General features: G+C 43.4%; 9 protein-coding genes, 2 long non-coding RNA genes, 5 other non-coding genes and 2 pseudogenes across 39 annotated transcripts in view; 4 read left to right on the top strand and 14 right to left on the bottom strand.

Annotated features, from left to right (window-relative positions):
• TSPOAP1 (TSPO associated protein 1) overlaps positions 1-13,764 on the bottom strand; it is a 26,113-nt gene extending 12,349 nt beyond the window's left edge. For 4 of the 10 annotated variants that reach the window (XM_074320873.2, XM_074320869.2, XM_074320874.2 and 1 more), the window contains exons 1-17: positions 12,554-13,764; positions 11,679-11,786; positions 11,271-11,399; positions 10,511-10,690; positions 9,835-10,020; positions 9,414-9,527; positions 8,565-8,642; positions 8,390-8,473; positions 8,045-8,134; positions 7,737-7,859; positions 7,378-7,482; positions 5,198-5,248; positions 4,773-4,793; positions 3,727-3,931; positions 3,020-3,192; positions 1,676-1,791; positions 1,299-1,408 (exon numbers count right to left, since the gene is read on the bottom strand). In XM_074320873.2, the coding sequence (XP_074176974.2) occupies positions 1,299-1,408; positions 1,676-1,791; positions 3,020-3,192; positions 3,727-3,931; positions 4,773-4,793; positions 5,198-5,248; positions 7,378-7,482; positions 7,737-7,859; positions 8,045-8,134; positions 8,390-8,473; positions 8,565-8,642; positions 9,414-9,527; positions 9,835-10,020; positions 10,511-10,690; positions 11,271-11,399; positions 11,679-11,786; positions 12,554-12,883 (2,203 nt within the window). In that variant the 5' untranslated portion in view covers positions 12,884-13,764. Of the gene's footprint in view, positions 1-1,298; positions 1,409-1,675; positions 1,792-3,019; positions 3,193-3,726; positions 3,932-4,772; positions 4,794-5,197; positions 5,249-7,377; positions 7,483-7,736; positions 7,860-8,044; positions 8,135-8,389; positions 8,474-8,564; positions 8,643-9,223; positions 9,372-9,413; positions 9,528-9,834; positions 10,021-10,510; positions 10,691-11,270; positions 11,400-11,678; positions 11,787-12,135; positions 12,258-12,553 lie in introns of those variants that run through there. The other 6 variants (XM_074320870.2, XM_074320875.2, XM_019736372.3 and 3 more) reach the window with 6 other exon arrangements.
• A 10,924-nt stretch (positions 13,765-24,688) lies between these two features.
• On the top strand, positions 24,689-29,319 carry LOC141568800 (uncharacterized). Its single transcript, XR_012492012.2, has 2 exons — positions 24,689-25,283; positions 28,072-29,319. It is a non-coding gene; the product is annotated as an uncharacterized LOC141568800 (long non-coding RNA).
• A 688-nt stretch (positions 29,320-30,007) lies between these two features.
• SUPT4H1 (SPT4 homolog, DSIF elongation factor subunit) lies at positions 30,008-33,341 on the bottom strand. Its single transcript, XM_019736389.3, has 5 exons — positions 32,995-33,341; positions 32,389-32,495; positions 31,115-31,170; positions 30,815-30,868; positions 30,008-30,413 (listed from the first exon to the last, which is right to left on the bottom strand). The coding sequence occupies exons 1-5, from the start codon at positions 33,061-33,063 to the stop codon at positions 30,346-30,348; spliced, it is 354 nt and encodes a 117-aa protein (XP_019591948.1). The 5' UTR covers positions 33,064-33,341; the 3' UTR covers positions 30,008-30,345.
• Positions 33,342-34,583: 1,242 nt separating this feature from the next.
• Positions 34,584-94,147, bottom strand: RNF43 (ring finger protein 43). Of its 3 annotated transcripts, none has more exons than XM_088802123.1 (9): positions 91,937-94,147; positions 49,901-50,023; positions 43,337-43,411; positions 43,091-43,222; positions 42,352-42,456; positions 40,793-40,954; positions 40,143-40,245; positions 38,211-39,566; positions 34,584-36,035 (listed from the first exon to the last, which is right to left on the bottom strand). In XM_088802123.1, the coding sequence occupies exons 1-9, from the start codon at positions 92,186-92,188 to the stop codon at positions 35,992-35,994; spliced, it is 2,352 nt and encodes a 783-aa protein (XP_088658249.1). In that variant the 5' UTR covers positions 92,189-94,147; the 3' UTR covers positions 34,584-35,991. The 3 variants fall into 3 exon arrangements, with proteins under 3 accessions (XP_088658249.1, XP_074175542.1, XP_074175543.1); XM_074319441.2 differs by lacking the exon at positions 91,937-94,147 and adding an exon at positions 90,553-90,984; XM_074319442.2 differs by lacking the exon at positions 91,937-94,147 and adding an exon at positions 78,604-78,627.
• Positions 94,148-96,697: 2,550 nt separating this feature from the next.
• Positions 96,698-133,421, bottom strand: HSF5 (heat shock transcription factor 5). Its single transcript, XM_019736316.3, has 6 exons — positions 132,806-133,421; positions 130,037-130,411; positions 121,071-121,168; positions 117,024-117,545; positions 115,057-115,234; positions 96,698-98,926 (listed from the first exon to the last, which is right to left on the bottom strand). Exons 1-6 carry the CDS (start codon positions 133,419-133,421, stop codon positions 98,856-98,858), a joined length of 1,860 nt encoding a protein of 619 aa, XP_019591875.3. The 3' UTR covers positions 96,698-98,855.
• Positions 133,422-134,440: 1,019 nt separating this feature from the next.
• On the bottom strand, positions 134,441-156,813 carry MTMR4 (myotubularin related protein 4). Of its 6 annotated transcripts, none has more exons than XM_019736329.3 (19): positions 156,701-156,813; positions 155,486-155,524; positions 152,150-152,239; positions 151,691-151,807; positions 151,076-151,158; positions 149,129-149,289; positions 148,920-149,016; positions 148,605-148,718; positions 147,600-147,796; positions 147,227-147,355; positions 146,590-146,701; positions 145,917-146,112; positions 145,501-145,686; positions 145,257-145,427; positions 144,953-145,107; positions 139,637-141,038; positions 137,286-137,396; positions 136,955-137,043; positions 134,441-136,734 (listed from the first exon to the last, which is right to left on the bottom strand). In XM_019736329.3, exons 2-19 carry the CDS (start codon positions 155,486-155,488, stop codon positions 136,557-136,559), a joined length of 3,591 nt encoding a protein of 1,196 aa, XP_019591888.3. In that variant the 5' UTR covers positions 155,489-155,524; positions 156,701-156,813; the 3' UTR covers positions 134,441-136,556. The 6 variants fall into 6 exon arrangements, with proteins under 6 accessions (XP_019591888.3, XP_019591887.3, XP_019591891.3 ...); XM_019736328.3 differs by having other exon boundaries at positions 153,624-155,524; positions 156,701-156,759; XM_019736332.3 differs by lacking the exon at positions 156,701-156,813 and adding an exon at positions 156,173-156,191.
• A 508-nt stretch (positions 156,814-157,321) lies between these two features.
• Positions 157,322-158,227, bottom strand: LOC141568974 (uncharacterized). Its single transcript, XR_012492310.1, has 3 exons — positions 158,101-158,227; positions 157,971-158,016; positions 157,322-157,437 (listed from the first exon to the last, which is right to left on the bottom strand). It is a non-coding gene; the product is annotated as an uncharacterized LOC141568974 (long non-coding RNA).
• A 338-nt stretch (positions 158,228-158,565) lies between these two features.
• LOC109449760 (septin-4) lies at positions 158,566-169,769 on the bottom strand. 4 transcript variants are annotated; one of them, XM_019736333.3, is made up of 12 exons: positions 166,839-167,072; positions 164,425-164,718; positions 164,039-164,132; positions 163,509-163,595; positions 162,906-163,029; positions 160,304-160,438; positions 160,085-160,202; positions 159,893-159,994; positions 159,596-159,692; positions 159,341-159,503; positions 159,079-159,178; positions 158,566-158,792 (listed from the first exon to the last, which is right to left on the bottom strand). In XM_019736333.3, exons 1-12 carry the CDS (start codon positions 167,055-167,057, stop codon positions 158,733-158,735), a joined length of 1,593 nt encoding a protein of 530 aa, XP_019591892.3. In that variant the 5' UTR covers positions 167,058-167,072; the 3' UTR covers positions 158,566-158,732. The 4 variants fall into 4 exon arrangements, with proteins under 4 accessions (XP_019591892.3, XP_074176558.1, XP_074176559.1 ...); XM_074320457.2 differs by lacking the exon at positions 166,839-167,072 and adding an exon at positions 164,886-165,062; XM_074320458.1 differs by lacking the exons at positions 164,425-164,718; positions 166,839-167,072 and adding an exon at positions 169,637-169,769.
• An 8,641-nt stretch (positions 169,770-178,410) lies between these two features.
• SEPTIN4 (septin 4) lies at positions 178,411-181,323 on the bottom strand. The gene is made up of 2 exons (XM_074320459.2): positions 179,601-181,323; positions 178,411-178,949 (listed from the first exon to the last, which is right to left on the bottom strand). Exons 1-2 carry the CDS (start codon positions 181,186-181,188, stop codon positions 178,534-178,536), a joined length of 2,004 nt encoding a protein of 667 aa, XP_074176560.2. The 5' UTR covers positions 181,189-181,323; the 3' UTR covers positions 178,411-178,533.
• A 6,230-nt stretch (positions 181,324-187,553) lies between these two features.
• On the top strand, positions 187,554-187,660 carry LOC141569117 (U6 spliceosomal RNA). The gene has a single exon (XR_012492509.2). It is a non-coding gene; the product is annotated as a U6 spliceosomal RNA (small nuclear RNA).
• Positions 187,661-188,759: 1,099 nt separating this feature from the next.
• TEX14 (testis expressed 14, intercellular bridge forming factor) lies at positions 188,760-251,740 on the bottom strand. 3 transcript variants are annotated; one of them, XM_088802119.1, is made up of 32 exons: positions 251,605-251,740; positions 239,630-239,744; positions 237,129-237,294; positions 236,184-236,320; positions 233,873-233,954; positions 232,863-232,993; positions 231,701-231,814; positions 230,516-230,639; positions 229,155-229,333; positions 224,614-224,765; positions 223,516-223,706; positions 222,955-223,105; positions 220,462-221,387; positions 216,759-216,865; positions 214,610-214,735; positions 214,311-214,399; positions 213,188-213,469; positions 212,067-212,167; positions 210,049-210,168; positions 208,489-208,555; positions 206,232-206,304; positions 204,018-204,080; positions 203,382-203,509; positions 202,577-202,782; positions 201,446-201,542; positions 200,260-200,334; positions 197,513-197,590; positions 196,452-196,551; positions 193,172-193,264; positions 190,939-191,048; positions 189,648-189,699; positions 188,760-189,115 (listed from the first exon to the last, which is right to left on the bottom strand). In XM_088802119.1, the coding sequence occupies exons 1-32, from the start codon at positions 251,738-251,740 to the stop codon at positions 189,079-189,081; spliced, it is 4,608 nt and encodes a 1,535-aa protein (XP_088658245.1). In that variant the 3' UTR covers positions 188,760-189,078. The 3 variants fall into 3 exon arrangements, with proteins under 3 accessions (XP_088658245.1, XP_088658246.1, XP_088658247.1); XM_088802120.1 differs by lacking the exon at positions 251,605-251,740 and adding an exon at positions 240,558-240,657 and having other exon boundaries at positions 222,922-223,105; XM_088802121.1 differs by lacking the exons at positions 231,701-231,814; positions 232,863-232,993; positions 233,873-233,954; ... (2 more) ...; positions 239,630-239,744; positions 251,605-251,740 and adding an exon at positions 231,017-231,238 and having other exon boundaries at positions 222,922-223,105.
• Positions 240,205-240,418, bottom strand: LOC141569107 (small nucleolar RNA U3). The gene has a single exon (XR_012492504.2). It is a non-coding gene; the product is annotated as a small nucleolar RNA U3 (small nucleolar RNA).
• On the bottom strand, positions 245,437-245,650 carry LOC141569108 (small nucleolar RNA U3). Its single transcript, XR_012492505.2, has one exon. It is a non-coding gene; the product is annotated as a small nucleolar RNA U3 (small nucleolar RNA).
• Positions 249,383-250,063, bottom strand: LOC141568949 (large ribosomal subunit protein uL11 pseudogene; annotated as a pseudogene).
• Positions 251,741-253,954: 2,214 nt separating the features above from the next.
• LOC141569099 (U1 spliceosomal RNA) lies at positions 253,955-254,122 on the bottom strand. Its single transcript, XR_012492497.1, has one exon. It is a non-coding gene; the product is annotated as a U1 spliceosomal RNA (small nuclear RNA).
• Positions 254,123-254,927: 805 nt separating this feature from the next.
• LOC141569095 (U1 spliceosomal RNA) lies at positions 254,928-255,091 on the bottom strand. The gene has a single exon (XR_012492493.1). It is a non-coding gene; the product is annotated as a U1 spliceosomal RNA (small nuclear RNA).
• A 990-nt stretch (positions 255,092-256,081) lies between these two features.
• LOC141569030 (U6 spliceosomal RNA) lies at positions 256,082-256,171 on the top strand (annotated as a pseudogene).
• A 7,106-nt stretch (positions 256,172-263,277) lies between these two features.
• On the top strand, positions 263,278-284,920 carry RAD51C (RAD51 paralog C). 3 transcript variants are annotated; one of them, XM_019736415.3, is made up of 9 exons: positions 263,278-263,488; positions 265,309-265,567; positions 266,292-266,458; positions 268,042-268,175; positions 271,980-272,111; positions 276,534-276,600; positions 277,576-277,636; positions 281,728-281,788; positions 282,735-284,920. In XM_019736415.3, exons 1-9 carry the CDS (start codon positions 263,371-263,373, stop codon positions 282,849-282,851), a joined length of 1,116 nt encoding a protein of 371 aa, XP_019591974.1. In that variant the 5' UTR covers positions 263,278-263,370; the 3' UTR covers positions 282,852-284,920. The 3 variants fall into 3 exon arrangements, with proteins under 3 accessions (XP_019591974.1, XP_088658244.1, XP_074175855.1); XM_088802118.1 differs by lacking the exon at positions 271,980-272,111; XM_074319754.2 differs by lacking the exons at positions 281,728-281,788; positions 282,735-284,920 and adding an exon at positions 278,260-281,417.
• The last annotated feature ends 804 nt before the right edge of the window (positions 284,921-285,724 follow it).

Below are 285,724 nucleotides of genomic sequence, written 5' to 3'. Positions count from 1 at the left end.
ATCTTTGCTGATGTAATTAAGTTAAGGGGCTTGAGATGAGCTCATCCCAGATTATCTGGGTGGGTCCTAAACCCAATGACAGGTGTCCTTATAAGAGATGCACAGAGAGACTGGGAGAAGAGGAGGAGGCCATGTGATGACAGATGCAGAGACTGTAGTGAAGGGACCACAAGCCAAGGAAAACCTGGAACCACCAGAAGTTGAAAGGTACAAGGAACGGATTCTCCCCTAGAGCCTCCATAGGGCATGTGGCCCTGCCAACACCTTAATTTCAGACTTCTGGCCTCCAGAGATGTGAGAGAATGCATGTCTGTTGTTTTAAGCCACCGGTTGGCGGTAAATTTGTTAGGGCAGCCCTAGGAAATTAATATAAACACTAACACAAAGGACCATGACGTTAAAAGTAGGAGGCTTCACAGCACTGAAAGGCTGAGGCTGGAGCCTGGGATGGAGTCGAGCCAGGCAGTTCATGCCACTGAGGAAGGTCCAGGTGGGACCAGACGTTAATGAAGCAGTCACTTAGCTAAGGTTTCATGAGGAATACGGCATCGTACATCCAGTTGTCCACATGCCTTTAACTCTACCCCAGATGCTAGTAATTTTTGGTTAGTTAATATTTATGTTTTTGCTGCCCCCCCTCCAAAAAAAAAAAAAAGGTGCTGGCTTTTTGTTTTTTTTTTTTATAAAAACAAAACTATAGTCTGGTGCCCAGCCAGGGCCATCCTGGAAGTGTCCCAAGGCCATTTCTTCTCTAGGCCCTGCCCTGTCAGGCAGTCTCAGTAATGGGGTATCTGCGTCAGTTGCCTGGTCTCCCCACAGACACTAGAGAACTTCCCTGAAGCCCACGCCCTGAAGCCTGGGCCCTGACACCTGCTAACTACTTGCCAACACCCTTTCCTGGCTCTGGACCGATTCCTCCTCCCCACACTCAACTGGAATCCAGCATCAGATCTATGTTACATGCCTGACCTCGGTGTCACTAGTGTTAAACACTGCTGTTCCCTGTCTACCAGCACAAAGGTGAATTTAGCCAAAATTCTGTGTGTCACTGTGCATTATTTAGACTGTGGTAGGTCCTGTCCTGCCCTGCTTGGGACAGACCTTCACACCAGCTGTCCCCTTTTCCAGATCCCTTCCTTTCTCTTTCCCCACAGGTTGTCAGATCTCTGTTGCCTTTTGGCTGAGTCTGAAAAGTTATGGTGGGCTGAGCATGCTGGGGACCTCCAACGGGTGAAGATCTTTGGGAAGAGAAGCTTCAAAACAGAGGAATGAACAGAGTGACCCTACTACCTTCCTACCTTCAAAAAAGCCGTCCTCATCCATGTTGCCATAGATGTAGATATACTCGCCAGCAGTAAGTGGAAGCTCTGCCTCTGGATTCTCATTGGGGCCCTCGAAGGGATTGTAGCTGCCGGGAGACACAGAAGAGGAGGAGGACCGTGACCTACTATGTCCAGGTCCCATCTCCTCTCCCCTTTGTGGAGACTTGGTTGTCCACCATTAGCCAAGTGGGGCACTCAATGGGCTCACCTTGCCCCAACTGGGTTAAGAGGACAACTGGGAATACCTATAACAACCCCTCCATTTCCAGAGGCCTCCATCTTCACCTGGCCCCTTCCTCCCAAGCACCCCAAATGCTAGGGGAGGGGATGGGGAGCAGGGGTGAGGGGCCCACCTATAGCGTGCTAGGAAGACCTGGATCCTGGCTCCTCCCTGGCTGCCCTCCGGCACTGCTGGGAGCAGGGAGACGCTGTCTGGCTCCAGTTCCTCCACCTCACTGGCTGTGTCCACCTGTGGGAAAACAGAATTGCCAGTGTTCTCCAGGACCCAGGGCCAAGGGCAAAGCAAGCAGGTTTCTAGGCCGAGCCAGAGGAAAACCCACTGCTCTGAGAAGGGAAAGTGAGGGCGTGCGACAAGGCCAGCAGCAATGAGCCCCGCTGTTTTCTAAATCAGTACCTGAGTCAGCCGGTCCTGGAAAAGCCCAGCTTCCCTGGATAAAGGGAGAGGGGATAACCTCCCCAAACCCCGACTGCTACTGCACCAGCCCAGGAACTAAGACCACTTTCCCCATCGGCGAGGTGACCAGCCACACTGTTATGGAATGGGTGTCCAATGGTAGTTTGTCTCCTTAAGGTAAAAATGCAGCAAAGCACCAGAACTATAAAGAGCTGAATGCAAGGAGGCAGAGGGGGCTAAGAAGTCCCTGAGAGAAGGATACCGAGCAAGTTAAGACAAGGCCAAACCTGCCCCACGACATCCAAAGCCAGCACCATCGTTCTGCCCACAAGGGGGCAGCAGAGGCCCAGGGCTGGGTTCTACCACTTTCCACAACCTTGGACAGTAGGCTGCTCCTGACCTGCCCCTTCCACTTTCTGGAGTTTGGGAGGTACAGAGAGGTAAGAAGTGACTGGAAGAGTTGTGAGTGATGCCCAAGAACCCGGTAATAACAAAAGCTGCCATATGTCAAGCATTTACCGTGTGCTCTGCACTGCGAGAGGCACTTGCCTTGTATTTTTTCATGTAATCCCCACAACAAACTTACAAGGCAGGTTGCATCAGCTCCAAAATCCAGACAAGGAATCCGAAGCCCAGAAAGGGTCTTGCCTAAGACAAAGCTGGGATCTGAATCGCAGAACCTGTGCTCTTTCTCATGCACCCATGGCTTCTGCTACACTCTCACGAACAGTCTCATTAAGTGGATCCTGGCGCCCAAGTGTCTCCCTCCATCCAGCCCAGGACTCTAGGGCTTCTCTGAGCCCCAGAGGGGTGGGGTTGGGCGGCCCCAAGGTAGGCCCTGCAGGAGGGCACGGGACAGCAAGATAGGCTCCACCTGAGCTCCCTGCCCACTAGGAAGAATCCACAGGTCCTTCTCTCCTAGGGCCTGGCTCCACTTCCCAATGGGGGACCCTGCATAGGCCAGCATCTACCCAAGTCCCGGGGACCCCAAATAGGACAAGGCCACGTCCCCTCCCCTTTCCCCAAGACGGAGGCAGACCCCAGGCCCCTCCCCTGCACTGACCTCAGGCGTAGGGCATGACTTGGGGCTGTTGTGGACGGACTCGGAGTGAGAGGAGTTGGAGAGAGACTCTGCCTTCTTGGCCATCCTTCGAGGGACCCCAGCAAGGATGGCAGGGGCAGGCTCAGAAGACTTTGAGGTGCAGTGCCCTGGGGAGCCTGGCGGGAGGTCAAGGTCTAAAGAGAAGATGGCACACGGGTGTGGGTCTGTGGCCTAAGGAGGGATCAGGGACCAAGGATGGAGCCACCTGGGTATGGGGGCAGGCCCTCCATTGCAGGGTTTCCTTAAAAGAAGGGAAATACTTGGGGGGAACTTACTAAGTGGAGGCAATTTACACTATTATTTCACATATCCTCAGAGCAGCTTGATGAGGTGCATGGAGCTATTCCTTTCTGACAGCTTAGGAAACCACAGCCCACAGAGGTTTAGCAGCAAAGATCACATAGACTTTTAAGTGAGTGGAGCTGGGACCACCAGATCTGACTGATGCCCAGTCCCGACTCTTCACAAGCCCACACTGCCCACTATTGAGTCCTAGTGCCCAACTCCTAGTGGCCAGAGACGCCTGGGCCAGAGTCTGGGACAGCCACTCCAGGCCTGGCTCTAACTTGCTATGTGACTTTGGGTGAGTTGCTAGCCTTCTCTGACCCTGAACTCTCTGATCTTGGTCTGGGGGATTCCAGGCTAACGTCACTGGGGGTCTACCTTACCTTTGGGGCCAGGCCCCCGGCAGGGCTGGGGGATAGAGCAGCAGCAGGGAGGTGGTGGGCGGTCCCCAAGGATACTGCAGCCCAGGGCTGAGGTGAGCAGATCCAAGGGGCCAGGGTGTAGGCGGAAGGCCTGGAGTTCCTGCGCCAAGAGGCTGAAGCGCTCTGTCTGGCTGCGGCACTGCTCCTCAAGCTCTCGAACCCGAACCTGCGCCAAGACCCTCCATGAGCCACCAGACCCAGCAAAGCTGCCCAGTCCCAGCCTGTGCTATCTCCACACAGCCCCACACAGGGCTTCAGACTGCATCGCCCAGCCCGCAGGCCTGGGTACCAGCCATCAGCCTGGCTGCCCCATTGCCCTTAACGGTGTCTGAGCTAAGGGTAAAGTCCTAGAGCTGTGGGACATCTTCCTCCCTCCCCCTCCCCCAGAGAAGGTGGGGGGCCTGCCTCACATTCAGCACACCCTCTCCCCCAGGCAGTGGTACTTCCTGCTTCTGGCTGCTTTCTAGGCCAAAAGGGATGGCTCCCATCCCCATCACTACAGCCAGTAGCACCTCAGGAGTTTTCTTAGCTCTGCTGCTTGTCACCTTCCCAGTCAGTGACCCAAATCCCTGCTCTCAGAGAGGTCCCCAGAGAGATCCCAATCGGGAGCTAGGGACATCTTTGTGACAGGAATGAGCCAATTCTCAAGACTTTTTCTCAGGTATCCAGAGTCCCAACATTTGGGGCTCTCCCCTGGCCAATATCAAGAGGATCACAGGTTAGACTAGTGATGAACTGCCTCATGGGCCGAGTGGCTCGGTCCTAGAGGAGGGAAGGCCCCGTGTCTGCCAGGCACAGTGGCAAATACGGGACAAGCAGATGGCCCACACGTCCTGTGGGAACCCAGCACATTTCCAGATTCTCAGGTCTGCTCTCAGTTACACTCTGCTCTGTTGGACGTGAGAGGTGGGACCATGTGGACCTGAGGGAGGAGATGTGGCTCAGCCGGCCTGGAGGGGAGTGGAGGAGGGGACACGCCCGGGAGGTAGGGCTTCAGGAGGCTGTACCTGCATGGAATCCAGGGTAGACTGTGGCAGGAAAGGAAAGCACAGAGGAGAGGTTAGACCCCGAGCCCTGTGGGTAATTACCTAGCGAGGGAGGGAGAGAGGGACCCAAGTGGACACCCTTTGGTCAGCTCACTGGACTGACTGACCACTTCCTAAATGGAAGGGTATTTCAAGGTGAAGGCTGCCACTGGGGGTGGGCGGCAATGGGAGACCATAGCCAACAGACCCAGGAACCACTGCCTGGCTGTGCTCTAGCCTGAGAAGTAGGCCAATGGCGGAGGGGATTGTCTAGGCCCTGAAGCGTTTAAGGGCCCTTCCTGCAACCCCACATCCCACACCCCACACACAATCCATTCCAGGTCTCTTTGAATTTCCCCTGCTTCTCCCCAAGCTGGTGTTGCTAGTGGCCACCTCCAGGGACCTACCTCCAGCAGCTGTACGGCCCCTTCATGTTCCCTCCTGGCTTCTGCCTGGGCCTACAGGTGGGAGGAGGCAAAAGCTGGAGGGGAAGGATGAGGAATGGGGATGGGAGAGAGGGAGATGGAAGGGAGGGTAGGGGGAGGGGAGGGGAGGGAAGAAAGGGGTGGGAGAGAGGGAGATGGAAGGGACACTGGGAAGGTGGAGGCTGAGGGTTCCTTCCTCCCAAACTCCTACCCCTGAACCATGCCTTAGTCCAGAAGGCCATGGGGTCAAAGACAGGTGGGCCTCATACTGTTTTTCTCTTCCGGGATATCTACCCTCCGGTTCCCCTCCCACCTCTCCGGGCACTCCTTCTCAGCCCCTTTTACCTGCTCCCTGCCTTCTACTCCTTTGAATGTTAGGGTGCTACTGAGCTCACTTTATACTCTTCACTCTCTCCCAACGGGCCCCTCTAGTCACGCTAAGGACTCCAAAACACGTCTTCAAGACCAACTTCCCCACGACTCCAGACTCATAGATCCAGCTGTCTATGGACACCTCTGCTTGAATGTTTACCACAAAATCCAAAGTTGGCCAACACAGAATTCAGACTCAGGATTTCCTACCTCTCAGATCTGTTGCCCCTTCATCCCTCACCCCCTGGGGAGTGAAAGTCCACCCTCCATCAGTGTTTACTCAGCAAATGGGTGACAGAGTGGGGACTGTCATTCCATGACTGGAATCCATGGAGTCTTGTGGATTCTATCTCCAAAATATACTTCAATTCAGTCCACTTGTTTCCACCTGCACTGCCTGTACCCTAGTCCAGACGGCCATCATCGCCCCCCCTGGACCCCTGCAAGAGTCCCAACACCTGATGGCCCTGCTTCTGTGCCCACTCCCGCAGCTCACCATCCACAGTGCTGCCAATGTTATTGTAAGGGTGAAACTCAGTGAATCAGTAATGCAGTTAGACTTAGATAGTTTGCAGTTTGACTCACTGCATAGCTTCCTATCTAGCCACCTGTAATTAGACTTAGTTTGTTTGCAGTTTGATCCATCCTGATACTCATCTATTTTCTCTTTGCTTCTCCCCTCACTGATTAACTGAAGAACTCTGTTCCCTTTCTCAAGGCTACCCGTACCTCGTTTATTAACAACATCCTAACCTGGAAAAGAGCAATTTCTTAATCCTCAGGCGCCCCGACACTGGAATCGAATTTACAACTCCCTTGCAGTTTTTACTGGTAATGCATTAAAGTCCCAGGCTGCTAAGACCGAGTCCGAGTCCAGAGTGCAGAGATAACATCGTCTTCAAACAGACCAGACCTCAGGAAGGATGTCAGCCCTCAAACCTGCCTGACTGACTCCCCCTTCCCTATGTAAGAAAAAGCTAACCTGAAGTTAAGGACAACTGTCCACTCTCAGACTCTGGACTCGGCCCCGGCGACCACCCCCCGACACACACACTCCCCTGCCAGTGTTTCTCTCCTTACTACCAGAGGCAGCCATCATCTTTGGACACTGCCATGGGCATTCTTTCTCTGCCCTAACGTTAATAAAAACTTCCTTCATAGAGTCTGTCAATGCTTTCACCTTTTGTGAATAACCAGGGGTTAATTCCACACCATAACAGTTATCGCCTAAATTGATGAGTCAGATCATGCTACACCCTATTTGGGACCTTTCAACAGCCTTCTAACCACTCAGAGAGCAAAATATCCAAACTACTTCCACAGTCTTTAAGGCCCAAGGTGATCTGGCTCTTGCCGGCTCCTGCTGTTCTGTCCATCCTACCACATTATAGCCACACCGGTCTGGATCCCCAGGTTCTTTCCCACCACAGGACATTTGCATTTCTAGTCCCCTACCTGGCATGCTCTTCAGCTGGCTTCCATCCTTGAGGACAGAGCCTTTCCCACTGACCTCTCTCTAAAATGGCCCGTCACCTCACCCCAGCCACTGGTACATCACCTTGTTTTCTTCCCCCATTGCGCTCTCCGTGACTGGGATCATCTCATTCACAGATATGCTTATTTGATGATTGGTCAGAGACCTGGTCTTTGCCTACCACTGTCCCCCAGCGCCTGGCACACAGTGGTTGCTCAGTAAATGCTCATTGGATGAGTGGATGGTTAGACTAAGCTGAGGTCCAGCAACCTACCATCCTTCCCTCATTCCTGCCCCGTGAATACCCTGCCCCCACCTGCTGCAGCCTCCGGACCTCCTCCTGCTTCTCCTGCAGGCTGAGCCGAGCCTGCTCATGCTCCACCTCCAGCTGCTGCCGCCGCTGGGCCACCTCCCGCATGTGCTGAAACACAAGACCCTGGGTTAAAGCCAGAACCCCAGTCCACCATTTCTGCAGACGATCTAAGATGAGGGAACCTCAGACACCACGTGTTCCAGATACCCTTAAAAAGGAAACTGACACTACAAAGGAAAAAGGACTTGTGGTCCAGGATTCAGCCTCAGACCTCAGTGCCCCACAAAGGGCATATTCTACTGTCCCACTTTCTCCCTGTGCCAGAGACCAGTACTTTCCCTCCACCTACATAGTCCTCTCACCTTCAACACCTGCTCCAGGCTCTCCAGTTTGCTCTGCAGGCCCTGGCTCTTGCGAAGGGCCAAGTCCCTCTCCTGCGTCAAACCCAGGAGCTGGCCTCTCAGCTCTGCATTCTCCCACTCCACCTGGAGATGGGGGAATGGCAGGGAGCTAGATGTGTGAGCCCTGTCTCACCAGCTCCCTTACCAGGGAAACTGTACCCTTCATATTCTGGCCCAGTTTGGATCGGGGGTTGGAGAAGATAGTCCCTCACCAGGGACCAGGGCCTAGCAGGAGCCCAGGCCCCCCCGCACCTGGGCAGAGAGGCTACCTGCTCCTTCTCTGTGGCTCTCCCATTGAGCCGAGAGTTCTCCTCCACCAGGCGGGCATTCTCATTCTGGGCTTCTCTCAGCTGCAGTTCCTGAGAGACCAGAGGAGCTCTGGGGTGGGGGCCCAGCACCCACATTCCTCCCCTTCCCACACAGAGGACCCTGCCCTCCCCGACAAGGCCTTCCTCCCCCACCTGGAAACTGCATCAGCCAGGAAAGGAGAGCCCCGTAGCACACGTGAAAAAGTGAGGGTAAGATGGATGAAAGCAGAGCTGAGAGGGAACCCACCACCTGACTGGCCTGGGGGTAGGGGGGAGCTGGCTTCTGGGAGACACTCCAGAGCTCACCAACTCCTCACATCGCCTCTGCTTTTTTCGGGCTTCCTGTTCCAGGCTCTCACATTTCTTCCGCTTCTTACTAAGCTCTGATTCCTGTGGGGTCAGAACAGAGGGCTCCTCATGTAAGAAGACACAGCTGCCCACAACAGGTCTCCTCCAGCCCTTGATCTCTGCTGGGACTTACCAGCTGCTGCACCCTCTGTTGTTTCTCTGGCTCCCCTAGGACCACAGGTGGGTTTTCCACATCCTCCTGGGGCGTGGCCTGGAAATGCCCAGGAGCAGGGGGCTGCCACCTGAGAACAGGGCCCCAGGGCAGTCTGCCCCAGCCCATCTCACAGTCAGCAAAGAGATCTCTGCCCAGGAAGGGGCAAGGTGCTGTCTGCCCACCCCCTCCCAGCATCTCCAGCTGATGTGAAAGTGCAGAGGCTGCACCTCTGCATCCTCCAGACATAGCGCTTTGAGATCCTGAGACCCATGTGTGCCCTGGGAGATAGGCCCCTTATCCAGGCCAAAGCTTTCCCTTTTTAGCTTCTCCCAGCAGCAGCCCTGCTCTGTACTCAATAACTGTTCTGGTGTCCTTCAGTGACTGGCAGAGAACTAGGAGGCCACCTGGATCCCCAGGGATGTAGTGTTCCCAGAGGTAGGGGTTCTGGACCATCCATATCTGGGCTTGGCCTAGAGCTGCAAACCTGGCCAGACCCTCCGATAGCTTCCCCCAAGCCCACTCTGTCGTACTTCCCATTTATGTGTGCAAATCTGGGGGAGTCCAGGTCTTGATGGGAAGTGCGTCTCTCTCCCTGGGCCAGGCAGAGGGGCAAAATCTGAGCAAAAAGCACCCCATACCCTGAGGTTTTGGTTGATATGGAGTCCCTTCTGCCACCCCTCTTCCCAGGAGGTGGACCTTGCTGCTGCCCAAGGAGAGAGGATGGCGAGGAGCCAGATCACTAAGTTCTGGGGGTCCGGAGGGGGTGGGGTCCGTAGTCCTCGCGACAGGAGCTGTCTAAGCCCGGCGCCCAGTGAGGGTCGCGCGTACCTGAAGCCCCCCGGTAGCGGGGGCCGGGCCTGGCCGACCAGGCAGGCGCTGAAGGGGGCGTCCCCGCGCTACGGCGGCTGCGGGAAGCGGCTGCACGGGCTGGGCCCAGGGCGGCTGCCAGGGCAACCAGGGATTTGCTGCCGGGCCGTACCACTGGCAGTGCGGCAGGGGCGATCGGGCGGGCCCCGCGGGACGCGGACCTGCGTAGGGCGGACCCCGAACCCCCGGGGGCAGGCCCGACGCAAGTACTAACGCTGGGAGGCTGCGCGGGGACCGTGCGCCTGGGGTCGGGAAAGCTCCCCAGCCCTTGGAGTCCGCACGCCACCACCGGGGCTCCGAGCGCTTTACAGGGGGAGATCCTGGAACCGCCACCACCCCCACGTACACACACCCACACACCTGCCCTTGCGCGGGTGCTCACCTCTCCGGGGATCCCGGGGGCGGATGCCCCTGCTCTGACCCGGGCAGTGGGGCCTGAGGGCCCGGGTGGCGGGGGCGGATCCTGCTGGTTGCGCAGGGCAATCTGCCGCTGCAGCCGCAGTACCTCCCGCTGGGACTCGCGCAGCAGCCGGTCGAAGTCCCGCACGTGGAGCCACTGGGGACCCTCCTGGGTTGGGACAGGGAGGGGGATTTGACCTAAAATCCTGTCTACCCCACGCCGTCCCCTTGCTGGAGGGGCTCAGATACGCGGGAACGTGCACATCCTTCCATGCATACATGCTGGTCACAGGTGCGTGAGTGTACAGGCACATGCTTCCTCTAACCCGTGTGCAGACGTACACACTAACTCCTTTACTGGGCACTCACGGTGTGCCCGGCACTGTGCTAAATACCTTATGAACATTGCTTCACGCAAGTGTGATGTACTGAAACCTGGAGCACAGAAATTCCCTGGTCTGGGACTCATGGCTCCGCCCCCCTCAGTTCAGTCTTCTACCGGTTCCCACCTGGGCCGTTGCCAGGGGAACTACTCCCCAGCAACCTCCACCTTCCCGCTTCATTTGCATCTCGTTAACATCTCGGTCCACATCCCACAAGCCTGGCAGGTGGCCCTGTGTAGGGCTGAGCTGGATGGGGTGATCAGGACCTCCTCGCACCTTGCCCGCCAGGGTGAGCCTGGCCTGCAACTCCCTGCACTCCCGCTGCAAGGCAGCAATCTGCTTGTCCTTGGCCAACAGGGCGCTGGCTGTCTCACTGAGGTCCCGGGCTCGCTGGCGGGCCAGGGCCTTCTGGCACAACTCCAGTCTGGTCCCTGGACGAGGCACGGTGGCACTCACCTGGCCAGAGGAGGGGTAAGGCCAGTGGTCATCTGAGGGCCGGGGGACTTCTCCCACTCATCAGCATCTCGCAAAAGAGGGGTTAGGATAAAACCTAGCATTGTGGCCTCCTGCTTTTACCGTGTCTGGGGCATAAGAGGACCAACAGCCTCACTGGACCCATCCCAGCAATCCTCAAGCAGGACTGTAAGCGTTAACCTCACATCCTAGTTTAGGCCCAAAGGACGCTGCTAATTTAGGGCTGCCACTGTGATGGGTCTTCATCCCTGCCCCCACAGGCTCTGCACCCAGAGATGAGCTCAGCAGTAGGCTGTAGCCAGCACCAGCACGTGGTAACCCAGAATCTTGTTCCCTGCCTGCTCTGGAACTCCTCACCCAGCCCTTCTCTCCCTCCCGTAGCTCCATTAATCCTCAGCCCCCTAGCCTGGTCAGCGTCTGCCCTTCCTAGACTTTGGCCCCTGGGTTCCTGCTTTCTTGGATGCTAAGAGTCCATGACTCCCAAACCCCACCCCTCGGTCCTAGCCCTGGCTCCCCTCTTCCCTGGTCACACAAGGAGTGACGAGGAGCCTCCAGTTCTCACTACCTTCAGGTTAGTCTCCTGCAGCTTCTGGGCCCTCTCCTCCAGGCGCTTGGCAATGACCGCCAGCTCGGCATTCTTCCGCTTCAGCCTCCGCACCTTCTCCTCCGTCTCTGGGAAGCTGCTCTTCCTCTGACAAGGGGTTGGCCAGAATAGGGGCATGTGGGGAGCACCTGGCAGACCCAATCCTAACTGTCCAGACCATGAGCTAGAGTCCTGGGCTCACAGTGGGGTCCTTGGCATCTTTAGGGAGGGTTTCACACTCTCTGGGTCAGGGATCATGTCACCTCCATGTGGCTCCCACATGGACACACATGGGATGACGAGGACACTGAGACAGAGGGCCAGGGTGTCTGAGTCTGCCTTTCCCCAGCTCCAACCAGGACCCAGGATTCGCTTTCCAAACCTCACCAGCATCTGGTTTTCCTCCTTAAGGATGGCACAGCGCTGCTGCAGCTCCCCCAAGGCCCTCAGCAGCTCCAGATTGGGCCTGTCCCCAAAGCCCATGTTCAGCTTGCCCTGGCATGGGAAAGGACAGGGCACAGGGCCTCAGGAACCCACCCTTCCTAGTCATAGCCCTCCTGCCATGGTCCAAGGAAACACGGAGACAAGCAGGTTCTCCCCCCATGCCAGGCCTTCAGAGTGGAGCACAGGAAGTCCAGGAGAACGGGCTCCCTGCCCACACTGGCGTCCCCAACCCTAGGACCCTCTCTAGTAGTCTCCAATTCTTCCCATCCCTGCTCATCTCCTCCTGGGAAATGCCAGCTTGAGCTCCCATCCCCACCCCTCCAGGCTCCTCATGGCCCCTGAGTACCCCCCACCAAAGTCCTGCTCCCTCCATTTTCTACAGGAGACTGCTCACACCCGCCTCAAACCTTGTGCTCCTTGGCTCAGCCCAGCTCTGAGCCCCCTCCCCTGAATCTGCTTCCACTGGACTCTGATTCTACTGTATACCTCTACATACCCCAGTATCCTCCAGTCCCCAAGGACAGAGACTCACGGAGGAGGAGACACAGGCAGACTGTCAGAGAGAGACTAACAGAGGGAGGGGGTAGGGGCAGGGCCAGATGTAGACAGGCAGAGAATCAGAAGGACAGACAGATGGCAAAAAATGGAGCCACTGAGATTCCTACCCAAAGAACGGAGGACTGACAGTCACAGAGACGAACCCACAGACAAGCCAGGACAGGAGAGGTGGGCAGTGGGGTTGCATATCATTCCCAGGCTGGAGGGCATGATGAGAGGCCCCCCCACCTCACAGACCCAGCCCTCCACAGCTCCCTTACCTTACTGAAAGCCTCCACCTCCTCGTCCTCCAGCGCTGGGCAGCTGGGTCCTGAGCTTGCTGCTTGCTTCCCTGGGCTGGGCAGCCCAGTTTCTGTTCCTTCAGGGTGAATGTCCCCCACAGGCCTGGGGCTCTGGGCTCCCTCGGGCTCAGAGCTCTCCAAAGGCCCTACTTCTCCTACCTGCAGAACTGCCGGAGTATCGGCAATGCTTGGGGCTGAGCCTCCAGATTCGCCCCCCTGGCCTGGAGTCCAGCTCGGCCAGGCAGATAGTGCCCATGGCTCCATGGTTCTGGGGTTCCCCCGCTGTGGGAGGGGTGTCAGTTGCTCCATGGTATTGCCAAGGGGCCCCAGGATCCGGGCCGGGGGACATCACCCAGCCAAGTGAAGGAGCTGGAGAGGGTCATGCCAGGCCAGACCCTTTCCTCTCTGACCTCTTGGCTTCAACGGGTCTCCATCCAAGGTTGGCTGAGTTCTTCCTCACCCACAAAGGAGGCTGCAGGAGTCGGGGCTGCCAGAGCTAGAGCTTGGGGTATGTGAGCTATGTTTGCTCGTGGCTGTGTGTATGCGAGAGTGTGTGGAGGAGCGCGGATGTCCCCGCGGGGGCTGGGAGGATGTGCAGAGGCCACCAACAGCAGCGCTTGGGTGAGGGTGTGCGTGTATTTCCAGGTCTGTGTGTGCAGGTCAGCACTGTCTTATGTATGTGTTTGGAGGATGAGTGCCTCCACTTGTGTGTGCTGGGGTGGGGGCGTAGTGGTTCTGTGTGTCACTGTCTGTGCCTGTTTCAGAGTTACCAGTTGTTTCTCTATGTATGTGTGTGTAGGGGGAGTCTGTATTGCAGGGCGGTGGCAGTGTGTGATGCTGTCATTGGTTGTATCTGAGCATCTGTGTTGTGCAGCTGTGTGTGCGTCGGTGTCATTGTGTGTCCATCAGTGTCTGTGAGTCTGGTCATCCATCACGACCCCTCAGCCTGGCTAGGGTCCACAGAAGCTGCTGGGGGTGATCCCCAATGGTCCGCTGTGGTCCTTTATCTCCTGTTGTTCTCTCCGCTGCTGCTCTCTAGCTCGCTGGCTTGCTGGGCGGCCGGGCTGGTCCTAAGGAGGCCTGGGTCGGTGGGCTGCTTGCCTCATAGTCTCTGTCCCTGCTGGCCTGACAGCCCAGGAACCTCGAGATGGTGGGCGCGGAGGAGGGCTGAGCCTCAGAATGGGTGGGGGGTGAGCAGGAGAGAGCAAGCCCTCCCCTCCCCTCCTCCTCCCCTCCCGCCCACCAATAGGAAGTCAGCTGCTGGTTTCCATAGTGATGGCGCTGGACTGGTAGGCTGGACCGGCAGGCAGGGTCGGGACAGAGGGAAGAGCAGGTTCCTCAGGGGATCCCAGCCCAGTGCCCCCACATGTGGCCACACACACACCCATACCTTCCAGGGTACAGAGGCAAGTGGGCTGGAGATTGTTCTCCGCACATCGGCCTCAGCCCAAGACCATAGAGACAGAGACAGGGGTGCTATTATAGATAGACAGAGATCCAGCCATGGAGAAGGGCAAGACTAGAAAAGATTGGATTCGAGATGAAACAAAGACAAATAGAAATCAAGAGAATGAAAATGGGAAGATAGAAACAAAGAGACAGATGTAAAAATAGGCTGAGAGAATTGCTTTAGTTTCCTCCTGGCAGAGTGCATTTTGGGGGCAATTTGGCCATCTTGGACCAGCAGAGGAGACCACATGGTCTGTCGGGCTGGCTTTGCCCCACACTGTCAGGAAGTTCATCTTCACTCTAGCTTTAGGCCTTTCTGCTATGGGAAAATGGCTTTTTGGGATAAGGATATGGGAACTCCCCCACCCCAAAGTTGGCCAGTATGTGGGAACAGGAGCCTAGATGGAATCCTCAGAGACAGACAGGGCTGTTGGGAATTGAGATGCCTTAGGGAGGCAGCCACTGTCCCCTCTGAACCTGGGACTCACTCCACCTACACTCGAGCCAGGCGCAGCCAAGGTCGGGAGCCCTCGTGTGGCATCCCGGGGAATAGCAGCAGCCGTACTCGACCACAGAGCCCCTGACCATGGGCTCCACCCAGGCCAGAGCTGCTGGAACTGTGGGTGGGGTGCATGGGGCGGTGGAGACATCCTCATTTTCCTGAAGCAGTGTGTAGATCAATGTGTGCACCACTATATGATGTGTGACGCTGATGTTTATGGCAGGGTACAAATACATGCCATTATGTGCATGCGTATGTATAGTGGGCATGTATAGAGTAGACATATCTCTATCTCTGTATACGTGTGGGGGGGCTATAGTATTATTTTATACATATGTACACACATATGTATGTATGTATGTGTGTGTGCTATTAGGTGTCTATGAGTCTCGTCGGGTATATATGTATGCATGTCTCTATGTGTGTGCCATTGCGTATATGTCTACTTGCCAGAGTGTCTGTATGCTGTTATGTGCGTGCGAGGCTATGATTATGTGAGTGTACAAGTTATAACACATATGTCATGATATATGTATATGGATGCCATTGTATGGTATTATAATATATAACATGTATATATAATATATAGTATATAATGACATTTACATGACACATATAGTCATGTAAATATATGTAATGACATACAATGTCATAGTTTTATTTTTATCTATATATTTAACTATATACAGAAGGTGCGAAAAAAATGTATACACATTTTAAGAAAGGAAAAAAAAACTATTAAAATTGTAATACTCAATATATACTGATAGCAAAAGGTGAATACAAGTCATGTTTGACTTCTGCAATTACAAGAGGTGCTCAAAGCGGTTACTATTAGTGTCCAGACACTTCTGATTACGGCGAACTACTGTTTGAGCAATGTTGACCAGTGTCCACTTGTATACATTTTTTTTGGCACCCCGGTATATCATGTATCTATTATAGATTTATCACCAGGTGTGAATGTGTCACTACATACTATGTGTGTGTGTTTGGAACCAATGTGTTTATTATGTAAATGTCACTATATGTATATTTGTATGCTCTTCTATTTGTGACTCACGTTTATATTATTGCATGTGTGTACACTATTGAATATGTATGTATCCTGAGTGTGTGTATACCCGTGTGTCACTGTGACGTGCCAGTCATGTCACGTGCATATGTCACCACATGTATGTTGATAGCATACGTGTTTGGGACCCCTGTGTGGAAATGCATGCTGGGTGTGTGCTTTATATATTACGTAATATATGATGCTTTTTGTGTGTGCGTGTGTTTCTGCCCAATTCTTACACTATCCAGGACCCCTAGATGTTCTTAGATTAGAACTGGAGGTAAGCAGCCTTCAGTTTGGGAGTGCGGAAAGCAAGTGAAGGACAGGGCAAGGCTAGAGCTGTGGTAAAAGGTGGGAGGGCCCCTCATACCCTGCCCCTCCATGCCCTGCCCCCTTTCCTTGGTTTGCAGGGAGGTCTCACCCCAGGCTCCTCCTTTCTGCCCCTGGCTGGGCCCAGAGCCCTCTTCTGGTCTCCTAAGGAGGCCAGACCCATTTCTCTCAGGATGATAGTGATTTGCCCTCCAATCCCCTCTGTGCACCCACCTGTCCACGTGTCAGTTCAGCCGGTTTACCCACCCCTTCCCACCCAACCCCCAGCAACAGAGCCTCAGACAAAAGAAAAGCAGAATCCATTGTTTATTAGTGTTGGGGTTCCAGGCACCACCCCTCATTCTTCTCCATCTACCCTCCTTTCCCGCCTCTTCCTCGTCCTGGTGTCTGTCCACTTGTGGCTTTGCCCTCATTCCGGGGCCTGTCCACAGCTGCATCAGGTCCAGATATCCAGCCCTCCCAGGCCTTGGGGCAGCAGAGGGGCTGATGTGGCATTTCCCTGGTTGGCCAGAACCAGGAGGACAGCACCATGGGGGCAGTGGAGGCCTTTCATGGGTCTGGGCGGGGTGGGGAGGGTGCCTGAGGGGCTCACCTGTCACACATGGTCCTGAGGTACTGAGCGTGGAGGATGACGGTGGCGGGCGGCAGCGGTGGCGTGGTCTCCGAAGCCCACAGTACACTCATCCATAAAGTAGGAAACACTACACCCTCCAGTGCTGTTAGTAGTGCTTTCTACTTTATGGGTGACTGCACTGTCTGTCTGTCCGTGTGTGGGTACTCTTCAGGCCGCCCGCTCTTCCTCCTGACTCCTGCTGTAAGAGCCCCTAGCCCTCCCCAACCCTCCCCATGGCTTCCTAAGACCCCACAACCCAGCCCCAAGGCCCCCAGAGGGCCCGCCCTAGGCCTGTGGGCGGTGACTCAGCATGGCGCCAGACCTTGCCTCCTCTACCTCCCTCCCCCCACTTCCTCTTTGGTTCCCTCTTCCCTTCCCCCAGGGCTCCACCCCATCCCCCAACTTTCAGGGACACTCAGGTAGAGACAAGGGCTACTCTGGAGGTCTCACCCCAGGCCCCAGTTCTGACCCCCTGGGTGACCCCTCCCAGCCACATAACCCACCATCCAGAGTCCAACTGAGGTGGCTACAGCCTCCTCCCTCCTAGGCCTTGGCCCCCAGCCTCCTCATCAGCCCAAGGCCCTGACTCCTTCACTGCTCGGTGGTTTCCCAGGCAGGAGCCGGAGGCTATCGCAGCAGAGATGATGGCCATGTTGGGTGGAGGGAGACATTTCACACTTCTCACTGATACCGAGTCCCACTTTTCAGGCTCTGCCCACCTTCTGCCATTCCCACCTACTCTTTGGCCTTTGTCCCTTGAAGCCTTGGACCCCTCTTTCTTCATCTGGGGACCAGGGGCCATTTTACCTTCCTTGTCTAGAACGAAGTCAAGGCCCAGGATTTTGAGGAGCTGTCCCACCATGAAGGCAGTAGATCTGAGGGTTATTACACCTCTTTGCCTAGAGCTTTGCTAGTAAGCTTTGGCAATAAAGCTGCTGAAGCCCCTTCCCAAAGCATCTCCACCCAAGGCCTGCAACCCAAGCCCCTCATAGCCCATTGAGGCCCAGAGTCGAGGAGCCCTGGTTGGGGCTGAAGTGAAGGTTCGGACCCTTACCTGATGCTGCAGGGCTGAGGGGAGCAAGCCCTGTGCTCCGGGCTCCCAAGTGGGGTTCCCTTCAGCGCGGGCAGGGCTTATAAACCCTGAGGTCACGTGGGCCAGATCTCAGGGTGCCCAACGGTCTTGGAGCCCGCCCCCACACCGCAGCGGAGATTAGTGCGCCCCTCCCCTCCCTGGGGAGGACAGACTGACAGGAAACCAGAGACAAGCCTGGGTATTGGCGGGAGGGGGGCTGAAGGGACCATCTCACACACCCTGGGCAGGTGGCTTCCGGGACCCCAGGCTTGCCCTTCCCCCATGGCACCAGCTCCAGAGTCTGGAACTGACTCAGGGCACTGAGGGTGATTTCAGGAGACAACTGCTCCCTGTCAGGCCCTTCAGTGAGTGCCCGAAACACAGAGTCCTGAATTCCAGCACAAGGAAAGGACTTTTCTTTCTAGTCCCACCCTCACTGACCCCAACCCAGAAATGTCCCTTCCCTTCAGGACAGCAGTGGCATTCAGACCAAGCCGTGGCTCCTCTCTATGTGCTTCCCAGAGAAGCTCCGGAGGTAAGATGCGTGAAGGTGGGTCTGGGCTAGCTCATCACAATGTCTTCCACACAACCAGTTACCCTCAGTGCCCCACAAAGCCACCCCTCTGCCAGCCCCAGCCTGTAGGAGACAAGAACTACATCCTCAACACAGTGTTGGGGGGTCACACTTGAGCCAGGTGTGCCTGTTGGCACTAGATTGGGTGTTCGTACTTCACTCAGGGTCTGTAGGGATAGGAGGGCAGGGCAGAGCAGTGGTGAGGACCAGGGTCTCAAATAGGGCGTGAGTGTCATTGGCCTTAGAGGAGTGGAGGGAAAAAGGCTCGGCAGGGAGGTTCTGGCAGTCACCGGATGTGGGCACGGGGCCCGCCCACCTGCATGCCACCCCCGCTTTCCCCATGGGGAAGGCAGGAAGCTGCCTATCCCAGGGTCTCTGGTTGGGGGAGGAACAGGGTGTGGGGCTTCATGGGGGCTGGGGGAGCTGAGCCTAGGCCACACATTTTCCCCAAGTTTCCCTAAGCCTCTCAGTGGGGTTGGTTCTGGAATCAAAAGGACTAGATTGGCGGGGGGGGCAGGATAGACGTGGAATCACCCAAAAGACTTCTTCCCAGAAGGCCATGGGCCTCTTCTCTGAGTTCTCCACTCAGGGTCAGACCCACACACACTTGAGGGCACTCTCGGATTCATGGCTCAGAAGAGGCTTATTGGCGTGGGGGTTGGGAGCAGGGAGAGAGATTGCCTCACATCCGTTCCTTCAGGAAGGGCAACCCTCAACCTGGGAAATTGTTATCCATCCCCAAGCCCCTAAATGGGACAGGGACAGAGAAAAGGGGAACAGAGCCCTTCACCCGCTCGGGTCTGAAGAGACAGTGGTGAGGGGGGAGAACTGGCCAGAAATGGGAGAGTGCTCCTTTAACAGACCACCGCTGCTTCAGACCCTGGGTGGAGGGGAAGTGGCTGCCCCAGGCGATAAGAGGATAAGAATATCAAAGTTGTGCAGTAACCTGGGTTCCTGGACCCCCACCCTTCAGGGCTCCTCCTCCTAAAGCATCTTGCCCCCCAGCAAAGGAGAGTCACAGGCTGGGAGCCAGGGAGCCTGGCTTCAGGGCCCAGCTCTGCCAAGACCCCTCAGCATATGACCTGCAGCAAGTCAGACCTGAAGTTCCTTCTGAGGGACACACTTGTCCCTCAACAGTCGCTAACCCAACCCTTCTCCTGTCCTGAGCAGGGTGCGGTTGCTCCTGATGCCTGCTCTTCTGTGACAACAGACACTGCTTTTCCTTTGTGTGTCCTCAGTGCCCAAGGCCAACACCACTATTGATTTTTAAAATTATTTAATATTTTTGAGGAGAGAGAGTGAGACCCAGTCTCTCCATCTACAGAGCTTCTAGGGACAAGAAGTTTCTGGAGAGACTGGGGCTTTCCTAAAACTGGGGTTAAAGAGGGATGGAACGGAGGGGGTATTCAGGGGCTCTGTACCTTGGATTTCTCCCTCCGTCCAGGGATGAATCCAAGCTCTGCTGGACCTCAAACCAGGAGAAATGGGACAGGCCAAAGACAAAACTCAAGGACAATGAAGAGGCAGGGTCTGACATAGGACACAGAGACAAGAACCATCCAGTTGAGTAGGACAAGAGCACTGGACAGAAGCCCTACTATAGGCCGGCAGGACCCATAGGCGTGGCCTGTGGGACTGACCAACAGGAAGAGCAGTGGGGGCCTGCCAGTGAAACACACACACACACACACACACACACACACACACACACACACACGGACACACGGGGCCTAAAGACCCCAACAGATTCACAGTCTCCTTTCCAGAGAGGCACAGTAGGCCCAGAGCCACCCAGACACACTGTGGGTGGCTCCCCAGCCAAGTCCTCCAGATACACCTTGAGGAAGGTCTGGGCACACTCCTGGACACACCTGCCTCCTCCCAGAAGGTTCACTTGGGCATTTGAGGCCAGTGTTTGGGAGGGTGCCTGGAGGAAGTTGGGGACGGCTTCAGGACACAGACACTATTTTGAGAGAGGCGTGACTCCCACTCCTGCCTCAAAGCCACCCGTTGCCTGAGTTCCCCAGGACGAGAGAAACTAAACCCTTGAAGATGGCCAGTGGCTGAGAGAGGAGGCGGTTGAGAGAAGATGCCTCTCTCGGTGGAGAGAGGTGTTCTCTTGAATTTTTCAAACTGCACTCCTTGACGGTAGGTCTGGGTGCAGCCAGGCACTCACTGGGCAGCCTTCGCTCACTTTTACTGGGCTATAAAATGTCCTCCGTGATCCTTTCCAGTTCCAACACTGTTAGTCCAGGGATCAGATTCCTGCTCAGAAATCGCAAAAGGAGAGAAGGAGCAGGGACCAAGATGAGGAGTAGGGGTGAGGCAGCGGGCATCAGAAAAACACTGGGAACAGCCCTTCACCAGCTGACAGGGCCAAGGCCACTGGAGTCTGGGCTTGAGATCCTGGAGGGCTCCAGGCTCACAATCCCACATTCCGCCCCAACCCTGCTCACCTAGGGGACAGCTATCTTTTTTGCGCCAAGTTGAGGCTGTGGGCAGATAAAGGTGACCCTGAGGAGAAAAGGACACAGGACCTGTCTTCAGGGACTCCCAGCCTGATAGGCAAAACACAGATACACACGAGGACAGACAAGTTTGCAAACTCATCCTAGAAAAAGTGCTACATACCTCATTGCTGAATATCACTATGGTCACCTTCAAAGTACTCCCCTTGGGAAGCTATGCACCGATGCCAGTGCCTAGTCCACCCTTCAAAGCAATTTTGGTACTCTTTTTCTGGAATGGCTGTGAGAGCTGTCATTGGATTACCCTTGATGTCCTGAATGTCATCAAAATGTCTTCTTTTCAATATTTCCTTTACCTTTGGGTAAAGAAAAAAGTCATTGGGGGCCAGATCAGGTGAGTAGGGAGGTGTTCCAATAATTATTTGTTTACTGGCTAAAAACTCCCTCACGGACAGTGCTGTGTGAGCTGGTGCATTGTCGTGATGCAAGAGCCATGAATTGTTGGTGAAAAGTTCAGGTCGTCTAACTTCTAAAGCAGCCTTTTCAGCACCTCCAAATAGGAGACTTGGTGAACTGTTTGTCCAGTTGGTACAAATTCATAATGAATAATCCCTCTGATATCAAAAAAGGTTAGCAACAGCATTACAATAAGTTCTCAAACTTAATTGTCAGACCTCGTGTGCAGGGTGTGAGAGTTTTGTGTGTTGGCGTGAGTGAGCAGTTGTACCTAAAGCAGGCTCAAAGCTTCCGACCTGATGGGGAAACTTGGTTCCTACTTGAGCAGGCACGAAACCCGACAGTAAAATAGAACAAATACACACCTTCACATGTACCCACATCTTACAAAATTATTGCAACCCAAATTAGCCCTGGGTGGGTTTGAGGGTCCCACGGGGCTGGACTGACGCATGCTGCAGTGGCAACTTCTGAGTCCCGGGGGCTCCTCAGAGAAGGCTTCCAGAGGAAGTGGGTATGGATGGAAGAAGATTTGCAAATAGAGGAGATAGAGAAGGTAGAAGGTTTCTGGGCAAGGGGGAGAAATGGAGAAAATGGTCTTTTGAAGGCCTAATACCTGCAAGGGAGAGCAGGCCCAGAGGGTAGGAGAAATGAAGAGGGCATTGACTGCACATGAAGGCAGAGAAGAAAACCAGGCCTTTCCCTCCAGCTGCATGGGCCTGGGGCCCTCGCTCAGCAGGCAGGCAGAGATGGTAGTCTAGATAACCTGCCTTGTGAAGAGACAACAAGAGAGAAGCCACAGGACCTAACCACTTACAAACAGGAAGTCAGAAGGCAAAGCAGGCCCGCCCTCATGGGAGCTAGGCTTGGAGACAGGCCTGGCCACAAAGGAGGGAAACTGAGCACCCAACATTGCAAAATGGGGCTAAAGACAACTGGAGTCAATAGTCCCAAATGTTGGGACCTTTCGCCACTCTCCTTGGAGGGGCTGCCAAGGGAAGCAGGTGCTGAGAGCAGGAAGTTGCCTCAAGCACCTAAGCCAGCCCATGTCCCCTGCGGAGCTGCAGAGGGCATCTCAGTACCTAAGAAAGTCCCTTGACTCATCTCAGAGCCTTAGGGAGCACCAGGAAGGCCTGAGAAGGCAAGGAAAGTAGGCATAGTTTTCTCTCCGCCCGGCCTGCACTGCCCAGACATCCTCTAGGTTTAATTTCACGCTCTCCTGCTCTATTGTGGGGAGAGGCAACTGCAGTGCACCCTGTGAGGCCTGCTCTGCCCTGGGACAGGGTTCTGGCTCAGCTCTCCGGATTACAGTATCCAAGGCTTTTTAAGCAGCAAAGTCAGACAGCAAACTGGCTTGTCAGGAAGCCCAGAGAGAAGCAGCACGCAGCCTGAGGCCACAAAGCAAGTTAGGGCCAAAGTTCAGGGTTTTGTCCACAGCATCTGGGAAGAGACAGGATAGGCTTGGTAGGAAAGGGGTGTGGGTGTGAAGAAGGCCATCCTGACCACTGCTGTGGGAGTGGCCATAAAACCAGAAACAACTCCCTTCTGGCTGCCTCTACATACAGGTCCCTGGGTTAACTTGCAGAGCTGCCCCTGCTCCAGTTTTAACTACTACTAAGAAAGTGTGCGTGCCCGTGCATGCGTGCGCATGCACACGCATGTTGAAAGGGCATTCCTGCCTGGAACCCATTATGATCTCTCAGGACCCTAACTCCCTACCCCCAACATCAGGACCACCGAGTAGAGGGCAGAACTGGGGGGCAGGAGACTAGGGATCTAGTCACCACTCTGTGGCTATTTACAGTGTACCTCTGGGCTAGTCATCCAATCAGCCCCCCAACCCCCAGCTTTTGTGTCTTCATCTATAAAATTGAGGAGGAGGTTGACCAAAGTACCTGTTTGTACTCTAGGAAGTCCCCCAAAGCAAGCAGGCCCAGGGACCTTGGAAGAAGCAGCAGCAAGGCCTGTGTTCCAAGACCTGCCCAGTCATTGGGCAGGCCATGGATTTCCCCAGCTGGCTCAAGGGTAGACCTCCATTAGTTGAGAGAAAGCAGGAGGCTGGGAGATCTGGAGTAGAATCCTCCCCTAATCTAGGCTGGGAACAAGGGGCAAAGGGCTGGAGGGACTCCTTTGTCTGTCTGTTCCCTCCTGCCTGCATCCTGCCCTCTCAGGATCCCTCACATGCCAGGGACAGATGGAGAAGCAGAAGGTGAGGGGTGGAAAAAACAGAGAAGGAAGCTCTGTGAGGACTGCCCCGCGAAAGGCTCGGGGCTGTTTCTTCCTTCTCTTTCAAATTCCACACCCTGAGCTGGGAGAGGGGAGAGGGCAGCAGCTGAGGCATCTAGAGAGTTTTATAAAAGCACATTCAATCTGAACTTCATTTTGTCATCATGCTGACCCACTGATGTAAGCGACAGTATCCCCATCTCAGAGCTGAGGAACCGGAATTCAGCGAGGTTAAATTTCACCTTCCTGAAAATCAGCCAACAGTCTGCATATTTTCTGTCCCCCTATAGGACTCAATTCAGAGTGCTCCCAAAAGGACCAGGCCTGGCACACCTCAGAAGGGATACTCCAAAGATAGTGGACACACAGCCTGTGTCTCCTCAAAAACCCAAAAAGGCAGTTGGAAAAAGCAGTGGTTGGAAGTCAGGGCAGACTTCCCTGCCCCCAGGTTTGTGTGTGTGCGGGGTGGAGAGCAGAGGGGTCTACATGGGTAACCAAGTGGTCTGCAGACTCTGTCCAACAGCAAATGGCCAACCCTCCCCCTTCCGTCAGAGCCTATTAGGTAGTCAGATGGGGGAGGGTTGGCTATGACGGCTGGGGCCCCAGCAGCAGCAGCAGCAGCTCACAGCACTAGAGCCGTTAAAAAGTGACTCAACCAGAAAGTGCGTTTGAAGCGACGCCCGTCAGGGCCCCAGAGCCAAACCTCAAAAAGACGAAGTGAGAGAGACAAGCCTGCGGGGGCTGGGCTGTGGGGTGGAGGCCTGGCCTGGAGCCGTCTGGCCAAATAAGGGCAAATGCTCCCAGGCCGGCCAATGGGGTACAGGCAGCCGTGTCATGGGGCAGCAGCTGGGAGGGCAGGGAGAAGGCGAGAGAACTGGGGCAAAATGGGGGCTGGGGGGTGGGGGGACAGGGGGCTCAGGCCCTCCAGGAAGGGTCCAAGGGTGAGCGAGCACAGGGAGGTCTTGCAGCCTTCATCCCCCAAAGACCTTGGTGCGGAGGTTGGTGGACCTGCAGCCTCAGGAGCCTCACCTCCAGGCTGGGGCTCGAGGGGACAAAAGGAAGATATGGAGGACCCCCTCACCCCTGTTCCAGTATAGGCCCTAGATCCCCGTCTGCCATGGCAGAACTGAAGGGCAGCTGGGCTGAGACCCCAGTGTAGCCTTGCCTGGCCATCGACCTTGGGCAAGTGATAATAACTAACACTGTTTTCTCATCTGTGAAAGGGGAATAATGCCTCATGGGATGGTACTGAGAATCAAACACAACAATGGTGGTGGCCACTTTTGAACCTGGTCATTGTCATACTGATATAACAGATTATTACTGTAGAAGCACTGACCCCAGGGCTGCTCCTCACTCATTTCTGCCTCCTGGTAGCTGTGAAAGATCCCTTTGCAAGGACGCCACGTGGTTCTCAATTGTGGCCTCTGGTGTCTCTCACAGGAAGAGGAGGCGTGGATGCCAGAGGGTCTTTCCAACCTAAGCTTAGTCCACCTGCCACAGACGCAGAATAGACATGGTCTTTTTAGGCTCATCCAGCAAGGACATCACCTCGACCTCCGCCACTTCATCTCTCCCCTGGACTCCACGGAGCTCCAGACCCCGCCCCCATGTGCCTGCTGCCCTGGGGTGCAGGGCTGAGGAAGTGAGTCTACTCACTGCCCAGGGAAAGTGCCAGTGCCGCAGCTGCCTGCGTGGGGTGGAAGCAGCTGCTGGCTTCTCCCAGAGCCGGCCATCACTCCCTTGCCTCAGGCCTCCCTGCTGGGACCAGAAGCCCAGGAGGAAGGCTGGCAATGGCTGCCACTCCCTTCCTCTCTGTGGAGTTCTTCTCTCTCCCAAGCATGGATTTGCATTTCCCTCTCTACCTTCCGCTACTCAAGGCTACTCAAGCCCCCAGGGACAAGGTGACAGTTAAACCCCCCTCTTCGGGCTAGTCGCCTCAGAGCACTCACTTCCTTCCAGGTATTTTCCGGGATGGGAGTTGGGGTAGAAAGGGTGGCAGTTGCGGGGGAGTTGGGGAAGAAGGAATGAGGAATCCATTTTGGAGAGATGCTGGGTCCCCCCACCCTGGTGTCTGAAGCTGTTCTTCCCTTCCCTCGAGTTCTCTCTGTCGCTCCAAGGCTCAGTTTGGAGGAAGGACAGTGGCACAGGCAGGAAGCAGCACATAGTTCTTGAAATGGGCCTGCTAGCTCCCTGACTTCTTCCAGGCCCAGGCCTCCCTCTGCTGTGGGATAGACCCCCAAGGAAAGCTTGGGCTTCAAATCCTCTGTCCACGACCCCATAATGCCTACCCTCCACTCTGGCAGTGTGTGCTGAGCATAGGAGTGCCGAGGTTTAGAGGGAAGATGTTTTCTATCACATTTGTCAGAGGGTCTGGTATCTTGATGCCAGCAGCATGGGGCAGAGTTTTCTCTGCACTCAGTTCCTGCTTCCTGGTGTCTTAAAGCAAAGAGAAACACCAGCATCTATGGGCAAGAGGCACTGAGCCAGGCAATATGGGACAAACAAAGTAGCAGGGACCCCCTCTTGAGGTCAGGCTGACCCATCTCTGGGACTCAGTCTTCTCACCCATAAAGTGAAGGGCTGGCTTAAGTCATGACTCTCCCAGCCCTCACATGCTCTGTATGATCTGTCTGCTCTCTTTCTACAGCCCCAACACTCAGGATGTGTCCCTCCACTGGTGAAGGACTGAGCCCCAAGGCCCAGGCAGGCAGCCATGTGCTTTCTTCCTCAGTCTTGGCCTTACTGGCTCATCCTACAGCAATTTTTACCGAGCGCGGCTGTTTGTTCTAGCTCAAACAAGACTGGAAGGGAGACAGCCACACATGAGTAGCAGAAGTGACAGCTGACAGGCTGACATGAATCCAAGGGGTAGAAAACCATAAGTCCAGAACCATTTCACCACATGATACAAAATGGATGTTTATAATAATGACTTTGAGCCAAGTAGAGGTTAAGTCACATCAAGAATCTAGCATCCAAACAGCAAGTAAATATATATATATATAACTTGTCATAAAAAAAAAATGAGAGAACAGAGATTAAAATAAAAAGCCATGGTGCTTGAAGGAAAATGTTTCAATTTTGATAGATTTATGTATGATAGCTATATTGGAACATCTATTGCTCAACAATGCTTGAGAGATGACATTCCTGCCACACTTGCCTAGAACTTACCTAGAGGTGGACAACTTTGGACTATGACAATCCCTTAGGCATTTACAGCTCTCAAATTGTTTTCACCTAAATTAATGCATTTGATTCTCACAACTATCCTAAGACAGGGACTGCCAACTGCTTCTTTAAGTGAACTTTTATATGAAGTACAATAAACAGAAAAGTGAACAAATCATAAGTGTGTAACTCAACAAATTTTCAGAAAGTGAACCAGCCTATGTAACCAGCATCCAGATCAGAAAAGATGCTATACCCAGCACCTCAGGGGCCCCTCATGCCCTCTTCCACCTGTACCTTTCACAAGTGACTACAATCCTGCCACCTAATACCAGAGTTTTGTCCACTGCATTGTATAGAGAAGACACTTCGTTTTAGAGAAGTAAAGTGACTTAGAGAAGTCAGGTTGGTGGGTGGTGAAGGCAGCAGGCCTGGGAGGCAGGGACAATGCCCCAAGTTGAATATGTGTTCTTTTCATCACGAGTCCCAGTGTTCTTGTGGGGTGTGAAGGTACCGTGATTGGGCTGCTGATGGAGGGAAATGGTGAGGAGAGAAAAGTAGGAGAGGTTAGGGGGATGGGGACATGCCAGCAGATACCCCTAGAGTGGAACAGGAGATGCACCCAGAAGGGAACTGAAGGACTGGGCCAGTTTCCCAGTCGTCAGCGTAGGGATCCTTGAGTAAATCCCAAGTTTCTCCTTCTTGGGCCATTTCCCCACACTGCCTCCCTATCTTTGGCTAATTTTAGACTTGGGGACTAGAGATGTAGGGTGGTCAGGGGTGCTCCACGAATGTGTAGGGACATGTAACTTTCATTCAACAAGCTAATGCCTCACACTGGTTCTATGAAATACTCATGGAGGGAGCAAACCTGCGCGTGGGGCTAACTATGTCAGAAGCAGCAGGGTGTGGGCAATGTATTTTTTGAGCTAAGGCTCACTACTTGGTTCCTTTCACTCTGAGGCTCAGTCTCTTCATCACGACATAAGGATGTTAACTATGCCACAGGGGTTTTGTGAGGATCAAATAATAGACATAAAAGCCCTTTTGTCAACTGTAAAATGTTATTTAAGGGAAAGGTTCTACTGATACTAAACCTGAACCAGACTTCCAAACAATGTTATTAGCCTGTTCTTAAATATTACCTGTTTCTTTTATATGCACACATAGATCGGGTGTCACGAGTGGACCTGAGGATTAAATAGCTGGTTATAGATGGGCGGGGAGGAAGGTAGTGGCCATGCCCAGAGGGAAGAGGCCTCAGTCCCCACGCCTGAAGAGCCCAGCCTGAGTTTAGGTTCTCACCAACCCATCCCCATTACTCCTCGAGAAACTGCTCCCCAAGACCAGAATGTTCTGACCCTTGTTCTATCAGCTACCAATCCCTGCATTGGGCTGGAAGCTGCATTCAGCAATGCACTGCCACTTAGCCCCTCAGTTTTGGCGAGACACCCTAACCCCATAGCCTGTGGTGGGGAGGGAGTGGAGAATAAGAAATAAGCAGGCAAGGGGAAGGCAGCCTAGTTACCACTGTTTCTAATCTGCCTGACTTGAGTCTGTCCCTTGTTAAATTAAGGAGTCTTGCCTTTCTGAAGGAGTGAAGCCACCCTAGAGCAAAAGACCAAAACCCTGGGCAGCTGTGGGACCTCAGCAGTCAGAATGTGGCTGAAACTTTGACAAGCACGATGGTCAGGATATAGCCCTCACGCACGGAGAATGCAGGACAGCAGTACTAGCACCTGAAACCTCTTCCACACAGCACTGCCCACTCCCAGGGAGTCTTGAACAATCAACAGTCCAATTTCCACTTCGTTGGGCTCCCAGCAGGGAATGGGATTCCAGAACATGATTGCCTATCTGGGCTGCTGAGTGACACCACAAGCAAGCTCAAGGACCAGAGAAAGCACGAAAGCGAATTCAGAAGCAGCTTCCAGGCAGAGCCCGTTTGGCACGGAGTCTGTGAAATCCGGTCACCGCAGCTGGCCACCCCTCCCCCACAACCACCAGTGCTTGTCTTTCGCTTCCTGCGAGGCTGACAGTTAAGGCCCCAGCTCAGTGTGAGGCTGAGGCAGCCTGAGTGTGGTTATTTGTGCACAGCTCCTCTTGCCTCCCCTCCCCACAACTGTTTCCATTCTCACCAAGCAGCCACGTCCGGGTCAGACACGCAGGACAGCAACCGGGGATTTCCAAGGGACTTTTTGAGAAAAGCCAGTGAAAGTTGGGTGTTGGCTGCATGGCCTAGGTGCTCTTGCTGAAACCCACTCCTTCCCTCTGGGATGTAGGCTCTAGCCTGGTGGGGCTGCTTCCCAATGCTCCATTCAGATTGAAATTGAACAACAGAAACCATCGCCCCTGAGGCTTTCAGTTTGCTGGGCTGGGAATATCCTTGAAAAACTCCGTTGGAATTTGGGTTAACAGACCATTCCCTCAAAACTTGAAGGAATCAGAGAAAATCATTCTGGTTTGAGGAGGACCTGCTAAGTGGTGACATGAGCAGCCCGGGCCAATCCCAGCTTCCTTCCCATGGGCCCACCAGGACAAGGAAAAAGGGGGGAGGTCATTGGAGACTCAGCAACTCTCCCTCCTTCCCACACTCCAGGCCACAGGTAACAGGAGACACTGACTCACTAGCATCACCAGGTGGCTGAGACACAAAGCCCCACTGCAGGCACCTCTGCTCGTGGGTCAGAGCTCACCCTGCTGTGGTGGTTCCGGGCCTTTCCCCCCACTGTTTCGGTTGTGCACATACTGTTTATATTGAAGAATGGCCAACAAAAGGAGAGCAAATGAATTTTACCTTTTATAAAACTTGTTAGAATTTTCACATTGCTTCATTTTTATAATCACAATTCTGAGGTAAACAGGCAAAGTGCAATCACTTGTTTTACAGATGGAGAACAAGACACTTAATGAAATCAAAATGGGGACAATCAAAATGTGGAAATTCAAGAAACTGAGAATTTATGGTAAACTTTAAATTCCAAAACATGTCACTCACCTTGGCCAATGTGACATCATTTAAGGCCCCCTAGAGGCCTACTTCCTATGGAGGCACAAATTAGTGGCCAGCGGCCACCTGAGGGTCTCTTCAGTTAGGGAAATTCAGTGGAATGTGGTACTGCAGGAGGGGGAGATCAGGGGTGCCTTTCTAATGTACAGGAAGAGCAGTAAAAATAACACACAAGCAAGGAAAAACAAAAGTATTAAACATGGTCAAAGAGCAAAGACTATTAAGAAGTCTCAGGTTTTCAAGGGACATCTGCTGTGGCAGGTCTGGCAGGAAGGCAGCAACAAATAGGAACGAGGACCACCGGGATGACGGGGTTGCCTAGACTCAGGACAGTGGACTTTCCAATGAGACCCAAGGAAGTACAATAGAAAGGCAGAAACCTGGAGGCTCAGAGATGGGGAACGGGCAGAAGGGCCTCTGCTGCTCTGGGAAGGCGCTTATAGGGCAAGTGAGTTCTTACTGTGCCCAAGTAAGAGACAGGAAGAAGAATGTAAGACATCTGTCAGGTCTACAGAGTCATGTTTATTGGCATTTGACACTGACCATGAGTCCTGCCCATGGACAATGGGGTAGCCCAAGGCAGTGGGAAGCAAAACCAGCATCCTACTCCCCATTCAATTCAGACTCTATTAATCCACTAACCCAATCCCCTCCCACCCCCACCAGTAGTCCAAAGAAGGTAAAATGACCCAGGGACATGCTCTGCTGCTCTCTCAACAGTCTGCTGGGTCTCAGAACTGGAGGATGAAGAGTATTTGAAGTTCTGTCCATTCAGTTTCACAACAATAAATAAGCAGAAGCAGGAGATGGCGGCAAAAATGCTGGCAGCCATGCATCCTGCTAGGTCTTTATAGCTGTGTCTCTGGATTTGTAGGCCACTCCTCGACTTTTCAGCTCCCGCACTATTCCTGCCACAGAAAAAGAAAACACCTCTGTGAAGGAAGAAGAAAGGTCCCTCAGCTACCACCCTGGGGAAGAGGGAGACACTAAGCAAATTGTCTAGACTGTTCATCAGATAGCCCTGTTTGGTTGGCTTGTTACCAGTGAAGATCCAGGCAAGTGCCTGGCAATGACTTGGTACGAATGAGACGAAAAAGAGAGACACAGTGAAGCTGTCAAAAGCAAGAATTCCAGAGGCAGAACGGCTAGGTTCAAATTCTGGCTCCTCACTTACTAGATGGGTGACTTTGGACAAGTTATTTAAACTCTCTGTGCCTGGGTTCCTTCAGACTTGTGAGGACTGGCATCATTCACACAAAGGCCTCCCACAAAGCCTGGCGCAGTAAGTAAACATTATGATGATTGCTACCTTGGGGTAGGCGACCAGTGACAGACACCGCATACACGCCGGGCTTAAAGTTACCTGAAAGAGAAGAGATTGCAGTGGCAGTGAATTAAGACTAAAGACCAAATGGAGACTTTAAGCTAAAGATGACAGAAATGCTACAATTCTAAGAGAAGAGGAATCACTTCTGGCTACAAAAGGTAAATAACAGAACCCAGACACTTTCCTTATCTTTTCCAAAATCCCATCTTTCCCTGAGGCCCCTCCCCCACTGGATAGCAACAACACAACTAGGCCAGATTAAGGAGAAAGGGAGATACTCACTGACTCGCTGCCACTTGGAGACCCAGCTGTCCTCTGGACTCATCATCGCAATAATTCTAGGAAAAAGAAACAGTCAGCCCAAGCCTCTCCTGCTAGAGAAGAGAAACACTGAGAGAATTGCTCTCTTTATACTGTTCCCAGCCAGCACAACAGTTCTAGGAGAGGAAACCCATGATTGACTGGCTTAAAATTCTACTCCTGAGAGGCTGAAACTTTGATTAGGTTGGTTATTAACTTTCGGTTTTATCGACATGGTTTAGCAAGTGACTCCATCTTGGCTTTTTTTTTTTTTTTTTAACGGTGCTAATAAATGAACAAAAAAACTAAAGCATCTGAGTGCACATGCATGTGTAGGAAGTAAAAGTTCTATGACATCACTGTTTTGCCCAATCCTTTATTCTTCCTTAAAGGAAATCAAAGAAAGAATGGAGTTGGATCACTTTGAAAGAACTTTAGCAAGTACTGGGTTTGAGTGCAGTTTGTGTGTAAACCCTTAATTGGCCTACAGGCCAAAAAAACAATAGAATCTTTTTAACCCCCAAAGAATACTGCCCTCTGGCTCCTACCTTGGGGAAGGAAAATTAAGACCTGACCATTTATGTTTATCTCATTTTCTCTTCTCCCCACTGGACAATCTCAACAAGGGAACACTTTTCTTATAGGGCCTCTTAGAGATATTTAAAAGCATCAGCAATAATTTACCATTACTATATCTTCCCTTCCCTTCATTTTCAAAAAGGATCTTCATGCATGCAATAAACATTTATTAAGCATCCACAAACTCCTTCCAGGCCCTGGTGTACAAGATAAACACAGTCCCTACCCCCTACCATCATCAATGAGCTAACAGTCTAGTGAACAACTGTTCAGTGGAAATAGAATGAAAGCCACACAAGCTATTTCAAATGTTCTAGAAGCCATGCTTAAAAGTAAAGACACAAAGGTGAAATTAACTCCAATGACATATTTCATTTAACCCAATATATTAAGTGTTATCACTCTGTCACATAATACAAAAAACATTAAGATGTTTTACATTTTTTCTTGTACTAAATTCTTGAAATCCGGTGTATATTTTACAGTTAAAGAATGTCTCAATTTGGATTAGTGACCTTTCAAGCCGTTAGTGGCTACTGTACCGGACAGACTAAGCCTAGTGTGTCTCAAAGTAACTTTGAGACCAATCAGGATAATGGCTTCAAGCGCCTGCTCCACATTTACATGGTGGGGTGGGGGGAATATAGAAGTGAATAACAAAATCAAAAGGGGCTTACCCATCAAAGGAAGAGCTGGTGCAGTCATATACCATCTCTCGGTTACCCTTCATCTGAAGGTATGCGTCACAATTGTCACAACCATCATATTCAAACTGGTCGATGGTCTGCGAAGGAGAATTTTTAAAAAGGAGAGAAGTGAGCAGGAACAGGCCAAAACAAAAAGCAGCTTTTCCATACTTCTACCCCGTCAAGTAGAAGGCAGCCTATGTTGGCTGTGTCTCATCAGGTGCCCCACTCACCACTCCCACAGCCCCGAAGTTCCACCCTCACACTCCTTCCTCTCTTGTCCCCCAACTGCATTTTACCTATTTCTTTCCCCAGTCTCCTCAGGGTCAGGGACCCTCTCCAACTACTGCCTAAGCTGCAGATCCCCACCCTTCTTTGATTCCCGCTGTCCTTCGGCTCCAACAGAAGTTCAGTGAACGTCTGTTAAGGGTCAGGCCTGGGCTAAGAACTGAGGATTCAAAGGCACGTAAGACCGCCCATGCCCACAACTGCTAAATGTGGTTCCTACCGATGTAAACAATGGCCTCCTGCAGTTTCCCACATCCCATTCCACCAGCTTTCCCCTATCGCCCCTACAGCCAGGTCCCCGATGCATACCTTGACCAGCGAACACAGCAAACAAGCCCGCAGATGCCGCAGGTCCTTCGGCACCGTCTCCAGAGCCATAGTCCTCCACAGAACAGCAACAAACTTGGCTACGGCCGCCTCACCCACAATAATGTGAACAGCAAATTACCCAGAATGCCCATCACTTCCGGTACCTTAGATATCCGGTTCCGGTGTGGGAGGCCATGGGTTCCCTCTCTCCCCCCGCTTAAGAGATGGTTTCTCCCGCCTGGAGGCGGGGCCAGTAGGGAGTCACCTGGGCCGGCGCGCGTCCTCTCCACCTGGGCCTGCGCGAGGGCGAGGCCGGGTCGGCCGTTGGGCCTTTGGGCGGGACCCGGGGGGAGGGGCGGCTCGGCTGGCGCCTGCGCGGGAGCGCGCCATGACGCGGGCCATTTGATCTAGGTCGCTGGCACCAGGCCGCCTACCCGTCCCCTCAGGAGGATTCCGGATGACAACCGAGATTCTTTTTTGCCCTTCTGTGTTTCAAGTGCAGGGCCCTAGAGAATCCGCTGTCTCCCTATTATCTCTTCAGAGACGAAAAGAAATCCAGGGACACCCCTCCTTCCTTACTGCGAGAGCATTATAGCGTGTGCGTTTGCCGTCTACAGGAATGCTTGGTGGACGGCAGGGCGGAAAAAAAATGCATATTTAATTATTTTTAAAAAACTTTCGTACATTTCCTCGTTCCAGCTGATAATTCATGCTTTGTGTAGCTTTTAGCATTTAGACAGTTACTTTACTTCGGAACATCTGTAGATTTGTCTTTTTTTTTTTTTTTCATTTCATCCTGTAGGAAGCTAAACGCTTTGCTCTGTGGTTCAAAACTGGGCACCAGACAACCACCACCCTTACCAAACCTTTACTGGAGAAACAGAAGGGGGAAATGTGCTTTTTGAGGACAAGAGCAAAGGCCTCCAGGCCCTGTGGAATTCATACCCACATGGCACCAGCTCTCTGATCCACAATGGTCCCATGTGTAGGCAGACACAGTCATTTGTGTTTATCTGATTGGATCTTGGGGGTATAAATAGTTTCATGCCCTGATGTTCTATCCTCCCAATCAGGTCTCCTAATTGCAACTGAGCTTCCTCAAGGCAGGCCTGCTTTCTGTGCCCATCCATGCTGGGCTCTGGGATGGGTTAGGATGTTCTCTGTCACTGAATACTTTCCACTCTGGAACATGCTTTCACTCTGTTATCTCAGGAGCTCTGCCACAACTGTGAAGTAGACCCATTTTATGGTTGGAAAAGTGAGGACAGAAGTATTAGCCCAAGGTTACAAAGTCAGTCACTGAAGCATCATAAATTAAGAGGGTGAAGTAATCAGTACAGTGATAATACAGATAATGACAACCATAATGAGAATCCAGTCGGGCTTTCTCCTTCCCTGATCGCACTTAACCATGATTTGAGGGGCTTACAAACCAGTTCTTAATGCCAAGCCCACCCTCTACCTTATCCTTTAATAGATATCAGAAAGAATAGATTATCCTCTGATATCAGAATTCATTTCTGTCAATGTAGAAGACGAAATTGTTACCCTGAGTGTCAGCGATGACAGAACAAAAGCACGAGACGAGACCGCATTTATGGATAAATATATTAGCAAATAAATACATTTCTCAACATAGTGCCTGATTCAAGCGTCTTTCTGTCTGGTTCAGATATAAATACCCATGTGGGTGGCTAGGTGCAAGTTCCCCACTGACTCTGAGGGAAGAAGATTCCCAGGTGGGGTCCTGTGCCCACTTTGCTCCCACATTCACATTCCCAATGGGATAATGCCTGAGGGGCCAGCAATGGTCAAGCTGCCCTGGGGTGAATATCACCTTAAGGAGGCCCCTCAGCCCTTGCCCACTCGGTACCAGCTGTTCAGACCAGACTTCCTGCTCCAACTCCACTCGCATGCACACCTTTCTGTGTCCCTGGCCTGTATGGCTTACACTGGGAAGCTGGGCCCCTGGGCCATCTAAACCCAAGGGTCCCACTTTGCTTTTCCTTTGTTCTCTCCTGTTCCCCATCCCTGCTCTGAGAGAAAAACTTCCAGAGAAAAATTCCTTATTGTCCTTGTTCAGCTGTAATTCTGTCTTTTCTACCTTCATTCCATCCTCCCTCTTCCTAGGTGAACTCCAGCAGAAATCCTCTTCTTTCTGCCACTTCGGGACTGAGAGATAGGAGATCGCCAAGGAAGAGTTATTCCTTCCCACTACCCCGCCCCCAACTCCTAGAGAAATTGGGGCTGCTAGAGTGACGAGAGAGTTTAAAGATCAGAGGCTTCATCCCAGGTTCTTCAAAGTGCTGTACCACCGTGGGGAGAGAACTCCATACTCTGGCTTCCCAGAGCCTCCCCTCTGACTTAATATATCTGAAAATTAAGAACAAGAAGGGAAAAAAACACATTCTGTTATGTACCAAGGCAGGTACTGCCTGGAGAAGCTGCAGAGCCTCCCTCTTTAGGGCTTGGGGCTCACCTATGCTCCTGATCCTTTTGCAAAGAAGGAAAATGATAAGAGCCAGGGTTGCCGCTATGCAGCAGCCTTACCAGCAGCTGGTGTGCAGGACTCACCCAAAGAATGAGGTGAGAAGGGGTCATGCATTCAGCTGGACCCATTGGCTGGTATGACCATGAGGCTTGGGAGGAGGGAGACCTGCTGGGGCTGGGGAAGGGAGCAGCACCTTTATAAACACCTATTTACCCATACCTAGCTTCCTGCTCTCAAAAAACAGCCCTCAAGGGAGCCAGCCCACACAGGCAGTAGCTGGTTCCCTGCTGGACAGATTTGTTGCACTGCAGATGTGTTCTGCAGACACGGTCTGGAGCTGGGAGCAGGAAACACCTCTTGCCACCCACCATCACCACTCCTCTTCCAGTGGTTTCAGAAAGTACGGCAAAAGAGGGGTGTTTTCTGAGGTCCCTTCTCTCAGGAGCAGGACTCTGAGGCCCCCGTCATCTGGAGCACACTCTTGGTGGGAGGTAGGCCGGAACATCTCACACAGCCTGTTCGCACAGTTCCTCCAGCTCCTCCTCTGAGCCTGCAGTTAGAGAGAGGGGAGGAAAGAGGTTATGAGGGTGAGGCCAGCCCCTTGTTATACCACCTGCAGAAGAGTATGGCTGGGAGAGAACCACAGAGAGGGAGGAGCAGGGAATGTGTCCAAAAGGGTTGATTAGACTGAAAGCTGAGAGGGACCCCAGTTGGAACACAGGGGAGAGAAAAACAAATCTAGAGAAAGAGAAACATATATAGCAACCAGTGTGTTACCAGTACTTACTATTCATTCATTTGCCTAATAAATATTTACGAAGCCACCATGTGCCAAACAGAAGATCAAAAAGAATAAGCAGGGACCTGACAACCTTGTAGGGGAGAAGGCATGCATGCAAATGGCAATTATGCCAGTGGGACAGTACTGCTGTCACAAGGGATGAATTGAGGAAGGGGAGAGATCTTGTCCAAGTGGAGAAATCAGGAAGGGCTTTCTGGAAGTGGAGATAAAAGAGCTGGTCCTGCAGGAATGAGTAAAAATTAGATTTGTGGGCATAGGAAGGCAGCAGAATATTCTGGGCTGCAGCAACTACAAGAAGTGTTGACTTAATTTGGCTAAAGCATGGGGCAAGGGAAGGAGAGGGAAGAGAAGAGTAGAAAATAAAGTTGGAAAGGAAGACAGGGGCAAGATGGTGCTAGAGCCTTGAAGGCCAAACCAAGTTGCATTTTTCTTTACTGTGGACAAAACAGAACATTTGAAGATTTCTGGACAGTTTGAGGAAGATGACCCTGGAAGCAGCATGGAGGGTAGGTGGGCAGGGTAACTGCTGCACAACTCTCCAGGACACAACACTAGATGTGCAGTGCCCAGACTTCATGGCCCTGTAAGAGGGGTGGGAAGAGCTTGGAGGCTCTTGTCTCGATCTTTAGACTGTACCCAGGACATGGGGCCATCAGTACCAGAGGAGAATATGATAAAGTTAGAGATACAGTTAACAGAACCTGGCATTGACTGGATCTGAGAAGCAGGGAAAAGGGAAGCATTAAAACTAGTTCTGAGTTTGGGAGAGAGGGAAGGTGGTGGTCTTGTCGCTGGCAGCACTGAGAGTACATCACATGACAGGTCCAAATGGAATCATTAAACACATGACCAAAGCCTGCATTACATGGCTCTATGAAAGCAATTATTTTCTCTACTGTAACTTTGCATGCCCGTCTCCCCACAGACCTGGAGATCCTGGTTGACAAGTTCCATGTCCTCGGAACCTAACCTAGAATCTAGCACATAGCAAGCACATAATACAGAAAGGAAAAAGAAAGAAGAAATGAATGAATGAATGAATGACAGCAGCTTTCAGGTCCTGCCTGTAGGATTCCTAGACCCTCAGGCCTTGTATTTCAGCGCCTTTGGGTCCCCTTTTAGGGTGGTGGGATCCTCCTAGGAATGTCTGCAGGCAAAGAGCTGCTGTCATCCATACAATGGGAGAAGATGGGGGAAGAGCAGAAGGTGGAAGGCTCTGGAAGAGGAGAATTTGAGCAAATAAATACCAAGTTAAAGATGAGGACTTACATGATCACCATTGGTTGTGATACAGTAACAGGGATGCACTGAGCCCCCAAGAAAATGAGATTGGTCTTATTAACAAGGGTGCTTAGAAGGGAAGCCCTAACTGTTCTTTTACCCTACGAGAGAGGAGAAAACTTAAGGACCCACAGGACTGCTGGGAACCACCCACGATCTCTTTCTTTTTTCTCTTTGCATCATTCACATAACTCTTCTCCTGTAGCCTAGTATTGTGGCTATCGGTAATTATTTCTCCTCCATGCTCTCCTCAAGGGCAAGGGATACTTCTTAGCCTTCTTTGTATTTAAAGCTAACACTGAGCTGTATGCATTGGAACAATTGTACCAGTTATTAAAATATTGAAACACTTTGATTTGAACTGCTGCCCCAAACCACCCCCTGTGCTTTCTGATGTTTCAGCCACACTAGGACTTCCCCTGAGGCCTCCCCATGATCTGGCAACCAAAGGAGTAACACCTGGAAGAGCCAGAGCCCTCCAGCCAGCATCCTATGTGATGCTGGTTGTTCAGTATTTTGAATGTCCACTCTATTGTACAGTTCTCAACTTCCATCAACCCCTTGTTGTCTGACTTCATTCATTCTGCAATATCCAGCTCTAGTCTCCTGTCCCCACCACACCCGCTTGCCCTGAAAACTCACCAGGCTGGGCTGGCAGCACCTGGCAGTGTGGGTAAGGGCACGGCCTGCCCTCTGGGGTGCCAGAACTCCATTCAGAAGGCCCCTCCCCAGGTGGGTGTGGTCCCAGGGGTTGGCGTGGAGTCAGACACAACCACACTGGCTGTGAACTTGAGTAACAGGAGCCTGGGGTTTCTGCTAGCAGCCTCCTGTCCAGGCCTGGAGGTCCAAAGATTAAGGGGTGGGCCTCTGGGGACCAAGGGTATGCCAGGCTGGTACCATAATGAGGAAACATCTGGCAAGCTGGGTGTGCAGTCAAGTCCTGGGGCCGAGAGGATGGGGTGGGCTCTGAGGGACCCCCCCGTCGTTTCCTCTGTGGGTGTCGGACAGAAAGGCTGGATTTCTGCAAGTGGAAGAGGCTGCTGGGGTTGGGACTGGGGCTGGAAGCATCAGTTGGGTCTGGGGCTGGCTCTGTGAGGGCCCTGGGTTGTTGTGGGTTGGGGAGCTGCCCTGAAGAGGCTGTTGCATTGCATTTGGCAGCTTGCTGACCAGGAGAAGGCAGTTCTGGCTCTGGTTGTGTCCGAGGAACCTCAAGCCTGGACTGCAAGACCCCCATTTCTGGGCCAGGCTTCCTGCCATGCCACTGGAAGCGCTTTTTGTAGTGGTGGTGCCGATGGCGGTGGTAGTGGATATGGCTGGAAACCTGGGTTTCCCCTCTGGGCACCACTGAGTCCAAAGAACGGGGCCGAGAGGTCACGCTGGGCTGAGTCTCCTCCTCCTGGGGCTCCCCTTCGGGGCTGCAGTACACCAAGGGGTCAAAGTCACTGCTCAGAGAGCTGCGGAAGGTAGAACTGCTGCCATGGATGCCTTGCAGGCTGACATCTGTGCAGTTGACCACTGAGTCACTCGAAGAGCCATGGCAGGGCCCCGAACTAGAATCACTGGCTGGCCCATCTGCCAGGTAGCCACTGCGTTCTGTGCAGTAGCTTTCTCCAGACCCACTGCTCTCATGAGGCCTGGCCCGGCGTGGGGGCACTGGGCAAGTGGCCGTATGCTGCGAGGTGCATTGGAGGCGGCTCAGCCCCCAGCCCTGTGCAAAGGGGTGCTGGGCTGCTGCCAGGCGCTGCTGCTCGCCTGGAGCCCGGGGATGTGCAGCTCTGGGGAGGCGGTGGTGCCGAGGGCCCACGCCTGGCTCCTGGGATGGCAGGAAGGGTCCAGGTCGTGGGGGCCTAGCCACTGCAGTCCGGGAAGGGCCCAGCACGTAGGCAGCAGGGAGGTGGTAGTGGGCATGGCCCGGATGCTGGCGAATGAGATGGAGTCTCCGGCCTGGTTCCTGGTAAGATCGAGTGGGTCCCACAGACTGGGAAAATGAATCTCCCTCTGGAAGAAAGAACCAAGAGCACAGGAGTTCGTACAAATCTATGAAGGGTGCATTCAGAAAGGGGTGACTATAGAATACCTATTTGAGCCTACATAGCCTGCGAGCTCAGTCAGAGTTTGGGGGACCAAGGACATTCCCAACGTGCCTGTGCCCTAGGATGCCCTCTCACTCCAGTCAGGTTGTCCTCTGGGAGTTCCACTATGCGTGTCAACTCCTGCGCCTCCAGCAATCATTTGGGGCTCTTTCACCCAGGGCTACTGCAAGCCCACAGTGTTAGAATAGAATATCTTGGTTTCGTTATTGCCAGAAAGTTGGAATAATAAATATACAAATCACCCCGATTTATAATCAACAAAGTCGTCATAAAAATACAAATCATTTTTAAAATAACAAAGATGTCTACAGGGTCAGTGGCGCCACCCCTCCGACGAGGCACTCTGAGCAGGGCACAGCTTAAAGAACTACCGAGGCAGTGCTGCTTTCTCCTCAGCTTCGAGGCAAAACCCTTTCCCAGAGGAAGCCGTGTTTTAGACCCATCTGCCTGCACACAGGAGAGTCCTTGGCCCACCTCCTACCTACGATGTTGAACATGCAGAGGGGACAAGTCCGATGCTGATGTAGCCAGGGGTCCACACAGGCACGATGGAACTCATGGAGGCAGGAAATGACCCGTAACTCCTGGAGAAAATAAGGGGGTCCAAACCAAAGTTATCTGTAGCTGCAGAAGTCACCAGGAACCCGGACATCCCCCTAACTCCATCCAGCCTCTCCCTCTTTTATCATCTACTTGCAAAAGACCTAATAGAATAGAGAAGGTATGGGCTTTGGTATAAGGTAGACCTGGATTTTGCCACTTTGACCTTGGGCAAGTTTCTTAACAGACAGTTTTCTGCTACACAATAAGGATAAAAAACTAAAAAACAAAAAAACAAAACGAATCTACCTTCATCCCTCATGGTCATGAGACTAAGAGGAAATACTGCCTCTCAAGCACCCACTGCAGAGCCTGGCACATGGTACACACTCAAGAAACATTAATTCTCTTTCCCTGGTAGACCAGGAAAATAACCAAACCTCAGGCTATCCCCTACCTCTGCTGCATGCAGGATACACAGGACTCAGATGCAGCCAGAGCACTCACACCAGCCTGAAGTACCTCCTCCCCCAAGCTCCAGCTTACCCTCCCCAGCCTGGTCACAGAGGTCAACCACCATCCCTGCCTTACCTGGCCCTCAGAGAACTCCTCCAGGCAGATGGCACACACAGGGGCTGAGCTGCAGCTGCTACCTGAGTCTGGCCACTCAGCCTGGGCCTTCTTGCAGCTGGCCCGGTACCTCCTGGTGGCCAGCTGGCTGATGGCCCAGGCTGTTCGCTGCCGAAGGGGATCCTGGGAAGAAGGGTGGGGCTCAGAATGGGGCAAGGGCTCCTTTTCCCTCCTCCAGGACCCCAGCTCGTATTCAGTTCCCAGTCACATGTGGCCAATTGACTACCCTTGGGAGTTTGTGCCCTTCAAGCACATACATGATTTTGCCAAGCAGGCCACACCCTCCCCTCCCACTCATCAAGCTTTCCTTCCCTTGACCCATTAGAGAAACTTTTTATCCAACTGCCTGCTTGACATCTCAACTTGGATATCTAACTGGCACGTCAAACTGAACTCTGTAAGCCCATTGACCACTCCTAACCACATACCTGTTCTCCCCCAATCTTCCCCATCTCAGTAAATGGCAATTCCATTCTTTTAATTGCTTAGGCCAAAAAGCTTGGTGCCATTCTTGACTCCTCTCTCTCACACTCCATGATGAACCCATTAGTAAACCTGTTGGCTTTACCTTCAAAATACACCGAGACTCTAACTAGTTCTCACTACTTGCACAGCTACCTCCTTAACCCAAGCTACCATTACTGTCACCTTGATTCCTGTAATCGCCTCTTAATTGGTTTCTCTATTTCCAGTCTTGCCTCCCTGTAATCTAGTCTCCTCAAAGCAGCAAGAGGGATCATGTTAAAACTTAAGTCAGATCATGGCACTCCTTCTGTTCAGAACCCTCCAATGGCTCTCATTTCACCCAGAGTGAAAAACAAAGTCCTGACAATGGCCTAAACAGTCCAATACAACTGGGCCCTCATGAACTCTGGTCTCACCTCCTGCTCTGCCCTCTGTCTCACTCCATTTCAATCACATGGCCTTCTCACTGCTCACTGCTCTTTAGAGCAGTCTCCTGCCTCAAGGCCTTTACACCTCCTCTTTTTTCCACTCAATCACTTTCTCCCCAGATATGTGCACAAGTCGCCCCCATTTAGGGACTTTCTCCTAATGTCATCTTTTCGATGAGGCTTCCTTACTTGTAAAAATGAACCCTGCCCCCTGTACATTCTCTCTCCCCTTTTCTATTTCACTTTTCTCCCTGGCACATACTACCACCTAAAATACTTTTCATTTTACTTTTATTTTGTTCATTGACTGTCTCTTCCCACTAGAATGAAAGCTCCCAAGGGAAGGGATCTTTTGTCTTTTTTGTTCATTGCACTACCCCCAACACCTGGAACAGTGCCTGGCACCTAAGAAGGAGTTCCTTGCATTTGTTGAATGAATGAATGAATGAATGAATGAGCAAACCTATGAAGAATAGCTGCTGGAACTTGACTAAGTCAGATGCCAGCATATTTAGATGTAAACTGTTTCATGAGCATAAAGGCACATCCTTTCCTCACCGTTCCTTCCTGCTCCTCACCCTTCCACACACATGCACATGGCCCCCTCCACCAGGGAGCCCTGCTCACCGGTCTGCTGTGGCGGGCACGGCACCGTATGCGCAGCACCGAAGCCAGAATGACGACAAAAATGGTGCCCACCACTGTCAGGAGGATCCACACATCATAATCTGGCTGGGGGAGCGAGCAGAGAGGGAGAGGGTCATTCTTCTGGAAGGAACTGGGCCAGTTTGGGAGGAAGACAGGAGCCCAGGAGACACACAGAAAGCTGATGGTCCCCTTGAGTCTTCAGCAGAGGGGATGGGGTGGGGGGAACCTGCAGGCGTGGTTGGGTGGTTCCTCCCTGCCCTTGGGCACTCATAGGAGAAAGTACTCTAGATGGCAGCTGTGAGAGGTACTATCTGAAGACCTGTATGCTTCTGAAAAAGGGAAGAGGGACCCCTCTGAAAAGCGGAAGCTATCCAGTGAGCAGCTGGGTGAGGTTTCTAGCCAGCAGAGAAACACCAGCCAGGGGTCAGGGGGCTAGGTGGCCAGGGGTTCATTCTGGCTCTGCTACTCTGTTCCATGAAACCATAGAGCTGAAAACAACTTGAGAACTCAGCCGGCCCAGTCTGTTCATTCTGTGCATGAGGCCCAGACAGGGGAAGAAACGTGTCCAGAGGCTGACAACTGGTGGAGGACATTGGCCTAGAGGATTGCTGAGGTCTCTCCAGCTCCAGGAGTCTAAGGGCTTTTGATGGGAGTTGCCATGAGACAAAGTCGGGGTGAGAGCAGGTGCTGGGGGGGTCTGGAGATCTGGTGCGCTTACCCAGGTTGGGGGCTCCTTCAGCTCAATCCTCACATGGGCCTTTCGGTTCTTGTACACAAACTCCATCAGCTTTTCGGCATCATTGCCCCAGATCAACACCACTGGCCAAGTCAGCCCCAGGGGTTGCTGCAGCTGCAGGAGGGAAAGCGCCCACAAGGGCCACTGTGTCCTGACTTCTCCTTCCCCTGGTCACTTTAACTTCCTCCGTCCAGCCCCCTCCTCACACACCCCAATGACCCTGGGTACCTGCTCAGCAGCAGCTCGATCCTCAGTGATGTCAAAAAGGACAGCGCTGGCTCCTCGCTCACCGGCCATCCGGGCCTGCAGACACACAGGTCCAGCGGGGGTCAGATGAAGCCCACCCATGCTCGGGCCTCACCTCCTCATGCATGCACCCCCTCCTCGGATCTTGCACACACTGTATCTCTGCACACATATAACACATGTAAGGGGGCAGTGGGCCGTGCATCCCCTTGCTCATCCAGGTCCCACTACCTTCAAGAACAACATTCAATCCTTTTGTAATGGAACAAACCTTTAACAAGGGTTCAGAAGGTGCCAGGTGGTGAACCAGGCTCTAGGGCTAAGGACAAATAAGGCACAGCCCCTGCCCTCAGTCTATGGTCACTAAGTGTGAGAACAGAGTAGGGAGTGACCAGCACCCCCAGGGAGTGGGGGGTGACCAGTCCCCAGTACAGACAGGGAAGTGGGGCAGAGCAGAGAGGTGGAGAGCTCCTTCAGAAGAGAGCCTGCAGGGCACCCCCCAGCTCAGGCAAAGTTCCCAGAGCCTGGGACACTGCCCCCACCCAAGATCTCCGTGGCAGAGCCCCAGGCTCAGCCCATCTCATGGGCTCTCTCTTCCTGCCACACTCTAGTTTGCCAGCTCTTTCTCTGGCTCCAACTCAGGGACTTAATGAGAGTCCCAGTCCAGTGCTTTATCCCTTCATCCCCTCCCTGAGGGTGGCACTAGAGACTTAGTGGGGTGGGACTTGAGGGGTTGTTCCCATGAGGAAACAGCTGTGTATATCATGCTCACCTAGGCTCCAGGAGCAGGCTTGGGGAAGCAGAATCTAGCTAACCAGGCAGAGCAGAGAGCAGATCCAGAAAGAGAACAAAAAGCAGGGATCCAGGGGCTCCGGGTGTGGGGTAAGAGAAGGAAGATGAGAGCTGAGGGGGAGGTGGAGGAACAAGGGCAAAGGACCAACAAACAGACACTGCTCGCAGCCTGTGTCAAGTGTCCCTAGCCAGCAGAGCCACCTGCAACCTTCCCCCTGCTGCAGAGGCTCATCTTGTAATGGCTTCCGGCTAGGCCCTCCTATCCCTGGGGGCCTGCTAAGTCTTGGGGCCTTCTTCCAGGCACTGAAAGAGTTAATCCTTCTGCAAGTAGTGGTGGCAGGAAGAGGAGCCAGTGCTGGGGCTTACTCACACTCTCAGTGCTTTGATCTCTGCTTCCCGTCCCGGGGAGAGCCTGTTGGGGCAGGTCTCCTGCCAGGCAGGCCAGGGGAGTGGCTCCATGCTCCCCTCCCTGCTCCCTGCTCCCTACTCCCCAGGCAGCAGCAGGGCCAGGGGGCCCCTCAGAACAGGCAGCATGCAGGCAGGGGAGTGGAGGGTTGGTGGTGGAGACACTCAAGTGGGGCCCTGTTTTGGTCAGGAGGGTAACTTCCCTCTTGCCTCTTTCTTTCCCAGAGAAGCTGGGTTGGGCCCTCTACCAGCACCCAGGCCCAGCCCAGGCCCAGGCTCCCAGGCCTCATTGACCGGAAATTCACAGGGCTCCAGAATGGAGTTGCTGAGGAAACTGAGAGGTCACAGCCTTCATCCCCCTCCTGCTCACTTACTCCCAGGAAGTCCACCTCACGTAGGTAAAAAGAAGCTCTCGAATCTTCAGAGCCCTCCAAGGCAGGGTATGGGAGCAGCCCCAGGGGCAAAGGAGAGGGATTCCTACTGCTAATCTCATAGCTGAGGGGTGGGGAGGTCACCCCAGGAGTCACAGAATTGAGACTCCTGGATCCGTGCTGCCTGGCAAGACCTCATGTTTCTCATCCCTCGAATGAGAGCCTGCCTGGCATGGAAGAGCATGAGGGAAGGGCACAGACTTCTTTCTCTGGAGCTTTTCTTACTTCTCCACCCCTCTCTCTTTGAAGGATTGGGGTAGGAACAGTGGAAAGTAATTACCCTGAGGTTCAAACATCCCAGCCCATTACAGCCCATAATTACAAAGTTGTAAAAGTGATCAAAGAGAGTTGGCCAACAGGGAAACAAACAGGACTTTCCGGCAGTGGGTGCCTGTGTCCAGAGTTCTAGGAATCAAAAAGGAAGAATGGGGGCCAGATGGCAACCCATTTTGGGGCTATCCATGCTTCCTTTAGTCCACCTGTACCAAACAAAGTGGGGGGGAGAGAGAAAAAGCAGGACTTCTTCGGGGACTGAAATCTGGAAGGCAGAGAGGGTGGGCAGGCTCTATGGAACTAAGTCTGGGCTTTAGAAAGACAACCCAGAGACCTCTGGGAGCTGCAAAGAGTCAGCCAGCCCCCTAGGGGCAGAAAGCAAGCCTGCTCACGGCCTCTAGCAACTGGAGCCAATATATCCCAGGACTTCCATGCTACACTCTGTACTTCCCTGGGCCTTAGATCTGCCTTTCCAGACACAGTGACAGTCTGTATGTCTCATTCTTATCAAAGATGGAGCACCTACTGTGCCCAGGGCATCAAGCCAGGGAAGTCAGGCCCTCCAGAATAACTCATAATCTAGTTGTGGAGACAAGGCATATACATAAAATTATAATGCTGATAACAACATTTTAGAGTAGAAATTAATGAAAGACAAGTGGTTTCCAAACCTTTTCTCCCTGCAGAAAGCCCTTCCCTCCACTCACACCACACACACACACACACACACACACACACACACACACACACACACACACAATCTGCCACAAATCTTTAATATACAAAATATAAAAGTGAGCTGAGATTGAGGGTGGGGCTGGGGTAAGAAGGACCCTTGGTTTCCCCTCCCCCAAGGCACCTCCATGAAAGCTGGTGTGGAAAGCATGGACAGAAACCCTAGTAGCATGCCAGGAGGGAGGGATTTCTGTTCCTAGCCCACTAGCTGGGCTGAGCCAGTCAGGAAAGATTCAACAGAAGAAGTGGGATTCATCTGGGTTTGGAAGCAAGGGTAGGAGGAACTAGAAGGGAAATAACCTTTAGTGAGACCCACTCTGCCTAGACTACTTAGGATTGAGTCCTGAATCTGCTATTAACTATTAGTTGTGAGACTCTGGGCAAGTCATTTAACTGCTCTATTCCTTAGTTTTCCTTTCTGTAAACTGGGGATAATAATAGGACTTGCTTCACAGGATTATTTTGAGGATAATGTAAGTTAATCCATGTAAAGCCTTATAATAGTGCCTGGCACATAGTAAATGTTCCTCAAGTATTAATTATTACTACCTCAGCTATTACTATGTTCTTTGTGTAATACTGTGTTTCCCCAAAAATAAGACCTAGGCAGACAATCAGCTCCAACGTGTCTTTTGGAGCAAAAATTAATATAAGACCTGATATTATATTATATTTTATCATTATATTATTATATTATATTATATTATATTATATTATATTATATTATATTATACTATACTATATTATATTACCCGGTCTTACATTATAGTAAAATAAGACCGGGTCTTATATTAATTTTTGCTCCAAAAGACGTATTAGAGCTGGTTGTCTGGCTAGGTCTTATTTTCAGGGAAACACGGTAGGACTCCTCACAACAACTCTGTAAGACAGTCATCAGCCCTTCTGAGTTGAGGAAACCCAGGACTTCAGCCTTCCTGGTGCCTGGTTACTGGGTAGTGGTCTCTCTAGCGAGAGAGGCAGGGCTTGTACCCTCTGCTTGCCTCCTTCCGCCAGGCAAGTGCCACTGCTCCAGTCCAGGAACAAGATGATAAGGGCCTGGGTAATCGTAATGGCTGTGGAGCTGCTAATAAAGAAACAGAAACCCATCTGGGTGACTGGCTGGGGGAGGGGTGGTGGTGAAAAGAATGGAAGTGTCCAGAAGAATTATGGTGTGGGTTTCAGAGATCAAGAGAGAGAACAATGAAAGCAAAAACCCAACTCTGTTCACTATAAAAGCATGGGATGATGACGCCAATGATGATGACAGCAGCGACAGTGCCCTCGTTTACTATGTACTTGACAGAAGACTAAGAACTTCTATTTGGACTGTCTCATTAAATCCTCATAACGACCTTATGCCATAAGTCCCATTATTATTCCCATTGTACGGATGAGGAAACGGGCTCTGAGAAGTGAGCTAAAATGTCCCGGCACTGAGGGGCAGTGGAGATACCAGGCTTCAGGCCCAGGGTTGTCTGGCTTGAGAGCCCCAGCTGTCAGTGGTGATGGCACCACTGACATGAATCGATATGCCAGAGCAAAGCTGATGGACGTCTGTGGCTTTCACACTTTCCTCACCAAAGATCCACCATTTACCTATGCATCTCTTGAGCCATTTTTTAAAAAATATATATTTTACCAAACTAGCTACATTTATTAAATACAATTGAATTCATTTTCCTGAGATAAATTATATTAACACATTCAACTGTTAGAATATCAACCAAAAGAAAAATAATAATAATATTTTAGTTAAGCCTGTGGGACTTCTAAACTATTGGAAGTGGCTCAAAGACTCACATTACTACGTACTTTCTCAGACCTCCCCTGGGCCCGGGGATCCCAGGTAGGAGCTACTCAGTCAGGTCGAAGGATGAGTCCTGAGGGAAGCCTTGGACCTGACCAGTGAAGAGCGCGGAGCTACAGCAGCTCCCACCAGAGGTTCCCACCCAGCGACAGGGGCAGAGGCCTGGCAGGAAATGGAGGGGTGAGTGTGGTGGGGGTGGAGAAGCATGAGCAGTGACCCCAGAGGCTGTGAAAGAAGAGGTCACAAGGCAGTAGCCGAGGCGCTTCTTCTAAACCCCTAATGTTTTTTGCTTGTATTTGTTTTTGGCTCAGGCACCAGTGGCACGTGACATACATTATTTTCATCCTCTCAGTAATCACTGGGGTAGGAAATAAAAGCCCCATTTTATGGTGGTGGAAACAAAGGCCGACAAGGTTAAGTACCTCAGAGAGCACTGGTCATGTGCTGCTGGCTTCCCCATGTCTGGGCCCAGGCCTCACATTTCTGACAGGAGTGCGCTCCTCTAGGGGGGCGAGGAGAAAACTCCTATACGGACACGTCCTGACAGGTCGCCAAGTGTTCACAGGTATGTGAAATCATACTCTGCTCTGGAAGAACAGCGGAGCTTCTCTGAACCCTTCTTCTCCCCTCTTTCTCTGTCTCTCTCTCTGTTTCTGTCTATGTCTATGTCTGTCTCTCACACACACATACTCCATTCACATTCGCACTACCTAACACCGAGCACTAGTGTACCACCGGAATAAATGAATGGCATTTGCCCATATTTTGTAAAACAAGGGAAATGAAATAGCCAGAAGCAGGGTAGCTTCAGCCTCACAAAATTCTGCTGCTGTTTAGGACACTCCCAGTCTTGCAGAGACACCACACTCTCCAGCTCCTCCTGGGGTGTTCTGGCCCGTTTCCCACCTCTCCTGGAGTCCCCTTCTGCATCAGCATGGGCAGGCAGGGAGAGTATCTTCACCTACTTGGGGGCATCACATTCAGAATCCTGCCCACATCCCTGCCCCCTGTGGGATCACGCAGGAACCCAGGCTGTTTCCTGAGTCACGAGTCGCAGGAGGATCAGGAAATCCCCAGGGGATCCAGGCCTGTATACAGTGAGCAGGCACATAGGTAGCGATTGTCACCCTCCTCTGTCACCGCCCCTGGGAGCAGGACCTCCTCCCCCAAGTCCACCTGACTGTGCCACGCACAATCTAACTATAGTCGGCCTTATGTCACCCTGAGAACCTTTTCACATATGTTCAGTTTTCCCAGCCAGAATGGAAGGCAACAGAGCAGAGAGAGAGAGTAAAAGCCCAGGTTTGAAAACTGGATAAGGCTCAGTTCAAATCTCAGCTCCACCCTTCCTAGCCGTGTCATCTGGCAAGTTACTTAAGTTTTCTGATCCTCACTTGCCTTAATGTCAAATAGGGAATAATAATGTCTAGTTTCCTCATTGTCATGAAGGGTAAACGAGACAGTATATATAAGGGATCCGTCCCATGTCCCCTCTGGCACATGGTAAGCACACAGAAAACAGTAACTAATGTTAAAGTAGGGGTCACAAATGCAAATGTTTGCAGGGCCTTGGAGGTAGCAGGCCAGTGGGAAACACGGCAACCAGAGAACCCACGTCTGTGGAAAGGCAGCAGCTGCTGCCAGCTCCAGCCAATAGTCCCCCGTGGACATGTGGGGCCAATGGCTTGCAATCTGTGAGGGAGAGTGGGAACATTTTAAGGGTAGGGACAATGGTTTCTGTCCCTGCTATTCTTGCATAGCGCTCTGTAAATAATTCCAAAGGATGGAGAAGACCTCCGGCTGGCCCCTCTTTGCTCTGATGCTGGGCAGGGGAAGAGGTTTAGGAACTTCCAGGTGATGGGGGAGGAGATGGGCTATGGCACATGCCCAGGGGACAGTCAAAGGTTCTGCTGGTAGATGGGTGGTGGGGAAAAGGACAAAGGCCTGAATTTCCACCTCTCTCAGACCAGTCATGGCTTAGGAAAACCCGAGTGAATCGAGAACATAACTCTTAGGAGACAAGAGGCCGGAGAGCACAGGAGTCTCTCACAGCCTGGAGCTGGATGAAGTTCAAGGTGTGTGTGGGGTTGAGTGTGAATCTACCTTGCTGGCCAGTGACAGGCAGGGGCGGGGGGCCCGCTGGGGACTCTCCAGCTTGACGATGCTGATGAATCCAGGCTCCAGATTGTCGTCATCACTGGCATTGCACAGGTACAGGGGGTGGGACTGCAGGGAGAGAGAGAGAGACAGGTTAGGGAGGCTCTAGGGAGCAGGAGCAAGCTGTGAGAGCCGAACACGTCTACTCTTCTAGGCAGGTACCAGGGAGGACCTCAGTGCTAGGAAAGAGGGGGCCTTCTTATTAGATTGCCTCATACTAAGCTAGTTAGCATCCATTATCATTGCAGGGGTGCCAGGGCCAAGGATGCATGGACGTGGGGGCAAACAGGAGTGAGGGGTATCCAAAAGAAGAGACCACTGCAAAGCAGCCCCAACAACCCTCAAGCCCTGGCTTTTCAAATAGGCTGGCCACAAAGGGCTCTTCTCCCAGCGCCATCCTCTCTCACCTCCGAATTTTTCTACCTGCTCCACAAACCCTGGGCTAAGAGTGCTTTCAGAATCTCGCCTACCCTCTTTGGTCCCCCAGGACAGGGCTGGGCGTTGTTGATGCCTCCTTTTCCCCTATGGGACGCCCCACACCCAGCCCCAGCAGCTGTTGCCCTGTAGATTCCCATCTTCCCATCTCTCATGGGGCTGTGTCTTCTCACTCAGTGCTGCCTTGCTCCTCCCAATATCCCCCTTTGCCCCTGCCCTGTGACCACCCTGGGATTAAGCAGGGTGCTGACGGAGAAGAGACTATTTGGGGATAAGGCGTGGCTAACAGTTAAGCCTTTACCAGCACAATTTCTAGGGGTTCGTCCTGGCCCCAGAAATGATGCAGTAGAGATGGAGCCAGCTCAGCCCATCTGCTCTGCGGATATGGCAGGTCCTATCCATTCCCTGGGCTTCTAGCCTGGCTGGTGCTGGGCAATGACTAAGGGGGTAAGTGGGCCCATGACATACTAACAGAGGCCAGAGAATTCCCTCAACAAAGGAGTGAGACTGTCCCTCTATATACTCTCTTCTCTATCAAGGTGATTCGAATACGCACTTGAATCTAATTTTCACAGAGTGCTGTGAGAACAAAGTATGACCTTTATTTGGTCCTAGATCATCCCATGGAGCAGGGGGTTCCCACATGGTGAAAACCCAATGTATCCTGGCAAGAAAGGGGATTTCCTACCAGGAAGCTGCCCATGCTTTTCTCTCTGTTGCTGTTGAGGTCTGAAGGACTTCAAGAAAGAACCATCAGAGGAACCAGAGACTTTTGAATTTACGAAGGTGATAATTTGATGATGGATTTAAACGCACAGTCACTTTTTGAAAGCACTTTCGGGCTATCTCCTCTCACTGTATCACTGCGGTCCCTTGAACGTAGTAGGTTCTCTATAAATATGCCCTACCTTGCTTTGAATTGTGAATAAAACTCTTAGGCAGGGGGTGTTGAGATGGGAGGGATTTCCATTCTTGCCCCTATGACTTGCCCCTACAGACTATTAGTCTGGTGGTGATCAAGGTTTAGTGTGTGTGGGGGGGAAAGGTTATACACCTTCCTACCCCCAGAAAAAAGGCTAGAGTAAAGTTGGGGCCTGTTTTCACTTCAGTGAAGCTGTAGCCCGTCTCGAAAGCTCCATTAGTCTGTCTGTCTGCCCATCTGTCCAACCATACATTCATTCATTTCTTCATCCTACCTACAATGAAAGCCGCCTTGGTGCCAGGCACTGTACAAAGCATTGAGGAGTCAACGATGAATCAGATGGGCTCCTTGCCTTAAAGGAGCTCCGAAGACAAGTGTGCAAACACATTGTATTGTGATGTTATGATGCACGTTCATTCAAGGGCCTGTGGGAGGCCACAGAAGTGGGGACCACCAATCCCACGCGGGAGGGATTGGTGGAATAGGTATGTGTCCACAGGGGAGGGTACCGTCCTGGCAGAGGAAGAGGCCTGTGCCAAGGTGTGGAGGCACAGACACAGGGTTGGGGGGGACTGTGGGCAGTTAGGTCTGGCATGAAAGGGAAGGCAGGTGATCAGGCTGGAAAGGTGAGCAAGGTCCAGACCATGGAACAGGGACCACAGATTGGCGTTTGAGAGGGATCTGCCAGGTGACGACAGAGGACAGTCTGGTGTGGTGAGGAGTCGGAAGTCAGCTGCTCCAACAGAACAAAAGATGTGAGACCTTCCTTCAGGAACAACAAATCACAGCCACAGAAGCCTACCGCTTTGCATGCCCCCCACCCCACCTCACCCAAGGTCCAGCTTTCTCAAGAGAACTCTAAGAGGCCTCTCACTGACCAGAGGGTCAACCGGGAGAGGGGGAAAGCCACTTTGGAGAAGAGTAAACTTTAGAGAAGAATGTTCAAATATTTAACCACCTCTCTGGTCCCGGCCTATGGTGCTATATGGTATAGGGTGTCTCTGAGAAGGTGGAAGGCAGAGTTACCAGGCTTCCTTGGTCCTGAACTAACAACTATGCAAGAGGGAAGGGGAGGAAATTAACCAGTAGTAACTGCCTCTGGTGTGCCAGGGCCTTTAGATGTTATCTCACTCCAAGGTAGATAGATACGATCATCCCCATTTAAAGAGAAAGAAGCTCGAGGCTCAGAGAAATTAAGGTCACATAAGATTAGAACCCAGCTCTGTCTGACTCCATCCTCTGGAGTCATGTTACTCCAAATGAACCACACAGTCAACCCTCTATTATTGTTGATGATGATGATGATGATAGTTTACATTTATTGAGTGCACATGGTGGGCCAGTGATTGTTCTAAGCACCTCTGTATATGAACTCTTTTTGCCCTCTTACCCCTATGAGGTAGAAACTATTATCGTCTCCATTTTAAAAATGAGGAAACAGAGGCACTGAGAGGTTACATAACATGCCCAGGACTATGCAGCTGAAATCAGAAGAAATGGAAAGAAGTAGTAGAAGGTAGATTACAAAAAATTAAGAACAATTTCCATTTGACTTTGAAAAAATGATACGTTCCCCCAACTCATGATCAAGAAAATCTGCCTTCCTAAATATACATTCCTAAAGCATAATGGCCCAAACACAAGTCCCTAAAATATTAGTGGTGACTTCCAGGATTCTATCCTAGGCCCTCTTCTCTTTTCACTCTCCATGGTGAATGGAGAATGGTGACTCCAGACAATACTATGGTTTCAGTTTCCACATAGACGTTGTTGATTACATTTGTGCAGCCCAGACTTCTCTTGGGTTCTAGACTCATATGCCCAACAGGCAGGGCCTGGACATTTCTGCCGCAAGAAACTTAAATGAGACACCTCACACTCAGCATGTTCAAAACTGAACTTACCCTTTTATCCCTCAAAACTGCTCCTCCAATGTTCCCTATTTTAGGGATTGGAACCACTATCTATCTACCTACTACCCAAGTCAGGTATTGTCCCCCTAGGCTCCTCTCTTTATCACTCCTTACCACCATCACCACCAATATCCAACCAATCCCCAAATTCTAATCATTCTAATATCCTCACCATTACTCTTATTCTCTTTCCTCCATTCCCACTATGGCTACTGTAACACAGGCCACCATCATTGCTATTCCAATTTACTGAACTAACCTCTTAATTGGGGTCACCTCACCCCACTCAGTTCTCTATACTGAAGCCAAAGTGGTCTAAAGTGCTAACTTGAGCATGTCACTGTTCCACTTTAAGCTCTTAAAAGGCTCCTTATAGCTCTTGGAATAAAGTCTGTGCTTTTAAACATAGTTTAAAAAACTGCCTGCTCCACGTTGAAGTCTTTATGTCTTGCCTCGGGGTTTGCCATTTCCTTCCCATACCTCTTCCTCCCATGCAGGCCACGCTTCAGAAATAACTTGCTTCATGTCCCCACTTTTGTCACTTGCTGCTCTGTCAGGACAGGTTAGAGGCCTCTCCTCTGGGCCCCCTTAGCACCCCGTATTTCCCCAATCATAGATTTATTCCATGGTATTTCAGTCGTCTGCTTATGTCTCTCTCTCCCTCAGGCTATGACTGACCTCCAACTGCCACTGTGGTGCCTGCTACATAGTTTTCTTTTATTAAATATTGAAGGTCTACAACCAGATTTCTGATACGGCTAACTATAAAGATAACACAATGAGCAGTAAACTCCCGATAATGGTGGCTTCGGGAGAGGAATTAGAGAGGAGATGGTCAAGAGAGACTGGCGTTCTGAATAATTCAATCACAGGATAATATATTGAGATACTGAGTTTTATTTTTTGCTGTTGTGGAAGAATAAAAATGAATGAGAGCTATATATAGTTTGTTCTATGTCTCTTCCGTCTTCCCATTCTAAGAAGATAGCCTCATCTATTTCCTTGCCTCAGGCGCATTTGCCAAAAGCAAATGCTGCTAAAAACCTATCTTCCTGGCTTTTGCGAAAGACTGAACCTACCGTGGAAATGTGAGTGTCCTGAAGGCAGAAAGGAGTGTGTGTGGAGATGGCAGCAGGAGGGCTACAATCCCTGGAACCTGAGGGTGGGGGGAGGGCCCGGAGGATGTGCCAGGTTGTGGGAATCTGCAGCCTGTGTCCCAGAAGGGGTGGACCCTAGGAGGCTGGACGCTGGCAAAAAAGATGTGCCTACATGGATTTCAAGGGAACCCTCATGCTTGGATAATGGGTATATTTGTGGTGACCAGCATAAACAAATAACAGAGGGGTCCCTTAGATGTTTTGGCTACTCTATGAGGGAAAGCTCTCACAAAAACAAATTTCCACCCACCTAATGGAATGGGGCCTTCAAGTCAGATTGATTTGATGAAAATAAAACACCATGTTTCTTGGATAGTCATTATTTGTGGCATGAAACCATACTCACTACACTTCTGTATGGTTTGACTCTTTTACAGTGAGAGTCTTTCAAGTATTTTCAGATTAAAAACAAAAACCGAAAAAAGGCCCTTCAGCCAGGACATTGTTCATTACCTAGCAATGAAGTGTTAGTCGCCCTTGGGTGTAACAGAGGCTGTGTTTGCCCCCTCCTCCAGGGGATTTACAGCTGGCAAGAGAGCTCTGAGAAGAAAACAGACCCAAATGCATCTGCCTGCTTGGGATGCGTGGTCTCCTAATGAAGATGCAAACATGATTCCTACATTGGGCCTCCTGTTCTCTCAGTGACACCAGGAGAGAGCCAAGAGAAATGGGCTTGCAGGATTCGGGAAAGGTGTGGCTGGGAAGGGCTCCTGGTAGACTTATGGATTGGTTACCATTATCTGCATCTTCCTGAAAGGCCAGGAGATGGAAAGTCCCTGTCCCAGATGCTGCCATGAGGGGCAAAGTAAGAGGCCTTGCGCTCAGAGTGCAGGCCCCTCTGGCTGAGAACTCAGCTTTGCACATCCATTCTATATACCTTCATAAAGACGTGGGGACAGTCTTTTAGCAGTGCATTTCATATTCTTGAGCCTGTTCTCTATGTCTCTCTCTTCCTCCTTAAACTTATTTCTTTTACCCTCCCTCCCAAAACAGACATAAGGATCAAAATTCTGACTCCAGAATTTGCCTGCGAGACCTTGGGCAGGTTACTTAACCTTTCTTACCTTATATTCCTCATCTTCATAATAGGATAAAAATGCCTCATCTTCATAATAGGATAAAAATGAGTTCTCAGCCAGAGGGGCCTGCACTCTGAGCGCAAGGCCTCTTACTTTGCCCCTCATGGCAGCATCTGGGACAGGGACTTTCCATCTCCTGGCCTTTCAGGAAGATGCAGATAATGGTAACCAATCCGTAAGTCTACCAGAAGACTGGAGATGGTGGGTATAAGCGCCTAGCAAAGAGCGCGACACAAGTGTTCATTAAATGGTAGTTATTATTATTGCATCTGTGATAATAAAATCTCTCCTTATTCCTGGAAGGGACTAAGCTCGTTCTGACTGCCTCTCCCTTGGAGATCTCAACAGTGCCTCTGAATGCCAGCGTTCCACGAGGCACAGTCTGGGATAACTCATTATCCCTGGTCACTTCCCTTCTGTACTCAGCCTGCCAAACCCCACTGAACAAGCTCTTCCAGTTCTCAGCCCGCCTCCTTCCCAGGAAGGCAGCCATGTGATCTCACTACCTCCTCACAAAGGGCATTCCAGGGCTCAACTGAGCCTCGAACTTAATGCTGGCCTTACTTTATCCGTGGCATCTCCTCCTCTTGGGGTGTGTAATTTTGCAAGTAATTCTTTACCATCTCCTGTTTCCTAGCCACCATCCTCCCCCCACCTCTGCTGCAATAATCTCTTATTTCTCTTATTCCACATACAGACCTTCACCCAGGCCTTGGACAGGTCACTTTACTGCCTGCTATAATTTTGCCTTTATAATCAGGAACATTGGCCAGGCATCAAAGGCACCCTTCTCCCCATTTCCTCTTTTCAGATTTTATAATCATCCTCTCCTGTGCAACCTCCTGTGTTACATGAACTTAGAACTACCTGACTTTTATCTCAGGTAGCAGGACACACCAGCATCATAAAGCCAGGCTCTTGTAGCTGGGGGGTTGGGAAAAACCAGATTGCTTAACTTGTCCTTTATTTAAAGAGGTTGATGCTAATCTACAGGTTAGATCCTAATGGTGATTGCTTAGGTGGGCTTTGGAAACCTCTAGACCTCATTCCCATCCTTACCTCAGTCTTTTGCTGCCTCTTTGGGATGGCTGAGTTCCCTAATAAATTAAGTTGGGAGGCTAGGGAATTGTCAAGAGGGGTTTCCCTTTATCTATTTTGTTAAAATGTTTTTACAAGGAAAATACATTCCTGTCTAATTGTGCAAAATTTTAAGGTACAAAAGAAAATAATGGTGGGAGAGAAGCCTAACCTTGGGCCACCTGATGGGAAGGGACTAGCAGAGCAGGGATGGGTGACAGAGGCCTCCAGTATTTCTTACTTGATCCAGAAAACTTTCCTGGGGGATAAGCAAGAGGGCTGACAAGAGAACTGAAAGGATGTGCCAGCTTCCAACAGGAAGCAGGGTGACAAAATTCTGAGGGGAAGAACTGAGCTCACTGAAGGCCCAGTCTGGGGCTTTGCATATTGTAGGCCCCTAGTATTTGGTAGAACAATACGTAAAACTCAGTTTGAATCTAGTCGCCATACAGTTCCTAAAAGAGACATGAATTGCTAATAGCTGAGCCTGGTTCATACCTGTCAGGGACATTCAAAACTTGCTTTGTAAAGATGAGGCATGTGAGACTCATTACAGACTGCCCATGGTTACGAAACTAGTTAAAGGAAACTGAGGTCTGCTAAACTGAATCCCAGTGTCCTGTCTACTGCACCAGGTCCCCTCCAACGCAGGCACACTCCGGGAAGTATTCTTTGTGGTACAACAAACATTAACAGAGAGCAACGCATGGATGGAAGGCTTCAACACTTCCATTTCTAGAATTTTCAAATTTGAATCATTCTTAGCAACAAGACAGAAGCACAGTCTGTCTACTCCTTTTCCCTCCAGGCCTAGGCTCTTTCTGCCCAGCAATCTCAGCTTCCTTCCTCTCCCCTAGGGCTTATCTCATGTCTTTTAGCCACAACAAAGGCAGCCAGACCCAGCCACTGTGCAGGGATGCCGTCCCAATGAATACTCCCTGTTTGTTTAGGATGAGAAAGGTGTGTCCTGAAATTAGAGATCACAGAAGCTCAGACCCAAACAATGGTCTTTCAGCCAGACTACCATTTTCCTCACTGTCTCACCCCCATTAAAGACCTCATTCTTCAATTTAAAAATTGACCTATCCTTGTCTCAGATTGTGTCCAAGCTCCATGACGTAACTGGACCTCTTTGCCCTACAATGGCCTCGTGGTGGGGTTTTTCTGACCCCACACTCTGCCTAGCATCTTTGTATGTGTGGTTCACGGGGTCATATGCAGAGTTATAAGCAGCAAGAAGAAAGGAAGGAGAAAGAAGAAAGAGTTAACCATCTGAGCTGCTTTTGAAATAAATTGTATCAGACAAGAAAGCTTATTGGGAAGTAACCAAACAGAGAGGAGGACTAAAATCTCAACCACCCAGGAGGTCGTGGTTTTGTCCATTATATTCCCATGGAGAAGGAGATCTTGTCCTGACTCAACCCAGAATGACCTCTATTTTCAGGGACACCAAGAAGCTACTGATGAAGTTAGGAGCAAAGGAGAGGGAATCCATCAAATACCAATTTAGTTACATCAGTGTCCTTTGGAAGGAAGGCTATGAAATAGGACACCAAAGTTCTGAGGCCCAGGAAGACCAAGACCCTAGAAGACATCCCAGTCACGTGGTTTGGATTCCTTCCCTTCACCAGGTGAGGAACTCAGTGCTCAAACCACCAAGAATCTTCCTAAGAGGTTCTGAAATGTCCACTGAGTTCTGCCACTCAGTTAGTGACCACTGTCCCAGGAAGATCTTGCCACCTTCACCGACCTTACTCCTGTAGGAAGCATCACTTGAGGCCCCTCATTTAGCTAAGTCTTGTTCAAAGCGGTCCTCTGCAAAAGGCTGAGGTCTCGCCACAAGTGGTAGTGTTGCTGGGGGTAAAAGCTCCTCCTCACATGGCCAGGATAAGGGTCTGTGGAAGCTTTGGCCAGAGCTCTTCCTAGGCATGACCTTAACTCTTACCACATGGAACTCGCACACGTAACCTGATGTGCTCTGTGCAAACAGCCTTGACAAAGTCCGCTTTATGATTTTGCTGTTCTTTTTCTAGCCAAACTCATGCCAGAGATAGTAGGAATTTAGAAACCTGCTGGAAGCAGGTAGTGTTTAAGTAATTATCTAGGTTAAGATGTTAATGCTGAAAAAGCCAAAAATGTAAACCCAGACAGCTCTGGTGGAAAAAAAGACCAAAGAAATGAAACTTGAGGTCAGATTACTTATTTAAATACGCCAGCGGCATATCAGGACTACCAGCAGAGCTCCTCAAGCGTTACTAAATTTGGGGATTTCAGTGCAAGCGTGTGAAATGGCTAATCTGGTTATTTCACACACATTCCATGTCTTTCAGGCCCAGTCTCCTGCTCAGAGGTTGTGGGGATTTCAAATTGCCCTGCAAAACTCTGATTCATACTGCTGTCTTCCACAACTGGTTTATAAGCCCTTTGAGGGCAGATATTGTATCCAAATGGACGAGCTCAACTAAATCTATGCTCAGGTTTTAATTGTCACATTGTAAGTGGGGATGGGGTGAAGCTATGAGGTTTGCTGGGCTGATCCCAGTCCCCAGCTCCTGGGCAGTAACACACAATATTGCATTTACATTGCAAAGCAGAAAAAATATAAAGCATGGGCCTGTCTTCAATAAAGAAACAATAGAGGGGTAGTTGCACTTAGAATTACATCAGGAGGAGGAGGACAAAATTATTCAAGCCACCAGCCAACTCAGATGCCCAGACTTTCTCCTCAGAAGCCATTGGGGGTTGAGATCAGGCCAAGGAGGCTTCTGTTCAGAGGAGGCAACAGTCAGGAGAGGCTTGTGTTGGAGACAGCCCAAGGGCTTCCAGCCTGACTGCTGACAGCCCTTTGACCACAGCTCTGAATCCCTGTCCATGGGGTGGCCCTGGGGAAGAGGCCTGCTTTGGGGGGACTGTTTAATGATTTGCCAGCAAAGAACAAGGCAAACAGACTGCTGGCAGCTGCCTGGATGCAACAGGAGAGTAGATTTTTATTCCCACCCATGGTGTGGCCTTCCAGGCAGGGGATAAAAGAAAAAGTGAGAGATGGTGTTGTGAGAGCTGGGAGGGACTGCCATTTTGGGCTCAGCATTTCACTGGTGCCTGGATATCTTGGCATTGGTGTTTGGCATTTCCATCCTCTGAATATTTTAGTAATTCCTAATAGCAGCATCTCTTGAGCTCCTAGGAACTAAAGTGTAAGATATGTAAGTGGCCTCTTATGGCAGAGTTCTAGGCATTAAAGAGAATGAAACAAACAAACAAAAAAATGCTGTCTTTGCTCTTAAGAAATCCTTTACAGAAAATGTATGCGATGGGAAAGCAGTTTGATTCTCTGCTAAATTCCTTTTACTGTCTCTTTCCATGGACTTTTCCCTATCTCCTTGGCTCTACAGAGAGAAAAGGGGCACCTCCCTTTCCCCAGTGAGCTAGAGGCCCCGAGATTTAGTCCTATAGCTCCCCACCTCTTTTTGCCCTCGAGCTCCCAGCCCAGCCCAAACTAGGTCCTTCACTAATTCTCTGACCAGACTTCAGTCTCCAGAATTAAACTTTCCCCCATATAGTCCCCTAAAGTGATATATTAAAAATTCTTAAATGACACACTTAACGTCTTACAGTTAGTTGTATCAGTGATCCACTGTGACCCACCCTCTTACCCATTTCCTCCAGCAGAATGCCTGATTCTTAGATGTTTAACAAAATATTGGTTCTTTCCTCCTTCCTCTAAAGTAGATCCTGAGCTCCTTCAAGTCAGGGACTAGGTCTGTTCATCTCTTAGCATAATGCCAGGCACATAGTAGATGTGAAGAAAAAAAATGTATGTTGAATTATTTGTTTTAATAAATGGATGGGAGGTCAAATAAATGTGGTGACTGCCCTGTCATGTGATCAGGATATGATTCTTTTAGATTTCTGCTTTCTCTTCAGAAACCTTCTGTATGCTCCCTATAAGTTTTTGACCTCTTAGGGAAGGGAGAGTTTTCTTCCTTCTCTTTCATAGCATGCCTAAATCTCCCCTATAACCCTGAACAAAACTCACCTCTTTCAGGATCGCTTCCTGCTTCATAACCCATCCCCAGTTACTCTTGTGTCTTCCCTCAGTATCAGTGTGCTGAGTAGAGCATAACCCCTTAAGAGGAAGCAAGCATCTACCCACCAAAAAAAAGAGAATGGCTCTTGCTCTCAAGAGACTAGAATGAGATGGTGGTATATCTGTAGCCATGCAGTCACACGCGTGTGCACAAGCGTCTTAAGGCCATTTGTCAAACCACACACGGGAATGCAAGTTCTCAGCGCACAGCACATCCATGTGGGGAGAATGTGCAATGAATGGTAAACTTACTTATGCTTGTTGTATTACTTTGGAAGTGCCCTCTTGTCATTTTGGGGCCTTTAGTCTTTCTCCCAGATCTGATGGGAAGCTCCTTTAGGCAGGAGCCATTTAGAGACTATTAAAAACAATATTTATTTGTTTGTTTGTTTGTTTGTTCGTTTGTTTATTTATTTTTATCTCTACAGAATTGACTCAAAGAAACTCTCGCCTGCCACTGGCTTTAGGCCATAGTGTGGGCTGAGTGTTTCAGGTGAACTTCAGTCCCTACCAGTGATCTGCATGGAAAAGGTCTAGAAAAACTGAGAGTTGATTTACTCCCAATAGTATTTCACAGTTTTTCAGAGTGGGTCTTTTTTCTTACCTGTAGCGGGATGAGAGATGAATTACATCTCTTTCCTCCATCCTTTATACCTTGAAAAGTTGATGTGTCTGAAGTTTAAATTTTAAAGACGTCAGTTGAAGAGCCATTTGATATCCTCACCTTTCTTTTGTTTCAGGTTCCCAGCTGCTTGACCAGCTCTCCAGCCGACTCTGGCCTGTACCTGAGGATGTACATAGGCCACCTCATGCCAAATATAGGCTCAAATATTCCAAACATCCTCTTACTTGCTCTTTGTGAACTATGAGTTCTTTGTTACTTCCTAATTGCTCAAACCTCTTTATTTTTCTTGCTAAGTGCAGATGGTAAGAGATACAAAAAGATAATCGGAGTGCTGATAAATGGAAGAGGAATCTTCTCAGTTATCAAGTTGGCTCTGCTAAATAGAAGTTCCTGTTTGCATTTGTTGGGAGATTCGGGCGGTGCCATCACCTGACTTGTGGGTAAGGGAAGTACTTAGAGAGTTAGGGAGGGGAGCCAAATTCCTGGGTTGAGAGTTCACAGAGTAATGAGGATCAATAGCAGCACTTCTGATTTGTACACTGTTATCAAGGTACAAAGCAACACTACCCTTTGTCCTTTTTTATTTTTACTCTGCTAATGGAACCCTTTACCATAAATTAAGAGTATTACTCAGCTTTGATGTTGCATTTTATATTAGCAAAGTGCTTTATAATCCTTCATTAACTAATTTATTCTTCCTTTATTAGTACCACCCATTTCACAAATTAGGTTGAAGAGACAACACCATGCTTGTAACCAGGAATCCTGAATGAATTCTGGGCATGTACTACTGAGTATAATCAAAGGAGACTTGACGGAGCACAGGAAAAGTAAAAGAACAGAAGAACCAAAATTATAAGAGCCTTCTTGGAAACTAAACCTCCAATGATTTAGGGCAAGACTTGGAATTTTTAATTTATTTTGCTAGCAGTAAAACTGAGAGCTTTCACTAGCTTAAATTAAAAATGTGACCACCAAACACATCTTTAATAGGAAAACTGTTCTCTTGATTGCCTAATTTCCTCCATAACAGAGTTGAACGCAGAAAGGAAAAAGGACATATCTGAACTTAATGGTGCCAGTTGTTTCCTAAGAAAAGGCATTTATGGGCTGGCCCGGTGGCTCAGGTGGTTAGAGTTCCATGCTCCTAACTTCGAAGGCTGCTGGTTCGATTCCCACATGGGCCAGTGGGCTCTCAACCACAAGGTTGTCAGTTCAATTCCTCAAGTCCCGCAAGGGATGGTGGGCAGCGCCCCCTGCAACTAAGACTGAACACAGCACCTTGAACTGAGCTGCTGCTGAGCTCCTGGATGGCTCAGTTGGTTGGAGCGCATCCTCTCAACCACAAGGTTGCTGGGTTCAACTCCCGCAAGGGATGGTGGGCTGCGCCCCCTGCAACTAGCAACGGCAACTGGACCTGGAGCTGAGCTGCGCCCTCCACAACTAAGATAGAAAGGACAACAACTTGAAGTTGAACGGCACCCTCCACAACTAAGATTGAAAGGACAACAACTTGACTTGGAAAAAAGGCCTGGATGTACACACTCTTCACCAATAAAGTCCTGTTCCCCTTCCCCCCACCAAAAAAAAAGAAAAGGCATTCATGATAAAGCAAGACAAATATCCATATATTACTTCTGATCTGTCGAATATCCTGTCTTGACACTCTCCTCACTTGGTGTTTGTGACAATGCTATTCTAGTTCTTCCACTTCTCTGACTGTCCCTCATTTGTTGCCGCTTCCTTTTTCTTTTCTTCTTCTTCCTCTCATTTAAATATAAGGATATAGTCTCTGATTTATATTATCTCTCTCCTGGAGTTCTTATTTACTCTAATATCTTCAATGATAATTCTCAGATTTGTCTCCAAAGTGAAATTCTCCTGCACTTCAAAAGGCCTGTAGGAATTATTACTTTGTAGTCTTACTGGTACCTCAAACTCAAATATACCAAACCTATCTATCAGCTTCTCCCTGTACTCCACCCTAAAGCAATAACCCTTCTTAACTCAGCTATTTTTGTTAATGGCACCATTATTTTCCTAGAGATCCAAGCTGATTACCTCAGAGTCATGATGATTCCTCCTCCTTGTATCCAATCCCTTAAACTCGTCTTTGGAAACCTATCTTCCCTACGTCTCTGGAATCTGAACTATTACAATAAACGTGTAGCTAGTCTCCAGTCTCTCCCCATTCTAAAGCTCGCTCTATATCTCTGCAAGAACAATCTTCCTAAACACAGCACTGATCATATCATTGTCCTGTTCAAGTACCATCGATGACTCTCCACTACCTGCTGAATTAAATTCAAACTCCTTAGCCTATCAAATCAAGGTTCTTTACTGGCTTTGTAATCAGAAAACTTGGTTTCACATTTCGACTCTGTCACTTATAAAATGTGTGTCAGTTTGAGTGGGTAGTCTAACCTCTTGGGTTTTGGTTTCTTTATGGGTAAAAAAATGCAAATACCACCACCCACACAAAAAGATCATTGTAAAGATTAAGTGAAATAACATTTAAAGTACGACGAGTTCCGGCACATAGTAGGCACACAAAAAGTATTAATTTCTTCCTCTTCCCCTCTACTTTTTCAGTTTTATCTCCACCTCTCTTCTAAATGTATTAGGTTGGTACAGAAGTAATTGTGGCTTAAAAAGTTGAAAACAATTGCAAAAACAGCAATTACTTTTGGACCAACCTAATATTATACTACCTGTCCAAACCAAAGTGTATTACTCATTAGTCTCTCATTTCTCTTGGAATGCCTATTACTCCTATCCTGTCACTTTTTAAAATCCTATTTATCCTTCAAGGGCAAGTTTATATGCTACCTCTTTCATGAAGAAACTGTTCTTCATCCGAAATGTCCCAATCAACTTGTTTGTATTTATTATATGGCACTTTTCATCGTCTGCTTTCATATTCTTATCTACTAAATTGAGGGCAGGGGTTTCTTTATATCCAACATGGCACAATGCCCTAACATAACAGGCAATCAATAAATGTGTGCTGAATTAATATTGAAAGCTTGAGCTTTTGGTCTCTGGAGAGTCCATTCATTTGTGATTCATACTTCACACTGAGAACTCTTTAGAAACAATCTCTGGCAGGATATCAGAATTTCAAACAACTTTAACAGAGAAGCTGAGTCAGTCTAGGATTAAGTTCAGTCCTAGTTCAGCCAACAGAAATTGTCTGGACCCTGTTCTTGCTTGAGATATCATAATTTGGCAACTTGTGTGAGCCATGTGAGCTCATTTGAATAAATTTAGATAAGAACATATTTGTTTTAGGAATAGGCAAGCAAAAATGCATGATACCTATAAAAATCAACCACTATTAGGATGACAACGACAATGGCTTCACTGGTATAAAAGGGAGTCCCCAAAAGCCATTTGGTTTCTTAGGTTCTCAATGTGGCTCAGCTAAGAGGTTTAACTATACCTTACTTTGGCTTTCATCCAATCCATTTCCTCTTGGCCAGTTAGCAAATGGGTAATTATATGACATCAGCCACCATGGGGTGTCTGGAACATAAGGTGGTTTCATGGTGCCATATAATGTGGCACCAAGTTTCTGAATCACCCACCACAGGTGCATCGACTCTTCCCCTCACCACACCCCCTCTCCATAAAAAACACCTTATCTAATACTGCTATTGACACAGTGACTATGCTTAGGTCCTGGGCACTTTCCTTTGTTTCTTCTTAGTGTGTGTTCGGGTGGGCAGTGCTGTGCAGATGCCTGCAAACGAGTACTGATTCCAGGGGTAATCAGGCCATGCTCTTGCCTTCAGGTGGGCTTACCTCGGGCGGCAGCAGGATTAATGCTAATCCCACACCTACCTGAAATGCTTCAGAGGCTGAACTCTCTTCCTAGCCAAATACCTACCTAGCGGAGTTGCTGTCTGTCACTAAATTTATTCTTTGCCTGGACATTATCAGGCCTGTTTCTGGAGCCATCTTTCTCCCTAAAAGAGCAGCTGCTGCAATCTCCCCCCAAACCCTTTGTAACAGAGAACATCAATAGCTCCCAAATGTTCTTTGTCAAAATATAGTCCCTTGATGTTACTATTGAGTAGGATGCTGGAATGGCTCGCGTGGAGATTTCCCCATGGGCGCATCAGAACGGGCCTGAAATATGGCCTGTTAGTTGGCAAGTGTTTAATGAACACCTATCTTCTTCCCAAAATTGCGTTAGGTCCTTCACAGATATTACAGTCTTATTGGGGAGATAAAATACACATATACAAACACCAAGTCATCATTTGATATATTCAAATGATGTATTATCTAGTACTACATTGTGTGGTACAGCCAATAGGTCCTGTGAGCTTTACAGAGGAGATGGATCTTAAGCTATCCCTTAAGGAAGACAGAATTCGAATAGAAGAAAAACAATCACATAAGTAAAATAAGCAGGATTTTGTCCATAGGCATCTGTCAAATGGGTATTAGGAACTTCCCAGCTATAGCCTTGAGAAAAAAACAAGGGGGCAAGTAAGAGGAAAAGTAGGGTTCTGACAAGTTTCTCTCAGGTCTTCAAGGTTCAGGGAGACTTGTATGACTGAAAAATACATCTACAGAGACGGTCGGGGTAGAGAGGTGGGTCAAATTCTGAAGGTCACTGAAAGCCAAGATCAGAGTTAGACCCTGCTTGGCATATGCGAAAAAGGAATCATCTTAAATTCTTAAGCAGGGGGCTCTCACTATTAAAAGAGTATTTTAAGCAGAAAAATTTAGTATCAGAGTAGAAACTATAGTGGAATAAAAAGAAAGCTGGTAGTAGGAAACCCAGTTAGAGAGCTATTCCAATAATGTAGTACCAGCATGAGGAGAGCTTCAACTCTGGCGGTAACAGTTAAAAGGCAAAGAGATGATTCACAGAAATTATGAAGAAAGTGTTGAAAGTACTTGTGAAAAGATTGCTCTATAGGGATGAAGGAATTAAAGGTTCTAACTCTGGAGAATTGGCGGGGGCGGGGGGGGGGGGGCGAGAGGGGGGTGAATGTGCATCAACCCAAAGAGGAATATTGCAAAAAGAAGTTAATTTTGAGCAGGGAAATCTTAATTGTCCTGGGACTGCTGAATTAGAGATGAACATTTCAATCCTACAGGCAATTTGAAATAAGAATTGACATTTGAGTGAAAAGACAGGCCTGGAGATACAAATTTGCCAAACACTGTTTATATCTTCAGATATAATATTATTGATAATACCTTTTAAATGTTAAGTTTAACTCATGAAACACTTAGAAAAATTCAGAATGGCTGCATAAATGAATCCTATTAAAAGCAGAGTTTGTGGTCATTGGTTCACTTGAGCTGGTCCCACTACAAGAAATCTAAAAAGGGCGATGCTGTGTAGCCTGCTACGCTAGAGTGAAACTCAAATCACTTAGCTTCTAAAATAAGCTAATGTACAACCTAAGAGGTTCAGTAGCTCAGGGAAGTGGAAAGAAGAAAAATGAGAATTTCTAAAGGTAAGGCAACCTTGGAACCTCCTCTCTGAGAATGACACAGAAACTAATCAAAAGCATTGGTTTTAATTCTCCTTAAGTCATATTATTTGTTCTGTAGCCCAGCTAATAGTTTTCCCAAAAGCAAGTTCCTACCTTCTAGCTGCTGCCTGAGTCAGTAAGCCATTTACCAGGTGTCTGTAGGTAAAGGACCGAGTAGTCAGGCCACTCACACTTTGCATGTAGGACAAAAATTAAGTGTTCACTTTCAGACAGTAAAGCCACAGTCACTTCAACACAAGTTGGATACTCTAGCCATGTGAAGATAGGAGATATCTGTTAAAGTCATCATGGTTATGAAGTAAGCAGTAGCCTTGGACAGTGGATCTCAAAATGTGGTCCCCAAAACCCCCAACAGCATCCACAGCATCCGGGAATTCTGTTAGAAAGGTGTATTCCAGGCCTCACCTCAGAAACTCTGAGGGTAGGGGCCAGCAACCTATGTTTTAACAAGCCTTCTAAAACTGACTCTGATACACATTAAAATTTGTGAACCATTGATCTAGAGCAGGGGTGTCCAAACTGCGGCCCGTGGGCCAACTGCGGCCCGCAATCCATTTTTTATTGGCTCGTAGCAAATTCCAAAAATATATTTAGTTTACTTAAATAAACCAGGTGAGGCAATCCGTACTTCACCTCGAGTGAGTGGCCCGGCTGTTTGTGTATTTTACCGCATACGGCCCTTGGTAAAAAACATTGAAAAAAGTTTGGACAGCCCTGGTCTAGAGAGACGGAAATAATTCTAGGCAGTTTCCTTACTACGTGTACAAGGAAAACAATGAGGGTGGGGAGCCAAAATTCAAGCCTGATCCCTTCTCAAAGGACAGGCTATATTCAGGTAGAAGAGCCGGGGCTTCCTCCACTATTTCCCAGCCATACTGAACCTGTAAATGACCTCAAAATCAACCAGGTCATTGAAATGCGTGGGTCAGCTAGCATGCCTCCAAGCTTGCTCGTAAACGTACCTTACAAATTCTGTATTTCTACAAGCCTACTGTATACATGTGATTTGACACATCCTTTCAAATAACCACTCTCCTGTTTACTATGAACAAATAATAATGCTGAGCAAATGGTAAAGAAACTTGATTTTGTTTGCGCTAGTGTCTGTTTTCTTCTAAAGGATTTAATTTCTCTTTTAACAATTGAGCTGCTTTTTTCTATGAAGTAGGGGAAGGTGTTAGTTGTCCCAGGTAAAGGAAAGTGACGTGCTCATCCTCAGCAGATCAGTAAATCAGAAGCAGGGTACGCGATGGAGTGCAAGGTTGCACATCCTCAAGCCACGCTTCCTCTTTTACTTTACCCATGCTCCTCCAAAGCTATTAGGTTGGTGCAAAAGTAATTGCGGTTTTTGCAATTATTTTTAACCTTTTAAACCGCAATTACTTTTGCACCAACCTAATACATTCAGAATCAACAGAGAAAACGTGGATGATAGGACAGAGGCAAACCCCAAATCCAAAATAGGTAAAAAAGGTGACCCAGAAAGTTGAGCAAAATGAAAAACAAAACAAATAAGAGGCGTGACATCAGCTTTCTAACTAATAAGTTATGAGGGCCCCAATCAAGTTAATTATACAGCACGTCCTCAAATAACATTGTTTCATTCAATGTTGTTTCCTTATAACATTGATGAGAGAAAAAAAAAAAAGATTCCCAGCCAAAGCCACGGTCTGGGTGGAGTTTGCACGTTCTCCCCATGTCTGTGTGGGTTTTCTCTGAGTTCACCAGTTTCCTCCCTCATCCCAAAGATGTGCACCTTAGGGGAACTGGCGTGTCTAACTGCCCTGGTCTGAGTGAGTGTGGGGGGTGTGTGAGTGTGCCCAGTGAGGAGAGGGCGTCCTGTCCTGGGTGGGTTCCCACCTTGTGCCCTGAGATGCAGGGATAGGCTCTAGCCATCTTGACCTTGAATTAGAATAAGTGGGTTGGAAAAGAATTACTTTACTTGGTTTTATTTATGTTTCTTAAATATACTTATAGCTCACATTTTTTACATGTTTAATATTACAAGTGTTTTGGGTCTTTATTTAGAAGTTTGGTGGTGTTTTTGTGACCAGAAATGTTGTAGGAACTTAAGTCTTGTTTATATCAATTAGCCTATGATAAAATTGGTTTCGTTATACATTGTTTTGCTTAAAATTACAGTTTCTAAGCACCTATCAATGACGTTAAGTGAGGACTTACTGTATAAAGCAGTACTGCCCTCCCATCTTTTTTTATTTTTGAGGAAGAATGCCTTATGGCTCTATCAGTTTCCCTCAGTTAAAGTTAGTGGGGCAAGTGTTAAGGTATCGTTTGAGAGGAAAAGAATCTAGCTTTTTTATACGTGGAATTCTGGTGTTAAGGGACAAAACTTAGGTCTTGGATGCTCACCTTGAACATGGTGAGAATAAGACTTTATGTCACTTGTTCATTTAAAACTTATGACCTAATCTAAATTTCACTCCTGTGCAATGTGGAACCAACTGCTTCAGCAACAGTGTCCTTAAAACTAATCTGAACATTTAAAAAAAATCATTAACAAAGGGTCTTCTGCAATTAAGATGCTTAGAATAAGTTGTGCTTGGTTTTCCTGCACCATCTTTTGGAACCAGGATACTCAATGGGAAGGCAGGTCTCACAACTCCACTTCTGAAAAATTGTACTCGAATTCTGAAAGTGGCTTAATGGTTCCATTTTCTAAGTGCCTAGAACACTCGATAGGTACCTAGCAAAATTAGCTATTCAATGACAAAGGCAAAAGAACATGGATGAGAAACATGAAGGAAAAGAAGCTAATAAAAAAGAAGTACTGAAAAACAATCCTTTCACAGAGTTGGAAAGGAGCTTCCGTGATCGCCCCATGCACATTGCTGTTCGTTCTCCACATTATAACTCCAGCAGAAGCTCACTGTTTACTGTACTCGGCACTCACTGTAAATGCTCATGGTGGTAGTTATCTCTGCTATACATCTAGTATTATCTTCAGGTCTCAATTAGTAAGCACCTGGAGGTCAGGAATGTTTGTTGTTTCAGGCTCCTTCGGGCCTTCTCGGGCCCAGCATCGTACCTTGCACTTAGGGTCTAGTAGCTTTGAATAGCTGTAAAGCTCTTTAGAGACATGCGGTACCCTAAGGACCAAAGTTAAAATCAATTTGGAGTAAAGGGACAAACTGAAGAGGTGAATGGTGAGGTTATAAACCTTTTGGAACATGAATGAGGCTAGGAAAATTGAGTTGAAACAGGAAATTTCCGATCCCAGATGATAATTCCTTCCCCGCTATTTACTCCTGATCAAAGGTTTTTGTTTTCTTTTCCTTTTTTCCTTCCAGCACCAGCCAGGTACAGAACAGAAGGAAATGAATGATTTTGTCATTGCTGCAGTGCTGAAAGTTTGAAATCAGTCATTCGGGGCAGGTTCCATTGTATGTCCCTGCATGTTTTGGGCCTTACTGGCTGTGTGCAGAGTACCATGGCTTCAACTGCCACAGTGGGGGCCAATGCTGGACGCCTGGCTTCTAAGCAAGAGAGATGAAAGGCTTCTAATGTAATAACTGACAGCCTCTCAGTGCCGTTTGAACTGTTTACAGACTGAGTTAACGATTACAGGCAATGTGTATCTTGGCCAGGTGCCCGAATTTCTTACCCACCCGCCAGATATTATCAAAGAGCCCTTCCATGCCTGGCTGGAGTCCTTCCAAAGCACCTCACAGAGATGCCGACACAAAAGGAGTGTTCAGAATGTGCTCTCTCTCCTGAGGCCAGGGCAAGAAAGTCAGAGCACCAGGCATGAATTAGGTGCTGAGGGGGCTGAGTTTCCAGGGCTGCTCAGGACCGGGGAAAGGGTCAAGGTCAGCCCTGGGGCCAGGAGAACCAGATTCCTTTCTAAGCAGTTTGGAAGGTGTAGGTAACAGTCTTCACAGCTGGCATCTAGAGGATGATGGCGTCTGGGAAACAAGACCCTTGAGATGAAGCAGGAATCGCCACTACCACATGATACAGAAGCCCCTACGACAGCACATCTGTGAGGCTGGATTTATTATCTTGGGGCAGCAGACAGAGGAGGGAGGAAAGTATATGTTTTTTTTGTCTGAAAGCAATGCACAAGCTAAAAGAGAACATCACCTCAAGACTAAGATATAATAAAAGACTACAAAAATGATAGTAAATAAAGTTAGGGGGAGCTAAGAGGACAGTGTCCTCTGTATTGGGGTGAGTCCCAAGAAACTGAATGTCATGGGTTTCAGCATTACCAAAATGTTTTTCACACAAATACATATGAGCATTAATCATGAGATCTAATGGGAAACCAGCTAGCTTATGACAGAAATACAGATAACACAAATAATGCCAGAAAAGCTTTCTGGAGGCAGCAAATATTTAAAAAGCACTCAAGCCAGGGAGAACTGAGTCTAGTTATTATTTAATTATATGTTAACTTACAGACTATAAAGGAAGATAGAACTTTTTACTATTTCTTTATTAAGTACCTATTGGCCTCTGAATACATCTGAAAGTGAAATAAATGGAAGCTCCTACTACTAAGACCTATAAATCTAAAGTCAATATGTAAGATAGTTGCACATTCACTCCAAAACTATTATCATTACTACAACTCTCTCAAAGGGGAACACCTGTCTTCAAAATCTAAGGAGGGGTTATATGGCTTTTTCATATCCATACATGGCCTGATGTTGAGGTAATAGGTATTATATAACTTATCACAAAGACTCTCACAAGAAAATTTGGGCACAGTGGCTATAATTCATGCTCTTTTATCCATATGGGAGTATAATTATCATCATTACATTGTTTCCTTGAATTTCCTTTGCAGCATCAATTGGATATGGTTGTTTTATTCTCCTGTCCCAACTTGCTGGGAAAGGTTGCTATTATGGAGCAGCTGGTGACCCACCCTGTGTAGTGGGGGATAGGCCTTCATGTTAAAAGACTATTCTTCAGTTATCTACCTTGAGGTGGAGATGAACTTGACATCACTATTTTGATGACAGTGTAGGTTAGGAAACTAACACTTGATTTCTGAGGTTCATTGTAATGTTTTATATTTTCTACGACATACCGCAACCCATGTGCATTTCCTTGCACAACGCCTTGAATAGAAACACAATTGGATATTGTTAAGTTGCTTCAGAGAAGCACTTCCAACATTCTCTAGACTCCTATCTACTGGGGATACCTTTCTGTCCTGGGAAAAGATAGAGTTCAGTTTGATTCTTAGAATACAATCAAAATCTTGGTTGCACTGAAACTGAGGAAAGAATATGAGTCGGTGATTAAACCTGAGAGCTAAAAACCACAAAAGTAAATCGTATCAGTTAATGGTGAATTTCATGAAGAAATTCCAGATAATCCCTTAGAATTTGGCCCCATACTCTTCTAGAAAATGGCCTCAAAGAGGGAAGACAACATGTCTCCAGCTTCTCTATGTAGGTGGTTATCAATGACTTGATATCAGGCAGAATGAAGAAAAGTAGTGCATTGGACACTGTACAAATGGAGAGAAGTAATTTAGAAAGTTATTAGGGAAACAGAAGAAATCAAGTGAGCAAGAACTTAGAGGGTGATATTAATTACAGTTTTGAAATATGCAGAAACAAGACAGCTCAGCAATCCTCCTCGTACTGAATGGGTGAGAGTGTGCCTGGAGTACTTACTATCCACTGCTTAGAGACCCTTACCTTGTACCAGAGATTAATACACAAGAAGTTCAAAGCAGGCCAACAAAAGGTTAGAAGGACTTGAGGTGATTCAAAGAGAAGGGCAAGGGCCACCTAGATGAATACTTTAGAGGATAACAACAGGAAGGCTCCAGTGCAACTTTACACCTCCAGTAACTGGACTAGTCCAGAGGCACTGGCTCCACTGGAACAGCAGTTGTGTCTTTGAACTTTAGAACTCTTGGTGGGGGGATGGCCCCCTTTCATCCTCCCAACTAGTTTCACCTTTAGGGCTGTGAAAATCTACTGGAGGCACAATAGTTCAGCTATTTTACAGATATTCCACCTTATCTGGAGAGCCGAAACTACCACAGGGTTCTCCAAAGTAGGGCATGGAATATCAGGAGGAAAACAAAGTTCCTTATCAGTTTTCCATATAATAAGTTTGCTTGGACAGATTGACAGTATATGGAAAATAGATAAGAAACACTGATTTCTTTCTTCACAAGACTACTACTACAACCTCTCTGCCTTCAGTACCTAACAAAACTAGCAAATATTAAACAGGATCTGAAATTCCTTTGGGGAAACATATAAGGTAATGGCTTTGAGGCAGCCCAATTGTCTGGTATAGCATGGCCTACCTATCCAAAGATTAGGAAAGGGTACTGTCAAGATGAAGCAATATAACGTGATGGTAAGCTCCTTAGTTTTAAATATACACATGACTCAATTATTTCAGAGGTCTGGATACATGGTAAGATGCATCCAAACCTACTATCAAAGCAGTAGCTATGAAGTTATTCCTTTTTTATGAGTTATAGTTTATTATTGTATACACTTGGAACTCCTAGAAATAGTCACAGTTCCCTGATAACTAAATCTATTATTACAAAGAAAGCTATAAAACACAAAAATCTGAACAACATTCTTTTGGAAAGAAGATCATGTAACTTAGTCCCTCACCATAAAGATCAAGTGTTAAACAAACTAAAAAGGAAAGAAAAAAAAAGATTAGACTGGTTCTGCAGCTTGAGAAAGAAAAGAAATGTGGTTTCTTTAGCTAAAAATTTTCTAGATGATGCAGGAACTGCTGCTTAGAAACTACTTTCTAAACAAATTACAAAGGGATGACTCTAAACATTTCATCAACATATTACAGTAAAATCCTTTAGGAAGCTGCCTACCATGAGGGATAGAGAAAACCACAGATGCTGTGATTTCAGTTCTTCTCTTGCATTTTCTGTTTTTTGTAATTTTCTTTAAGCTTTGACTGGATAGGGAGGAAAAAAGGATCTTTTTCTGATGGGAAGACACAGCTCTCAGCATGGAACCTGGCAGCACTTGCCTGTGAATCCAGCCTGTAGAAAACTGTCTCCAGATGAACAGCAGCAGCAACACACCCACTGATTCGACAAAAGGATGGTTATTTTATGACATTTGTTGAACACATACAGTGAACCTGGTGCAATACATGGCACAGCCCTGCTCATCACAATTCCAACCTAAATAAGACCAACATAATACAGAAGATACAAAAGCAATACATTTTCATAGTGAGAAGAGATATTTGACAGTGGGCACAGATTTTTTAATGACCTCAAAATGAAAATGAGAGAAAAGAAACAAAAGGACCATTCGTTATATAGGTTAAAATTCCCAAGGAGAGAGATGATAGCCAACACTACTGAAGAGAGATGAACGAGCAGAACGTAAAAGAAAAGAGCAAAAACTCAGCTGTGAAATGCTGTATTTGAGACAAGGATGAAACAGAGAAAGACATCAGTTTGTGAAGAGATTAGATTTGATTGTTTTCTGCTAAGTGAAAATCAGTAAAATTATGAGTGGAAGAGGAGGCTTCAGGGAAAAGAATACAGAGGGGGAGACTGTCCTAAGGTTATCCATTTTTGAATGTGACCATTTTCTCAATAGGTGAAATTTCAAAGGCCAGATAATTCATTTGGCTTCAGGGCCTCCAAAGGCAGCTATTTTCAGAGACTGATCCAAAGTTTGCTTAGAGGAAGTAGCTTCCCTTAAAGCTTTGAAAATAAGTATTTAGAATATACACATATATTCTATATTTCAGACATCTTCTATATAATATGAATAATATATATTTTATATATAAACATATCTTGTAAATTCTAATCTAAACACTCTAGTTTCAGAGTAATTGCTTTTGCAAAAAGCTAAATACGATGTCAATTTAAAAAAATTTTCTATTAGTGGTTGGCATGATATATACCCTACTCATCTTCAATTTCCTATAGAATCTGTTGAGTTCCTTTGGTTCAGATGGAAATTTTTGAATTTTTTTTTCCTACTTTACATTTATGTGGTGAAAGTTAAGTTTAGAAACAAAGAAATATCTATGTGTGTCGAGATACATAAATTTGGGGTTGGGATTGAAAAAAACCTCAACTGAAAAACAAGAGGGGGAAATAAACATATGTGTGTATATAAGCAAATTTTATTGCAGGATAACTATTTAAATCTAAAACAAATAAACAATTCATCAACTAAGGTTATGAAGAACATGACTTTTTTTTTTTTTTTTTACATAACAACACAGCAATCCCAAAAACTCTAAAGGAAAAGCCATCAGCATAAAAAAAAAATTGAGTAATAATTCTACTCAATTATCAAATACAGCTGCCAATCAGAGAATAGGATATTCTGATTAGCACCAGTCCTTGAATATGGAAGGTATAAAATAAAAGTTTGTGATTTATTTAGCTTTCCAAAGACCAGCAGAAGTTCTTGTAAAAATTCAATCCGTACTATTGAAACCCTTTCTAAAATGTATTGGTACACTTTCCTGCCTAAATATATTATCCTGAACATAATCTAGCCATTATTGGTTTCTTGTAACAGTACAAGGATATCACTATGGTCATTTATAGCATGAAATATTTTCTTTTCTAAAGTATAGGAAGTTGGGCTGAACTTAAGAGTATCCCTAGGAAGTTCTTGTATTACTTCTAGAAGTTCTTATATTATTTGTCTTTTAGATCCTTTATATCAGCTTCTTTTTTTTTTTTAAACCTCCAACTCACAAGCACAGTACAGAAAAAATGCCAGTTAATTTGGCATTTATTCTATTTAATAAAAATTTCCTATAAAACTCTGGTTTTAATGCAAGGAATAGAATTGAAAATAAAAACTCAAATGATCAGATATTAAATTAACTTTGCCACTAAGACTGCCGAATTTGAACTACAAGGTATCGAAAAACAAAAACCTGAACTATTTACTTTAGACACATTTTCAGACATTCCACCCATAAAAATGTAAGGCTGGCAGTCATTCATTCTTAGCACCCTATTGCTTTGGATCGCAAGACTTTGTCCAACAGCCCTCAATAAATGTATAAAGCTATCAAGAGGTAAAGGTCAAAAAATGAACCGTGAGCATCAAACAAGGCCGCTGGAAATGACCCAGAACGTCACATGCTGGGCTTTCCTTTCTTTCTTTTTTTTTAAATTTTATTGGGGAATACAACACAAAGCTATTTCCTAAGTTTTAACTTCTCAGAGTCAGAGGGATTCCAGAACCATATTACCTGTCACTCTTAACATTTTCCATGTTTGAAATGTGGAAGTATTCTTTTCATTGCTGCTACCCTGAAACAATTGCTCAGTGTGTTTCTCCGGGGCCCATCAGCTCCAAATCGTTGTCCTTCAATCTAGTTGTGGAGGGCACACCTTAGCTCCAAGTCCAGTTGCCGTTTTCAATCTTTAGTTGCAGGGGGCGCAGCCCACCATCACATGTAGGAATTGAACCAGCAACCTAGTTGTTGAGAGCTCGGGCTCTAACCAACTGAGCCACCCTGCCGCCCCTGAGCTTTCCTTTTTAATGATAATAACAGTGACACTGAGTGTTTATCCGTGCTTTTATTTCAAAGAGCTTCAAATGCTTTGCAGACATGTCTCACTAATCTTTATTAGACCTTGGGAAGAAAATAATTTTCCCCAAGAAGTACCTCCAGAGAGAGAAGACACTTCCCAAAACCAATAGAAGTGAAAACATGTGCCTCTCTCCATCTTCCCCCATAGACCCTTGTCTTCTGACTCCCACTAGGCTACATCTCACTGTGATTGAAATGGATTATAATACCATGCAAGTGTTGAAAGGATAATAATGGTAATTTAGTTTAAAACAGTTATAAGCTATGTGTGTTTAATCATAACAGGGAACAGGTAAATAGAAAATGAGAAAACCCATAATTACCTTTACCCCATTATTTACCTATTTTGGGGACAGACTTCAAATTAGTAAAGTTGCAGTATGGAAAACAGATTTTCCACACTGCAGAATGTTAATCTCTGAGATGACTCAAAGGAGGATTTTTACCTGAAAATGATTTTGGGGTCACAAATATCTGACAGGTGCTTTAACTGAAACTGCTTATTCTCATTTTGATCTAATACTTCTAAGATGGGAAACTGGGAGTCTCAGGGACTTGTGTGATAATTTCCAAGTAGGTTATAGAACTTTATCTGCTGAGCTTCAAAGAAGTACATGTTGGGACCAGCATAGTACGAGTATAATGAACTGGGTAAATGAGTTCCCTTCACAGTCTTGAACTCCTTCCCTTCAAGCCCTTAGAAAATGGCTCAAAGGTGGACCGGAAGCTGAAGCTTCAGCATGCTGAGCGATTGTTTTAGGGTAGCAGCAATGACAGGAATACGTCCACGTTTCAAACACGGAAAATGTAAGAGTGATAGGTAATATGGTTCTGGGATCCCTCTGACTCTGAGAAGTAAAAACTTAGAAAATAGCTTTGTGTTGTGTCAGTGATCACCTCATTGATCACGAAAGGAAGCTAATGGGCTTATGAATGTAGAACAGCGACATGTACAAAGATCCGGGGAAGGCCAGTGATTCACCATGGCATGAGTAAGGCAGTAACAGAACTCAAGTTCCTGCCCTTGAATCTATACACTATTAGTCATTCTCTAAGCTGCTAAGGCTACCTGTTACCACATTATGGTAACATTTAATCAGCACTTTGGCCCACAAAATTTTGAATCTAAAACTTTGTCTTTTTAGCTGTATAAAAAATACAAATAGTCTTGCCTTGTTATTTTAGGATAATGCTAAAATGAATTCAAATAGCTTAACTGAGCCCAAATCAATAACCCTCAAACTTAAAATTTCTTACAGTAATTAGGTGAATAAGAAAGAGCTCGAGTCTGATTGTTATTGATAATAATAAAATCTTACATTTGCAATTTTCAAAGACAATTCCCATCATTTCATTTCACAGAGGCAGACTACTTATTACTATTATCCCCATTTTATTCATGAGGACACAGGCTCAAAGAGGTTAAGCAATTTTCCTTAAAGTCATAAAGCTAAGAAGGATCAGACCTGACGTTAAAACACAAGACTACTGAAAACTCTTTTCACCATAGGATGTTGCAACTCATTTTAGAACGCCCTTTATGCCTTATTATCATATTATATCATTATATGTGGATACTGTGCAAAGAGCACTATTTGGTGGGCATATTATCTTCAATTATCTGATTGGTGATAGAATTTATGTTCTTAGGCCAGAAGGCCTCCAGTTATACATGAAGTCAGAAGATAATGAATAATGAAGTAACTCTACCCTAAGGGAACTCAAGAAACGCTCTAATAATTCAGAAGGAAAAAAGTCCTCATCAAGGAAGTTAGATTGCCTTGGAAGCAATTGCCTAATCAGAGAGCATTCAACTGGTGAGTAACTTAAACATTTCTTCGAAAAGGAAAAAGAAGCAGAGACAAATAGCAGCTTCTCACTCCTGGATATGCTACATGGTATTCTGACTTTGGAGATAGGTTCCTGGCTCTTTTGGATAGATCATACTTTCCTTCATGTTTACTAGATGCATAATTGCACAAGGCAATTTCCACTAATAAATTCCCAAATGATTCATCATCATTAATAGATCCTCACAAAAATTTTGAAAATGAAGTAAAATCAGAAATGTATTATTTCCATTTGATTAAGCAGTAAAATAATCATTGAATACAATGCAAAAGACTACCTTAGCAGTCAATGGGAGAATTAATACTAGTCCTCCAGGACAATCAAGTTTTGGGGTGTGTGCACCCACTGCTTGGGTGCCAAGTACTATAGTTTCTGGATAGAGTTTGGCTACAGGAGAAAATCAGATCTTCTGGCAACACTTACAAGGCAGGTGCAGTCATAAAGAACTTGACTTTTGATTCCATTGTCTGTCAGGACAGGTGGTTTGGTAGAAGTATGGAATCCTGCCAGACAGGCTCCAACTCAAAATTCCCTTTAGAAAGAAAACAATAAAAATGGAAACAAAATGCCAAATCCTGTCCCATACGTTGAAGATTGATATTGCTTGAAAAATTAGAGCATTTTATATAATAACACTAATTTGGTTTAAGTATACAACTCAGAGGAAATAAGATTACAAAAATGAAAAGTCAGTTGCAGGTTGGGCTCTTCCCTTATAGTTCAAGTCCCTATTCCCCCATATAAACTAAAGGGACATTTACATTTCAGTGAAATGTACCCATATAGTCTTAGTGTTAAAAAAAATTAAAAAACACCCCAAACTGTAATCTAATACCTGCACAGGAGTAACACAGGCAAGTTAGCACTGCTGAGTGGAATAAAAACCTTTGGAAAATCCTGCCTACCGCCTTCCACCCCCACCCCATCCTGATTTACCTTCCTTATTCAAACTACCATGTTTCCCTGAATAAGACCTAACCAGAAAAGAAGCCCTAGCATGATTTTTCAGGATGACATCCCCTGAACGTAAGCCCTAATGCGTCTTTTGGAGCAAAAATTAATATAAGACCCGGTCTTATTTTCGGGGAAACACGGTAGTGCATTTAAAATTTTGTAAGAATTGGTCAGTTGATGATTCCATCAAAGAGAGTGCCTTTTTCTAAAAAACTATATCATGTTAGTTCAGAACAGAGTAAAAATATAAAGGACCATTTCTGGTGGCAAAGACAGATGACTGACATTTTTCCCAGGTTTGTCTTCAGGGCGAGTCTTGGTGCCTGATGATGGAGGCTGCCAACTACCAGAAGGATGCTCCAAGGAAGAGTGTGCAAAGAATCTTGGTGGGGGCACTGGAGCTGCCACTATTGGAAACTGGGAGCGTTTTTTTGGTGTTCTTGGAATTCTATTTCCAACTACTACTTTGTGGTTGCGATGAAGGATAGGAGATTAGAAGTCCTCTAAGGCAAATACGTTCTTTTGTTCATAATCGCAGAGCCAAGATTAAAATAACAAGAATGTACTTCGCCCGGGGCATAATTCCGCCTAAATCTGTCCTATCCATCACTTTATTTTTCCTAATTCGTGTTTTTGTTGCTGTTAGTGTGCTCTAGGGAGGAAAGTTAGATAATCTATAAACAGGTTCCAGAAAAGCTTGGAAAAATTCATGGATTCAGAGAAGGCCATTTAAGAAGGAGCCATAATCTCTGAGAACAATGCTCTATAAATGTCCCGAAGTGCAAGGACCAAAATATTTAATGAATCATTGTTCTTACAAAGAAAGTAATTTCTTAAAGTTACAGTCTTAATTCTCCCTACATGACAAATGGTCTATTCAGGCCCCAGAGACGAGGCTGTGAAGCTAGCACTGAATGTGGTGTGCCTCTTTATGCTTGACTCAAACAGTTGAAATCCAAAAGTAAGTTCTTCCTTCATTTACCTGCCAAGACCTGAGTTCAGGCCCTCGGGGTGCTGAGGTTTTCCTTTGTGGGAGAAAATGACATCATCAACACCTCAGTGACAGTAGGGAATGCAGGGAATGTGGCTCCCAACATCGGTGATATCATCAACTGCCCTGGGAGAAACCCGGAATTCCCAAGTTGAAGGACTGACAGTTAAAAAAGCTGTTGGGTTTTTTTTTTGCTTGTTTGTTTCAAGTTTATCAAAAGATTTTGATGTTTCCTAATGTCAAATTTTAAAAGCGCAGGTAGAGGAAGGGTACTTCTTCCTGTAAGAACCTCAAGAACCAAACATACAAGAGTTAAGTCCAGACAGAACTACTCAACTCATTTGTATCTTACTGTGTTATACCCAACCAAGGAAGAATAGAGACGGTTCTATTAGGCCCTCTCCCAGCTGTGAGATGAGTATATTCTTTGAGGGACTTGCTAATGTTGCAAGTTTGCATTCAAAATAAATTCTAGGCACTCACATAATCCCCTAGTCTCCTCCAAACTTCCTTTGATGTCCAACAACTAAGGACAAGAATCTTTGATTATAAAACAATTTCTTTGGCTGGAAGAAAATTCTTTGCAGGGCGTGAACAGCAGGAGAAAGAAAAGATTTTTCTGAAGTGCAAACTAGTTGGAAACCCCCTGGGGAAAGAATCTGATTCCCAGTCTTTGAGAGGAATGGGGCCTGCCTGTACAAGCTGCCTCTGCTGCAGGCCTCTAAGAAGACGCTTTTGTGTCTACTGTATGGCCCTCAGCAACAACATGGCAGCCCTTCTTTTCTTTTTTTTTTTTTTTTTGCCAGCGGAAGTTTTCCACCTCTGGGGATACACAATACAGAAAGTCACGATTTAATAACAAGGCATAGTTACTAATCAGATGGCCCCATTTCCACTCCTCCCAGATGCCTCCAGATGCTTACATACTAGAGTTCTATTCCCCAGCCCCACACATTTATCTACCAGCTGTTCTGAAATCTTCCAGTGTAATTATTCAGCTTATCTCTAATAATTCAACTTCATAAAGTATTTTAGGATCAGATACATCACCCTCCTTCTACTACTGTGGCCCAGACTGGCTCTAGGTTATCTCTGGCTTTTCCAAGCCTATCCAAAGATTCACATTCACTTAGATGTAGGTTCCTGATTGAGGTCAGTGTGGTTTGGCCACTGGGACAGCCTTGATAAAGGATTTAGAATAAGGGTCCTCAATCCACTATAGATATTTTAAAATATAAACGTCCAGGGAAAAACTCCTTTTTGTGTGTGTTAACTGAATATAAAGACAGTACAGGACCTGAGTCCGATGCTTAGTTTTGCTACCAATTTGTTGTGTCACTTTAAGTAATTTGGTCAGATTTTTATACCACCTACCAAACAAATTTTATCTCAGGGAAAAGAAAGAATAAGCAAGTTACCTATCCCTTCAGTATATACTAATTCTATCTCTAGACTAAGCAGTAAACTCTAAATGTATACAGCTGGAAAGGATCTTAAAGATTATTTAGTTACCCCACCAACCTACTCCAACAGAGGAAAGGTTAAGTGACTTACTTTTTACTTCTTAAATGGTTATACGGCACCTATGGACTTTTCATATACCCAAAGATGGACAACTAAATTCCAAATAATCTCTAATGATGATAAATATATATAATGTATACCATAAAGTTTCACTAACTTTAAAGCAGGTTAATAACCTATTGTTAAAGCAGATATGTACATTCTTTTTGAGTTGGTATCTATAGCCCTCATATTATACTAAAACCAACAAATTTTAAAGCATGAGAATAACAGGTACTAATGACTAATGTCAATAATTTTTAAAAACCTTGGTATTAGTGGCAAATTTTACTGAATCAAGATGATATTCATACACTTTTCACCTTCTACATAGTCTTAGTATTTATTTCTTCTTTTATGCAGTTTGTGAGGAATTAAAACCGAGTTAGTGAGATTGTCAATTCCAACAGAATTCCCAATATGTTGAATTCTGTTTAAATCTCAATTTTGTTTTAATTTTACTAAATACAATTTAACAGGAACTTCTTGCGCATTTTAGAAAGTCAGTTTGCAATTTGAAAAGAAAGCCATGGTGTTTAGTTATTTGGACTTCTAAAGAAAATGCTATAGATGAGTATTATACATACAAGAATATTTATACAGGCAACAATATAACCAATATTTAACTGACAACAGTGACAATTAGAAGGTATGACTGTTTGGGTTTAGTTGTCCTCTAGCTTTAAGCTACTTGAAGTTGCCTGGGTTAAAATTTTATGTTTTTATTTTTTTCTTCACTCATAGGGAACACCAGGAGAGAGAATTATCGATGTCATGTGAAAGACTCCTGAGGAAATGAAAATCAGCACTCTAATGCATCTACGCCTGAACCTCTTGTTTGGCATTCATCATATACTGCCTTCTGCTGTTTAAGTTGAATCTCCTCAGTTGGGCTAGGCTAGGGTGTTGTGTTCCTACAGGACCTGCCACAGCGTTTGGTACATAGGAGGAGACCCACATTATAAGATATTGAGAGAATCCAGTGCAGCTCCCAGAGTCAGTAAGGTTCTTGGCCTAGACTTCATAAAAAGACTCTCTTGCTTTGAGAAGGTGATACAGGCAACAGGCCACATGGTGTGTAGTGATTCTGTGGCAAAATAAATGACATATGCACCATGTAAAGTAATGCTAAGTTGCAGCAAGGTATTTTTTAGTTTGTTCACTTATTTTAAAGCATTTTAGTTGATAGGGATCAAAGGGGAAAGAGACCCTACAGCAATCTATAATATCTTCTTAATAAATGTTCAGGGAAAAATATCCCCCAGTATCTGCCTTTTCATCTCCCTGCAATGACCCAAAAAACCTTAAAATACATAAATAAGATTTGCTAAAAATACCAGCCAATAAGATAAGGCAGTAGATTGGCAGGTCTTTGACTGGCAAACCACTAATCTCTCTGGGTCTATTTCTTCCTTTGTCAAAATGAAATGATTGGATTAGGTGTTCTTTCTAGCTTGAAATTTGATGATTGTATTTTACAAATGGAATAACCTGCTCCTCCGCCCTCCCCCACAAAATTGTATTTCACCCTAGGTATGGAAAACTGAATAGGACTTAATTCTAGTATAGGACTTAAGTCCTTCACAAAGTTAAAACAAAACAAAACAAAACAAAAAACTCGACCACAAGAATTTTAAAGTCAGATAACTAATATGATTCTAAATAGAAGATATAAAAATGAAAAAACATGAAATCTGAATCATGTAAAAGTTTTTTTTATAGTGGATAATTCACAAGACTAGAAAATGGTTTAGGAGAAAATAATGGGAATCTGTAATCATTTTTTAGGAAATAACAAGATTAGCAGGCATAAAATGTAAGGCCTTCAGTCTCATTCAAATTATTCTACAGAAATAACAGCAATATTTTTTCTCAATTGTCATATATTTACATATGCACAGTAGTATCCTTTTGATATATTGGCTTGGACAAAATTAATAGGTACATGATAACTGAATGTGCTATTTAAAATTACACTCATTTATGGTCAATTTCCAACATAAGGGAAGTATTCTAGATTAAAACAAAAACAAAAACAGTGGTCTTGAAGATAGTTATGTTGCCATCTTGAACAACTGCCACTGCTTTATATTCAGGGATCAGAATTTCTAAATAATCTAATTTCCTATCTCCAGGAAAAATGTGAGCCTTTTGTGCTTACAATTAAAAAAACAAACCAAAAAAAACCCCTAACTTACATCATTTTGATTATGTTGGTGTTTCTGGATTTGCAAATTAAACAAACTCCAATGTATAAAAAAGTATTAAGCCAAAATAAAATATATCCATGGACTATAATGTTTAGAACCCAGGTAAAAATAAGAGTATGTAAAGTAGCTTATCTGTTCTTTAAAAACAAACAAACCAGCAATCAACAATAAACCTTTAAAAAAAGATACAAAGTTTTCCATTCTAGCAAATGAAAATTTAAGGGCCCAAGGAATCCTACACTAGGGAAAGCAATGGAGCTTAAAGGACAGAAACCAAAGAGATGGAAAGTAACCAAAGTTAGTTTGTGTTATAGCTAGCCCTATTCTTTGAATTTAGTAACCAAATAGACACATAGAGCCACAATTGTTCTACTTATATCGAAACAACTTAGTAAAATATCCTTTATTCTTATGAGCTTCTCAAGTGAAACCACCATAATGAAGGGTTGTAAGCATTTCTTGAACTAATGTACAGTTTCACTTAATATTTGGAGAGCACAGTTTTTTTACTATGCATAAGCAGATCGTTTTCGGGAACCAATTTTTACATCTAAGGTGACCTTAGTTCAGGTCAACCTTCTTATAATTGCATCATGATATTGTTGTCTGTTTGACTTCAAGTAATGTATAGAAATATTTTGTAATTTAAGTAAACTGATGGTAAATTAGTTTTGAGAATTTGGTTTCATTTCTTAAAATAACTCACTGGGATTATTCTAGGATAGCAGCTTTTAATCTGGAGTCCTTAGATTCCTACATGGGTTTCAGAAACTCTCAACTCACTGGGTTTATGCAAAATTGTATGTTAAGTACATATGGCCTGTAACTTTCATCACATTCTCAAAGGGGCCTGTGACGCCAAAAGAATATACCACTGTGTTAGGGTATCTCAAAACCAGAATTCGGAATCATAAGTTTAAGGACTAAGAAAGGGAGGTCCTTTGGATATATGTTGATATTTTATAATCACAGATTTAAAGTCAATATCCTCTTGGAAAATCAAAATTTCCTAAAAAGCAGGGGTTGCGCCATTAAACCAAATACATGCTGTATAAAAATGCAGTGTAAAGGAGCACCTCAAACATAGTGATTATAGCCATGTTTACAATTTGGAAATAACAATCAAGCAGACACCATCAGTAAGTCAGAGAAGTAAAGGAATAGAGCCTACTATATAAACCCAAAGCACTCAAAATAACTGACCTCATACTTAAAAGTCGGATGAGATTAATAGATCTGTTTCATCCTAACGTTATCTCCCAGCTATCAGAGTTAGCACCACCATTGCAATGTTCCTTATATTCATTCAATAAATATTTACTGAGTACCTACTATGTCTAAGGCACTAAGCATACTAAGGCTCTATTCCTAAGAATACAGCTCTGAACTAAAAAGACAAAAACCCCTGCTTTCACAGAGCTCATAGTCTACTCAGGGGAGACAGACAGCTACTGGAGTAAATCACAGCAGTATGTCACATGGCAATAAGTTTATAAAGCAAAAAAAAGCAGGGAAGGAGAATATGGCTCAGGGGGGCCTAGGAAGAGTCCTCCCAAACAGGATAATCTAGACAAGCCTTGTTGAGAAGGTATATTAGACACTTAGGGCTGACACTGAGAGACTAAGAGAAGAAAATAACTGGGGTCTCAGTGGGACTAGCAAGTAGAAAGGCCCTGAGGTGAAACCATGCCTGGTTTAACTGAGGGACCCAGGAGGTCCGAGTGGCTAGAGTGAGGGGGATGGGAGGGACACGGTGGGGGTGCCAGGCCAGATCCTGAAGAGCCTTACAGCTCATTGTAAAGACTTTGGCTTTTACTCTAATAACAATTCTCAAAAGAACAATGAATGCAGGTCAGAGCATTAGCTCATAGGGCTTTCTGAGACATAAAGTTGGCAAACAGCTTCACCAATAGTTTTTTGACTGAATTATCACATTGAGCAACATAAGTAAATAGGGGAGATATCGCAGCCATTGACAATATTTCAGCTTTTTAGGATTCTCACTCAGTAGAATTGATCCCTGAGAAATCCACATCCACGGATACCTTAAAAACTGGATTACTCGTCTATCGCTTGCAAAAGTAGCCTGGGTCCATCTCTGTGCAACTTTGTTCTTGGATAATTTACTTGCTTTTTCTCCCCCATTATTTTTCCTTTCCTGTAAAATGGGAGTAAATGTCACCTATTCTTAGCTGGCTTGCACATATTAGAGAATCGTTTTAAGCTTCTTGGAAGAAAATATACAAATTCAATGGAACATCATTATCACACTCTAACAATACGCTGCTACTGATTCTGGTCCCTGACAGGACACGTATAATAGTACATTGGTCAATTATAACATCCTTCTCCTCTACTGTACTTAGCAATTTGAAGGGAATGGGGGGTGGGGAGCACAAAGAAGATTCAATAAACACTTTCCAGTGAATAAAATGTACAAGTTTTTTTTATTAAAAACAAAACAAACTTAACCATGAGCTCCAGAAATATCTTTAATACTGTATAAAAAGTAAACTATGGCTAATTTTTAGATAAATTACCACACACACACACACACACACACACACACACACACACTTTATTACAAAAACCAAAGAAATGCCTACCCCCAGAGTCAGCTAAATGAACACTAAATAGCCAGATAGAGACAATAACCAGGGGCACTGTTCATTCATTACCTACTACGAACCACAGAGATTTACGAATTTGAACTTACAAAATTTTTGCTGGATTCCCACATGAAGTATGAAACTACTATATATAAAATCTGTTTGACGGGTGCCTATAAAAGAGCTATCTTCTGAACTTGAAAAATTATCATTAAAATACTCTGCAGCTTCCTTCTCTCCTACGGGTGCCAGGCTTCCACAACAAAGCTAACCAAGTCAAGAAGGCTGGGAATGGAGGAGGCAAGCACCTAAGACTGTTTGTGCACACAGAATTACGTCTGATGGTGTACTTTTGACAATGTTCCAAAGTCAATTATAAATTAATTGGATTCTCTGCATCTCCATCAACATAAGTAACTGAGAGTTGACTGTACCTTCGATATTTATAATTCTTTCAAAAGTTGGCCTCAAAGCAAAATCACAAAACCTTTGCAATCTCTGCTTCCAAAAGAACTCTAACTTGAGTAATAACAGTTAAATGCATGCTATTTCAAAGTTTACTATGTCAAGTTCCTGTATTAGATAATTTACCATAGGCTGTTATAAAATGAAGAGAACGATAATGAAAGTTGTTGCATTAAAACGGGGATGCTGAGTAAATAAACATTCTGCTTTACAAATATCTTTGCAAATGAAACACAAATGAGGGAAATAGAAGAAATACAGAGATTATTAGAAGTTACCAGGATAGTGTGCGTTCTGGATCAATCTCAGAGAATAACACTCATCATGATTGATCATTTATACAAAGCCTACACTGGTGTTCTGTTCCTCTGTGGCATTCTTAGATGTACAGAATTTTAGAGCTGAAAAAGCATGGGCTCTAGGGTTCAAGTTTCAGCTATGTCACCTCCTAGCTACGGTCATGACCTTGGCAGATACTAACACTTTGAGCCTCGGTTTCCTTATCTGTAAAATGTGAAAAATGAAAGTACTGTACTTTTCTCATGAAGTCATTATGAAGATTCAGTGAGCTAATAATACATGTCAAGTGCACAGCAGAAGTTTGCTATGTGCTATTATATTTCAGTCCCTCAATTTTACAGATAGGGAATCTAAAACGTAAAAAGGTGAAAACCATTTTGTCCCAAATCACCCAACTACTTAGTAGTGACAGTCAGAACTAAAAGTCAGTCCCTTGAGTCACAGGTTAGTCACTCTGTCAACTACAGTCCTGCTATATAGCATTATCTCTTTGGCTTTGGCCAAAACTTTATAATATAAAGTTTTCTCTCCCCCTACCCCACCCCAGATAATTCATTTCAGGGCCTGACTAACAATAAAGGAAAAGTGCAAAGATGGGATAACTAGGTGTTGACTAATAGGTAAATTAAGAGGTTAGCAGAGACATCATGCAAGGGGGAATTTGTCCAGGAGGTGTTCACTGCTGCTGGCCAAATCCTAACCTACCATAGCTCCCCACTGCAGGTCTGAACCCCAGGGCAGTACATCCTAATCTTGATCATAACTTTATCCTGGAGTCTAAGAAAATCCAGGACAACCAGCTGAGCAGGAAGAGTATGACAATTGAAGAATTGGCGACATCTCTCACACTACACTAAGATCCTCTTGCTCTTTTGCTTTGAGAATAAAGAAGATTAATTTTGAGTTGCCCTCTAAGTAATAATATTTATGAATAATGAACAAGAATTGAGAAAGAAAATAGGACTGTAATCATTCTTAGAAGTGGTAGCAGCAGTATTACTAGAAATAATATAAACAAACATTGACAAGAGGCAAACAAACTAGAAAACTGGACAATTAGACAATCCATAAGCTCCAGCATATTTTCCATCTACAATGGTATAAATCAGGAGAAAAAAGAATACAGTCAAATGAAAAATAAAAATAGTAAGAAATTATAATCATTATTATTTAGTCCTCTTTATCAGTCACCACCAAGTAATTAGAAAATCTAGAAAGTTTCCTTGAAATGGATTTTTTCTGTCTCCTACTTTCTCTCTTTTTAAAATTGAGATATAATTGACATATAACAATGTATTGGTCTTATGTACAATATAATTTGATACATGTATATATTATTAAATAATTACCACAATTTTAGTTAACATCCCTCACTACACATAGTTACTATATTTTTTTTGACATGGACTTTTGACGGCTAGTTAGGGAAATACTGATCAGAAGAGCAGTGGAAAGTTATCCTAAACATAAAAATTAAGTGGAAAACAAAGACAAAAAAAGTAGAAAGTAATCAAAAGAGACAAAGATTGTGGCAGATGCAGGGGAAACCTAACAAGTAGACACTTTAAAGACAATGGCAAACACGCACAAGGATATGAAATGACATGAATGCAAAGAAGCAGCTCTTGGGCAAAAAAAGAAAGGAAAACAATATCATTTGGTCAGGGCTAAGATGGGGAATTTTGGAATGGAAAACAGAAGACTTGAGAAATGAAGGGAATACTTCAAAGGCAACATTTCCTCTTCTATTTTGACTTTCTTCTAGTACTCTAAAAAGAATATTACAATTTAAAACTTTGAACATGGCTTGTAAAACGGATGTTACTATTGGTAAAAAGAAACCTAAGCACCAAGAGTGAAGGAGGTGTGAGAATCAGGACAAAAATTCACCACGGCCTGACCTTCAGTGTCCTCGCATATCCATCCCATCAGGTGAAGTTCAGACAAGCAAAATTATTTTAGAGACAATTGTCTGGTCCATTTTATTATTAAACAAATTGGGGGCACATTGCCAAGGGATGTCTCCCTTTGCTTAAGGAACATTAAAATTGTAATACAAGTGAAAATGCTGTTCACTTGGTCCTTATGAAATTGAGCTAATTATCAAATTTTCTGAAACTGCCTGGGAATTCCAGAAACCACAACAAGGTAATTTTTCTAAATTACTGTCTTCATACCTTTACATTTTCCAATGCATAGCATCCCCAATTTTACAAAGACCTACGTGTTTGTATATCTTCAAAGACAATCAAACTTAACAGGCAGCTAGGATAATTCATAGATAGAGGGATACATAGAATTATCCAAAAATCCTCGAAGTCAACAGAGAAGATCCCTTTAGATTTGTGATATCAGAGTACAGCTATCCTTCAAGAAAGCTAAAGTGCAGCAAAGCACAACTCTAGGAGATATAAACAGAACTCCAGGTAAATGGAAGGCTTGGTTAACTACAGTTGAGTAAACCTGAGTTGCAGTATAATCTGATAAGGAATAAATGCGTGGATTCTAGAAGTGCAAACCATGTGTCCCCAACACACTAAAGTTCTTTGAAAGAATTAATCAAATAGTGGATAAAGAAGAACTGATGCATATCATTCAAAAGGTTGTTTTTGTTTTTTAAAAATAATTCTCTCATAAGAGACTATTAAGAAAACTTGGTAACGATTGTGGATGAAAAATTGATTAATAGACAATAAACCAGGAACAATACTGAAAGTCTCCAGAGATTAATACTAGGTTAGTTTACAAATTTATTAATCACCTAGAAGAAGCTTACGTGGACAGAAAAGGTGAAGGCTGAAAATCACCAATAATGCACACTACTGTAAAGGCTGAAAGGCCTTGCTGAATAAGAGCTACAATGAAATTCCCCCTTCATAAAATAAACAATACTTAAAGTATGCTAATAGGCTCACTGTTAACAGTTAAAAAAAAAAAAAAAATTAGCAAAATTTACCAGGGAGAAAGGGCAGAATAAGAGAAGATAGAACAGACTGACAAAGTAATGAATGGCAAAGAGAATGCCAGCTAGTGCCTCTTACATACCTTTTCCTTTATGAATATACAGAAACTTTCCATAGAGCTTTATGATAATAGAAGACAAAAATTTTAAATAAAAGAGTACACTATTTCATGCAGTATGTAATTAACCATTGAACATGCTGCCACAGGACATGAATAAGGCACAAAGCTTAGTATGTCCCCCAAAGACGTCAGAGATATCAAAATATGGTCCTGTAGTAAAATAATTTAGGGTAAAAAATTAAAATGGAGCACATACCTCATGCTTCAGGCTAACTAGGCAAGATCAGGGAGGAAGTTTCCTTTCCAGTTGTTGTATTCAAAATGATTTATGTTTCAACTTTTAAATGTTCCTAATTCCATCCTAGAGTTCAAATTAAATGAGTAGACACTTATCCAAAAATTCTTAGGCCATTTTTTTTAGATACATTCTTTTTGCCTATTTATTTTTCTAAACAGCAGAGCCTTCCATTTCACCCAATTCTTCTTCAACTTCGTTTATCCCACCTTCAAAATAATAGCCTAAGACGTGGTCATGAAGAGCCACTACATCATATATGTAAAAATCCATGTTTGGAAAAGAGAGTTCTATAATTTGTTAAATTTTCTCACCTTCTTTCTCAAAATAACCCAAAATTTAAATTCCTATTAATACGTTGGTTCTGTTCATATCACAAAATAAAAACCTGAGCTTGGTAGCTGAGAGAAACCGTATTTAACAACATTTCAACCTGTGTCCAAGAGCTACAGCAAGAAGGGTCCTTTCATAAAACAAAATTTAATCAACAAGCAACAGAATTTCATGGGATAAGACAGTGGAATGCCACATTAAAAAGGTACAGCCCTCTAGGGTCTATCTTCACTATGGGGAGTGAGCAATTCATCTATGAAATAAATTCGTAAATTCAACACAGAAAGAGTAGGCTCTGAATGAGTTATGGGCAAAATTCGCAGCCTGAAAGGCTGAGAAACTGTGCCTGAAAAACTCTGTGGGTCAATAAAAAACAGATGTTAAATTTAAGATCTTTGAAAATAATAAAATTAAGTGTAGATAAGACTAAAGTGATCAGGAGACAAGTTTCCACCTTGTGTCCATTTTGTACTCCGGTCCTCTCCATTTTGGGCTTAGCAATTGGGTGCCACACGTGGTATAAAGCCAGCCGTAGCATTCAAGCTTGACTGAATTTTAAAAGTGACACAGTGATCAAATACGCTCCAAGGGCATTCTAGAATTTCAGGGTGCTGCTGACCATTAAAATCAACCTCCTTAGTGCTCACTTCAAATTTAAACAGGATATAAAGTCCTCAGGTCAATTAAATACAAGTTCATATATTTCATCTATCAAAATACCGTGTCCAGAATATATCACTTGCAAAGAAAGGTCTTATGTGTATCTATCTAAAAAGGCAATGTAATATCGGAGTTAAAAATAAGCAGATGATCTTCTAACATGTAGGATTTATGTTTCTTCTCGAGCATAAAATAAGAATTTGCTTTAGGACACCAATGAGGCAATATCCTTAAAAGATGGAACAAACAGAAAGCTAAGCAGCAGAAGCCCTTGTATGGTATTTGGTTTGGGAGACAAAAGACGGAATATTTCAAACAGATGGAAAGTGAAATACAATAAAGTTATCCTTACCTGCATTAACTTTCCTTCTGCTGGAGTTACTTCAGCAACACCAGCAAACACACCTTCCAAAGTGAGATTCAGTTTTCCTGTAGGGTCCATTTTCAAGGGGATCACTCTGATAATAGCTTTCTGCTCTGCTGATCTTTCCGACTCCACCGCAGCTGCCAGTACCAGTCCTGTGCGTCCTAAGCCTGCCTGCAGGGTAGCCATCAGCAGCCAGGGCCAGAGGGCAGCCAGCTGCAGCTGGTGGCCACCACTCATGCTACCAGCTGCAGCAATGCACTTCGGCCATACATACTGCTTCCACGGGCTAATACCAAACGCAGGTTCTCAGATTCAGACAAATGAAGGAAGAGAGAATTTATACTTCAGTTTCAGAAAGCCAAGTCATAGTTTTGGCCCTTCCTTTCTCCTATTCCCAAGAACAGGTGGCATTCCTGATCCGGCAGGGAAGAGGGTGTTTTTAGCCCACTTCTGCTTCAGGTAGGTCATTTTCTCCCATCTTCACTAATAATAGTAAAGATACCGCCACTTTTCTTTGGAATTTCCAACTTTGCTTGAGGTTGAATGTCACATCCTGAATTTTTATTATGTCAGATCACTTGGTGCTGGTCTTCCATATGCATCAAATTGTCGAGCCACTAAACCCAATGTTAATGAACAAAACAAGGCAAAGTAAATAACTAAGGCCATGCATCGAAGGTGAGAGTGAAAAACTCCAGCTCAGAAAATGAAGAGATGGTTCTTTTTAAGCACAATTTGTCAATGGTAAAAGACTATAAAGATCACAGGAGAATTTTGTTTTCATGGGGAAGGAGAGGAAACATTATTTCAGGCCACATCTTGAGAGATGTCCAAAGATGCTATAACATGTATTCATAAAAGTTTCCACATTAAACTGTATTTCAATGTAGCCAAAGTTCTAGGCCCACTAAATTTATAATACTTTTCATGAACCTAAATATACTATAATTTTTAAATGTTCTACTTAAATTTGCCTCTAAATTAGGTTGTAATTTATATGTCTTCACATATTACAGGATAATCCTAAGCATCACAACCTTTTCCAACTTGCATAATTAGAAAAATATTTGAAAAGGTTAGCTTTCCAATTATTTTTCCCAGTTAAAAATCGTATTTCTATCTTTATTTTTCTTTCTCTCTTAGGGATTCCAGCTTTTATTCTCCTGCTTGAGAATGCCAAGCACTTTGATTTCCCATGAGATGGTTTTGGAAACTATGATCCCAAGTTTATAATCTGTAATTTTTTAGGTTCTTAAGTAAAACAAAGGGCTATTCCTAACACGTTTTCAAATTCCTTGAGGGGGTGGGGTATAAAAGATAGGAGTAGTAGGCTCTACAGGTTCTAAAGAATACCCTGAAAAAGTAAAAAGCCTGAGTAGGGTAGATCTGTGCTATTTCTACACACACTTGAGAATTTGGGTCTTTGTACAAACAAAATCTCATTCTAAGATTTTAAATGTGCGCCCTTAAGTAAATATAAATGCACTTCAACCGCAAAAGCCCACTGTGTTCAGAGGTCAAATTAAAAAAATCTTATAAAGTCTTCAGAGTAAGTGCTGAGAAGCCAAGCAATTGAACATGAACCTGTTATACAGATTCTTTTCTTTTGCTGAGGCAGAGGGAGAATAAAAAGAATTTCAAAAGAAATCTGCAAACCTGTTGCGCTGTCGGGCCCACTGGAATCCACGGGGGTGAAACCAATTCAATTATGCTTTTATAGATCCTGCTCAAAAAAGATTTCAACTGTTTAACCAAGTACAGCTCAGTCTTCCACCTTCTTACTCTGCAACCAAACCAAGTGCCCCACACTGCAGGTAGGCGCCGAGAAATTCCGCAGCCTGAAAAAATAATCCATGCAGGTCAAAGGCAGAAACTCACTCCAGGATTAGAGCTAATGTCCCCAAGAACTCTCAAAACACTTATAGAGGATCCAAAATCATTTCTGAAATCTCCTTTCTAACAAAAGTTCTTTTTCTCCCCGAACAGCATATAAAATGATCAAATCTTGAAAGAGAAAAGAAGCCAAGTAACAATTCACTACCAGGAACACAGAAAATCCCAGAGGGAGAAGGCAATATCTCTGAATCATGGATGGACTTAGAAAGTTCGGAAGGATTCGAGTGCTTCCCTTCCAGAAAGACAATTCTGGATCAACTCCCTAGAGGAGGAAGCCTGTGGTTTGTAATTGGTGTTCTAGCTCGAACTCCCTCCCCTGAGACTGCAATCACGCTCTCTACCTGCTGACACAAAGTGAGGGTGGAGCAGCTAGAGGCAACACCCCCCATCCTGCCCCTCCTCCTCCACTGGCTAAGGCACGGGCTTGGGCGGCACACTTAACCAGACACGTTCTTTTGCTCTCTTCTCTCAGCTCCTCGACTCCCTCTATTGAGCCACAGCCAAATTGCATCCAATTCAATCCTCAATTCCTTCTCTAGGTAAGCAAGCTACCACACGTAAATCAGGGCCATTCAAACATATGTAAGCAGATTCTGCACCCAAGAGAGTATAGATAGTGGTATGAGGAAATAAAGAGAGAGAGAGAGAGAAAGGAAACCCGGAAGAATGGACACAGGGTTTTGCAAATATATGTTCAAAAAGATTTCTGCTCTTCCTGGGTTTTAGTGTCTAAAAACGGCACAAAGCCAGAATAAAGCGGCGATCCTGTGCTACAGCACTTACTGATTTATTGTTGTCTTATATCTACTATCCTGACAAGAACTCTATCCATTTTGTGTATAGTTTTTCTTCAGCTCTTACTAATTTAAATTTGTTAGCCCTTTTCTAAACTGTACCTGTATGGAGCTTTTAGATCAGGTTGATGTCAGAGGCCTAGAATCTGTTACTTTCTTCTCACATCCTTGGGAGGTGAACTGATACTATGGATCAGACCTATTTTATGCCCTCAATGTAAGATTGCATGTACCCTGTTTCCCCGGAAATAAGACCTAGCCGGACAATCAGCTCTAATGCATCTTTTGGAGCAAAAATTAAAGAAGACCCGGTATTATATTATATTACATGCCCAGTCTTATAGTAAAATAAGACTGGGCTTATGTTAATTTTTGCTCCAAAAGACACAAAATTTTTGCTGACTGACTGGCTAGGTCTTATTTTCAGGGAAACATGGTATTTATGTCATAAATACAAGCAAAGGGGTAAAATATATATGCTTAATGAGACAAATGTAGGCACAAAACCCCCTAATTTTGTCTAACTACCACATTCATGAACTACAACCCTTCCAGTAACCTTGTCATTAGAAATAATGCAAAAGTTTCTAATATCTGTTTCTAAAATTTGAATTTTCAAATTTTCAGATTATATTTAACTGTGGTCAGACATTTTATTTTTGACCTGCTGCCAATAATCTTTCCAAATTGTACAAATGTACAATTATATGAATGTGGTTAACACTATGAACTGTACACTTAAAAATGGTTAAGATTTATGTTATGTGCTTCTCTAAATTGTGGTAAGAAGCACAAAACATAAATCTTTCTAAAAGTTTTTTAAAATTGTACAAATGAATTGTACAAATTGATCATCTGTAAAAATGTGAATAATCGCATTGTAGGTGTGTTGTAACGATTAAATGACATAATGCCTCTAAAAGCAAAAAGTATGAGTGGTCTATTCACCTTGAGCATTTTTTCCCTAAAGAAGATTTATTGGGATAGTTTTGACATTTTAGGACTACTAAGTAACCTAGAGCAGAGAGATCATTTCTAAAGTAAATTCTTAATTTAGTACTTTTTCTTTATTGGTTGGACATTAAGGACATAATGAAAATACAGACCTTTTGTAACTCCTTTCCTAAGGAAAAGGAATAGATATAATTCTTCTGGAGAGAATTTTTTAAAAATCTGCTACAATTTTATTTTTATTTTACGCATGCCATGCAATAGTACAGCATAAATAATGCAAAATGTACATTATAGATAATATTAATATATGCAACAATATCTTTAAAATAAGCCACTAATGGACTTTGCCTCATCTACTCCTGCTTGAAACTTGCAAAGGAATTAAGAGACCCAAATCTAAGAGGTAATACACACACTTAGGTGAAAGAAGGAAAAAAACATAAATGTGGTTGCCCTTTCTTGAGGAAACTCTGAGTTCTGGGAATGATGATAATACATATCATGAATCTGAGTACCCTAATGTACTCAGGATCAAACCAAACAGTTCTGTGTAGTTTAGTTCACTGATACACTGTATGTTTAGGTCACCAGAATTGACAAGGAAGAGAAATTATTTTCTGACTTTAATTTCTTGGAGTTATCCCCCACGTTGATATAACCACAACTTCCATAGAGATGTCCTAAAGATTCCATCACTATGGTAATGAAATTCCCATCTCACTGACATCCACTACCTAATCTTACACAGGAGACAGGTCATCCTTCAGGATCTACTTTCACATCTGGGTTGATTGAAGTTACTGAAGACTATTCATCTATTTCCAAAAAACTAGGTTTCTGTAAATGTGTCCCAGAATTGTCCTTATCTTTACTGGCATTTTAAAGATTCAATCTCTATTCAAGTGCAAATGGTAAAAAAAAAGCCAGGACACATTTTCTTAAAAAGCCAGATTCTTTGAAAAACAGAATATCTTCTCTTTTGAAGTTTACTATTATGATTAATAGTCATAATGACTGAGGTTTCCAATGATCACCAATCAAACAGTAAAAACAAGCAGGACAACAAGTCTAGTTGAAACACTTTATTGTTGACTGACTGAAATTTATCATACTTAAGGTGCTGAGATACTGAGGTGCTAGTCAGGAACCTTGTTACTATGTGTCAGACCATACTGGCTAATTCACACAGATTTTATCTTTTTCTACTTTACCCAAATCAGTGATGACACCTTTAGCTGATAGGTAGCAGGCATGTGAGTATAGCAGGAGATCCAGCTCCTTGGTCTTTTGTATTCGTATATAAAAAAAGTTTGGAAAGCTGATAAAGGTATTTCATTAATTAAGCCTTAAAACCACTGAACCCAAATCCATGCCACGGTTCCTGCTTGACACATGTTCTTCAAAAGATATTATCTCTTTCAACATATAGAAAGCTAAGAAAGGCATATTTAAGGGAAGAAATGTCACCTACACAGTGTATCAGCTTTTTAACGTGATGGAGAAAAGGCAAAGGTCCTTCATTTGGAAATTGGGTCTCCTCTTCACATACTCTGCCAAAATACATAGTCTGGCCAAAAGATGTAGGAGTCTTGATAATCTGTTCATCTTTTAAACCTTGGGAATAAAGATGAATAAATGCCCATCACATGGACACCAACTACTCTAATCAGATGGACCAAACAGGTCATTTTTTCCGAACCTACTTTTCTATCTAAACCAAGTCACTGCAGACCAATAGAGCTCATCTTTCCCCCAAAAAACTACTATCTCTGTAACATTCCTAGGGTTTGACATCATTGGGAAGGCACAATGCAATTTAAGAAATGAATTGTTACACCCACAATGTTAACACAGTACTTATGTCCTATCACAAAGTGCCTTTTCTTTGTAGTTAGTTTCATATTCCTAGGCTTTCCTTTTGTTTCTGCAGTGCTTATTAAGAAAACTGAAGCAGAATCCAGTAAGAAAGTTCTAGTCAACTTAAAAGACTTTTAAATCAGGATGTTTCTTGCTGTCGCTGGATGAACAAGTGAGGGATCAACCACAGAAACTGGACAACCACCACACCTCTCCTAAAATCCAGTTCCACAATCCTACTACTTGAATTTAGAATCCTATAGAGGGGATAGGATAAAAATGTTATAGTCTATCCCACTATCCAAACTTCTCTCAGAAGCTTAAACCTGACATAAACTATTAAAAATATAAAAGGTAACGATTCTGTTAAATGACTACTAATCAGTTTCTCCCAAAATTTGCACACAATATCTTGCATAGATGAGAATTTATATTTACTGAATGTAAAAATCTAAAATAAGAAAACACTATGTTAAATCTCTTAATGTTTTTGTTCACACATTGTACATTTCCCCCTTAAAATAAAAATATTACACATGTATCCTTTATCCTTCTATCCTGCAATATTAATAAAAATACAAAGCTTTAAAACTTTTAAATATACCAGCATTTATAAATATATTAAACAAGTTAAACACTTTTCTTTAGAAGACATTTAAATAAATGATATATTAACAAAACCTTCTTACCATTTATGATAATGTATCATTAAAATTAAAGAAAGATATGAAAATAGAAGAATGCTCCCATTAATATAAAAGAATTAGGAGCTCCTAAGGTTGATGGGTGGTCCAAATCTGGACGCCATGCTCTTAAAAAAGAATGCTGGGTAAGGAAGTAAGAGCATTTCCTGGTTAATCACTCAGAAAATTAGCTCTTTCCCAGAGTTTCTTCCCTGGAATTCCTGACCCATTTGGACCTGTGATCTTGGTGACCTTATGCCTTCATTTCTCATACAATCTTCTCTAAAAGGATCACACTGTGACTTAAAACAGATAGACTGAACTCCCCACTGGAGTTGCGCTAACTACAGTTTGAGAGTGGCAAGACGACAAAGCAACACACACAGATTATTCTCCAGTACCATGGATGCAGCAGTTTTTAGAGGCTTTCTTGACTGTAACAGAAGGCCGGACTTTTCATTTGAAAGGGATCTGGGCAGCAAAAAAAAAAAAAAAAGGCTGCTAGATATTTAGTACTTGTCAAGGTAAATAATCTGAACTAAACAGCTGTAGTAAATACCAAATTCCCAATTTTCAATTAACAAAATTCTCAAATTAACAAAACAAAAATACTTTTTTTTCCTTAACAGAACTGAAAAAAATCCCAACAGTGTGTCATGTGCAAGGCTAGTCTGCCTCCAGCTTCAGCTAGTGCACAATGTCACATTTGTCATCCATTTCTCACTCTTTTAATTCTTCCTCCTTTGCAAAGTGCTCCTGCTTGCAGGCCACGTCCACCAACAGATGAAGATCTAGAAAGAAAGAAGACTTGTTCACTCACTCTTAGCCTCTCAGACTGTAGAGTTCAATAGACAAGAAGAATAAGTTGCTTATGTTTCATCTGTAGATTTGGTTCTACAATCATTATCTCATCAGATTCTCAATTTTAGGTCATTCCTGTATCTCTAAAGCACACAGGTGTAGCCCACTTGTTACCCCAAAAAGACCAACAAAATTTAAAGTTTCTATCCCTTCAGTGATATGGCCAAACCTCTTTTCATTTCAATTGCCTTTTATTATAAGTGGAAAATTAAGGAAAAATGTCAAAGGGATCAGAGTGACATATACAGATAAAAATTCATTAAAAAAAAATTCATTTCTTTGATGTGATAAGGATAAGTGGGTGGGTTGTAGAAATATGAAAAAGTAATGCCTTTAGAAATACAATGTCAAAATAAGTAATCATTACTTTTCCAAAGTTAAATGCCTTATAAAATTTCCACTTAGGACTAACATACCTGATCTCTTGTAAAAACACCTATCTGAAGTGTCTGTAAGAAGAAAGTATACCCTTCACAGGGGTCAAGAGACGAAAGTGGCTCATTAAGAATGGAAAGAAGTTCTACCATAAGAAAAGATGAAATAGTGCCATTTGCAACAACATGGATGGATCTTGAGATTATTATGCTAAGCGAAATAAATCAGAAAGAAAAAGTCGAGAACCATATGATTTCACTGATACATGGTATATAAAACTGAAAACAACAAAGGAACAAGACAAACAAAGAAACAAAAACTCACAGACACAGACAATAGTTTAGTGGTTACCAGAAGGTAAGGGGGGAGGGGGATGGTAGATGAGGGTAAAGAGGATCCAATATATGGTGATGGAAAGAGAACTGCCTCTGGGTGGTGGACACACAATGTGATATGCAGATGATGTACTGAAGATTGTGCACCTGAAACCTATGTAACTTTACTAACAATTGTTGCCCCAATAAACTTAAAAACAAAATGGAAAGAAGTAAAAAAGTGAGCTCTCTGCTCTGTAATACAAAAAGCTAAGACCATGTGTAGTAGACTAAATGGCGTATCTGATACAGGCAGCAATAAAAGGATCTTAATGTGGCTTCTAGATTCAATCTAATTAGTTCATAACTTCTAAAGCAACATGACTAGGAAGCCTTTTAGGTTGGTTTTGAAGTTTATAATTTTGCCATCGTGGCATTTTGGAGTTAAACTAAACTATACAGCATGAATCCTTTAGTTTATTCTAGATATACTGAGACTTTTGTCACTATATTTGCAGAACACAGCTTCTGGGGGATTGATCCACAGCCTGGGAAAGAGAGCTGATTTAATAAAATAATTCTATCACCTTTGAGAAAAATCTAGAAATCATCTGGAACAGTACCTAATTTTTGCCATATATTATAAAAGATAGACCAGTCACTAGGGCCAAGTACTAGCTCATCTGGTAAACTACACTACAATCTATCCACAAAAAGCAAGCCATTAATCCAGATGAGCACAGTATAGAGGGAGAACAGACCAATGTTAAGTGGTTAAGTTTATCACTTAAAATAGGCTTCTCACACATCCATAATCATAGCAGCATTATTCACAATAGCCAAAAGGTGGACGCAATCCAAGTGCCCATCAACAAATGAATGGATAAACAAAATGTGATATATACATGAAATTGAATATTATTTAGCCTTAAAAAGGAATTAAATTCGGACACATGCCATAACATGAATGAACTTTGAAGACATTACATTAATTGAAAGAAGTCGTCCACAGAAGGATAAATACTGTATGATTGCACATATGTGAGGTACCTAAGAGTTGTCAAATTTATAGAGACAGAAAGTAGAATGGTGGTTGCCAGGGGCTGCAGGGAAAGGAGTTATTCTGTAATAGATACAGAGTTCAGTTTGAGAAGATGAAAAAAGTTCTGGAGATGGTGATGGTAGTACAATAATGTGAATGTACTTAATGCCACTGAAATGAACACTTAAAAATGGTTAATGTGGTAAACTTTATCTTATGTACATTTTACCACAATCAAATATTTTGCAATCTAAATAGTGATAACAATAATATCTTATATATATATATCACATCTTTTTTCTTTTTTAATTTGCCAATTATTTTTTTAAATAATTTTTTATTTTTCGATTACAGTTGACATACATTATTATGTTAGTTTCAGGTGCACAACATGGTGATCAGACATTTATGTAACTTACGAGGTGATCACCTAATAAATCTAGTACCCATCTGACACCATACATAATTTCAATATAATTGACTATATTCCCTATGCTATACTTTACATTCCCATGACTATTTTGCAACTATCAATTTGTACTTAATCCCTTCCCCTTTTCCACCCATCCCCCCCAACCCTCCTCCCATCCGGCAATCATCAAAACGTTCTCTGTAGCTATGAGTTTGTTTGTTTTGTTTATTTTGTTCTTTAGATTCCACAAATAAATGAAATCGTAAGGCATTTGTCTTTCTCTGACTTACTCCATTCAGCACAATACCCTCTAGGTCCATCCATGCTGTTTCTGATGGCAACATTTCATTCTTTTTTATGGCTGAGTAATGTTCCATTGTATCAAAGTACCATCTCCTCATTATCCATTCAACCAATGATGGATACACAGGTTGCCTCCATATCTTGGCTATTATAAATAATGTTGCAATGACTATATGGATGCACATACATCCCTTTGAAATAGTATCATAATCTTTTTATCAAATAATTAAAATGCATTATTATAAGGTCATCTAATTAATCCTGACGAGTAAATAAATACTGGGGGGAAGAACCTCTGAGCTATATGGCTAATTAAGTAAAGCTAGTGATTTCTGAATCTTGCTGCACATTGGAATCACCTCAGGATCTTTGAAAACATACTGATACCTAGGCTTCCTACCTCATATATTCTGATTTAATTGGAATAAAGTGCAACCTAAGCAGCAGGATTTTTAAAAGCTGATCGAAAGATGCTGGAGGAGTAATACCTAATTACGATCATTCTCCAAACACTTCAGCTCCATATCAGAACAAGCACAGGCCATATTGTAATAGAAAATACTAAAAGAAGATTTTGGAATATGAATTGACCCAACTATAACCCAGCTTTGAAAGCAGAGTAGAAATTCTTGATAATAACAAAGGAAAAGAATATTAAAGCAACTATAGATTCATATGGGGAGGGAGATGGAAGAACAACGGCAGCAAATTCTCTTTTTCTCAGTGAACAAATGTCACTTATTTAATTGCTTACTAGGACTTTTTTATATTGATAGGTTCAACTAATGGACAAGCACACCACAGATAGGCATGTCAAAATGACAATAGCCTCTATGCTCTATAACATCCTGGGAATTACGTAAAGTACTATGAGCAACAAAACCCTCTTAACAACCTTAATGATTGGGCTTTAAAATAGCATGTGGCACACAGCTTCTAATAACAAGCATCTAAACATAATAGTTTTATTAAAGTGAGCTTCCTTCATTAGCAAAGCTACCAATCAAGGAGTTAGAGTCTAGAGACCAATACAAATACAAAAAGACATAGACTAGCTTGGTGCTACCAGAGATTTATACGATTCCGTTCAGAAGAGAACCTTGCATACTCATCAGAGAAGATAAGTACTTGGGAATCACAGCAGCTGAGTTGGTCTGAAAGCTGAAAGGCTTTGAGGGACAAGAGCATTGCATCTACTTGTTTGGCAATGTTAATTCCTACTGAGAGCACCCTCTAGGGTTTGGGGGCTATTACCTTAATGGAAATCTGATCCAGAATCTAATAGTTACAAAATTCCTTTCTTCAGGAATGAAATGAACTTTGCTCTTAAACATTCAGTTTCCCTTAACTATAAATATCCCATCAGAACATAAGACAGTGTAGCTTCTACAATAAGATTACTATTTGGGAATACTGAGTTTAGAGTAATGTCATTATAGAAATTGGAGGAGCATGACTGAGTCTAATTTTCTTTACCTCTTGGTATTTTTAATCCACAAGGTATTTCCTTAAGTCAACATGTACTCAAAAGGCCTATACCCAGCATGGCAATGACTGTGATTAACAACCTCCTTCTAACAAGTGCACATCTATCGAAATCAATACTATCTGGATACCTAATCAACTTGAAGTCTCTTATTCGATAAAAATTCAAAGAAAGCTTGAAGTGTGAGAAGATGTCTCTACTTATATAGGGCAGACAAATTTTCAAAATAATTCAGTTACAGAAGGCCTCTGGTAAGTTCTGGGATACAAAATGCCCCCGTTCAGTGGGATACTGAGTAACATAATGACATTCCAACATTTAGTGTTAGAATCACACTTTCAGGATGTGGGGCCAAATGAGTGTTTAGAGGTGAGTTCATGAAATTATCATGTATTGGGAGAGCTGGAACCTTACTGATGCTCCACTACTATCACTACACTTAATGACAGTGACAGTTGAAATTTAAGTGATACTCTATAGGAATTTTACATTTGGTTCCTATCATTAATAGTTTAACCTTGGAGTTTAGTATCAAAATAAAAAAGACATTCGGTCATCTACAAGAACTAAACTGACTACCTCATTGTGAGCTCTCCCCACAAGTACCTCCTTACTCTCTTAAGGGCTTCTTTGGTCATCAATGATTAGGGCTGTGAAAAGATCAGAAGCTAAGAACAAGAACTTCCTAATACAGGGTGCAATAGACTGAATGTCCCCTGCCCCCAAATTCATATGTTGAAACCTAACCCCCAATGTGATAGTGTTAGATAGAAGGTGAGACCTTTCACAAGTGATTAGGTTATGAGGGTGGGGCCCTTATGAATGAAATTAGTGCCCTTATAAAAGAGATCTGAGAGCTCCCTTGTCCCCTCTGCCATGTGAGGGCACAGCAGGAAGGTAGTCATCTATGAACCAGGAACTGGGCTCTCACCAGACACTGAATCTGCGGGTGCCTTGATCTTGGACTTCCCAGCTGTCAGAACTGTGAGAAATAAATGTCTGTTGTTTAAGCCACCTACTCCATATTATTTTTGTTATAGCAGCCTAAACAGAGTAAAGTCACAGAGAAGGCAAACTTTTTCTGTAATGAACCAGTTAGTAAATATTTTAGGCTTTGTGGGTCACATGGCCTCTACTGCAACGGCTGAACTCGGCTGTTGTAGGGTGAAAGCAGCCATAGATAATATGTAAATGAATGAGTGTGCCTGGGTGTTCCAATTAAACTTTATTTATGGATACTGAAATTTGAATTTCCTTTCATCTTTATGTGTCATGAAATCTTCTTTTGATTTTCCCCCCAACCATTTCAATGTAAAAACCATGATTATGATGTAGACCATATAAAAACAGGCAAGTGAGCTAAATTTGGTCCATGGCCCATTGTTTCCCAACTCCTGTTCTAATTAGCACACACTAGGGCTATAATCAAGAGAAATTTAAGCAAAACAGGAGATTTCATCAAATAGAGTATTGTTATAATAGTTGTCAAAAACTCATCTTTTCTCCAAAGAAGATATACAAATGGCCAACGAGCACATGAAAAGACGCTCACAGCGTTAGTCATTAGGGAAATACAATCAAAACCACAATTCAAAACCACTTCACATCCACCAATATGGCTAAAATAATAAAAAGTGAAAAATAACAAGTGTTAGAGGGCATGGTTAAAAATGGGAACCCTTGTACATTGCTGGTGGGGATGGAAAATGGTTCAGCTGTTATGAGAAATAGTTTGGCAGTTCCTCCAAAATTAAACATAGAATTAACCATATAACCCAGCAATTCCACTCCTAGGTATATACCAAAAAGAACTGAAAATACATACCCAAATACATATACAGATATGTTCATAGCAGTACTTTTCACAATAGCCAAAAGGTAGAAACAACCCAAATGTCCATTGGCAGATGAATGCATAAACAAATTGTAGTATATATTAATACTTACAATGTAATATTATTCAGCTGTAAAAAGAAATAAAGTTCTGATACGCATGCTACAATGTGGATAAACCTTGAAAACATTATGCTAAATGAGATAAGCCGGACACAAAGATCACATGTTGCATTTCATTATATGAAAATATCCAGAATAGGTAAATCCACAGAAACAGAACACAGATTGGTAGTTGCCAAGGGCTTGAGGGAGGATGGAATAGGAGCAACTGTTTAATGAATATGGGGCTTTCCTTTGGAGTGATAAAAGGTTTTGGAACTACTAGAGTCTGTGCAACATTGTCAATGTACTAAATGCCACTGAACTGTACACTTAAAAATGGTTAAGATGGTATGCTTCATGTTATATGTAGTTTACCCCAATTTTTTAACACTGTTCTTTTCCAAGGATTTTTTTAAACATACATCAGCAAGATAACAGTGTATCTGATGGAGGAAAAAGCAATTCATGCACCCAACAAACATTTAGTGCCACAGGTAATAATCTAGGTGCTGGGGATACAGCAATGACCAAAATAAAGTCCTCGCCATCATGGAACTAACCTAGAAGGGAAGCAAATAATAAATAGAAAATGTCAAGAAGTGATAAATACTATAGAAGAAAAACACAGGATAAAGAAGAGAGATTGAGGGAGGGCAGGAAATAGGGAATAGGGTGCTATTTCAAATAGCATGGCCAGAAAGGTATCTATGATGAACTGGCATCTGAGCAGAGAACTGAATGAAATGAAGGAAGAAGCCATATGAATATATGGGGGAAGAACTTTACAGGCAGAGAGAACAGCAATGTGAAGGCATATGTTTGGTCTGTTCAGAGAACAGTGAAGAGACTGCTGTGGCTGGCGTAGATGAGGGAGATAGGTGGTAGGAGATGAAGTCAGCAGTCGCCAGGAGCCAAATCATTCAGCCTCTTGTAGACCATAGTAAGGATTTTTAGATTTTATTCTAAATGTGATGGAAAAAAACCACTGGAAAATTTAATCAGGGAAATGTTTTTAAAGGACCACTCTGATTACTGTGTGCAGAAAAGACCACAGGGGCCAAGAGTGGAAGCAGAAAGACCAGTTAAGAAAGTTATCGCAGTCCTCTAGGCAAGAGAGGATAGTGGCTTGGACCACCATGGTGATAGCATGTAAAGGTGATGAGAAATGGTCAGGTTCTGGATCTACGCTGAGATAAAGCTGACAGGATCTGCTGATGGTTGGATGTGGGATGTGAGAGAAAAGGGTCAAGAAAGACTAAGATTTTTGGTTGACTAGAAGTAACTAGAAGTACTAGTTCTTGAAATAAGTAAAATTGGTGAAAAGGTGGAACATATTAAGTTTGGGACACCTATTGGACATCCAACCAAAAATGTAGCATAGGCAAAAAGGTATGCAAGTCTGGTGTACGGAGAAGATTGAGACTTAAGATATAAATTTAGGAGTAATCACAATAAAGATGATGATAAAAACAATGAGACTGGTGAGATTACCTAGGAATTGAATAGAGAGAGAAGAAAAGCGCTCTAAGAACTGTGCTCCGGGACTCATCAACATTTAGAAGTCAGGAAAGATAAACTACAGAGTGGAGTGGCCAGTGAGGTTGAAGGAAAGAAAACCAGGAAAGGTTGCTGTTCCAGAAGCCAAGTGAAGAAAGTACTTCAGGAAATTTAAAGTAGTCTGTTCAAATGCTGCTGAGGTACAGTAAAATGGGGACTGAGAACTGACCATTGGATTTTCCAATGTGGCAGTCATTTGAAACCTTGATAAGAGTTTTACCTGAGCAGCAGGAATGAAAACCTGATTGGAAAATCCAGTTGAGATAAGGATATGTTTTCAAGGAGCTTTTCTCTAAGGGGAACAAAAAAAATGGAGTAGTAGCTGGATGGAAATATAAAGGAAGGAAAGGTGAAAACCTATGATGGCATATTTGTACTGATGGGAATTAGCTAATATAAAAGATAAAATGTGATTAATGAAGAGCAAGGGGGGATAACTGTCAGTGATAAGTCCACAAGTACACAAAAGGGGACGGGATTCTGTACACAAATGGAAGGATTGGCCCTCTTCCATTGTAATAGGAGAAAAGGCAGGGTGTATTGTTACACAGGAGGTAGACTGATAGATTTGTTGGTGAGAAGATATGAAAGTTCTAGCTGCTTCTATTTTCTCAGTAAAATAAGAAACAAGATCATAGCTGAGGATGAAAAGAGAGGAGGGGTGTTGGAAGTTGGAGCAGAGAGGAGAAGATATGATAGAGTAGTTTTGAAAAATGGAAATGCACTGACTAGGGAAATATAATAGTATTGCTCGCAACACTGAGAACCCACATGAATTTTAAGTGCGACCCGTCAGTTGAAAATTATTTAGCAGTAATAAACATAATAAGTATTATGAAAAGAATAATTATTGCTAAAGGTCCATTGCTACCAAGTACTGACTGTTTACCATGTACCAGGCATTATATGAAGCCAGTTATATGTTTTATTAATGAAGGTATTATTACCTTCATTTTACAGATAAAAACCTGAGGCTCAGTAAAGTTAGTATGTCCAAGATTACCACAGTAAATGGTAGAATCCAGATTTTAATTTAGGTTTTCTAATACCAAAAGTTTCCTCCTTATTGACTATGCTGTACTGTCTCTAATAGATAGTATATAAATCTTATATTGACTTTGGTTAAGGTCATGTTTTCACAGACCAACTGTTAGGCTAAGTTCCCTCAAGGAAAAATAAATTTGCATCTTCATGAATTGCATGTCTGCTTACATTTTCATTACAAAAGTTAAATTTTTTGCAAAGAGGTTCTAGCGTGAGTCATTTATTTACTTCCTGACCCTAATAAAATGAAAATGTGATTAGTGTCATAATAATGCCAATATTTCACAACTCTGCTGTTTCACAGCAGGAAGCCAAGGTCAATTAAGACTCATCTATCAACACCACTGACCAAAGGATAAAGCTTTACTCAGAGAAAAAAAACCAGGAAGAGTTAATAAAGATAATTAAGGTGCTAATTATTTTATCAGTTACACATATAACCATAATATATAGTGAAAGAGAGGAAATTATTTTAATAGCAGGCACCAGAGTTCCTCTTGGGGAGGTAACTGTCATTGGTGAGGAATGTATCTTGACAGGTTGTTTTCATGGGGGGAGGTGAGGCCTCAGGGACATTATGAAATACAAGTGATACCTAACCTCTTGTGCCCAAGTAAGACAGGATTCAGGACCCAGGAAAAGAACAGGAAAAAAAGAGAGGAGAAGAGAAGGTATGGTGAAGTACAAGGAAAGATGACAACATGGCAGAAGGTCATATTCACTAGACAAGGAAAGGTGAGAAAGTGGAAAAGTGATTGAAGGGCTTTTGAAAAGAAGGATGCCTAACATTCCATTTAAATTATTTGCAATATTTTAAATGCAAACTCTTTCTACCTCCCTAAATCTTCAGAAAAGTGTGCAACACATACAAATGCCTAATGTGAATGCTTGGTGGAGGGGAGAAATCAAATGAAGGGGGGTAAGCACTGCATCTGGTATGGCACGGAAAAGAAAGGGAAGCACAGGTTCAGGAGGCAAGAGGTGAGAAATGGATGAATCTGGAATTAAGGAGAAGCAGAAACTTCAAAATAAAAGTGAATGTAAGCCTCAGAAATCTTGGGAAAATATTTTTGGTGTGGGATAAGGTTAACTTGAGTCAATCATATCTAAACTTCAAAAGTGAGGTTAATACCTGAGATATAAATATTTTTTCAAAACATTCTTTAAATCACTCATTCCTATTATTTTGAGGCTTTTATATTCATATTATAGGAATACTTTAAAATATTGAAACTATTTTTAGTATTTTGGAATTATTTTTCAATTTAAAAAGTCTAGGAAAACACAAAAAGGGGGTGAAAATTTCCCATACTCCCACCATTGTGTAGATTCATATACAAATTGAGAAGTAAAAAAATACTCTCTACACCTCTAATTCTACATTCCTAGAGGTAACCACTGTTTCATATATACATACATATACATATATATATATATATATATATATATATATATATATCAGTGTTCTCATATACTTCCAGATTTTTCTTTCTATAATTATATAGTATATACTTTTCCTCCTTTTATCCTTTCTAGAAAGGGGATTGTCCTAGACATATGCTTCACCTTGCCTTATTTACTTAACATTATTATGAACACTTACTATATTCCTAGGTAACAACATATCAAGCCACTTTATTTTCTTAAATGGTTGCACAGTATTTCATTACATGAATTTACCATAATTTATCTAGTTCCCTATTATCAGGCATTTATGCTTTTTCCAAATTTCTGCTACTATAAATAACACCAGTGAACTCTGTACTAGAAATTCCTAGGAGTGGAATTCCTGAGTCAAAGCACAAGAATTTTAGTTATTTATAGAGAATGCCAAATTGCCCTCCAAAAAGCTCTACAAATTTATATTCCAATTACAGTGTATAAGAAGTTCCTTTTCCCCCTACAAACTTGGGTATTAGTAAACTTGAATATTATCAATAGTTTAAGTTTTGCCAGTCAGATTGGCAAAAAATGTTTTAATTGATTTGCATTTCTCTGATGACTGATTTCTCTGAGGGGTTCAACATCTCTCTATACACTTATTGGTTGTTTGTATTTTTTCTTTTGAACTGCACATTAATATTTTGTTTATTTTTATTGGGTTGCCTTTTTATTGATTTGTAGGAGCTTTTACGTTTATGAATACAATCCTTTATATTTTCTGTCGTAAATATTTTCTCTTAGTTCATGTAACAGAGACTTCTAATTGTCTCCTACTATTTATTCTTCCTTTAAATAAGTCATGGTATTGTTCAAAAACACAAATGGTCCCCAGCTAAAGGCTGCATTTCCAAGTTCCCCTGCAGCTAGTTAGACCATGTGACCAAGTTCTGGTCAAACTGACGTGAGCATAGTGATAAATATGCTCATAAAAAGAAGAGATAATTATAGCGGGCTGCTGGCTGACATGTGGATGTAGTGGTGAGCCATCTTTAATCATTCAACACCTGAGGACTCGCAGAGAGAAGTGAAGCTGCCACATCAGCTCTGGATAGCTCACAAACTGGATCATGAGGGAAAAATAAACTTCTAAATTGTTTAAGCCATTGTTTTGTTTGTTTTATTTGTTACAGCAACCTAACTTATATGTGAATTAATATGGAATTAAGAATGTAGAAATGGGGTGCTGCTGTAATTCAAATTAAAACATGTGGTATTGGCTTGGCAGTCAGACAGAGAGGATTAAGACACAGCAGGCTAGAATGCTGGTGATCTTTATAATCTATATCAAAACATTTGGTAAAATTGTTGCCTGTGAGGCAGACCACAGGCGAAGTGAGTACATAACCATAGGGGAAAAGGCTGACAAAATTCACAATGTGTTGGCTGTTTCTTCACACATTCAGCAAAGCCCTAAAACAAGAGGTAGGCAGTGTGCAAGTAGAGATGGAAGGGAATATTTCTCTGCTTGTGGTTGATAAACAATTGACTAAGGTTCAGTAATTTGGGTTGTGCATCCAACTGCTGCAATATCCCAACTTGAAGCAATCGTAAGAGGTGGCTCTAAAGAGGGCCTCAAGCGTCCCTCAAGTACCTCTGATAGACAGTGGGAGAGAGCTCTGTGGCAAAGAACAGGGTAAGGGTGTTATCTCTCCAAAGCCACTCTTTCAGATGATCTCAATATAGGTGTCATTATGTTGAGGGAAGGGATGGGCAAAGCACAGACAATAAATCAAATACCAGACTTTTCAGGTTTAAAAACTATCTAAATGAGATCTCTGACTGTTGCAACTTACATTTGGAATGAACAAAGGCAAACAAAGCAAAAGTCTACCATGTTGTTGTGTTGTTTTTTTTAAGCATTGAAATGCTAGAGAAATAACTAGCATTTATATAACTGACCTGCTGTGTAACTGTTCAGGCTCTAAAGTAATCCCCAGACTCTTTAGATCCACTTGAGCAGAAAGTAGGCAACAAAAACTGGATTGCTCCAAAGAAATACATATTACCCAAGGACTACTTCAACATAATGATTTGTGTATATCAATAGTGTTCCTTTTTATTGCTAAGTAGTATTCCACTGTATGGATATACGGGAATGTATATATCCATTCACCTTTTGATGGAAATTTGTAGTTGCCCTTAGGGCTGTTTAGCTATTACAAAAAGCAAACAAAAAAAACCCCTGCTTTGTACATTCATGTATAAGTCTTTGTGTGGACATAGATGGACTGGGTGATGGGTATATGTTTAACTTAATTTTTAAGAAACTGCCAACTGTCAAACTGTTTCCAAAAGTGGTTATCCTATTTTTAATTCCCACTAGCAATGTATGAGAGTTCCGAGTGCCTCATCAACAGTTGATATGGTCCTGTTATTTTCCTTTTAAAATATTCCAGCCATTCTATGAGATCCAAGATGGTGTAGTAGATAAACACTGTGCTTGCCTCCTCCCGTGAACACATTAAAAATACAACTAAATTATGGAACAATCAACCTAGAGAACCATCTGGACGTGTGCATCCATTCATTCATTGCAGCAGTGTTTACAACGGCCAAGATGTGGGGGCAGCCTGGGTGTCTTGTCGATGGATGAATGGATAAAGAGGAGGTGGTACACATACACAATGGAACATTGCTCAGCCATGGGAAGGAATAAGTTGTCGCCATCTGCGGTGGCATGGATGGACCTGGAGGGTATTGTGCTGAGTGGAGTGCCAGACAGAGAAAGACAGATGCAGTGTGATTTTGCTTATATGTGGAATCTGAAGAACAAAATGAACAAACAGAAACAAACTCATAGATACAGAGAACATTCTGATCGTTGCCAGATGAGAGGGGTTTTGGGGCGGGGTGAAAAAGGGGAAGGGATTAAGAAGTACAAATTGGTAGCACAAAACAGTCATGGGGATGTAAAGCAAAGCATAGGGAATATAGTCAATAATATGGTAATAACTATGTATAGTGCCGGGGGGTACTGGACTAATCAAGGGGCTCACTTAAATTACATAAATGTCTAACCACTATGCTGTACACATGAAAGCAATATAAAATAATATTGAATGTCAACTGTAATTGAAAAATTGAAAAAGGGGAAATAGGTGAAAGGCAGGAAGAGGTCCAAATTTCCAGGTATAAAACAAATAAGTCATGTGGATGTAATGTACAGCATGGGGAATATAGTTAATAATATTGTGATAGCATGGTATGGTGTCAGTTGGTTGCTGGACTTATCATGGTGATCACTTCTTAGGTATATAAATATTGAATAACTATGGTGTATACCTGAAACTAATATAATATTGTATGTCAGCTATATTTTTAATAAAAATCTTTAAAAATTTTAGCCATTCTAATGGGGATATAATGATATTACATTGTAGTTTTAATCTGAATTCCATGATGATTAAACATGTTAAACATCTTTCCAAGTGCTTACTGGCCATTTTTATGTCTTCTTTTGTGAAATGTCTGTTCATATCTTCCCATTTTTGAATTGCATTATAAAAGTTCTTTTTACATTCTAGATATGTCCTTCATTTTGATATGTGTTATCAATATTTTCTCCTAGCCCTTGGCTTGCTTTTTCGTTTTCTGAATGGTGTCTTTTAAAGAGCAAAAAGTTTTAAATTTTGATGAAATCTAATTTACCAATTTTTCTTTATTAATCATGCTTTTTGTGTTCTAAGAAATTTTGCCCACCCTAAAGTAGCAGTTTTTCTTTGTTTTCCCAATAAATTTTATAGTTTTAGGTTTTATATTTAGGTCTGTAATTCATTTTGAGTTAATTTTTATGTATGGTGTGAGGCATGGGTCAATGCTAGCTTCTGTTAAAAAGACTTTCTTTTCTCCACTGCGTTTGCCTTGGCACCTTTGTTGAAACCCAATTGACCACACTGTGGATCTATTTCTGTACTCTCTATTTTGTTTTACACCTATGTCTACCTTTTCACCAATACCAAAGTATTTTGATTACTGTAGCTTTATGTAAGTCTTGAAATCAGGTGAGGTGTCCCTCAACTTTTTGTTTTTAAAAATTGCTCTGGTTACTCTATGTCCTTTGCATTTTCTTTTAAATTTCAGAATCAGCTTGTCATTAAAAAAAAGAAATGTCTACTGGAATTTTGATTGGTATTGCATTGAATTTATATATCAATTTGGGAAGAACCATCACTTTACCATATTGGGTGTTCTTATCGATGAACATGCATATCTTTCCATTTATTAATGCCTTCTTTAATCTCTTTCAGCAAATTTGTAGTTTTTAGTGTAGAGGTCTTAGACATCTTTTTTCAATTTGTTTCTAGGTATCTCATGATTTTGGTCCTACTGTAAATATTTGGTTTTTCTAAATTTAATTTCCAATGATGTGCTGCTAGTTTATAAAAATACAGTTGATTTTTTTATATTACCCTATGTCCTACAACCTTGCTAAATTCACTTATTTGTTCTAGTAGTTGTCTTATAGATTCCTTAGACTTTTTTTTACATAAATAATCATATCACATGAAGTACAATTTCACTTCTTCCTTTCCAATTTTTACGCCTTTTATTTCTTTTTCTTGACCATTACAATGGTTAGGTCCACCTGTACAATATTGAATAAAGTGGTAAAAGAGGGCATCCTTGCCTTATTCCCAGTCTCTGAGGTAAACAGTTCAGTCTTTCACCGTTTATTACGATCTTTGCTATACATATTTTATAGATGCTCTTTATCAATTTGAGGAATTTTCTCCTATTCCTACTTTATTGCGAGTTTTGATTATGAATGAATGCTGAATTTTGTCAGGTGCTTTCCCTGCATCTACTGAAATCATTTTTCCCCTTTATTCTGTTAACATGGTGAATAACACTATTAAATATTTGAAAATCAATGAAGCCTTTCATTCTTGAGACAAACTCTACTTGATTGTGGTGTATTATCCTTTTTAAATATTGTTGGATTCAATGAACTAGGATAAAGAGACCAGAAAGAAACCCAGTACAATATTAGCTGCATTAATAAATGTGTGACTTTGAACAAGTTCCTTATCCTCCACAAGCCTAAATTTCCTGATCTTTTAAAATGCTAACAATACCACTTTCACCGAGTTTGTTGGGTAGCATAAAAATAGGTATGCAATAAATATTAGTTCCTATCCTTTTCTAAATTGCCTTCAAAGTCTATGCCATGTTTTAAACATCTTTAGTGGTAAGAAATCTTAATTTTTCATCATGGATTGCATCACATACTCAACTAAAAACCGTGCAAGCCAAGTTTAATGAATGAGTGATCAAGATACTTTTTATTCTAAAAGGTGTTTTGCAAAAAGAACCCAATGAGTCTAAACAACATCTTGAATATATCACTATTAGTTTACTTTTTGGAGAAAGGCTCACAGAAGTTCTCAACATTTTTCAAATTTTTATAGGTTAAGATGATTGTTTGACCTAATTGACTAACTCTACTTGAATTGCATGCCTCTGCCATGCATATAATTTGAGAATATTAAAGTTGCTCACTGTAGACTCTGATGATGTGTTTTTGGATCACAGCAGGAACACATTTTATTAGATGTCACTATTTTCTTTAAAAAATGATTTCCCCCCATTTATCCTAGAGTAAAACCAACTGTATGTATGTGCCTAAAACAATCACTAATTCTGGGCTCCTACAAACCACAAGAGAAACAATCCTAGTGACACAGAGTCATACTTTACAGTATCTTTATAATATGCTGAGGATAATGTGTTTAATGTCCATCTAGTTTTTCCTGCCGCAATTTAAGTGCATTTCCTCTTGTCCTATAGTCTGTTAATAAGAGAACAAGTATATCTATAATTACAAAGTGTTTGGCATCTGAAGCAGTTATTAAATCACTCTTCATCTTTGCTTTCTCCAAGTTAAATAATCCACATTCCTTCGCTTTTACTTACTATGTTCTACCTTTTCAAAAGCTCAAATTCTTACATGAAATATTAGGGAAAAAAACTTTTACATACTTTAAAGGACAATTAAGAAAAAACAGAGTTAAAATTAGTTATGTATACAGCAATGTGATAAGTATAATACAAATAATAATAAATGAAGACCCAGAAAAACTGTCATTCATATATGAATTCTACACCATGTTTCTACTTCTAACATTCTAGAACATGATAATCCTTACCAGGGGACTTTCCTTGCTGTGAGTTGCTTCTTCGCTCTCTGTATCTGGCTGGAGTGGAGAAACCTGTGTCTCTACTAGGCTTGCTAGCAGGCCCCATTTCTGAAATAAGGAATCCCATCTGTTCTGAAGGCAAGATATTCTCAGGTGGATTGGTCTGGCTTTTTATTCTGGCATCCACCTAAAATGTTAAACCCACTCATTATTCTGAATTTCCCCAAATATCTATGAGAAGTTATTTTATCAGAGGAGTTCTATTATAGAAACATGATGCAACAAACATGCTTGTAAAGATCCTTATGAATAATACTAGCTTTGATTGTGTTGATCTAATTTGAATATTTGGTAGTAAGTTGTTTATCTTCCTATAATACACAAACCTTTGAAATGCATGTAGAGCTAAAACATTTACTTTTTACTCACTGGAAGATTTACCATGAAGCTTGATGATTCTTCTTTGGTAAAACTCACACACAAAAATTTACAACTGGTTAAGATCACTATCTTTTCCCTCGCTAGCATCCCCCCTCCATCAGATTTCCCCTCCTGTTGGTCATATTGAAATGGCCATAGGCATAATCCTGTTGGATGATGTTGCGGGGGCTGTGGACACTTTATTCTACTAATTTTGTATTCTTTGTCTTAAAGAGGCCCTCAAAATTGTGTAACCTTCAGCCCCTATAAAATCTAAATCTGCCTTGCTTATGAGATATGAGTTTCTTTCTTGGGAGTTCCTAAGTTTTCTTTGAAATGTCAAATCCCTTCAAAAAAAGTGACCAATTTCTGAAATACTCTGTTTCCTTACGAATTTATTTAAAAATAGAACTATATAATGAAATAAAGCTGGAAGTTAAAATCATAGCTTTCAAAAGCTGTTTAAATATATATTTTAAAGAAAAAGTAACCATGTGAATGCAATTCTAAGGTATGAAATCTAATATTTTGGATGTGACTATGAAGGAACAAAGACAAATTTGTTTTTTTGCATAGGCATATTTGAAACATAATGGGCCTATCTTTGGTCTACTGAATTTATATTATTTTAACACAATATACTGGGTCTCAACAGTTGGGCTCAAAAAGAAAAATGAGTTGACAGAAACCTTAAGACATTTGGGTTTAAAATTACAGCTAAAAAAGAATGTATTAAAAAAAAAAACTGCCTAAAAGTTATCTTGGGACTCTCTAACAACGAAGATATTTTTCAGTCACATTAAAGAAAAAAAATCCAAAATGAAAAAAATAAAAGGGCTAAGATCAAGAAAAAAATTAAAAGTAGGAAAGAAATACTTACTAAATTAACTCAAAAAGTGATTTTAATCTGTATGGTCTTTTATTTAGAATCAAAGTTTATTCAGTTTCTGGTCAAAAACCAGCAGCAATAAAGGAATTAGCCCCTACCTTCAGAATATGTCTCTCAAACTAGAGTCAGAGTTCTGCTTTAGGAACGCAGATATTAGTAAGGAATTTCAAACACAGTATACTCACAAGTAAAATTAGAATTCAATAATGATGTAAGAAAGCATAATAATACCTCCAACCATCTTCTTATTTCCTTCCATACTACAAATGGCTAGGAAGTCCTGATATTATCTGTCAGATAAACCATCCCTTCTGAGTAGTGGAATTTAACCAGTCGAGCACACCTAGTCCATCCAAATTAAGATAGGAAACAGGAAGCAAACCTGAAGGCATGCTTTTACATGAAAATAAATCTTATACCACAATGCTTAAACTGCCTCTCTAGAGATTGACTTCAGACCACATAACATAGTAGAGGATGCCTGGGGGTTAATGTTACTTCTTTCTGAATCTTTTGTGCAGAACCACTGGAACATGATGCTTCTGAAAAGCATAATGAACTGGTATTAAACCCAAATAAAATGTGAACAAACTCTCCACTAGAACAGTCTTTAGCAAAAACAATTAGGTACTTTAAGCTTTATTAGGAATTTTTCTTTTCCCCTTACCTGGTGTGTGCTGAACGGTAGCCCTTCCTGCACAAATACTAATGAAGTTGGAGATGAATTATGGCTTAGCTGCTCCTTCAGTTTGATATGAGCTTGTTGAATGGTTGCAGATTCCTGCATTGTAGTATTTTCAACAGGCTGAGCTGTGTGGATGGTATAGATGTACTCAGGTGACTGTGGTAGAGAGCAGGTAATTGCTTGTTCTGTCCCGACCACAAAAGATGTAATATCAGAGCCTACAGGAGTAAGTGGCTCCAGCTGGCTAGCCTGACTTGTGGAAGATGGATTGCTGTTGCTTGAATTAGCTAGGATATGTTGGCCTCTGTTAGACTGAGATGTTGGGCACTGATTCTCAACAGGCTCCACCTTTACCATCTCCAATTTAGGGGAGGAATGCAATTCATCTACTATCTGAAAAACAGCCTCTAGGTTTACTTCTGTCTTTTTATTTTCATCAGTAGCACTGCAAGTCCAATTAGAAGGCAGAAATTCAACTGGATAGGAGGACTGCATTGGAGGATTCTGGGAAAAGAGAAAATAGGACTGTTTGGATAGAAAATTAAATATGAGATTAAGGAGGAAAGCAACAACATTTAGGCTGATGAATGCTACACACAAATAGATTAAACTTAAACTAAATCTCATTAAGAAAACTTGGATGCCAATCAACTTTTCAGCAGTGGTAGCTTCAATTCTATTGTTAACATTTACTTACCGTGTTTCCCTGAACATAAGACCTAGCCGGACAATCAGCTCTAATGCGTCTTTTGGAGCAAAAATTAATATATAAAACTATAGTAAAATAAGACCAGGTATAATATAATGTAATATAATAAATATAATATAATATAATATAATATAATATAATATAATATAATATAATATAATATAATATAATATACCCAGCCGTATTTTACTATAAGACTAGGTCTTATCTATAATAATATAATATAAGACCAGATCTTATATTAATTTTTGCTCCAAAAGATGCATTAGAGCTGATTGTCTGGCTAGGTCTTAGTTTCGGGTAAACACGGTAGCAATTATTATGTGTCAACCACTATGCTAAGTTTAATACTTGAATTTAATACTGGGACATGATGCTTCTGGAAAGCATAATGAAATGGTATTAAACCCAAATAAAATGTGAACAAACTCTCCACTAGAACAGGCTTTAGCAAAAAGAATTAGGTACTTTAAGCTTTATTAGGAATTTTTCTTTTCCCCTTACCTGGTGTGTGCTGAACGGTAGCCCTTCCTGTACAAATATTAATGATGTTGGAGATGAATTATGGCTTAGCTGCTCCTTCCAATAATTTCTCAGAGTTAAAAAACAAAATAAAAAAGCTAGCGTACCCAAATACCTATTTGCTGATAAAATGTCTGTATACCAAATTCTTCCATAAAGGTTGACAAAAACATCACTTCTATCTATCATATACTGTTTTAGGAATTTAGTAAGGAAATTTCAAACACAGGATGCTCACAAGTCCACCAATGCTTCTATAGATGCAGGGGGAGGTACTGATACTCTGTTCCAAATGATCTCAGAAAAAATGGATGGAATATCGAATGTCCACTGAGATTTACTTTTAATAATAAAAAAAACAGATTAAAAGTAGCTGTCACTTTTAGATTGGTATCTGTAAGATGTATTCTCTTATACATAGTACTTTGCACAGAGTAGGCATTCAATGACACGTTTGGTAATAAATGATCTCAAGCTGTGAACATAAAATACTGAAAAGTAATGATGAAATAAAACATGTAATAATTTGATGTTGCCAAATGTAGAGCTTTGCACAGAGTAGGCATTCAATAAATGTTTGTTGATTTATTGATGTTTCAAATTATAAACATAAAATACATAAGTTATTAAATAAATGTGCAGGGTGCTGACGTTGCCAAACACACTACAAAGATTGTGTCAATGATTTAAAGAACACTAATACCAAATAACGCATATTTCAATAGTTTAAGCATTAACCTACTTTTACTATAGTCAACAGCACCATTTATTGAGTTCTCACTATGTGCCAAGCACATGCAAAGTGCTTTACATACATTATGTCATTTAATCCTTAAAAGACATCTATGAAATGTGATAATCTCCATTTCCAAATGATTAAACTGAAGTTCAGAGAAACTTTGTAATTTACCCAAAATCATAATGAAATAACTGATAGAGCCAGGTTTCAGACATAGGGTCACCTTATTCAAGAGCTCTTGCTCTTTTAACCATTACAATAAACTGACCATTCACGCACACACGTACCTACAGTCCAAATAACTGTATTAATTCTAGAATGGCACCCAAAACACTTTCCCTTTCTTTCCATTTTAAAATCTTATGTCTACCATTCTCTATTTTCCTATAATAAACATGTAGTGTCTTTGTAGTAATAAAAGGTCTTTAAAGATGTTTTAAATAATTTAAGATATAAACATAATCAAGATATGAACACTGTCAGAGCATCTCCAGTATGATTCATGGGAGAGTGTGGATCCACAAACGAAAACATCTAATTTGTGTGATAAATATGTACCTCTAGTCAAGATAAACAGAATGGACTATCATGATTGATGATATCTGCCATTAAAAATGTCCAACTAAGTCCCCCTGATCTGATTCTATACTGTTCAAACAACAATCTGATTATCATTTGACTTTCCCTGTAGATTTTCTCAAAAAGAAAAAAAAAAAAAAAGAATGTTCTTTTGTGCACTGGAATGCCACAAGATATTCTCTTAAGAATGGAAGCTATCTCGGCAGCATGATATCAAAAGCAAGCACATAATTACAACCTTTAAGCAATTATAGCATAAAAATACAAAGCATGTTATTTAACCTAGGAATGGCAGTCTAAAACATTTGAATCAAAGCAATTGTTTCATAATAAAGAGAAGATCATTGAAGCACGGTGTTTATAACATGTGGGCTGAAGGGAACCACCACTTAAATTTCTAATTTTTGACATCATTTTTCTTTTTTCCTTAAAAAAAAGTAAGTATCATCTTGTAAGAATCTGTCATTTAATGACTTATAACCTTTTAGGGTTTATCGGGTATTCATTTCACCACAGAAGAGCCTAGAACAGCACTGTTCAAACTAACTTTCAGCAATGATGGAAATATTCTCTATCTGTGCTGTGTAATTTGGTAGCCACTAGCCTTATGAGACTATTGAGCATTTGAAATGTGGCTAATGTGACTAAGGAATGCATTTTTAAATTTTATTTAATTTTAATTAATTTAAATTTAAATTAGAAACCACACATGGCTAGTGCATACTATATTGGACAGTGCAAGCCGAGAAGAATCCTCAGACATCATTTATATCAACTCTCTTTTTTTAGAATTGAGAAAACTGAGGTCATAATCCACAGCTTACCTCTAGCTATTCATTAAGATAAAATTACACTTTGAAATTCTGGAAGGTCAACAATATTGTACTTGATATATGGAGTATGAGGTCTGACAATTAAGTTTGCACACTTGTTGCAACAATGTTGCTAACCCTTTTTGATTATTCATTATGAATTTGTACCAACTGGACAGTTAACCAAGTTTACTATTTGGAAGTGCTGAAAAAGCTGCATGAAAAACTTAGACGACCTGAACTTTTCACCAACAATTCATGGCTCTTGCATCACAACAATGCACCAGCTCACACGGCACTGTCTGTGAAGGCATTTTTAGCCAGTAAACAAATAACTGTATTGGAACACCCTCCCTGCTTACCTGATCTGGCCCCCAACGATTTCTTTCTTTACCCAAAGATAAAGGAAATATTGAAAGAAGATATTTTGATGACATTCAAGACATCAAGGGTAATAGGATGACAGCTCTGATGGCCATTCCAGAAAAAGAGTTCCAAAATTGCTTTGAAGGGTGGACTAGGCACGGCATCAGTGCACAGCTTCCCAAGGGGAGTACTTCAAAGGTGACTGTAGTGATATTAAGCAATCAGGTATATAGAACTTTTTCTAGGATGAGTTCGTGAACTTAATTATCAGACCTCTTATGTCCATTGTTCCAAGATCTTACCTGGAAGTAGTTGCAGTGTGCATAGGAAGAAGCAGTGGGAGTGACACAACTACTGAGAGCATCAATGTGAGTAGGAGGAGAGCAGCACTGTAACACAGCTGGAACAAATTCAAACACAGAACAGCCATCAACCAAAATAAACCTCTATAGCATTCAAGGGACTCCCCTCTTTCAACTTGGAAAGAAAAGTTTCAAAAGCTTTCCTTTGTGGGTGCAATAAAACATATTTAGGTACTATTATTTGTTGAAAACAACATGGTAGTAAACTAATTTTAAAAGCCTTTTAAAAGGGTCATGTCTTCTTTTATGAATTTCTTTAGCACCAAAACACTTTGTTACCTTTCTAACAAAACATTTATTCTTATTAAAAGTAATTTCCTTTTGTTAAAAATATCAGAACATATTTGGAATTCCAAAATAATTATTTCAATCATTTTAACAGTAACAAACATTTGCAGGAGGGTGTGTTTTTAAGGATAAGTATGAAATACTCTCCAAACATTCCTAGTATTATATAACGCATTCAGTGAAATCTATGCAAAAAATGTTTTAATCATTTAGAAAAGGAGTTAGGAATTCAGATCCTATAGCCAGACTGAAGATCCTGGAGATCCGGGAGCTCAGATCCAAAAATTTAATAGCTGAATAAACTTGAGCAAGGTTAATCTCTTTGGACCTCGGTTTCTGCATCCTATTAGAATAGGGATAATAATAGTACCTATCTAACAAGTTTGTTGTGAGGAATGAATGAGTTAATATGCATGAAGCACTTAGTACCGGCATACAGTAAGCAATCAATACATAAATAAATAGCTAACACTTCTAGAATAGTACCAGCATACAGTAAGCAATCAATACATAAATAGCTCACACTGCTATTATTTTTAACTAAAGAAATACATTTTTCCAAACTTTCTCTCTATAGCTAGGATACCATGAAAAGATTGAACTCTTTATAGTGGGATAGTTATACTTACAGATGCAGTCTTAATAATAGGTTGAGTCTCCTCTTTTCCAGAGAGAGACTCTCCAGAATGAATGAGAATCAGTTATAACATCACACCTCTGGATTAAACAGAGGATGACATTTATTGAGCACCTACCATGTTCCAAGCACAGTACTAGGTGCTTTACATATTTTGCTTCATTTAATCCAAACAACAACTGACTGAGGTATTAACATTACTTTACAAAAGTAAGGAAACTAAAGCTCAAAGATGTTAAATAATTTGTCGCAAGTCACAAAGCTGGTAGTAACAGAAGCAATCAGCAAACTCCAAAGCACATGCCCTTTAATATATCACAGTACTTCTCTAATCTTTCCTTCTTCTTAAAATGTAGATTTTTAATTTTACTAGGACTCTACTTGCTGAATATTTTTAAGGTGTTTTTATTATAAAGTGGCAACTTTCTCTTTTTATGTCCACATTTTTCATATTTCGAGTGTGCTAATAAAATAACTACTCACCTTCCATAATCTTTGAAAGTAAATTAGCCTAATGATTGTAAAAATACATTGAAATGCTTCCCTATTTCTCCATTATTGACTACTGATTTTTAAAATGTCAGTTCATAAAGGTATACTAGAAATAAATATTTTCTTATGACATCAATGTGCAACTTATGGCATTAAATTTTGCACATGAAAAAAACTTTAAATAATGGACAGAATTGTAGTTCAGATAGAAATATAAGGGTTGATGTCTTCTAAATGATATAATTTTAACAATTCCAGCGATTAAATAAATCAGATATTACTAAGATGGCCACATAAAATTCAAGCTGTTGTCACTTCCAATAGAGATTAGGCAAACAGGTTCTTACACTTTACTCTGGGAGATTATTCAAATATACAATTAAAATGTTTGGGGTTTGAATTTGGTTTCCCAGCATATTTGAAAGCATAAATATTCTAAGAAATAAGTTAAATGAAAAAAAGCCAAACACTGAGGAGAGGTCTGCAGGGTTTGCCAAAACTCAAAAAAACTGGGATTTTTTTTCTAGAGTTTTATTGTAATAGTTAAGGAAAATCTAGCCCCCTAGCGGCAGGAAAAGACTCAGTGAGAAACTGCAGGTTTTTCACCCATTCAGGGCAGGGCACCACCATCAAAGTGTTTTGTTAAAAATAAATCAATGAAAGATATTAGCTTTAATTTGCAGATACTGCTATGTTTGACTCCACTGGTTTAAACATTTTCAATAGTTGTTTAAATATACTTTAAAATAAATTTCTTGGAGAAATAAAATAGAAAATACAACAGAATATATTAATATATAGTTGATAACTGATTTGGTTATCTAAGGAAATGGCAAAATAGTGAATGTCCTTTAAAGTGTCCAGTAACAAATAGAAAGGTGAAAGGTAATCGCATGAAGAAAAGGACTTGAATAGATAATCCAAAAAGATTCCTCAATGGTTATTTCCTTACCAGTGCAGTCCTACTTTGTATAGTCAACAAAATAGATTAGTAGGTTCATTAAATATGAAAACATAGCTATAGAAATGCAACTATGTTCTTACCACATGACAAATTAATCTAGTGTGCATTATTAAAGCATTGCGAAGCACTAACATTTATAAAACTGAGTTTATCACTATGTCCTAAAACACATTCTTCTGCATAAAGATCTTCCAGTGTCTTCCTGAAGGCAGTGTTGTTCACTTAAGGCATTAAATTGTATGTAGAATGAAAAACTGGAAATAATGGACAAGATTCTAGTTCAGATATAAATATGAGTCGATTATATTTTTAAAACAATTCTAGTAATAAAAGAAGCCAGATTACTAAAAATTATCTAAAGGTAAAAATTTTCTTTTCCATTATAGGTTAGCAAAACAAGTTCATACACTTTATTCTTTGGAGGTAACTCAAATATATAATTGTTTTGAACTTGAATCTACTCCAGAATAGTAGTACAGTGTCAACAGTGGGAAAATTGCCTGGTATATAAATGCTCAAAAGGAAAAACAACCAAATAGTAAATTAATTTCAAGATAAGTTACTATAGCAACTAGAACCCCAACATCTCCTCACTGATGGTAAGGTAAGAGCAGGTCATCTTGGGCTTATATCCAAAAGAAGTGAAAGCAGAACAGATATTTGTGTACCTATGCAGCAGCATTAGTCACAACAGCCAAAAGGTGGAAGCAACACAGTGTCTATCAACAGATAAATGGGTAAGACGTAGTACATACATACAATGAAAAACCATTTAGCATTAAAATGGAAATTTTGACATATGCTACATCAGCGAACCTTGAAGATATCTTGCTAAGTGAAATAAGTCAATCACAAGAGGACAAATATTGTATGAATCCTCATTACATGAAGTTCCTATAGTTGTCAGATTCTTTAAAAAAGTAGAATGATGGTTGCCAGGAGATGGGGGGAGAGAGGAATGTGAAGTTAGTGTTAATGGGTCTGGAGTTTAGTTGGGGAAGATGAAAAAGGTCTGGAGATGGATGGTGGTGGTGCTAGTACAACAACGTGAATGTATTTAATGCCCCAGGACTGTATACTTAAAAATGGTTAAAATGGTAAATTCTATATTATGTATATTTTACCTCAATAAAAGAAAGGCAAATATAACTGTGCTTTTGCTTAGTTTCTTCTGGCAACTAAAGAGAACTTTCTGGTGTATCTATGCCAAATCCCTCTTTCCTTAAGAACAAAATCAGGCCTTTTCAGAGAAATTGACAATACAGACTACCTGAGCACAAGGATAACAGCATTGGAAAGTTCTTATAATTCCAGATTCTATATTTGTTTATGTATATTACGTAGGATTAGAAGCTTAAAGATCAACTCTTTAGAATTTAAATATACTTTAAAACAATAATAAGCAACTCTTTTTGTCCAATAGTCAATTCAGAGAAATTTAAAAATAATGATACAATATATTTTTCCAATAAAAAATTTAAAAATCATATGTACCTTGGGAGGGAAGTATATATTCTTACAAAGTACTTGATTTAGCTGCTTTTTTTTTTATTTTTAAGGAGGGCGCAGCTCACAGTAGCCCATGCGGGATCAAACCGGCAACCTTGGTGTTATTAGCACCACGCTCTAACCAACTGAGCTAACCAGCCACCCCTTCCTTACTTGATTTAGCTTTTAAAGTGTTAATATCTAGGTTCATTTGAAAGACAGATTTTAAAATATTTTATCCTTTATATGTATAGTGTTTTAAATTTTATGGTCTATTCACATATATTAATTCACTTAATCCCTGACCCAAAGTATTATTGCCACTTTGAAGGTCATGTCAGATGATTAATTGCAAAGCTGAGACTAGAATTATTTCATTCCATTCAATAAATTATTTACTAAGGGCCCAGTATAGCCAAGCACAATGCTAGGTGTAGGGGGTGTATAGAAATGAATTAGAGGGAGCCCCACTCCTCAGAGGCCCCAAAGTGGACTCCCACTCTAGCAGCTGAAGCATGTTTTCTCTGCTTGAGCAGTCCCACTACCACTAGTAGAAAAGAAGGGAAGGTCCCTCCACCAATCTCTACTGTCTACCCTATAGTAACTAACTATATGGGAGTAACTAACTCTGGGCAAGAGATCTACCAGGAAAGAGTCTCTCAAAAGCAAAGCAAAACAAAACAAAACATCCCTCTTTGTATGAGAGGCAGGAGGCAGGAAGGCAGCAGGGCACAGTGCCCAAAAGAATGGACTATTGAGTCAGTTTGCCTGGGTTTGTTCCCAGCCCTGCCTCTGCCTAGCTGTGCTTTGGTTTCCTAACCTATAAAATGAGCATAATTACATTCCCTACTTATAAGGTTGTTCTGAGGATTAAATGGATGAATATGTGCAAAGTACTTGGAACAGTGCCTGGTCATAATAACTGCTATATAAATATTTGTTAAGTAAAATATGAGATGAAGAGCAGCTACAAATTGTTAATCACTGCTTTGAGTTTAAAATTTAACTTTGAAAAAACAAATAATATGAGTGGAAAAAAAACAATTCCTCAATATAGGACTCTATATATAAATATGAATACATTAATATTCCTATATATGTTTGAATATATAGAGTATGAGTAAAACATAAAGGTCTAAAATGACGCTTTCTATACAAAGTGAAATTAAATTATAGTAGCACATTGAAAATGACATAAGAGGAAAAAGAACTGAATTCAAGATAGGGCAAGACTAAAAAGAATCAACTACTACTGGATCTACAACATATTGTCTTTGAAGGAGTGATAAGAGTGAAAAAACGTAAACAAGCTAGGCAAAAAACTGGACATTTCAAGAGAGGAATGAAAAATGTAAGAAATTATTCAAATGAGTCATTTTATTAGTCAATCTGATGATAGCAATTTTTTAGTCTCAATGTTTGGCTTTACTAAGGAAATTAATAATTTATAAAATATTACAAAATTCAAAATTTACTGGTTATACTATTGGAAGACCAGACTCAAGTTTATTTTCAATATAACTAATGTTTAAATGAAGTTGGATGTTTTTTATTAAAATCTGATCCAAACCTCAAGTCTTATAGTTCACTTTGAAAGGTTTCAAGTATGATCATTATTCCAAAATCAGTTATTTAGTTAGGACTTAAAGAGCTGAATTTGGGAGTGATTATTATCCTGTTTCTGAGATGAGGTTCTACTCAACTTTGGGAAAGTCATTTGTAATGCTCTCCATAAACAGATACTTACTAAATATTGGTTAAATTGTTCACTACTTTTTGCTTCCTTCACTTAAAATTTGGAAAAATTAAGTACTTGTACAGTATTTTTAATGGCATTTTATTTTCCATAGCAGGTCTTTTGTATTTAACAATACAACTTTTTATTTACATAGTACTTCAGTATGTTCAAAGAAGTTTTGCCTTCATTATGTCATAGAACTACTCTATGTATTAGAAGTCATCATGACAGAATGAGATTTCTTATTTTTATAACCTCAGAAACTTCATAGTTATTTCAATTATCCCTATTAAGACAAAACAAAAATTCAGATAACACAAAATTCTATTTCATATGCATTGTATATTATCAAAACATCAGCAACACTTACTTGTTCTTTAAATGTCTCTTTCCTGGTCTTTACCTTGAACTCTTGGAGGCAATTTTCAGTTCATAAATTTATATCCAAGTTAACATAAAATATTTTTAAATAACATATCCTAAATCATAATAATTTAACAAATTGTATTTTTATAATGAATGAATATTCATTAGTAGTGTTTTCTAGTAAATAATATATAAGTGGTTCCCATAAAATTTAGAACTAGGAGTTTCCAAGATAATTGTTGGAACTTGGAATACCTTTTCCCACAGAAACATCATACAGGCTAGTTTGACTCCTGAGCCAGATCATAACCATCTGCATTGTAAGTGTAGGACTAATAGCAATATAAAACCTAAGCACCATATCTTATATGTCCTTATGAAAATGCCTCCAAAATTCCAAATTGGAAGGCCAAGCACATTTTTAAATCTCCCTGCTGCAGTCCTTCCAAATTTCGACTCCTCAGAGGCTTCTGAGTCTTCAGTAGTTTAAAGAGGGGAGCTTGGAGGGAGGTTAGGAAAGGAAAGGAAAACAGTTATTGGTAAAAGGAGGGGAGGTAGAGTTACTGTCCAGGTGATGGGCTACAAAATATAAAACAACTGTAAGGAAGACACACACCGTCTCTCTGTATACTGGGCGTGACACAAAAATGTATACAAGTGGACACTTTGGTCAATGTTGCTCAAACAGTAGTTTGCCGTAATCAGAAGTGTCTGGATGCTAATGGTAACCACTTTGAGCACCTCTTGTAATTGCAGAAGTCAAATGTGACTTGCATTCACCTTTTGTTATCAGCATGCAGAGGGTGCCAAAAAAATGTACACACATTTTAAGAAAGGAAAAAACTGTATTAAAATTGTAATACTCAATATATACCATACACATATACATTCCACGCATAAAGGGAATGCAGCCAAAATTATAATTCAGATAGCAATGCCTAATTATTAAAATATTTGGATTAATAAAAATCTGACCCTATTTGTTGCTGTACATAAGATATATAACTTATAACATGAAATTAGTCATCTTCTGTTTTTAAAGATCACACACATATTTTTGTTCTTCAAAGAAGTAGCTGATAGTCTGGAAATATACTAGGCCTCAACCTTTTTCCATATAAAAAGGTATAAAAGTTTTTTTAATTTCTAATAGGCAAAATGATTAAAAGTGCTAAATCTTCCTTACTCCACATAATTCCTTCTCCTTTTTCTTCTCAACGCCATCCACGAAAACAGTGGCAGCTCTAATAATCTATAAAATCCAGTGTAATTTAAACTCTAGTTTTATTCTTTTATTATTAAAGGTAAATGCTATCAAAAAATAAAGCAATTCCTTCTACTATTATGTTTAGGTAGAATGCAATGAGCTGACAGTAAAAGAAGATAATTGGCTATGACAGCTAGAAAATGGTGAGTTCTGTTACAAATAGAAAAGTTACCAGATTTACAACTTTTAAAAGGCAACAAACTATTTAATTCCCTTATCTAATTTACATTCCCTTCCACTTATTTTAGCATTTGATTTTGTCCTGCCTGAGAAAAATAGTCTAACAAAATATCTCTAGAGATTGCTTCCAGATCTACATATCTGACAAAACCAATATTCCTAGAGTCTTAATTCATAGGGAAAAGAAATGTACCCTTTCTTCTCTCTCTGGTCTTTTCTGAAAGCCTTGACCCTTGTCTTGTTTCTATTGCCCTATTTCATCACTCTGTGTAAAGCACACTACATGATGAAACACACACCATGGCTATATTGCCTCTGCAAAATAGAATATACATTTGAATAAAATGGTAAGGCTATTATCTTGCAAAAATGTATCCCCCTCCCCCCAAAAAAAGGAAAAAGGACACCCACCCAAAAGCTACACAGATGGTCACTATCATATAAGGATTCCAATTAGCAGCTTGAGATTTACCAGTAGGTATTAAATGCCCTTGCTTGTCATTGTCAGGTTCTCCTCTCTACTACTCCCCAGTTTAGTTGGCTGGGATTAACATTGCAGGGACTTTACTGTTAAACCACACCATCACGTTTTTACTAAAAGGATATAATTTAGTTTTAAGAGATGGAGAGTATGTTCTTTAATTAAACTTCATTGCTGAAATACTAAAATAATTTTATTATAAGGTAGGTAATCTCACCTATAAAATTTAAAAATATAAAATATATATGTATATAAATATTTTTTTAAAAAGAAAAAAAAATTCTGCACCAAGGACAGAGTTACAGCAAGGTTCCAGTGTACTGAGTATTAATTTCATCACTAGGACACATTTTGAATATTCAAAAGTTTCACTAAAAATATCCACCTTTATGCACCAACAGAATTTTCACAATCCTTAAGAAAACAATGAAACTTTCTATATTGCTTAAAACTATGTCTTGATGAGAAATCTTTGACGTTTCTTAGGTGTATACTCCTCTTTTTGTTTAATCATGCAGAAATGAATTTAAAAATATAAATGCTCAGGGCCGGCCTGGTGGCTCAGGCCGTTAGAGCTCCATGCTCCTAACTCTGAAGGCTGCCGGTTCGATTCTCACATAAGTCAGTGGGCTCTCAACCACAAGGTTGCCAGTTCAATTCCTTGAGTCCCCCAAGGGATGGTGGGCTCTGCCCCCTGCAACTAGCAACAGCAACTGGACCTTGAGCTGAGCTGCGCCCTCCACTACTAAGATTGAAAGGACGACAACTTGAAGCTGAATGGCACCCTCCACAACTAAGAATGAAATGACAACAACTTGACTTGGTAAAAAAAAAAAAAAGTCCTGGAAGTACACACTGTTCCCCAATAAAGTCCTATTCCCCTTCCCCAGTAAAATCTTAAAATATATATAGATATAGATATATAGATATATAGATATATATAAATACATAAATGCTCACTATAATGTACTTTAAGAGAATCCACTGAACTTCAATTTCTCATACCTGTTGGATAGTAGGCTTGGGAGTACTGCGCTGAGGGTGTGTAGTTACTGTATTTTTGGGAGGAGCTGACCATTGTTTGAGGACCTGGCTGAACGTGCACCGATGTGGTGCTGGGCTGCAGAGTATACGTAACTTCAGTTGGAAACCTCTGCAGTACAGGAAATTGAACGCTTTTATCTGAAAAAGTGGGAGACGTTTCCACTTGTCCTGGGTGCATCCCAAGGGAGTTCTGCCATGTTCTAGGAGGAATTGGGGTCCGATCTAAACTTTTCAGAGGGAAAGTATTGTGGTTGTGGGACGAAGTAGATACGTAGGAGTAAGGAGACAAACTATCTCGCCGGAATGACCGGTGGAATTGTCCTACAGCCACTGGTCCTGCATAAAAGAGAAAGAACACATTTGTTAATTTTACATTACACCCCTGGATATAGTGAAGCCAAAGTCACAAAATATTCTCTACTCTTCACCTATGAAATGTTACATTTTCAGTCATTTTTAACACAACAGAAATCTAGTACTGGTAAAAACGTTCAGAATCCAGAATATGAGATTATACGTATAATGCTGAAAAAACAATCAAATAAACTTTTGTTTGGTTCTCAATATGACTCATAAAAGACAAAGTGGCCAAACTCTAAAATTAAATCAAGTATTAAATACAATATCCAGTGTTAAAAGCCTCTTCTAAATTATTCAGTCATCTTACCTTTTACCTCAATTGATTGACCCAGATTTTTCTAATTGTAAACTACTTCCTAAAAGTTTTAGAAATTCCATTCAGTCTTTCCAATCATTCAGGAACCTTAATAATAGGCACAAAAATAGGCACTTAACCATATTCTTAAAAGAAATAACTGTGGAACAAATAAGAATAACACAAATCAAAAAGAAATTTAATGTATAGGATTCTACTATAAAGAAGTATTCAAACCATAAACTACCGTTTCCCTGAAAATAAGACCTGTCTAGACAGTCAGCTCTAATGTGTCTTTTGGAACAAAAATTACTATAAAACCCTGTCTTACATAATATAAGAAAATAAGACTGGGAAAATAAGACCAGGTCTTATGTTAATTTTTGCTCCAAAAGATGCATTAGAGCTGATTGTCCAGCTAGGTCTTATTTTCGGGGAAACACGGTAAAGTAGCACACAGAAACAAAATGGAAACTAGAAAGTAGCAGTGTAGTCAGGCATATAACCCAGGCAATTCAAGCAGAATACAAATTACATGAGGAAAAATAGAAGAGTCAAGGATTTAGAACATGGAATTAAAGCAACACAAAGTTGGGCCAGTATTCTTGAACTTAGAATTACATCCCACCCAATCCAGTAACACAATTCCCTAGTGAACCAAGCCTATGGTGTAGGCCATCCACACCTGACATACCTTCTGCACATACCAACAGGTAGAATGGTAATCCCTTATCTTCTAAACTCCACGGACACAACCTAATCCCTTATCTTCTAAATTCCAAAAGAACAAAGTGCTGCGTCATTCATAATCCTGGGCTTAGGTTAAACTGAACGTAGTGTTATTTTCATTTGTATATTTTAATAGATTTCCATAACTGAAAAGTAACCCAGACATTTTTATGTTAAATTCATGTTAACATAATCTGAAAATGTTTCTATTACTCTCCTAGTTGAGATAAAGAATGAATTCTCACTATTATATCCTGTTGCTTTCTTGGACTTCACATCCTCAACTCTTTAAATAGAGAAAGGGTATATTGCCACCTCACCTTCATGGAAGAAGGGGAAGAGCACCAGTAATCAAGTTTATAAAATAACTTTCTATCACAGAATTTCTTTTAGTAAATACAGATTTATACATACAAAATTTTTTCAATACTGAAAGATTATAGCCAATAGTGAAAAATCGAAAGCTGTAAATACAAGCTTTCTCATATTCTTTTTAACTAAAACTTAAAAGCTGTAAAGAAAATCATTTTTGCCTTCCATGTATCCAACCGTAACATCTTAAATAAGCATCTGCACTTATTAGCTACAACGAGAGTACTGTTTAGCCCATTCATTCTATATAGGAACAACATCTAGTAAACAATAAAATATATATTTGTTTTTGAGATATATAAACAATGTCTGTTGTCCTATCCATTACTTGGATCCTAAAATATGATTACTCTCAAAACACTTCTTCCAAGATTTCATAGCTGTGTCAATGGGTGGAAGATGGCAAGTCTCTCCAAGAACAAACTTCCACTCAAGGTATCTCGTTCACTTTCCCTTGGTTGGTATAAATGTTCTAAGTTTCCTTGACCGCGGCTTTCTTCCTTCCTGCCTTGACTTTCATCATATTCTCAGCCTGTCCAGTAACTGTTTTGCTTCCCACTACAGCAAAGGAAACCATTCTGTGTTTCTTCCAGACAAAGGGCTACTTATTCTAGATGTTCACAGTGTTTAGAAGGTAAATGGCAATACAGATCTGGATTTCAAGAAGGATACAGGAAGAGCAGAAAGCGAGCCTAAAGCAGAGGTCCCTTGAGCTACTAGCAGACATAGAAGGGACTGCATGCCTCGGACTCTTTGCAGAGAAGGTACTGGCAGATAGGGGGTGCTGGTGCTAGAGAGGAGGCTAGAGGTGACATGACCTGCTTCTGGGGAAGTACAGCAGAAAATAGATCCTGGGCTCATTTCGGATACCTCAAAGGTGAGGCTGTGTGACAATGCGCTTTGAAGTGGTGGTTGCTCCCTGAGCCCATGTGCCCTGCAGTGGGCGAGGGCTGAGGAGGCCAGATGGGACTCACCGTGCGGCTCCGGCCGGGGCCCTGCGGGCGGCGGCGGCTCCTGGTGCTGCAGCGGGGAGGTGGAGGCCGAGGCGGAGGCCGACGTGATCAGGAGCCTCTGGAAGCGGTTGGGCGGACGGCAGGGCACCTCCAGGCCGGCCGCCAGCTTGGCCTTGTTGGCGCTGGTGAGCCTCTTGAGGTGCACGAGCAGCTGCGGCTGGTCACGGCGGAAGTGCGGGCTGTGGAAGTGGTGGAGCGGCCCGTCGCCCGCCGGCCCGCCGCCCCCCGGCCCGGGCCCGGGCCCTGGAGCGCCCGGCCCGCCCAACACCACTTTGCGGAAGCCGTAGAGGTTGAGTTGGCGGATGAAGCTGGTGAAGTTGGTGGTTTTGAAGAGCTCAGGCTCAGCCCCCGCACCCCCGACGACGCCGCCCCCGACGCCTGCGGCACCGCCACCGCCCCCGGCCCCTGCCCCAGGCGGACTGAGCAGCTCGGCCTCGAAGAGCGGCTGGTCGATGAGCAGCCCCTCACCACGGCCGTCCCAGCGGATCGAGCGGTACCGAGGGCTGTTCACCAGCCGCCACAGTTTGGCGGGAAAGTTGTTGGGGTTGATGGGGGTGGAGAGCAGCGCCTCCTCCATCGCCCCCTCCCGGGCCCTGGGCCTCGCCCCGCCGAGCCTGGCTCTCCCACCCCGTTCTCGATCCCCCCCGGCCTTCGCTTCGCCCTGCCCCCTCCTGCCAGCGCCCGGCCTCCGCAGACTCTGGGACGGTTGGCGCACGCACGCGTCCCAGCCACGCCCTATAGCGTAGCCAATGGGGCCTCGAGTTCCCGCCACGTGATGCTGCTAGAGCAGGCCCAGCCCCCTCGGCGCAGCGCACCTGCCTGCCCCATGCCCCAGCCACGTGCGGCAGCATGGGACTTGTGGGACATGGCAGAGGGGTCATATTCCCTCGGCGTCCTAAAACCGACAGCTTGGGCTGGGAGCTGCTGCCCATCAGGTAGTGTTAAGTTTTACAAAGAAACAAGCCCAGTTATCCATCACGGAATACTGACATTCGCGTACTTCATTCACCGCAACCAGCGTGCGGGGATTTAGAACTCGGAAAGTGCATTTGGCAATACAAAGTCAGTTATTCTTGAGAACAAAGGGCCTAACTCTATAATCTTAGTACTAACAATTGAATTGCTCATCTCTCCAAATAAAATTGTTGATGGTGGGGTAGTACCCTGAGTAAAAAGTCACCTTTTAGATAGCATTTTATGTAATTTAGGTATACTCTTTTAAGCCAAGGTTTTGCTCAGGACAATCAAGGTGGGATGAGAACTGAGGTGCCAATGAAGACGGCATCAGGAGAATACAGGCACAATCCTGTGTGCCTGATCAACCAGCTGGTGAAACTGTAGACCTTAAAGAGAAGTAAACCTCACATGAGAAGGGACAGAATTCTACAGCATCCCTAAGGATAACTCCCAACCAATCAACAAATAAGAATATAACAAGAGTTGTGCTGATAAAAAGAGAGGTCCATAAAAAAAATGGGAATGGTTAGAAGGAAGGGGTATAAATGTTTTAGTTCTTTCTCATGGTCAAAGAAAAAACTGAGTATGCATTAGGTTTTCTTAAAAAGTAAAATGAATAAAAAGACCCAACAAAGCAGCACTAATATAGAGATTTTATTTAAACTGTATTGAGTTTTTACAGCACATTGCATGTTTGTCACAACGCAACTGCACAGTTTGGATTTTTGGCCACATCATGTCACTTACACCCACAAGAGCTCTGAAAGGAGTATTTGATGAATATATCTGAGGCGACAGCCCAGAGTCTCTCTCCAAGGCCATGCAGTATGTTCACTGATGGGACAGTCCCTCAAAACAGCCATACAAAATAGACAGATACAGTCCCCTCAAATGGTACCAATCTTACTCCTAAAAACGGGCAGAGTGAAGTGCAATGAAAGTCAAGTTAATTAAAAAGCCACTCACAACTGGCAGTAAATTTTAATGATTGAGAAAATGCTTAGAAGAATTTTATGTATCAGAGACAAGGGATAGTTTGTTACTTTTTCAATGATCTCAGGAATTTCCCGGACACAAAAAAAAATCACCATTATTCAACTCCATTTAAACGAAAAAGAGTTCTGCTAGACTGACCTAAATACGCCAAAACTTTTTAGGTTACATCCATGGTAAGTATAAAAGCACAGATGCTTCTCTGTAGGATTGAAGAAAAGGTCAGGACAAATACAATTCTTGTTCTAAATGAAGATCCTAGTTATTTTTGAATAAAAAATTTTTTTTCTAGGAAGCAACATGAAAGTAGCAGTTAGACAGCTACCATAGTAGGTTTAAAACAGGATAAGCCCAAGTGTAATTTACCTCTTATACACCAACAAATTAAGGAAAATGTATAAAAGAAATCCTAGTGGTTTCATTATAGGTCAAGGAGACTGTATCTGTCCCAACCACAGTACATGGCTATATCACTGGATCTTTTGGTTAAGTGCCACTGGTACATATTAAGATGAAAAAAACAAAACGAAACAAACAAAAAAAAAACAATGTTTGGTCCAAATGGACACATTTTTCTCTCCCAATTTTGGTATCAAGGCTTTATTCTCTTCTGTTTGGGTTCCATTGTTAAGTGCACAGAAATAGACAGCAGCATTTGTACTGAAACCCTCACATACCAAACAGCATATTCTAGGAGGTAAAAACCAAACACTAAATTCTACCCTCAAGGTGTCAAGTGTTCAGGATAAGAAGCAGTGTGACCCAGAGGAGGCAGCAGCCAAGGGAAAGACAACATGAGGGAAGTGGGCAATGGAACGACAACAACAAAAAAAAACATGGTTTTATTTTCATGCCAGGAGAGGATCAAGGTGTAGCTCCTGTGTTAGCACCAGGACAACTAGAAGTCAGGCGCAAAGGGTAGGTAGGGCACAATCAGCAAATATTTCACAAGGATAATTTCTGCTTTTCCCTTCTCATTCTTCACAGTGCATACCTCAAGAGCTGTCACTGAGTCACACAGATTACTGCCTTCACAGCTCAAAATAACTGATTTTTGCCAGGACTGAATATCAGCAGAGTTTTCCTCTGCTCCCAAAAATGTCTCACTCCCTACAACTGTCCCCCCAAACTGAATATTCACTGATGCTGGCCAATGAGCCAAGTGAAAAATACAGCAAAACCTCCACTTGCTGAACCAGTCTTTCAAACCAAACTCCACAGAAAGACAGAACTAATGCAACTAGAGGGAGTGCCTCTAAAGACTGAGCCTTCATGCACAGACACAGAGCACAGAGGTACAGGGTATAGTTCATTTCAAATAGGATAGGAATTCCTACCTTATATACTATAATCAGCTTTTTTCATGGTGGAGGAGAGATGGATCTTGTTATCACTTGGAGTTTGGTTATACATATGCCTTTCTATTGCTGTTTGGGGCACACATCACCAGGCAGTATCTATGAAATCATCATCTTGTGACCCCCCCCAGGAGAAAGAAGCTGGAGTCACCAACTCAACATTAAGCTTCCAGACTCTGGGTCTGGATCAGGACCATTACCCCAAGGTGAGGATCTCACCCATAGAGGACCTCCTGTCAAATTGGAATTCCTCTGCTCCAGTCTCATGATACCGAGGATTTCTTAAGACGGTATCTTTGAGCTCTGTAATTTCATGAGCCACACCAAAGAACCTTCAAAACTACACCTGAAGCAGATCCTCTCTTCAAACCTGCTATAATTGGACAGGTAATCTCCTCTGGCATTCAACTGGAAGCTGTAGCAATGGGTTTCTTCAGATGTTGGCTCATGAGTTCCCTGGCACGAGATACTTGGATGTGTTCGTAACATGAGTTACAGACGAGGACTGGGTCATAGAGTTGTTGATCAGGTATGGGCAACTTCAGGTGGCAGCAGCCAGCACAAAATACATTCCCACAATTTCTGCCAAAGCACAAAGAAAGAAGAGTTCATCAGAAATGCCAATATACTGAGATTAAATGATACTCTAAAAGGAATTACATGAGTCAATAAAGAAAAAAGTTGGGAGCAAACAAAAATAGTTGCTATAAGGATGTCTCCACTTTCATATTAATTCAATGTTGTTCATATGTAGGTACCTCACTGCTTTTCGAGCAATATCAAATCACATAAAACATCTTACCTGCAATGGTGTCTTCGTTTGGCCAACCAGAATTCACAGTCACAGTTATAGCAATGTGATGCCATATGGTCTGGAACCCAGCGAGTCACCTAACAGAAGAGACAAGGCAAAATTCTGGGTCCTTGTGAACAAAGTGGAAGAGCAACACTGCAACAAGGAGAGCATTCCAGGAGAAAACAACAAGGCCTATCTTTATAGTTGGCCATTACTCTCCTAAAACGAAGACACTCATCTGGGGGAGAACTTGGTCTACAGCATGTTACTCATCTCTGAGAAATAGAAGCACACACTGGCTTGTCTAAGTACCTACCACATATTTGCCTGGACATACCTCAGTCTCTTTCTTATCAACAGGTTCCCAGCTTGCTTCTGAAAGGCAGTCTTCACTGTGATCGGAGCCAAAATCTTCTGTGTCACTGCCATCTGACTCCTTCAAACACGTCTAAAGAAAAGGCAAAGACATCAATGTCATCATCATCTCTAATATTTGTTTACTATATATACATCATGCCCTGTTCTAAGTGCATTACATAACGAGAACTTCTTTAATTCCTCACAACAATCTTATGATGTATACTATTATTATCTCCATTTTACAAATAAGGAAACAGCACCACAGAGCTGATAGGTAGTCAACCTGGGATTTGAACCTAGTATTCTGGCATGAGACCCATGTTTTTCTTTTTCTTTTTTTAAGTTTTTATTGGAAAAGGGGAGCAGGACTTGATTGGGGAACAGTGTGTACTTCCAGGACTTTTTCCAGGTCAAGTTGTTGTCCTTTCAATCTTAGTTGTGGAGGGCACAGCTCAGCTCCAGGTCCAGTTGCCGTTGTTAGTTGCAGGGGGCGCAGACCACCATCCCTTGGGGGAGTCAAACCGGCAACAGCAACCTTGTGGTTGAGAGGACGCGCTCCTACCAACTGAGCCATCCAGGAGCTCAGCGGCAGCTCAGCTCAAGGTGCCGTGTTCAATCTTAGTTGCAGGGGGTGGAGCCCACCATCCCTTGTGGGAGTCGAAGAGTCGAACTGGCAACCTTGTGGTTGAGAGCCCACTGGTCCATGTGGGAATCGAACCAGCAGCCTTTGGCATTAGGAGCACGGAGCTCCAACCGCCTGAGCCATCCGGCCAGCCCAGACCCATGTTCTTAACCATTATTTTAGATCACTGTCGGAAAACTATTTCTCTTGTTACATCTAAACCTGGGGTTTGCAAACTATAGCCCATAGGCCAAATCTAGCCTATTGGCTATTTCTGTAAATCAGGTTTTATTGGAAGACAGCCACAATTATTTATTTACATATTGTCTACGGCTGCTTCTGTCAAGTAGCTGCGACAGAGACTGTATGTCCCACAAAGCCTAAAGCATTTGCTATCTAGCCCTTTATCAGAAAAGTTTGCTGACTCCTGTTCTAAATCATCATCCTGAATAGTGAGAAGTTGTTAGCCCTGAACATCCCATCTCAGCAAGTGGGCAGCAAGCAAATGGGAATGTCTTAACAGGAGGACGTGAAGTGCCTGTGTAGATAACAAGATATTATAGGCAAGAAGCTGACTTCTAGAAGCTCTGGAGGACTGCTGTGCCAGAACCTCAGGCTGCCAACACAGCAAAGCCTACATGGTCATCGCCTTTCACCTGGATTATCCCAAATCATCCTAACCTGGGTTTCAGCTGCCTCATCTACTTGATACAATATTGCTAGAGTAGTACCGTGTTTCCCCAAAAATAAGACCTAGCCAGACCATCAGCTCTAATTTTTGGAGCAAAAATTAATACAAGATCTGGGCTTATTTTACTATAATATAAGACTGGGTCTTACGTTAATTTTTGCTCCAAAAGACGCCTTAAAGCTGATGGTCTGGCTAGGTCTTATTTTCAGGGAAACATGGTATTCTTCAAATACAAACCTGATCATTTACTCAGTGGCCAAAAATGTTATTGCCTTGAGGATAGAATCCAAATAAGGGAACTCAAGCTAACCTTTCCAATCCCTGTCAACTTCTCCAGTATCACCTCCCACACTACCCAACTTCCTCCCTCACAGTTCCAGCACAAGTGTACATGTACATATATACACACATACGCACCCGCACACACCTGACCCTTTGTTCGAGCCATACCACTGGATACCTATTGCCTCCATGCTTCTGCAAATGGTATTTCCCTTTCACTGTCTACCTAGCTAAACATGACACATTCTTCAGCACTCAGCTCAAGCATTATCTTCTCAGGAAAGCCTTCCCTGACCTTTCACTCCACCCTGGCCCCCAACACCTGACGCTTCCCTCAAATAAAATACTTAAGAATATCCTAGGGGTGGCCAGTTAGCTCAGTTGATTATAGAGTGCGGAGCTCTTAACAACAAGGTTGCTGGTTCGATCCCCACATGGGCCACTGTGAGCTGCATCCTCCACAACTAGATTGAAACAACTACCTGACTTGGAGCTGATGGGTCCTGGAAAAAGACACTTAAAATAAAAAGTTAAAAAAAAGAATATCCTAATCGTTTGCTTATCTCTCCCAAAAGACTGAGCTCCTTGAGAGCAGGGACTACGTCTTTCATCTCGCAACCCATCCACCAAACATAGTGACACACAGCAAGTACCCAAGGAATGAATGTTGAATGGATGCTAGGCTAATGGATAGAATAAATGGATGCATGGATGGCAGCAGGTGAATACTTACAAAATCATCCTCATAGTCCATGGGCGGCTCTGCTGGGGGTGCACAGCAGTGACGGATGTCCAGCCTCATCTGCAGCTCACGCACCTGTCGACGTAGCTGCTCCACCTCTTGCTTGTACCCTGCTTCGATTTGCCGTAATCTATGCTGGATCACATCCGTGGGAAAGGGGAGTCCATCGTCATCCAGGTAGAGAGGAGGCACTGGAGAAGGGCAGCTCAGTGGAACAGGCTTTGTGCTGGACACCTGCTTTGGGTGGCCCGACAACCATATCCGGTTGTTTTTTCCTCCTGGGCCAGTACAGTGTCCATTGGAATGACTAGAACAGAGAGGTGACTTCACCCCTTCTCTCTGAGCCCACTGGCCCCCAAAGCAGGGCCCAGTTGCCCGCATCTGCTTACTATTTGACCTCTTACTACAACAACCATAGGAAAGCAGCCGCCGAGGGGTGGTCTCCCCACTCGGGAGTGAAGTCACCATCCCCTGAAAGCTGTCCCAGTTGGACCCTAACAAAGAGAACTCACTGATCTGGCTCTGAGAAATTGGCTTTCGGGCCAGTTCCAATGGTACTTTCCCAAAGCGAGGATTTTCCAGTAACTGCCCATTCCTATTATTCCCTCTTTTGCCAGTGTCTTCCTCCCCATGAATCAGATCTGGTATAGAACTGGGCTGTTCCTGGTGGGAGACGCTTGCCACAGACCCTGGGGGCTCTTGGTTGAGAAAGTCCGCGCTTGGGTCTGGAGGAGTTTGGCAGGTAGCACTCGGTGGGTTGCAAAGGGTGCCCAGACTGTGATCTGGAGCAGATCTGGAGGGCACACCTAGCACAGAGTCTAGCTGGGCCTGTTGGGGGGTGCCTGCAAGGGAGTCCTGGGACGACTCAGGAAAATCACAAATTCCATCACACTTGTTGGAAATGACTTTAGAGAGTGCACTGACATCTTCTTTCTCAGGACAATGTTCAGGTGGCTCCTCTGTGCCATCTAAAGTCCTACCCAGCTCATCCTGGGCAGGAGGGTCTGGGGCTGGTGCTTCAGTCTCTCCCAGGACTTGGATCTCAGGATCAGAGGTGTTGCTCTTCATTTCCTGGGGCACTGTGGCATTAAGCAGTTTGTAACTTGGAGAACAGCTTTTGTGACTCTTGAAAGGTTTATTTGTCAAGTAGTCTTTCTGGCTGCTGGGCAGAAGGGGAGGAAGACCCATTTCTCCGGCAGTCTGCTGAGGACCTCCTATGCCAGATTCCACGAAGGCTGTCTCAGATCCTTCTGGGTTGCTATGCCATGGCTCCAGGCCGACTCTGGCCTCCTGACAGTGGTTATTCAGGTTAGGGTCACTGGATGTGCGCGTCAGGGGGCTGCTTGTGTCACAGGCAGAAAGAAGATCATCCATAGATCTGGTTTTAGGTAATCTGGAATGACAACACAACACCTCCAGGTCGGGAAATGGGACCCATCTCCAATATATAAAATCAGGTCATCAAAGCAATATCAAAGCCAGAGTTGACAAGAAATAGGACATTTAAGATTACAAATAACCAACGTTCACTGCAAAAAGTTTACTCTGAAAAAAGTGTAGGACATGAACCCTGTCTTCAAGAAGCCTGGATCTGTCCTCAGCTTTCATCAGCCCTCACCCTACACAATCTCCCTTGACAATCTATCTCAGTCACTCCCATGGTTTTAACTGCCTTCTAAGCTGATGCCTTCTGAGTCTAGTATTTCAGCCTCAAACCTAATGCCCAACTGCCTCTATCACACATGGTTAGACAGAAAGAAGATGGGTTTTGGAGCTAGACAATATTGGCTGTGACACTGATTATCTATATGACTACAAGTAAGTTATTTAACCTCTCAGACACTTGGTTTCCTCCTCTATAAAACGGTAATAAATTATAACTTGTAAAGATTCTATGATTCAAAATATAAGCAACCAATGACAAATTTATTAAGGCTATCCTCATGACTCCTTATTTTTACAGCTTTCCTTACTATTAGTTATCTCTCTATCACAGTAGTAACCAACACAGCTTTTTACAACCAGCAGTGTGCTCCTTTGAGTCCCAAGTCACCATGGAAACTTCCCCTAGTATACAGTACTTGAAGAGCTCTAGAGGTATTTGTGCACACCAAAAGGGTAACAGACATTTTGAAGGATGACCTCTCAGACTTTTAACACAGTTCACAAGTCCTTAGAGCAACAAAAACTTCAGGGAAATTTGTCAGGAAATAGCAGAGACGTCACTGGGCTCCTACTTTCAGATGTCTCAGGCCAGCCAATATAGAAAAAGCTCTCGAAGGTAGTTACAATATCGCTGATTTTTCTAAGTGTTTGGTTTTTGAAACATTATGTTTTAAAGGTGTTTGTGTTTGATTTTACTTTTGTAATCAATTTTATATTAGTTTTATTTTTTTTGTGGCATGAAATTCCAGGAAGGCAATAACAATGGTTATGATTACAGTCTCTGGAATCCCATAGGCAGGGCTTGAATTCCAGCTTGGCAACTTTTTAGCCTTTTTTTTTTTTTTTTTAACTTTTTCTTATGGAAACTTTCAAACATGCAAAAGAAGTAGAAGAATTTGAAGAATTCCCACATACTCTTTACCCAGATTCAACAATATCAACAGTCTGCAATCATCCACAGCTGATGCTTATGTACACCAAAGGTTTAATCAATAAAATAATGCTGATAGAGACAATAATGCCTGCGGAGTCTGGAACAAGAGACTCATCCGGCTAGAGTGGTCAGGGAAGGCTACACAGAAAGCGTAGGATTTGAGCTGGGTATAGAAGAATGTGTTGGACTTTAATGAAAGAAGAGGCGAGAGGGCAGGACATTTTTGATCTTGGGAAAGGTAGAACCAAAGGTTAAGTCAGGTCAGCTGTTAAAGAAACTATTTCCTTTAAGACCTTTATACCACCATTTCTCTAAATCCAACTCTCCATCTTGAATTGCCTATAGCATACTTCCTCTTTGCTGTCAACTAGTATTTCAATTCTAACCTACCTGTATCTCCTTTCTCCCCAAACTGACTTGTCTTCTCAACTTTTCAATGTCTATTGGTGGTACTAATATCCTCCCAGTTTCTAAGCTCAGGGACTTGAAAACTGTCTTTGGTTCTCTTTACTCTTCACCTCTACCCTCCAATATTCAATCAACTCCATACCCTGCTAATGGCTTCTCTATGATGTCTCTGAATTTAATCCTTGTCTTTTCCAAGGACTCTTGCCCTTATATCCGAATGACAAGAGTGCTGGCTGGTCTCTGTGTCTCCAACTACCCTGCTCAGTGATTAGTTCTCAAAAAATCCTATTCTCGCCAGGCCACAATGACGTCCTACAATGATTTACTATTGACAACTGAATCAAAATAAACTCCTCATTGTAATGTTTAAAGTCCTCAATGAACTATCCCATACTTATTTCTCTCTATTCTTCAAAATAGCCAACCCCTGCCAACTCCAGAGAAGTTCTTTAAAACTCTCTCGTGTACCAGTTCCTTTGGACCCCTCTCCACCAAACTCCCAACTCCCTTCATTCCATTCATTTGTCTGTTCATTTAAGTATTTACTAAAGGACCTATTATGTGCCAGGCCCTGAGACAGATACTAAAAAAGCCATAGTTCTTGCTTGGTCTGCCATAAAAACTTCTCTGAGTAAAGAGTCACCAAATGATCCCTTTCTTACTTCTCATTTCTCTAAAAGCTTTGAACTACACATGCTCTTATTTACTTAGATGTTGACTTAGAATTATCTTACAGCTTTTTAAAGTATCACGAATAGCGTCAATATCTTCTATTTCTTTGGTATAGCCCATAAACCCTAGCATAGCACTAGGCAACTAGTAGGTATTAAAGAAACATTTATTGATGTGAAAAATTAGATATTGATTTAAGGCAATGATTATTGAATGGGTCACAGAACTTAGGGAGAATTTCATAAGAAAATTATGGCCCCTACCCCTGGAAAAGTAAACTTTTCAACCTATACCCAAATTCTGCATAGTTTGAGGAAGGAGAAAAATCACAGAACTCCTGAAGCCTATGCATGGGCCCCTGACAATGGACTCAGCTCCAAAAACGCTAAAACCAACAATTAAGGGGGTTGGGGTTTTTGTTTTGCTTTATAATATTCAACCAATTATGTAAGTTATATTTTAATTTTAAAAACGTTTGCTGGTACACAAAAATCAAAATCTGAAATGTACATATCCTTTGAACCAACATTTTTATCTGTAGGAATTCACCTGGCAGAAATACTAGCAACAGATGCAAAGGTATACATGTAAGGTAACACCACTGAACTGTACCCTTAAAAATAGTTTAGATGATAAATATTATGTTATGTGTATTTTACTACAATTTAAAAAAAAGATATGTGTAAGGATGTTAACTAAAGCACTCCTTGTAATGAGAAAAAAAAAGGAAATCACCTAAATGACCAATAGAAAACTAGTTACATAAATTATGACACACTCTAATTTTGGACTATTATGCAGCCTCTAAAAATAATAAAGCAGCTTTATATTGTCATGGGGTGACACCCTAACACAAAGTGAGAAAAACAACTTGCAGAACAGTATGCAAAATATGATTCTGTCTTTGTATGGAAAAAAAATGTTTCTGTATGACAGTATGAGAACGTGGACATATCTACGTCCAGATAAACATCTGGAAGGACACCTCTGGGGACAAGGATCAGGGAGGGAGGACGTTCATTTTCTACTTTTATATTGTTTGACTTTTTCATTTAAATAAGGAACACATATTACTCTTATAATTTAACCAACCTCCATTCTACTTCCCCCAAAACGTTCTGCCAGAAGATAACTTTAAATTTTGTCTCCCGTCAAATTCTGACCTTTTTCTGACAGAGTAATGTGAAGGTCATCCCCCTTCTGGGAGCCTGTTTCCCTGAGAGTCAGAGGCTTCTGGAAGCTAATGCTGGATACAGCAAAGGTTACTACTAAGACAGCAAGCTACCCATCCATGCCTTCTATCAGGGAACATAAGACCATTCCCACAAACCTTCCTGAAACAGTCCCTTCTCTCCTGTTCTCCTCTCCCCTGCTTGGGTATGTCACACAGGATGATAACAGTTACAGGAAACAAGGTAACCAGTCTTATCTTAAGGGAGGACCTTGAAAATGCACAGAGTGCATTGCACTCCAGGCTAGCTACAAGTCTTGGGCCAAACTTCTCCAACTGACTCAAGAAGTTGCTTTTAAATATCTCGTAAAAGAAAGAAAACAACATTTAGGTAAAACTCAAAGCAGTTATTGCCTTCTTAGTGGAGAAAGGTAGAGAGCAAGAAGGGCAATCTTACCTGTCCAGAGAGCGGCCAGAGAACTCCTGGCTCTGAGCCACTGGAGAGAGGTAAAGATCCATGTTCTCCTCCCCGAGTGTGCATGGAGATGATGCTGGCAAGTAAACAGCTGTCCAGAGGTGCAGGGCCCGGACATGACACACAGGATGCAGGACCTGGGGAAGCAGCCCATACTAGTGTATTGTAAGATGGTCCAGGTCCCGCTTCCTTCCCTAAGCCTTTGGCCCTATGTTCTCCCCAGTGACTCGATCTTTCTCCCTCCAGGTCTCCAGGCAGCACCTATAGGATAAGGGCTCAGGCTTACCATGTCTGAGCCGGGTGTGTAGAGGAAGTTATGGAAGTTCTTATTGCCAGCTCGCAAGAGGGCCCACACAGAGCAGGTCCGCTTGTAGATGTTGCGTTTCTCTCGCTCACAGGGGTTGTTGGCCAGGAACGTGCCGTACAGGCAGGAGTATGTGTGCTGCACCAGTTTTACCTAGGGAGCCGAGACAGCTTGTACCTGGGGGCCTCGGCCACCCTACCCCCTGGTCACAGGCTTTAGGACTTACCAGGAATGCTTCATTGAACTCGAACAGGCAGGGGAACTGCTTGAGCAGCTGATGAACAGAATCAAGCCACTGGAGGAACACAGGGCACTGCTCATTTTGGTCCTCTGCATTCTCCTGGTGGCCACAGCGATCTCCAAACTTGTGCCCAAAATCCAGCCAGTCAGACTCTACTAATACTTGGAAGCCCTGCAAAGAAGAGAGTTCAAGCTTAGGGCCTCTCTGGAAAGGTTAGTGTGCCACTCCCCAGGGGATGCCAGAAGCAGGGAGCTGGCAGCTTCAGACAAGAACAGGACTGAACACAGAGGAGGACTCAAAGCACCAATGGCCTCTACTGAAAATCTTCAAAACAAATCCATAGGGCCGAACAGTTTGCCCAGCACCCCCTTTCCTTGTTCTTTTCCAACGCTTCTCAGTACCTCCAGTGTCCTGTAATACGGGTCCAGGAGTATTTTGGCCAGGGCTACGATCTGTGGTGTCCGGTCCCAGCCATCGGAACAGTGTACCAGCACAGGCCGGCCCTCCCGGTCTACCGTATTAGCCACAAGCACGGCTGCCTTTAGCATCACCGACAAGTGCTGCAGCCATTTGGTGCTCTCCAGTGCCGACAGCCAGCTACACAAGAGCAGAAATCAAGTTTGTCACTAAAAGCACGGAGGCCACAACAGTCTCTCCATCACCCACAGCCAGTCACAGCTAACAAAGTCCCGAGTGAGGCCTGAAGCAAGAGGCCCAGCCCGTGGCTTTTCTGCCAAGAGAAGGTAGGGAAGACAGGAACTGAGAGACTCTTAGGATCAACAGAAAAACTAGGCAGCAGCACATGCACATTTAGCCACTTTCTTTCCACGGTTCTCTGTGTTCTCTGAGGAGGACAACTGATCCAAACAAAAGGAACCCCACGTCCTGTGGCCGTGCCAAAGTCTCGGATGAGAAGTAGAAGACATGTTCTTGGAACTGGCTCACTGCACCCATGCCCTCAGGTCTCCTGTACCTCCACACTTCCCATCCCCCTGTCTAATTTTCCAAGAACAAGAAGTACTGGGTAAGGGATGAAACTGGAGGGAGGATGGAACCCGAGCAGGGAACACCTACTTGCTGGGGTCTGGCATCTGGCTACACACAGCACGGAGGTAGTGGAAGCTGTTCCGGATGGCATGGATGTTGGCCATTCCCATGAACACAACCTCACAGTTGGGGTAGTACTCTGCAGACGTGAAAGAGGTGAGTGACACCTAAGACCATGTCCTAGAAAACAGCTCAACAGGACAAGAGCAGTCCCAGTGGGCAAAGCTTTCCTGGCAGGGCACAACACTCCATGATTTAGTTTCCACAGCTAAATGTACTCCAGAAATCCCTATCACCCATTTATACTCAGGTGCCATATACTAATAGTAGTAATAATATTAATAACAAATGATAACCGTAGTACTGCTAGTAATGACAACATAGAGTGAATTCTCAATGGTAGCTGCTCTGTGCCAATAATTTTATACATGTAACTTCCAAACATCCAACAACTTTGCGAGGTATGCATCATCCCCATTTTTCAGAGGAGAAAATAAGACTTAGATTAAGGAATGGAAGCATAGTCACAGCTAGCTAAGTGGCAGAGTCCTGATTCCAAGCCAGCTTTGTTTGGCTCCTTTCACTCCACAAGCTGCCCCGTACCCCTCCTGTCAAGGCCACCCAGAGCACAGGTTGGCTGCAGATACTGGGGTGACAGCAATACCTTCACACTCGCAACCTCCACCCTTGGCCCGGTTAGCCACGGCCGCCGTGTAGGATCGTGCATCCAGGATCAGCAGCTTCTGGGGGGCTGCTGTGCTCTCCACTCCAGAGCATGCAGTCAGGGAGGAATCTAAATACACAGCAGTGAGAAGAGCCTGGGTCAGCCAGCCACCCAGCCTCACCCTACGCTGGGGTACTGCCTTTCTGAAGAATATACTAGAGGCCCCTCACACCCCACAGCCTCCCAAAATGCAGGGACCCAGGCAGCCTGTGTGTTGTCATCTTCTTCCCATCCTCACTGAGGACTCCCTGGGAGTCAATGCGGCCAAAGTGGGGGCCTGCTCCCCAGGGGGTCAGCACCACCCACACCTTACCGAAGTCAGTGTCACATGCCTCGCTGGCATCACTATTCCCAGTGCTGAGGGAGCTCCCAGTGGCTCTAGTCCCCGGGTCCAGGGCACAGGCTTTAGCGATGGACGTGACCAGGTACTCATCATCGGCATTGCGCCAGCCCCACCAGCTGATCTCAGGCTGGCTGCAGCGGGCGATGGCAGCCCCATTGCGTAGGTGTCTGACAGAACAGAAAAAACCAGGGTGCCCTTGGCATTCACAGCCCCCAGAGGCCACCACTGAGACTCCAAGGGAACAGAACCAAGACCTCCAAAGCCAACAGAGGCTACCAGTTCATCCAGGCCATGAAAATAGCAATCAAAAGCCCCTAGGGCGCTTTACAGTATACAAAGCGCTGTCACACACATTTCTCAAATGGGCTCTGTATTCCCAAGGTGACTTTGACTCATCAAATCTGCACGGCACTTGCTCCAGGTACAGACACCCAGCAGGAGAACAAGCCTGAGCCCAGAGCATGAACAACTCAACTTCAACACCTGTCTCATTCTGTTTTAGCTACACTGTTCTGGTCAGGGGTCGGCAAACTTTTCCCATAAAGAACCACACAATCAATTTTTGGCTTTGCAAGTCACAGCCAGTCTTTGTCACACAGTCTTCTTTCTGTTTTTTTTTGTTTTGTTTGTTTGTTTATTTTTTTAAATAATGCTTTAAAAATGTAACAACCATTCATTGCTCATAGGCTGTACATAGCATGGGTTGCAGTCAGGATTGATTTACAGGCCATTTTGCCAACCTGTTCTAATGCAAAATTTTACACATACCTAAAAAAAAGGAAAGTGAATAAAGTCCCCAAAAGCCTCATCCTTAGGAGAAAAAAAACTAAGGCATTTTTTTGTTTTAAAATTATTTCACAGCCACTTCCTGGCAGGGTGTCAATTCCCAGTCCACCATGCTGCTGCAAACCTCCACTTCTGACTCTTATTGCATAAACACATGTCCTCCCTGTTTCCTATCCCTCATTGCCTCACCTATACACAACCACGGGGATCCGCTTCCAGGAGCGGAAGGAAGCCACATTCTCCAGCTCTTTATCTGTGATCCACACAGGAACCAGCAGCTTCTGAGGGTAACTGGGGCACAATCTGAAAAGAGACCAGATGGGATCACCGAGCTTGATCTAAGACAGGGAATAACAAGATCCCCGGGGATCGCTTTGTGGGAAGAGGGACCAGGAACCCTCCTTCCCCACAGAGCCAGGAGCTGTGCCCACTGGGCTTTATCCGTATGTGGAGGAGGTCTGGGTCTGGACGGCTGTTTTGGTTCCCCAGCCCCTGCCCTCTCACTTGTAGTTGCTGTTGATATGCGAGACTCTCCAGACATTCTGCAGGTCAAAGCCCATCCTCGCCAACTCAGCCTCCTGCCGACATCGTATGTGCTCTCCTGCAAAACAGTCCCCACACGTGTCAGCATCCAAGAGCACCACGTCAGGGGGTGGAGGAGGGATGCAAACCAAGGAATAAGAAGTCTCCCAAAGAAAACAGCTTGGCCTCACCTGGCTGACACAGGTGAGTATGCTGGTCCTCCTCGGTCAGTCCCAGGCACCAGGCGTGGTAGGCAAAGGCAAAGAGGTCCTCAGGCTTGGCAGGTCTTGCTGTGGCCCGGCTCAGCCGTGAGAGCCACTCTTGGCACTGCTTGAAAGTGGAGAAGTGGCACCTGCCAGGCAAGAAGCCACAGAGTGAAGCAAGACGCGGGTGTGCATTGGGACCAAAGGGTCAAAAACATGGCCACAGGAAGGCAGTGGAGAGAGGAGGCTGCAAAGCAGGAGGTAATTGGGACCCTGGGAAGGACCAGGGACACTGGCCAACACCTGAGAGAAGTTATCTTTGTCACAATTCTCCTCCCAAGAAGTCTTATCCTTGAGACATATTTGTCCCGTCTAATGGCGCCCTACGATTTCTTGTATCAAATCTAAAAGCTATCACATGGCCCTGAATGTCGCTACTCCTTGTGTTATCTCCCGTGACTCCTTAACATACACCTTCTGCTTCAGGCTGAAGTCCTGCTCCCCTTATTCCTGTCTTGTTTTTTTTCACTTCTGCTTGTGAATATCTTCTTTCAGCCTAGCCACACCCTACTGACACTTTGAACATAGTTCCAGTCCCACCTCTTCCTTGAAGCCTTCCCAGCCTATTCCATTCCACAGACCCCTTCCTCTCTTATTCTTAATGTGCTTGGAGTATTAAATGGTAAGTTTTTCCATAGCATATTTCCACATGTTAACTCTTCTTTCAGAACTAGACTTTAACCTCCTTATAGGGAAGCGCAATGTGGATTTTCCTGAATCCCTACGGACTGAGCACGCGGCAGGCTCTAAGCTGGGCATCCTTTTCATAATCCTTAGAGTATTCTGACTCCTCTTTCTCTCATATCCAATCTGTCAGCAAATCATGTCATCTCTACTTTCAAAAATCTGACCACTTCTCACAATTTTGATTGTTACCATCCTACACAAGCCACCATGATATCTCACCTGGGTAACTGCATAAGCTTAACTCGTCTCCCAGCTTCTACCCTTGCTTTTGTCCACGTCACCTTCTAGCTATTCTAAAATAGCAGCCAGAGTAATTCTATAAAACATTAATCAGATCACATCACTCCTTTGCTCAAAACCTTCCAGTGGTTTCTCATTTTCCTCAAAGAAAAAGCCAGTCAGATGACAGCCTGGCACCCATCCCCTTATCTCTCAGGTCTTATATCCTACTATCCTCAGCCATATGTACTCCACTCCAGGCACGCTAACCTAGCTTCCTGGCCATTCTTTCAATATGCCAGGTAAAAATGCACCTCGGGGCCTTTATACTCACTGTTACCTCTGCCTGGTACATTCTTCCCCCAAATATCCACATGGTCACTTTCTTCAGGTCTTAACTCAAATGTCACCTTTTCAGTGCAGCCTTCTCTGATCACTTTGTTTAAAGCTACAACCTTCACCCCCATAGCACTCCATATCCCCTTTCCCTGCTTTATTTTCTACCTTTACCCTTAACATCATTTAACATATTTTACTCACTTATTATTTACTGCTGGTATCTCCACATTAGAATATAGGTTCCATGAAAGCAAAAAATTTTGTCTATTTGTTCCCTGCTGTATCCCCAGTGCTTGGAGTAATGTGCTTAATAAATGTGTATTAAATGAATAAATAAATGAACCAACAATGTGAGTGCAGTATGGCAGATATCGTCCTACATGCTTTCATACACATTATCTCATTTAATCCTATGTGACCCCCTGAGCTAAGCATTATTCCCATTTCTTCGCGTCAAGATACTGTGGGTCAGAAAACTGATCTCTCAGCCCAGACAGGATTTTGACCTCTTCTTCCAAATTGGGAAAGTGAGGCAGTATTTTTCCTTTCTTGCTTCACAGAAACCCTGCAGCAGACAGGTCTGGGCAAGATTAGGGTGAGAGGACCTGAGTGATGCCCCATTGCTCTCACCTCACCACTTTGGAGTCCTTGCAGGCAATATGCAACTGGAACATGTCACGGCTCTCCACACTGTCAATCATCCGGAGGGGAACCTTTACAGGAAGGGTAAACTGAAGCTCAGATCCCCTCTCCCCATATCACACCTCATCTCCACCCCACCCCAGATGCTGATGCATCAACAGAAGGAAGAAAACAGACATTTACTGAGGGCCTGTTAAGTGCCTGGTAACTGTGCTGGGTCCTCTACATATGTGACCCCAATGAATAATCATAAGAAATCTATAAGGCAGGTGTTTTCACTCCAAATTATTAAGGAGGAAATTGGGCCTCAGTTGGGTGACTTCACCAAGGTCACATAGCTGTTAAACGGCACTCTTCCAACAAGCCACTGTGCCCCTTAGAAAGGCCAGCAATAAAATAAGGGAAAGAAAGAAGGGAAGGGGAAATAAGAGAGACAGAAAGACCTATAGCTAGAAAAATGAGGCAGACAGGAAAATAAAAAGTTAGTCAGAAAAGGGAACCCCAACTTTTTGGAGACATGATCAGGTACAGCATTGGAGCAATCCCACCTTGCACCTCATAGGGATTCTGGCTTGAGCGTGGGAGAACATGACAGGAACTCACGTTGATGACAGAGTCCTTGAACTTGATATGTAGCCGGTAGTTGGAGATGGCAATGAGGGCATCAGCTGCCCGGCCCAGGAACTCCACTCCCTCACCCTGCAGCACTGTGAAGGGTACCTGCCGAGGGGCAGAGGAACCCTCAGTCCAGAAGTGAGTCACCCTCGATTCCCTTCCTCCATGATCTGTGGGATTCCCTCTGGAAAAGCTGGGCCAAGACAGGACAGAAGAGTCCTCTCCACGGTAACAGCACCAGGCAACAGCTGTACAGGAAAGCTGCCTTTCCTTCCCTGGGGCCAAATGCTCCATAATGCACATGCAGACGGACTCCCCTCCCTCCAGAAACCAGGGAGCAGGAAGCCAGAACTCCGGTACTAGCCCCTTGGAGATATTGGGATGGGGGTGTGGGGGGTTAACCAAGCAGGGAGTTCCACCCATCCTGGGCCCCCAACTCCTCCTTACCTGCAGATTCTCCTCCTCTTTCACTAGTTCCTTGGGGGGGAACAGATCCTTGGCTTGGATGTACTCCAGGCTGGGGGGCCCCTCCTCACCCTGTGGAGACGGCCTCAGCCCTAAGTCACCAGGCCCATTAGGCCTCATTCTACAACCCTCCCCTCAATAAACCCACATATACCCCACACACACTTATAAAGGTTGTGGTCACTAGAGGAGGGAAAAGGAGAACTGGCTTGATGGGAGGTGTTCTCAAGCCTAGTAAGCCTCAGGAAAGAGTGGTCCAAAGAGGAACTGAGAACCTACGCTCCTCTAAGGGGGAATCTCCGTGGTAGAACCAAGATTCCCCAAATGGAGGAAGAAAGAAAACTAAGGAGAGGAAAGGCTAATGTAAGGACAAGGCACAAGTGGTAATGGGAAGTGCTGAGATGAGGAAAAGGAACCAGGTATGGCAGCTGATTACAGAAACAAGAGAGAAAGCAGGCACCCATGGCCACAGAGGCTTTGATCTGGTGGGTGAAGGAGACAAAGAGGAGTGGGCTGGGGGATTCAGTCCTGTGCCTCTAGAGGGCCTTTATGGATGCTTTCAAAAGGAGGATGTTTTGGAGCTGAGCTTATCTTCCACTTAGGCCCACATTGCTAACCAGCCCCCATCATCCGCCAAGCCACCTGCCCTGCCAGCTGATCTGAGGGGAAATCCTGAGGATACCCAGAGCAAGCAGAAGTCACTCTCCTCCCAACCACTAGGGAGGGGGGGAAAAGGGAATCCACGCGCCTGGGAGGAACCAAGAGACCCAAGGACAGCCAGGGTAGAGAGAGATGCCTGGCAGACACCCACAGGGGGTGAGGAGGGGAGGGTGGGAACATCTGAGAGGACAGATGGGGAAGCTGGGAAGGAGCATTAAGCCAGAGCGGGAGGAGGGAAGGGCTGGGAATGATGCAGAGTTACGGAGGCCTGCAGAGGTAGGGAAGATGGAGAAGAGAGCCTGTCTGGGGGACAGTCAAGGAGAAAAGACTGGCATATCAGGTGAGGGATGGAGTGGTGGAAGGGGAAAGGGACTGAAGCCAGGGAGACAACGCAGACATCCTGTGCTCCCCAACCAGCCCCCTATCATCCCAGACAGCCTACTAGCCACATCCCACATCCCCAAGCAAGGATGCAGCGGGTGGGACCAAGATGGAGAGGCGGAGGTAAAGGGACGTATCCCTGCAGGGCGGGGCCTGGAGCTCTGCAGTCAAGGGCAGTCGCTGCGGGACCAAGATGGGTCACAGAATTTCGATCCCCAGACTTCGACAATCCCCAGCACCCAAAGATTAAAGCAAGTCCAAGAAAGAAGAGGGGCAGTTTCCCCCTCCCCTTCCAGGGGCCTAGGGAAGGGGGATGGGCTGAAATTCGGATTCTCGGGGGTTGGCCCTGGGCGGACCCCTGCGGGTGCAGCAAGCGCTGGGGGCCCGGGTCCCCGCAGGCGAGGCCGGCACTTACAAAGCAGCTGAGCATGGAGCAGGAGACGCGGGCGGTCAGGCTCATGGTCGCGGGAGGTCTGGGCCAGCGCACATGTCCCCGGAGCCGCTGCGCTGCCCGCCAATCCCGGGCGCTCGCCGCATCCCGGCTGCGGGGCTCGCCAGGTGCAGCCGCGGCGGCCAGGAGGCGAGCGCGCTGGCGGTGGGGCCTCCGCGCGACTCCCGCGCGCCTCTCCCCTCCTTTCCACAATGGAGCGAGCTCAGCTCCGCCCTCCCGCACGAGCGCCGGAGGGAGGGGTGCCAGGGGAGTGTCCAGGACGGCGCGAGGAAGCCAGGGGCGGGGCGGTCCCCGGAGCCCGGCCCACAGCCCCAGGCCCCTCCCTCCCCGCAGCCCCTCAGCTGCGTGGGAGGGCGTGCTCAGGGGACGTCTAGGGGCTTTCAGGAGTCTGGGCTACCGGACTGTCCCCAGACTGCATGAGAGGGGAAGGAGAAATGCCTACATCTTCTCACTTCCCATTTTCTCAGGTGAGCCGCCCCACACCCGTTTTCACACATCCGTCCCCACGCCCTCCCCTCCTATCTGAGTTCCCGCAATGCCTGTCCTAAATTCCCAAGATGGAGCTCACCCACTTCCACCCCGTGCCCTTTCCAGTTTCAAGATTTCCTCCTTTCCCTCCAAAACCACCACCCACCACACACACCCCTGTCCATCACGGTCCTCCAACACCCTGACCTCACTAAAGCCCACTCCCTTTCTGCTCCTTACAATGAACACTGGGCTAGTGCCAGATAGGTCATTCCACACTCCTGAAAGTGAAATTCCCTGAGTTTTTTATTCCAAGGCCCAACCGTACTCCTTAGGCTCCATCCCTCTCTTGTTTCACATCCTCTGATGTCTGGGTAAGAAAGTCTTAATTGGAAGAGAGAGAATTTTTAAGGCTGGGAAAGAAAAGAGCTGAAACTATGGCCCACGGCAGCTATGCAAAAACGAAACTTGAAACCCAAAGATATAGGGGGACGGTGGGAGTTGGGTAGAGGGCCAAAGAAGAAGGAGCAGTGACAAGAGGCTCAAAATGTCACCAAGAGTCACACAAGTTGCTGGTTGGAACCCCACACTTCCTGTGCCTGGTAACTTTCAGAAACCAGGGCTTGGGTTTGGGTTTGGGTTTGAGTTTTGGAAGAATGGGAGAAAAAAGTGACATTTTATTAAGCATCTACTATGAGCCAGACATGTTTCAAACATTATCTCACTAAAACCTTTAGATTCCTCAAGAAGTAAGTCTTGTCTTGTTTTACTGGTTAAGACTTTAGGCCTAGTGAGAAAGTATGCAGTTACTTACAGTTAATGGAAAATACAGGGGATCATTATAACCACCCACACCCCCCAGTGATATTCTGGGCACCTTGAGGATGCTATCCTGCTATATATCCAGTCATCTATTCCCTGCAATAGCTTAACAGACAGCAGCACCTTAGAGCTGGAGAAGCCCGGCAGTTTTGGTAGCGTCTCTCCTGATACGCACCCACAATATTCAAGGACCCCACTAGGAAGTACAACGATCTCGAGATAAAGGAGGCCTGGCTTTTCAGACCAGAACGGAGAACTTCTACCAGGAACCAAGAAAACCAAAAAAAGGGCAATTATGAAGAGCTAATTGCACGTGCAGAAAAAAAAGACTTCCAGAGGCTTCCTCTCCCAGTGCTGTATGTTGGCTGATGTTCTGTAATCTAAAGAAACTCTAATTTATCTCCAGAGCAGATGAACCTGTTTAGGAGCTGAACAGAGTAGCCTGGAGCTCAAGGTCCGGGAGGGGCGGGGCAGCTTCACAGGAGAAAGACAAGAATTACAGAAAACACAAAGGTCTGAGGAAAGAGAGTACTCACCATTCTACCGTGGTGAGGGTCCTGGCTGCCTGCTTCTCACTGTAAGGAGACAGAGAAACATAAGAGTAAAGAACACCATTAACATCACCATAGAATGAACAAATGCCATACATCTACTGCTGAACTGCTCTACAACTCTTAATATCCTCCCTCACAGAGAATCCAGGCTTTCCACAAGTCACCATACCAGACAGAGGCAATGGGAACCACATGGGGAGAAAGCAACAAGTGATTCTGCAGGGCATGAAGTCAGCCACAAAGTTCTGGAGCAGGACTGAGAGTATCATCCAAGATTATTCAGCAGAACTGAAGTATCTTGATTCCCAGACCCAGAAGGATAAGTAGAACGCTCCAAATCCTGTTCTTTGTGGGAGAGCAAAAGAACTGCCAACTCTGAAGAGACAGTGGCTGCTCAACCAAGACCCACCTCTGGCGCTGGTGGGGACATGAATCCAGTGGAATGTCTGTTGGCCTTTGAGTCTGGTAGTAGCACCCACCTGATCTGTTTACTGGGGGCAAAGTCCAGAGCAGAGGACAAGAGGGAGGGGACCACAACCTGTGATCAGAAGGCAGCAGGGCTGGACAGGTCCTGCTGAGTGTACTTACACTACGTGGGGTGATACAGGTTAGTGGGAGGAAGTCACACAACAGGGACAGAATCAGGCCAGCCCAGGCCTGAGTTAGTACCTGTCAACTGGGCCTAAGCAACAGAAATTTCAGGATAGGCCTCCTTGGCCCACTTAGGGAGCCAGGCCCAGGTTTCACTGACACTTTCCTTCATGCTTGCTATCTGAGTTCGGGCAGTCCAGCAATGCCCCCCCGGAAGGCTGCAGGTATAAAAGCCTCCATCTGTAGTCCTGTCGCCTCCCTCATCACAGCCCACGCTTCCTCATGGGGGAGCCAGCAAGCGGCAAGCCAAAGGTGCTGCCTCACCGCCCACTGGCACGCAGCCTCAGGGAAACGGAGGAAGAGACAAGGACCGGGCCTGGGAAGCCCAGGGTTCCTGGACCTAAGGGATCTGGCCCCGGGGGGCGGGCCACGCTGGCAGGGGAGCCCAGGTGCCCTGGTTCTAGGGGCGGAGCCTAAAGACTCGGAGGCGGAGCCCCGAATGACAGAGGGCGGGGCTCACGAAAGCTGGTGGGGTCGGGGCGGAGCCGAGCAAGCCGGGGTCCTTGCGGTTCCCAGACTGGCAGTGCACGGGGCATGGTGACTCACCCAGGCGGCGTCCGCCCGACCCTCGGAGGCCGCGGTCTCACCACTTCCGTCTCCTGCAGCTGCTGAGGCCGCGCAGCTTCGACCCCCACCACGGTGCCCCTCTCCCCAACCAATCATATCCCTGATCTGTGCCCGCCCTAGCCAATAGCCACACAAAGTCCCGCCCTGCCTCCATTACGCAGCCGCCGCCTTCACTCTTCACGCAGCTCATTGGTTAAATTAGGCAGACGCCCTCCCAGCCTTTAGCCTATCGGGTGCCGGAAGAAGAGACAGTACCTAGAAGGAGGAGGTGCGGTGCTGGAGAAGAGACACAACCAATGGGAAATCACAGCGCGTCCCTGCGACAGCCAATGGGAAAGCAGTGAAAGGGGGGCTGCTGACTAAGGCTCCAGGGGCCGGAAGTGGGGGTGGCCTGTCGCCTACAGGTAGCGCAATTGGAGGCGGGGACTTGTAGGGGCACAGGCCTTTACAGCCACTTCCGGTGGCAACCCGGTGTCGGTTGTACTTCCCAAATAGGTCCCCAGTGGCACCTCGGTTTATCCATTTCCCCTTTTGGTTTCTCTTCGGTCATCCTGTCCCAAAGCCAGAAAGCGAGAAAAGACCCCACAGAAGAGCTGGGCCTGAGGCTCCGTCTAGGTCTTCGACTGGCAGCGGGAGGGTTTTCCGCTTTCTGCGTCTTGACCGGTTCCTCCGACCCTCACTTTTCATCAGCGAACCGGCCTGCAGTCCTTCGTGACCTGCATGGTGCCGTCAGTCCTGAGTAAAGATCTCTCACCTGAGAGAGAGGAAACCTGGATCTGAGATTGCCACTAACTAGGGGCCACCTCCCAGTGTAACGGGAGTCGGGAACAGGACCCTCCGGAGGTCCTAGCTCTTCGTTCCGCCCACTCCTGGGGGAGTAGAGCAGGCAGCAGGGCGGAGGGTGGCCGCTGGAGGGCGCCATGGCCCTGCGATACCACTAACCCGGCAGAAACGGAGAAGGATTCGGATTCTCGACAGATAACTTCAGTTCCGGAGTGGGCCTGAATGCTAAGTCAGTGCCCGGGGGTCAAAATGTCTTAACGTGTCTGTTTCTAGAACACTGAAACTTTTACTACCGTGTTCCCCTGAAAATAAGACCTAACCGAAAAATAAGTCCTAGAATGATTTTTCAGGATGACATCCCCTGAACATATGCCCTAATGCGTCTTTTGGAGCAAAAATAAGACCCGGTCTTACTTTTGGGAAAACACGGTACAGTTAGTAAATTCCAGGAATACAGGAAACTTACGTGTGTTCACTGCTTGAACTCCAGGGTCCAGAACAGTATCTGCAACCTAGCAGGTGCTTAATAAGTATTTGTTAAATGAATATTAAACTCTTCCAGGACAATGACTACTTTATTCATTCCCCACACTTACTATATAGTGTTTGGTGATTACAGAGGTTTCCACATTTGTTCAATGGTCTATCACAGGCTTCCTAGAGTGCAGAGCTTAATTCTGCATATCCCTCGCCCCAAATCAGCAGAAACAGGAAGTCAGGAGTCTGCAGGCAATATCAAATATCATGTTTTCCTAAGGGCAGAGCAGGTATCAGATCCAAAACTTCCATAGAATTTAATATACTTGTACTGTATGTGAGAAAGGTGAAGAGAGACTCAGGTCCCAGGTAAGAGAGGCAGGATAGATATGGTCAGTAAGATGGAGAGGCCAGGCTGGATTGTAGGCAAGGACTGAACCCTGTCATGGGGAAATTTTCCTCACTCTCCTTTCCCTACTAAAAGCCATAAACCAGCACCCTCCTCCATAAACCTTTCAAAACTGGGTCCTAGGATCTTCTTGGTCACTAGGAGGTGGTAAAGATACAGACAGCAACACCAGAAGCCACCTACAGATTTGTTACTTTATTTCCTCTGAGTCTCTGGGGAGGCAGCAAGGATGTAAGGCGAATTGGCAGTAGCTGCAGGGGCCTGAGCAGAACTGGTGCTGGGAAGGGCTGGCATGGGCAGGACGAAGAGGAGGAAATTTAAATATCCAGGGCTGAAAGCCAGCTAATGGGTCTCCTTCATCTGTCTTTGGATTTTGTGCAGCATCTCCTGCATCCGCCGCAGCTGGAACAGGCACATACATCAAAATGGGGCCTTTCACAAGGTCCTATAGTCTTAGGGAAGTACCCCCCACCCCCAGCTCTAATTCCTTGAGCACGGGCTTTGGTAGCCCTGAGATGTGATGGAAACCCTGGATAGAACCACAAATCCACCAACCCAGGACCCAGATGCACCAGGGCCAGGGATCTTCCTATTCTCAAACCAAGAGATACTGAGGTTTATAATCAAGCGGAGGACCTCCCAGGTCCCTCCCTGGTTGTCAACCCCTACCATCCCATACTGCTCTCACCTCCTCATCTTTCTCTCGGATCAGCCTCTCAGTTTCTGGATCTGTCCCTGGTGGGACAGCAGGGATGGGGAAGTCGGTACCACTCTCTCGAGTCAGTTTGCTGAGGGGGAGGGGAAAGGGGAGTTGGTAAGGCTAGGGGCACCCCAGCACCTGCGTGCATTGAGCCCAGAGCTTGTAGAAGAACAAAGGAAGGGCTCGGTCTCACCCAAGGCTGAGCTTGGGATCCCAACCCTGCCAGCTCTGTCCTGGCTTTTGGCCATACTTGCGATTTCGTTCTTTCACCACCAGGCGGGTCATGCTCTGGATGCACTGTGCCCGGTAGTTCTCATAATGTGTCTCCCGCGTCACATCCTTAAGGTCTTGCATATGAGTGCGTACTAGCATTGTCCTCAGCTTCACAAAGTCGCAGTGCCCTGGGTTTTCCACTGCATAGCAAGGCTAGGGGTCAGCCGGGGGCATGAGAAGGGCAGAGCCACTGAGGGCAAGGAGGTACCAGGTCAGAAGCTCAGTGCTTTACCTTCCACGATGCCCCAGGGGTAGAGCCGGCCCCGAACTCGCCGCCCTCTGGCCTCTACCACAGTGTTGCTGCCAATTACAGCAAATGGGATGCTTTCCTGGAAGAAGTTAGGGGTGTCTGTTGTCAACAACCCCATTCTCACCTGTTCCTTTCCACGCATATTTTCATCTTCTCTACTTCACTCTAGGAAACGAGGGTCCTCTCCCACCCCAATAGCCCACCCTTATATAGAATTCTACTTCTTTCTTCTACCCAGAAGAAACAAGATGGGAAAGGGGTGCCCTGGGGTGGCCCCACCTTTAGGGCTTGGTCCTGTAATTTGAAGTCCTCATCCTCATCAGAGTCACAGTCTGGGAACTGGTAGACCTTGATTCCAAAGCGCTCTATCTCCTCCCGGATCTGGCAAACACATGAGGGGCCCACAGTTCTGGACACTCCATCCTTTCCAGAAGCCCACCTGCTCCCCTCCCGCCCACCAGCTTCCCTCACTTTGCGTTTCTTGCGCTCCACTTCAGGAGGTGTCAGTGTGTCCGCCTTGGCCAAGACAGGCACGATGTTGACCCGCTGATGCAGGGCCTTCATGAATTCCACGTCCAGTGGCCGGAGCCTGGGGAACAGGAATCTGTGACCACCTGCTTGCTAGTGGCAGCCCTGCCCCTGGTGCTCTCAGCCTGTTCCCTTGGCAGCACCCGGTGGCTCGGACCATACCCGTGGCCGAAGGGCGAGATGAAGTACAGGCAGCAGTGCACCCTGTTGTCTTGGATGTTCTTGCGGTTCAGGCCACTCTCGTCTCGGAAATACTGCTCAAACTGCTGGTCGATGTATTCTGCCACAGGCTTCCAGCTGAGGCAGGGACAGACAAGCAGAGAAACTGTGGGAATGGGGGCTGCCCAGTGAGCTCTGGGACTGCAGAGTAGCCCCTGCTCTGGGCAGTGTTTTCAGGACTTTGTTATTCCCCGGCTTGCTTCACTACATCTTCAGGGAGGTACCTGGGTGGGACAGGGGTACATCTCACATGTCCTGATAGAAAACCAGACTAAGCACATAGGCAGAGTTCAATAAATACTAGATCTGATGAGAGGAAAAGAGCCCGGGTAACCAAACAAAGCAATAAGAATAGCAAGGTGAACACCAATTGGGGGAAGCCAAGTGGACCCTAACTCAGGTTCACAGTCCAACCTCAGAGTTTGTTCATGTCGTCCCCACCCTCTCTCTACCTCTCCAAACCCACTCTATCCTTCAAGACCATATCCAAGATAGATAAATACACACATACATGCATATGTAGATAGACAAGAAAACTGAGGTTCTTGAATATATATTATATATATTATACTATACATATAATGTCACTGTAGTAAAGAGTTAAATATATATGTATATATACATATATTACATACATGTATGCATGTTTGGGTGTGTGTATGAGTGTGTGTGTGTATAAATTCAACACCCTCAATTTTCAAGTCCTCTGCTCTTCTTTTATCTAGCTGAATCCTCACTGAGAGGTGACCTGATAGGTGGACATTCTGAGCATCATCACTCTCATTTTCTACATGAAGAAGCTAAAGCAGAGCAGCTAGGAGACTTAATCCAGATCATTTTCGCTAGCAAAATCTCTACCCACCCGAGTCTCCGGCCTTCTGAGTCCCAGCTCAGTGTGTTTATCCCTGCACTGCCTGACCCATTTACTAACTTGTTACCTGATTGACATACGTTAGAGAACTATCGCTCCCCACTCCCCCCCACCTGCTGCCACCAGACTGTAAACCTCTTAGGGACAAGGATCATTTACACTTGTTCTGCATCCCTTAAATTGTCTATCACAGGCTGGACACCTAGTATATGCTCCATAAATTCCTGATGGTTGACTAAATGAATATATGTGGAGGAACACTGTAAAATGTGCAGTGCCAGGCAAATGAAATATTATGATGGAAGGTAAGAGGTAAGTAGATCGATTGGAGGGGCTCAGACCGTAGGACCCAGGTACTGGATGGAGCCAGAGTTTCAGGGCAAGCCCAGTTTGCTGAGGTATATTCCTATAGCCGGAAGGGTGATGATGACATGGTTGTCACCACAATCCATCAAATTTATGGAAACCGTGTACCATGTACCAGCACAGTGCTACGGCAAGAATGTTAGGAAATGGCCCTTCCCTCAAGGCTTAGACTATGAAACTGAAGATAAACCAGTGTGCTGAGCTGAAAGTCACATGCTGTAATGATAAAGCATGTGATAGGGGTTGTTCAAAGCACAGAAAGGTCTGTAGGGGTCTGATTAGTCTGTGAGGCAATTATCCAGGGTCAGCTGCATGGGCGTGCAACCTGTGCAGTCACACAGAGCCCCGCACTCAGAAGGCCCCACACGCTTGGCTTGATTCTCTGCTGTGGTTATCTTGAAATTCTTAATAACTTTGAACAAGGGGCCCCACATTTTTATTTTGCACTGGTCCTGCAATTGCGCTAAAACTCATGAGTGTAATGTAAACAGCCCTTTATAGGTTTCGGTGCACATTCTGGGCGATTTTTAGATCATCTGGGTGAGATGGTAAGGGTTGGTATTTTTCAACTGAAGAAATAGGAATACAGTCATTTGCTCAAGATCACGCAGGTACTAAATGCTGAATCAAGATTTGAACTTTCAGTCCAGGGGTCTTAGCATCACCCTGCCTAACTTTATCAAAGGCACCGCCTCTTATCCTGTCTTTATCATGTGTCTCTCTACTCACTTAGGTGTGATTAAGCATCCCTCTAGTTCCTAAAGAAAAAATAAATCCAGGGATGATGGTGGGGGAGGTAAAGCAAAGCCACTTTTTCTTTGGCAGGTAGCCTAGAGGGTACCTGGAGTTCAAAGTTCCACTCACTTCTCCCCTTTGCTTCTTCTTTCTCTCCTTCACTCCTCCTTCCATACACTCTCACCCCTGTAATAAAACTTGTCTGTGGCACCTAAAATGTTGCTGGTGAAAGGAATGGGAGGATGGTGACATTTATTAAGCACCTACTATATGTCAGGCCCTGTGCTACATTTTCACGTGTTTGCTTTTTAGAGGTTCTTCTTTCTTATCTTTTGCCCTCACCCCCATTATAGAATTACAGGTCAAAGTCAGAAGGAACATTAAAGATCGTCTATTCCAATCCTTTCCCTTTCACCTTACAGAGGAGGCAGCTGTCCGACCAGGGGCAGTGGCATGCTCAAGGTCACAAACTTCTTCCTCCTGACAATTTTGGCTATATCTGTGCAGCTGGGTGTGCATATGGAATGGGAGGTGGAGGGGGCTGGAGCTGGGGTGGTGCTTGGTCAGACATACCACTCTGTGTTGTTGACTGCATCCCCGAAACCTGGTGTGTCCACAATGGTGAGCCGCAGCCTCACACCCTTCTCTTCTATGTCCACTGCATGTTTAGTGATCTCCACAGTTTGCATGATCCGCTCTGGAGAAGGAGGAAACTGAGGCCAGGGCAAGGGCAAACCGCCCACCGCCACCAGCTTGGCTGCCCAGACTGCCTCATCCACACCGCCCCCCTTCCCACCCCGAGGCTGCCTGGGGGCCTGTGCTCTGGGAACCAGCAAGGAGCACATTTCCCAACACAGGAAATGCCGGTGGCTGTTGGCTCTGGCCCCAGCCTCTTTGCTGCTCCCGGCTTTTTTCTTGGATTCCTGGAATCCTTTGGGGGTCAGAGACTCACTCAAAGGGCAGGATTCTGGTTCCTGCCCTGCCTCGGCACCCAAATCTTTAGGGAGCTGGCTGGTGGGCTGCCAGGCTAGATAGGCCTATAGAGACGCTGTCAGTGTCTCTAGGAGCCATGGTTTCCTTCATGCCAGGATGGCCCCATCCCCCAGCCTGTGGAGTGAGTTTGATTTCCCAAGTTAGGTCAGCCTGCTAGTCTTCATGCTCCCCTCCTTCCCTTACCTTCAGCACTGAGGAGTTTTCGGTCCCGGTACAGATCAGTGAGGAAGAGGCTATTGACAAGAGTGGATTTCCCCAGGCCAGACTCTCCTGACAGGAAAGAGAGGAAAGAAGCACCAAATCAGAAGATAAGATCTATAGCCACGAGGCAACCCCACTAGACTTAAGGTGTGAAAGAAGCTGCTTTCTTATCTAATTGCCTTGAGACTAACCAAACAATAGCATTTTGGAGTTGGAAGGAAGCACAGAGAACAGCTTATCCAGACTTCTCTTTTGAATGAGGACCAGAGAGGCTAACAAATTGCCCAAGGCCACACAGGAAAAGGCAAATACAAGAAGCCTGTTGGTGAAGTGTTCCTTAGACCACTTTATCCAACCCCCCAAACACACACACATATACCGTACTTTCAGCCACCCATGTCTCCCGGCTATTTTGCAAAAAGGGACAGCCACTTGCTACTTTCTCCTTCCCTGCATGTATAGCACTCCCACCTGAAACAGCCCCAGCCCAGCCCACCCTGCCCCTGCGCTACCTGCCACCATGAGGGTAAAGTCAAAGCCTTTCTTCACAGACTTTCGGTGAACTTGATTGGGGAGAGTTGCAAAGCCCACATACTCCTTGTCATCCTAGGGTACAGGGAAGCAGAGTGCGTCAGAGCCAGAGGTTGGAGGGGCTCCAGGACCCAACATCAGCTTTCTGTCTCCCTCCCAGGTCTTTGCCCGGCCTTAGAGGAGCAGTGCCAGACCAGCTGGGTTCCTGCTCCTGCCGATACTATCAGTTTTCAATGCACTGGGGCTGACACCACAGAGCTGTGGCCAACACAGGACAGACGCAGGCACACACGCATACACTCAGACTGTCTGTGCTCCCTCCCTGCACCAGCCCAATGAAGGGTGAGAGCAGGGCTGCAGGCTCTACCTCAGAGGAATCATAGGGGTCAAGCTTGCCCCATGGGCTGCGGGGCCGGGCTGCGGGGCTGAGAGGGGCTGAGGCAGAGAAGCACTGCTGGCTGTCAGAGGGCTGGGGCCACGAGGGGGTTCTGAACTCCAAGTCATCCTGGTAGAGGTCCGGGGCCTGAGGCCTCGGCTCCGGAACTTGGGGCCTGGACACCCAGGTTTTGGCCTCTGGTTGGTGGCAGCTCTCATTTCCTGGAAAATCCTTCATGAACTTGTTCAGTTCTGAATCATCCGTTTCCTCCTGGAAGCGCTTGATCTAGGGGTGGATGGGTGGGTAGGGTGGGGTAGGTGGCAGGAAGGGAAGAATGAAGGAAGAAGGCAGGAGAAGGTGAGAGGGAGAGAGAGGAAAGCGCCTGTGGTTAGAAAGGAGAGAAACTGCACTAGCAGCCAAGCCAGAGGAAGTGCTCACCGTCCCTCCCTCACCTGCACACACACACAGGACCCCGATGTCAGGAAAGGCCCAGGCTCCAGGAGCAGCCCTGGGCAGCGCCCAAAGCCTAGCAACTGCTCTTGGGAACAGAGTCACTGAAGTCCTGATGCCCCCTTTTGACAGGGTGCTTGTTGAGGCTTGACTTCCTGTGGGTCTGGTCCAGCCAGGGGCTGGGGACCATTCAAAGCCAAAAGTCAGACTGAATATGGGGTCAGACAGAGGCATTAGAGCTGAGAGGAGAAAATGGCTCAGGATTCAAGGAGCGTGCAGTCAGTCAGAAGGTGGTGGAGCTGGAGGGAAGAAGGGAGGGGAGAAGGGAGCTGCCAGATCCAGGTAAATCAAGAACCAGCAGGGGGCTCCATGTCTCCTGTCATTGTAGGTCAGTGAGCTCTGGGACTGCGGTGCAGACTCTCCCGGGAGTGCTCACTGCCCAGGGCTCACTGGCCAAGCTGTGTACAGCTGACCTGACCCTCCCTTGTATCAGATACTGAGCCACACCAGGGCCTGAGCCTGCGCCTCAAGGGAGAAGGGTAAACCGGCCAGTGGATGCTAAAGGTGGGTGCAGGGGATCTGGGAGGGACCAGGTGAGGTGGATGAGAGAACACTGGACCTCCTGAGCGGCTGGCAGCCCCCATCTATGAGGGACACATAGGGGGAAGCACCCCTCAGTTGTCCCTTGGCCCCTCTGGAGCTAGGCTTTAGCCGGCAGTGCAGGAGGGGATCTGGTTTGAACTGTGAACCACAGGGGTGGTAGAGAATGGCTGGCTTCTGTGTAGACATCGGTTCCACCCCATTTCCAGCTTGGAAGAGATGCGGCTCCCCTCACTCTCACCCTCAGCTCTAGACCCTAAAGCTTCCTGTCTCCTTTGGGGGCCAGCCCCCTTTGTGGAGTGCCTGGCAGTGCTGGGCTCAACTCTGCCTCACAATATCCGCGTGCCACCCCCAGACAATGGACAAGGGCCGGCTTTAGAGGCTGACTCACCCTCTGGGGATTGGCCAAACCAGTGGGGGCTACCCCGGACCACCGTGGAGTCCCAGCCAGAGTGGGGGGAGGTAAGATGGCCACTGTCTTCCTGCAGGTCCCCATTTTATAAAGGGAAGAACTGAGGGAGATGGACGTGCACACTGCCAGGTTTATGCCAGAGGAAAGGGGTTGGGATGGGGAGGCTAGAGGGAAAAGTCTTCTCACAGCCACTTCCAGGCTGTCACCTCTCAAGTCCCCATACCTGCTTATAGCCATAGTCTCCAGGGCTTCCCTGGACAGGGGAGGAAAGGAGGCCCTTTAGCCTAAAACTGGGGGCTCAATGACCAGAAGAGGCTGCCCTGAGGCAAGCCTGACCTAACAGGCTATTCTCACTCAGAATATTCGTGGGGTCCAGTGGGGTAACCATACACCCCAGTTTATGCTTGCTGTCCTAGCATAATGATTGTGCCCCTTTTCACTCTCAAAAATGTCCCAGCTTGGATGATTAATTCTATGGCAATAGAGAAGGGATGGGGCTGGGGGGAGCACGTCTTGTTTTCTGGCAGCTAGAGTCTGGGGAATTCCAGGAAATCCTGCCCCTCTATACAACCCCACAGTGGCCCAGCAGTTGGTCTGGGGGGTTTGGGCTAAGGGTGGGCTTCCCCAGGGGCACTGAGCAGAAGAGCAGCAGGGAAGGGAGAAGGGAAGGCACTGATGGAGACCCCTGCCCCACACTCTTCCAGCAGAGCCACCAGGAACCCAGCACCACTCTCTCTGCCGGCCTTGACTGCTCATCAGCATTGAGGGGCCCACAAGGGCTCTAGACAAGAAATCGGGACACCAGGGTCCTCACCCCCTGTCTGTCCTTCCCTGCCCCCTAGACTGCCAGTGACCAAATCATTTTCTGACTTTGAGCCGCAATCCCAGCCAAGGCAGCAGGAAGGCAGGTCAGGTCCTCCCGTCTCCCAGAGCAGCACCTTACCCCAGCTTCATTCCTGTCCTCGGGGACAGAACTGCCTTGCCATCCCAGTGAACGGTCCATGTCCCACGCTTCAGACTCCCTGTCGGCAAGCTCTAGGTCTAATTTTATCTCCCAGGCAAAGTTCCTCACACACAGAAACAGCCTGGTCTTGATGCTCTTGTTGTATTCCCGAGTCCTGGCTTGCTCCTTTCCCTTTCTATTTGACCCCTCTGTCTCCATCAGGGGCCAAAAAAGCCCGTGGAATGTCCTTCCCACCCCCTCCTCCTCCCCTTCCCTTGGCTCCCACCCTCCAAAGACAGCTCAGCTGCAGCAGGATCACTCAGTTTCTCTGCAGTCCCCTCCTCTTCTGATTGGCTGCCCATGACTCCTGCCTGCTGCCTACCCCGGTGGGCACAGCACCAGCCTCCCAAGTCTGTCTGCAGCTCAGGTTCTTGATCTACTTGGCCTGTCCTGTAACCCCCAAGAACACAAAGGCCTGTCAGAGGGTTGTGAGTTGTCCCCAAGGTGACCTGGCCCATCAGTACATAGGGCTGGCCACCCAGGAGACTCCACTCCCAAACTATTCCAATCTCTCTCTTTCACTCTAACTTGAAGCAGTACTGAAGTAGGGTGGGGTGTCCTATAATCCCCTGGGCACAGGTTCTTATGGAAGCAGATCCAGTTTTCTTCCCAAGTGTCCCTTTGTGTTCTCTCAGCAGAGAACACCACTGTCTTCAGAAATCTGCCCTAGATTTCCCTGCAGAGAGCCCCAGCCACAGAGGGACTCCTTCCACATAAGGATACCTGACCTCTGACTCACGGGGACCTGTATCACTTCCATCACCCCATCGCTCCCAGAGGGTCAGTGGGCGAGCTGCTTGGTCTCTGAGGGGCATAAGTTCAGGTCAACAGAAGGCTGGCATCCCAGAGGCTCCAGAATTGCCAGTTAGGTGGAAGACAAATTGAGGGGCCTGGCTGGGAGTGTACAGATGGAGCACTTGACTAGGAGTCAGGAGGCCAGCATTTCTGGTTTGGCCAGAAATGCCCTTTGTGATTTGGAAGTGTTTTAATTTCAAGGCCTTAATGTCCAATTGTGAATGGCCCTTCCTTGCCTCCCTGGAAGGCTGGGGAGAGAAAGCACTCCCAGATGACAGATAACTTCATGCTGCTTTGAACTTAAGGAGAGAAGATGCATCTCAAGTCACAGGATGGTTATTAATGTTGGCTTGTCATTCTTTTTGCATACAAATTAATCCCCCACCCCCATCCCTGGGGCTCCTGGGCTGAGGAGCTCTCCCCACTGATCTCCAAAGCAGCTGAGACACTGATCTTCTTTCATAAAGAGACCCTCATAGAGGAGTCTGGCTTGACATGAGCAAGTCAGCCTAAGGACGGGGCTGGCTTGAGGGCAGGCCGGAGGGTGAGGACTCTGGTGGTGGTGGGGTGTCTTTAATTAGAGAGGAACAGGATGGCCTCAGCCAAGTTGAAAAAACCAAGACCTCAGCTGAACTGAACTTAATGTGTGGCAGCAAAAGCCCCTCTTGGCCTCTGTTGGGCTTGGCACTGGAGACAATCAATGCTCCCCCAGGCTTCCACCCCTGGAACATTCAGTTTGTCCATCCCCATGTAGGGAGAAGGATGGAGGCAAGGATAAAGAGAGGCACCACTTGGCCTTTCCCAGGAATCCCCCTTTGGGGAAGGTCACAGGGTCACCAAGACTTCCTGGCCAAGACTTGGGCCTCAGCCTGGACACAGCTTGAGAGACAAGAGCCCAAACGGTTGGCCTTTCCAGACCCAGAAGCTTCTGATTTCATGGGGTCCAGGGAGCTCCCTTCTGGAGGCTGCCCACAGCCAACGTCCTGCCCCACAGGCTGATCACAGGTCTCCTCCCACTGTAAACAGTCTATGCCTCTCAAGGCAGAGGACAAAGGCTGGGGGACTTCCAGACTGGGAGAAGCTGGCACGGGGCATGGAGGCCCTGACACCCGGCATAGTATATTTGTGGCAGACAACGACGGCAGAAGAGCTGACACTCACAGCCAAACGTCAAAACTTCCTACCTGGGGGCCTCCAGGGAAGCTGGTTGGGATTACTCTTTCTCCTTCCACTACAGGCAGGTGGCAGGAATGAGTTTCCCCCCACCACCCCTGCCCCCCACCACTGCAGAGGGACCTGGTTTGGGAGGGGGGTGGTGTAGGATGCAGCAGAAGGAAGCCTCCCCCATGGCTCCTGTCTCAGAAGCAGAGGGATATAGCTGATTCCACGGAACAGAATGGAGGGCTGGGCTTTCCTCTCTCAGGATTCCCTGGGCAGAGGGCACTGTAGGAAAGGCCTAGGAGCTGCCCCTTGCCAATCCGTGGGAGGGAGGGCCCAAGCGTCTCACCATCCCTCTTGGGGAGGCAGGCAGTTTGTGGGCCTCCTCTGTGTTTTCCAGAGGAAGTTAGGGCTGGCCCCTGAGCCCAGGGTGGGTGGGTGAGGAGGGGTGACCCAGGTAACAGCTGATCCAAGCAAGGGCGGGGACCCTCAACTCCGCTCATCGCTGACGCGCCCTCCCCAACATAACTTGAGCGTATCGGCCGGCGTCCAATCCCCAGCATAGACCCACCCCTATCGTCCAAGAACGCGGGCAGCATCCTGGGGGTAGGGGCCCGCTCCGAAACCAGGGAACGGCGAACGAGCAGTGCTTGCCTGTGCCCGCGGCCAGCGACAGCGCCTCCCGCCCGGCACAGCCCGAGCTGCACCGCCGCAGGTCCCCGCCAGCTGCCCGGGAGCGGTAGGCCCTGCGCGCCCCGGCCCTGCCCCGCGCCCCACCGTCTTACCATGGCTGCAGCCCGGGCAGGGCCGGCTCTGCCTGGACAGCGCCTGACGGAGCCGCGGCCAGAGCTGCGCGCGGACCTCGCTGCACCGCCGGCCCCAGCCCGCCGCCTCCAGCGCGGACCGGCCGGGGGCGTGGCCCGGCGGCGGGGGCGGGGCGAGTCGGCCCCAAGGCGGGGTCTGCACCTCCGAGGCGGGGGAACCAGGCGGCCAGCCTAGGGGCGAGCGTTCAAGTCCGCGAACCCCGGTGGTGCAAGGTGCGGAGAGGCGCTCAGGTCAGGGCTGCACTGTCACCTGGCTCTTCCTTAGCCCCTAGAGAGTGACCTCTTTGGTCAATGCATCACGATGGGGGCTTGAGCCAGTCCCCAAAGAAAACGGGCCCACCTGGCATTCCCAGGAGAGGACTTTGGAAGGAGAGGGGGATTTGCTCCACGAGTTGGAGAGAAACCAGCAGCTACCCCCGACAGACAGTCCGGAGGTTTGCGGCAAGTGAACCTGAACTGATGTCCAAGTTACTGATTGTCCAAACCCCTCCACACTTCCTAAGGTGGAGTGGCAGACATTCTCTACCTCCACCCAAGCTATGAAGGAGAGACAGGTTTCCTTTGTGCAGGGCCCTAGATTAAAGATTAAAGAGGATTTGCTGCATAAATTATCCAGGCATCATCTGCTGGAAAGGTGGAAAGGAGAGGCTGAGTGGCCTTTCCGGGGCAGTGGATGCTTGTATGGGGCCGAGGAAAGTGGGGAGCGCCTCTGGAGAGGCCATCCCAGGCGTGCTCCAGGCCATGCTGGGCAATTAGGTGAGATGCTGGGGACAGTTCCCCCAGCAGCTTTAGAGGCATTAGAGGCTCAGAAAGGCCAGCAGCAGTCTGGGGAAAGATGCTTAGGGGGTAGGAGTTGGTGGGGATTTCCTTAGATAACACAGGTCTGAGCTGGTCAGGCTTCTGTGGAAATTTCCAGAAGCATGCCCTTCCCTGACTCCCAAGTCCTTCCCCAGGGCAGGCTGCCTGGCCTGAATACACTTTGGACAAGATTGAGGCCCACAGGCACGGCTGTCTCTATTGGTAAAAGGGCCAGAGGCATGCCTACCCTATTTCAGTCTGATCTGTGACCCTGTGGTCATGGTTGGGATCCCCTAAAACTCGCCAGAGGGAGGGAAGGGTGGAGGGGGCTGGGTTGGCAGATGAAATTAGGCTCCGAAAACCCGCTGCGGCTACTGGAGATGTTTCTGGTTATTTGGCATTGGTGGGCTGGAGGATGGAAAGGTGTTGATGCTTAAAAAAATCAGTTCATGATGATAAAGCTTTCTCGCTAGGTGACCTCACTTCACCTCTGTGGGCCTCAGTTTCCACATCTGAAAATGAGAGGATTAAACTAGGCTAAGGACCAGCAGCTTGGCTCCAATGAGAGGGAAACTCTGAAGGTAGAGAAAGTCTCCCGGAAAAGGCCTGGGGTAGATCAGGAGATCTGAAGCTATACTCAGGAAAACAGACATAAAGGAGTTTCTTCAGAGAGAAACCAATGGCTGTTGGAAGTCTGCAGCAGCAGCAGCAGCTGTTGCCATCAGACCCAGATGTCAAACTTGAGCTACGCAAAGCCCCGTTGTGGGGAACTAGCTGGAGGCCACCAGTACTCATGCACACACTCGTAAGAATACTTCTTGGTGTTTCCACCAGCAGTCTGCGTGCCTTGCACTGTGGGTGCTGGGCCCAGGAGAGAAAGCCTATGTCAGGGAAGAGAGGTCCCATCACAAGCCTTGTTTTCTACATCATCACATCCCTCCCCCCTCCAGTTCCAGCTGCAGTTCATGTGTGGATACAGACTCATCTCAGAAGGCTGCTCAGCTGTCGTTGGATTCTCAGCTCTACTCGGTATGTGCTGCCCAGGCCCCGGAAGCCCTGTTGTGTCCTGAAGCACGTTGGTGCCAGCTTGCTTTGAGGGATGTGTGGCCCCAGGAGAGGCCTGGGACCAGGGAACTCATCTATCTCTAAGCCAAGAATCTTAGGGTCTCGGTGGTTCATCCCTTTGTCATCACTGCACCACAGGTCCAACATGAGGTATGCTGAGTGAAAGAAAAGCTGCAGACAGACTGAGCCTTTCAACCTGCACAAGCCCTGCAGGCTAACCCTGCAGCATCAAGGGTCTCTGAGAGAACATGGCCTGGGCATAGTCCGCATGTCAGCTTTGGTGATTATCATACTGCTGCAAAGTCCCTTCCCTTCCCTGGGCCTCTGTTTCCCCTGCTGAAAGAGAGGACTGGACTCCCCCACCACCCCAACTCCAGCTCTCATGTTCTGTGTTGGTGCAGATAAGAGTCTGACACCTGATCAGAAGTAGGGTCAAAATACAGCTGCCCTTGTGTGAGTCACTGACCACTGAGCACTTTCCCCCACCTCCCGCCATCGACTGGCCTGGCCAACCTTGCATCAGTGCTTCTTGGCTCTTGGAGCTCTGGTTCTCCCTTGAAACCCAACATCCCATCAGCCATTGATGTCCTTGACTAGAGCACAGTTTCCCAGGCACTGCTGGGGTGGGGTATTTGAGCCAAAGGTCTAGGGAGTGGGCACTTAGCTTGGCACAGAGGGTAACTCTTTGGGAAACTCAGACCAGCAATCAGAGCTCCATCCTGCTGTCCTGGGCTCCCTCACCATGGTGTGTATGAAAAACCTCCTGGCCAGCTCCACTGGATCATTCTTGCCCATCCATTGGTGAAGGGTGTGTGGTACAGAGCTAAACAAGGATGCTACACCTGGGCCAAGCTAGGGCCCAGGTTCAAAGCCAAGTATAAAGAATGATTACCATAGGAAATCAGGGTTTCAGATCTGCATGACTCACAAAGGCCACTTTTGCTTCTCAGTAGCAGAGTTTCCCTTAAGTGATGCAAGAACTAATTGTACCTCTTTTCCCCCAGAGGTGATGAGTCACTGATGACATGGTCAGAGAGTCCTGATGGGGCCAGAAGGCTATCACTGGGTTGCTTCTTTCAAGGAAACCTTAGCCAGTCTGTCCAGCAAGGTCTGTGCAGAGGCAAGAAACCAAAATACCCTAAGCCCTACTCCTCTCCCTACTGTTCCTCAGTGTTCCAGGATCCTGCAGCAGGTGTGAGATGTGGGTGGAAAGGCCAGGGAGCAGTGTGTTTCCTGGCACTTGCTGAATGGTTGCAGTTCCGGAGCTGGCAGGATGCTAGATGCCAACCAGAGGGGCCTTCAAACACCCTCTCTGCAGCAGGGCAGGGCACAGGAGCTCAGCGATGGAAAGGACTTACATACCTCCCAATGCCATTACCCACTGGAGTCGAACCCCCTTCAAGACACCACCCCTGCCCTCCCAGCCTCTGCTTAAATACCTCCCATGGCCAAATACTCACTAACTCTAACAACTGCCCTTCCATCTTTGGTCACCAAGGTCATTATACTCTGAGCTGAAATTTATCTCCCCCTTGCCTTTACACTCCAACTGCCTCCAAGCCAGAAGTTTTGCTCACTCATTTCAATGGACTTTGTTTGGTCTTTGATGTCTATACCCTTTCAAATGACCTATCTGCATACTTTTCTCTCCCCAATTAACCACAAGCCTCTCAAGGACAGGAAGTATGTCTTCTAACTTCTACTTACTTCAATTCAGTGAACATGTGATGTGATGTCTGCCTGGGTGAGTGGCCAGGCCTCTGCCCCCAGGAGATGTCTGGTCAATACGGACTGACATAAAGGATTCACTGATTAGTTTTCCACTCTGATTTTGAAGCACAGGCAAGCCTTGAGGCTCTTGCTTTGTTGCCCTTCATTTTGGCTGCTTAGCAGCTCACACCCAACACTGAGCTTCACGGTTCATATGCAAAGACACAGAGGTCACCCTCACTAAAACCTTTCCCTCCACCATTCTTGATATCTAAAAGTGCTGCTGAAATATTGAGAAGTTATGTTCCCGGCACATATATGGCTACAGAAGAGTTTCTATGTCACACCTGAATCCCCGGGGCAACATGCTCCCTAACGTACTCCCAGCTTTGATGAGCCAGCTCTGAGCCTGTTTCCTCATGAAGTAGGGAGGAAAAAGTCCACCTCTGGGGTGCTAAGGTAACACAGTTAGCATGGTATAATCACTAAAATGAGTGGTTGCTTATTATTTCAGTTACTGAGAAAATTATCCACATCAAACCAGCAACTGTCAACTGTGACCATTTCAAATGCCTTCCCTCCAAAGAATTAGGCATGTGCACGTGTAATGGGTGTCCAGCAATGGGAACGGGAGAAGAGCCTTAGACTAAAGTGACATGGGACTGTCCATGCTGCTACCAACTATGGAGTCAGCTTCTACAGCTAGACACCACTCCATCTCAGAAAACTAGTCTTGGTTTCAGACTTACTGGGCCTAATTCCCCAAAACAGCCACTGTGGAGACTTCTGGAGCTCAATGGCTTTGCCTGTGGTGGGTGTACCAAGGAAATGACTGGCTGACCCAGCCCTCTCACCTCCAGCGCCAGAGCCTGAGCTTCTCTCAGGAACTGCCTCACATTCTGTCCCCCTCCTCCAGGCCTTTATTCAGCCCCCAAGGTGCAGCTGTCTCGTGCTTCTCCCCTCAGGGCAGCTGGGCCAAAGGCAGCTGAGCAGAGAAGGGTGAAGAAACATGGTCATTTCTGTCACTCAGGACAGCCTCCCTCTGGCTGAGCAGCTGTCAGGGTGGCTTCTGTGTTATAGATTTGCTTCCTCCCCCAAATATGCACCTTCTGAAGCCAAGCTCCCTCATCTACCCAGGCCCACTGTTTCTCCTCTTACTTGAAAAACCCACCATTTCAAACACCACAAAACTACTCTGACAGAGACATATAATGTTGGAGATGGGTTCCAGGCAGAGAACCAAGTCGCTTCTGGAAATACCAGAAAGTCCAAAATAAATGTGCCAGGTTCTTCCCGATGTGGGATCATTCTGGACAGAAAGAAACAAATGAAGGGATTCTGGCCTCCGGACTCCCATCAAGCCTGTGAAGAGGTGTTGCCTTTTCCTGCCCCTGCTTCACAGGCAGAGGCAGCAGCCTGCCCAGGCTCACAGCACAGGCAGGACATCACCCCTCTGCTCCGTGCTTCCAGTGGCTCTTGCTGAAGCATTCCGTACCCCAGCATGTCCTGGGCTGCCAAATTGTCCTGGTTTGCCCAGGACGACGGGGTTCTCAGGAGGCAGGACTTTCAATACCCAGAACAGAGCTGGGCAAACCCTGATGAGTTGGTTACCTACCTAGCCTGTCCCCAAAACAGCAAGTCTGGGCCAGAGGTCATGAGCCTCCCATCCTGCTCTGGATGTGGCTGCCCGTGGTAGTTGGAGATGAACAAAGTACCATCTGACAGGAAAAGAAGCTGTGTAATGAGGGTTAAATTGCTATGAAAAGCCTCCTGAGGTGCCCTGCCCCATTTTCAGCAGCTCTGCTCCATTCCTTCAACAGTTCCCTTTCCTCTCAACTATGAGCCTCTGTACAAAGCAAGAGAAAATCAGCAGAGTGGGAAAGATGGTTCCAGGGTTCCTTTCCAACAGCTCACATCCTAGGACTCTGCTAACATCCCCATGAATGCAGAGCCTGGCTGCCTTCCTCCTGGGCTCTGGACGTTTCTTTGTCAAGGAAGTCTTCCTGAACAAATCATCCCCGTGGCTCAGGAGCCAACAGGAGGCTGGACATACCATTCCCAAGGGGCCAAATGACATGTCATCCTAAAGACACTGAAGTCTGCCTCAGGTGTCACGGAGACAGCCTCCTCTGGTTCTTGGCCTACTTTTCCAGTTGGTTTCTTGCATAATTGACAGATATAGTAGGGAGTAAACAACCATGTCCACTGACAGCCTGAGAAGTCACATCCGAGGGCAAGGCGGTTGGGTGCCTTGAGGATACAGGATCTTGGGGCCAGGTCAGCCCCACCCTATCATGGGTGTTATAGCCCCTCCCATCAAGAGCTGTTTTATTCCATAGAACTTCCCAGGGCTGTGTGAGAAGACAGACCCTGCTGACCCCAAAGGTCACCCCTAGGACCTTCCTGTTGAGCTTCTGCTACTTACGATACAAAGAAAACAAAAAACAAACCCAAAAAAAATATCAAGACTGTGTTTCTCTCTCAGTCCAGCATAACCTCCTCTGCAGAAACTCCAGCCCTTAAGTCCAAATTCAAGGATGAGAAGCATCTGTCCATCTGTTCCGCTAAGGAGCGGGAGGTCCTTAGACAAAAGGGCCTTGAGATGCCGCTTGGGAGGAGACTGACAACAGAGAGATGGGCTGACCGGGGCTCCATTCCCAGCTGCAGACCTAGAATGGCTTGTGAAGCTCAGCAACAAACATGCTGCCGTCCACAAGCCAGGCACTGTGGCTGAGCCACCAGAGAATTCCTGATGGGAATGGAATCTGGAACAGACTCTACAGTCAACCATTCCCAGCTTCGCGGAACCAGAAGCCTTGGACACCAGCACCACAGTCTCCATCCTGGGACCGTCTGTGGGCCCTGCGGCCTGGGGGAGGCCCAGCTCTCTCACTGTGAGGACAGTACCTGGCCCATGTCCATGCCATTACACCTCCAGAGAGCCAGGAAAGACCAGCAGGCCCAGCCGCCTGTGAGGCTTGTCTCCCCTGTTTCTGGGGAGAAGCTCTGCTACTGAACAGGGCTGGAGAGCTGCAATTATCGAGACAGGATAAGAGCTATTTTGGGAAGGAGCTGTCCTGCTGCCAAGGCGTTTGACTTCCTAAACTAAAACAAGATGTACAAAGGGGGTGAGGTGGGGGAGAATAGGGAGGAACTTGCTCGGTCAAAAACATCATATCCTGAAATAGGGGAAATACTAACCCCTTCCCAAAGGTATAGATTTGCAACAAGGGGTGAGTAAGAGGCTAGCTGTTAAGATACCCCCTGGCTTTGGGAAGAAGGGGTAACCTGACCCCACCAAATGCCCTGCTGATTCCCTCTCTCCTAAGACTCTCCTCTAAGACCACCTATGCAGTCTAGTGCATTTATTTGGACATTCGAGCACAAACTACTTCATATTGTTGTTTACATGTTTCCTGTCTATGTCTTATCTCCCCATCCAGATGGTACATTTCTCAAGGCCAAAGAATGTGGGTGCTGTGAGGCTTCAATGCTTTCCCCAATAGTGCCTAGCAGAGTGCTAGGCATCTGATTAAAAACTGTTTATGGAAGAGAGTAAGAGGAGGAGGAAGGAAGAGAGAAGGGGAGGAGGAAGAGAAGGATTTACTGTCTTGCATGGAGATAATCTCTAAAAGTAGCTGCTCCCACCCACAGCTGAGCTCAGGGCACGGGGCTGGATAAGAAGCCATGGCAGAGGGGGTGGCAGCCGCATTTCTGGCACCTCCCCTGCAGCTGTTCCGTTATCTGAGCTGAGCTATCCTGCCCCCCACCATTTGTTTTCCATCTGTAGTCAATTGTTCAACCTGGGCTAGCCCATGGATGGGACCCATTAGAGGCCATGCTAGGCTTTGGGTATGAAAGAGCTATAACAAGAGACAGAAAGAACTTGAACTATCTTATCAAACATGGGCCAAGAAGAACTAAAGTACTTATGGGAACAATGCACTATGAAATCAGGACACTGCCAAATTCAGGACACAGGGCTGACGAGAGCAGAGTTCACCTTGTGGCTTTCCAAGGTGAGGACTCAAATAGTGTGTAACCCAGAAAAGTGTCCCCTTTCTGGAGTGCCCTAGGCTGGAGAGGGGAGAGCCAAGTGGAGACCAATCCAACCTATGGCTTCCCAGACAGCCTTCCCACAGAGCACTTGGCAGGAGTCATTATTTGCCAAAAGATGCCTACTCTTTTTTTCCTGTGCTGCAACTAGCTCATATAGCACCTTCAAGCAAACTGCCCTCTGGGGACATGCAGCCCCATAGGTTCACAGCTTGGTAAGTGGAACACAGGCTAGATGGATTTCAGCGCCCGCATGCCTTCTCTGCAGCAGAGGGTAAGACAGGGACTTGGCTAAGGGGACCACAGGAAGGCCAGAAGGAACTTCCCAGGGGCATTCTTACCTCTTCATCTGTCATAATGTAGAAGCAGAAGCCAGGCATCCCCAGTGGTCAGCAAATGGAATTCAGAGAGTGCCAACAAGAGGGGAAAAAGAGAATTTTAGTAAAGATAGCCGGTGGACTTGGGCATAACCTGGCCCAAATCCCTTCCTGGTGCAAGTGGCCCACATAACAGCAGCTAGCATTTATTGAGTGCTCACTATTGCCAGGTACCATGCTAAGTTCTTGACATGTGATAGCTTGGTCAATCCTCACAAGAACCCTAAAAGGAAATCATCATTCCCATTAACAGATGTGGAAAACTAATGATTAGAGAGGTAAAATACTTATCCAAGGTTACACTTAGAAAATAGTGGACGCAGGGCTCAGAACCAATAATGTAACTCCAGAATCCATATTCTACTAAACCTCTGCTTTACAGAGCTTTGCTCCCTCTGAGGGGCAGGGCTGCCCTTCGCTATCACTTGGAGGGCTCATGCTGGTTGGGACTGGATGGCATTCCCAGGGCTCTCTCTTCCCTAGGAACTTCCTCATCCAGAGCCCTGGCTTCCCTCATGCTCACAGGGCTGGAGCACATTTTGGGCCACAACACTTGAAGCAGGAACTCCCTGCCACTCAGATTCTCTGTATAAGGGCTGGTCCCTACTTTCTCTCCTGTCACAGAGGTCAACAGTACAAAAGAAGCCAGGGGGTCACCAGGCCCTGAGGACACTTCTGTTAAGGACCTTAGGGTTGGCTGCAGATTCCACTGATGGCCTCAAGGTGGAGGCCCAGATACCCCTGAAGATTTGGCTGGGCAGCAGCCAATAAGTATCTGCCAGGTCCTGGAATAGGGGCTTGAGAGGGGTCTGCGAAACTAGAGAGACACATGAGGAGACCCCTCAACCTGAATTAGTGTGGGGTCAGCCCTGAGTAAGACTTGAAGCAGGTAATTTGTTTTGGTGGGGTTTGTTTTTTATCACATAATAGGTAAGACCAGCTAAGCTGAAAGACCATGGGCTTAAATTGTTCTCCATTCCAGAAGTGACTACCTCCTATTAAAAGGAGACTCCTAAAAATGAAATAGGTTGCAAGCCCCAAAGGAGTAACTAATGGTGAAATTTTAGGCCAGATGAGAAGTTTCTCTGCTCTTTCAGTAAAAGCCCCAACAGGTACCACGTTCTGATAGACCAGCTCTGGAGACACATCCAGGCAACCCTCCCATCTGTCCTCCTGCCTCCCGAACCCTCCACAACGCACCCACAGGAGGGAAAAGCACAGACCTTCTAGCCACCAGATGACGCGATTGTACATTTCCTCAGAGACATCTGAAAGAGAGTGTTGCTTTTTTTCTCTCTGTGGGATGCATACCCCCACCCCCACTACTTAACATCTCCCTTTCTAGCTCCACACTTCTCCACCCACAGGTGCCCTCAGCCCTGGATCCTCTCCAGTAAGCTCCTTCAGCTTCGGACTAACTGTCACATTCCCATTCTCCTCCTCTTCTTCCACCCTCTCTTTGTGCCACTGGTAATGCCTTTCCCCTCTTGGAGATCTGAAGTCCCAGCTCATCTATGCCCTACCTCCTCCACTTTGTTGCCAGAATATTTACCTGCGGATCTTATTCTCTTTACCAGCCCTTACCAACCCTCACCCCAGCTCAGTTCTCCATGACCACTCTTGGGATGCCATCCCCCACCCTACTAACTACCCTTGACTAACTTCTATTGAAAGGTTAAGCAGCGTTGCCTGGAAGAGTCAATGATTGGCATCAACCCAAGCATCGTCTTCGATGTCATCAGCTTGGAGCTCAGAGCAGCTGGTGGGGAAGGAATGGAGCCATGGGCTCAAAGATGGGTCTAGCTTTGGCACTGGCAGGAGGGCAGCTCTGAGGCCCAGAATGAAGGGCCTTTCCTGCTCACCCACGTCCCACCTCTCTAAATCAGGGCTGCATCTGAGCAGTCTGCTTCTTCACATACCCAAGAAGAAAGCACTAAACCTTTGAATGGGTTCTTTGGAGGTGCTTTGGGGGGCCTGTGGCATTTCCTTCAATGGTGCCTGGAGTGGAGGCTTCTTTGGTAATGGTAGTGGCGGTGCTGGTGCTGGACTTGCCTTCTCTCTCTGAAACATCAGATCCTCACAGAAAGGGCTTGAGTCCATTTCAAAAAAGGACAATGAAGGGTCTAGGGGAGGAGGGGACTTAGGCTCGAAATCAGGTGTTGTCGGCTGGCTTTGGGGTATTTCAACCTCAGGATTGAGTAAGGCCCACCAGGTCGACTCAGGCCCGTACCTAGGCAAGGACCGAGGGGGTAAGGGCCGAGGGGTCAGTTCCAGTTTTGCACGAATAGAGGGCTTTCGGGAAGGTTCTGGATACCTGAGTGTGGGTCCTGGGGATGTGCAGCCACATTCTGAGGACCTTTGGGTGTGCTGCTTATAGACGGGCTCTGGAGTGGCAACCATGGAAGACTTGTGGGGGCTCTCAGATACCACTCTAGATGTCACACGGTGAGCTGGATGCACTGGCTGTACCTCTGAGATGGTGACCCTGCGGCCACCCTCGCTGTCTCCTCGCACTGAGGACTTCATGTTGGTCTCCACCTCTGATGATTTTAAGACTTTGGGGGAGGGCTTGGTTTCGGGGTAGGCAGAATGCTTGAGGATTGGCTCAGGCTCTGTATGCAGAGAAACTCGGTGTCCACCATCTGTATCTTTAAGGACAGAGAGTCTAAGGGATGATGCCACGTTCATATTCCTCTGCAAAGCCTTGGGTTCTGGATAAATTGAGCTGTGACGACCCGTTTCAGACTCTTGGCCAGGGGTCTTTCTCCGGGCTGTCCGAGAGTCTGCATAGGCGCGGCTGCTGCCGTGCTCTGGGCTAGAGGGTCTCCTTGGAGATCTGATCTCAGCAGCAGTCACACTCTTTCGAATGGGCTCAGTTTGGACTGCTTCATCCTTTGGGCAAACCAAAGGCCTGCGGGGAACTCTGACTCCTTGTGGGTACTGGACCTTGGAGGGAGAGTCTTCTTGTAAGATTTGTACATTATCCTTCTGGTTTACAACACTCAACTGGCGAGAGAATCTGGCATCAGACATTAATGAGTATCGATTACTGTTGTCACGCCCTGACTTGCTCTCACGCCCTCTTCGTGTAGATTCCTCTCTGGGTGGACTAACATTCCGCTGCATCTGGACGGCAGGGGAAGCTGATGCCTGAGTTTGCTGCATCTTTCGCTGAAGCGAGGAATGGCGGTATGCTTCTGATTTTGATCGGTTCTCGATTCCTCGAGGGATGGGTGCTCCTGAGAAGCCAGGTCCTAACTGGAGGGAGACAGATCGAGGATAGTCTGATGATGAAGGGGGAATGATGCGATGCCCAGCTTCTGACCTCCGATGCATAGAAGGGTAGAGTGCAGCACTTTGCTGGCTCAAGACAGGATTGTTTCCATGTCCCTGCTGAGGGGGAGTGTTAGTAATCTCAGCCCCTCTCTGTGCTGAAACTGCTACCTTGGACCCAGTTTTACTTGTCTTGACCATTTGATGGATGGTGCCCCTCTGGGTAGATCCCATATATTACCAGCTGGCTTGTATTCAGGGTCTTAATGAAGCCTGAGTATTTACCCTCAGTTTTAAAAGCTGCTTTTCTTATATTCCCACAAAACTGGCTGTTGGTCTAAGAGTGTTTCAAATAGTCCCTTTTGCTACCTGCCCGGTGATGTCATAAAGGAAGGAATTTCCTATTAAACATCCTGGAATAAAGCCACAATTCTTCAGAGAATCTCAAGCAGTAACTGCAAGGAAACTGTGGATTTGTCTTTGGAGTGGACACCACTACGGCCTTGGCCAAGTTCTTAGCAAAACCAGGATTTCTTGGTGTAAAGGGAAGGCTCCAAACCCTCCCTTACTCTTCCCAGATTCAAGAAATTCTCAGAGCCTCATCCAGAGAAGAAATCAGCCCTATTAAAGCAAGCCTATTCAAATCAATCACTCTGTGTGAGCCCGTCTTAATAAGGTGCATGGTACAAATTTGTCCCAATTTGGTTTGGAACTGCACTGTATGCAAGTCAAAAATAGAGTTCCAGCCTTTTCCAGGTTTCAGGGGTGGTTTGGTTGACTCTGACGTAAAAATCCAGGTTGCTCACATGATAAATTCTCACATGCTTAACCCAGGAGTGGTTGTAAGATTATAGAAGGGATTTGGAGTTAGTCATTGGTTTCAATCATAAATGACAAGTTGTGCATCTTGGACAAATTACTTGATTTGCCTGAGCCTTAGTTTCTTCATCTGGAAACCACTGTTTGGTAGGTGGGTGTCACCTACCTACAATAAATGCAAGTGTCCTTTCTCACAATCTTCTCTCAGCTATCCTAATCAGCGCTGGTTCTTTCTTGATTTGAAGAGTGACTTTCCAACTTGGATGACTGTTTTGGATAAAAGAAACTGATCTTTCTTTCTCTTTCACATGCTGTCTCTCTCACATATACACACTGCCATATCTAACATTCCACTATTGACTCTGAAGGGTCATCAAGGTTACAGCATGGCCAGATTCATTGTTTCTGCATCTTTAAATTCAGCCTCGACCACAGGCATAAAGTTGAAACCAAAAACCACATGGTTTCAGGTAATAGGGATCTCAATAGATTGAGAAACTCTGAGCTACTGACACAAGACTTTAGAATACACAACACTCGGCTAGCCACTGTCTTGCTTGTTCTATAGAAAAGGATAAGAGTGGGAGAGAGTATTTACAGGATATCTTGAAGACACCAAGCATAAGCCAGGTTGAAGATAGTTCTTATTGATTTATAGTTATTTGATATCTTGTCATCAAAAATTGAGACTGGCTGACTCAAACAAATCTTTCCTATGAGGTTCTACTTTATTGATATATAACCTTTTACCACAAGACTATAATGTTTGTTTGTCTAGGAACATTATATTTCTCTTAGTAAGTTTGTTAAGAAAGTGAATTTGAATTTCCTCATCAACATGTAACATTAAGTCTGCTATCACTTTTATGATCTTATTAAAATAAGCTTAAGGTTGAACACGGCACCTTGAGCTGAGCTGCCTCCCAGATGGCTCAGTTGGTTGGAGCGCATCCTCTCAACCACAAGGTTGCCGGTTCAACTCCCACAAGGGATGGTGGGCTGTGCCCCCTGCAACTAGCAACGGCAACTGGACCTGGAGCTGAGCTGTGCCCTCCACAACTAAGACTGAAAGAACAACAACTTGAAGCTGAACAGCACCCTCCACAACTGAGATTGAAAGGACAACAACTTGACGAAAAAAGGCCTGGAAGTACACACTGTTCCCCCCCCAAAAAAAAAAAATAATAATAAGCTTAGTTGTTTGAATAATTGTTTTTTCTTAATGTTGGGGAACATATGTTTTCCTTTCAGTGTTCAACTTCAATACAAGTAAACATCAAAGGTGATTTTAGCAGAAAGGTTGCAAAATACAACACAGGATCTTGACATCTTCCTCATCATGACTAGTCTAACTCAAATCAATCTGAGCCTGAGACACAGAGGAGGGGTTCTTTGAGGATACCCCACTTCCGCTGCTCTCCCTGGCAGGGCTGTGATGAAGATACACAGATGTAAAAGCTATCGTATACTGTTTTATTTTGAATGAAAGGCATGTAGTGAGGTGCAGGTGTGCCAGGGATGGCCACTTGGTTGATGAGCTCTGTGGCAGCCAGTCTCCAAGACGGCCCCAATGATTTGCACCTCCTAGGATTCATGCCTTTGTGTAGTCCTCTCCCATTCTGAATCAGGGATTTTCCTGTGTGACCAACAGGATATAGCAGGAATGATGGTATGTGACTTCTGAGGCTAGATCATAATGGCAGTGCCTTGCAACTTTTGCCTTGGTCTCTTGGATTGCTCACTCCGGGAGAAACCAGTTGCCACATGGTGAGGACACTCAGTGGGAGGTTCATGTGGAAAGGAGCTGAGCTAGGGAGTCAATAGCCAAGACCAATTTGCCAGTCATGTGAGTGAGCCAACTTGGAAATGCATCAAACGGCAACTTCATGACAGATCCTGAGCCGTAACTGCCCAGCGAAGCCACTTCCAAATTCCTGAACAGAAACTTTTGGAGATAATCATTGGTTATTGTTGTTTCAGGTTACTAAAGTTTGGGGTGATTTCTTATGCAGCAACTGATTATGCAGCCTCCATTTCTCTGGTGTAGACTCTCATTACCCAAGCATGGAGCTCAATATATAAACCAGAATAGCAACTTACTAATATACTTGGAGGCGTACAACTGTTGAGCTGATTGGAAAGCCAGGTCATTCTCTCCCTATAGACCAATTTCAGGAGGAACAAAAGTTACTTGGTGAACGTGGAACTAGATAAAGTTAGTATGATGATCCACAAAAGGGCAACACCTGCCCTGGAGCACTAGGCCTGCCCACCATGCACCTATCCACAGTAGGTTTAGTTGGGCTTTCCCAGTGTGTCTCCTAAAGCTTCATTTTCCCATGCTTTACATTGATCTTTCCTTTCTGATAAAGTTTTTCTTCAAATGAGTTATAATAAAATTGATTCAGTTTATGGTTATTTAATTATAATGACATTCTAGTTCTGCTTCCCATTGATTTGACTTTTAAATATTCTTAAACCCCAAAGTGAAAACAGCTTTACAGAGAATTATAAAATGTTGAAATCACCTGGAAGGACCACTGTACTATTTTAACAAGCAGCTTTCCAGATATTTCTCTATGTATTTACCATATGTAGACATTTATTTATAAATTTACATAAATGGTGTCTCATTATATAGCTCCTAGCATTATTCCATCATATGTCATGGACACCTTTCTGTGTCCATAAATCTATGTATCTATAACATAATTTCTAATTAGTCTACTTATGGTTGTTCCATAGTTTTTAAAATTTTTGACCGTGGTAAAATACACATAACACTTACCGTCATAACCATTTTAAGTGTACAATTCCGTGGTATTAGATACATTCATACTGTTGTGCAACCATCACCACGGTTCTCTTTTTATCTTGTAAATTTACCATTTTAACCATTTTAAAATGTACAATGCATTGGCATTAAGTACATTAACAATGTTATACAACCATCACCACTATCCATTTCCAGAACTTTTTCATCATCCCCACAAACACTCTGTACTCATTAAACAATTAACTCTCCATTTACCCCTCCCATAGCCCCTGGCAACCACCATTATACTTTATGTCTTTATGATTTTGACTACTCTAAGTAACTCATATAAGTATTACAGAATCTCACAGCATTTTCTTTTAGTGACTGATTTATTTCACTTAGCATAACATCCTCAAGGCTCATCTATGTTGTTGCATATTGCAGAATTTCTTTCCTTTTTAAGGATGAATAATATTCCTTTGTATGCCTGTATCACATTTTATTTAGCCATTCATCCATTGATGAACACTTGGGTTGCTACCATGTTTTAGCTATAATGTTCCTATGAACATGGCTGTACAAATATCTCTTGAAGACTTTACTTTCAATTCTTTTTGGTATATACTCAGAAGTGTAGTTGCTGGATCATATGGTAAGTCTTTTAATTTTTTGTGGAACTGCCATACTGTTTCCTGCAATAACGGTACCATTTTACATTATCACCAACAGTGCACAATAGTTCCAACTTCTCCACATCCTCACCAACACCTGTTTTCTGTTTTTTGATAGCAGCCATCCTGATGTGTGAGGTGGTGTTTCACTGTAGCTTTGATCTGCATTTCCCTAATGATAAGTGATGCTGAGCATTTTCTTCATGTGCCTGTTGGCCATTAGTTTATCTTCTTGGGAGAAATGTCTATTCAAGTCCTTAGCCCAATTTTGAATTGAACTGTTTTTGTTTTTGATGTTGAGTTTTAGGCGTTCTCTATATTTTCTGGATATTAATCCCTTATCAGATATGTGATTTGCAAATCTTTTCTCCCATTCTATGGGTTGTCTTTTTACTCTGTGGATAGTGAAATTTTTAATTTTCGTGAAGTCCAATGTCTGTTTTTTTTCTTTTTGTTGCCTATGCATTTAGTGTCATAGCCAAGAAATCACTGCCAAATCCAATGCTATAAAGCTTTTGTCCAATGTTTTTTTCTAAGAGTTTTGTTGTTTTGGATCTTGTGTATCTTTTTTTTTCTTACTGGTTATCACAATTCTTTGTATACTAGGGATATAAACCTTGTGTTTATCAAATATGCTGCAATTCTTTCCACCCAGTTTGTTGACTTTCTCCTTGTTCAGGCATTTATAGTAAAGAAGTTTTACATTTTTATGTACTAAAATCCATCAACACCTTCTCTCTTGGACGTCATGACTTAGAAAAGCTTTCTCTACTCCGAGATTATAAAATAGTCACCTATTTTCTTAACTTTTCTGTATTTATTTTTAAATCTTACTTAAAGCTTTATCAGACGTTTACGTATGTTTTTGTACAAAGACTCAGATTTAAAATTTTTCCAAATAGTTGGTCAGTTATCCTGATACCATTTGCTATTTATGTCTAATATATGTCTAATTTGACATATATTATCTCATATTCTAAATCACCAAACTTTATGCTTCAGTGTATTTTAGATTCTCTATTATGTTTTATAAATCTTTCCATTCCTATGCCAATACCATATGCTGTTAATTATTGAAGCTCTACAGCATACTTTCACATCTGGTAGGAAAAGTCCCTCCTTTACTTTTTTTCAGTATTGTTTCCAAATGTCTGTTAAGTCACACATTTATAGAAAGTCCTTTAGTTTTACTCCACTATGCAACTAATTGTATTCGGTGAGAGAGTGGATTTTACTTATACAACTCCCAGAGGACGCACTTACTGCTAAGCTATTGGGGGGCACCTCACTGTAACTCACTTCTAACAGCAACACATACAACATTACCATTAGGTTTGGGAAAGGGCCAAAAGATTGTATCTGAAAAAACTAACTGAAATCTAATCTGGAAATTCCTAATAATCCCATTTTCCAAGGGGGCCCCAGTCATTTCATTCAATAATGAACCAATGTTTATTCATCATCTGCTATGTGTTTGGAACTCTTTACATATTCTTTCTGCTTTCCCATATTGACGAAAAAGAAATGACTCAGCATACTCCAAAAACTTGGCACCAAACCTACAGAACAGGTATGGGGGTGGGGACTGGGTTCATAAAGGACATGTCATCATCAGTTTTAACCTGAAGTTACCTTTTGGTTCATCTCCACATTCCTTAAACTGCTCAGGGTACTTTTGAACTACAGTGTCAGGGAAAGATACTGTGTTTTAGTGTAAGGATACAAATATGTTTGCTCCAGTATGATCTTGGCCAGATCATGGAACCCTCGGGGGGCCAGTTTCCTGTTTTGTAAGTGGGGATAATAATTCAATTTTTAGTGTTGGGTGATTAAAAATAATGGCTCAGCAAAATATCTGCTGAGCACCTAATATGTGCAGGTTCTGTGCCAGAACCTAGAGGGACCTCAGTGAACAGTCCAGGCGTGATTCTTATGGAGATTACAGCTGTATGGGGATACATGGGGGTGGAACATTCTACTGATTTATAAGTGTGCTAAATATGTGCTACGATACAAAAATAAGGGCTATGTGTGGTACGGGGCAGAATGGGTGGGTACTGTGGGAAAAATCTTACAGAAGGCCCTAACCTAGTCTAAAATTTAGGGACTTTGGGAAGACTTCCTGAAGAAAAGAAGTATAAACTAAAAACTGAATGAGGAGGCAGCTAGATAAGGAGAAGCAGCATTCTGGGCAGGGAGAACAGCATATGCTAAGATGTATTTGGAGAACTGAGAGAAGTCAAGTCAGTATTTCTATGCGCAATGAGCAGAGATCTGAGCAAGGAAATGATGGTTTCTGCATGTTGAAAAGATCACTGTGGAGAAAAAAGAGGAGCAAGAATACCAAAGCAGTGCTCGCTTTGGCAGCACATATACTAAAAGTGGAACGATACAGAGAAGATTAGCATGGCCTCTGTGCAAGGATGACACGCAAATTCATGAAGTGTTCCATATTTTTTAAGATGTGGTACATATACATAATGAAATATTACTTAGCCATAAAAAAAAAAGAAATCTTACCATTTTCGACAACAGAGGTGGACCAAGGGATTAGGCTGATAGAGCAAACAGACAATGAGGCCAGAAGAGTGTCCCTGGGATTTAGAAATATGCAAGTCACTGGTGACCATAGGACTGCTAGAGAATGGAAGGAGAATTTATATTATAGGGGGATAAGGAGTGAGCGGGAGGTGAGGCACTAAAGATAGCAGGTGTAGGCAACTCTTTTAAGAACTCTAGCTGAAGAAGGAGAAAAGAGATAGAGAAGTAGGTGGAAAAACAGCTGGGATCCAGGGAATACTTTTTAGAGATGGGAAAAAAATCACAATGTGTTTTCTTTTGAGCAGACAGAAGATGAGATTGGCCTTAGACGGGAAGAGAGACACCTCCTTCGGTCTAACAGGAAGAAAAGTAGAAAGAATAGGTGCAGAACAGGTCCATCTCTAGTTTAGGGTAGACTGCTTTACCTACAACTGTTCTAGTCTACAGAGGTAGAAGCAGTCATGTTAGTAGTTCTGGTGATGGGAAGCTGAGTTAGTTCCCATCTGATGGCTCCTATTTTCTCTGTAAAGTTGGAGGTGAAGTCATCTGTTGAATGTTGATAGGCAGTGTAGGATGGAAGTTTGAAATAATAGCTGCTGAGAGTGGGAGAAGAAGCATGCTAAAGAAAACACAGTGGGACTGCCATGCGCAGGAAAAGGATTCATTTATAGAAGCTACCTGGCACAAATATGTCCTCCATGACCAATAAACAATTATCTACAAACATTATTATTGTTAATATTAGCCATTATCACGTAGTCACTGTCAGCTTTGGAGACAAAAGATTACAAACCACATCAGTGGGAGTTTGTGTAGGACTTGTAGCCTTTATGACTACCAATAAATAATGCTGTAATATCATAGTCACCATTTATCATGATACATCTGCTATTAGTCCTTACATTTTTATGTTTGTTGGTTTTGTCAAACTTTATAACAGAAATTGAAGCCTCTTTGGGTGATGGTTTCTCTCCCAATAACTAAAAGAAACATATCTTACATAGCTGAAACATAACTGGTGTGAAAACTAAACATTTTATTATATAACAGGAGTAAAAGTTTTCGAAAATCTATTATCAACAAAACCAAAAGCCATTCTGGGCACATGAGAAATTTCTGCAATCAAAACTACCTTTCACTTTTCAGAAATATGACTGAAAACAGTTATATGTACTGCAAACAGAAAGGACCAAGTCTTTCTGTCTATTGTGGCAGCTGAACCAAGCGAGTTAGTCACCATTGCCCTGGTGGTGACTGAAGCAGAAAGGGAAGAAGGGAGCTTACAAGCAGGATGGTCAGACTCAGGCCAGGAGTACATCTGTGATCTGGTTCTGGTCAGTCTGACAGGTCACTCTGATCCAGCACGATGATCCTGTGAGCATGTTTTTTAAAGAACAAAAAAAGGGAGTTTCAAGTTAGTGTGTATTTTTTTTTTTTTTTTTTTTTTTTAGTGTGTATTTTTTAAAGAGACAAACAACAGCCTCTTTCTATTCCACTGAACTCAAGAAAAAGGTATTTTGATTTTTTTAAATTAAAAAACAATTTTATTAAATTTATTAGGGTAACATTGGTTAACAACATGAATTTGATCTTTATAATCAAGGGAGATATAATCAACTAGTATATCACAGAAATGCAAAATGAATGCAAAGCAATTGATAGCAGCATCTTCTGTACTCCCTCCATCTAAAACTGTTCTTGTGCTAACTCTACTTAATCAAAGTTAGTATTAATTTTACCTTATGTTTTAATTAAGTATTAACGTTAACATTTTAAAAATTGAGCAACTCTGAATTCAAATCTTTGTCATTAATGTTTATTTAGATGCTGGTAAATGTTTAAAGTCTGCTCATGCTGTCTATAAATAGTGAACTTTGACCTACAAACATCTGATATCTCATTACCTGGATGGTTCCGACCAACCCAATCTCTTCCAAAAACCAGGCTTTAGTTCCTCTTGATGAAATATAGAAGAAAGAAAAAACAACCTGATTACTTTCTAGGTCAAAGGGTACCAATATTCAGAAGTCACATTAGAACTCTCTCTCTAGTCTAGGATAGACTGTTTTACCTACAATAGTTGTTTTCTTCTATAAAGATAGAACCTTTCTAAAAACAGTTAATGGGCTTCCCTTCCTAACACCTTCAGCCCATCATAGCTAGGGACGCTGTGATGCAAACTCATGCAGTCCCTGCATTATATTCTCAGGGAGTTGTATGCCAGCTAAATGCTCACACGCACTCTCGGCTCTGTCTCCACAGGGTCCTAAGGAAGCAGAATGCATCCCCAGGCGCTTTAATAAAGTGACTACTTAGAGAGGCATGTCAAAGATAAGGGAGCAAACAAGGGACAGGAAGGCATGCAGGGACTAGCAGCTCTCCTAAGTCTGAAAGGACCAGGTGATGGAGGTGTGGCAGGACAGGTACTGGAACCCAGGAGAGCTGGAACTGGGAAGAACGGGCTGCCTTGTAGAAGCTGTTCTCGTGGAGGCCCACCACTTCCACGCAGAGATGAAGTGCTGAAGTAGGCAGGCAGAAGAAGGAACACCCCAGGTGCTCTCCTACCCTCTGAGCTGCTGGGGCCACCAGGAAGCCCAGGAGATGCCATTCACAAGGGTCAGCGCCCTGAGGCACAAGCAGGGCAGAGAAAGGGGGTGAATGAGAATGGACTGGAAAAGGGATGAAAGGGAGATCAGATGATCTGAAAGAGTTAATGTCCCTAACTTCCCTAGCCGAAGGAGGTTAAACAGAGGAGGGTATCATTTGTGAAGGGCACCTTAAAGGGCCATCAAATCATTTTGAAATTAAGGTCAATATATACCTTTCACATTACTTGTAGACTCCATTTAAATCCCACAATTTATGATTTGTTATCGGCTTTTGCCGCCTCTGTGTAAGCTAAATTTAGAACTCTTGATGGAACTAGACAATTAGAAGCAAAACATTTTCCCAGACAATATGCAAGATAAGGATGACGAGATTGGCCAGACTTGCTTTAGAAACAGAATTGGATGTTGTTACTGTTTTGTGATAAAGACATGATTGGCAATTAACAGAAAACCTGGGCTGAACTACAGGGAAAATGTGTAGGAGGATTATGTGTGTCATCTGGGAACCATTTCTAAATAACTTTGATACTCATCAAAGCCCAAGGACTCCAGGCTACATTATAAACGATTATTCATTCATACATACCTTCTTCAGAAGTCCCTGAAAAGCTCTCCGATTTCCTTCTCTCTGATTTGATGCCTTCCTCCCCTTTTCCCTTCTTTTCACCAACTTCTTGATCCTTGATATTTGTCTCCCTTGAACGACAATAATTTTTCGTATTGAACCATATGCCAGGGGGATGGGACTGTGTTCCAAAGGAAACATAATAATAGCTATCACTAATGGAGTGTTCCCTAGGGGCCAGCCATTGGATCAAGTGCTATAATGTACATTAACTCACTCAATTCTCAGCATAATTATATAAGATAGTTACCACTAGCACCTCCATTAAGCGATGAGGGAACTAAGGCACAGAGAAGTTAAATTACATGCCTAGTAAGTCCTAGAGCTGGGATCCAACCAGTCTGTCTCTGACTCTGCTTTCACACCACTAGGCTATATTATCCCAAAGAGAAAAGGCATTTCGCTTATGCTGTAATGGGTAACCTTTTACAACCACCCCTTTATTACCGTATCTTCATTTCCTGAAACCCTCTTTGAAGTGAAACATCTAATTCAAGTCTCCAACAATTTAAGACCATGTTTGTCAAACTAGTAAGCAGAAACCATCTCCCCCACTCAGCTAGAAGCTCCTGTACCTCTGCACTCCAGCCCCCAGCACGGCACTCGGCTCACTGCTGGTGTCCAACAGGCGCTGGCTGACCAAACTGACACTGTGCAGGGAGATTTCCTGTTTTCATTCCGTGGATGTTCAAAACGAATGTGTAACATCCAGAGAGCAAACAGAGCCAGCTAGGGTGAAAGGACTTTTTCCTTCGAACCTCTCATCACTGACAGAACCATAGCCTCGTGAGCTGGAGGAGGCCTTCCGGTTATCTTCTGCCTCTGACCAAATGCCCCAGAACAGTCAGCCAGCCTGTGCTTGAGGGGAGGAGCTGTTGTTAAAGTAAGTGTGAAGGCAGCTGTTTTCTGTCCCAGAGAGCTATGGCTATCAGTAAGTTTGTGCTTTATTGAATAAAAATCCCTTACAATGCAGTTTCTAGTCACTAGCTCTGTCCTTTGGAACAGAAGAGAGTAAGCTGACTCTCTTCACTTTACAGTATTTCAGGTATTTGAGGGCAGCTATCAAATTCTCCACCCCATCTGCTCTTTTCAGGCTGAGACTCCCCAGCTCCTTCAGCTGTTCTCATATGACATGGTTTCCAGACCCTTGACTGCTTGATGGCCACCTTCTTCTGTTTGTGAATGTGCCTTTTAAAAATGGGACACCTGGAAAAGAGCCCCATACTGTCCAAGAAGTCCTCTCACCAGCGTGAGACATCACCTCGATCTGGTCAGTACATTTCTGTCTTTTCAACATTGATGCTGCATTGACCTTTTTAGCAATTGCATCAAACTGAGGCCTCACGGAGTCACTGGCCATGCCTCCTTCAACAAGAATTTCTTGAATTCTTACCATGTCTCAAAATGCATGCTAAATACTATGCATATGAAACTAAGACGTACTGGGGCGGCCGGATGGCTCAGTTGGTTAGAGCATGAGCTCTGAACAACACGGTTGCCGGTTCAATTCCCACATTGAAAGGGATGGTGGGCTGCGCCCCCTCCAACTAAAGATTGAGGACGGCGACTGGACTTGGAGCTGGGCTGTGCCCTCCACAACTAGATTGAAGGACAAGTACGTGGAACTAATGGGCCCTGGGTAAACACACTGTCCCCCAATATTCTCCAATTAAAAAATTAAAATAAAAAGACATACTTTTTGCCTTTAGTGAAAATTACAGTGAATCGGAGCTTCTGATAAAAAATTCTCCATTAGGTCCGATCTCTCACATTCTATCCTTTTGGATCCAAATGCTCACCTTCATCTTTTAGAGAAATCTAGCATTTCCACATGTCAAGACGATTTTGAATCCACAAGCTACCACCCATCACATTAGAATTCATTTTAGAACCGTGTTATCTAAAAATGTGATAAGCATGCCTTTGCTGATTTAATTCAAATGACTGATGAAAATGTTGAAGGTGACAGGGCCAAGATACAGCAATCTTGGAGGCCTCTCTCTATTCTGATATCAATCTGCTGACCAATCCCTTGAGCACTATGGGTGGTTGGAGGAAGAGGGGCAGACCTGGTCAGGGCTGGCTTATCTACATTCATTTTCCAAGGAGTCAAGCTATTTTTTAAAAAACCAAAATCTAGTCCCCCTTCGTGAGAAAGAAGAAAATGATCTCCTGATGGAGAACAAGAAATAACCTTGCAGACCCCTTGGGAAGATCCTGTAGCTCTGTGCTGTCCTCAGGTGGCTGCAGCCATCTTTCCAGGTCCTCATCAAGAGTAGAGTGAGCTCTGTCCAAGGACAAGTGAAGAGAACTTAGACAACAGTCATTTCCCTTCTCCCTTGACAAGGAGTCATAGCACTTTAGCGTGGGAGGGACCTTCAAACTTGTGCTTCTACTATATATAAAAGAAAACGAGAGCTTGGTTGAAAGTGTATCTAGAGTTGTAGAGGTCACCTAGATCTGATTTAAGTGTGCACAAAACCCTCCTTTAATCCCTTGACAAAAAGCCTCGGCACCCATGAGATCACTTCCAAAATCCAATGCTAGACTCTGTCTCAATTCTTAGTCATTAAGTCAATTTCCACCTGAAGTGAAAATTGTACACACATTCCTACAAGTTTTTTGGATTAAGAACTGCCTCTGAGGCTAAAGGATGCAGAGAGTATTTTCAGAAGGCCTGAAAAGTCCCACCCATCTGAAAAATATCTTCCACTCTGGCTTGGTGCCGGGGACTGAGATGATGGAGCATCTGTGGGCATCTGTCCGTGTCCAGCACAGCCAGCCCTTTTGGAAAAGGAAGAGACAACAATGACATAGCTAACTTCTGATCATGTGCAAAGCACTTTATATGATTAAATGCAACTTGGTCTTCTTTAGCTACTCTTCTTTAGCCTTGAATGGCATGTTTACTGAAGGTGTTTTGGGGAGATGGAAGGACTGGAGTTAGATCATACATTATGGCCAGGAGATTCGTAAAACTTAAAAGATATATATTTAGGGGCAGCCGGTTAGCTCAATTGGTTAGAGTGCTGTGCTCTTGACAACAAGGTTGCCAGTTCAATCCCCACATGGGCCACTATGAGCTGCACCCTCCACAACTAGATTGAAACAAATACTTGACTTGGAGCTGATGGGTCCTGGAAAAACACACTTAAATAAACAAAAGTTTACATATATATATACACACACACACACATATACACACATATATACATATATACACATATACATATACATATACATATATATATATATATATATATATATATATATATATATATGTAACTATCTTCCTTTTTCCTCCTTTGCCTCTTTTTCTTCTGTCTCCCCTAAAACCCTCTCCCTCCCTACTTCCTCACAGGTCCCAGAGTTTTAGGGTCCTCCTTTACTTTCCAGACCTTCTCTTCTAGGTCTCTCCTCTTTTCCTTAAAGATAATAATTTAGCCTTTGAAGAGTGTGACAGAAACAGGATTCACTACCCAAAAGTTATTCATAACACTCTTCTCCCTTGCTTTCCTCTTCTATAGCAGTTGAAAAGCTTAAAAGCTCAATTTCCAGTCTCCTTTGCAATTGAGGGTGGTCATGCATCACATCTGGCCATGAGATATAAGTGGGCATCTGCTGGGAAGAGCTTCTGGGAAAGTTTTTGCTTTCCAGATGAAAAGGGGCGGAGTCAGCCAGAATATTCCTTTGCCCCACCCTCTTATCTCTGCCTGGTGTCATCTTGCTACCAGGAGGTGACAACCCTGAAAATAAAGGACAGAGGCTATGCTGCTGCTATGGGTGGCAGACTAGGAAAATCAAAAGCGCCTATGTCCCTGGTGGCATCTTTGAGCTGCTACACCAGCCATGCCCTACCAACCTGTGGGCCTCTTGTTGTGTGAGACAAACTCATTTAAGCACGACGGTGGGGTTTTCTATCAATGCAGCTAAAAGAATTCTGCAGGGCTACCCTAAGGATCCACAAGACCAGGATTCGGATGAAGCGAGTGGTGCAAGGGCAGCTTCAGATCCTGTCTTTCTTTAAAATTCAGATATTTTGTTCATCGTGGATTTTTTTTTGCATTATTTTGATTTTTTAAAACATTATCTATTAAAATAGCACTTGTCTTGTTTTTTGGTGCCTCCGTCAATTTTGTGCCCAAGGAGTGTGTCTCACTCGCCTCACCCCAGTCCTGGCCCTGAACGACAGGACAAGGCAAGAGAAGTCAGGAGGCAAATGAGGTCAGATGATGAAGTGGTTTACTTTACACCACAGGTCAAAGGAGAGCTCTGAATCAGGAAGAGAATCGGGTTTCTTGAGGCAACCTTGTGTTTTTAGACCAAATTGTCTGGATGACTGCCCCCATTTTCTCTTATTTGGCTAGGAAGATCTAAAAATGATCTTCTAAGGCCTTTAACTAAAATGTTTTGAAAGAAGCCAAAACCTGTGTTTGTCTCACAAAATAAAGTAAAAACAAACAAGAAAACAACTTGACAAGAAAAAAGACAAACAACCCTATAAAAAATTGGGCAAAGGAGTTGAACAAATATTGCTCCAAAGAAATATTGCTCCAAAGGAAAAGACAGTCCACATCACAAATCATTAGGGAAATGCAAATCAAAACAATGAGATGTCACCTTATACTCGTTAGGATGGCAACTATCAAAAAAACAGAAAATAACAAGTATTAGCAAGGATGTGGAGAAAAACTGGAATGTGTATGTTGGTAGTGGGAATGTAAAATGGTGCAGCTGCTATGGAAAACAGTAGGGTACTTCCTCAAAAAATTAAAAATAGATTTACCATATGATCCAGCAATTCCACTTCAGGGTATATAACCAAAAGAACTAAAAGTAGGATGTCTTGAAGAGATATTTGTATACCTATGTTCATAGCAGCATTATTCACAACAGCCAAAAGGTGGAAGCCAACCCAGTGTCTACCAACAGATTAATGGATAAACAAAATGTGATACACACACATATACACATACAATGGAATTAACCCTTAAAAAGGAAATTCTGACATGTGACATGCACAGACCTTGAGAACATTGTGCTAAGTGAAATAAGCCCGTTACAAAAAGATAAAGGCTGTATGATTTCACTTATATGAGATATCAAGAATAGTCAAATTCATAGAAACAGAAAGTAGAATGGTGGTTGCTACCAACTGAGGGGAGGAGAATATGGGGAGTTATTTAATGGGTATAGAGTTTCAATTTTGCAAGATGAGCAAGTTCTGGAGATCTGGTTGCAAAATTATGTGAATATAATTAACACTAGTGCACAGCACAATTAACAATTTATGTTATGTGTATTTTACCACAATTAAAAATTTCTTAAAAACCTTTTAGGAATAGGGGCAATTAGAATAGTATGAAAAAAGACCACGTTTTTCCTTCTTCGTATTTGTCAACATCAGAAGAAAAACTAATGCATACTAATATAGTATTTTAGATCCCTTTCAAAAGTCCAGCTTTTTCTGTTACCTTTCTGTGTCTTCTTCTAAATCCTGAGTTTCTTTGGTCCAAAGCATACTGCTATCTTCTTTTTTACTGTTGGTTTCTTGTTCTTCTAAATGACCTTGATCTAAAAACAGAAGAAAGATTTCACTTTATTAGAACAACAAAAATAATGATAATTAAGAAAGACTGCCTTAGGGTAAGGGGGATCAAATATATGGTGATGGAAGGAGAACTGACTCTGGGTGGTGAACACACAATGGGATTTATAGATGATGTAATACAGAATCGTACACCTGAAATCTATGTAATTTTACTAACAATTGTCACCCCAATAAATTTAAAAAATAAATTAATTAATTTAAAAAAAAATAGAAAGACTGCCTTAAAATGGAATGCAAAAAATTAGGGCTAATCAGTGGGCCCTGAAGTCTGCAATGCACTAGTTCTCCTCTTCCCATGAGAGCAGGGGGCCAGGTGGCAGTCTGCAGGGGTCCTGTATTCACAGCAGCTGCTTCTGGGGTCTTGTGAGCTCTTTAGTGCCAGGTGAAGCTACAGGAAACCTTGCCTGTGCCAAGGCTCAAGAGAGACAGAGGAAACAGAGGGAAAAAAGAATACATAAAAGAGGAGGCAAGAGACACTGAAAACAGATTGCACAGACTTACTTTGGGGGACCACCCTGTTCTCACTTGTTAGGTGTTTCTAGGTTGGAAACCCAGGGAAAAAATTTGGGTGGGGAAGGGTAGTACCCTTTAATGTATGCCAGGCATTTTACATATGTTGTCTCATTCCATCCTGCCAGCAGTCCTACGAAGGGGAGGGGGCTGACATTTGTTAAGTATCTTACAATGTACCAGGCACTGTGCATGGAGCTATTCATCATGAGGTAGGAATTATCATCCCCATTACAGATGAGGATAACTGAAGCTCAGAGACATTAAACAGTTCGCCATACAAAAGTGGTAGAGTCAGAATCAAGGTGGGATTATGCCTGACCTCAAGGTCCACACTCCCTAATGTATCACCGTGCTGCCAAGGCCAGTGTCACCACAAGAACCTGATGAGAAAGATCTGGGTTGCCGGCTTACCATTTGCAGTGATGCTCAGAGGACTTGCTGTGTTTTCATCCAACACTGTGGATGAAGCCTGCTGCCGCTTCAGCTCCTCTGTCCAATACAAAAGCAGAAGACAACATATTTCTTCCTTTGCATGTCACATCATTCTCTAGGACAGTGGTTCTCAAATGGTGGTCCTCAGACCAGCAGCCTCAGTATCATCTGAGAATTTGGTAGATATGCAAATTCTCGGGCCTCATCCCAGACCCACCAGAATCAAAAACTCTGGGGGTGGGGCTCAGCAATCTGTATTTTAACCAGCTCTCCAGATGACTCTAATGACTAATAAAGTTTAAGGACATTCTTTAGGACATTAGGACAAATGCTTTAGGACATTCAATCCCATACAACATTAAAAATAAAAATAAAAATAATAAGTGCAGAGTCCTTATATGGCAAGTACTGTCTCTGATTTATATGCATTAATTCAAGATTAATGTTCATAATTAATCCTCACAACAACCCTATGAGATTGATCATATTATTGTTGTCCCAGTTTAACAGATGTGGAAAGGAAATTAAAGAGACAGGCTAAGGAGGAATTTACCTAAACCACACAGATAGTAAGAGGTAGAAACGGGATTTGAATCCAGGCGGTCTAGTTCTAAGGTTTATGCTCTTAATCTCTATTTTATAATCTCTCACAGTTTGTAACAGCATCAGAGCAACGCCCAAATTTCCCCATCTCTCTTGGCCTATATTTCACATTTTTTACTAAGTTTATGGGAAAGACAGAAGGCAAAGAATATCTGTAATTTCCAGCCCCTACAGAAATGCTCACTAGACCAAGACAAACATGTGCTAAGCTCAGCACACTGGGCCTCCTACTGCTCCCAGAGCGAGCAGACAGCTGGGAGGCAGCAGACAGGCGCCCCAGGCTTGCCTGCGGGCACGGCCTGTAGTGTGCAGGCACAGGGCAGGAAGCAGGCCCCACCGGGCAACTTCTGCGCATCGAGGGAGGGGCCCCATAAGATCATTTCATAGAAGCTGAAATTAAAAACCCATTTTTGTTCTTGTTAAAAGTAGTCTGAAAGGATCCCCTATATTCTAGGGTTCTGAAGGACCCTTCCCTTTAGGTCCTTGTCAGAAGCCGAGGGCTTTGGACGTGGGCCTTCCAAAGCGCAGGCGTCAGCTCCAGGTCACTCCCCACAGCTCTCTTGAGTGAAAACAACAACATAGTGATGATATACAATAATTGGCTAAGAGTACCCATTATTAGGAGAAACTACTCGAATGCCCTCTGCCCTTTGTCTTTCTGGAAAATGACCAACCCATCTCAAAGTACAGACATCCCCTAGAAACCTGGCCCAGATAATTCCCACAAGTTCAATGAGGGAGGGTTCTGTAGAGTACGCTGAGATACAGCACGTGCCATGAGGTTGGAGCCCGGCAAGAAGCTTGGTGACAGCTGCTGAAAGGGGGCAGGGGTCCACATGGTGACCGAAGACGAAAGACAGCGATCCAGAGGAAAAACATCACCAAGATCAGACGGCAAAGGAGCCTACGAGTACTGCCTTCAGCCATGACCAAGGAACAGATGACACTGAGAGTCTACCTGAGCAGGCCATGTGCGGGTGACCTCTTCTCTCACAAGCAGCAGTTTTATTGTTGTATTCAGAAGAGCAACTGGAGAGGAAGACTTGGCAAGGATGCCGTAGGGAGTTCCCGAGGAAGAAAGTCAGGGTGGGCGTGGGGGTGGGGGCCTTGAGAGCCTGACCCCACAACCCTGTCACCTGCACATCCCTGTGGCATTAGGGAAAGGGTGTGGGGAGGCAAGAAAGGCCTATGACTACAGAAGAAGAAACTAAGGAATGTTCTGGCAACTCTAACTGGCTCCACCTATGGTCACCAGGCCAGTGGTCAGAGGCTGGGGGCTATGATAGCCTAAGACAGTAGCTTTCGGTTGAGTCACACAAGGTATGTCCTCATTTAACTCCTTCTTCCTGATGAGACACAACACCTCAGAGACCCTAAAAACCAAGAGATGCCCTTCAGGAAATTCTCTAGAGGCCCCATACCAAGAATTGGACCCAGAGTTCTGATAAGATCCTTCCTCTGAGAGTGAGGGGCTAGTCAGCCAGGCCGTCAAGAGAACAATCAGGTCATTCCTGGGGAAGCGAACCACTGCCCCAAATGTGTCTGTGACCATGCACCATTTACTTTCAACATCAGCTCAGCTGTGCAACTAAAATTGAGCTAGGATTGCTCAGTCTCTGCCTGAAATGGAAAATTCTGGTCACATCAGGTCTCGTGCCACTGACTTCTCTGCCCTCGGGAAAGTGATTCATCCATGATGCCAATACCTTCAACACCTCCCGCTAATGGCAAAACGGAAAGTACAGGGTGTCTTGGCCTCAGTATCCAGACGTCAGGCCTCCAAGGTATGGCTGGTTTGGTTTGAAAAGGAAGTAAGAATTCCTTTAATAAAACAAGTTCATCATAATAAACCACTTGAATGTTGTTATTTCCTCTTAGAATCATTACCATAGACTCTTTAAATAACAAAGGGACGACACAGGGCAATTATCTTGGCCAGATTTCAGTAGTAATCTGAGGTCCACTTTATTGGAAAATCGCTGCTTCCTGAACTCTCTACATTCAATTAGACCTTCGTAGGGCCTTCTGTGCTAGTGCTCACGCCTGAAACAAAGAACTACATTGTGGCCAGTGACCAGAACTAACAGGGCCCCCGAGTACATTCTGTATTGAACATCCCTTACCGATTTCGTCCAGGAGCTCCTGAGATGGTGGTGGTAGCTCGTCAGTGTGATGCTGTGAGATGGCTTCTACTAGTTCTAAAATGATAAAGAGGAAAATGACTTAATACCTTCCTGGACCTGAGCTAGTTTTCTGGGCTCCCACATGGATTTGACTTAGGATTTCTCAATGATGAAACAAACTAAAGCCTCTTACAATAACAGTCCTGGTTGAGACCTCCTAATATGTAAATGGCTTTACCCCTCCTGCCCCCTGCTTTTATTCCAAATCCTTTCCTACATTACCCCTACCCCAGTACTGCTTCATCTATGCCCCTCCCTCCCCAAGGATATTTGGAGTAGGTGAGGTTCAAATTCTTACTGCGAGGCTGGGGGCCCAGTCTGGAACAGGGCTGCTGGCAGGGTACAGAGCCTTTGGACCAGTCAAAATGAAGAAAATGGGAAGTAGAGGCCTTTCTCTATAGATTATCAGCCAGGGTACATAGGAGCAAGCACACTTGGGGCCTTCCCCTAAGTGTCCAATGATAACATTAACCAGAACCCCTCAGCATAATTCACAAAATCCTTTTCCCCCTGAGGGAAATTCTAAGAGTTGTACCAAAGATGCAAGACATTAAAATTAATGTGGCAAAGGCAATATGCCTCGAGAGCTGTTAGCATGCTCACACCCTTTGATTTGGAACTGTTGTCTAAGAATCTATCCTAAGGGAAGGAGCAGAGGTGCAGATCAAGTATCAACTTTCAACACAGGGGCCTCATTAAGCAACATATGTAGAATGGACTATTTTGCAGCCGTTATATATATATATATATTTACAAATAATTTTTACTGTCAAGGGAAATCCTCAAAATGCATCGTCAAAGAAAAAAAGCAGGCCAGGGCTGATATACAATGTGACCTCAACTATCCTAAAAAAACAGATATTTTTGTATATTTCTAAAAATATAAAAAATGTACGTACCAAAATAGTACAAGAGGTTAAAAAATGGTGGTAGAATTAAATGGTGGTTTTCTTTTCTAAGCTCTTCTTTATTCTCTAAGTTTTCTATAATGAGTATGTTTTAGTTTTATAATCAGGAGAAAATAGTATTTTCGTTTGAATCTCATGTAGCATCAAAGATGAGACGAAGGCCCCCTTAAAGTGGCTCACTGTTATGAACTTGTATTTTGATAGTAAACACAGGGTACCTTTCGGCAGACTCCTTTTCTGGGTGGCACGGGATGATGTGTCAGGTGCCTTAGCACTGCTGGAGGAACCAGCCCCAGTAAATGAAGACAATCTTTTCTGTAAGTAAGACATAAATATGGTAACTGACACATGTATTGAGCGAAAAAGGCCTGTACAGCTTAATCATTTCCAAGATTAAGCGTGTGTATCATCGATGGAAGAAGCCACTTTGTTGACTGAGTCAAACTCATTCAAATGTCACCTCCTCAGGGAAGCCTTCTCACCAGTCTTTGCCTCTGCAACACTCAGCACTGACCTCTGCGTTGCAGCCTTTCTCACTAGGTGGTAAGCTCCTCCTGGTCAGGGATTACTTGTATGTCTTTCTTGTTCTCATCTGGATGCCTAGAAAAGGGCCTGGCATGGTGCCCGGCACTCAGAACCTGCCTGATTAACGGGTTTGTTGAAAGAAAGCATTAAATTCTTTATTGCCCTACTTCAGAGAGAGACCTTTTGTGAGTCAAATACCCAAAGATGACAGTTGGTTTTTCACCGAGGGCCAAAGCCAGTAATCAATCTGCCACAGAATAATCACTCAGCAGGTTCTTAATGAACAGTGCCAAGTAAGGAACTTGTAGTTTTCTTGAAGAGACTATACATGTGGAATATAAGGAAGAGAGAGAAGAGGAAAAAGAACAATAGGGGGGAGGGGGAGGACAGGAGAAAGTAGTATACAATTAAGTATTTTTACAGCAGACTGTGAGTTCAGGAGTTCAGAGGTGAATATTGATAAAAACTCAGGGAACTAACCAGATGAGGCTTCAAGGAGGAAGTAGAACTCTAGCCTCCTTGGGTAGGTAGGGTATGGTTAGAGAGAAACAACAATGCAGGTGAAGGTAGTAGCATCACAAGCTATAGCAGAGGTTGGCTCTTTAGGGAAGGTGCCAAACCTTATCTCCAGATGGAAAAAAGGCACAAAAATCCAAAATCTATCCTACAATGCAGACTCAGAGAGGAGTTCCAGGGAAGACTGAAAAGGATCCCGCCTATTTCTTGTTTCTTTGTAAAGTGGATTTGCAGAAATCATGGCACTTTGGATTACTGAGGCTTTGTGTTGACTCCACGAGAGTGTAAGTTAGAACTGGTGTACTTACAAGATCAGTCTGTCTTGAATGGAGAGTTTCAGAGGAAGTAAGAAGGGAATCTAGGCTCTTTGCTTTCTCTCGGACAGTTGTAAATTTATCAGACAAAGTTTGAATAGATTCTTGACTGTTCCAGCACGAGGTAGACCTTGTTTTAACTTGAAATGTGGTACTTTCAAGGCAGTCTTTATAGCAACTGGCAGTTGAAGAAATCGACCCTGTTGTAGAAGAGGGCAGTTAGTGTATGAATCCTTTATAGTATTTAAAAACAAAAACACCCATACAACTCTATACCTACACCAGGGATTCTCCAAATTATTAATAACTCAAATAATCACTGATCTGAGACACAGCTCCTCAAGGTGTAAAAAAAATGACAGTCTCTAAACTTGGCTATCAAAATAAAGGGAGACTGTTTGAACCACAAATATACTGGAAATAAGGACACTAGAGAGAGGATACTGATGCTGGCTGTATGCAGTTGCAGAACTCAGAACTATGTATGTTTAAGCACAGGGTACAGGTTTGAAGTTACAAACTCTAGAGAATGCAATGTATTTGCACTAAATTCAATACTGCTTAGGGTACTGAGTACACTTTGCACTGTCTCTATCACTAAAGTAAAAAACCTCCTTATAGCTGCTTAATAACCACCCCCACCACCCCCACCTGGCCTCCCCTGGGGTTATCTCCTTCAGCTTCGGCCCTAAAGGAACACCTCTATGCTGTGAGAAAACACCACCGAGAAAACTTCCCAGAGCCAATGGGGCTGGGGCTTAGCCCTTCTCCCTAAACGCTTCTCCTCCCTATGATTTACCTGGGCTGAGGGGAGTGCTGACACTAGTAGGTCCGTGGTTTATTTTGGGTGTTTTGCATGAGACTTCCTTAAAAGAACCACCTTGTTCATAGGAGATACTAGACAAGTCTTGAATGTCTGTCAATGATCTGAAGAATCAAAAGCACACAGTAACTGGGAGATGTTCAGAAAAATCAAACAATGTATTTCTGATAGGTACTTTTAAGGATGCTCTTGACCAAAATCTTTATTTGGCAGTAGGCCAGAATTAGAGACTGTCTTAGAGTAGCTTGTAGATCTTAAAGAGAATATTAGAGAATATCTTACAAAGAGATACTAACTTTAAATATATCTCAGCAGCTGAAAATAAACTATGTCCACAGATGAAAGTATATTTGTATGGAAAGCAGATTTAATCTACCTCAAGTATAACTAACATATTGTCATCATTATTTTTTTTATTGTCACTGTATTTCCTTGATTGTAAGATGGTATTAATTTAGAACACATCTTTTTGGTGAAAGAAGAACAGGCGCACATTAAATGTATACGTAAAAATGGGAAGAATGTAGATTCTTACAAACAAACAAGGAAATACTATGCCCCTAAAACCCAAACTTTGCACAGTATCCTTAGGCAACCCTTCGGTAGCCATACATGTCTTTCCCTTTCAGTTCCTCTGATGATTCCTTTAAGGCCTCCTCTTGTTCACCTTCAGTACTGTAAGAGAGAAAGTGAGAGAATTAGAATCCCCCGTCAGCAGAGTGCACTGTTTGTCGTACAAGGGACCAGCTTATCAGCCTAGGCTGAGAAGCAGCAAGAAGGGCACAGAGCTCCAGAGACTAAGTAAATATACTCTAAGGGTCAGACCATGTGAAAGTCGCTGATGATGCTACATGACAGTGAGCAAGTTCCTGAGGAAATCAATGGAGCACAAGAACTTTCCTGGGGATGGGGTTGGAGAAAGGGGCACAGCTATGGGGCCCGACCAGCTGTGAGACAGCTTCCTGATACAGAGATCAGGAGAGGCCAAGAGAGGCTTGTGCCAAAAAACAAAAACAAAAACAAAAAACAGAAAAGAATACGGAGACCAACTTGACCCATTTCTACTTTAACCCATATTTAGGATTCAATTTCAATTCTTATAGAACACAAACTACAAACCATATCCCATGCTAAATCCTTTGATGTTTTCACATTTTTAATCTTTGCCAACAATCCTGTGAGACCAATGGAATGAAGGAAAGAGCATGGACTTTGGATTTGAGTTGTGACTTTATTAATTCTGTTCACGAAAATATTTATTTTTCCTTCCAAGAACACAGTAGGACAGCACTTTTTGGCCCTCTTCATTTACATAAATGGCCACATGACTTGTTTTAACAAGTGAAATTGTAAGTGAAAGTGATGTGAATAACTCTTGGGAAGAAACTTTAAAGGCCAGTGCACAATTTACCATGTTCCCTTTTTCCTGCCTCAGCAATTAAGGAAGCACAAAGATGGAAGCTCCCTCAGCTTGCATCTCTGACAGAAGGTAATATAGCACAGAATACTCCTGGCCAACCCATGATGGACGTGAAGCATGAGCAAAAAATAAACTTTTATTGTTTTAAGCCACTAAAACAATAGTGGTTGCTTGTTATGTACCATAATCTACCCTATCCTGACTGATACAGCCACTTACTAACAGTGCAACCTTAGAAAAAGGTATTTAAACTCTCTTAACTTTGCTTTTCTTATTAGCAAAATGGAGATAACAGTACATATCTCAGAGGATTGTTAATTAATTAAATTTGACAAAACAGAGGACCTGCCATATGATAGCGGCTTAGGAAATACTAGCTATAATTATTATTATTAAGGAAATGGAGGCCCAGAAGAGGGAAAGTAAATTGAATGGTATTGTACCAGGCACTTTACACCTATTACTAATTTGTTAATTAAACTTTTTATTTTGAGATAACTGAACATTCACATGCAATTTTAAGAAATACACTTTACCCAGTTTCCCTCAATGGTAACATCTTGCAAATCTATAGGACGAGATCACAACCAAGACATGGTCCTGATAGTCAAGGTAGAAAACATTTCCACCACCACAAGGATCCCTCAGGTTGCCCTTTCAAAGCCATGTCTACCGCCCTCCCACTTCCCACCTCTTCCTTAATGCCCAGAAATAACTCACTTGTTCTTTATTTCTATAACTGTATCATTTAAAAAATGTTGTGTAAGTGGAATCATGTAGTAAATAACTTTTTGGGATTACTTTCTCCAATCAGCATAATTCTCTGGAGATTTATCCAGGTTGTTGTATGTATCATCAGTTTATTCTTTCTTATTGCTGAGGAGTATTCTATGGCCTGGATGTACCACAGCCTGTTAAATCATTCACATGTTGTTAGGCAACATCCAGGTATCCAGTTTTGGGCAACAAATAAAGTGGCTATAAACTTGCATGTGTTTTTTTGAACATAAGTCTTCATTCTCTGGGATAAATGCCCAGGAGTTATATTATTACTTTTAATCCCTATGTCAACATTCTCAGTAAGGATTATATTCCTGTTTTACAAATGGGGAAACAGAAAAGAGGGGTTGAGAAACTTGACCAAGGTCACACGAACAGACAGGCAAAGTCCAGGATCTAAATACAGATAATGACGCCTTTTCATGACCCCTCACAATTCTGCTGAGCAAGTCCTAACAAAGCTAAGCTGCCCAAAGCTAATTTTTGTAACATGGTGGCCAGTACATTTTAAGATGGGCAATATATAAATATGGGGCATTATCATCATTTAAACATTACTTTCATGAGTCTGAAAATGTGAATAAAGTAATAGCACATACCTTCGTATGTACACACTAAGCACATACCTTTGATCAGGTCTCAATTCCAACATCTCAGCATTTTTTCCAAGGCTTTTTCTCATTTGGACCTTTTCTTCACCTGAAAGAATATAGTAAATGCATTTTTTTACTGAATTTTTTCCAACCCAGATTATTATTTTCATTCCTTTCAGTTTCCCTTGGTCTGGTCCAGAATGAGAAATAATCTGGATAAACAAAGTGCTCCCTAATTGGGTTTGGATTGAGTGCTGTAGAAGAGGTTTTTGCTCTGAAAGTTTATTTTCCTCGCTCAGAGGGGAGAACTACATTCTGACACTGAATACAATCAAGCCATTTACTAGCCTTTCAGTTATAACTGCACAGTTATTTCTGGAGACAAATGTAGTTTTGTCTTTTCAGGAAGGCAAACTGACCTGGTTCCTGTCAACAGACACCAGGGGGCGTTGAAAGCAAGAACTGTTTGTTCACTAAAGATTCAAATAGAAAAGACCATTAGTGGGGCATTTCCAGAGTGCTAACTGTGCCTCTTGGCCATCGAATACCACTTAAGGAGTGGGGGTAGGGTCTTGAGTACCAAGGAGATAATTGAACTGTCTTCTGTTCCTAGCATCAAGGGTCTGAAGTTATGCCTCCCCAGTTCTCAGTAAGATGCTTTGCAGAGCCCTGTGCAGACAGGGCCAGTATCCATTTTCCTTCCCACAACTACATTGCTCTCGTTTATAGAGAAGGGGACAGAGCAGCCTGCCTTGCTGGCAAACGCTCATGATCCCCCTGCCATTCCTCAGGAATGGGGAGGCCCACCAGAGCAGCGCCACCTTTAGCAGCAACCAAGGAGCTCTGAAATTCCACTAGTTAAGAAGCACTGAGGTTCTTCTTCCTGTGATCCTCTTTCAAATACCAGAAAACATAAACACCTAGAAAGCATAAACAAATTCCTCATACACATAACAGAGCTGGAGGGAAACTTAGAAATTCTAAAGTCCGACCCTCTCCTTTACTTTACACAAGGGGAGAGTGGGGGCGCTGGGGTGAAGTGAGTTGCCCTAGGTCATACAGAAAAAAGTCAGCGGCAGAACTAGGCTTGGAAGCCAGCATGTACCAACTGTTACCGTTTCACTGCCTGGTGTGGAGGGGATATACATAAGAGCCCTGGTGGAAAAGGGGGGAGAGAAGGGCTGAAAGCAGTCGAAATCAAAGCCTTCTTCATGTTCTTCAGATGTTTAGACTGAACTAGCTCAGGTTTTCTGACCCGTCTACCCCACTTCTCCACCCACTCAGTCCTCTTCCAAACACAAGTGAAGTGGCCGTGTGCAGACGAGGCTCACCCAGAAAGCGGTCATGGGCAGATGCTCCCCAGACAGTGGGTGGCCCAAGACCCAGGTCTGAGGACTTTTAATACGTACTGTTCCAAAAATTAAACTGTTCATCTAAAAGCTTAGTGTCTTCAAATGCTCCCCACAGTGATTGGGCCCTGGATCAGGTTAGAGGTGGGCGCTGGAGTGTGCAGCAGGAGAAAGGGAGTTCAGAACCCAAGGCCACCCTGCCTGGGTTCAGAGTATTGCGATATGGCTGTGGGCAGCTACAGGACTTAGTAGGTGGGTAACTAATTTTAAAATAAGATGCAAAAGTGCATAATTTTTAAAACGTCTGTATCAAAAGCCGTGGTTCACTTATATCTTGTCTTGGGCTACATTCCGGCTGCTGACCCAAGGTTAACTTCCCATGTAACAGGAAGCAGTTGCTAAGTTATAGAACCCAAGGCCTCCCAAAAGAAGGATGTTACGTTGACGCTGCACTGCTGGCTGTTATTAACTCTTTGCTAAGATGCTAAGCAAGCAAAGGAAAATGATGGTGAAAATGCTTTCTGGAGTGGGAAAGGACAGGGAAACCTAGTTCTAGTTTTTGTTGTGTCAATAACTAGCTGTGAGGCCTGGGCAAATCCCTCAGGTCAGCTCAGCAAAAATAAATGAACACTTACTACGTGCCACAAAGGAGCCTGAAATCTAGTGAAAAACTAGAGGGGGAAAAAAAGGAAGCAACTACAATGTATGCTACAAGAAGGCAAGGACAGCTATAAGTAACATGCTGCATGGATGTCATGAGACTGGGGGGGGGGGGCAGGGGATGCCTTCTAACAGGAAATCACTGAGTCTAGGTTTTCTCATCTGCAACATGGAAGGCCCAGAGGTTATGTCTAAGGACAGCTCCAGCTCTAAACATCTGCGATCCCACAGAAAGCGAAGGCAAGTGATTCTCAAAGGAATCTGCTCTAAGGCCTTATTACCAGAGCCTTGAGGTTGGGCAAATGCATCTTGTACTTCTTCAAAGTCCTCTTGTATGGGACTTGAGGTCTACAAAAGAAAGACAGGAGTTTTAATGGAGGCAGACATATCAGCCAAAGGTCAAGAGAGAATTTCTTGATGTTCTTAAACCTTGCAAATCTTCATAAGGTTTCTGCATTTTTTACAGAACAAACCTGCTTTGCAGGCACTAAGTACTTACTTGTACTATATGTTCCTCGGCAATAAGGCCTCCCCCTACCTTCCATTGTGAGGAAGAATTATGTGATTTTTCCCTTCCTCCTATCATGGTCCCTTTCTCACCCAAACCTTCCAACAAAGACGTTTTGACTCCTGGGAGCTTTATCAGAAGAGCCAAAGAACTCTGGGGAAATGGCCCAGACTGCAAAGCGCCTCCATGGGGTGAGAAGTCAGAATACTGGTACCTCTGAGGGGAGGCAGTGGCTGGGAGGAGGCATACGGGCGTCTTTTGTGGGATCAGCAATGCTGTGCCTTGATCTGCATCTGCGTGCTGGTTACATGAATGTACGACTATTCAGTTTCTGAAAGTTCATGAGCTGCACACTCACAATCTGTGTACTTTTTTCTATTTGTACTTTTTATATATGTATACATTACATGAATATACATACATATATATACTTTATATCTTTTTATCAAAGATTCTCATAAAGTTCCAGTCGGCTCACAGTAAAATCAAGAATGTTTAAAGGATTAATAATGGAAAACCTCTCTGATTGAGTTTCCACAGACAACTGGAAGTGATGCTTTTTGATGCATCACTGAATTCTTCTTGTCAATCAAATGTTGTGATGGATCCGTATGATCCTTCCTTTCCTCTACCCCACCTTCCATACTGGTAAAAGATCCAAAAAAGATGGCAGGTTAGGGGTGAGATGAGGTAGAAAGTATATAAGTAAATAAGAGAATCTAATGAGTTTCATTTTACAAATGAAAATACTCTGTACAAACAGGTTCTTGCAAAAGCTAGGCAGGTTTGCAAGCAAGTCTGGTGTGGTGGACAGCCTCACATTCACTGCTGAACCCTTGCCTCTAATCCTGGCTCTCCCACCACTAAAGCTTGGCAGGCTAGGGCTGACTCCCCACAGCTGGGGATCAGCATTTCTTCAAGGAGAATGAAGGAGGGGGAGGGGGGAGAAGGAGGGAGAGGGAGAAGAGGGAGAAGAGGAAGAAGAGGAAGAAGAGGAAGAAGAGGAAGAAGAGGAAGAAGCAGCAGCAGCAGCCTTCTCTTCCCCCGCAGAAAGGATATATGAATTAGGTAACATGAAGAAAAGTGTTTTGAAAAAAGGTACAAAGTGCTGTATAAATGCAGGAACCACAAATTCAGGAGAAATTGCATTTTGACTTTCTGTTCTCAAAAGTCTTACTTTCCAGGTGTTTTTTCCAAAACATATGAAAACACTGGTAAGTGGACATTGCATACTTTTATGTGTAAGCTATTTTTCTCAGTAAAATAATTTAAAAGGAATAGGGCAATGGAGAAAAGCTGAAAATGTACTTTACCCTGAACTGTAAATTTTTACCTCTAGAGCTAAGTTTTCTTGAGCAGTTGAGGAGTAAAAATATTCATGGTCTGGAGTTAAAAATTCATCTGTTATGTCCTCAGAAGACTCTGGTGAACAAGTTGATCGCACAGACTGATCCTATTAATAACGTAGGAAATCACTTTTAATTTGGTGTTCCTTATAAACAAACCCCTTTATCATTGGATGCAGTGTTAATAATGGGATTATTCTAGCCTGCTGGCACACCTGCCTCTGCCTTCCTCCCCCACAGTGAACAGGGAACCCCCCCTGGAGCAAGTGTGGCCAGTGACAATCCTGAATGTCAGTGTCCTTCTCTGTACAGTGGAGGGGGGAGGGGTTAGGCAACCTTTCTGCTCTAGAAGTATCAGAAAGAAAGGCGCTCGACGACTCAGCTGGGGACTGACACCCTGATCCTCAAGCATGGAGCAGCTGTCCATGTGTTGGCTTCGTCCTCCAGATGAGGAGGCTGAGGCTGCTCAGAAGTGGGAAGTCCCTTGGGTGTTCCAGTTAAAAGGCAAGTGAAGGAGCATGATTTGAAAAACAGCAATTCAATCTCAATACTAAAAATAAAATTTAAAAGTAAGTTATTTCTTCAGCATCTCTGCTCCACCCCTTTCTTTTCAGGCCCTGATCCCCACATGGCCAGATACTTGGCTCCTTTCCTCATCTTTAATCATCCCTTTGCAGAGGTTCTGTGGTTTATTTCACTGGACACTGCTTTTGCCACACACTTCCTCTACCTGGGCACTTAGCAGCTGCTCTCCTTTACTTCTCATAGCAAATTGAAACTTCTTAGATAAGCCTGGCCTCCCATACCTCCCCCACTTCCCTGATGGACCTGCTTCTCCAGCCAAGCCAACGTGCTCAATTTGGTGCATACTTCCAGCCCTTACGTGAGACTGGTTTGTGTGCTATGATTAAATAAATACAATAGCGTGTTCTTTGAAAGACCTCACATGTTATCACAACTGTATTTTTACATTGTTTCATTCTCAATTGCTGTTTATATTCTTTAAATGATTGTGGCCCCATGTCAATGATGATAAAAAAAATTTTGGTTCCTCCGTCTGGCTGGACCATGGCCCAACTGCATGCTTCGAGGATATGTTAAGCCCCTGAAGCAAAGCTAACTTCAATGCAAATGCTAGGAAATGACTGGACCCCACAGATCCTGCTGAGACGCAGAGGTCGGCAAGAACACATTCCTTCCACTGAGTTGGGATCTGAATCTGGGTCTTAGAAGACATTCAAGGTGAAGGCATTCTCATCACAAACCTCACCTTGCTTTTCCTGACCTCAGTCACCTGCTGGGCCACTAGCTTTTAGTGTCTAACCTCATGCTCTGCTTCCAGAGTTGGTCTTGTTTACCCAATTAGATGGGAGGCTCAGGAGCCAGAGCTGAATCTGATGCTGGACTATTTCTCCCAAGCTCCCAGATACACAACACTTTGAGTAGAACTGATTCAAAAAGTATTAGGCAGGGAAGGAAAAACTTCTTCATTCATGTCAGAGACATGAGGGCACATACACCAACAAAAAACTACTATGGTATTATTTCAATGTTGTGGGAACAGAGCCAGGAGTGCAGTTTCCAGGCTCTCGCCCTCACGTGGAAAAGTGCTCACTCAGGTAGTAAATGGCCATCAACTGTGATTGGATGGCCATTAACTGTGGCTAGTTGGCCGTCAGCTGTAACCAGTGAGCCACTGGCCACGAATATAACTGCTGTGGCTATGCTAGCAGGAAATGGGGGGCTAGCAAGAAGATGGGGGCTGAGCTAGCAAGCAGGGACTGCGAGAGGCGGATGCCGCCAGCAAGAATATAATGGTATGACTCCCCCATCTATGGCTCTGTGGGTGTTCCTTTTTGGCCTCACCACGTCCTGCGTTATGTGGGGAGCGGGACCAGAGACCCCACGTGACACCCTGTATGACAAATGTCATAATACATAACAATTCAGTTCTACTTTATTAGGTCCTTGGGTTTACCTTGGCTCTCCAGGGCCTATTACTTACGCTGTAAGAGTTCTCATTGACCACAGATGCTTCAGAACTTGCTTGAAAGACTTCATTATGCTCTGGCTGCTCGTTTTTTCTGGGGCACAGGTGCCTAACACCTAGTGATTATAACACAACCAGGGCCATAGTCATTCAGTGGTATTCAGATGGCATGGAAGGGCAAAGGGTAGCATGAGAGAAGAGATGCATGCATGTTCTGCTCAGGGTGGCCGTGTCCCATATGTCAGGTTCAGTCTAGAGCGGGGACTGGAGACTGTTAGTTTAGCCTGGCCTCAACATGCAGCCCTGGATCATCCACGCTTTTGTTCACCCATTCAAGAGTGCAGCTTGACAATGTACAGTACAGCACAGGGAATAAAGTCAATCATACTGTAATAATGATGTACGGTTCCAGGTGGGTACTAGCCTTATGAGAGGATCACTTTGTAAATTATGTAAATGTCTAACCACTATGCCATACACCTGAAACTAATATAAAATAATACTGAATGTCAACTGTCATTGAAACAAGGAACAGATTCTAAATACCAAAAAAAAAGTAGGCCAGTAGACTTTCTACCTAAGGCAAATGACAATTTTAGATTACCTTTCTTTGACTTGTAAACAACCATGAAATAATATCCCATGCCCTGATTGCAAGCAAATTACCAGGAGATAAATACACAGCCTTTAGTTTTAACCTACAAATCTATAAAGTGATGCCAGCCAAAGGTTCCTTAGGCACAGACTCTCTGGGAGACAGTGGAACTCTTCTGGCTTAAAATGCACTCACTGCAAAGAAATGGGCAGCAGGGAGTGGCTGCCCACCACTGCCCTCAGGTGAGGAAGGTTCAGTTCCTTGCCAGGTTACGCCCAGGACCACAGTCAGTACATGGAGCTTATTTTACTTCCTTTGACAAAATGGGTTTGCTCCAGCAATAGAAAAACTCATGAATCTCTGGTTTTCTTTACCTGCAGGAAAGACAGGGGGATCAAAAGGGTATGCTGCTTTCCCCTTGGAATTCAGGGTCCCCAATCGGGAAAGAGAGAAGACCGAGCAAAGAAAATACTCCAGGAGGTCGACTTATATCACCACTCGATAAGAGTTCACCTATTCCGATTCCTCCAACTGAACTTACTGGTAAAGCTCCCAGGCCCAGGCTGTCTGCCATGCTGGTCATTGTCACGGTCACTGCTGTCCGTTTTGTCACACTTGCCATTGCCTCTTGGCTTATCGTTTTTCCTGGGATACTCTGTAACACGATGGCAATCCATATTCTCAGGGGCCCTGATGGGGGGCTGTGGCAGGGGATCAGGCTCGTTTTCAGCCTCATTCTCTAAAGTCAAACTGCGCTGAGGATGCCAAGGAGGTACCGCCAGCTGCCCAGTAGCTGCCTTCTCTGCCATTTCTTTCACCTCCACTGGATAGAAGAGAAAGCAGCATTTAAAACAGCACCATGAACACTGGAAACAAAAGCTTTTGATTCTTAAAAGAGGTATGTAATACGTTTATAGCGCATATTGTCACCATATTTGCCTTTGTAGAATTGCATCACCCTTAGCTTACGCTGTTTGGCTTGGAGGGGAGGAGAGGAGAGAACTGACGACAGAGTGAGGGGAAGAGCGGAATTTCAGTTAGTCACAGCCCTTTTTGCTGAATTCCAAAGTGGAAGGCAGCAGGAAACTTGCAGATGGACCTTCTTGCTGTGAAGATTTTATAAGAAAATGACATCATCTGAAACCCACAGTCTGTAAAGATTCTATTTGAGTTTGTTTAGCCTTTCTAGGCCATGGTGAGGTGAGTTTATATTTTGGAAGTGTGTATATATGTGCGTTTTCATTCCAAATATTCTATACTTTTGCCAATGTCACTTAGCGTTAGTATTAAACAACATGGATCCTTTTACGCTTATAAAATACAAAAGGATAATGCCCACAGGATATGTGAAAGTGGCACTGCATGCTTTCTACTTTAATAATGTTATATATTAAATATCTGCATCATATATTTTTCTATACTTGTTATATAATATACACTAATATATAATAGAAGTAATTCCTATATAATCTAGAAATAAGAAGAACATTTTTCTTCTGTAGTTTGTAATCAGAAAGGACTTGCTTTTTAAATGGAATGATCTAACAACAAAAAAAATGCGGGAGGACAATACAATACAGGCAGTGCCCTTAGAGATAACAATCAGGTTAGAGATATACTTTAAATTTCATTTTGTCCAACAGAACACATGACTTTATACTCACTTTTCCATTTTAAGTGCACCTTCCCATCATCTTCATGATTTCTTGACTTTGCATTATAGATTTCAGAAGACACGGATTCCATACTGATCCTAAATTGCATAGGTTTTTTTTGGAGGGGGAGGGGAGCAGGGTGGACACAAGCTTATCAGTTTGCTCAAGTTCTTGACACAACCCTGAGCCTACCAGCCCACCCAGAGGACTGTCTTCCACTCTTTGAACCATTCCTGGGGTTGCACTGACTCTTGCCCACCACCAGAGGGCACAAGACACCCCAACTTTCAGCCGGCAAGACTCCTTACCTGGCAGAGCCCTTGACACTGCTGGATGCCACTGGAGGTCCCTGCGGGTGGTTTGACACAATGAAGAATGCACTATTTAACTGTGTCACTTGGGCTTGGGTCTTGGACTCTCTAAGCTTTCCTTGGCTAAGAAATGAAAGGACTCTGGGTTAGAAGATCTCTAGGGGATTTTTCAGTTTCTAAGTTTAGATTTCATGATTCTAAAAAGTGCTCTTGGGAAATTTCAGAAGTACAAGAAACCCACAATTGAAATTCACTTTCACCAGACAGAATCCTGGTCTTTAGGCTGCTGCCACAGAACACAGGTGGTGGTTCAGTAACTATTCCTGCCCTGTGATCAGAATTCTCTGCATATCAGCGACAGCATCACAACTAATATTTGTAAGGATGTACTTAAGGCACCAGGGATCCTAAAGAACATTCAGAGATCTACAGCCTATTTCACTGAGTTCTAGATCCTGACCCGCCAATGGCTGGCTGTCTGACTTTGGCAAACTCCAGTCTCTCTGGGATAAGGTTTCCTCATCTGCAGTACTAGGAAGAGTCTCTTTCCTCTAAATATCCCGCGATTATATGTATTTCAGTGTCTGTTAAACTAACTCTTCAACATGTGTGATCTGTGGCATACATATGAATTCCCTGTTATCCAGAATGCCCTACTCTCCCTCTGGACCAGAGCAGACACACGTTAAATTGGAAAGGTCAGATCTGATCAGCTTCCTTCAAGAGCAATTTCGCAACAGCTATCAGGAATCTCTAAGATGTTCAAACCCTTTGACACAGTAACTCTGCTTCTGGGAATCTATTAACGACATAACCAAAATGAGAAAAAGATTTATTGACACTGTGGCCTTGTGACTGGTGAAAGAATGAAACAACTTAAAATTCAACACTGGGGGAAATCTAACAATTTCAAAATAAGTTTACCGGGTGTTTTTTAATAACACAGCATAATGCTCACGTTCTAATGTAAAGTGAAAAATCAGGAGATAATACACTATAATTATAACATAATTGGGATATAATCAAAATATATACATGTATTAAAAGTTATACACCTGAAATTTGTTATTAACCAATATTACCTCAATAGATTTAATTTGTAAAAAGATATATACGTGCATACAATTATAATTTTTTTTAAAAGCATACAAAAAGACTAGGTGGATTAGTAGCAAAATGTTAAACTTCACTTTGGTCTGTTTTTTTGTTCTTTTGGAGGAAGAGAGTGAAGCTGGGCAGGGGAGGCACAACTACAGCTTTTGCTTCGTCATCTAATGGCTATACCGCCACTGCATCTGCTTGTGTCAGTGAGGTGAGTGCTACACCTTGTGATGCCTTCAGTTAGGTGGTCTTCAATAATTCCCTTCATGAAGATAAAATACACTAAACTAAAATGTCTGGGCATTTTCCTGGATTCTCCCTTAATGTACAACATGAAACGAATAGCAAATTCTTGTCTTTTAGTCTCAGTCACCACTGGGGAAGGACACAAAAAAATTTTTTTCCCCCAGAACTGACTTCAAAGGTGTGGATTAATGTTGCCATTAAACCACAGAAAATGAAAACTAATAGTGATATACTACTCTACCTTGAGAAATATTTATTGCTCCTTGAATATGTCCCCCTATGCAAAACAAAATTAGTTCTACCTAAGTTCTTAAAAACCCAGTATACACATGTGCTTTCCTTCCAGCGATTTGTGCTGAAGCTATTCCACTTCGTGATCTGGCTGGAAACCAGAGGCAGGGTAACAGTGATATTATTCCACCCCCTCCTTCTGCCCTCCTGTCAGTGACGCTTATTTTGAACCAAAAAGCTTGGTTTCTGGAACACTGGCAAATGGAATACCTGGCATTTCTTTTTATGTGGGCAGCTCCGGAAAGGCAAGATGCTTTGCTTCTGACACCTAATGAGTTCTGTCTGATTAACCTGCCAGGCACCTTTACCTTTGATGTCGCCTACAAGGTTCCATTACACTGCTCTTTTTGCTCGTGTAACAGAGAGAAAAAACCTGCCAAGATCTGCTGTGGGGTTACTATTCTTCATCATTCACAGACTCTGTCGTTAGACATATGAAGATGGCCTCAGGGTCACACGGGAGTCTAAAAGCATGGTGATACAAAGAACAACAAAATGTTAAACCTACCTGCTGGCATTTTGGTTCCTATTTCTTTCCAAACTGTCATTGGATCTTTGAGTGAGCTGAAATTGTTCACCTGTGCTCTGTTTTCCAGGGCCACAAAGAGTTGGCAGCTTGAAAAGCAGTAAACATGTTTCAGTGGTTTGATGAAGGAATTCCTCTTCTCTTCACTCACATTCTATTTTTAAAGCCATTCTTGCTAAATGTGTACAAACCACCACCAGACCTACCAAGATGGTTTCCATTTGCATGTTTCATATCTAGTAAGTCATCTCTTAGCTGGAGGCCTTTACATAGAAATGTTGGGCCCCAGCAACCCAGTCCAGATAGGGTGCAAGTGAAGGATGAGCAGACAACACAGATATGAAAGATCCCCAAACCTTCCCCTATGTTATGACGGCAGCAGGCTTGTGGCAGGAGACCTGGGCCCTGGGTTCCAGTCTAATCCTTACATAGACTAACCTATGAGTCTTGTGTTTCAGTTTCCTCATCTGTAAAACAGGGACAATAATATCTGCCTGAATCCACTTGTGGGGATGCTATGAAAATAAAATACAGGAAAACAAAGGCTATAGTACTTTGGGAATAGTAAAATAAATGAAAGCCTATGCCGTTTATCCAAAAGAAAGACTTTCAGATCTACGTATTCCAATTTTAACATGTCTTATTAACTATATTTCCTAACCTAGAGCAAATTAAGGCAACAGATGTGGGGTTTGGGGGAGGCAGCAAGACGCCCTAAAGTAAGAGGATGCATAAAAGCAATCATAAGCTCCCTGACATAGGAGCTCTAGAGGCCTTTGCATGGGGGCAAAGATCCTTAGCAGGGGCTGAAGCCACCAAGGAGCATCATAACAGACGTTCAAAAAAATGTCACAGCCACCAAGGAAAAGTTAGAATGTATTTAGAGTATATTCAAAAAAGGTTATTTAGAATAATGGGAAGTTTGTAATGTTTTCATTCAGTGTGACTTAAAAAGTAAGAACTGGGCTGGCCCGGTGGCTCAGGCGGTTAGAGCTCCATGCTCCTAACTCCGAAGGCTGCTGGTTCGATTCCCACATGGCCCAGTGGGCTCTCAACCACAAGGTTTGCCAGTTCAATCCCTCGAGTCCCACAAGGGATGGTGGGCTTGGCCCCCTACAACTAAGATTGAACACGGCACCTTGAGCTGAGCTGCCTCCCGGATGGCTCAGTTGGTTGGAGTGCGTCCTCTCAACCACATGGTTGCCGGTTCGACTCCCACAAAGGATGGTGGGCTGTGCCCCCTGCAACTAGAAAATGGCAACTGGACCTGGAGCTGAGCTGCGCCCTCCACAACTAAGACTGAAAGGACAACAACTTGACTTGGAAAAAAGTCCTGGAAGTACACACTGTTCCCCAATAAAGTCCTATTCCCCTTCCCCAATAAAATCTAAAAAGTAAGAACTGAGAAAATAAAGGAATGACTTTCAATTGTCTGAAAAATTCACTTAGGTAAAAATGCCTTATTCTTTGATTATGCTAGAAAACCAGGGCAGACTTTTTAAAGAAAAATTAAATATGGTATAATTGGTTAAACATAGTCATGTGTACTAGATGGCTTCCAGCGATGGCTGCCATTAATTCCTTCCCTCCCTGCCCACACTGCCACTCGAGAGCTGGAGTCTATTTCTCTCACCTTGAATCTGGTCCAGCCTCGTGACTTTGACCAACAGAAAACAGCACAAATGACACTGTCCTACGGCTGGGACTAGGTTTTAAGAAGCCTGGAAGCTTCAGCTTTCGCTTGGGAAGCCAGCTGCCCTGCTGTAGAAGAGACTACTTATGAATAAGAAGCCAAGTGCAGAAAGAGGCCATCTGGAGGAGCCAAAGGCACCAGACATGGAAGTGAAGCCTTCTTGGACCTTCTTGCCCAGCCCAACTTCTGGCTGAATGCAGTCAAGGAAGTGATCCCAGCCCCTGCGACATGCAGTGGAAGAATTACCCAGGCGACCCCTGTCAGATTCCTGACCCACAGAATTGTTAGAAATAACAAACTACTGTTACTTTAAGCCATTAACTTTGTTTTTTTGTTGTTGTTACATAGCAATAGATAACCAAAACATAATATATAAGAAGTTATTTCTTATAGTTTTTTTTAGCAAACTCTAATGTTTAACAGAAACAGAAATGTTAAAGTCTAAGTACATTCTTCATGCCTTTTCTTTATATAAAAACAAAATGCTGGGTGGCCGGTTAGCTCAGCTGGTTAGAGCGTGGTGCTAATAACAGCAAGGTTGCCAGTTTGATCCCCACATGATGAGCTGCACCCACTGAGCTGCACCCTCCTTAAAAACAAAAACAAAATGCTCATGCGTTTCCAAATGTTCTAAGTGAGGACAAAAGCCTTGATGAAGTTCATAACGGTACGAGAAAGAGCACTGGACTAGGAGTCAGGAAACCTGCCCTCCCCAGCTGTGGGCCCTGGCAGTGGCATTAGGGTGGGGGTGGTGGGAGTTGTCTGCCCTGTGCAGGAAATAAGGGGCTGCATAGTAGGTCGAGAACTTTCAAACAACAATAAGGGCCACTAAAAGGTGGCCTGCTTTTATCACCATTGGTCAGCAATTCTAGTTAATTTCAGTAATAAAGTCCTCCTTCCAATGGATCTGACCTCTCCCACTCCACGTCTATCTCAGTAAGGAACACCTGGACCTCAGAAGTTTAAATTACTGAGGTTGAGCTTCACACTCCGCAAAATGATGGGGTTGATCTATCTCTAAAATTCTATGATTCAAAGGCAGTCAGCTTTCTATGTGTGAATTTGTTCAAATTCATTCATTTATTCATTCCCTCCATGACATTTCTCAAGTACCAGGCACCATGCTAGGTTTTAGGACCCAGAATGCGTAAGACCTAGGCCCCGTCCTAAAGAGCTCACGGAGAAGCCACTCTGCAGCCTCCCTGAGCCTCAAGCTAAACCTCCCAGGCCAGCTCCCAGGGTGTCTTCTCACCTCTTCTGATGCGTCTTCTTTGACCACCAGGTCCCTCTGCCCCCACTGGTGTTCGAGCTACTCACAGGTAGGGCTGGTGGATCATTCATCAGCATATGCCATGGTCTAATCAATATATCGCCTCTGGCTCTATCAATGTTTGTTGAATGACTGAATGAATAAGCAACTTAGAATGGGAATTAATACCTACCAGAGATACCACAGTTATTATAGTAAGTTGAACCACATAAAATTGTCAATTCTTGATTATTTTGACTTATAATACAGCAATTTCATATGGTTCAACCTGATGCATAGAATTTACAGAGAAGGACATGAGCCGTGTGTTGGGTGTGGAATAGGAGATAAAGATACCATGTGTCCCCAAAAATAAGACCTACCTGGACCATCAGCTCTAATGCGTCTTTTGGAGCAAAATTAATGTAAGATCCGGTATGATATATTATATTATATTATATTATATTATATTATATTATATTATATTATACCCGGTCTTATATTAAAATAAGACTGAGTCTTATATTAATTTTTACTCTAAAAGACGCATTAGAGTTGATGGTCCAGCTAGGTCTTATTTTCGGGGAAACACGGTACCTACCTACCTTGGAAGTCTGCCCCAGAGGCCTTATTTCCCAAAGCTAAGAGGACCCTGCTATGAGCTGCTTTTATTTACATTTGTCCTTGCGTACAGGTTGGGGGCAACGCTGAACTGGCCCCTGCCTCCAACTTCTTAGCTTTACCTGATGGTTCTTCTCTGACGGATCCCCCGTGCTTTCTTCAGAGACTTGAGTGAAAGCAGTGAAAGGTTCCCAGCCACAGCCATTTCTCTTCCTGGACCTTTTCCCAAAATGTTCCCCTTGCAAGTCTCTCACTGTTCCTGGAGACCTTGCTAGGGTCGGGCACTTGCCCCCGGCATCCGGCCACTGGTCTCCTAATAGCTGCACGATGGGAGGGACATAACTGGAAGCTGGGGGTCCCAGGGCTGAAGGCAAGTCACACACGTTAGCAAACTCTCTTGAAGAAGCCCACAGAGACGTGTTCTCCGCCTGCTCCTTCTGTATCATCTCCAGCTTATCGATTTTCTGCTGGGTTTTCCACAGCACATCGGCATTCTGGTGCATTAGCATCTGTGCAATCTTTAGATTCAGCACACACTTGCTGATGTACTCCTCGGTCATGGACCTGCGGCTCACGTTGCCCTTGGCTTCTCTGGGTGGCTCAGGGAGGCTGGGTGAACTAAGCGAACTCCTTTGCCAGTCCCAGTCCTCAAAGGAGAGCTCTGTGTCAGCTTCCACAGAGCTCTCGTCCTCATCAGAAAAACAGCACACCTCCTTCTCCATCTTTTCCAACTCCTCTTCCAGGGACTTCAGCTCATCTACCTGGTTTGGTCTGGCCCCCTCGAGAGACGGACCAGCTCCTGGGGACTCCTTCTCTTTGTCATCGCTTACGTCCAGGCAGCCTGAGTAGATTTCGTTGATTTCAAAGCCGCAGAGGCTCCCGTGACTTGGGCTGGAGCTCCTGGACTCTTCTGCCACAGAGAAAGCAGGAGAAGCAGCATCTTGGTCCTGAGTCTCCTTGGGCATTACACTTGGATCTGGGGCCTGAGGAGCTGGTGTTGCTTTCTTGGTGGGTGAAGAGTGACCCCCTGGTGAATGAAGCTGACTGCCTGTTGAAAGAGCAGCAACATGCAAATGATTAAAGCGATCACAGGCAGCAGCTAAGGAGCCTTGGGTGCAATAAGAATGCAGAAGGAAGCTATTTTCCCACTCCCATCCCAGGTGTGGAAGACCACCATACATACTCAGAGAGTATGGTGAAAATTCTAAGCTAGGTAAACGTTCCCATGTTGACATGGGTGAAGGTAGAAAATCTGGGAAGGATCAAACCCTGGGGGAAATGTTCTAAGCTTAGTTATAGTGTGGTCAAAACATGCTTAACTGTCAGAACATGCAAATTATAAGCCCCTGAATCTTAAGGACTAAATTCATAGCTCTCTTTACGTACAATAATGTTTAAATAGTCATGTAGATTATAGTTATGCTCTTGATGAGCATCTAATAAAAGCACCTGAAGGCAGCCAGATGAGTCAGTTGGGTAGAGCGTGAGCTCTCAACAGCGGGGTTGCCAGTTCAATTCCCACATGGGCCAGTGAGCTGTGGCCTCCACAACTAGATTGAAGACAATCAGCTGCCACTGAGCTGCCTGAGGGGCGGCCAGATGGCTCAGTTGGTTAGAGCAGGAGCTCTCAACAATAAGGTTGCTGGTTCAATTCCCACAGGGGATAGTGGGCTGCGCCCCCTGCAACTAAGTTTGAAAATGGCGACTGGACTTGGAGCCGAGCTGCGCCCTCCACAACTAGATTGAAGGACAACGACCTGGAACTGATGGGCCCCAGAGAAACACACTGTTCCCCAATATTCCCCAATTAAAAAGAAAAAAGAAAGAAAAAGAAAAGCAGTTGAGACACTGTCCAAGACGCCATTGCATAATAATAAGAATAACTTAAAAAATAACACCAGGGACTGGGACCACCCATCACCCCATCACCCCTGGTTGATGCTGTACAGCTTGCAGAGAACAGGATAGGGAGGACCAAAGTAATGACAGCTTGGCGGGGGGGCTATTCTGGAAGCCTCCAGCCCTGTCCAAAGAGAGTCAGAAAAAAATGGTCACTTGGCCTGGGTTCCAGCTCTGTGAGAAGCTCTGGAATCCTGACCGAACCACGACTTCTCTGAATCTTAGTTTTCTCATCTGCAATATGAGGACATGAAGCCCAATGGTTGCAAGGCCCTTCCAGCTCTGAATTCTAAGGCTTCTAAGAAGCAGTAAGACACTAGGGAAAAAATGGAAAGAAATACCAAAATGTTAACAAATTATTTCTAAGTGGCAGAATTAAAATAAGTAATGTTCTTCTTTTTACTGTTTCAAATTTTGTATAATGAGCAGAAATCATCATTTAAGTTAAGAAATCATCCTTTTTATGTGTAAAGCAATTAGATAAATTCCTAAGGGTAATCATGCTAGAAATAAACTGGTTGTTCCTGCTAAGTTCTGGACCCAACCAAGGTGTATATGGAGCTCAAAAGTTTAACTTAATAATTTCAGAGATCTTGATTTTTTCCCCTAAGGCATCCATCTTTTCCCAGTCTAGGGGATGCATACAGTTTGAAGGAGTAGATTAGTTGCAGCTCATGACTCACATTCATGCCCAAACCTGTGGTTTAAGGCCATACCTGCTTCCTTCAGCTCTTTTATTTCCAAGTCAGGGGTCTCTTTTAGATGTTCTGAAGTCAGTCCTAGATACATATTGACATCAGGATGGAGCTCATATCTCTGCGCCCTGGGGCTCTCACTTGGCTGAGTTCTCTGGGCTCCAATAAAATCCTATAACAAGGGAAATATTGGCAAGGACATATTTGCAATCATCTCAATGTCACTGGTGTTTCTGAAACAGATCTAGGTATCACATAAATCCCCTCTTACTCCTGCTGGGTGGACTGGCTGTAGTCCTAATTAGCTAATTCATTATCATTATTTTAAAAGTAATAACAATAGCTGCCACTCTCTGAATCACACTACGTGCCTACAGGGTGCCCATTCTATGCAGTGACCCTCCCCAGCTTCCCTCATCAATTCCCAGCTGCCCTCGCCAAGTTAAGCAGTTAGGCTTTTCTCAGCAACACAGGAAGGATGTAACGAAAGGAGAATTTCCAGCTTCTTACAAATTGGTCTCTAACTCCCGACTCCCCTGAGATGAGCAAGCAGAAATAAACTCCTAACAGTTCAGAGCTTACCTTTAGGTCATTCTTCAGAATATACCGGATATCTTGAAGGTTCATAGTTCGGTCTTTCTGCTTGACCTGGATGCTTGACTTAACAATATCATAGTAAGGTTTTGGAAGCCTGTCATCAGCTTCTAAATAATTTCCCAAGACTATGGCTTCTTTAATAACTGAGCCATCTAAGCCATCCCAGGGTATGTTGTCTGTCAAGGAAAAGTCAGAGGAAGGAGTAACACTAAGAAATCAGATGAAACTGGATAACCTTAGTCAATCACTCAACCCCTTTAAACATTTATTTCTCTCTGCAGAAAAACTACCTGGGAGCCCAATCACAAATGAGAAGCCACTTTACCCATTTACTTGGGAAATGCCTGCTGCAGAGACAGGAAAAAGTAGTTACAGAATCATGGACACAGGGGCTTCCCACTGACAGACCTAAGGACCACAGGGAATGTTTCACGGAGTCAGTCAGGCTGGGTTGCCCAATGCATTCCTTTCATGGAAGGTACTGTTTTGCCTGAGACTATACACACTGCTAATGGAGGCTGACTCTCACGTACTACCTCAGTAAATGTGGTATGACTGGGAGCTCATGTGTGCGTGCACATGTGCGTGTCTCTCTCCTGAAGGAGTTCTGCTGTCTTCAGATACGTGGCCACTTCCTTCGCAGTAGAGTCCTGCATGATGGGAAGGGCTTCTACGTCTTAAAGTGACACTGCTTATACACACACTGAACCCTGGGTGTGTTTGATTTCCTAGTTTACTTCTTCTCCACTTATTTATAAGCTCTTAAGGGACACTTCAGAGACAGACCCCTAAGCGTTGTCAGCGATATTCAGTTTTAAAACTCTGCTTAGATTAAACGCATTACCATTGACAAGCTGATAGGTAGGCTTTACTGAATCTTAAAAAACAGGTTAAAAGAGAAAGATTTCTGGGAGATTATCTTATATCTCTCATAAGCACAAAGAAGTTCCCTTGAAGAAATCTCTTTTTTCTATGTCCTGCATTTTCACAAAACTTAGTAACTCTTGGGGTCAGGGGCCAGGGGTAATCCAACCTAAGAATAGGGACTTTGGTCACTGTCAATGTGCTTGCTCTTTGATCTACCTGTTAAAATTTCCTGTATGATCATAGAAAAGCTGTAGATGTCCGACTTCACTGTGGCTGCTTTCTGTAAAATCACTTCCGGGGCGGCCCAGTTATACAGCTGGGTTGGGAGGGGTACTCGAGTCAGGTCCTTGGGTGCACCTCCATCCTGGCTACGGAAGGAAACATAAGGTAGGGCTCGTTCTGATCATGGTACAGTACATTTATGAAACATTTGCCTCTGAAGACTAGCAACCTCTTTGAGTTTCTAGAAATTCAGCTAGACCCTGAGCTAATCCAAGCTGCCTACAACAGCTGCAATTCCTCACCCTTCCTACCCTGCCCACCCTCCCACCTCATGTGGCTGTTCTCTCTTGCTCACTCCACTCACATCACAGGGGCCGTCTTTCTGTTTCTCCAACATGCCAAGCACATTACCACGTCAGGTCTGCACTAGTGGCTTCTTCTGCCGGGCACACTCTGCCCACAGATCCTAGCATGACTGCTGCTTCTTCTAAAAGGGGTACTAGCTTGAAAATCACCTCTTCAGACAGGCCTTCCCTGACCACCTACAGTAGTCCTGTTGTATTGGCTTTAGAGCACTTATTATCTGAATTTCTTGTTCATTTACTTATTGTTTATTATCTGTCTACCTCACTAGAGTCAGGTCGATGAGGGTAAGTAGGCACCTTATCTGTCTTTTATAGCACTGTACCTCTAAACTTACACCAGGGCCTCAATGCTTATTTTTGAATAAGTCTCATTCAAAACACCCTTTCCCCCCACAAACCCATCTGTTTTATCAAAGGCTTCTGGGACTCCTGCAGCTCCTTGCGATTGCTTCTTTTCTGAATTCTGCTCTCTTAGGAATGAGCCCTCTCAGTTCAGCACCTAGAGATTCCCTGATTTATTTGAATAACTCAACTTCCCAACCAGACTCCTTGAGAACCCAGTCAGAGTTCTCTAAATGTACTCCGAGCCAACAAAAGTCCTCAGAGTGGGTCAGCGCTGACTTCTACCTACAGCTGTCATGAGCATCGAATGAGATCGTGTGAGGAAACACTCCTTGAGCCATAAAGCACTATGGAAGTTAGGAATTAACATGAACATATGGTAGGCCTTTGGTAAAGACTTGATGACTGCTGGTTGATAACTAAGAATTAAGTTTTTAAAAAGCAAGGGACCAACAGTTCACTCCATTTCACTCCAAAGGATAGATTACAGAGGATGGGATGGGCTTCTCAGACTTTGAGCAAACTTCCCTAAATAATATTTCTTCCAGCAGAGCTTTCGCTAGATGGGAGTGAGTCCAGGAAGCCATCAAGTTAGAAAGGCTGACACTGACTTTTCACTTGTATTGCTAAATGGTTAGGTGTGTCCTGGTACAGCATGAACAGCGTGGATACGCATCTCAATATTACATTAGCATCACAGGAAAAGCAACAGAGTGTTTTATAGTCAGAGATGTATTCCGAGGACCTAGCATGCTTGGCTCTTCACGTTGCAGGTGATTCTGCAAGGGAAACAGTTACCTACCTGGTCAGGTCTCTCAGGCTTGTCTCGGGCTCTGGCCAGGGACAAGTCACTTGCAACCAAGATTTATATTCTTTCCCTTTTACTTCTACTCACCTTCCTCTCTTATGATCCCTCTTCCTTCCCTGTTACAGCTAGTTGGGTGCGGGAAGGAGGCCTTCTTTTCCGGCTCTCATTGTAGGGCAGTTAGTTTTCTGGGCTTCAGCTTTGACATCATTAAAATTACATTTGGCTGTGGCTACGTGATACCACTTACAAGGTCAATGCCAGCTCTAAAGATTCCATTAAGAAAGCGTTGAAGAATAGGAGAAACTGCTGCATCATTTTTACACCAAGAGATGGAGTGCTACCCTTGACAATGACATTCAGCAAACAGACCCGCCCAAATAGAGTGTGACCAAAAATAAAGGTGGAATTGAAAGCTATTTTGGATTCTTGGATAATCAACTCATGTTATCAGCTGTCAAAGAAGGCTATGCAATCATGGCTGCAACTGCTTGTTGACTGACATTTCTGCCTGAAGTTCCATTTTGGGGGGAGGGCAATAAGCCCAAAGAACTCACACTTTCCTATCCAGTTACCTCCTAGACCCTCACTCAATCACTCTGTGGACCCCAGCTCCTCAGTGCATCTCACATTTCTCCCTTCTATTTTGGTTTCTTGTCCACCACCAGGCCCTGCCCTGGGTGGGGCCTCCTAGAGGTCTTCCCATCCTCCACCTCCAATCCACCCTGCCCCCATAGCTAGGAAACATCCTCTACCACCTGGTTCTAGCCACAGCTAGATAACTTCAAATCATCCCTTCACCTCTCTGGGCCTCAGTTTTCTCATCTATAAAAGGACAGGGTTGGGCTCCAAAGCTGCATTTCACTCTAGGATTCACATTTTCTCCTGGGAGCTCAAGCAGAAGAAACTGTTATACCTCCGTGCCAACAACAGATGGCGCTCTATCACTGGCAAACAGCAAGGATTCTGTCACAGCCTCCCCCAAAATCCTTTGTTGTTACCAACAGCAAACACGTCCAAATCCTTTAGCTTCCACTGTTCCTGAACACACAACCAATGTGGTCAACCGTTTTCTGAACCACTTTCAGTTTTCCCTTCACCTAGACTCAGCCATTCACTTAAATGTTTACTGAATACTTACTAAGCTGCAAGCCCTGAGCTGGGGACTGAGAATGAACAAGCCACGGTCCCTGCCCTCTTAAAGCTTGCCATCTGGTGGGGCCGACTCACTTGACTGCAGGAGGAATGACATGTGCAAAGCACTGTGGGGACAGGGCTTCAGCACAGGCTTCACGGGGTGTGGTGGGAGATTGTCTGAAGTGAGTTTAAAAGGATAAACAGGTGTGAGTGCCAGGTATTCCAGAGGTGGGGAGCAGCACCATGAAATACTGAAAGTGGCTTCAGATGGCCAGGCAGGGAGGAGGAAGTAAAAAGGTTGGCACTGTGGGCGGAGCCCCACCCTGCAATGCTTCCACATCCTGCCAAGTGCCTGGACTTAAGCTTGTAGGCAATGGGGAGCCCCTGAAAGGTTTTAACTGGGATTAAGAATGGACTGGATTTGAGCAGCTCGACTGATGAAAGCTGTCTGGCCTCCACTGGTTCCCATATGGAAAACTCTTCTAGTCACACCCTAATTGCTCCCCTGCCTCTCTCATCCCATCATGGCTCTTTCACATGCAGAAGCGAGAGGGATCTTAACCTGTAAATCATCCATGACACCATCTTGCTCAAAAGAAGAAGAAAAAAAAAAAAACAACAACCCTCCCACAGCATCCCAGTGTTCTCAGGCTAAACTTCAAAGTCTTCACCAAGGCCCATGAGGTCAAGCACAATCTGGCCCCTGCTCTCCTCTTGAGGCAGAGGGACAAGGGGAACCCAAGGTCAGGGAAGTGGGAGTCTTGCCATTTAATTCATTAGAAACACATGCTGAGCACCTGCTGTGTGAAAGCCTGTTCTCGGCTTCTGAGACACAACAACAGGTAAAACAGCTTTTCATGTAGTGAGAGAAGTAAATTACAAGTATGTGAGAAGCAAAGACCTGCTGAGAGACTGGCGGGTAGGAGGGAAGAGGGGAACAAGGTTAAGCAGAGGCAGGCAGGTCTAACTGAGCAAGGGGTCTGCCCACAGCTGAGGCCTCACAACACATCACAGCCAACACTGGGCCAAAGGCTCAGCACTGTGGGTGGCAGCAAGGAAGTGCAGGGGAGATCGTCTGCCTCCCAGAGCCTAGGGGCAGGAAATGGGGGTCAGCCCCCAACTCTTGGAAGGACTTTGACTCCTGCTAAACAGGAAATGCAGCCCTTCCAGGAACCCCTGAATGAGGGCACTGTTTTTGTCACTGCCTCCCTGCTGCCCTGGGCCCCTTGAGGGCAGAGAGCGCCCTTAGCGCCTGCCTGGGCCACGACTGTAAGGCTCACCCATCACCTGCCTCTCCTTCCAGGATGCACAGCTCCGGCCCAGTTCCTGGCCTCCCTTCAGTGAGAAGGGGACTGGGCTCTGGCTCCTGCAAAGCAGCAAGCAGCGCCATACCCACTCATCGCATCCCACCCGCCCTCCGTGTGTCCCTTGGTGCTCTTCTTCACTGAGTAGTAATGCAGAGGACAGGGGGGAAACTGAGGCCAGGGGAATGATGGAGCCACATACAGGAGGAACATGGAACACACTGAGCCTCCTCCTCCAACACACACACTAATTAGGCTGCAATGTGAATGAGAAATAGATCTCAGTTTTCTTAAGCCACTGAAAATTCTGGAGTGGACAGTTAGAGCATTTACACACATTGGCTAATCTGCACTGTTGCTTATTAAATGGTTATTAAAATCAGAATGTCCTGAGCAGAAGTACCTTCCCCAAAGCCCGTCTACCCTTGGCAGACAGAACAAGATATTTGGGAAACTCTTGCCCCACTGATGGGCCGTTCAGCCCAATGAGGAGGAGTCCCGCCTTCATCAGGTCTCTTTCCACATCAAAGAGCCTTTAGTGAGACCCTCTTTGAAAGCCATGATCACCGAGGCTGCACCTACCTTTCCAGCATGTACTCCAGGTTGGTCAGCCTAGCTTCCCCTGCAGAGACGATATGGATGGCGTAGGAGCTGAGGGAGCAGTGGATAAACCCTCGAGAATGCAGGTATCTCAGGGCGTCGGAGACCTGGAGCAGCAGGTGCACGATCACCTCCATGTGCAGCACGGGGAACTGAGACCGCTGCAGGCGAGAGATAAATGGCCAGGAACACAAGGGACTGGGCCCCCGGCACTGTGGAATGCTTTGTAGTTGCCAGTCTTTTCAATTGATTTGAAGGTAGGCTCATCATCAGCTTGAATCACTTCCTTTTCTACCTAGTGTCCCCATTTTACAGATGGGGAACCTAAAGGTCAGTGAGGCTAAGTGACTGGCCTAAGGTCCCACTGACACAGGCCCCCTGGCTCCAAACCTGGGCTCCTTCCCCTCAGTTCAGCTGCTTCATACCAAGAAAAACGAGGAGCAAGTTCTCAAAGCCTGGGAAGTACATTCAGGGTGAGCGTACCATCGCCAACAATGAACCGCCCTGTCCCCAATGCCCTCCAAGCCTGTGCTGCTGGAAGAACCTGGAAGCTTAAAAGACTAATCCAGCCCCTACCCCAGTCAGACGACCTAGAAGGTTCACCCTAAGAGGACAGAAATTCACTCACACCAAAGCACCTGGCTGACTAGTCGTAACAGGTCTCTGCCAGAGAACTGGAATTTCAAGTTAACGCCCTCACCCAAGGGAAGGAAAGGGAAACTAGAAAACGCACAGGAGGTCCTCAGGCAGGAGAGATGGTTGGCCACTTTGGGGAAGGGCCCTTCCTGGAGGGTCTCTTCTCACTCCTGCACAGGGTATTCAGAACAAAGTCATGGACAGAGAAAAAAACTCTTTCAGGATCTCTCTGAAGCCACATCTCAGCCCAAAGCACATTTGCCAGGGAAGATGTACACACACACACACACATGCACGCGCGTGCACACACACACCCTAGGAAATCTGAAAAGTGACAGGGACTGATAAAAGCTTGTGTGTAAGCAAACCTGTCTTTCTACAGTAAAGGCCCTGCAGGGCACAAGTGAAAATACAGGGAAATAAGGCCAGTGGCTGATTACAGTCAGCTAGAAATGTGTCCGTGTGTTTTCTGAGTCTGATGAGCTCTTAGATGTCTGATAAAGAAGCAGGACTCACAATAATAAAATCACACTAGTTCCAACACGCTCAGCATTAAATGGTGCGTTATGTAGCCCCCGCAGGTAAAGGACTAAGATTTATCTCCCGTGCATGCACAAATGGGAACTGTCCTGCCGGGGCAGGGGAAGAGGGCAAGGAAGAAAAGTGGGAGGGCAGCAAGCGAAACATCCCTGGGAACAGCCACTGACCCGTTCGTGGAGAACACCAAACAGGGTGCCAACGGCGATGCGCTCATACACGAGGCGTGTCTTCTCCAGGTCCTGAGACAGGCACACAGCCATCAGCTGCAGCAGGTGAGGGTGTCGCAGCTTGCTGCAAAAGAAAAGAAGCTTCAGAGGAGGAAGAGGGAAGAAGGACATGATTTTAAAAAAAAACTTGGTGCTTTCCTTTCTTCTAGGCCCTTTAAACAAACACATTCTAAATCAGTACCACTTGTACGCAATGTTTCTCTATGAAAACAGGATGGGGGGGGGGGGTCTCTGTTGGTGGAGTCTGTGGCCTCTCACTAGTCAGACCCCGAGGGTTTCGAGTCATCGATGACAATGTCACTCAGAGCTACTGAGCAAGGCGCCTTACATACATCATCTCCATCCTACCAACCACCTACAAGAAATGTACCATTGTACTCATCTTAGAGATGAGGAAACTAAGGTCAGGGAGATGTCAGGAACCTGCCCAAGGTCACACACCCCACTCAGTCTTCTGTCAAAGCCCATGCTGTGCCTATGAGTCCTCATCTCCTTGGTCCCCTTAGGCTGACTTCCCTAAAAGGAAGGGTTTGGCCTCTGACACGCCTGCTCTGCGGCAGGAGTTGAGTAACCTTCTCAGGAAAGAGCTCAAGAGGCCAGGGTCCATTCCAAGGCCTCGGCAGCCCTGCTGTGAACCATGAATCGAGCTCCTGCCTCAGCAAGAGCTAAAGGACTAACCCTGGAGCCACAGCAACCTTAGGTACTGAGACCCATGGGTGTGTCCTCAATAGCAGACATGTGGTTCCTCAGATGTGTGGCTTCATGCATAGCTATGTCTGTGAAGTCAGGACAGCACATGCTGTTCTGATGGGCAGAGGGCTGAAAACAGGGCAGGCCTTGGGGACTGTAGCAGAGCCAGCGGGCCTGGAGGCTGAACCATCAGAGACATGGGTTATGGGGAGTCAATCAGCTGACAGAATTGAGCCCCTCCCCACCACCCCTCAGGCTTTTCATTAATTCTTCTTTTTCTTTCTTGGCAGCCCTTAGAAGTCAAATCAGCCAACAGTCAGGAAATGCTAGGCTGGGGGCAGTGGGGCTGGTCTCCACACCCAGGGAGCACTGCACAGCCCTGAACCTGGGTCTGACAGAGCAAGGATGCAAAATGCCCTTGGGTTTCCTTCTCACCTGCTGTGCTCCTGCTCAGCAATTAACAAGTCAGCCAGCCGCAGCCTGCTGCAGTGCGGGTGGCTGGGGAGATTCAGCTCTTTCACTGTGACCCTGCTTCCGTTCCACACTAGGCTGCAAGGGCGGGAGAGAGTGAGAGCAGAAGGGGATGAGCAGCCAGTTCTCCAGTGAGATGCTCTCCAGCGAGAGACCAGAGTAGTGTTTACACAGAATCTGTAAAGCACCCGAGTCCTCCTTCCTCCTCCTCCCAGGTCCTAAAGCACCTTGGAGAATTTAGGAGATTTAAGGGGGGCAGTGACTCAATCAGGTTTGTATTTTAGGAAGACAATAGTACCAGCAGCATGGAGAATGGTAGGGTGGGGTGGTCCGGAGAAGGGGAGGCCAATCTGAATGAGGGACAGTGATGACTTGGGCAAAAGCCAGAGCAGTGGACAGAGAGGAGGGGACCTGATGACAAATCTGTGGCACGAACAGGAAAACAAGGAGCCGGGGACAGAGTCTTGTGGGTCTGGCAGAGGCCATTTGAGAAGGGTGTTTCTTCTCAGCAGGGAAGTATCCAGGTTCAAGGTTAAGAGACCTTGGCAGAACAACTCCTGTGCCCTGCAGGACACAGGTCTCCCAGGGACTGTTGTCATGGTCAAGTCCTGTCACAGCCACCTCTGCTGCATTTGGTTGGTGAGAGCTGCAGCTGATGCCGGCTCTGGCTTCTACAGGCATCTCACTACCCTCCGGCATGTTATCAGAGGTCACTTATCACTATGCTGCCTCTAACTCGCTAGAAAGCTGAGAGGTTAAAACATGGTCATGAGTAATCTTTCAGAGCAGTTGTTCTCAATGGGGCCGGGGGCGTCCTCTGGCAATATCTGCAGACATTCTGGTTGTTACAATCACAACTGGAGGGGTGTGGCAGAGGACTGCTCCTGGCATCTGTGAGTAGAGGCCAGGGATGTTCCCAAAACTCCTCCAATGCACGCAACAGTCCCCAACAACAAAGGATATATGGCCAAATATGTCAATGGTGCCCATGTTGAGAAACCCTAATTTAGACCTATGTCCTTCAGTGTTTCCTGGTGTTAGGTTAGAAACCCTCCCCATGTAAGGCAATCACACAAAACCCATTCTTCCCATGCGACTAAATCAGAACTCCCAACGGTCAGCTTACTTGGTCATGACCATGTAGGGGCCACTGCAGAAAGAGAAGGTAGGCTCGTCCTCAGCTTGAATCACTTCTTTTTCTCTAATTACTGGAAGGGATCCTAGATAGGCCAGCTGAGTCCCTCCTGTGAGATAAAACTGAAAGCAAAGCACAGCTTCAAATTGTGGGGTGAAAAGAGAAAAAAAATCAAACACCTCCAGAATCTTACCAGCCAGATAAAAATAATGATGGCTGCTATTCACCAACTTACTGAACACCCCTAAGCACTGGACATTATTCTTTAATTCATACTACCTTTAATCTTTCTACAAACCCTGTAAGGTTATAATGTCCTTTCCCTTTTACTAGTGAGGAAACTGAGCCTCATGGAAATAGGTCAGACCCCTGCCTGAAGTGCTGGGCTGGGGCTCAGGGGCCTCTTTGCCCCCTACAGATCCCAGGCCTGGGTGCAGCCAAAGCTCACATTCCTTCTCCCTCCCCACCCCACCCCAGGCTGCCTTGGCACAACCAACAGACTCAAGGCTGGGGGCTGAGCTGTCAGCAAACATCACCCACCCAGTAACATTTCCCAACTGTCTCTTTCTTTGATGGGCAGAATCAAGGATCCAAAGATGCTCTTTTCCCTCAAAACATTTCTCAATTTAAAAATTCAATTCCTTAAAGGCATTCCAACAACACTCAGACCTGTGGGAGGGCAAGGTCAATTACAAATAATGCCCACAGGGTCGGCACAGCTCTCTGCCTGTCTTCAGGGAAGACATGTTTGGGGCCTTCACTGGGAATTAAAGGATCATTTTCTAAACTCCCCAAATCTAGCCCAAGGTCATTCAAGGGATCTCTGTAGGGTTTTTTATTGATAAGGACAGCAACTGTAAGAGGTACCTGTGCTCAAAAGCAGTGAAGAAGCAAAAAAGCCCGTTAGTGGATAAGAAGGGGGATTTGGACAAAGCCATGGGACATGGGCCAGAGCCAGGTGACTCTCCTGCAAACGCTGGCTGTCAGTGGTAACCTCTTACCTTCCCAAAGCCAAAACTGTAGATATTTTGGGCAGCAATGACTCCAGCTTTAAGTGGTCGATTAGGAGAGCCATTAGGGCTTCTAGAAATATTTGAAAAAGGAAAAAAATGAGGATTAACCACCCATATCTACAGAACAATGATGAACCAAGCTTTCAGAATGTGTAGTGGGTTTTGTCTTGACCACCTGACTTGTTATCATGGAACTACAGATGATGTGATTCCCATCTCCGGGTATGCATGCCCTAGTGTAGCCCCTCATAGGTCAGACAGGGTCATCTGTTACCCCAATAGAATACTGCAGAAATGATGGAGTGGTGTGATTTCCAAGGCTAGATCCACCAGGACTTCTGCCCTGATCTCTCTTAGGTCACTTGCGCTGGAGGAAGCCAGCTGCCATGTTGTAAGGACACTCCAGCAGCCCAATGGGGAGGCCCAACGCCCAGCACCATTTTGCTAGCCATCTGAGTCCACCATCTAGGAACTGGGGCCTCCAGCCCCTGTCAAGCCTTCAATGACTGCAGCCCCAGTTGACATCTTGACTGCAACTTCATGAGAGACCCTCAGCCAGTACCACCCAGCTAAGCCATTCCCTGATTCCTGACACACAGAAATTATGTGAGATACAAATGTTTATTGTTGTTTGAAGCCAAGTTTGGGGTGGGGTGATTCATTATGCAGCAACAGATATCGAATACAGATGGTCAAAGTTAGAAACAAATCATAACGCCTATCTTCTCCAATTCTCTCATTTTTCAGATGGGGAAAGTGGAGCGCCAGAAAGGGGAAACCTGCTGGCCTGGGGTCACAGAGCAGCAGCAGGAACTAGGCCTGGCTGTTAGCAGAAACTCAGTCTGCCCAGCTCTGGCAGATGAGGAAGCATGAGAGAGGGGAGGAGTTGGGCCAAGCAGGGGCTTCAAGGCCAGGAGAGGAATTTGGGAGTTTATCCTGATGGCCATTGGGAAAGACCCTAAAAGGGTTTTTAGCAGAGTGGCACAACCCGATTTCTATTTTTAACAGGTCCTTCTGGATTCTGGATTGAAAAATCAAGAGTACGTTGCAGCAGGGATAGGGCAGCTGGTTAGCTCAGTTGGTTAGAGTACGGTGCTTTTAACAACAAGGTTGCCGGGCCTTCAATCCTGGCATGGGCCACTGTGAGCTGCGCCCTCCACAACTAGATTGAAACAACTACTTGACTTGGAACTGATGGGTCCGGGAAAAACACACTTAAAATAAATAAAAGTTTAGGACAGCCAGTTGGCTCCGCGGTTAGAGCGCAGTGCAGTGCTCATAACAACAAAGTTGGCGGTTTGATTCCCACATGGGCCAGTGAGCTGCGCCCTCTACAACTAGATTGAAAAAAAAAAAAAAAAAACAGAAACAGGAAATGGCTTGACCTGGAGCTGTGCTGCACCCCCCACAACAAGATTGAAAACAACGACTTGACATGGAGCTGATAGGTCCTGGAAAAACACACTGTTACCCAATATTCCCCAGTAAAAATTAAATAAAAGTTAAGAGAGAGAGAGTAGCAGCAGGGAGAGCAGCGCAGTCAGGAATAACTGATCTTCACGGGAGTCACTGGTCATCTTGCCTGAGAAGCCAGAGGCACGCGGGTCAGCAGAGGAAAACTAGGACTTGAGTCACACAGGACAGGACAGGGGAACCTGCGAGAGTTTGACAAGTCTAGCCACCTTGATTATAGGAAGAGGTGTCATCAGAGAAAAATCAAAATGAAATGGGTTCTCTACATACAAATCTTAAGGCCTAAAGCCCCAAACATTTGACATAACTCCTAAGCATGGAGAGAAGCCTAGGGCCCACTTCCTGCAGCGGTGATGGGGGGAGGCTGTCTACCCAGCTAGCAGCAAGTCTCACACCAGCATAATGTAGCCTGAGGAACAGTATTTGTGGTCTTTTGTAACTTTAGTTAAAAAGGAACATGCTTTCCATGGTTCAGCGATGTCAAAAAAAAAACCAAAAAAAGCCAGCCACTGCTATGAGAAAGGGTTTTCTGCTGGGTTCCCCAGACCTGAAAAGTTCCTTTTCTGCTAACCAAGGGTGGTTCCCACTGGAGTCCAGAACTCATTTTCCCCAGACATTACTGGAAAGTGCGGCACAGCCGAAGGTGTTCCTCTGGCCATCCTTTTTCAGTGGCCACATATTCTTTGAGTTCACCCCTTTGGGTAAGCTAGATGCTGGAAGGAACCGATGTGGAAGGGACCTAAGTGGCCCATGCTGCAGGGCTCCCACAAGGGAGGCTGGGGTGACGCAGAACATCCCACTCCATTCCACTCGAGGTGGCACTCACCCCTGCATGAAGCCCCCAAACCGAGGCAGGCCGCAGATGAGCCGCTGAGGGGAGTCGATCTTCTTCAGGAGGTCATAGGAGAAGCCCTGGAGGATGGCTTGCATGTGCGAGGCACAGCGCTGCATGAATTCCACCATCTGAAACACCACAGAGTTGCTCGAGGCTGGAGTGGCTAGTGGCCACCCGGCCTTCAACGGAACTGGAGTGGTCTAAGGTAAATAATCTGAGGTTACACCCGACAGGGTAATCTCAAGCAAGGGAGGGGCTCAAGTAATTTTCTAAAGATATGGAATGTTTTCAGAGAGGTGAATTGGCAATAATTTTCTCTAATTCCCTCCTCCAATAGATGCGGAAACTGAGGCAAGAAGAGTGAAATTACCTGTCCAAGGCCCAACAGCTAATGAGCAGAACCAGTGGGAGGGAAGTGGGGGAGAGGACTCTGCCCGCCTCTCCTTCCCCTCCACGTGCCCAGCGCTGTGCATGCCCTTTGTGCTTTACATTTATGTTATTTAATCCTCATTAAAACATGTCACACCTACCAGTGTGTGGCCTCAGGCAAGTTACTTCATGTCAATGAGCCTCAGTTTCCTCCATCTGTAAAATGGGGACAATAGTACCTACATGGGAGAGTTGTTGTGAAGATAAAATGAGATAATATTTAACTAATTCAATTGCACCATCTGATGTGTGGTAAGTGCTAGTTAAGGGTCAGACAAAATTACAGTTGTTCTCCCTCCCCACTGAATGAATGACCAAAAAGCTTCCCTGGACTTGCCTGACGTTCTATAACTAACTTGCTTCAACCCAGGTCTGTGTGTTCAGGGCCAATAGCAAAGCTGCTGCAAGCCCTGTACTGTCCCCAGGACCGGCCTCTGGCCCCTGGGCTCCTGACTCCCAGCCCAGTGTTCTGCCTTGGGTGTGGTTGCAGAGTGGGCCCACCCTTACCGCAGTACTGCGCTCCTTCCCAGCTGCCAGGGCCCAGGTCTGCGGGTTTTGACCCTTCTCATCATGGAGTCGAAGGTCACCCCCTGCATCCAGCAGTTTGCTGAGGATCCACTGATTGCCTGAAAATGCTGCTGCGTGGACAGGGGTGCTCCCATCAAAGCAGCGGCTGGAGGGGGATACAAGGAGTGTCCATGGCAACTCTCCTCCCTTCCACTGAGCAGGGGTGGAATTCAATGGTTACTCAGGGCTCCCTTTCTATAGAGGCAGACATTGGTGATGAGGATTATACATACCATTTGTGAGGCCCCTGGTGTGTGCTGACAGGAGCTTTACACACATCCCCCTTTTCCATCCTGACTTCCACCATTCGAAGCGGTATTATAATATTTCCCTCCCAATGTACAGATAAGGAAACAAAAGGGCAAAGTTGAGGTTCACACCCAGATAAGGATCTAGTTCCAAATCAGTGTTCTTTCCCCCACTACCCCGATACTGGCTACCCTCAAACAACTCCTTCATGTCTGTAGCGTCCTGAGATCAGGCTGGTGAAGCACAGCCTACCTAGAGACCATCTCTCTCATGTGAGAATGTCACTCTCTCCCAACTCCTACAGTACACAAACCTTGGCATCAGCAATCTGGCCAAGGATATACAACTCAGAAAAATTTAACCAAAGCCAATAAACTATCTGAGGCATGAAGGGTCAGCCTTTGTAGTGTACAAGATACAGAGAGATGCGATCTGTAGCCGTGATTTGCTACCCTGGTTGCATATCAGAATCACTTGGAGAGTTTCTCTCTTTAACTCAAAAAGAAACATAAATGGGGAAGGAAAAGAAGAAATCAAATGAAAAAGGAGGAGAAAGAAGAAAGAAAAAAGTCTCCCAACTTCAGACCCCCAGTTCTCCTGTCCAGAAGCAACTACCGTTACAATTTTTTGTGTCCTTCCAGAAATTTCCTATGCATATAAAATACTATAAGAACGTGTTATACAAAGTGTTCTGTACCTAAATTTTTCCATTTAACAATATATCTTGGAGAAATTTCCATATGAAAACATAAAGCCACCTCAACTCTTTTTAACAGCTATACAGTATTCCAATGTATAGATGCACCATTACTTAGTAAACAAGCCCTTGGAATATGTCAAAAATACAAATTCTCAAGATTACACACCAGACTGAATCGGAATCTGCAAGCAAGAGGCCCAGGAATGTGTACTTTTTACGTTTCCCAGATGACACCAACGAGGCTGACCTGTACCCACACATCTGGGAACCACTGGGATATCTCACTATGAGCTATCTGGGTCCTAATGAGCAGTCCAGCACACTGCACTGTGGGAACCATAATATCCTCTTTGTTGTAACAACAAATTTGTGTAATGTTTTAGTCTTCCCATAAACAGTAAGGAGGCTGGGTGGGGAGAGAGAAAACATCATTTTTAATTTCTCATGAATGCTAAGGAAGAAAGGAAAAGTGTTTTTTATACCCAACTAAACCTGTCACTTAAACTCTCTGAGCATCAGTTCCTAATCTGGAATCTTAAAGGTCTGAATGATTTGATCTTTGAAGAACAGAGCCGTAAGCCTCCACAAAACAGATGTAAAAGCAGATGACTGGAAAACACTGCATTTTTGCTGAGGAACTGCAGAAGGTCCCGATATGGCCTCCCTCCCTACAAAGCTGTTATCTGCAAAGATCAGGGGAGTTAGCCTTTTTATTTCTGAGCTTTGAAATTAAACATTAATACAGTAGACAGTAGAGTACATGTGAGTCTAGAAAAATTCTGGATGCAAAACAAAAGGCTCACTGTGTTATCTCTGGGTTACAGAATTCTCATACTGATTGTTTTCTTTTTGCTTTTCCGAACTTCCAAGTTTTTCCCACTAAGCAAGCAATCTTATAAAAACCCGTTTCTGGTTCTGTCCAATGTGAACTGTAAAAATACCTTCTGTTTCCTCCTGCACTCTCAAGGAGGTGGTGGTTGTAAAGATCTAGCAAGCTAGTGCCTGGGAAGGCCCTGGGAAAAGCAGAAGTGCTACACAAGAGAAGAAATGTTCACTGGTGAAATTGATTCTTTACATTGTGTTGCTGTTCCATATTAAAATTTGAACCATTAAACACAGGTTCTTTTAAACCACAACTATAAGAGCCAGGCAAAAATCATCCTGATGAAGTGATGCCAAGTATCACTGGTGAAGAACTTGGTTGTGGGGTATAGAACTGCTTAAGTGAATCATACAAATTATAAAGTGGGGTGGAAATAAGCAAACCATGTTGTTAATGACTAGCTAATTAATGACTAATAAGTTTCACTTATTTCACTGGGCCTAGTAAAACCTTTTTATTAGCAGTTAAAGGTATGTTTCAACATACATATATAACAGTATTTCATTGATATAAATTAGTAAAATCTTTCAATAGTTTCTAAATGCCCCAACTAGTTTTAAGAGCATATACTAGCACTTATTTTCTAGATAGTGATGTTATTGTACTTACTGATTTGGATCTGATCCATAATCCACCAGAGTATCAACTAATTTTGTAAGGCCTAATAATGATGCAACAAAAAGTGCTGTCTGGCCCAGGGAATTAACTGCATCAACACGAATTCCTGCAAAGGAATCAACGCAAATAACAGAATCAATGCAAATAATAGGACATTTCCTGAGATAAAACCAGGGAAATTCACATTTGGGGAAAAATTAAAATTCATTTATACAGTACTTTCATACTTTATTACTACAAAAATTTTTTTTTAAAAAAAGTGAAAAAACTAAGCACACAAACCACGGTCCAGTACTCTAAAACAATGGCTTAAAATTGTTCTTAACTTTCAGGGAACAGGAGGAACAGAGCGTGGCTATCAATGATACCGGAAATGTCAGTGCAAGGATATTAGAAAAAAAATTACCGGGAAACAAACGGCCCCACCTTCTCACCACACTAAAATATAAAAATTAACTCAAGAAAAAAAATTAGAAGCAACACAAGTACCAAATCTAAAGCCAAACGAAACGTGATTCTTAAAACACGTCACCAATCTATTTTTAGAAACCCAAGTTTAAACAGAAACCACTCAGCCTGCGTTCTCTCCCTCTCACTCTTCCAAAGGAAGAGAAGAACGATCATCAATGGCTAATGACAGTTGCAAAAACAACACCAAGAGCCGGCTTCACGCTCAGGAGAGAACACTGCAACTCCTCCTCGTGGTTTCGGGTGCTCTACACGATCAGAGAAACTTCTCTAGTAACGAACTATAGAAATGATCCCTGAAAGTATAGTCTTAACCACTCAGTCCATAGCTTTCCGAGGTGGACGAAAACTACACATATTTTAGTGATGGTGAGTTTTTCTAACGGCACTACTTTATCTAAATGTACACTGGCATGTGTTTTCTGAAGAACCTTTCATTCCCAAAGCTTACCAAAGCGTTCTGAATACTCTCGTGTTTTCAAAGACATTTCAAGCTGTCAGTTTAATTAACATACGGTTGCTAAACAGCCAATCACACGCCACTTACTCCCGCCCCGCTTCTTGCTGCACTTCCGCAGCGTCAGGTTTACGTGAAACGCTGACGACTACACAGCGCATGAGCGCGTTACGACACGTCTCAGTTTAGACCCATGCCTGAAAGCGGAGGCCTTTCACAGGAAAAACGTGGAGGATGAAAGTGAGGACCCAAAGCCTGGATTTTTTTTTCAAATCAATGAATGCTTATGTACATAAAAATTGTGTTTCAACAACCAGAACATCTGTTATAGAAAAAAGAAAAAAAAAAAAAAGATTCAAAATGGTGTCACTCCTTTTTTAAAATTCCATGATACCAAACCTAGATTTAACACCTAACGTAACTGCAGTTTCAACTTCTTCCAGAAACAATCGGTCTGGAATTTTCTGGTCAATCAAGCACCAGTAGGTAATCTGTCACAAAGTCCCTGTCCATCCCCCATATAAAGAGGCAATCTACATGATTTTAAAAAAAATCTCCCCCTTGTCTTTCCCCAAAGAAAAGATATCCCAGCCCCAAAATAATACTCTTCTTTCACAAAACCTTCCATTTTGTACAACTCCTTGGAGTGCCCTCCTAGTTGCTAGAGAAGATGCTGCCCAATTCATGAATCGCTTAATAAAGCCAATTAGATCTTCAAATTTACTCAGTTGAAGTTTGTTGTTTTTAGTAAATCATTCCCCTGTTTAGAGCTTCATTTGCTTCCTAACTCTTGGGCTAAAGATAAAACTTCTCTAAATAGCTTACAAGGCCCTGCATGGTCTGGCACACACTCAACCTCTCCTAAGGTGAGAGCTTTACTTTGCACCAAATTCCCCTCACTCGAACCATACTGAACTTCTTATAGTTCCTCATACTCATCATCTTTCCTTCTGCCACAGGGCCTTTGCACCAGCTGTTCTCTGCCAGGAATTCTCCACCTACCCCTTACCCAACTTAACTTCAATTCATCATTGAGACATCTGTCTAAGTGTCATTGTCTCAGGGAACCCTTCTCGGACTTCCTTAACCAGATCAAAATGTTTTTGTGTGATTATTTGATTAATGCCAGCCCTCTGCATGAGACTGTTTCAGAAGGGCAGAGACTATGAAATGCCTTTCTGTACTCACAACATCCTAAGCACCTAGTATTGAGGGAACAAATCCCAGCCAAGGTGTCCAGTGCACAGAATTGGGCAAGAATAGGGCTCATTAACATTATCATTGGCCATTTTAAAGCTATAGGGGGAAATGAATCAGGAAACATACTACCCAAAGAGCTGAGGGTTGAGGATGGAGACCTAAGCCCCACTAACATCTTAAGGGACAAGCTGAGAGGAAAAAGCCAAAAAGTACAGCAAGAAGGAAACCAAGAGAGGTTAAGAGAAAAACCTGGAACAAATGGGTCACAGTGACAAGTGAGGTAAGAGTTTCAAAAAAGAGTTATCAGTCAACAGCATCAAAGCAGGAGGAATCTAGTGAGAACACAGAATTCTAGGTACAAGCAGTGCTAGTGGGGTTCAGGTTTCTTACTGCTCAGAGCTTGCTGTGTTACATGTATTTATGGCATGTCTGTCTCCCCTACCAGACTGTCTACCTAACCTGCATGGTAGGAACTGCCCAAGTTATCTATTTTCAGCACCTGGTCAACTTATCTGCCCAAGCAGACATGAGTAGAGAAGAGCAGCAAAGAACAGTGTGGGAAGACAATTCTCCATGGATTGCTCCTGTTTCTGCATGTCATGGGAGTCAGGCACTAACTACCCTTTGTTCGAGACTTTTTGAAGATGTTTGTACACCAAACTTTGGAAGATACAGTATCTCCCTTTCAAGCAAAGTGCAGGGATGTTTACTGTCCAATGTAATAATGTCTCCCTTTGGAGGAAAGGGCATACTGTCCATTATAAAAGATTTGGGTTGGGTTCCCTAAGCTCAGAGTACTTCTACTGCAAAGCAACTCACTATATGTGCAGTGTTATCTAGCTCTTTGTATGGCTCTGTGTGAACTGGGTTTTGAAGAACCAGCACCAAAAATGCTAGTATTCTAGCTACTGCTGTTGCTATGAGTAATAAACTATTATTCAACTCCGACACAGGAATCTCATGTCTTTTGCCTGTATCCATAAACCTGTAACAGGCTAATTTGTAAAATCACACACTATTCATAATTCTGACAGGAAGGGACTACAGTCAAAGGAAGCAGACTGGTTAATTCCTAGGGCTCATGAAATAAAAAAATAAATCAAGGGGATAAAACAAATACAAGAAGGATTGGATATTTCACCTTATTCTGCAATAGTCAATAAATCAACACAACATGGTGCGTGGGGTGAAACAGTGAAAAGATAAACTTCCTGTAAAGCTTGAAAAAAACTGAGAAAACATTCAGTGCTGGAGAAGAGGTGGGAAAATGGACACTTTCCTAAAAGCAGTTGGGAGTATAAATTGTTACAATGCTTTTTGGAAGACAACGTGGCAATATCCATTAACAGTGTGACCCAGAAATCCCACTTTGAAGATTAAAAACCCATTATGTAAAGATATATTACAAAGTATTTTATCAAAGCAGTGTCTAGTGATACAAATTGCAAAAAAAAAAATACATTTTAATATCAGTAAGGACACAGATGAATCAATTATGGTACATACAGATGACAAAACATTAAGCAGTTATTAAAATGAATGAGTTAGACCTATATCAATTGGACTAAAGATAGACAGGATGTATTGTTAAATGGGAAAAGCAAGTTGCAGAATGTATATAGTATGATACCACTTTTGTAAAGGCAGATTAGCAACTTCAAAAAATATATTTGATTCCACTGGTTAAAATAACCTCATTATGACTTTTATAATAGAAAAAAAAAATGTTTTTTGAGATCACACAAGGAAGCATGTTCTAGATATTTCCCAAGAAGAAAGGAGTGTTGTCAGGTGGTTTCTTAAAGCCTCATGTGGAAAATTGAGGATAGGAGAAAAGTGATCCAAATTTTAAGAACAAGTACTGGGCTAGTGACAGACAAATGAAACTGCAAAGAGAAAACAGAAGCTTTATTTGCTGGCATGAGAACTCAATTAGCTAGCTGAATGTATGTTGCTTTCACAGTTTATTAAGGGCAGTTTTCAAAGGCATTGCCGCCTCCAAAAAGAAATGAAGTCTACTTCTACCTAAAGTGAACTATATCACACAATCAATAATCACTAGAAGATTTTTTTCGCTGACTGTTTTTTTTAGCCCAATGTACAATAACAAATTTGATGTATTAAACGCAAAACCAGAGTAGCTTCCTAAAGCAGGTTATCAGGAAAACCATCTGATTAGCTTGGAACAATTTAAAGGTGAGATTCAAAAATCAAAGAAAAATATTTAGAATAATAATAATAACAAAAAGCACACCAGACTAAAAAGGCTAATTTAAAATTCCTCTTAAAGAAACATAATTTAAATAAATAATCATAGCACTGAGGGGGAAAAAAAAGAAAAAAGAACTGTGAATTAAAAAAGAGCTACCTTGGCAAGCCTGACAAGCTCAGTAACTAAAAGTAACCATGTAGGATGTTTAAATCACACACAAAAAATTCCTGAATGTGTTATAATGGGAAGTCATGTCCTACGGACTACATGAGAGATTAATCTTTACCTTCATCAAGCCCTATCCGTTGTTTTTCTGCATCTAGAATAACATACTTAAAACGCCAGAACGATCTCTTCTCCAGACCTCCAGATGAACACCCCTGGTATCAGGTGAGACCACCATTTATTTATTTTTTAATTGGGGAAGGGGAGCAGGACTTTATTGGGGGAACAGTGTGTACTTCCAGGACTTTTTTTCCAAGTCAAGTTGTTGTCCTTTCAATCTTAGTTGTGGAGGGTGCAGCTCAGCTCCAGGTCCTGTTGCCGTTGCTAGTTGCAGGGGGCGCTGCCCACCATCCCTTGCAGGACTCGAGGAATCCAACTTGGCAACTTTGGACTGGAGGAATTAAACTGGCAACTTTGTGGTTTAGAGCCCACTGGCCCATGTGGGAATCGAACTGGCAGCCTTCGGAGTTAGGAGCATGGAGCTCTAAACCGCCTGAGCCATGGACCGGCCCTCCTCATTATTTTTTACCCTCAGACCTCTGTAACTGTGTATGTTATTATTATTTATTCCACACCCTCCAATGTGAAAAAAGTATGTATGTCTCCATTTTACGTTTTATCCAGTTCTAGGGATTTCCCTGCTTTGTTTTTTCCCTCCTCCTCAATCTTCCACCAATGGATTTCAAGTAACTTTCTTTATATCTTTGATCCTTATGTATAAAATAAACTGCAAAACTATTACGTAGAATTTTCTCAATCCTTTGTGTGATTTTGTTTCCTGGACTGGCCCCTAAAACTTGGCTCAAATAAACTATCAAAAGTGCATTTAAAACCAGTTTAACTCACTTTCCTTTGTAACTTAACGATAGTCACTCAGACTACCCCATTGTTCAAAACGCAAAGATGTCAAACACTTTGCTAGCAAGAACCAGATAGCTTCAGCAGCATATCCCAAGCCTAGCAGGCCTAGGAAGATGACAGCTATTCAGAATTTCTGCATTCAAAAACCAGATACAGAAAAGCACTCGACAAACATTTGTTAGGAGGGGAAAATAGCAAATAACCCCTTCAATGGCATAAAAATGTATAAATTTAAAAAAAAAACAAACGCACACCACTGAATAGAAAACAAAATGGAGTGAAAAACTAAAGACCCGTTTTGTTTTACTGAAAACAAAAGGCCATTTTCCTTACCCACACACACAAAAAAAACTTAATGCTTTACTAATGTACGAAACCACTCAGCCTGCGTTCTCTCCCTCTCACTCTTCCAAAGGAAGAGAAGAACGATCATCAATGGCTAATGACAGTTGCAAAAACAACACCAAGAGCCGGCTTCACGCTCAGGAGAGAACACTGCAACTCCTCCTCGTGGTTTCGGGTGCTCTACACGATCAGAGAAACTTCTCTAGTAATGAACTATAGAAATGATCCCTGAAAGTATAGTCTTAACATGAAACATTTCGCTTCTGTTTGGTCTATGGCAGTCACGCACTTTTTACTCATGGTGACATTTTCTGAGCATTATAAGTGTGTGTGTGTATATATATTATATATATATATATATATTTTTTTTTTTTAATTTCATTTTATTTACTAATAGTTCTGTTCCATAGCAAAGTTTAAAACATCGTTTTCACTTGTAAATTTTCCAGTAACACTTCAAAGCGGCTCCAGACTTATTAACATACGGCTTCCTATGAGCCAATCACAAGCTGCACGCAATTGACTCCTACCCGGAGCAAGATGATATTACCCTGACTACCACTCCAGGTACCACCTGGGTCCCGGTGGGTCACGCAGCCCCACGATAAGCTAGGGAAACGCTGTTCCGACTGGTCAAAACAGACTTCCTCTCCACCACCACTGAAGTCCGCCAACGTGGAGCAACCAGGTTTCCTTTGCCTTCAGAGAGGCGGGGTTACTAAATAGTTTCAGGATGGTGGTTGGTCAACAGAAACACCAAAACCAAGTCATGATTAGAGGGTTAGAACTTTCAGCTCCACCACTACCCCCTCACCTCAATCCCTGCCCCACCTGTGGAAGGGAAGAGGGGCTGGAAATTGAGTTCAATCACCAATGGCCAATGATTTAATCAATCATGCCTAGGTAATGAAACCCCCAGAAACCCCCCTAAGCAATAGGTTCAGAGGGCTTCCAGACTGGTGAACACAATGAAGTGTGGGGAGGGTGGTGTACCCAACTGGGGCATGGAAGCTTGTATCCTTTGTTATAAACCAGTAATAGTTAACTAAAATGTTTCCTTGAGTTCTGTTAATCATTCTAGGGAATTAATGAATCTGGATAAGGTTAAGAGCAGATTACAGATGACAGAGGGAAAGTCATAAATTTGACAACAGATCAAGAGAAATTATCCAATCTGAAGGACACAGAGAAAAAAAGGTTGAAAATGAAAATTAACAGAGCTCTGGGGACTCTAGGACAATATCAAAATGTCTAACATAAATATAAGTGGATTTCCAGAAGTTGAGGAGAGAATGGAACAGAAAGAGTATCTGAAGAAATAATGGCAGAAAGTTTCCTAAATTTGGAAAAATATTAATTTCCATAGTCAAGGGCAGAAAATCCCAAGCAGGCTAAAGATAAAGAAAGTCAGCCCTAGGCACATCATAGTCAAACCACCGAAAAATAAAAAGAAACTCTTGAAGAAAGCCACAGAATAACAATCCATGATATACAGGTGAATGATGGTTCAAATGACAGTTGATTTCTCATTAGAAACTATAGAAAACAGTGGCTGAAGCAAAAAACATTCAATCTAGAATTCTATATCCAGTGAAAATATCCTTCAAGAATCATAGTGAAATAAAGACATTTTTATATAAAAGAAAACCCTCTTAATTTCTTTAAAGTATGTATGACTCCTCAAAGCAAAAGTTATATTATGGAGTTCACAACACATATATAATACTTATGGAATCTTTATGATAAAGATAGGAGAAGGGGCGAAATAAGCCTCCATGGTTGTAGTATATTTTATATGACGTGGTATAATATTAAGTAGACTATGAAAAATTAAAGACATATATTGTAATCACTAGAACAACCACAAAGAATAATGGAGAGAGAAGTATAGCTAGAAAGTCAAATACAGTAGTAGTACCTTGGTTTTCGAACGTCTCTGTTGACGAACATTTTGGTTTACAAATGCTGTAATTTTTATGGATCTATGGTATAATTAGATAGTAAAAATTCACGCTAAATTTGCAGTTTTGGGGGTTGATTTTAAAGGTCTGGAATGGATTAATCCATTTTGCATTACTTTCTATGGGGAAACCACGCCTCGGTTTTCGAATGTTTCAGAACTCGAATGGACTTCCAGAACGGATTACGTTCGAAAACCGAGGCACTACTGTACAATTCTAAAAAATATTTAAGTCAAAAGAAGGCAGAAAATAAGGAAGAGAGAAACAGAGGATAAAGAGAAAACAAATAAAATGTTAGTTTTAAATCCAACCATATCAATAATTACATTATTGGACTAAACACTCCAATTAAAAAGAGTGTGTCAGAATGGATTTTAAAACGCAAGTCTCAATTTTATGCTCTCTACAGAAGAACTATTTTACTATAAAGATACAGATATTTCATGCAACAGTAAGGAGGCTGAAGTGGCTATATTAATATCAGATAAAGCAGACTTCAAGACAATAAGTATAACCAGAGATAAAGAGGGACATCTCATAATGATAATATGTTACTTCATCAGCAAGATGTAACAATCCCAAGTATGTATGCAACTAGTAACACCCTCCTAACAGCCCATGACACCTGGTGCAGCCACAGCTTGCCCTGCCAGCTTCACCCCATACCACTCTCTCTTACCCCTTTGCTCTCTCCTCCCACTCAAGTTATCCAGACCCTCTTCTTTTCTAGAACCTATCCATCCTCGGGGCCTTCGCATCCCTTTGGTCCTCCCTTGCCTCTGACTTTTACTTTTACCCCCAACTTTTACCCCAACTCCCTTTTTTCCTTAAGGTCCTGGCCTAAATATCAGTTCCTCTAAGTTTCCTTTGATTACCCCCAGACAAGGAGGCTGAAGTGTACCTGGTACCTCACCTTCTGCCCTTCTCAGTACATCGATTACTAAGTCATGTCTGTTTCTTCTGCTGGATTCCATTCCTATAAGGCAGGGCCACATATCTTTGTTTGGCTGCTCTAACCCCAAGGATCACTTAATATACGTATAATTAAAAAACGAATGAAGTCAGGGTTAAGGTTCTGGAACTTATCTTTTGAGTTTCAGAACTCATATAATCAATCTGTGGTCTCCCAGATGGGCTGAACTAAGTAGGATAAGTAGGATATAATCAGAAGACAATTTCCCCTTCTATTGCCCGAAATACACGGTCAGTTGGCTCTCCCTTCTCCTCCCGAGAGACATCTCAGGCAGATTCCATAGTATTTCAGTCACTTTGAGACATTTAATCACATTCTTATTTCAGATAATAAATTGTCCAGTCCTATTGAAGTCAAAACTCTTCCTTGCTTTTCCATTTCTCTGATCAAGGCTGTTTCTGGCCATGCCAGAGCTGAAGTAGGGGGAGAGCCAACGAGATGACAAAGGAGCAAAGGCCTTGTACCCGGCTCATGATTCATCCTAATGCCTGCTCTTTCGTGAGCGAGTTTAGTGGACCCTTCAGGTACCTCCACGCCACTGCACAGCAACCTAATGCAGGCCAGTGCCCTCTCCTGATGACTTGTTGCTGCATCTCCAGCCCCTCTACTGGGATTCTTTCTTCACACGTGAGGTTCCTTTAGATGGCTCAGCTACCCTGTGGAGGGTCTACTTACCCCCCCAACTGGTGAAGTGTGACTACTACAACTGCTAGTCTACCATGCTCACCCAGCCATCAAGGACTGCTCCAAAAAGGAGGCAGATGGCAGTTTCCCTGACCCCTAAATTCCAGATAACATGCCAGGTTCTCTTCAAGCCACCTTGGTTGGCTGACATGTTTCTACTGTTCAGCAGGGTGAGACACAGGCTTCCATTTCTCCTGCTTGCAAGCACCACAGTTCTCTCCATGAGGTTCACCTGTAAGGCCTCTTACTTGGCTTGAGGCTAGGAAGGAGAAAAGCCACAGCATTCTATTCTTGTTAATGACTTTTTTTTTTCTGGTTATCAAAAGATCTTTAATGGAACTATTTTCTTTTGTAGTTCTTAACTGGCTGGGCATTCCACTGCACCACTGTAGATGTCACCTATGATGTCATGAGGGTGGCGGCCATCAACATTGGGAGGTCCCCAAGATCTCTTTAATGGTTCCAGGGAGTTCTCCAGCTAAAGATTGATGCCGCGTCTGTTGGGCAATGTTGACAATCTCATCAAAAACAATATTTCCACTGTGTTTAATGTTTTTTTTTTTGCTTCTTTCTGTCTCTTTGCAGTTCTTTGAGGGATTTGACGACCAGGGCAGAAGCAGAAGGTACAACCTCAATCTGGGCTTGTCTGTTCTGAATGGTCAGTTCCACGGGACTCCTCAGACCCTTCCAATCACCAGTGATTTAGCGATGTCATCACCAACCTTTTTTTGGAGACAGACCCCGAAGGCTGACCTTGGAGACCATGGCAGACATAGAACCAGCTTCCCCACTGGTGTACCTCAGATATATGACTTTGATCTCGCTGGGGTCAAACTTTAGCGGCCTGGTAGAGGCAGCTGGTGTTAGATGAACCCGGATTCAGGACAAACAAAGCTGATCCTTGGCCTCCTCCAAGTCGAAAGCCAAAAGGAAGCTGGAATGACTTAAAAGAAATGTTTTCCACTGACACCCCCACCACTACACCACTGCCTTTCTTTAGATAAGCCCAAGGCGATGGAGTTGAAGGTCCAAGGACCATTCCGCCATCTCTTAAGAAGCCAGTTACAGCTGTCAATCCCATCCCCTGCTCTAGCTTAATGCCACAAATTTGAAGATGCAGACTGTTCAGGAGATGGCTAAGAGGTAAATGTCCTAAAACTGCTCGTCACACTGGGGGGTGTGGATAGACAGACACTAGAAGTTACTATATGCTTATCTTGAACATCAATTTTTATGTTAAAACACACATGGATGATATACACACAATGGAATAATAGTCATAAAAAGAATGAAATCTTGCCATTTGTGACAACAAGGCTGGACCTTGAGGGTATAATGCTAAGTCAAATAAGTCAGAAAGAGAAAGACAAATTACCACAATTTCACTCATACATGAAATCAAAAATAAACAAAATAAAAACAAACTCATAGATACAAAGAACAAATTGGTGGTTACCAGAGGGGAAAGGGGCTGGGAGGTCATAAAAAAGGGTGAAGGGGGTCAATTGTATGGTAATGGATAGTAACTAGACCTGGGGGTGATCACTTTGCAGTGTATACAGATATCAAATTGTAACATTATGTACCTGAAACTTATACAATAAATATATACACATGGATGTGTTTGGGGGTAAAATGTAAAATTTTGAGGGGGAGAATAAAACAAGATCTTTCAAATAAATTATTGGGCTGTTAGCTACTTCATCTACAGAATCCAGGGGTGATACATGAAAAAAGTATGAGACCTTTTTGAGGGAACTATTTTGTAGGATAAATGGATCCTATAAAAATTGGGGTACCCTTCTGCAAGTTGTCAGGAATGCTGTTGAGGTAAATGGAGAAACACTGGAGAAATTAGGTCACCTTGACTGTTTCACAAACCAGCTGAGAGAAGCTTCATAAGCCTCCCTTTCAGTACGGAAAAGGGCGAGGGGGAATCCAGCAGGACTTGGGTTACTCTGAAAAAAGCAGATCTGGATCTCTAGATCAGAGGCCAAATACCAGAGAGGTTTTGTTCAGATGCGGGGTTTTTGTATTTGTTTGTTCTTTTAAAGGTTGCCTGAGCTAAGTTTGCTATTTCTCTCTGCTCTTATTGGCTTAGCTCCCTGGAGCCTCCAGGAAACAAACAAAAAAACCACAAAAAACCAACCAACCAACCAAACACACACAAAAAGAACACACACAACAACAACAACCCTGGAAACAAAAGCACCAAGTGCATGGAAGGAGCCAGGGTGGGGAGAGCTGTGAACGCTGGCCTCCTTACTCCACCACAGACCTCAGAAGACCCAGTGGATGAAGTAGGTGTGAAGGAAAAAAGGGGAATGATGAGGCAGGATCAGAGGCCGGGCTTTCATTTGGAGAAACCTTAGGAGACTAACAGTGGGAAGACCAGCTTTCAAACAGAAATGTATGCTCTCTACTGAACTTTACGACTGCACTGGTAGAGAACATCTCATCTCTAGATTTAACGTCTGATCCCTCCAAGAACTCCTAGTTTTAGGATGTACCTGGTTTTCCTTCCAATGCTATTCAGAAATGTGGACCAAGATGCCGCTGCCATTTCAACACAGTGCCTACCTTTCTTAAGAATCTTCTTCACTTTCACATAGTTCCCGTGTTTGACATACTCATGAAGCTGAGCTTCCAAGGAGTCATTTCTTAAGGAACCAAGCTGAACAGGACAGGGTAATGGAAGATGAACAGCCCGAGACATCCTGTTTCAAAAGAAAACAACATGCTTATTCTGAATCAGAAACGCAAGCAACTTATATTTTGTTTCTACAAGATTAACGTTAATTCTCAATGTTACTGTTGAAATTGAAGGACTGGATATGTTTATTACTAATTCCTGGGACTGAAAAAGTGGTGACTACTAAGAAGTCATTGGGCTACTGGCAAAAGTCTCCATTATCTTCTTACAACTGTACAAATTTAATGGGCATATTCAGGCTCTGTCATACTGGAAATGTTCACTTGTATATGACACTGTTGCTCAATCTTATGTTGCTTATTTTATTTTGGTAAATTACATATAACCTAAAATGTACCATTTTAAATATTTTTAAGTGTTCAGTTCAGTGGCATTAAGTATATACACATTGTGCAATCATCACTACCATCCATCTCCAGAACTTTTTTCATCTTCCCAAACTGGAACTCAATATCTATTAAACACTAACTCCACATTTTCTCCTCTTCCAAGCCCCTGGCAACTACCATTCTTTCTGGCTCTATAAATTTGACTACTCTAGGTACCTCATATAAGTGGAAACACAGTATTTGTGTCCTTTTGTGACTGGTTTATTTTTCTATGACCTCAAGGTTCATTCATGTAGCAGCATATATCAGAATTTCCTTTATTTGAAGGATAAATAGGTTAGAGGTTCCGGTCAAGATGGCGGATGGTAATCACTGCTTGCCTCCTCTAACGACTATATTAGAACTACAACTAAATTATAGAACAATCAACCTGGAGAACCATCTAAAGACTAGCTGAATAGAAGTCCTATAACTAAGGATATAAAAGAGAAGCTGCATTGAGACTGAACAATATGAGAATAAAATGCCAATTTTTCATGGAAAGAAAAGGAGTAATATTCCATTGTGCGCGTATGCACATACACCCATTTTGTTTATCCATTCATCCACTGACGGACACTTGCTTGGGTTGATTCCATCTTTGGCTACTGCGAATGCTGCTATAAACAGGGATACACAAATAGCTCTTCTAAACCTCCATTTTCAATTCTTCGCAGTATATACCCAGAAATAGGATTGCTGGATCATACAGAAATTCTATATTTAATTTTTTGAGGAATTGCCATCCTGTTTTGTATATTAGTGGCTGCACCAGTTCTACATTCCACCAGCAGTGCAGGGGGTTCAATTTTTCTAGAACTTCACCAAAACCTGGTAATTCTCACTAATAAACAAGCAAACACATTTCATTGCTTTAAACACTTTTCCAGAACTTTGTAACATCACTAGAGTAAAAACTAAACTAAATGATTCCTGTGAAAGAGCAAAATACAAAACTACTTTAATAGAAAAAGATAGGGATTTTATCTGTTTGACATTATGCAATTGCAAGTAACCAAGCTACTTCTTTTGTGCATACAACAAAATTTCTAAGAGAACTGAAACACATTCTAGCTTTGTCACAAGTTTATCAGGGGAGAGCAAAAATACAGCCCTGCACTACTACAAGTTAGACACTTAAGTTACCACACTCGGGGTGCAACAGGTGAGCTCATGGTGTTTCCCCGACAGCAACACCTGGCTGGACAACCAGCTCTAATGCATCTTTTGTACCAGAAACTAATATAAGATCCAGCATTACATTACATACAGTCGTATTAAGAGAGTTGAATGAAGAAGCATTTTTCAGGTTGAGAGGGAAGGCGTTCCAGGAAGAGCAAGCATGTGAGTATATGGAAGTAACACAGCAAGGCCTTCTACAAACATTTTTAAAATAAGGGAGCAATACTGTCCAGTAGAATATAATGTGCACAACTTAGGTTATATAAAAATTTTAGTAGCCACATTTAAAATGGTAATAAAAAGCTGTTGAAGTTAATTAACATGTTTTACTTAACCCCCAAAAAAGAGATGATGTAACATTTTTTTTACACCAAACCTGTAAGATCCTCTGTGCACTTTACCCTTTGTAGCACATCAATTCAAGCCCTACAACAGACAACTAAAAATAATACAACCAACCCTACCAAAGCAATCTTGTTAATTAATAATAATCAAAAACAGCTTGTCCAACTCTCATACACTAACCAGTATTTATAGGACAAAAACTGACAGCACAAGACCAAGAAAACCAAAACACACCCAAAGACAATTCCACCAGAAAAGCAACCAAAGCAAGGAGTCTTGGAAAAAGAGAACTTAACTGATATCTGATATTCACACATATGACCAGGGGAGAGTGTGAGTGCAGTTCCCCAATACCACAAATTATGCAGTATAGTTTCCCACATTTGAGGAAATCACAGAGGTCCACACACCCGGAGTGCAATGAGTAAACAAACCTCACCCTGGGAAAATCACCTTCGTGATCATAGTATCTTCTCTACCAGGTAAGAATTACTGGTATTGCCTGGCACCTCACTCTCAGATTCCAAACACTCACACATATGGTCACTCTCTTCATGCAATCTCTAGACTATCACCTACAAAATAAAGATTTCTCCAAATTGTAAAAGCCAGACATGTTGGATACTGTAATATTTGCAAAATTCATAAATTATGTACAATGTGAAGAAGACACTTCATTTACATACTCCAAACACCTTTTAGGTACATTCTATGGCTCCTGACAAATCTGTCTGCAGGTTTTGTTGATGGGGTGGGTGGAATGATGGCCCACCAAAAGTCTCCAAGTCCTAATCCCTGGAATTTGTGACTGTATTACCTTACTTTGTGGCAAATGTGATTTTGCAAATGTTATTAAGGATGTGAGATGGGGAAAGTATCCTGAATTACTCAGGTGGGCCTATTGTAATCACAGGGCCCTAACAAAAAGGGAGAAGGAAGTAAAATAGGAAGGCCAGAAAAAGATTTAAGGACAGAAGAGACAATATCCCAGAGAAGATGATAAATTGTTGGCTCTGTGAAAATGGAGGGACAACACAACAAAAAATATATAGTCTCTTGAAACCACACCTAGAAAAGCAGCAGCCCCGCTGTTCACACCTCCAGAAATGTTTCAATCTCTGATTTCAAGAACTGTAAACATGTTCTTTCAAACTATCAAAACTTGTATAGATTATTACAGCAATACTAGGTATATAGTTGAGAAACCTGAAAAAGATAGTAGTAGCGATCTACCATCCAAAGCAGAAACTCTTGATGTAAGCATCTAAGTATTCTTTTTTTTAAACAAATTAAGCCAGGGGAGAGCGCGAACGCAGTCCCCCACTACCACAAATTATGCAGTCGAGTTTCCCACATTTGGGGAAATCGCAGGGGTCAGCACACCCGGAGTGCAATGGGTGAGCCTCGCCCTGGGAAAACCACCTTCGTGATCATGGTGTCTCCCCTGCCAGGTAAGTATGAGTTCCTGGAGTTGCCTGGCACCTAACCCTTAGATTCAAATCACTCTAAAGATAGGATCACTTTTCTCACGCATTCCATCGACCCCCTTACTTCTGGAGTAAAGAGTCTCCAAATTACAATTACGATACAGCAATAATTTGTATATATGGATATTGTCAAAATCTTAGGAAATATATGGCTAGTGTAAATGACCAGCAGTCACTGCGTTTATCTGCATATTCCACACCCTTTTTGCTGATGTCATTTAGTGCGTCCTTTTCCTAGTAGTTAGTGGTGCCGTTCACATGAAACAAAGGAAAAGACACTCTACAAATTTAAACAACATAAATTAGTTCCTCCTAGGGCTTGGGGCTAATGATGTCACTGTGATGTCTGGCGCAGTTCAGCAAGCCGCTATTCACGTAACTGAAAGAGCAAGTCTGAAAAGATGAAATTTGACAAAACTACATTAAAAACCTCAGTCCGTGTACTGCTAAAAATAGGTTGTCAGTTCAAAGTTATCAAGTACAAAATAATGCTCTCTTTCAGATATGCGGCAACTGATCACCCTTCCTTGAAGATCAGTTAGTTGTACAAACACTAATTCTAATTTTGAACAGAGCACACTAGGGAAAAGCTCAGGCAGCAGCCCCTCCTATGCTCACACTGGGAGAAGTCGCAGGGATCGACCCAGCGGAGGCGTGATGACGGCCCTCATGCCTGGAAACTGTCCTCATCATGAGAGTGTCTCCCGTCCCAAGCAAGAGTAAGTTGTGTTTCCACGTGTCCATAAACCTTCCTGTGCTCAACACTACGAGCACAGGGTCACCTGTTTGGTTTTTCATGGGTGCCTCTGAAATCCAGGGCAAGACAACAGGAGAATCCACCCTACCAGAAACTCCTGAGCCCTGCTAGACTCGTATCACTCTTCAAAAACAGCATATCCTGTCTCAAGCAATGGCTAATACTTCACATATTCCATCCACGTCCACCTAATAAATATTATCAAGTGCTCACTAGACAGTACATATGCTAAAATTGGAACAATACAGCCCCTGTGCAAGGAAGATACACAAATTTGTGAAGCTTCCATATTAAAATATATACTATATATACCTACATATACATACAATCAGCCTTCTCAATCCTGTCCTTCCTGCTCTGTAAATTAGAACTGGAGTTTCCAAGAACAGTTAACTGTTCTTCAGATGTCTTCTCAAGTTCACGTTAAGAACCAGCCTATTTTCCAAGTGTTTTTATCTTGACTCTTCTGGTATTCTCTCCTCTGCCAAAATAAATTACCCAGAGTTTTATATTTTTAGAACAGGAAGAAATAATGCTGTTTTAAAAAAAATCTTATTAAAGATTAACACACAGTAATTGAGAATATCGGTGTCTGAGATGGAGAGAGAAAAACATTGCGGGGAGGGGACTATGTGATATGAGTTGCAACTATTCCTGAAGTCTGACCTTTTAACAGTCTACCAGTTTAATTTTTATACTCTCTCCCCCAAAAGAAAGAAGTATTATGTAATATATACACACACATATGCACATCCACAAACACATACATATATAATCTGTAAACAAAACATCTACATTTGGTTTTGGGAAATGGAAGTTAAGATACTTTGAAATCTGATTGAGAACCGCTCACGTAAGAGAAAAAGGTGATGTCTATGAACTAGACAACTGTTACCACCAAACTTTTAAATTTCAAATGCCATTTTCAGCAGGTGTGTGACCAACAGTGCTTTCTTAAATAACACAGAGCCCCTCAAGGGCCCCCAGTCTTCACAAGGCTAATTTAAATATTTCACAAGAACTTCATCATTATTGGCCTTGTTATCAAAATATTCATCAAGACAGTCTGCCTTAGGGCAAGAAGGTGAATGTCCCCCACTCTCTGCTGAAGCAGGTTAAGAAAAAATTTTGGTACCATAATCCTCGCAGAAGCAGACCTTAATATCCTTTGAGGAAGAGCCTCAACATTTCTTTGATTAGAAAAATATAAGGAAATGTATGTTTGTTAAATACTAACATAGTTAGCAAAGAAAAAGTGGAGAAGCTTCTTAGTTCATTTTACAAAGGTTGCAAAACTGTTGTCAAACCAGACAAAGTAGACATAATAATGTCACTTATGAACAAAAATGCAAAACTCATAATTAAGTCTATAAAATCTTTATGCACTGAATCTAGCAGGATATTAGAAGAATATACACAATAGCTAGATAGGTTTTATACCAGGAATATAGTACCTAATAAGTACATAAAAGTATATGATAAAGGTAGCATTTTATATAGATGGGGGAAAGATTGATTGCTTCATAAAGAGTGCTTAGAAAATTGGCTCACCCCTGGAAAGAAGGGGAAAAAACTGCTTCCTTCCTCCTACTTTACCTTAAAAAAAATCAGATAAATTAAAATGTCCAAGTTAAATCATGAACTAAATGTAGAAAAAAATAGATTAACAAAAAGAAAGACTTTCTAAGTGTGTTACCAGAGTCAGAATTAAATACAAACTTTGACCGGACTTGCAATACACAAAACCTCAAAGTAGAAAAACCTCATAAAATTTAAAGACAAAGTGGGGAGATATCTACCATATATAGATTTAGACAAATAGCCTGTATGACAGTATGCATATGAGGGTAGGCAGCATATGGAATAAGATCATGGGTTTTGATGCCAGACAAAACTGGGCAGAATACTTGGCTGATAGTAAGCACAATAAATAGTTATTGTTTCTGATAATAAAAAATCCCCATAGACCTATTACAAATATATATTTCAAATTAAAAGCAGCCCAATTAAAAAGAGGAAAAGGATGTACATCCACGTTCATAGAAGCATTATTCACAATAGCCAAGGGGTGGAAGCAAACGTCCACCAGCAGAGGAATGGATACACAAAATGTGAATGGAATGCTGTTCAACCTTATAAAGGAAGGAAATCTTGGCTCATACTACAGCATGGTTGAACCTTCAGAACATTATGCTAAGTGAAATAAACCAGTCACAAAAAGATAAATACTGTATGATTCCACTTATATAAGGCATTATATAAGGTATTAAGAGGAGTCAAACTTCTAGAAATGATGGTTGCCAGTGGCTGGGGAAGGGGGAATGGGGAGTTGTTTAGTGGGTACAGGGTTTCAGGTTTGCAAGATAAAAAAGTTCTGGAGATTGGCTGCACAACATTGTGAATGTAAGTAACACAATTGAACTGTACACTTAAAAATGGTTAAGATGATAAATTTTGTTATGTGTATTTTACCACAATTAGAAATTAGAAGTGCTCAAAGGATATAAATGAGGTGGTTACAGTGATAAAATATATTTGGCCAATAAAATTAAATGAAAAGATTTTTAATGTCAGTAATAAAAGATAATAACCATTTAAAGCCAATTATACCTCAATAAAAAATAAAAAAAAGTGACCATTTAAAGACTGCTAAGGGCCAGTGCTGGGGTGGAGATGGGAAAACCAGCCCTCATACGCTGTTAGCAGGAGTGTAAGTGGTACAAACTTTGACAATGTGATTTAAAATGAAAATGTGCATACTCTGACCCAGGAGTTCTACTTTCAGAAACGTATGGGGGTGGGAGGGAAGAAGGGAGGAAAAGCAAAAGAGAGAGAACACATACTACTTCACAGGAAAAAACTGGAAATAATTCAACTGTGTTTATAGGTCACTGATTAGAAAGATGGGCCTCAGGACAGAATAGTATGCACTCATTAAACTTAATTTTCAAATAATTTTTAATTACATGGAGAAGGCTTTGAAAAAACATTAAGTGAAAAACAAGATATATAAATTTTTTTCACAACTTAATCACAAGTATGTAAAATAAATACATTATATGAACTTGTAGAAAGAGTAAAATAAACCAATATAGTAACATTATCTCTGACTTGAAGTTCACTGTTTTACTTCTTTGTACTGTCTGTATTTTTTTTCCCTACGACTAGATACTTCCTACAAGTATATATTTTCCATTATATTTAAGAGTACAAAACAGAAAAACATAGGGAGAGAGGAGCAGGTCAATCATCTAATCATCCATTCTTTAACAAGAATCTACTGAGCACTCATCATAAGCCATGACTGGGCTAGGGGCTCTAGGTAAACAGTGAGTAAGTCCACATGGTCCCCATTTTGAGGCTCTCAGTTTACTTGGGGAGACATGCAAAATACATGATCACACAAAGGCACTTGAAGGGTTGATATGACCTAGTTTTGAGGGGGCTTGTTGGAGGTAGATTCAGGGTCAGAGAAGGGGTCAATGAATACTGAGATTTAAAGAATAGTAGTTAATTGGGTTAGGCAGGGAGAAGTAATAAAACAGGCATGTGCAAAGGCTATGTTGTGGAATGAAGTCTGGCACACAAGGAATTAAGGCCAGAGTGGCTGCAGTCTAGAGAGTAAAGGGGAGAGAGGGAAAGGATGCAGAACATGCAAAGCTTTTTGTAAGTCTTATTAAGAAATCTGATCTCTATCCTAAGAGCAAAATAATGAACAGTAATGTACTGTAGAAAGAATACTCGGGCTAGTCCATGGGAGAACAGACTAGTGGGAGAAGACAAGGTGCACAAAAACCACAGTGGAAATGTAATGACTGTGTCGATGTCAGAGGGGTAGTGGATGGGGAGGGGGAGTTGTCACTGTATGAGGGATATAAATGATAAATGTCTAACTATTATATTGTTTTGTGCACCTAAAATAAAAAAATGTTTAAAAAAAAAAGATGCACAAAAACCAGCCAAATGCTCTTGCAGTACCTACACTAGAAATGGTCGAAGCTTGGCCTAGAGAAGACATAAACATAATCAAGATTACTTGAGAGAGAAAATTGTTGTGATTTGTGGATACACTGAATATGGACAGTGAAAGGGAAGGAAGTATTGAGGAGAATTCCTAGGTTTCTGGTTTGTGCAGATGGAAAGAGGGATATTCAGTTCATGGAGGCAGAAAGTACAGGAAAAGGACTAGGTTTTGGGAGTGGTCTAAAGATAATGGGTTAGGTTTAAGGTAGGCTGAGTTGGAGACTTTGCATTGTCCAGTAGGCAATCAGATATTTGCATCTGGCGGTCAGAGAACAGGTGAGGGCTAGAAATACAAATTTATGAATCACTGGCATATAGTCACTGAATTGTGAATGTGAATAAATAGAAAGACAGCAAGAGAGAGCGAGAAAGAATGAACAATGGAGAAGAGGACAGACCAGAACACAGTCGTCAGTGACAGGTCTGCTCATGTATGGAGCCGTAGAAGAACTGTAACCTTTCATGCCCAGGTTATGGAAGATGAGCTTGCAAGGGAGAAAGAAAAGCCAAATGGGTAGAAAGAAAATCAGGAGTGTGTCATCACAGAAGTCAAGTGAGAAGGCTTCAAGAGTTTGTGGACAACACACATATATTGAGCTCCTACTATGTATAAGGCCTTGTGAGACTGATATTCTACCTGAAATATATATGTCTGAGGCCTTAAGGCTTATCACAACCACCTCTAAAGCTAAGCCTTGATTCAGAGTTTTTTCTCAGTCCAAACAACACTCATTTCTCCCTATTCCCAAAATCCACTTGAACATGCAAGGTCACCGTTTTTAAAAGTTCTATGTTCTTAGGCTAAAAGACAAGACACTTTTCCTCAGCTATAACAGAAATATTAATATTCCTCCCCCACATCTCTAGAAAATAGCCCAGTTAGCATGAAAATGTCTCCTTATTTGAATACTTATACAGATTAGATATAGATATTGACAGCAATAGCTCATTCCTACCCTTAGTATTATACCTAGATAGCAACGAAATCAGTAATGCAACACAAGTCCGAAGTACCCAATAATGATCCGGATTGATTATAGGCTCCACGAAGGTGAAGCTTGTTTGTCTTGTCACTTAAAAAATATTTAATAAATATTTAATCTTGCTCTAGTGATTCAATCTTCAATATGCTAATAATCTTAAATGGGGACTTCAGTAAACTATTCATAAGATTATTTTAAGTATCAAATTAAATAAGTAAAAGCACTTTTCTTTGGCACTTTACAATTGTAGGGGTTAAAAAGTCCCACAGCATTAGCACTCTGCTGAGCTAGGTGCCCACTAAGGCTTTATTCAACTGAATATGAGAACATATTAGAACATTTTAAAGTGCAGAAAGAAACTAAGATTTATTGTGTACCTTTTCTGTGCCAAATACTTCATATTTGTTAATTTAACCTTTCCAACAACTCCATAAAATATTATCTTCTACTCGCAGATGAGAAAACTAAGAAACTTGCTGAAAGTCTCACAGTTGGTAATTTCCAGAGATGTGATAAAAACCCAAATTTGTATCTCAAACTTTTTCAACAAGTAACCCCAATTGCAAAGGAAAACAAAAACATTCCCAGGGGACTTTGGGAGACTACTGAGGTATCCAGTTTAAACTAGATCTTTCTTCAGTCTTATTTTTACCTTAAAATTTATTTTTATGTTTGCATTTCACTCTACAATCTATTAATGCTTGTTTAATAGAAAACCTTTTAAATGGCTTACCAATTAAAAAACTCATCACTTCCCTCTCTAAAAAAATATTTGAGAAAATCTGACATTATAGGAAGATGCACCTTCCATAAAAATCCTATAGTTTTGTTTGGTTTCTGGTCCGTGGCCTCATAAACCTGGATCCCTGTTTAAAAGCCTGATTACACAGCAAACTGCATTTTAAAAAATCTGAAGAATGATGAAAACAATAATTATAGGTAACTCAAGATACTAACAACACATAATTGTAAAGTTATAGAGTCAACTAATTTCTTAACTCCCCAATGCCAATGAAACAAAATTCTAAACACAATCGATCCCATTACGTTTGACCAAACTAGCCGAAGAGCTATCCCTGAATGTGTTACCACCATCTCTTCTTCACCCAAGACCCTGGTTGCTTTGAAAGTATGAATTCTCCCTGTGGACATGTGTGAAATGCCGACTGTGTGCCCAGATGTGGATCATACTACAAGTTAAGCAATGTACTCACGGGCAAACCACATTCTGACCAGTCGACTCTACCAGACTTTCCCTGCCTTACCAAATGGCGGACAAACACTTCTCGCATTCTCCCCCCACCACTTCACAATTTGGAGGTAGCTCGCGGTAGAAAAAAGGTCCGAGGTTTTAATTTCAGCTTCAAGAAAACTACTCTGAGCTCCTATGTCCTTTTTTTCCTGGCGGCATCGTTGTGAGCATTTGAAATGTGTGGGATTTGCTAAAGTGCTCAACATGTCTCCTTCGTTAGATCTTCCGCACTTAAAGGGCTTTGGCTTGCAATATTTAGGAAGTTATTTAAACTAGGAAGTAAAGTCAAGGCTAAGGATCTTCACCAGAAGGTAGGGAACGAGTTACTCTCAGAAAGAAATCATAACTCATCTAAGCAAGGAAAGACTTCGTAAACCACCTTCCATACTGCCTCTCAAGTCCCTTAAAGACCTCTAATTTAGAAGCCGTCCCTTTCCCACTTTGTACCAGAACAGGAGCTCTTTCGTAGCTCCACTACTCTCAGGACAAGAGGAGCCCACGCCCAACCCACTATGGGGATATTAGGTGCTTACTTTTCTAGCTACTTCTTAAGCCAGGAAGGCCGTGAAGAACTAACGGTCTCAGACACCATCTTGCTCCAAACTGAACTCGAGGAAAGGCGTGGGTGGGTGCGGGGATTGGTCCGCGAGCGCTCCAGAGGCGTGGCGGGCTGGCCCACAATCCCTCGCGAGGGCGGGAAAGGAGAGGGGGACAGGCAAGGACAACGGGCAAGAGGAGCCAAAGAAACTGTAACCCTGTAATATGGATACAGATTAATCCTTATACGACCGTTCCATACCCCAAACCGGTAACTGACCAGTGTGTGGGACGTACTCCCCCTCAGAGAGGTCGTGCCTATTAACAACTCTTAGGTTTCCACCCAACGGGCCAGGTCAAAGGTGAGGAAACGTAGTGTGTAGGGACCACTGGGCCTGCTCTCCATCTTGCTGTCTCCCTCTGTCTTTTTACTGTCAGGATGTACATTTAATGGGGAAACCCTAAATGGGATTTGGAAGAATCACGACAGAAATGGTGCGGACATACAGAAACTTAGCTTGCCTCTGCTGAGTGGCAAAGCCCAAGGCCGCGCGCGTGCAGCCAGGCCGCAGACCCCGCCCCTTCCGCTTTACGCCCGACGTCACACGGCGCAGCCGGGCTCCGGTGTGCGGGTCGCGCCGCCGAGGGTGTAATAGTTCTGGCTGTGCGCGACTGCGCGCGTAGGCGTCGGGCTTTGAAATGCAGCGGGATTTAGTGAGTTTCCCACTGTCCCCAGCGGTGCGGGTGAAGCTGGTGTCTGCGGGTTTTCAGACCGCTGAGGAAGTCCTAGAGGTGAAACCCTCCGAGCTCAGCAAAGGTAACGACTCCCGGCCATCTGAGGCACGCTGGCCGCCGTGTTGCCGCCTTCATCGCTGTTCTCCCGCCTGCAGGCTTCAGCCCAATCTCCAGATTTTGCTGCCGCCCCTGGCTGCGTTTACAAAGTGAAAAAGTTCATTGACTCCACTTAAACATGGTTTGAATGGTTGGAGTTGTGGTCTTGAAAACATTTACTAGTTGCTTTCTCTGTCAGTGCCTGCTGAATGCCCTGAGGATTATTTCATTTATACTCTAAAGAACTCTGTTACGTGGATTATGCCCAATATATAAATGAAGGAACTGATGCTTGGGCAAGTGAAGTAACTTTTCAGTCTGACTGGACTAGGAAGTCGTGGAGCCACGATCGGAACCTAGTCTATTTAATTTTCGCTGTTTTCAAATCCAAGGGAGAGGGATTAACTTTGAGAAATGCAGGATTCGTGATAGGACCAGAGACACGAAGAATGAGAAAGGGAGTAGAATCCCCAGAATCTGGAGAAAGCAATAGACATCGCTTCTTTTATGTAATTCGTTGAAAAAACCCAAAACCTCACATTTCCAGAAGACTGTAGATAATACGTTGGTGGAAACCACTGCATCCTGAGTTATACGGTGTGCCTAGAACTGTACTATTAAGATAGAATGTGAAGTCATTGCCCTTAACAATGTAAAATCAGGAGGTTTTAGTTCACCACTCAAGAATAAATATTGTAGACCCAGTGTTAACTATTTTATATCTTAACGCTACACTGCACACTGTGTCCCCCAAAGTTTGATGGGCTCATTTTCTTTCAACAAGTTGGTTTTACCAAAAAAAAAGAAAAAAAAAAGATAGTCTTAACGATGATAATAGATAACAATTATTGAGCATTTTGGATGGCATTGGAATTCTACCAAGCTTTCTACATGTATTAAAAAAGTAACTTGCAAAAAAGTAACTTGCCCATACATGGTGACTGTATAGTCAGTTGTGCAGTCAGGATTTACAAACCCAAATCTGACTTCAGAGTTCAGGTTCTTAAATTGAATACGATTTTCATTGCCTTATCACCATTATTGTCTTTTGTTAGCACCAAATTTATAGTTCGTATCCTTACCAAATCAAACACTGATATATCAAACTCACAAGTGATGACATCCTCACCGTTATTTCTTTCATTAGCAGCTTGTTTTGTAATTGCTATTTTCTCTTTTCAGGCCATATTGTAAGATAGGAATGAAATTGTGTAGTGGAGGAAAGTATAAGTGTATTGTTTAAAATATTTGTGCATTGAATAATTGTTCTCATTAAATAGTTTGGAGTGATACATGAATTTTTCATGCCATTGTTTCCACGAAGTTTTTATTATAAATAATACCTGCACATGCATTTCTTAAAGTTGCATCTTGTTTTAGGCAATTGAAGAGACCGTTTTCATTCTCTTCTGAAAAATAGTTTTGTATACCTTATGAGAGCAAGATAATTATAGCTTCATTAAACCAAAAGAGATAGTAAAAAGACTGACTGCTAATCCATTCTTATTTCTGTGTCCCGAGACACTTGTAAGTACTCAGAAATGCTTTACAGGTTTAGGGTTTTGAATTCTGTTTCTGAGGTAATAAGTCTTTTAAGTATGTGAAAACTAAGAAACATAAATGCTTTTATTAATTTGAAAGATTAAGTAGTAAATGAAATGTTACATTTTTATGTTTCTCTGCCCGTGGCAGCACTCTCGTTATCTAAAAATTAAAATTAATGAAGGCAACCCAATATAGCATGTTAGACGGTTTTAAATCTCTAAAGTCAGGGTTTTGTTTTGTTTTTTCTTATTCTACTTTCAGAAGTTGGTATATCTAAAGAAGAAGCCTTAGAAACTCTGCAAATTTTAAGAAGAGAATGCCTCACAAATAAACCAAGACCCTCTGGTACAGCTGAGTCAGGCAAGACGTGTACAGCACTGGACCTTCTTGAGCAGGAGCATACCCAGAGCTACATAATTACCTTCTGTTCAGCTCTAGATAATATTCTTGGGGGTGGAGTACCCTTAACCAAAATAACAGAAATTTGCGGTGCCCCAGGTGTTGGAAAAACACAATTATGGTAAAATAAAATGTTCCCTTTTTAAGGGTGGGCTTAATAACACTTGATGTAATTAGTATTGTGCTATGGGTCTACAGTCAGGAGACCAAAAAAGACATGTGTGTTCATAATTTGTTGTGTATGTGTTAACACATCAAAAACCAACTTAACCATTTGTGTTACTTTAAGACCCCATCTTGATAAATTGCTACAGTTACTTTAATATCAAAAATGTTTCTTTTGGGGGGAGGGGGTTCACACAATGTGAGGGATATAAATGATAAACGTCTAAGTATCACTTTGTCTTGTGCACCTGAAACGAATAAAAAAAATAATAAAGGAAATTCATAGAAACAAACAAAATGTTTCTTTTGCAATGTTGTAATATCATTAGGGTAAATAAGCAGTCTTCTGCTTTACTATATAGTTAATTCTTGAGAATACATATGAAGGTCAAATGTTTGAAAGTAGCTTTATGTATAATAACAAAGGGTTCCATTTCCAGTTCCAAAACAACTGAAATTCCTCACTCATGATTTCATAGGCACACTCTCTCCCTAAAGCAAACATCAATTGATTCATATATATTTGGAGCTATAGAAAGTCAGCCATCTCTGTTGTCTGGACGAGTATTTTTGCATTTATAAAATACTTAGTGGTACCTAATGGTGGTAATCTGGAGTTTGGAAAACACTGCATTAGAAGATTGTGATGATTTGTTCATTTGACTTCTTTCTCTTTGTAGTATGCAGTTGGCAGTAGATGTGCAGATACCAGAATGTTTTGGAGGAGTGGAAGGTGAAGCAGTTTTTATTGATACAGAGGGAAGTTTTATGGTTGATAGAGTGGTAGACCTTGCTACTGCCTGCATTCAGCACCTTCAGCTTATAGCAGGAACACATTTGGGAGAGGGTAAGTTAGCAAGTGATTCTCTTTTTTCTGTATAATAAAAGTAACTTGCATTTGTATTCATCTCAAGCCTCAGCAAGAGACCGTTTGGAATGTGAAGCGTAATACTTGACAGTGTAGTAGGGTTAAATTCTCACATTCCTCTTACAAAATGAGAAATGGCACAACCTAGATTAGCCTTTTCTTCCTCTGTTATGGCCCTCACTTCTTACTTCAGGAGTTCTGGGGCAAAACTTGTGTATGTATTTCAATGTATGACTTCAAATCATACTCTGACCTGTCAGGTATAAACTAATTTTGTTGGACACTTTAGTATAAGTAAATATTGTCTCAATGCATTCAGTGTGTGTTGACTTCTGTTCCGGTTTTTCAAAAAACGAAGGGTCGTTTAGAAAAATCATGCCTGCAAACCTTTGGAATATTAAGCTGATTGACCTTATGGGGCGATGAGTAGTGTGTAATGAACTTCATGACTGTTAATTGTATTGCTAACGTGTTTGGAAAGGTTTTTTTGCGCTTGTTATGTGGAAATAGCGATTTAAAAAAAAGAAAAGTTAAAGGTAATTTATATTCAAGTTCTTTTCCTTTCACTTATTTGTAAAATTAAATGATTTCTGGTTTGCCTTTTCTTTTTACTTCATTTTATTTTTTAGATATGCAGTCCTTATTCTTTTCTCTAGAAGTTTTAAAAAAACATACTTTTCACAAATGCTTACATTCCGTTTAAATGTGTGTAATCAGCTGGATGTTTTTGTTTTCATGGGAATACTAGGTGTTCTTTTTAACTAATGACCAGTATATCTACTTAAAGTCCTTAAAGCTACCCAGGTCACAATATGTATTTGTAATAGTGTCTTAACTTAAAATCTTATTGTAAATATTGTAGGTGTAGCACTGCGATACGAAGCTTTTAATGATTACTGTGTGATTAAACTGTAATTTTTTTTGGTTAAAAATAAACTTTTAGAATGTATATTTGCAATAGGCAATGTTTTCTTGCAATGTTAACATTTAAGTATATTTTAAAATGCAGTAATTTTTATCTGGTTTCCCTCTGAAATATGTACAGAGCCAAACTAGTTATTTTTTAAAAAATCCAACCTAAGTAGGAAATTTCATTTTATATCATTATTTCTATTTAAATATCAAATTATGCTACAGCATTTAAGGGGAAAAATGCTTCTTTTGAACATTTTTCTATTTAACTCTTAATGTGTAAAAAACAAGAAAGAGAAATTTCATTGTTATTTCTATTCAATGGAAGCCTATAACTAGAAATATGAAAAGGCAGGCATTCAAACTAGTTGTATATATATGAACAATTTCTAGATAGCCTCGTATGTAAGGAAACACTGGAAAAGTAAAAATAAAGAGGACAGGAATTATGAAGTGATAGTTCATAGTAATTTTACTACAATTTTATCTTCCAGTTAAAGAGTTTTGTTACAGTAACAAAACCGAGTTTTGTTTAAGACACTATCACAGTGAACCATTTTGTTATTCAAAGGTATTGTTTTCCTGTAATCACCAATATATCAAAACAAGTAAAACTAATTATTTTGAGATTATTTTGTTGTTTATTTCAGAGCACCCAAAAGCTTTGGAGGATTTCACTCTTGAAAATATTCTTTCTCATATTTATTATTTTCGTTGTCGTGATTACACAGAGCTACTGGCACAAGTTTATCTCCTTCCAGACTTCCTTTCAGAACACTCAAAGGTAAGGCTCAAACTACTGAAATATAATCAAACAAGCATCTTTGGCGGTGTTTGATTAGCATGAAAAATAAGTGAATAGTACAGTTGTATAAGCCAATTCAGAAAATCTCTTCCTTCCTTGTCCTACAATTTATTTATATTTACATTTATTTAGCATGTGTATATTAATATTATGCCCTAAGTAAGAAATTGAAGTAATATAGGAAGAGGTTTCACCTCCAGAAATTGCGGAATAGCTTCTATCAAATAAACTGTGTAGAGAGGTATAAAATGAAAAATAAAACTTCCTTTCTGCTGCTACTTCCCAGTACCTCTCCCCAAAGTTGACCACTATTCATAGTTCCTTGTGTCTTCTCAAAATAAGTTTTATACGTAGTGTAATATCTAGCTCCCCATTTTTAACAGTTGTTAATGGGATTATACTTTTTAATGTTCTGCACCTTCTATTTTGGCGTAGTGCTTTGCAAATTTTTCTGTATGAGCACATACGAGTATGGATAGACCTTCCTCTTTTTCAGCTACATATTTCATTTCACAAAGATACTTTTCACTGTTGGTGGGAATGCAGAATGGTACAGTTGCTGTAGAAAACAGTATGGTGGTTCCTCAAAAAATTGAAAATAGAACTGCCACATGATCCAGCAATTCTACTTCTGGGTATGTAACCAAAAGAATTAAAAGCAAGGTCTTGAAGAGATATTTGTACACCTATGTTCATAGCAGCGTTATTCACAGTAGCTGAAATGTGGAAGCAACGCAAGTGTCCATTCACGGATGAATAGATAAACAAAATGTGGTGTATACACACACACACACACACACACACACACACACACACACAAAATGGACTATTCAGTCTTAAAAAGGAAAGAAAATCTAAATCTGACATATGCTACAACATGGATAACTTGAGGGCATTATGATAGCTGAAATAAACCAGTTATGAAAAAAGACATACTGTATGATTCTACTTTTATGAGATATCCAGAGTAGTCAAACGCATAGACAGCAAGTAGAATGGTGGTTGCTAGGGCCTGGGGGGGAGAGGAGAATGGGGAGTTATTGTTTAATGGATATAGAGTTTTACTTTTGATGAAAAATGTTCTGAGGATGCTAGCACAAGATTATAAATGTATTTAATACCACTAAACTGTACACTTAAAAATGATTAAGATGGTAAATTTTATATTTTATTACAATAGAAATGGGCTAAAGTAGGTAGTCTTAATTTATTTCCCCAATCCTCTATTGAACTTTTAGATGCTATTATTAACAATGGTTTGGAAATAACCCTTACACTATCTTTTGGTGTACATTTGTGAGTGCATTTATGGGATAAATGCTAAGTATTAGAATTGTAATATTAAAGATTATATATATCTTTAATTTTGATAAACATTACATATGACAAAGACTCTCCTTGACCAAATTTTAGTCAACCTCCTCGGAGCCTTCTTTTGGAATAGGCCTTGACCTTGATCTACATCCTGTCTTTGGCCTTACCAGCCCAGTTCATTTTTTGAATAATGTTGCTATCAACATGCGTGTATAATAGTAAGGAGTCCTTCTAAGTTAGAGAGAGTCACTCACCCTTAATATCTGATCACCTTTGATATGTCAGGTTTCTCATTCCCCATCTTTGATGTACACGTCCTTGGCCTGCCTTTAGCAAGAATCCTGTTAGGTCAGTTTAACAAGAATCCTCCCACCCTTAATGTCTTCTCTTAGTTTTTTTATTCACTGACACCCTTTCCCTGCTCCTTGGCTATAAATCCCCACTTGTCTTTGTTGTGTATGAGAGTCAGCCCAATCTCTCACCTCTATTGTAATACCCCTATTGCAGTATTCTTGAATGTCTTCCTTACTGTTTTAACAAATGTCAGAATAATTTTTCTGTAACACAAATTGCCCTTTAAAAATTGCACCAGTGGATCGAAAATCAAGACCCAACTATATGTTGTCTACAAGAAACCCACTTTAAATATAAAGAAGATACATGTAGATTAAAAAAAAAAAAAAAAGAAAAAAAGTAAATGATTGGAGAAAGATATACTAGGTTAACACTAATCAAAAGAATATGGAAGTAGCTATATTTCAGAAAGTTGACTTCATACAAAGGAAATATTACATAATGATAAAGGGGTTAATTCCCCCCAAAGACGTAATCTTCAACATGTATGTGCCTGACAACAGAGCATCAAACTACATGAGGCAAAAACTGATAGAACTGCAAGGAGAAATAGATGACCACTATTACATTTGGAGACTTCGACACCTATTAGAAATGGATAGATTCAGCAGGCAGAAAACCAAGAAGGACATACGGGTAGCTGAATTCCTTAACACCATCAAGCAACTGGATGTGATGGATATCTACAGACTACTTCATCCAACAATAGCAGAATACACATTCTTTTCAACTCCACATGGAATTTTCTCCAAGATAGACTTTGACGCAAAACGATCAGATCTCCCATCTGTTCTCCTAAGGGCCCATTTTCTTTTCAAAAAGTCATTTGTTTTCCTGTAAGTACCCTTTCTTCATTCTGTGGATTTTCTTTTTTACTTTCTTGATGGTGTCCATTGATGCACAAAACTTTTAAATCCTGATGAAGTCCAGTTTATCCATGGGTGGTTGTTGCTTGTGTTTTTGGTGTCATACTCCTATATAAGAGTTCATTCCCAAATCCAAGATCATGAAAATTTTATTCCTGAGATAGTTTGTAGAGGAGGAAAAAGTTTTCCTTGATCCTCTTGAATTACAATAAAAAAGGTTTACTTATAGATGATAAATATTTTCATGACAGTTTCATTTCCAATATAATCCAAACAATGCTTCTACAGTGAAGTTAAAGTAATGTATAAACCTTAGATCCAAGAACAAACAATCTGGAAACTAATCATCCTAATGCAAACAAACAAAAAAATCCACAAGAGTATATGTTTTCTATCTAACAAGGATTAGGCTAAAGAAGAGGCTTTTGTGAAGCAATATGTAAGTCAGTCATGTTATACCTTTATAATTTAGAGTATTCATTCCCTCATTCAGTAAATATTTATTGGCACCTACTATGTGCTAGTCAGTTACAGGCACTGGGGAATGAATGAGACAAGGTCCCTGCTCTCTTGGTGCTTATGTTCTAGTGGAGTAAGGGACGATTAACATGCAAACATATACATAAATAAGGTAATTTCTGATACTGATAGGAGCTCTGCAGACACTAAAATTGAGTGAAATGACAAATAATTCAAGACTAACCTGCCTCATGCTGAAGTCTGTATTATAACAGGTTCTGTAATGGTTAGTTGCCCTATAGTATATTTAAAATTAAAGGGGAAAAGTATACTATTAATTAAGTTTTTGAAGAAGGTATTATATGTAATATGTGAAGAGTTATGTTTATTAACATCAAAAGAATCCTGAAGGTAAAATTGATGTATTTAATTGAGAAACCTATTTTATATTAAGGCTTCAAAAGTGCTTTTTTATCAATGTAAAATACCCCTGTAAAGACTCTGTAAGTGGCAAACGGTAAGAAAATTTTAATTGCTCCCTTTTCTTTTTGTTGAATCACTTTTTTAAATTGATAAATTATCAAACTAGAGTCATTTTAACTTTTGGTGATCAGTGCAAAAAGCAGTGGATTAATAGATATATAATTACCCCAAATAAAGCCTTTGTAGAGTTGGATATAGAATCCTGGATATTAAGGGTTTTTTTAATGCAGTAGACTATGCTTTTTTGATGTCATTTTAATTTTATTTTTAATACCAAACCTAATATCATTATCTCTTCTGTATTTAGGTTCGATTAGTGATAGTGGATGGTATTGCTTTTCCTTTTCGTCATGACCTAGATGACCTACCCCTTCGTACTCGATTACTAAATGGCTTAGCCCAGCAAATGATCAGCCTTGCAAATAATCACAGATTAGCTGTAAGTATTACTAGTCAAGAGAATTTTATAATAAAGATCATATAAACTATTATTGTCTAGAAATAGCAGAATAGAATTTGCCTGACTAAAAGCAAATCACATACACAGTTTTGAATGTAGTTTTGTTTTGGTTTCATTTTTATAAAAAAAATAATTCCAGTCATAAGTGTCGTGTATCAGTTTTTCTGGAAAATAATAAGCATAATCAAGATGCCATATTTTAAAAATGGACTTGGATGAAGAAATACCACCTTTGGTAATTGCAGTGTTTTCTTTGTCTAAAGCTACTTGATGGTTTTTAGGTAAGCTCTTCCAACATTCTCAATTTTCTTTTAACTGAGTCTTTGATTATTACATAGTGTACAATCACAGTCAGACAAATAGGAAAATTACATAGCGTAAACAACCACGATATTTGGAAGTAGAGCTACTTCTTCTAGATTTGAAATGTGAAGAGAGAGGTAAAGATAAGTTCAGAGTGAAGAGATAAAAAGGAGTGACATAAAAACTGGTTTCTACTGTCTTTTTTGCCATCACTTCCTATTCTGCAGCCCCCTGCCACCACTAACATAAATATACACACTAGTTGGCGAATGGAGGAAGTCAAACTGCTTAACTTGATGTTCTTGTCATTACCCTGATTAGAGAGTCCTTAGCACATACCTGTAATATATCATAAGTAAATAAAGAACTCTTTGATAAAAATCATTTCAAAAAACACGTTTTCTTTTGAATTCTTAGATTTTGTTGTTTAACAGTTCATCTCTTTTGAATTATTTTTTTTCCAGGGCTTTTTTTAATCAGTTTCAGGTGTTAGGTTTTTTTTTTTGCCATGTACTGAAAAGCGTAGTGTCCCATCTTTGAATTATTTCTTGCCATTAATTTGTTATTTAAGCATTCTGTTAATATGAATGAAAAGTCCCCAATAGAGGGCACTCAAGACTAATAGGTTGCATAGTTCCTTAGGTTTTTGTTTGTCTTGAACAGAAATAGCTTTATTTTTTCTGATTAAAAACAGTAATCCAATCAATAACATGGAATATTATGCAGTGTTTATGAAGATAATTAAATATACATGTACTAACATGGAACAAGATATGATTAAGTGAAAAAATTCAAGTTGCATATTTAGTGTGATCCCATATTTAAGAAAAATTAAAATTATATATGTGTATTTATATTTATATATATGAAGAAAAAGATCTGAAAGAACCAAAACATTCACAGTGGCTACTTAGAGAGATAGGAATTTGTGGGGTTGAGGGCATACTTTTCTCTCTTATTTTATAAATTCTTCTTTGCTTAATTTTTAATTTCTCAGTTAGCATGTGGAGAAGCATGTATGACCTTTGATAATAAATATATTTTACAATTTTAAGTTATAAGTGCTTGCTCTAAAAAAATTCTAAACAATCAAAAATGTAGAAAGTAAGCAATTATATTATCTATTACCCAGAGATTATTACTGAGTTTAGTGTACATGTTTTTCCAAACTTATTCTATGCATACATAAACATGTTTTTCAAGTGAGATATTATGTATGCTATTATGCAAAACAATATTTTGTTGTTCACTTAAAATATTATGAACATCTTTCTGTGTACAATGCTTGTTACCTTAACAGTTACCAAGTATTCCATTGTATGATTGTAGTATAGTTTTTTAACAGCCTCCTTATTGATTATAAAGTTGGCTCCAGTTTTTAACCATTTAAAACACTGCAATCAACAGCTTTACATACGCTTCTTTGTCCATTTGCCCGTTTATTCCTCCTGAAAGTATTAAGCCAAAGGGATATCTCTGTTTTTAAACATTTTGTGAAATACTATCAAATTACCTCCAGAACGTTTGTTCCAAAGTATGTACGTTCTCTGCAGCAATGAATAGGAATTCCTGTTTTCCCATATCTTTACCAACTTTGTCTTTTAAATCTTTGTTAAGCTGATGTGGAGAGACTCCTTTTAGAGATGCATTTATTTGACTATTAGCCGAAATGCTTTTTAGAACAATTTTATTGAAATATAATTAACATACCATAAAATTCATCCTTTTAAAGTGTACAATTCAGGGTTGGTTTTTTTTGTATATTCAGAGTTGTGCAAGTATCACTATTATCTAACTTTAGAACATTTCCATCACCCCCAAAATAAATCCCTAACCCATTAGCCATCATTCCCCATTGCACCCTTCTTTCAGCCCCTAACAACCTACTAGTCTGCCATTTGTCTCTATGGATTTGCTTTTCTCGATATTTTATATAAATAGAATTATACAATACGTGGTCTTTTACGTCTGGCTTCTTTCACTTAGCATAATGTTTTCAAGATTCATCCATGTTATGGCATATATTGGCATCCTTTTTATGACTAATTTTGCGTTTTTTTGATATCCCACATTTTATCTGTTCATCAGTGAAGGACATTTGGGTAGCAGAAGCCTTTTTAAAGCAATGAAGTTAATAACTTCAAACTGATTGATAATTCACAATTTTAAAGACTCATTCTTTAGGAGCTTGGAGTAATCACACAATTTTCATTTGTATCCTCGTAAACCCAACATTTTTGCAGAAGTAGTGTAATTATTTTATAAGTATTTGCTAACAGCAAATTCTACTTTTGGATGTTGAACAGCTGGTAAGCAGTATGTTTATTTACATTTTCCTCAAGATACATAATGGGTGAACTAAATACTCCCTGAACAAGTGCTATCTGGTAGAACTTTCTGCAAAGATAAAAACATTGTTTAATACAGTAGTTGAATGGCTATTGAGCACTTGAAATATGGCTAGTCCTACTGAGGGCCTGAATTTCTAGTTTTATAATTTAATTTTAAAAAGTTATGTGTGGCTAATGGCTGCAGAATTAGATAGTGCACCTCTAACCAAAAAATGTTGGTGTAAGTAAATATCTCAGTTGCTAGAGCTTAAACACTTGGTAGTATGTACAGTAAAGGGTATTATTCAGCATTTTGGGGATGCCATTTAGTCATGTATTTCAGTTAATTACTAATTTAAATTCCTGCTTAGCTTGTTTAAAATTCCTGACATGAGATAACACATGGGGAAACTGCTATGGCACTTAAGGGGAGGAGAACTAGAAGAAAGTGATGTCATCAAAATGGTGCCTAATTGAGATCTAGATGGATTACAGATTTCTCCTTTGTAGATAAACAGAAATTTTAGAGTGTTATCACACTGCAATGGGAATAGCCAAACAGGCTTTTCTTTCTTAGTTTTCTTACAAAACTGATGACTTTTTCAGAGTACGTACCTTTTCTCATTGCTTTTCATAGGCATTCTTTATCAATTTCAGCCTGCAATAGTATCTGTCTTATTTCTGGAGGGAAGATCTGTATTGGAAGAATATTTAAAATAACTTTCTGGAGAATTTGGGGTAAGAAGGAGCCAGATAATCTGACTTTTACTGTATTAAGTCAACCTTAAACACTTTCGTTTTCTCTACTTTAAAATTACTGCTTTCAAAAGATGGACTCTTTGCTGTAGACTACTATTTAATCCAAGACAATTAGCAATATTTTTGGATTTGAGGGCCATCTGCCAGTATTGTAACACCTATGTCTATTACCAGCAGACTAGTATAGTCATAATTTGTGGTCATTTGACCTGATTACTGGGTTTTATTTTTTCTCAGTTTTACTTAATCTATACTGTACATTCTCTATGGTTTTAGGTCTCTTCTCATAATTCTTTGCCTCAGTTTCTTTTTATCTTTTAAAATCATAAATCATAATACTGTATTTGTTTCTTCCCTAAAAATGTAAGCATTGAGTTATTTATTAAGAATCTGATACTCCTTTGCATAAATATATTCATTCTAGAGAGGCCACAGTGGTACAGAACACAGACTCAATCCTTCTAAGCTTCTGATTTCTCGTATGTTAAACTGGAATAATAATACCTCATTCATAGAGTAGTTGTGGAGATTAGATAAGAGAATGAAGGTAAAGCACTTAGCATAATTTCTGGCATGTATTACGTACTCAATAAATGTTTATTACCAATACACATGTTGCTGCTATTGATCTGGTTGTTTGTATTGGTTTATACAAAACTTAAATTTTAAAAGCGAGGTTTTTTTCCCCCAGTGCTCCCAGTTACGAAATTTTTATACATCGTCTCTTTGGAACTTTATGTATTATCTATTATATTTTTCACTTTCCATTTTTACAATAAGAACATCTTTGTTCTTGCCTGTTAAAAAATGTTTTGTGTTCAATAGAATTATGTTTTCAGATAACTACTCACTTTTATGAGTAAATTTTAAAATTATCAGAAAAGTTTTCATTACCTAAATACATCTTTCTTTAAATTAGATTATATTCAGAATACTAAAATCACAGGACTATTTACTTGATCATTTTTGGAGGAGACTCACCTAATTTTCTCACATTTTGTTTTTGTAGGTAATTTTAACCAATCAGATGACAACAAAGATTGATAAAAATCAGGCCTTGCTGGTACCGGCATTGGGTGGGTAATTAATCAGATAAACATTTTTGGTTAAACACATTTTTTCTATCTCTTTCATTTGATGCTTATTGAGTATTATAAGCTTCATGAAAGCAGAAACTTTATGTCTTATTCACTGATGAATCTTAGCACAGAATACTGTGCCTTTAGATTCTTTCGTTATTTATAATTAACAAACATTTATTCAGCATCCACTATATGGCAACTGTTATGTTTGGTACTGAGCATATAAATACTAGGGGTGCCAAAAAGATGTATACAAGTGGGCACTTTGATCAACGTTACTCAAGCAGTAGTTTCCCGTAATCAGAAGTGTCTGGACACTGATGGTTGCCACTTTGAGCACCTCTTGTAACTGCAGAAGTCAAACGTGACTTGCATTCATCTTCTGTTATCGGTATATATTGAGTATTACAATTTTAATAGTTTTTTTCCTTTCTTAAAACGTGTATACATTTTTTTGGCACCCTCTGTATTTATAAGATTACTCTTGCCCTTGGAAGGCTCACAGTCTTAGGCAGGAGGAAGGGTGAATCCATTTAAATACACATTACACTACAGTGAATAAACTTGTGACTTTGTTTCTAACCTCAGTCATGGTTTTTAGAACACAGTGCTTCAAGATTTATTTCTACTAAAATCTTCAGGAATATTTTGTGAGAGTTTTTGCTTTTCTTCTGATGGTCAGAAATATGTAAGTAGTCCTAATGACATGGAAGATTGACAAATATGTTAACTCAAACTACAAAGTTTTCTAAAAGCAAATAGAAGATAATGAGGATCCTCAGTATTTCCATAGATATGTAAAAGTCTATTAATCTTCGGATGTTATCCATGTGCTAGGTTTTTTCAAACCAAATATACTCTCGTTATGTTAAATTAAGTAAAACTGTATTTGGTCAGAGGTATTCTGAGCGATTTACAATTTAGTTAATAAGGCAATAATATACAGTTATTATATTCTTTTTCCCTCAGGGGAAAGTTGGGGACATGCTGCTACAATACGTCTAATCTTTCATTGGGACCAAAAGCAAAGGTCAGTATAGAAACAAGTTAAAAATTCTAAATATTGGGATAATTACGTTAAACACTTACCAGTTTCTCAGAGCTAGTCGGGTAGATGAGATCTGCAGTGCCCTATGGACTAAAGCTTTTGTTACCTTGTCCTTAATCACCTAGAGCAAACATAGAAACATATTTTTATCTGCACATTTAGCTACATAGGAAATTCTTTGGAATATTTAAATGATGGGGTGCATCTGAAATGAGTAGGTGGCCAAGGAATGCTACCTTCTAAAGCTCTTTGAAATCAAGTACGATTTATTAGCCATGCAGAAGGAGGTGGGTACTCTGTGTTCCTGGAAGGGAGTAAAAGAATAAAATCGGGACAAAAGGAAAACTGTTGAGGTTAGCTTTAGGACTAATTTATGTGGAAAATAGGATGGTTTTTCTTAGTTGCTTAATACATTTCTTATATGAAATTGTGTCTACTTTTGTTTTCTTTTGTATTTTCCTATCTTGCTTTTGTTATTCAGTTACTTACCTGACTTTCACTGGTATTGTTCTTTAAAATAAAACTGTGACAGCATGAAACCTTTGTATTTGTTTTTAAAGCTGCTGAGCAAGTGAACACACCAGCTTTTATTTTCTTTAAAATAGGTAATTGAAGGCTGCAGAAATCTTTTATTCTACACGTCTAGAAATGTCAGATTTATGCCAGCCTCTCTGCTTTGAGATTAATTGGTATAATCTAGAGAACTTGGTTTGGAAATGCTATTAATGAAAGGGAGAAATTGAGATAGCATGTGGGCAAAGATGGAAAAATGGATTGCTTAAATACATATTGGGTCTGGTCAGTGATATTGTCTGTTTCTTTATCTGTATTTCTTTGTTCTACAAAATGAAAAAAATCATGCCTCACCAAGTTAGGTTTTACTAACTCTGAGCTCATAGCAGAATCGATCACACTTTCATACATCTTTTCAACAAATTCATGCAGTTTGTGTCTCTTTTAAGGATGGCATTTCCAGGGCTCAGGTAACTTTTTTTTTTATATAATACATAGTACTTTACAATTGACTACCATCCCCCCAATTCTGTAAACAAGTCATTGTACACTGGATTCACAAAAGGAGTTCTTTTCTCAGCAACAAACCCTATTGTAAAGATTTGGCAACAGTTCTCCAAATGTGTCTTTTGAATATACTGCTTATACTTTCCCACATTTAGGTTTTCTGCAAAGTGCATACTACTAATGTTCTTAGAAATTCTGCTTGAGCTAGTATATAATAGTAGTCTTCCACTAGTCTATTAAATACTCACTGGTAGAATACATCTAAGAAATGAGAAAATAGTAGCAGAACAAGATGTTTTATTTTATTGTACATATTTATGCACTTATCAGAAGGAGAAGTTTGCCGTTTTTATCTAATTCTCAGAGTTAGCATTGGTTAGGCACCCATGAGATCAGAAAATCATGCTTGCTTTTTTAGTTAACCATTTTATGACTTCAGCTTCTTTCTGATCCTTTCCAAGAAATTAGAAAATGGTGTAGACCACTGACATTGAATAATAGATTTAGGGGAAATCTACTGTTCTATAAAAATTTTCCTATGTCCCATGCTATCATTTTAGTGAGTCCTTGCTTATGGTATGTATTTAACTGGGCACTTTATAAATAACATTTCATGTAATCCCTTCAGTAATTCTTTGAAGAATTTATACATATTGTCACTAACAATGAGAAGACCAAGGCCCACAAGATTAAGTAGTAAACAATAACTACCATTTATTGAATATTAATTGGCCTTTATTATGCCAAGCATTGTGTGTATGTATAAAATTTCGTTTTCCAAATACCTCTATGAAATAGGTAGTAGTACCTACATTTTATAGTTGACTCTATAATAGAGTCCATTCCTTTCTCCTATAATTGCTGCTTCTAGAATGCAATTATAGTATTATGTTGATTGCCAGCAAATCTGAAGGTAGAGCTCTTACACTCCTATTTCAGTAAAACCCTTTTTCTCCAGACTGTTTTTTTTTTTTTTTCAGGCTGTGGATATATGATCTGTAATATGCACACTTTATTATAATCAGAATAAGTTGACCTCATTTAATAGAATTAAAATAGTTTTGTTCTTCATTATTTGAGACCAGCTATCTTTAAATCATTAAAGTTGCATGGAATCTTGTATGTGATTTAAAACTCTGTTTATCTTGAAAGGAAGGAAATAGAAATTCCCCCTGGGGGAAATAGTTATGAAAATGAACACCTCCCATTTGAGCAGAAATCTAAAAATCTTGACTAGACACATTTATATTGAGAATTGAACCTAAGTATCCCATCTCATGACCCAGTCCCCATCCTTCACCAGAAACACCTGATTGTTACCCTTTGACTAATAATGGAATAGCATTCCAACAGTTATTAAAAAGAAATGCTTTCATCTCGGTCCTGTTTATTGTGTGGGTTTTCCTTCAATTTGCATATTCATGATAACATGAGGCTGAGATTGTTCAGAATTATCCCGCTCTTTGCCAAGAAGATCTGGTGGTAGAGTGGAGTAATATATCAACACCCCCACACAGAGTTTCGTATGTGTACTCAGCTTTAGAGCACAAACTGTGCTTCTGTCTTGTTTCTTCCTGACCCAAACTATGTAGTTCAGCCATATGTTAAGCTTCATTTCAGCTGGGGCCATGAGCCAAGTGATTATTTGGTTTAGTTTCTTGTTTAAAAAGATCTCTTGGGATTCAGACATGAAATATAAAATTTTATTTTTACATAGAAATTTGAGGAAGATTCTCAACCTGAATACTTAATGCCCATTTGACTTTAGGATTTTTAGTACACATCTAAATGCTTCTTAAAAGCTCATTACTTTTTAATAATTTTCTCAGAAAAGTCGGATGAACTGGGTACCTTATTGGACATGGTAATATGAGGTGATTTAGATACTAATTTTTCATAAGGTTAGCTAATTTTTGTTCTATTGAATCAAAAAGAGTGATTTTTTAATAAGGTGGGTTAAAATACACCGTGCCTCTATTTTTCCATTACATTTTGTATTCAAGAAGTAATATCAACCCTAAAAGCATTGTAAAAATTTATAATCTCACCCCCTAACAACTATTCTTATATTACATATTGCTTAGCAGTTATTTTATTTATGCATACAGTTGCAATTATGGAGTATATGACATTTTCGATACTGCTGTTTTCATCCTGAAAGTACAAACCTAAAACTAAGCTAATAGACCAGGTCTCTGATTGCTTCTCTTTTAAATTTTGCCTCTGTAGAGGGGCAATTTCAAAATTAAGAGAGTAACAGATCATAAACTAAGATGTCCTTTTTGAATTGTCTTTGAAAACAAATCAACATTATAGATAAATAAATAATCTTTTAACTCTGAGAGTCTATGATTCTTCTCTAAGTTAATACAATATTTGTCCTATTGTGACTGGCTTTACTTCATTTAGCATAATGTCTTCAAGGTTTATTTTAGCATGTGTCATAATTTCTTTCCTTTTTAAGACTGAATACTATTCCATTATATGTATATACCACATTTTTGTTAACCATTCATCTGTCAGACACTTAGGTTGCTTCTACCTTTTGGCTATTGTGTGTAAGTTATATCACTTTTAAAGTAATTTTAAAAGACACTTTAAAATTTTTTGCTTGTATTTGTGCTGTTATAGTATTTAAACGTAGTTAATAAGAGCTTAGAATTTTATTTCTCAACTATTTTCAGCTTTCTGTTTTATATTATTTACTACTCCGTAGAATACATAATAAAATCCTTGTTCTGACCTTGTTCTGTCATGACGGTGGTTTTTCTATTTTCAAATAAAATATAAAATAATTTATTTGAATCAGTTGTTAGACCTTTATGTTGCTTTAAAATTTCACCTTAATATAAACAAGTCTATATGTAATAATTACATGCATACATATAGCTATTCTTTGAAGGGAATATTTCAGATATTTCTTTGCTTTCTGTGTCCTTAGAGAAATAATAGAATTATAGTTAAAAAAAAAACTAAAAATGATCAAATCAGTCATCTGAATTAATTAATTGGGATCATGTGTTTGTGTATATTTATTCTTTTTCTCTAAGCAGGTTGGCAACATTGTACAAATCACCAAGCCAGAAGGAATCTACAGTACTGTTTCAAATCACAGTCAGTATTATTTGGTTAGAGTGGGATTTTGGTATTGGTGGGCAGTAATGAGCTAAAGAAAGCATTTACAAATTGCTTCTGTTAAGTTCTGTAGGCAGCAAGCCTCTTTGAGGACAGCTTTTGATACTTAGAAATATCCCCCAATATTAGTATATATTCACACAATATTCTAGTCACAATTGGACTGAAATTTATGCTTAGGAACAGAGGAGATACATATTTGTAGGGTAATGTTTTCCATGTCATATGTAATGTCAGGATATTAAGGATTTTAAAAGTGAAACTTGTGAAAGATTTTCAGAAAAGAAAACATACCAGTCTTACTCAATGTGATCTATAGATCTGTCATAGCCACCAAATATATCCCACTTTAAAATGTTAATTTTCCTGTAATTGTACATCACGGAACACACATCTTAGACTGAAATACGCATATTTATCAATAGTGTTGAGCCAAATATTTTCTTGGCATCTCATATTTTAAGGACAAAAACAGAAACAGAGATTCTGAAACTGAATTATCCAATTAGTCTTTGCACTGCCTCGGTGCATTTAAAGTAATCTAATTGGAAAACTTTAGAGTACTTAATTGTGAAAATAAGTTTGTGAAGCACCTAACTAATTGGTACATGTTACTTCCTTTTACCTATTCCAATAGAATCACCATGAGGTTAGGATTGTCTTTTAGAGAACATTTTTATAATGCAATGTTATTTCTGTGTGTATGTATATGTATAAATAAATATATATAAAATACTGTAGTATAAAACATTTTTACAGCCCTGGTTTTGGACATCTATCCATGAGGTTTATCCTCTTCATTCACAGTGGTTGATAATGTCTATCCCAAGAATAAAGGAGCTCTGTTATCAATTAAAAAATATTTGGAAGGCCAATTGTTATTTTAGATGTTCTTAAAACACACATGTATTTTTTCATCTTGCAGCCTCAGGGATTTAGAGATGCTGTTGTTGCTACTACATGTTCATTGCAAACAGAACGTTCATTGAATTCCCGGAAACGGTCACGAGAATCAGAGGAAGAACAGGAATTCAAAGACTAGTCTTAAAAGTATACATACGTGTGGATGCTGTGAGATGCAATGTATACAAGTAGTAGATTTGTTACTTTAAAATATAAACACATACTGTGTCATGAATGAATCAGGAATATGTGAAATGAAATATGTATACATATTTAACGAATACGATTCTCTAAATTTTTCTAAATCAGTGTTCTACAGTTATAATTTGCCCTATTTTTATTTTTAGTAACATTCAGGAGGGATGATATAGGGATGTATTTTGCAGATGTGGAAAGCTGATTTCATGTGGCTAGTCTGAATTTACCATTCAGTCTATTTCTTCCTACTTTCTTTCTAATTGCCTAGAAAATCCTAGGAAGAAAAGATTGTTTTTTTTTCACATTCCTTTTGTGTTCTCTGTAAATGTAGCTTTGATAATTCTTAAAATGACCCGTTTTATTATTATAAAGAAAAGCCAGCATCCTGAGTCAGCATATCATTATATTCAGTTTCACAGGTAGGATACAAATTATAGATGACTAATCTGATTTTAGTAGCCTCAATTCTAAAATCTAAGCCATTTGTTTATTTTTTAATGTTATTTTATAATGTTAAGGGAAGGACTTTGGAACTGTTATCCCATTGAGAAATTGTGTGGAATATATATCTTCCAGAATAGTCAAGTTGATTAGTCAAGTCGATAAGCTCAGTTATTTATTTCTACATTTTTGAAACATGGTGTAATTCATTCTAGAATTCTAGGTTTATTGACATTTTCCTTTGAATAACCTTAACACTGCTTGAATAAATTAAAAATTTAGGTTTAATGGTTTCAAAATCATCTAATAATGTTTTGTCACCTAGTTTTTAGTACTTCTCACTTCATTCACAAAATTTACTTTGGTTCCTAGTGGAAGAAAATTATTTAAATAATTATTTTATACTGTGACAAACATATTTTCCAGATTTTAGTGACATTTGGTATTTCCTGTCCCAGACTGAACACTAAATTTATAAAACTTAAAAATATAATTATTTTGTAATTGACTATTCGTAGAATAACCATAGTTTGCCAGGACTTTTTGAGATTGAAAGTGGGCACTGCTGACAGTTACACCAGGACAGTGGACATAAACCAGGATTCTCCCAAGCAAATCAGGTTTATGGTCATCCTAATTATATAAGATTAATTTTAAATGACTACTTTAATGTAAGATAACTGATTGTGACTATCTTATTTTTGAGGGTTTTAAGGCATATATTTTTATTTTAATTAATGCAATAATTGTAGAAAATTACTCATCATTTTATATTCTATCTGCTCAAATCATAAAAATGAGAGTGAGGGGTTTGTAAGTGATAAATATCAGTGTTACCAGGCATCAGATACAGTAGGATCTCATTTTATAAAGTATTATAACACTGTGCTTTTAATAACTATAGGACCCTGAAAATAGACAAACCCCATTATATTTGTTTGTAACACTTTTAAAATAAAATTTACATATGATAGCCTTTCAAAGTTGTTGCTATTGCTTAAATGATATTTATTTTTCTAGTTATACAGTTAAATGTTAGTTTAACATTTGGGCTGCAATAATCTTTTTTTTTTAAGTTTATTGGGGTGCTAACTGTTAGCAAAGTTACATAGATTTCAGGTGTACAATTCTGTAATACATCATCTGTATATGACATTGTGTGTTCACCACCCAGAGTCAGTTCTCTTTCCATCACCATATATTTGATCCCCTTTACTCATCTACCACCCCTGTTCCCCCTTACCCTCCGGTAACCACTAAACTATTGTGTCTATGAGTTTTTATTTCTTCATTTGTGTGTCTTGTTCTTGTTGTTTTCAGTTTTATATACCATATGTCAGTGAAATCATATGGTGCTCTACTTTTTCTGTATGACTTATTTCACTTAGCATTCTAATCTCAAGGTCCATCCATGTTGTCGCAAATGGTACTATTTCATCTTTTCTTTTGACCGAATAGTGTTCCATTGTGTATATATACCACAACTTCTTTATCAATTCATCTCTCGAAGGACACTTTGGTTGTTTCCATGTCTTGGCCACTATTAGTAAATCTGCAATGAACATTGGAGCACATATGTCTTTATGGATGAATGTTTTCAGATTTATTGGGTAAATACCAGGAGAGGGATAGGTGGGTCATATGGTAATTCTATTCTTGAGGAACCTCCACACTGCCTTCCATAGCGGCTGCACCAATCTGCATTCCCACCAACAGTGTATGAGGGTTCCTTTTTCTCCACAGGCTCTCCAACACTTGTTACTATTTGTCTTGTTGATGACAGCCATTCTAACCAGGGTGAGGTGATATCTCATTGGGTTTTTATTTGCATTTCTCTGATGATTAGTGATGTTGAGCATTTTTTCATATGTCTTTTTGCCATTTGTACGTCCTCTTTGGAGAAATGTCTCTTCAGGTCCTCTGCCCATTTTTCAATTGGGTTGTTTGTTTTGTTGAGTTTTGAGTTCTTTATATATTTTGGATATTAGCCCCTTATAGGAGGCATTGTTTGCAAAAATCTTTTCCCATTCAGTTGGTTGCCTCTTTATTTTGTTGATGGTTTCTTTTGCTGTGCAGAAGCTTTTTAGTTTGATATAGTCCCATTCATTTATTTTAGCTTTTACTTCCTTTGCCTTTGGAGTCAAATACGTAAAATGCTCTTTGAACCCAAGGTCCATAAGTTTAGTACCTATGCTTTCTTCTATGCAGTTTATTGTTTCAGGTCTTATGTTTAGGTCTTTGATCCATTTTGAATTAATTTTGGTACATGGTGACAGATAGCAGTCCAGTTTCATTCTTTTGCACATGGCTTTCCAATTCTGCCAGCACCATTTATTGAAGAGGCTGTCTTTTCTCCATTGTATGTTTGTGGCT

This window comes from Rhinolophus sinicus, chromosome 12 (assembly GCF_057876585.1).
Source record: "Rhinolophus sinicus isolate RSI-liver-muscle chromosome 12, RSI-T2T, whole genome shotgun sequence".
NCBI lineage: Eukaryota > Metazoa > Chordata > Mammalia > Chiroptera > Rhinolophidae > Rhinolophus > Rhinolophus sinicus.
This window is presented reverse-complemented; position numbering and strand designations above follow the sequence as displayed.

Bases quoted from the DNA above. Each gene is read 5' to 3' on its own strand.
- SUPT4H1 (XM_019736389.3), bottom strand. From the start codon at position 33,063: ATGGCTCTGGAGACGGTGCCGAAGGACCTGCGGCATCTGCGGGCTTGT. The intron at 31,171-32,388 runs GTAAGCCCCTTT...TCTTTTTCCTAG, and splicing joins ACCAGCTCTTCCTTTGATGG to AATTATTGCGATGATGAGTC. The intron at 30,414-30,814 runs GTAGCAATCATC...TTTCTGTGGCAG, and splicing joins CACTGGTCGCCTACCCCAAG to GAATAGTGCGGGAGCTGAAA.
- RNF43 (XM_088802123.1), bottom strand. From the start codon at position 92,188: ATGAGTGGTGGCCACCAGCTGCAGCTGGCTGCCCTCTGGCCCTGGCTG. The intron at 39,567-40,142 runs GTAGGAGGTGGG...TCTTTCTTCCAG, and splicing joins CTGCATGTTCAACATCGTAG to AGGGAGATTCATTTTCCCAG. The intron at 36,036-38,210 runs GTGAGTTTTCAG...CTCTAACTGCAG, and splicing joins GGTGCTGCCAGCCCAGCCTG to GCTCAGAGGAGGAGCTGGAG.
- HSF5 (XM_019736316.3), bottom strand. From the start codon at position 133,421: ATGGAGGAGGCGCTGCTCTCCACCCCCATCAACCCCAACAACTTTCCC. The intron at 121,169-130,036 runs GTATGAGAAATT...AATTTGTTCCAG, and splicing joins CCAAGCCTACTATCCAACAG to CTGTGTTACAGTGCTGCTCT. The intron at 117,546-121,070 runs GTAAGATCTTGG...CTCTTTTCCCAG, and splicing joins CACACTGCAACTACTTCCAG to AATCCTCCAATGCAGTCCTC.
- MTMR4 (XM_088802122.1), bottom strand. From the start codon at position 152,287: ATGAGGCCTAATGGGCCTGGTGACTTAGGGCTGAGGCCGTCTCCACAG. The intron at 151,159-151,690 runs GTGAGTTCCTGT...CTTCCTGTAAAG, and splicing joins TCAAGGACTCTGTCATCAAC to GTTCCCCTCCGGATGATTGA. The intron at 141,039-144,952 runs GTAAGATTGCCC...TTGTCATTCCAG, and splicing joins TCTGGCCGCTCTCTGGACAG to ATTACCTAAAACCAGATCTA.
- LOC109449760 (XM_019736333.3), bottom strand. From the start codon at position 167,057: ATGGAGACAGAGGGGTCAAATAGAAAGGGAAAGGAGCAAGCCAGGACT. The intron at 164,719-166,838 runs GTAAGGTGCTGC...ATCCACCCCTAG, and splicing joins AGGACAGGAATGAAGCTGGG to ATCAAGCGCTTCCAGGAGGA. The intron at 160,439-162,905 runs GTATGTCTGACC...TCCCTGCCTCAG, and splicing joins GCAGTCAACAACACAGAGTG to CTGGAAGCCTGTGGCAGAAT.
- SEPTIN4 (XM_074320459.2), bottom strand. From the start codon at position 181,188: ATGGGATCTACCCAGAGGGGCACCATCCATCAAATGGTCAAGACAAGT. The intron at 178,950-179,600 runs GTATGTGAAGAA...ACTCTCTTTCAG, and splicing joins GTTTAGTGCTTTCTTCTTGG to ATGTCTCTGAGGAAATGTAC.
- TEX14 (XM_088802119.1), bottom strand. From the start codon at position 251,740: ATGTCTCGGGCTGTTCATCTTCCATTACCCTGTCCTGTTCAGCTTGGT. The intron at 216,866-220,461 runs GTAAAGCTAAGA...CTGCTTTTCAAG, and splicing joins CGTCAGAGAAGAACCATCAG to CTGCCAACTCTTTGTGGCCC. The intron at 208,556-210,048 runs GTAAAAATTTAC...TTTCTTTTGTAG, and splicing joins AAGAAAACTTAGCTCTAGAG to ACCTCAAGTCCCATACAAGA.
- RAD51C (XM_019736415.3), top strand. From the start codon at position 263,371: ATGCAGCGGGATTTAGTGAGTTTCCCACTGTCCCCAGCGGTGCGGGTG. The intron at 263,489-265,308 runs GTAACGACTCCC...TTCTACTTTCAG, and splicing joins ACCCTCCGAGCTCAGCAAAG to AAGTTGGTATATCTAAAGAA. The intron at 281,789-282,734 runs GTCAGTATTATT...TTCATCTTGCAG, and splicing joins CAGTACTGTTTCAAATCACA to CCTCAGGGATTTAGAGATGC.